The 243,793-nt window shown below is 38.6% G+C and overlaps 1 protein-coding gene across 7 annotated transcripts; it reads left to right on the plus strand.

Annotated features, from left to right (window-relative positions):
• Positions 1–109,157: 109,157 nt before the first annotated feature.
• On the plus strand, positions 109,158–241,892 carry PTPRZ1 (protein tyrosine phosphatase receptor type Z1). 7 transcript variants are annotated; one of them, XM_064702718.1, is made up of 31 exons: positions 109,158–110,045; positions 150,091–150,156; positions 184,774–184,953; positions 186,795–186,946; positions 188,363–188,458; positions 188,712–188,778; positions 192,138–192,295; positions 192,840–192,990; positions 198,223–198,407; positions 199,100–199,226; positions 205,193–205,236; positions 207,843–211,326; positions 215,019–215,163; positions 222,120–222,211; positions 225,448–225,533; positions 227,770–227,790; positions 227,952–228,048; positions 229,485–229,567; positions 230,285–230,419; positions 231,715–231,849; positions 232,873–233,036; positions 233,762–233,845; positions 235,350–235,485; positions 236,436–236,582; positions 237,155–237,248; positions 237,491–237,564; positions 238,536–238,664; positions 239,084–239,230; positions 239,532–239,674; positions 240,224–240,359; positions 240,861–241,892. In XM_064702718.1, exons 1-31 carry the CDS (start codon positions 109,988–109,990, stop codon positions 240,999–241,001), a joined length of 6,957 nt encoding a protein of 2,318 aa, XP_064558788.1. In that variant the 5' UTR covers positions 109,158–109,987; the 3' UTR covers positions 241,002–241,892. The 7 variants fall into 7 exon arrangements, with proteins under 7 accessions (XP_064558788.1, XP_064558787.1, XP_064558785.1 ...); XM_064702715.1 differs by having other exon boundaries at positions 109,159–110,045; positions 207,843–211,416; XM_064702717.1 differs by lacking the exon at positions 233,762–233,845 and having other exon boundaries at positions 207,843–211,416.
• Positions 241,893–243,793: the final 1,901 nt, after the last annotated feature.

Raw genomic sequence — 243,793 nt, forward strand, 5'->3', positions numbered from 1 at the left:
GAGGACTTCTCCTGAGGGAGAAGGAGCAGCCAAGACAATGAATGATGAACAAAACACAATCCATTACACCCACTCCACGTCCCTCTGCATCACTGTGGGGAGGAGATAGAGAACTGGGGGGTCAGGTTGAGCCCAGGAAGAAGGGAAAGGTGAGGGAAAGGTGTTCTGAAATTTGGGGGTTTTCTCATTATCCTGGTTTGATTTGATTGGCAATAAATTCAATTATTTTTCTTGAATCTGTTTTGCCTGTGATAGTAATTGGTGAGTGATCATCCCTGTCGTTATCCCAAACCACAAGATTTAATTTTTTTTTTCTCCCCTGTCCAGCTGAGGAGGGGAGTGATAGAGCAGCTCCAATGGGCACCAGATGTCCTACCTATGATAGTGAAGTCACTTGTCTGAAAAAAGCTGCAGCAGAAGCAAGATGGGTAGAAAAAGCCTCTAACAGCATCCAGGTTAAATGGATTAATGAGTGCACAATGGGGAAATTGAACTAATTAAGAGGTGGCATAGTCTGCTCCTAACATTTATAATCTTATAAGGGACCCTCTATACTTGTTCTTCCAGCACTGCAAACAGAGAAAATTTCTGCATATCTTTGTGCAAAAAAAGAGATTTTGGAAGAAAGCTCTTTGAAGAGCATTTTAAGAGTGTGCAGAAAGGATAATTTTGGTGGTGGCTGCAGAACGTCCGGCTCATTTATTCACTTCTGGTGTCTGGGGGTCTTGAACACACTATTCAGCTTTGACTCCCCTGGGCTCCCACATACACTGCACTACAGTAGAAGTGCACCCAAACACAAAATATTCACCCAATTAATTAGGTCAATTAATAACTTAATTAGCTGTCTTATTAGCAATGTGCTAAATTGTGAAGAGCAGTTGGGAGTTCATAGATTTTAAAGATACAGAATAATATTACTGTTCTACATATTAAGGGTCACAGCATTCTTACTATTAAAAATCAAGATTAACACAAATAAATTATGTCATCTGGCTCATGAGATTGGAGTGAAACAGAATTTTTCCCTCTCCTGAAAGACCTTCTTAATCACTTTTAGATAGGTTGTGTACCTGCATCTGTTAGCAGAGACTCTTTCTCTGTATTCCTGGCAAGAGTAGACAAAACTGAGAAAGAAAGGGTGTAACAGTGCCCCAGCACTGCTCAGTGTTAGAGGACAAGGAGATGGCTTTTTGATATTGCTTGCTTGTCTCCTCTTCTCACTTAACACTCCAACCATAACCCTATATGTACGTAAGCAATTCACAGCATAGGCAATTCATAGCACAGGCAATTATCCTGGCTGTGAACTTCTGTTAATATGAAAAGATAGCCTTTGGAAATTTTGAATACCTTGGGAAAGTCAACCCTGCTTATCAGCTCTGAAAGTTATGTGTACTTCCAGGAAGATTTTCACTAAAACTTCATGGGCACATTCACAAGAATAAGTGAACTGCCAACTTTAATTACTTGTCCCAAAGAATTGGGATGCAGGAGATTTTCAGGTAAAATTATAATTCAGAACACATTATACTTTTATTTTCTTTTTGGAAATGACTGGATGCGAAATTACAATAAATTGCTTTAGGTTACCATCAGGACTGGACATATGCTTAACTACTTCAGATTTGGCAACTGAAGAAAGCAAAAGCAGTAGTGTGAATTACAGGCATCATTAAGAGTGTTGCCTATAGTGAAATTGGGCAGTTCATTAAACTGTAGTTCTTAGCTAGTTAGGCCTTTAAACATGGTGTATTATAAAAATTATAGCAATTACCATGACAATTAAATGAGTCATCTGTGATTACATCTGAGCTTAATATCATGCTTAAGGCAACAGGTGCACTTTGGGCTTTAAAATGTTAATTGATCTTTAGGAAAAAAAAATTAGATAGACATGATATGAAGGACTAGATGGTACCTTGTTCCTAAGTGATAAAGAGTAGCATAATAGGAACCTTCCCTATGTGTCTCCATCACATCCTTGGATTTCTGTGAAGAAATTTTACTTGTAGGCCTAAAAATGAATTGATTTTAAGACTTTCTGTATTAAGCAAGAGAATTGTTCCTCTATTGTGTTTTTGCTCAGGTTTTCAAGAATTTAAACATTTTATTTATACTGCTGTTGAGTGTTAACTTTGTTAGTGGACACTCCTATAGACAGCATCCTTTATTGACTGGCATGTGAACCTATGGTATTTAATGTTTCAAGTTAGCAGTAAAACTAAGTGAATAAAACACTGAGCTTTCAGGAAACATCTGATACTAACTAGTACTTGGGAGTGACATGGCACTCTGCATTATACAGGATATACAGGATCAGGCTGCCTGGGTTTTCACAAGGCTTGAACAGGCTGCAGGAACCTGAAACAGGACTTAACAGGACTTGCAAAGCAATTGCCAGATTCACATTGCACTTATCTGCCAGTCAAAGGCAACTGAGATGTTTCCTTTCATTTTTCCCCCTTCAGATGGTCATGACTGCTGCAAAAGTGTCACCTCAGTGTTCCATGCTCACCACCTATGACATTCCCATATGTTACTTGCAGCTCCTTATTTTTCTTCACCTCTAGCTCCCTATGCAGGCAGAGCTGATGCTGGGGCATCCACATGGCTAAAATGGCTGTGTTACAATTACAGTTATCTCTATCTATGGAACTTTTCTTTCCTTTTTCTGTTTGTCTGCTTATATTTTCTTTTAATCTTTGTTACTTCATCCTACACACATTGAAAAAAGTATTTGATCTCAGCCCAGAATGCAGATGCAAGAGCTAAAAGGATCCTGATTTTTGTCAGAGAGCTCTGTAAGTCTGTAAGCAAATAAAAGAAATTAATAAAAGCAATTTACATGAGGGACTCCCTTATGCTTGCTGCCCTGGGAGTAGGAAGAAGACAAACTCCATTAGTTTGCTATCAGATGCCCACTCCAATAAAAATCAAAACCTATTTGAGATGCTCTATGATCTCTCACATTGCCACTGGTCAATGATCCAGAAATGCATGGACCTTTCACAGGTTTTCAGCAGCTGTGTTTTACTCAGTCTGTTAAGCACTTCTCATCTGTTCCAGAGACAAATGTGTTACTGATAATTTCAGGTAAAAATCTGTGTTAGCTTTTTCCTCATGCACTTACTTGTTTCTCTGAGAAATGCAGGGAAATGCTGTCCTTCTGTGAAGAAACCAAAATTTCCATAAGAACTCCCTTAGGCTAGGACCTGCTGCCATGCTTCTCAGGGCATCTGAATGAGTCTGCTCCAAAATGCAGATTTTTCCTACAGAGTGAGGTGGGGACAGAGTTAGTGTTTGTAGGATTAGGAATCTTCAGAAATATGAATATACTTCCCTACCCTGGAAAAGGCTATGTAAATCTGTATGGTCTGAAGACCCAAATGAGGTCGTTCATACTCAAATGACCCCTGAAAAACTTGGAATCTAGGTGAAAAAACCTCTGCTAAGGGAAACTGAAGATTACTCCCACATCTCCCTGTTTTACTTGGGGAATTACAAAATGTCCTGATTTTAAGCCCAGTTGGAGATGAAACACCATGCAGCTATCCAGTGGAATCAGCAAGAAAATTGGAGGATGAGGGCTACATTTGGAGTGATGCAATAACAAAGAGACGGGATGCCCATACAGTAAGCAATCCTGGACATCTCACAAATTAATGACCTTTTTAGCACTTTCTTTCCTTTCTATGCCTTTTCTGGTTTGTATTTTAAGCAGCTTTTCAGGAAAGACTTCAGATTCCCAGAGGCAGGTCACTCAAGGGGATGTTCTCTAGATTTCCTCACCAGTTTACTCTGAGCCAAATTTACCATGTGCACGTCTTGTACTATGTTTCCCCCTGGACTCAGAAAAACCCCAAAAAACCCAAAAACTAAAGCAAACCAAACCAAACCAAAAATAAACAAAAGAACCCCCAAGAAAGCATAGTCATAGAGGCAAAATATTAGTAAGACAGAGATGGCTGACATAAACCCTTTGGCAGATACCCCTGGTATCCTTGAATTTGTGGACTAAGAAAGTGATAGCAGCATGCACATTAGGTGCTTTTAGGATCAGGAATGTTAGACAAGTGATAAACAACACAAGTATGGGTAATTCAGCATGCACAGCATGAGCCAGAACCTCTGGGGAACAATAAAGTTAAAGATGAATTTGTTCCCTGCTCTCAAGGCATGCTACAAGCAGGCATGCACAGGATTATGACTATTTTTGCCTGCAGTCTTCAGACCCTTTGTCTTCTCTCTCTTGGGATCCCTGATCCTATAGAATCAGTGATGATCCATGATGAAACTTCAGCTAGGTAGAAGCCAAGAAAAATTTATGACTCATGACAGTGGGAGGTCCAAAGATCCACTTCAGCACCTTGACACAAGACTGTATCATGAGACAAACACCACTGAGCCCATTTGGACATTGGTCACATTTTCTTTTTCCTTGCTTAACTTTCCTTTTGTTTCCCTGTTAAAGCCTCCTGAGGTTATATACCCAGTTAATAGATTTGCTGCCTCAGTTTCTGCCTCTTTCTTTCTTTTCTCTCATGGATTTCTGGTCTGGGATACCAACATGCAGTGCAGCACAGGCTACAGACCCTCTGTAAGCCCCACATCTGATTCTGCTGCCTTGACAGCCACAGAAACATGGCTGTCACAGCTCACCAGGCTGGACTAATGCCAGCTAAATATAGTTTTAATGGGATCACATTCCCTGGTGGCTGAGAAGGCTTAGCTGCCATATGGCCTCTCTGGGCTGCTTTGCCAGTAGCGCTACAAAAGTGAATTGCCTTCCACAAGCTGTAAAAGGGGAGATTGGGAAGCGATATTAAGAGAGAGGATATGAAATTACAGAGTGTCAGGCAGTTTTATAGGTTAGCATAGGAGTCATTTGTCATGAAGACTAAGTCCTGCAGAAAGAATGGCAGCAAATTAAAGGACAGAAAACATGAAGTTCGCTGTCCTATAGCACATTCCCCTTCTGATGTAGAAGGTTATTTACCTGTGTTTCTTCAGTGTTTTCAAAACTCATAAGAACAAAACCTTTAATATAACAGAAATGATCCAGCAGTTTTCAGGGAGCAAGCTTTGGCAACTTCCACAGGAACACTGGGGAAAATAATCCTAACAAGGACCAGGGGTGTCCTGATGAAAGTGGCTATTGACTTTTCATCATACCCTTGAACGGATAATTAAACCAAGTGAGATGAAGAACAAAGTAAGTGCTATTAAAACATAATCAGTGGTAAATGCAAATGTCAATAATCTAATTAGTGCTGTTTTTCCTTGAGAGGCAGCAAATAATAAACCACAGGGATTACAGTCTAAGATTAAGACTACACTTCAGGATTTCCTGCTGTACAACAGAAACTCTATTGCAAAACCAGTTATACATTCATACCTGTCCTTCCATCACCATGGCTATTTCTTCATGGGAGGTGTAGTTTTACTCCAGCAATCAAGAGCTTACAAAGTACTGAGGCTGCTGGACAAACAAATTGGCAGAGTCCTTCATGACTTAACACCAGTGTTACAGATTTAATTTAAGACTTCACAGACACAGTCTGAGCAGTTGAGTACCTTAGCTTGCTTTCTTTGTTGTTTAGTCAGTATGCACACATCAGGGCTCCTTCTAGCTGATACCCCTGGGGGAAGCACAGGCACAGCATCAAGAAAGATGTTTTCCCTTGTTGAGACAGACACACCACCACAGCTTAGTGAAGTCACCTTTGCCATCGACAGCACTCCTCCATCAGCTTGTTTCCATCCACATAAGCAATTTTGCTGCCATAAGGATGTGAAACAGAGGACATGATTTGTTCACATGCTTATGATTGCAGTACTTAGCACTACTTACATCAGCTTAAATTGAGTCCCTTAGGCCAAAAGCATACAAGTTCTAGCCAGGATAGCAAGTGCTGGCTAAGCCAGCATCCCCCCCTAGGCAATTTTGTTACACCACCAAATGCCAATTGTAGACCTGTCAAATGAAGAGTGGGCATTTTCTGAATTTTGTTTAGCTCTTTTAGGAAAACTACGTGAGCTGCAAGGTTAGGAAAACCCCCATGTGCTGCTGCTCCTCATGGCATCTCCACGAGAGGGCTCTGCTGGCATGTCCGCATGGGCCCTGGGACAGGCCCGGCTGCAGCCCCGGGACAGGGCCGAGGAAAGAAATTAAACACACAAAACTCAAATCTGGGGAGAAAAAGGAAAACAAAAGAAAGAAAAAGAGGAAGAAAAGAAGAGAGAAGGAGGGAGGGAAGGAAGGAGGGAAGGAGGGAAGGAGGGAAGGAAGGAAGGAAGGAAGGAAGGAAGGAAGGAAGGAAGGAAGGAAGGAAGGAAGGAAGGAAGGAAGGAAGGAAGGAAGGAAGGAAGGAAGGAAGGAAGGAAGGAAGGAAGGAAGGAAGGAAGGAAGGAAGGAAGGAAGGAAGGAAGGAAGGAAGGAAGGAAGGAAGGAAGGAAGGAAGGAAGGAAGGAAGGAAGGAAGGAAGGAAGTCAAAATCAAATGTCCACAATTTTCAGCCAAAAATATTGGTCTTGATGCAATAAGGAAGTGTGCCATGGGGCCTCTTATAAAATAAGAGCCAAAGTTTGCAGTGAAAAGTTGAACCCTGCCATAGCAAAAAAAAAAAAAAAAAAAAACCACCATAAAAAAAACAACCCTAATGATATGTCACAAACTTTATTCTCAAAAGACTTTGGTTCTCATATGCCTGAGAGCATCATTAGGGTTGATCTTCACTCCATGGCTGCTTGTTTCCTGCAGCACTGTAAACCCAGGTGAACAACGTCCATCTGTCTCCTCCAGCTGATGTGGGGTTTACTCTGTTCATAGGAGGAGCTGAACAGTGAGATCACTTTGTTTCTTGTTTGCACCTGTACAACTGGCTTCATACTCCCTCCTAAGTGAGAAGTTCAGTCTGTGTAACTGAGCACAGGTGAAAGGAAGACTGAGGCAAGGGCTTTCATCAGTATACTCAGCATAACATCTTTCTGCCCTGAATGATGAGATTTCTGAAACTGAAGTCGACTTTGATGTGCACAGCATCAGGAAAACAGAACTAGGTCACTCTCCTGTCTAGAAATATATTGTCTTTTTCAGCATAGCAAGGGATTGGCTTTATATATTGGAAAGCTGTAGAATATTATTAGTTTTCTAAAAATATAACTAATTCCTACTTTTATCTCTAATAATTACAGAGGTTCTGCATGCCTAAGGCTGACTACATGTGAGGGTTTTTTCTATTTTTGTGTATATATATGAGATATTGCTGTACTCAGCTTCAACAGCTTCAGCAGCCTGAAATAACTGTAAACTCAATAACAAAATAATTATAAACCTAATATTACCTTTTTTCAATGTGTCATGAATTTGAGACCTCTAGAATTTTATTTAAATCTCACAGACATCACTCGGGTGAAGAAAACTGCAACATTCCTACAGGGATCAGATGCAGTAATGAATGTAAATGACTCAAGCCTGGTCGAGCTAACTACAGCTAGCATTTCAGTTCATAGCCTGAGCTGTCTTGTGAGCCCAGAGCCCACACACCTGCTCACACCCTGACTCACATCTGCAATGAGACAAGGCAAGGAAAGTCATGCCCCGGCTAGATCTGCCTCACACACTGGTTTTGCCTTGGCTGGCAGAAGGGGTGCATCCATCTCAAACCCTGGCCCAAGTAGACAGAGTCAGAATGAAAGTAAACACCCAATGTCTCTTGTGTTTTAAGTACAGAGCAGAGCAAAGCTGTGCATGTGTCTGACCTGCTGCCATGACAGTATTGTGTTGTGATCTGAATTTGAAGACAAAACCACAAATTTTACCTGGTTCAAAATGCAGAAGGCAGCTGCCTGCTGCCTCCTCAGCACTCCTCCGGCAATGTGCAGTGCAGTGCACTGTGCAGAGCCCCTGGCTCCCTGCTCTCTGTAACCAGGGGCCAGCTGTAGCTCATGGAGTGATGCGTGCTTTTGTCTTCCACAGGCTTAGTATATTTTGCTACTTGCTCTGGGGTAGCAAGGTTCAACAGGTTCATCAATGAGCTCTGATGAAGTTCATTTTGGCATCAGTGGTAGAATGTTAGTTCTGAAAGAAGAACTGTTACTTGAACTCAAATAATGGTACAAAAGTCTCACATAAAATTGGATGAAAAGTCTAGAACTCCTTTAAACCACACACCCCACCCCCTCCCCTTCCCACTTGCATATGCCATTTTGGCATCACAACTACTGAGTTCAGCTCAGAGCCCAAATTGAACCCTGCCTCAGCAGAAATGCCTGAACCTTGGTTGCATAGTGGTCTCAAGGAAGGGATTTGACTAACACTTGCATTAACCCTTGGTAAGTGGCTTGCAGCTCTTAATTTCCAGACCATGTTGAAGCACCTTCCAGTTCATTTGGCTTCTGATTAAAAAGGTTGATAATGAAGAGTAGCATTTTGGACAAAAAGATGTTAAGATCTGATGTTTAGCTTTTTTAATTTTATGCTGTTTCATTCTGGGTTTGATTGACTTCTAATATGTGTTTTGTCCCAAATACTAAGAGACATAATTAAATTAACTGGAAAATAAAATAGTTGATTTTCATCATGACTGTTAGAGATTGGAGCACTTAGTCATTCTTGAGGCTGAGGCATTTTTAAAGGTTGCACAGGATTTTCATCACACCTGTTCTACCACAGTCCTATCAAATCAGACACCTGGCCTCTCTCCTCTCAGCAGCTGATAGGAGAAAAGTCATTACAATTCAAAGACCACACATGAGTTTGGAAAGTTGGTGCATAAATGTTTTTTAGAAAACTTAGAATGGATTAAAATAGTCTGAAAATGTGAAGTATTTTTCACATGGAAGGCATCATTCCAGCACATTTGCAGCTAGAAGTGAGTCTACACAAGTTATCCATCAGTCTAGGTGTATGTATTGATAACCTGTGGTGGAAGGGGAATATATGGTATTGAGTAAACCCTATCTTGGTATCCATATAATTATTTTAAAAAGAGATAAGCAGAAGAAAGAAGAAATGTCCATGGCAGTCAAGCACACTACACTCTCTTCTGAGTAAGCGTGCTCTGTATCCAGGGGCAGAACCAATGCTTACTCAAATGGAAGCTCCTTGCTGCTACATGGATGGCCTGTGGCAAACATCAAACTGTGGCTTACCTGCCCCTTACTTCTTTACTTGAAATATTAGAAAGAAATTGCTACACTTGTCCCAAAAGCACAATATATACCTATTCCCTTTTGTTTCAAAATGCAATCTGAAGTCCATTTTTTCAGTATTTCAAATTTGAAACAGCTTCCTACAACCAGATTCACTGGAGCCGTGTCCTTTTCTTTGAAAATACTATCTTGTGGGGATTTGCCTGCTCTCTGAAATTCCTAGGATAATTCTGCTATGGGTGGTGCTATAAAATTCAGTGTTGATGATTGTGTTCCATTGTCTTAATGACTTGCTTTTCACATTCTTCTGCACCTAATTAGATTCAGATCAAATGAAGTCATAAGTGCCTGGGGATAAAGAAAAACTCTTAAAGGGCAATTGGCTCAGTCAATGCAAGCCTCCAAGGGGTGTTTGAAGCAGATGCAGTGATTAATTGGTTATTTCAACTTCTTGTGATGAACTGTTCTGACAGAACAGGTATTTTCATGCTATCTGGATTGATTGCAAAAGCTGTTTGTGTAAGAAAAGCGCAGCATCGGAGAGACAGTCATTTAATGTGCACATGGGGACTGTATCATCAAAATAAGTATATGGAAGTTGTGAATATGTAATAATCAGTGTGGAGAGGCTAAGAGCATATTTCTAAGATCTAGGATATGCTGAATAACTGCTCCAAAAGTGGTGATGTTAGTAATGATATGTCAAGTAATAAATATTTAGCTGAAATAAATTGACGTCGGTAATTTAGAAGTAACTCTCGGAAAATGTAAATGCCTCTGTAAAATGGTGAAGTCTTACGAAGTTTACATGCACTGAGCCAGCACAGCAACAACTGAGAGAAAATGCAGGATCCATCACTGAAAATCCATGTCATAGCATTGTACCTGTTGCCTCCAAATCTTCATGGTAATTACAGGATTAGGACAACCTTCTAAAGTTCCTGCTCTGATTAGCCAGTGTTGCAAAGAAACTTCATACCCTACAGGTCCCAAACAGTCTAACAATGCAAACTCTCAACTTCTGTTTAATTTACTAATTTAGGAGCAAAACAGCTTCAGCAAGAGATTTCAGAACTTTGGCTAAGAGAGTTAGGGGTGTTTAGTTGGGAAAAGACCCAACTAAGGGGTGGTGTTATCACTCTCTGCAACTCCCCGAAAGGAGGTTTTGGCCAGTAGATATTTGGCCTCTTCTCTCAAACAACCAACCAGGATGACAGAACACAGTCTCAAGCTGTTCCAGGGGAAGTTTTGTAATAATTTCTTCACAGAAAGAATGGTTAAACACTGCAATGGTCTGCCCAGGGAGGTGATGGAGTCACTGTCCCTGGAGGTGTTTAAGTAAAGACTGGGTGTGACACTCAGTGCCATGGTCTAGTTCACATGGTGGTGTTGGGTTATAGGCTGGACTTGATGGTCTCAGAAGTCTTTTACTATCCAATTGATTCTGTGATTTGTTAACTTGGTCCCTTCTAGGCTGTAACTCTTATATCGTTTTATGTGGTATAACTTTGACTTTCCACGCATATTACTAGGTCATGTCATTGAAGCACAGATTATTTGGAGCAAGCAATGAGCAATCACCTTTGGAGTCTCTCTGGGCTTTGGTATTGGAAGTACTTGCATGCAAGACTGTCTTGCAACTGACCTTTCCCCATCATCCCCCTTTTGGCCTCATGTTTTTTAGAGTCTGACTTATATCCTGCCACTGGTTCCTCAACCAGTGGCAACCTTGCTTCCTTCATTTCTCTTACTTGATTTTGCTTTGCCATCCCTTTTCCCTACTGTCTGTGCAGACACATGCCCTCCCGTACTACATTGGGTTTTTAATATTTTTGCCTCAGTATTTTTTTTTTCAGTGGAAAACACACACACAGGTACGAACAATTCTCAAACTAGTAAGACCTCTGAAGCAAAAGAAAAACAAACACATTAACACATTATATTTTGGTCTTGCTTCCTTTTGCTCTTCCCATTCTTTTGATTTTTGGCTTGATCTCTCATGAATATTCAGGCTATATAAATATTTTGTGGTAGGAACTATATCTTTTATCAGTACCAAACACACTTCTGGATGCTATAGAAAAGCTGCAATATGTGGTTAAAATATTTACCTTAAGAACTCAGCGATACAGGTACTTAGCATTCAGACTTGAATATCCTTCTTTCCTTAGGCAATTGGCTCTGAAATAAAAACAGCAATAGCAACATGAGGAATTAGTCAACTTGTATCAGTCAAGGGACTGCACTTGGTCCATTTGTATCTTGTTAACATGGAAAAAATCAAGGCATCTTTACTGTGATTCTGCAACTTCTGTCTAGGAAAACAACACTCCCACACTCAAGATTATACACTTAATTTAGAGAGGAAAAAGAACAAAGGATTGTTAGGTGAAAATACTGCTCAAATTACATTCTGTAACATGGTTCAGTGCTTTGAATTTTCCTCTTTTAAGATAAGATTTTGTTGCTATGCATGCCCCGTGATAAGCTACAGCAGTGTCCCAGTCACCAGATCCCTTCCCTGACAATCCCCTTACATCCACATGGCTTCTACTGCCTTTTACCATATCACATGCTCAGCACGGGAGACAACAGCCTTGTCCACAACTCAGTGAGTAGCAAACTTGTCCAGGATGTTTGTTGTGTGGGTCTGAGCCTGTGGCAGGCCTGAAAGACAAGCTTTTCCCATGCTTGCCAGTGTGCTGTGACTACTGGAGTATTTTCAAGGCTTGAAGAGTGTTGCAGAGGCATGAAGGAGGCGCTGGGTCGTGCTGAGAGGAAAAACAGAGCTCATACAACTGCAGTTTCTAGTATATACAAAGAGGGAGAACTTAAAACATAAATTTCCCTCTGGGTTTTCATATGTTTTCTACCTACTTTACATCAGCTAAATCTTGATTTCTATACCACTAGTCCTCCATTCATCACACAGGACTAAAACTTCAGTCAGGACTAAACATTGCCAAAAGAAGCAGGTACCCAAGTGTTAACATGGCGAAATCACTGAAGCAGACCTGTAACTTTGTAACTGGAACAATTAGACAGTGCTAGAAAATGCAGAGGGATGTCTTTGATTTGTTGTTGCCTACTAATGGCTCATTTCAATTATTTTTTAATTAAAACCATTGAGGTGTTGGAAGAAAAAAATCCAATCTTTTTATTTTGTTTCATACTTTTAATGCATACATTTTAAGAATGCTCAGTGCAAAATTAACTTTAATACATAACCTCTACAGCATTATGAATAATGCTGCCTTATTAAAAGTGAATCAGTCTGAAAAAAACCCCAGTATTGCACTCTTGCTCCTGGCAATGTGTTTGCTTTTTATCCCTCTGTTGTGATGAGCATAGAGCTTCAGGTTATCATTTTGTTTCACTCTAGTCTTACATCTCACATTGCAGACAGGATCAAGTTTAAGCAAGCACTGAAGGGAATGTGGTTACATCCCCTTTTACTATTTTTTAATGCAGTAGGAGCATGTGAATGAACTTACAGCTCAGTCATTTTTCTGGTGCTAGACAACACAGCAAAGCTAGGAAAAATAATCATCCCCTCCTCAGATTTGAGGGCTTTGGATCCAAAATTAGGACATGAAACTTTTCAATTAAGTTGATGCTCCAAGAGCACTTCAGGACAGCACAGGTCAGTCATCATATCAAATACCTGTCTTAGAGCACCTCTCTCACTGTGTTGCAGTGATCTGAATACACAAGGTCAGAGAATCCACCTGATTAGAACCAAAGTGGAAAAAAAACAATTCAAATAATCAAAAAAAATCAAAATAATAATCAAAATAATAAAAAAAATTCAAATAATCAAAAATCTGTTATGTGTCCCACTCCCTCCCTTCCCATCACAACCAAACCCAAGTAAGGAGTGCACACAAAATCCTGGTTAGTTTTAATCCGGTTCAGCCCCCTGATCACATAGCAACACAGGAGAGGTTTCAATTTAAGCTCCCAAGTGCACTTGTCCCCAGTGTTAAAATTTAAAGGTGAACCCCTCACAGAGTGTCTGACTCTCCACTACAATTAAAAGAGATGTAGGCAAGAATTCATGGGGTATCAGCTGATATCCCAGACACCCTAGCTTATCCAAGGCACTTCTACAGAGCTGTCATGTCTCTTGCCAGATTAAGAGAGACCTATGCCCTTCCAGATGGGTAGATGGGCAGCAGGTGAGTTAGAGCAGGAACATGCACAAGACCAGGTATTTATGATTAGCCAATTGAATATGAATGTAGACATTTAAAAAATCCACCTATGTTGCTTTCAACCTGAATCCTGACCCTAAACTCACTTAACCTAAAGCAGAACACCACTCACAAATATGCCAACAAACACCAGGGAGGAGGGCAGTGCAGGCTGTAGGTATTGCTCAAAACACAATGGGGGTGAAAACCTCCTTAGAGCAAAAATACTTTATTTTTAGAGGAAATCTCTTTGTGTACTACAACATGGTTTTTATAATTACCATGCTATTAGTTAAAACAGCAGCAAAAATCTTTTACTTTTGGAACAAAAGAGGCCATTAGTTCTCCTTGAGTCCTAAAAAGACATCTCAGGAAAGAGGTCCAGCTCAAGATGCATCTTCTCTTAACCTGAAGTCTCTATCAGAAAGCATATTAAATTATCCTGGAATATTTTCTATAATTAATTTGCCTTCCTTTGTCCACAGGTTAGAGACTCTGACTCAAATTGCTTCTGGACTCAGCCAGAGGTGAGGACAGCCCTGAGGGCTTAGGATCCACTGGGACCATGCTGTCTGATGGTGGAGTGAGCTGTAATGAACAGGACAGTATGAAAGTTGAGGTGAAGTCCCATCCAATTTGAAGTACTAAAATAGCACAAGTTCACATACATGTGATCAAAAAGGAGGCAACTGTATTTAGAATAAAAACAGTTGCTGCAACCAAATAAGTGGATAACCTGAACTGGGCAAGAATGAGAAGTCTAATTCCCCTGAAATTCATGAGATTAACCTCAAAGCATTTTTCTGCTGATTTCATCTGATTTCCTCACCTACCCTTCTGTAAAACATGTGGACAATACCTTTGATATGAATATTTCACTTCTAATGAAAACAAGTGTTCATACATCTTCCTGCTTAGGTGGGATTTCTGTGAGCATCTCTCTGCTGTGGGAAAAGGGAAAAAAAATCTGTTCATTCTCTATTGCCATCTGGGCCTTTTTTTTTTTTCCAGAGATTACTACCTTCCCCTAATTTCATTCCTCTGAACAGATATTAAAAAAGGCAAACTGAAAGAAAAAAAAGGAACCAAAGGACATTTAGGGAACACAGAACAATATTAAATTTACCAGTAACAATATTAAATTTACCAGTAAACCTCATTGCTCAATTTTTACATATATGAATACATACATAGAGCAGCACACGATGGAAGAGAAACATCATAAAGAGAGATCATTACTTAGAGACATTGACTCAGGAGATGGGAACATCCAGCCCATCTCAGCTGGCAGGGGAAGAACTTCCTGGGAAAAGTTGTTCCAGCTCAGAAAGTCTGTGACTCAGATGAAATTAAACTTGGAAGCAAGGACTTGCTTGCAGGGACACCTCCAGGGTAGAACAAAAATTGAATGTGGCATCCTTTTTTAAAATTCTATTCTCAACTCATTCATTTTGTATTTTCTCTGAGTAGAAAATTTGATTTACTTGTATGATAAATACTGCCTTTTTTATTTGAAAGTCCCTTTGGTCTTCTATGAGAAAGTTCAAGTCATGTTTCCCCCTGTATTTTTCTGTATCTACAGAAATTTGTTGAACCTGAAAAGTCTTACATGAAGGAAAAGTTCTAGGTTTATTTTAAAATAGAAAAGGAAAACTTGAAAGGATGAGCCTTAATGCTATGGAAGAGCTTGCAAGCCTCAGCAATAATAGTCCAACAAGAGATTGCAGAATTAAAACACATTTTAAAGTCAATGCTCAATTTATTTCCTCAGAGCCTTTTATTTTCATGCCTAGAAGTGGATTTAGTTCATGATTTCTAATGTTAGTTTGACAGCACCGAGTGATTATGTTAAACTTGGCATTTAAAGGACCACATCTAAAATAGATCAAATACTTACTGCATGTGTGAAGAGAGAATAGGATTTAAAGAAATCATAATGAACACTTGAATGCTGCCAATCAGTCAGAAAACTCTAAAAAGGCCTATATTCTTAAAATATTTTCTTTGCTTATTTTGATAAGCATAACAGTCATGTTGAAAGTAACAGGAGCTCTTGTGTGCATCAGTGTCTGAAAGACATGCTACTAAATTGGCAGGAGCCACTATATGTCTATTCTTAGTTAAATGGTCTGAAAATCTCAAATTCTTCTTTAAATCCTTGACATCTTCAAATTTTTTTCTCTTTTCAGGTAGCTCAGTTCTCTGCTAATTCAATTGCTTTGGGTGGTTGTCTCTGCCAAATGGAAAACAGCAATTTTCCTTAATCTGCTGCTTTTAAAATGTACTTCTCATGATTTTCTGATGTACAGTATTCCCTCCTGCAGTATCTGCTTTTTAATTTGCAATGGATTTCTAGCTTCTTTAGAGTGATCTGCAATAGCAATCCATTAAAATATTTTTGATTAATCTTCATGAGTATCTGATTTGATAGTAAGGCTATAGATTTTTGCAAGAAAATGTATCTGACAACAATGAATTCTGTATTATTTCTTTATTATATTAATTCTATCTTTTATGGATAATTAATACCTGCAGAAGTTGCATGTCTTCCTCCAGGGACACTTTTTGAAAACCAATACACTGAAGTATCACAAAGAGGAAAATGAATCAAAATATTCTAGATTTCTAACTATTAAAAATTCAGTAGTTTGCAAAGACTCTGTGATAAACTGCTTCTATTCCCAGACAGAAATAAAAGCAATACATGTTAGAGAATCTAATAAAATTCCCAAGAGAAAGGGTTCTGTCTAACAATATCCAGCTTCTTTACACCATCACTTAGCCGCATTTGGAGGAGCTTAACTTGCTCATTATTTAGCATGAAATCTCTTAGACACTAATACCTGCACCTGGAAGGGGAATGTTTATTTCCTACCTGAGGCTTTACTCCCTGGTAGTTTGCTCATTCAAATGGGCAGCATTTAAGTCCTGACAGCAGCATGGAAAGTTAGTTGTGCTCAAAGATAAGAGCTGTCCTCTCCTGACCTGCTGCTGCTCTTTTCCCTTTTATCACCCGTGTTTATCAATATCACAGAATCATCAAGGCTGGAAAAGACCTTCAAGATCATCTAGTCTAACCATCAATCTGGCAATATCATAATCACCCCTAAACCATATCCCCAAGTGCCACATCCAGACATCACTTGAACACTTACCAAGATGTTGACTACACCACCTCTCTGGACAATTTATTCCAATGCTTAACTATTCTTTCACTGAAAAGTTATTTTCTAATATAGAATCTGAAAATTCCCTAGTTCAATTTAAGGCCATTTGTCTCAAATTTAAGAGGACTGCTGATGGGTGGATACAAAACCAAGGCTGAAAATAAGGTTAAGCATGTTCCTGTAGGCACATGCCATAATCATGAGGTCAGATCCAGACTTTCCTTTTCTTTTGCTCTCAGAAGCATAGTGTTCAGTTTCGACCCAAGGGGAGAGGATGTCCTAATTTTCAGACCATGGAATGTTGTGAATTCAGGTATTAGAAGATCCCTACATTTGAAACTGGGGGAGCACAGACCCATCTCCTAACTCATCCTGTCTTCTGAGCAGTTTTGTTTATTGCTAGGCTGTTACACTAAAGACAACTATGAGTGCTATCACAAAGCTCTATTGAAGTTACCAGCCTCAAAAGAGCAGGGGTAGACTGCAACATGAGTGACAGATACTATCAGCAATCTGAATCATCCCTTAAAGCTGCCTAGAGATTCAGAGGGAATCACTCTAGTTAAGAATACAGCATTCAAACAGCATGGAATTAATGTAACTTTTTAAATGTCATGGTTTGAGAGCCTGCAGGAAGCAAGTTCCCATTTGGCCATGGAATAATAGAATTGACTAAGAACTGGAATGCATATTTTGCAATACATATAATGATCAAACTGTTCTGTAATTGTAAGAAGTGACTTATCCCAATCAAAAGATAGTCACATTTTTCTGAGGTGATACTTTTCTACATTATATTCTGTCTAAGATGCACCTAAAAAAAATAAGACACAGTGAAGGATCCTTTTTGGATACCCCTGTTGTCTTTTGGGCATAATTTTATCTTGATTTTCTACATCTTCTTATCTCTCTTTCAATTAAGACAGAGAAGAGGAAACAACTTGTTGTGTTTTGGCCTAATTCCATGGCTGGTTGTAATTTAGAAGTTCTCTGCTGTTTGCCCTGCAAATTGTGGGTATCATTGGTTAACATGCCACTAATCTTGTAGAAATGGAACTGAATAGAATGTCAGAAGTTCAGGCAACTATTTGGACAACACAGCCTATAACTGGATTTCATTAGTACTGCACTAATAACTCAGTGCATTAGCAGAAGGAAAATAATGTAGGAAATGGGATGGAAGATGTCATCAGGGTACTTGGATGTTTTCACTCTGGTGTGACAGAGCACAAGAGTTGATGCCTACTGAAGCTGATGTGCAAGAGTAAAAAAGCAAATAAATTCAAACCTTCCTTTTTTCTAATTCATTATGAAAGTATATTAATCTGTTTTTGAATTCTGCGAAGCTGTGCATCTTCCCCTCTCTCAGTGCAGGATCAATGAACAAAATAGAACACAATTCAGGCTATTTGCAAAATTACATTTTTACATGGGAGCTAGAATGCCATAAGATGTGTCACTAGTGATGATTTTCATGAAAAATAAAATAATTTCCTTTCCTTTTAAAAGGTAGGTAGCAGGAAAGAAAGGAGGAAAGAAATTATTTTACAAGAAGAATTTTTCAAACAGCCACAGGGGGCTTCCTATTGCATGCTCCCACTCTGAGTGGCCACTTTAACAGAAAAATTATGGAAAAATGCCAGAGAAATTTGCTTACTGATGGATCCTTCTCGTGGGTGGAGATTTTTGTTTGTTTTGTTTTGTTTTGTTTTTTGTTTTTTGTTGGATTTTTTTTTTTCTCTTTTTAATACTCTTTCTTAATGCAGAGGTAATGGGGAAAATTGGTGCAGCTGTGGCTGGACTGCTGCTGGGACAATGTTAATGCAGTGAAAAGGAAACATGTTCTTTACAGATGCAAAAGATTTGCTTAAGCTCTAGGGGAGAGACAAGAACTTGAAGAGAGGTCTGTTACAGACGACACAATCCACTCAGGGAGCCTCCTGGTTGAAGATGGTCAGAGGCCAAGGATGCCAGGAGGAGGGTACAACAAGTGACTGTCCACTAGCTGCTCACAGCTCCCACTGGATACAGGATACTAGCTGAGAACAAGCACAGGCTTTTCTTACTGCATCATTATTTTAAAGAAAACAGTATTTCTGCCTCTAAATTAGGCAGGAGATTAAAAACATGTGGGTATTTCTAAGAAATACACTTACACTTAAGAAATTCATTTACATAGAAATGTCAGTTAAACAAATTTTGACTCTAAAAACTTCCTAAGGAAGTCTTCCTCATCTCTGACTTCACCATTGCAATACATGCCTGCATGTCTGTAAGGGCAATCCCTCCTAAAACATTTTCCTCTAGAAAGTTTCATGTATTCCTTTAGTTTTCATCACAGAGATTTCAGAAGCTCAGTCAGGTACTTATCATGTGAAACAATTAAGCAGTTATAGGTACAGTAATGTGAGCATTAATAACTAAATCTACTACATTCATTTTGTATGCAACCTTTTCTATGGTGTGTTAGTAGTCCAAATTGCAAAGCTTTGCAAATGAATATGAATAGTCAGCAGTGAGGCTGGGATGTTACATCACACCCAGAGAGCTATTATTTAGCATGTACATAATATTTCCATCCTCAGAGAGTTTCATGAGTAGCCATGCATTCATCTCCTAAAGATGCCTCAAGCAAAGCAGGTAAATATTACCATATCTATTTCTAAACATGAAAGACCAAAAGACAGGAAGGTAGGGAAGCTAAGCGACTCACCCAAAGGCAATCAGTAACAGAAAGTCACTATCAGAGACATAATTACAGGCCAAGCACTCCTAATTATATCTAGAATACATTTAGAGGAGGAGCCTGAGGCCATGCAAGTCGACATGCTTTTGTCAGCATTTCAAACATGAGATTGTGGTGACCTTTGGAAAAAGCCAGAGAAAGAACTTCTGGATAATATTATCCCTTAGTCCTGCATGCCTGATCCAAACACCTCTATGAATCATTCCAGAAATGTTTCTACCATTCCTTGCAGTGTAAAGAACAAGCAAAGAATTATTCTGAGAGATCTCAGCAACTTTGCCCTATCAGTGAGTGGGATTTGTTGACAAAATAAAAACTTGTACAGTCAGCAGTATGGTCAGTTAATAATGCCGAGCATGCTGGGCTGTACCTGATAATTTCCTATCCTGAAAGCATACTGTGGGTGTGGATGCCACCTCTAGTGCTCATAATTCAACTTTAACACTCCATTTTCCCATCCCCGCTCCTTTTATGCTGTCATTTTCACCATGTGGAATCTCTCTCAAAAGTGCAGTCTTTCTTTGAAGCTCACTCTTCCCTGTCTCCCCCACAGGAAAAACAAAATCCTTTGCCCATGACCTTATGAGATATGGCTTTGACTGTTGCCTATTGACTGTTCCTCATGATGAGGGGATTAATCTTATTCTCTTAACACCATTCTCATCTCTTATCTCTAGTCCCTGTTTGCTTCATCACACAAAAATTTTGTAGGAGTGGTGCATTCTTTACAGCCCTTCCATACAGCAACACAGCTCTACCTCATATCTCTCTCAAAATTTACTAAGCAGTTTTTTAAACTTTTTTATGTCTTCTATCTCCAATCTCATCTGTGCATTCACATTGCCCCTCTCCTTTCTATGCCCTTTTCTACAGAACAGTTAAGTCTTCTCCTTTCAGTCTCATTCATTATACCCAAACCCTCTGCATTCCAACAAAACTTCCATCTCAGTACTATTTCCCTGCTCCCTGAAAGCTAAATACACCTCAAGGATATTAGCATAATTGAGCAGCTCAGAAGACTGAAACCAGGTGAGGACTTGGAGTTTTGAAAAAACATCACCCTATTCTGTTTTGCCTGAACCTCAGCCCATCCTCCTCCACCCACATATGATCAAATCCTTGATGATTTAGATCCTTTGTTTTACATATATTAAACAACATAAGCTAGACTGTAGATGTTATAGAGAGGAGTTTTTTGCCTTACTTATTTTTCTAGCAGAGTGATTTACCAGACAAATCAGAATTGCACCATTTTTTATAATTCTGTTCCTTTTAATTTACCATTCAAAGGTGGGAGAATCCAGGGCATCCAGTGAACTGAGTGAAGGAAGCATCTCCTTGCCTTGTGGACAAATATACAGAGCTTAGGCATCTCTTTTCCACAGGCAAGGATTACCAAGCTGTGCCAACTTACTTATTCACATGAAACCAAAACATTTCAGGTTCTATTTCTTCTGTTTTTCTGTACTTGTAGTCAGTACATGTACAACAGTGCACAAATTTACAGTCAACCTCTTTACCCTTAGCAAGCCCATTTTAACTTATTTTTACGGGGGAGTTAGTGGGAAAAAATTACAAGGAAGAAGCAAGCTTAAAGGGTTGAATTCTCTAGTCTTCAGAAACACACTTCGGTTTTGTTTTGTTCTTCCTTTACTGTATAACTTTTTTCTTTTTTAGTTAATGAAGAATAGTGCAGACTGGAAAGGTGAGCTTATCTTTAGTTTCAATGAAGAAACCTTGTCAGTAGAATTTCTTGATGATTGAAAGAAGTGAGCCCACAGAGACCAGCTGATGGGATTCTTTTCTGAGATTTATCTTTTCTGTTTGCAGATATTTACAACAGTTAAAGGAATTCAGTACTGAGAGCCAGTCTGAATGGCTGCAAAACACTTTTCAACCATTCAGATATATACAGGAGATAATATCTCTAGTATTGTAAATGAATGTATCACTCTCAACTTCAAAGGAACTAAGATGTTTCACACCAGATGAAAAACCAATCCCGTTGGAATTTCCTCTTGTGCCAGAGTTTGGTTGCTGTTGCATGTCTGGGTTCAGCTGATCTGGATCAAAAAGGTTCCTAGTCCCAGCTGCTTCTCACTGTATTCTCTAAAGGTTAGCCCCCCTGTTTCCTTCCCATGCTCCCCCTCTGATATGTGTACATAATTGTTCTCTAACCCAATTCAATCAAAATGAAACAGGTTAGGGAAAAAAACCTACTATTTAAAGTGTGTGAGCTAACCTGGATCATTTTGACTGAACTGGGTCAGGGAGTGATTATATGTGCCTTCTACCAGCTGAATGAAAAGGAAGGGAGACAATCTATTTGCTTGGCTTAGTAACAGTCAAAACAAGCCATAGGACTGCAGCTTTATGTGATTTATTCATAGACTGCCTGTGGATGGTATAAACTGGCATGTGGTCTAAGAGATGTCTCACCATGCTCTTCCTTTTGATGTGGTTTTGCACAACTGAAATGCCCTAACAAATCCTCTTGAAACCACAATGGGGAGGTCAAGTGAGCATTTCAGGTCTCCCAACATGCTGATGCCTTGGGAAGTTCTGCCACACACACTAAGTGGTGGTAAAACCCTGGAACCAAGATGGTTTAGAGCAGTGCTGAGGGAGATGCAGGGCAGAAGCTAACATGTACGTCTTTTGAAATCAGCCAGATGGTTTTTTCCTGGCAGATAGAGACAGCCCCCTTCTATTTACTCTGAGGAGGAGAAAGGATTTGCTATCACCATCAACATGCAAATGTTACTGCACCCTGTCTAACAGATTTAAGCATTCTTCAAGTGAAGACATTTAATGTCAACATTTGGATTTAACAGTCTTTGTCAACAGCTCATTTTATGTAACAAGCCTGTACTCTGCCTGACCTTTAGTTGAGCAGAAGGGAAAACCATAGCATAGACAGTGCATGGCCTTGGATGTGTGCTTTTTGGACACAGAAATCTCAGCCTTTCCAGTGCTGGGGCTAGTATTTTTACTCTGAAGACTATTCTCTTATTTGAAGAAAAACAAACCAACAAACCTCAAATGTTTTGGCTTGTTTGGTCTGTTAAACAGTAAAATTCTTCACTACAACTCCTCTTTCTCAGTTCTCCATTATCCAGTTCCTGCAGGAGTACAAGAGCACAGGAAATACTTTCTAAAATAAAACAAAAAAAAACCAAAACCAACCCTTTAGGAACTATCCGGGTAACAGACAAAATTCACCCTGGTGTCCCCACCAATTTTATAGGCTCCTATTAAATCCTGTTAGGCTGTGCTAAGGTCTTCCTGGACCCCTCTCTTCTTCAGGCTGACCAACCCCAGTTCTTTCACCCTGTCTTCATAGGAGACGTGCTCCAGCCCTCTGACCACCTTTGTGGCCTCCTTTGGACTCATTCTAACACAGCCACATCCTTCTTATGAAGCAGACCCCAGATCTTAAGCAGAGCTGGAAGTGGAGTCTTGCAAAAGCAGAGGAGAAAAACAAAATCAACCCCCTCAACCTGCCAGGCACACTGCTGTGGGTGCAGGCCAGGCTGAGGGTGCACAGTGTTGTCATAGATCCAGGCCTCTATCCACCTGTATCCCCTAATCCTTCCCAGCAGAGTCACGCAACACTTTCATCCCCCAGCCTGTAACACCTGGATTGCCCCAGGCAAGGTGCAAGACCTTGCACTTGGCCTTGTTAAAAGCTCCAGGGGTTCTCATGGACCCACTTCTCATGGTCTCAGGTGAATCAAGAGCTGAACTACAACATTCAATACTGACGCCCAGAAGATATGAGTAAACATTAAGGGCAGCTGTCAGTACTATTCAAAAATCCTGTCTGAGAGCTGTAGTCCACAATTCTTCTCAATTTCAGCACCTCCTCAGAAATGAGGGTTAACCCTGATGGTGATGGTTTTCATGGGTACAGCTCTGCCAGCAGCAGACATGCTGCATGCTGTACCCACTCTGCAGTGGGTTGTTAATCTTCCCTGCAGGAAAAGGATGGACAGCTGGAGGCAGTAACCTCTTTTGCCATTGTAGTTAAATCCATCAGAGACTGTGAATCACAGCTCATATTATTTTCCACATGAGCTCCATTTGTGCTCTGATGAAATGATGCATTCAACAGAAAACAAAATGAAGTGCTGAAACCATTAAATTCTTTAAGACCAGGAGACACCACAAGTTTTTGTCATTAATCTGCCTTAATTAGGAACTACTATTAATGTAGTAATGTATTATTAATTAAAGATGTTCATAGTACATAATATTGAAATTTTGTTAATGAAAATGCTACCATGGCATGATATGGTGGGATGCACAATTTCATCTACAGCCAATTTTGCATTCCTGATAGTGTGGTGGATTGATGTAGGAATAGCACAAACATAAACTTGAAGCAACATGATCTCAAGTTAAAGCTTAACTTAGAGAATTATTCTGGTCTTTTTCCTGAAAAGAAACTTTTCAAAATATAGGACGTGTGAGGGGAAGATCACCTGTTTAACCAATGCAAAAAACAAAGCCTGGGTTTAACTTCAAATTGAGATGAAATGAGGTTTCAAAGCTAATCACAACCTAAAACGTGGGAGTTTCAGCTGCACTTGAAATCACAGAAGAAAAGTGATGAGAAATGTGTTATGTTCAAATGGAAGGAGGATGTGGTTTTCAGGTTACCTGATTTTAGGCCATACAAGCTGGACAGACTTGTTTGTCTCTATCACTACAAGCAATTTATTTAGACAGTCAAGAACACCAACATAATAAAGAAAATTAATATATACAAGTTAAATAGACCTATATAGTATGCTTATTGTCTGTAAAATAGACAGTAAAAGATAAGATCTCTTTGCAGAGCAGAGCCTGTTATATTTAACAGGGAAATGCAAAGCCAATCTTGATTTGCAGAGACTAAAAAAAATAATTTTTCTTTAAATCTAGCTTGAAGAAAATGCAAATCTTCCTCCCTAATATTTTTCATTATTTAAAAAAAAAACACCAAAAAACACCCCACCACACAGCACTTAAAACTATGTTTCATTTTCTGCATACAAGATGGAATTGAAAAGCCAAGAAATCTGACTTTCTCTTCTTTTCCCTCACCAACAGATGTCATGCTGCTGGCTCCTTTTAGAGCCATGATATTCAAACTCCTTCCCATACCCTCAAGAAACAGACACAGGACAGGTAAGGAGGGCACAGACGTTTCCCTTCTTCCTACTTAGTCTGCCTGTGGGTTACCAAGTGGAAGACTCTTTTCAGCTCTTTTTTATTACTGGGTAAAAGCACAAGTGGCAAGGTGCTGCCAGACTGAAAGTTGTGATTTTAGTTTTCTGAAAATATTTGTGACTATGCAAAAGAATGAAAAATTTCTGTTGACCCTATTACAGCTGGTTTTTCATATGTGTCACAAGAAATAGAACTAGTAAATCATGTGATGAGAGGAAAGAAAGTGAACAAAATTTCATGGTTATTTGAAACTGTGCACATCTTGATAGTTCCTTTCAAGCTGATTTTTTAATGGCAAATTCAATTTTCTTCTTGCAGACAGAGTGGAAGTAGCATTAGGCGTATGCTATCTTTGATTTTATTGCAAGATCTGTTTTATTCCATTAGAAAATAAGAAATAAAAATAAAAATAAAAATAAGAAATAAAACCATTCACAACTAGTTATCCTGTAAAATCACATTCAAGCACAGAACCTGGCAGCCATGCCAAAACTCTGGGAGATTTTTGTCATTTTTATTTATGGAAGCCTTTGGTATTCTTAGCAATGTACAAAACAGAGAAAGCCAGAAATCTTCTCTTTCCTATGGAGTCTACAACCTGTGGGTTGTGCTGTGCAATTTAAGGCCAGCCTGAGTCTAGAGTAGTGAAGAACTGCACCGTGTCCTGGAGTAAGAGCACACCAGCTGCTGCTCTTCTTGCAAAGACAAAGTTTGCACATCTGCACATCTCTGCAAACTTTGCTAAGACAGCTTTGCTCTTTCCTTTGATGCAGTACCATGCCCAGGGAAGCTGTAAAAATGTGGGATGCAGCAGATGTTTGAGTGAGAAGTGAAACCACACGAGGCACAGGTTTTGTGACCAGATGTCGAGAGCAGCAGACTGCTAATCTTGCAAAATGGTCAAGATTTTGTCTACTGTGTGCAGGGCAGTCTAGGTTTAGTGTTGCTGGTGCTATTGCCCAGAAAGGGGTCAAGATGGGTGAAGTAATAGTTGCTGCAATGTGTAACAACACCTTTTACAAATCATTTTTTTCAGCAGCAGTGATGGCCTCTCTCTGGCCTCCCACCTTCTGAACAATAAAACTTACATTTTCCTATGATGGCCCAGAAATGGAGAGTACTCTACATACTATAAATTGTACTTGTACAATTTATGCAGTGCTGTGTAGACAGCTCTACACCAGGGCTAGATAAACAAATATATTTAAATAGAACTGTGCGCTGTCTTGGAGTGATATTAACTTGGCTCCCAGAAGCATAAATTAATAGTTTTCCACTGGGGCAAGTTGGGATGATGCATCATTCTGACATGGCTGTAACCCTGGCAGTTTTTGAGTCAGTTCATTTGCAGACAGTTTGGATATGCTGCAGTGCCTGATGTGGAATTATCCTTTATGATCTCCCTGCCCTCACAGCCTCAATACCCGGATAATGACCCACCCCAGGCAGGTCCTAATTTTGTGAGAGCAGTCCAGACAACGAATATACTGAGTAAGCAGATGATGTACCCAACTCAAAATGGTTTAGATGTCATTTTATGATTAAAAATCTGTGTAGTGAGCATAATTCTTGCAACAGACTACACCAGGAAGGCATTTATAAAAGTGAATATAAGGGGAAGATGTAATGCATGCATGATCTTTAGGCAGTGGCTATAGGTAACATTAGACAATATGGGAAGACAGACTAGAGATCATGTGTCACTTAGAATTGCCATCAAACAGTGGAAGAGTAGGCAGTTTAAAGGATTTGCACAGAGAATGAGGAATCTGCCGAGTATTCAGAACAGGTCTGAATGTGAGCAGAATGGCTCAAATTAGTTAGTACAGGAATTTAGACCTTTCAGAGAAGGAGAGAGGAGATCTGCCCCTGATGAGAATGCTGCTATCACTTGTCCACTCTACCAGAGGTTATTTGGTCACACACTCCCTAGATTCATTTCCTGGGGAGGTAGACAGCAGAAAAGAAGTCAAAATAATTTTGTGTATATTACTTTTCCCTAAAAGATAGAATGTTAAATAATTTTTCATAGGTTTTTGGCAAAAAAATCATGGAGAGGGAACACTCTTGTTTTGCATATTTAGTATGTTAGTTTCCATTCTTTCAACTGGAAAAATAGAGGACTAAAGAGGGAAAAGAGGGTTCTTCCACACTTGTCCCATCCTTGCTGGCACAGATCACATTCCCAGCCATAAATTGGGAACTGCAGCAGCAGTATGTGTGTCCTCAGTACCTCTTCTCCTCAATTTTCTGGAGCAAGCCATCAGTCTCCTCTCCCAACCAAGGAGAAGCCATCAATTAATCAACTTGAAGGGAAGATTTGAAGTTACACTGTTACTAGTGTTTTTACTGCTGTGTATTGACTGCATGGGAAACAGGCTGACTCTTCCCTGCAGCAACAGAGCGCACAGGAAGATTGGTACTTTTGTCATATTGAGCTAGTCCCCCACATACAGCTGTACATCCCATGCTACATATTGCACAGAAAAAGTTGTTCAGCAGCTATCTAGATCTTGTTTTTCACAAAAGTTTATGAAACTCAAAAACCTCACTGTTCTTTCAGGAGCAGTGTAAAGGGAAACTGGATCAACAGTAATGCTTCACACTACACATATGTATTTGTGCTTATACATGTCTTTCCATATCCTCATGAAATTTTAGATTTTTTATAGGAAGTCACAGTCAATACAAACAACAAAGTCTCATGTTACAGCCCCTGCGAGGACATGCCAACTTTTTACACATGACAAGGTATCATGCCATAGAGAAGCTCTGTCTCAGTTCCTGCACTCTCCAGTGACTCAGAATATCTAAGCTGGAACCTCAGGAGCTCAGCTTTTTCTGAAAGTTGAAATTAAACTTAAAACTGACATAAGCCTAAACCTCTCAGGAGTTTTCAAAATATTCTTGGTCTTTTTTTTCTCTGCTTTCAGAATGTTTTGATAAATGTTCTCTCACATAGGTGTCCTTCAGGATCCTCTCCACAATGAGCACACCTAAAGTAGATATTATTCAAACAAATGCAAAAGTAGTATCATTTAATATGCCTTAGGCTGCCCTATATAGATATATATCATTCGTCAGGGACTCATCCATAGATGTTTTCTATTTCCCTTGCCTTGAGAACTTTCAAATCTACAGATCCTAGTTCCAAGAAAAGGGCCATGAGACTACTATCTGCTTTCATCCTTTTTTATTTGAAGCTAGATTAATAAAGAAAAATATGTAAATTTCAGAATGAGAGAAGATAGGGAATCAAATTCTTTACAGTTTACTTAATATAAAGAAACTCAATAAATCAGAGAAACACACAAGATTATTTAAAGAATTTTGATGTTGAAAATTCATTAGTATATGTAAAAATCATACTACCATTAATTATGTAACTATCTTAGATGTCCTTTAAGAGCAGCAGAGATGCTGATTACTTTCATGTATTTTTTCTCTTTCATATTTACATACTACAAAAATTCACTACAGAAATTATTATTAAAACATAGGCTGATGAATGAGCACAAAACTATTAATGGCACATAATTTTCAGTGTACATGTCCACTGGAGTATTTAGCAATCCATGCAGATCTTATAGTACGCCCTATGTGCTTTGATTTTCTCTGTTAGATGATTGAAAAATATTCATTAAGAGATTTCTCTAATGAGCTGCGTTCAAGCATAAAATAGGCCATTCCTTTTATAATTTAAGTGTGGTTTTTGGAATATAAATATCCTCCAATTCCCTATAGGTACCAACTTCAAATAGGGGTTTTGTCTTAACACAGATTTCAGGATCTTTGAAGGGTCTTTGAAGTTTATAATTGGGTGCAAGCTGAAATGTGGTGTCACTCACTCAAACACTGGCATTTCCACTGCTTATGTTTGATAGAAAATATACTCTTTTTTGAGATATATCCCCAAATTCCTTTGTATAAATACTGTAGAAAGCTGAGACAATATTCACATTATAAAATCAGTACAACACCACATGACCCTCTGGTCAGTTAATCCTCGATCACATTCATGGAGTTACATCAGACTTACTCTTTTTGTTTTCCATTAAGTTATTAGAGAGAAAGCTTTTTTGTGCTTTAATTTATTCTGTTTTCAATTGCAAGGCACTGAGAATGCTTGAGCAGTGGCAGCTTTTAAGAATATACATAAAGGCCAAATATGATGAAAACCAAAATAGTGTTTTCCCATCGTCAAGGTGAAAAGCACAGGGTGAAACTGCCCTTTGTGCAAACGTTTTGCTGTTGTGCCTGTCTGAAGACTATTAAAAATAAGAGCCGTGTCCTGAGAGTGTAGCAGGTCTGAACTTCTGCCTCCTGGGGAGGTAAGCCTAGCTGAGGACATCACTTGTCAGAAGTGGCATTTCTGAGCTGGATGAGCTCACTGTGATTAGTTGGCCCTTGCAGAGTTGCACAGTGGCAGACCAGGAGCATTCTGCTTCAGTGAAGTTAAATAGCTAGTTAAGTGATGAAGTGAGGGTACTGTAGCTCCTTTCCTTTGCTATTTCCTCTTCAGTCATGAACAATTCCTAGCTGATGCTAAATTGAAAACTCACTTTGGCTTCAAGCTCCACCACAGATATTCAAGTAGACTTCAAGCTGTAGTGTTGCACTCATCACTGCTTTGGCTTTCTTAAATAGAATCAAAGGAGCCTTAACATGTTGGCAAATTAAAAAAAAAAAAAAAATCCAGCCAAAAAAAAAGCCAGGCACAAGGACTGGACTTTTGTCACAGACATTTTTTCATAAAAATCCTCTCTTTTAGGATTTGTCCTTTCTGGGAAGCTGGGGCCCCAGAAGAAAAATGTAAACAATAATTATCTGCTGATGTGGAATGTAACAGGTGCATCTGTGATTGGTCTTCTGTGAGTGTTTGGATTTGCTGACCATTCACAGGAGAGTTTGTCCTTGCTTTCTGCTGGACACAGAACTTTGTTATTCATTCTTTCCTATTCTATTCTTAGCTTAGCAAGCCTCTGCAACTTCTCTCTTTATTCCTTTTAATATAGTAATAATGTATTATATATCATATATCAATAAATCCAGCCTTCTGATCATGAACCAAGACTCTCGTCCGCTTCTCTCACCCTGAAGACCTTCATCAGGTTGCTCTAATAGACTTTGGCACAGAAGTTTGGCACATGTCACACTGGGTGATGGTGCGTTATAAGTAAAAATACCGAAACCAGAACCAACACCACTTTGTAACCTGCTGTGTCTATCAGGGATAAGCACAGAGCAAGGGTCCCATCAGGAACAGACTGTAATTTTGAAATGAGTGGGAGGTAGATACATTGTCCTCTCCAGCTACCAAGACACCTAGCAGAGCTGAAGGGAGTCTGGTTTCAGAATAAGGATTGCTCTTGAGGGACAAGCACGTAAGAGCTCTTCTCCCACAGGAGTACTCCGAGCATGAGGCCACCATTGCATTTCTTCATGCCTCATCTTCTTTTGGCTCTGTGATCTCTGGCCCCTGGGTGCACATTCTCAGCCTCCTGAAAAATGGATGTGTGAGTTCAAACTACTCTTCAGCTCAGAAGTCAGAGTAAGATTTCTTCCTTCTCAGGCAAGCACATGAGAAAATAGACCTTATGGTAAAGGAAAAAACTGCTGTCACGAAATTCAAGTGAGCAATGATTCCAGGTAGCCATCCAAATGAGAAAGGAAAAACCCCCACATTTCTATAATATGTGCAAGGTATCAAGATGATTGAAGTCTAATATCAAGCTCAGTAACTTTCTTTTTTTTCTCAGCTGAAAGACTCTGGGGACACTGAATGTACTGTCACATCATAATTAAATCATGCTTCCATTTCCTTTCCTGAAAAGTCACTTTGGAGGATGTCATCTGTGCTAAATGCTACACAATCAAAACCCCATTAGTTATACTGTCAAAATGAAATTCATTAAACTTCCAACCAAATGTAGGCAATTGTTCTTCAATGTCACTGGTATGGTCAAAATACTTTTTCAATTAATTTTCACTAAGGAAAAATTTCAGGGCTAGGATTGAGCGGTAATTTATCCTCCTGTAAGTCATATTTGTTTTTTCATTGCCTCAGTTTTATTGTAAAAGTTCAAAGACATAGTTTTAAATTGCTGTAAAGTGGCAGTCTGTTCACTGAGACATATGAACACATCAGGCAATCAGGCTAATCTTGACAGGCATAAATCATCTGTGCCTTTAAACCTGAAATCAGTATGAAAGCTTGCTTCTCAGACCAGGATTCAGAAAGACAAAACAGCCATTTTCTTTGTGATAACCAGTTCATTTCCTTTTGGAGACATTTTGATGGCTGCCTACTATTTCTCTCACACCACCATGCTGAAAACAAGCATGAATTCAGTGCCCCTACCTTAATAAAACTGACAGCCTGACTAATCCACAGCCATTCCCAGGATAACAAGCAATTTTAAAGATGTAGTTTCTGCAATAAATACCATAGTGTCTGAAGTTCTGCTTGTCCTTTAATTCTCATCACTCAGTCAGGGCTTTCCAGTTGCTGCTCACAGTCCTGTGTGGTTTACCAACATCCACCATTCATTGTGAAAAATTCACTGTGCTTTAGCCATTGTTCATCCTGGCACAGCTTTATGCTTAGAGAATACTCCATGGATGATCCACTTGGATCCAAGGCTTTCTATGGCTGAAAAATACTGCTCAAATGGGTACTTCTAATTTAAGAGACCTAAACATTTTTCAATTTTTTTCAATGCTTGAGAAACCATGCTGTAAATAATTTTCTGCAAATACCTGTTTGATAAAGAAACAGTGGCATTTGGCAGCATCATCAAATAAGCCTTATATCACAAGTGTAGATGGAACGATAAAACTGTGTAGTGTGATTGGACAACATGCCAAAAAAGAAAGAGCAGCTTGTGTTTGAGGGTCCCTCTTAGCTGTTACACCTATGATCAAGAGAGATATGGACTCAAGTCACTACTAAGCAGCCACTGTTAGTTTATATCTTGTTAGAAAGAAGCACAAGGTTAGAGGGATTCAGTTCTCCTCTAGTTATAAGAATTTTATGTTTATGCCATGAAACCAATGGCTTGGACTTAATACATGAAGAGTAAGTAAAACTAATGTGTGAAAAGATGGCTGGGGATCTCATGGAAAGATTACTGGGAATAAAACTAGAGGAAACTGAGATGTAATATTCACAAATCAAACTGAAGTTATAAGGGTATGGAAATTACAGGGCAAAATACAGCTGCTGCTCCCTCACTGGAATGTGGCTGGCATGCACCACAATGATTCCCCACAACTGTAAGCACCTGCTCGGGGAGGTGGAAGGGAGTTGAGACACCATGGCCAGGCTCTGTTGAAATCCTTGTAGGAAGGGGACCTTGATGGTACATTGCAGCTGATAAATTGTGTGACACCTGTCAGCCAGGGGAGAGAGGGGAAGATGTCCTGCTGCTGAGCCAACAATGTCGTGAAATCACTCTCCTCAAATGAGCATGGTTCACTAAAGCCTAATGGTAACATGAACACACACCTCCATCCCAAGATTTCCCTACTCCAAGGTATGACCACCCCTCACTGAACATGGGCTCTATATTCTTTTTGGTTGCATCTTTAAAAGTGAAGGGAGACAGTTTTACTCCAATCAGTAACAAAAGTATGCATGACTAGAGTCACTCAAGCTCCTCCTAAACTTAAAGAAATAGCATGAAAATAAGTCAAGAATGGGGACAAATTTAGGGAAGACTCCATTGTAACTGCTGGGACCAGTTGATGGGCTGAACCCGTCTTCCCCCATAGGGACACCTATTGGAAAAGAATAATATTCTGTGCATTCTGAATACCCTTACTGGGGATTAGAACTTCTTTGTATATTGTTTTGTATACATTTTTGCAGTCAGATAGTATCACCATCAATTATATTAATAAAGAGTGTTATTCCATAAACCATTGATGTGAATCCCTCGCAGGCCCTGGCAATTGAGTACACTGCACTGGCAGAAGAGAATACAATTACAGAAGAAGACCTGAACTGCTGACAGGTCATAAAGTGGGAAGACCCACTGAAGGGCCTTCCTTATGCTGTTGGTGCATTTCCCTGAAGAGGTCAGTCGAGCTGCCCTCTGACACAGCAGGACTGCTCCCTGAAGGGTGCCCATAATGGGACACCAACAACCTGGTCAGGCACAAGGGGCTTGTCATTTCTGAGGCACTGACAGACAAATCAGTTATTAAGGGTAGTGGAAATCTCCCCTTTTCACATGAAAATTTCTGCCTTTTGATAACTTTTGATACCATAGTGAATTACTTTAATACTAAGATATCATGTCTCCATATTTGGCTGAATAGGGTTTACACAGTTTCTGCCTCAAGCATGAGAATCTTTTCAATTATTTAAGGCTTTCAAGTCTGACTAATCTTACTCCAGCAATGCTTAAGTGTCTCTGGCACTTTTATAATTTTTTTCTTTCTCCTCAGAACCCAAAGACAGTTCACAAGACAAGTGGTATGTTGTTGCACCTCTTAATGAATCGGCAGAATTTATTGCTTACTGCAGGGAGTGTACTTAGTTCTTTTAGTGCATAAAAGCTGTCCAAGCTCTTCTGCTCACGCCTATGACTTGTCTGACAAGACTCACTGTGCTACTTTCTCTCTTTTGAAGACTTTTTTTATCTGCACCTGAGGATTCACACAAAATCACAGAATGATAAATGTTGGAAGGGACCACATTTATAGGCATAAACCATCTCCTACACACCTAAGTCAGGGACAAGAGAAGGTTCTTAAAGATATTTGGGAACTTTTCACTCTCATTAGGTGTAAAGATCTGTTAAAGATGATGTAGTGGGTAGAGATCTTCCTGTGACAAATTCAGTGAGAGCAGGGCTTGGTAGAGTGAGTATAAATTGGGAAGGAAAGAGATTTGAACTAAGATAAGGAATTTTCTGATCCAGATGAAAAAGGGATTTAATGATTTGCATCTGTGTATAGCAATTCTATGGGCAGGACCAGAATGCTTGGGAAAATACACAAATTTGGAATGGATACCAAGTACCTTCAGCTCCTGCAGGTTCCTTCCCTCTCACCAGCTATGGAGAGCTCCCAACTGATGGGCAAATTGCATAGGGGCTGTTGAAAGGCTCCAGCTGCAGTCAGCCACACACCCTATCCATTGGACCTCACCACTCAATGTGTCTATTGCTCCACAGAAACAGGACAGGATTCATGGTGTCCCCTGCTCACAGATCATAAAGGGCTCTGTCGGGCTGAAAGCGCAAGGTAGTGTGTGTTCTGCAGCTATGTGTTGCGTAGATGCTCTGTGATCTGAAATGACCTGGAAAATGCATTTTGCTTTTCAGATATGTTCTGGCATGCTCCAAAACACATACAAACAGTCTCTTTTGCAAACTGGAAGGCGTTCTGGCACACCACTTCAAACAAGCTTATCAAAGAAATACTTGTGGTAGATAGGTCTCTGGGCAAGACACCCACAGCACAGAGAATTAAGTAATGACCATCCTCTGCATTCCCATGTACTTTATACCACTTTGGAGTTCACAGTGTTTTAGAAATTCTGAGTGGTAACATTCTAGCAAGACAGGGAAGTACTTTTCTTTGATAGATGAAGAAGCTGAAGCTCAGACTGGCCCAATGACTCACCAGTGTCCCTAAAGTAAGTGAGATGAGTTAAAAAGCAAGCCCAAAAAAGAGCTTGCTATATACATATAAGGTATATCCTGCCAGTCACTTCTGCCTGAAAAAATATTTCTCCTTTTGCCCTTTTTTATTGTTGTCATTCATTTTGCATTTTCTCTGTTCTAATTGTTAAATCAGACATTTGCCAGTTTTGTCACACATAATATTTTGCACCTGACCAATCCTAGATGAATTCATGGCTGAATCTCATTGTAGATAGTCTTACAGAGGGCATCTCATAAATTTGCCTACTCTTCTATTGCTAGGAAGCCAAGTACACCAAGAAAACCATTTTTATCTAGGTTTCTGGTTCTTTCATATTCTGTGTAGGATTTTCCCTAAATAGTCTACCAATCCAGCAGTTTTCAAGGAAATGCTGTGTTAGGAATCTATTTCATTTGCAGCTTCCTGAGCACCTTTGTGGCTAAGCAGAATACAAAATCTGTACCTTGATTCATTAAAATTTCCCATGACAGACCAGCTCTAAAAAAACCACTTTTTAAAAGGCTAGTACAATACGTGTCCAAAGAGTTCAATGCTGTTGCCTTCGGTCACCACATAACATGGTTGCCAAAATACGAGAAAGATATAGAACCAGAAATACTGCACAGAGATGCACTAATTAGATCATTGCTTATTCAGGAGAAGAGATCTTTCATCTCCAGGAACTCAGGCAATTAGGTGAGGTCTGTCACAGTACACCACAGGGGCAGCCAGCTGATACTAATGAGTTTTGTGCAGTAGTTGAGTAAACAACCAGTCATCACAGTCTCATTAAGGTTCTTCCATTTCCATGTTTTCTTCCCAGTTGCTGGGCTCTGCGGTCTGGTAGTGTGTTAAGGCCCTGTCATTACTTTGTGTCTGCATTTATCACTTCTGCTTGTTCCTCCTTCTCTCTGTCCACACTGTTTTGTCTGCAGTGTGGGACTGGTGCTGACCCTGCCCACTCTGCCCTCACCCCATCTGTATAATTTTATTCATGTCCTAGCACATCTTCCATTGGATGCTCTGACCTGTTTAGATATGTGCCTCCTTCTTGAGGTTAATTCAACAGCAATGAAAATTCTAGTTATAGAGAATAACTCTATCCATTTTGTTCAGGATAGCAGCTGTCACAACTGGATGGGTTTTAGTCTGTTTTATATTTATCATTTACAATAAAATACCAAAATTTTAAGTTACACAGACAGCAATGTAGCTTCAAACTATTTAAATACTGCAACATACCTAATTTTCATTATACCTCCTGAACATATTTTTTAAATGTATAAATTATTAATTTATCAAAATATCAATAAAAGTATCTGTGCATAATAATATAGCTGAAGTCTGAATATAAATCAGCTTTGACATTTGGATTCATAGAGATGGTAAAGACTGGTTTTAAAAGTCCATACACAAAGTAATTTGTGGACACTTGGCCAGACTGTACTCCCCAGAGCATATCAGCTTTATGCTAGAGTCAATGAAAGCAGACATATGGTGTGAGAAGCTGTAAGAGACAGAACCTGAAAAGCAGAGCTTTTAGCCAGCAGTCAAAGGCCACTCAGAGACTGATGGAATCAGCCATTCTGCTGAAACCTAAGAGCATGCCAAATTGGATCACTGTCACCTGTATTTTATTTCCAAAGAAACTAGACTACATTGATTACATATTTTAATTTCTTGATCACAACAATGACAACACAGCTTCCTTTGTGTAGAAAGAGATTCCATCACTTAAACAGAGGTAGCTATTGTCATTTGAGATGCACTGGCTACCAGCTGCTGCTCCAGGTAGGGCTCCTACAGCTCCATGTACAATTAATATTACATAGGCAAATAGATATTGTTACTAATAGATGCATCAGATGCTTGTATCTAGGTGACTAAATCCCAGCACCAGTGATTGTCAATAAGTGGGTTTTAATGCCTGAATGCATTTCAGCATCAAGATTAACATCTTTAGACCTAATTTGCAATTGAAGATAAATAGAAATCTTTGTGGATTTTGATCCTTGAACTTATCCCATAGTGTCTTCCTTAAAATATATTTGCTCCACCTTTTAAATGTACTGTTCACTCTGGTGCTTCTTGAGCTGTAGTACATAATATTCCATTGCTTCTAATCAAGAAAAATTTATTTTAACAAGCAGGTATCAATAAATTGTGTCTTTGTAGGCTGCTTTTGTGATTTCTTACCTTAAAAAAAAATCCAAATTAATACACTTATTCCAAGAGAAAAGTGTTTTGGAAGTAGATAATGCCAGGAAAATGTGCTCTCATCAGAATAAGATCTGTGCTTGGACTTCTACTGAGTCCAGCTGTCCTGAAAATACATATTTTTTAATCTTCTTTTTGTATAAAGAGATAGATATAGAAGTATAGATGTGTAGGTGCATCCTATCTCGAACCACGGTAAATTTAAGATGAACTCAAAACCTTAGCAATTTGCACTTGGTTATATGAAACAAGCTTTTTCTTGTCAAATTCTTTTCTTTCCCAACCTTTTCTTACTTGCAGTAACCTAACCCTTTTCAAGCAGAAGCCTGCCAGACCACAGACTTTGTTGTCACTGAGAGAACCCTGGGGTATCACTGAACAGGCACAAAGAACATAACAGTGCCCAAGAAGCAAAGTATGCTTATTTAAGCATATTTAAGCAGCAGAACCTGTCTCTTCTCTCAACTTGAACATATTTCACAATAAGTGCAGAAAAACTTGAAAGGGTGGGAAAAGAAAATATTGTCTGTTTTAATGCCCTCTGAAATGGTAATTTGCTATGAAATTAACATGAAGGTGAACAGAGATACTCAAAAACTACATGTAAAAAGTGCTGAGCCACCAAAGTTTTAAAAAAGAGAAGGTTTTTGATTATATGTATTTTTTAAATGAAGTATGAGTCTCATAAAGTGGAGCAAAATTATGAACTTTGAATGCAGATTCAGCTTGTCACTTAAGTTTCTGCTTTACCAGAAACAACTGGCAAACTTTCTAAACAACTGGAGAAGTCACCCAGGGACTAAACCCATAAAGGGGCCTTTAAATTGACCCTGAGGTTTCTGTAAGCCATGGATGTGTGCTGGATGTTGATGCAGGTCTCATTGTGGCTGCAGATGCACAGAGGAAGTTCCAATGTCTCTCTCTCAAGAGATAGATTCTGGAGGATCAATTAAAACATGCCCGGGCTCGACTGACATGTGAAACCCATTCCAAAGAGCTGAGCCAGCTGATTTCTGGCATGGGAGCTCACAGTCAGCTAAACCTCAGAAATCCTCTGCAGCGGGAATGTGTAAGTGCAGCCAGCAAGGGAAGGAAGGCTCCATGGCCGTGTCACTGCCCACAGCCCATCTGTGCAGGCACAGCATCTCCTCTGCAAAACGTGCTACACTCTGAGCTGGAGTTGTCCACGCCAGCTTTAATGGAGTGCAATTGCAATGTCAGAGGCAAGCACTCTTCTGTATGTGTTTTCCAGAGATGGAGACCACCAATTAATTTTGACCAGATAATCAAAAAGCTGTCGTGGTAAAGATATAATTTTTCTTACTACAAAACTCACTGACCTGGAACTGAGACGGCCACATAGTTTTATTCATACTCAGATAAATCATGTGGGTTTAACATATCTTTTCTTGAATAGTGACCAGGAGTCAATATTCAGTTTTTGAAAATTGTTATGTATGATCCCATTCTCATTTATGCCAGTGTGAATAACAGTATTGAAGAATCTGATCCACAAACTAATGATAAATATTTTCTCTGACATGAACACAACACATTCCTGTGTTATGTAACGTGAACTGATTTTTTTATCTCTGTTTTCCTTTGTGCTTGTTTCTTTTTGGTTTTTTTTTTTTCTTATAGCTTGAACGTGAAAACAAATCGGAGTTATAGTCAATATGGATATTTCTAAGAGGGAGAGAAAAATTTAATGTTGAGGGTCAGCTAATACCTAAAATAATGTTCTCCTTCTGTTCTTTGTCTTTTAGATATTTTTGGGTTTGCCTGTGGTTTAAAATGAACTCTTATCTTCAGTGGAAAAGGTCATTGTGCTCCTGTAATTTTCGTGCTCCATCTATGAAGTGCATCCATTTTCTTATATCAGTCAACTTTAACCCAAGCAGCAAAATTTTAAAATACAGCACTGCCTTGTGCTTTTGTGGAAGACAATGAGGAAAATCCAACCAAATGTTGAGAATATTAATGATACAATGACAAGAAACTTACACATGAATTAAAATAAATGTATTCAAGACGGACATTTAGATTCTTTAGCTTACATAAAGGAAAATAATTAACTAATTCCATTTAAGATACTGTTAAAATCATATGGCTCCCTTAAGAGCCTTGCTTGGAATGCAATGTTTAAATAGACATTCTTACTTTATATTGACTAGCATTCTATGATGCAACATGGAATAAAATAAACCCCCACTGTCTTTATCATAGAAAAAGACCTACAAAGAAAAAATATTTTTTACCGTGAATATTCCACCTATGAACATTCTTTAAAATTACTTATACTATTACTTTAGTTATACTTAAGTTTCAAAAGTGATTTCTATGTTAACCTCATTCCTAACATTTATAATATTCTGAAAAATTCTGTTTTCAAACTCAATGCCTCTCTGCTTTGCCTCAAATGAATAATATAAAGTTTGCTTTCTTTACAATTTGTTTTTATTATAAGAATTATGTGTCCAAGTTCATTCTTTCTTTTTTCTGACCTAAGTTGAAGCGAGTGTTAGTACTATGACCTAAAATTACATCCAACAAATCTTTGTGCAGCAAAACTGTAAATATATGCACTGACCTTTAAAAATCATACACAATGAATTTTAAACACACCTGCAATGTTCTGTAAGCCACAAATGAAGAGCAGCTTTTATGAATAACTGTGCAGTGATGGGTGCACTCCTCTGCAAAGGCAAAACCTGTAAGTTCCAATATTGTTACAATTCTAAAACTGAAAAATAATGTTTTTGTAGATACAGAAGAAACTATTTTCTATATTTTAGGTTGTTACTCTAACTCCCAATCTGGTGACTGAAGCTGCATTTTCTTGGTCACATTCTCAGGCCTTGAGAACAAATTGCACCATACAGATCATATCTGTGCTGTTAAATTATACTTCAATTACTCACTTCTGTGTCTTTATCTTCTAATTTATCTTTCCAGAAAGCAGATTTGTCTAGATGTGTCTGTGCTCAGGGTTAACCAGTGCTTTGAAAAAGAGTGTAGACCTTCAGAGATGCATGTGACACTTCTTCTCTCCACACCTTGCGTACAAGCTCAAAGGTTTGTGTAACAGCTCACACCAGCTCCAACTTCCTGTTTGACTTAGCCTGCATATTGTCGGGAGCAAGGATTAAGATCCTGAATCATCTTTTACCCCCCACTCGCAGACCTGAGAAAATCTCCTGTTATGCCAAAGGAATAGCACTGAAGAACATTTGAATCATTATGTTTCCCTTTCCCAGTTTTTGCCAACTGTTAATTACCAATGATGTTAAAAATAACTAATCATCGGTATGCAGGAAGGCAGTGACATTTAAAAGTGATGCTGAAGGGCCATGAACCAAATGACTTTTGACTGTTACCATGTAATAGTTATGTTCTCATGTAATGTGATTTATATAATGGGAGATAAAAAACATTTTCTATAAAGTATAACAATTGCTGCCACTAGAACTAATGACAAAATCTACTCAGTTGCCTCTAGGGGGAGGAGGAAAACAAAACCTCTTTCCCTAGAGTCTTTAATGGAGGTCTGATTCTGAAATTTTTACACCAACATCAATCACCTTACACAACATATTTTCTGGTTTTATTCTTTCCTGATTGCAGTTCTGGATAAGTGAGATTGTTTTCGTGTTGAACTCATAAACCAGAATTTATACTTTTCTGCCTAGATAACTCAGAAGTATCAAAGTCTATTAAGTATCAAAGTCTACCAGCAGATTTTCATGGCTCAATGTTGCCATCACACAAAATTTCAGCTTAGAAACATATTAGTCTTAAACATAAGTCATGAGTGCTCTTCAGCTTTCCTGGTATGAAGAGAATAAAGCTTTTTTCTCTTCCTTATCCAAGACTCTGAGCTTATTCTTGATCACACCACAATAACTGAAAGTAAGCAGATGGATTGCTTTACAGTATTCCCAAAAAATAAATGTGTGTTCCATGCATTGGAAACATACACAGATCTAGAAAAATAATACCACATTTATCAGACTTCCCTCACCTGGGTTACCTTCTTTTCAACACTCATTCAATATGCTTCAGTGTCCTTTGAGGAATCCAGGAACTTTCATGATTAAAGTGCAATCTCCCACCACACTCATGGCCTCTTTCCTACTCTCAAGCAAGGAATTGTATTTCTTCCCTGGATTTTCTCACCTGTTATGACTAACTACGTGAGTACAGTCTTGAGTACAGTCTAGTGGTGTGATATAAACTTTGGGTATGAAAATTTGCTAGTGGCAAACTCACCTGAAGTGAGTTTGTCAAACTCTAGCTGCACAACCAGGGGTTTTATAAACACATCTTATCAATCACTTCTGTGGGAGCTGCAAAACCTTTTCACTTATGGTAGTTATCAATGGCAGCTGTTCTGCCCTTGGAGAAATCCAGCAGTCTCAGATGCTGGTTTGTTCCAGAACAGTTGGAGAAAAATATTTTTCTCTTTAATTCATCTATCTCAGGCCAAAGCATTTTCTTTTACCTGTATCACCAACCTATTGGATACCATTCTCATATATAAGCAGAAAAAATCTCCATATTCAAGCCAAGGTTCAATCTGGATATGGCACAAATGGGTAGTCCCAAATTCACATCTGCGCTATAATCTGCATTTAGGCATATTCACATATTCACATAAAGGTTTTTATGTGTAAATTAGCATATGATTACATATGGCAATGGTAATTTACTACAATTAGTAGTATATCTTAACCCAGTAGTTTCTTCTGAATAATTTGATAATAGGTGTTTTCATTACAATAAACATAGATAGTGATTGTTTTCTTATTTATTGCAAGATTTACCACAAGAGCTCTTGAGAACCACATTCCATTTATTGCTTTTAGAAACAGTAAGAAAGTGTAGCCCTGTTACATGCTTTCCCAAAAGTTTTCACAGTACACCAAAATTCATACTAACACCTTTGCTATCAACTGCCACTATATGCTTTTTCACATACATAAACCTTTTCTGTCTGTTTCTGTGATAGACAACCCTTTCTTTTAAGAAATTATTTATGTGAAATTCTGCACTGGTTTTAGAATATCAGTTAAAAAATAATTTGTTTTTGCAGATGATAGCAGTCATTTATTTCTTTCAAATGGGACCAATGAATACTTAAATATATTTCACATTCCCAAAATGTGTACATTTCTCCTATTTAAGTCAATGGGCTATATATATTTTTTTTCCTTTTTCTTTAATATTTTCACATAGTAAGAGATCAGTTAAGGGTGGAAAGGGTGTCTGGAGGTCATTTGATCCAGGCTCTCTGCTCAAGCAGGGTCACCTAGAGCAGGTTGGCCAGGACTTTGTCAAAGATGACTTTTGAATATCTCCAAGGAGAGAGATTCTACGACCTCCCTGGGCAACCTGTGCCCAGGGCTCAGTCATGGAGCACTGAATGCACAGCTCCTTTTTTTGCAAAGTTTCTTTCCAGCCAGGACCTCCAGCATGTGCTGCTGCCTGGGTTTATTCTGAGGGAACTGAGACTCCACTGCCCATGTGTCAGGATGAGGTCACAGGCAGAACGCAGACATGGCTGTGTGTTTCTAACTCATTATAGATTCATTTTCCAAGTATGAATTATTTTTCTATTTCTTCATTTCAGTTTACCATGGTTCAAAAATTTTCTGCTAACAGCAAATAAGAATTGCAATTGTCACCTTTGCCACCATATTTTTTGCTGAATTATAATTACTTCACATTTTAGACAGCAATTTCTTCACAGGTATTATAGCATTATAGTTGAATTGCTCAGGGAGTCAGCTGTAAGCAATGGAGAAAATCATAAAAATGACGGTTTCATTTATTTACTTTTATATATCAAAAAGCAGCAGTCTACCTTTCAGAAAATATGTTGACTTCTTATTGGCCCCTCTATTGATGTTACTAAAAAAAATGTAGTGGGGGATTTTTAGGGGGTTTTCTTGATGTTCTTACTTAATCCTCCACATTGTTATATTCTACTTCAAAGCTGCTTATGAACAGAAGATATGCCTATACTGAGGAAATACAATTTCATTGACAAGAAGGACATACAGCATCATATGTGGTAGTTTTATACTAAAAGGTAATTAGAGGCAGGTTGAAAATAGATGTCATTTAACATCTATTTTTTCTTTTAGTAAATATTCCTACTCTGTATGATGAATGGCAGTCCAGCTATTAGAAACACAATACAAAAATAGGTCAGCAGTGGATTACTGTGATGCTGTGGAGAGCAGGGTTTTGCAAATGTCAGTCTCTATGGGTCCTAGCAGGTAGCATGAGAGTGATTTTATGAGCCAAACTGGATACACAGATTTTCCCAATTCAATGTTTTATAGTAAACATACCCCAGAAACAGCAGCAATTAATCTGAGTGACTAAGTCTACATTAATGCAATGTAATGGCAGCTTCCTTCACTGCTGTCTTTCACTGGTTTTGGCTGAATCCAGGGGCAAGAATGTAACAAAGATGTACATGCACTATAATGCATATTCATTAAAAATATTAGATTCAAGATACTTTGCCTAATTTTTCTTTTATTCTTTTATATTATTATAAATAATAAATATAATATTTATTATTTCCCACTGGATGCAGTTTCAAACAAGAACAATTGGTTAAACTATGGATTTCTAGTGAAGTATTAGCAAATATGTGTATGTTTTTCTCCTTGTGAATAAAGCTATTTCTATGTTTTACTCATCCAGCTTGGGCAAGAAAAGAACATCACGTGATAAGCATGTTCTAACACTGCTCAGATTTAGCATATTCCTGCCAGCAGTCTACATATAAAAATTATTTACAAAATGTTTCTGATGAATAAATTTGAATTGCAAAAAGCTTTCATTTTTAAATTTAAAATAGAAAAAAGTCTCAGAAATAATTTTTGGGTGATTTGACTATGAGAAAAAGATAAAATAACCAAACTATTAATGGAGGAGTACCTACTCAGATTTATTTAAGATATTTCTATAAGTAATTCTCAATAGGAATGCATTTCATGTTTTGTAGATACCACAGTCAGACACTGGAAAAAATCAGATAGTTTCAGATAGTCAAAAGATGGCATTGATTGGTTTCCTAGTGAAGTACAAATGCGTAAATAAAACTAAAGTATTTTTGAACTGTTTTAGTTACTAATGATTTGCTATGAGTACAATAATTTTTAAAGTCAATGTTTGTATTAAAAGGTGAAAAATTACTTAAAAGGTCTGGTGGGAGGACAGGGTTAAAATTGGTAGGTTTGGTGAGGAGGAAGGAATAGTTCTGCTCAAAGTGACATTGCAGCTGAGAATGCTAAAAACGTTGGTGTGGGAAAACTGCATTTCTTGTGCCTCCTGTTTGGAGAAGTTCCTGTGGAGAGGTAGCACACTCTCCCAGGACACATGTGAACCCTTTTGCTGTGGCGAGGGAGCAGCGAGCCCCCCATGCTGCACGCTAGGAGGAGCTGAGGGGAATGGAGCCTGTGCCCCCCTGTGTGGTTCAGCCACATGAAAAAGGTAATGAAATGCCTTCTTTTTCAGCAAGGTAAGGAAATAAGTTTACTTTTTGTATTTTGGCTGTGGTTTGATGGTTGCCCTCGGTTACCTCTATGTGTTGATTCTCACAAGATCCTTTCTTTACAAGACTGTTGCTTTGCTTCTGAAAGCCCAAGCAGGGTATACTGATGAACAGCACATCCATAACTTGCCCGAGCAATTTTCTTGTTTTGCTTCTCTAGGATGATCAACAAGTTTTCCTGGGTTGGGCTGGCTGTGTCTCAGCGTGCCTTGTATAAATCTTACATAATGTGCCTGATTGGTCCTTTTTCTCCGACATGCAAATCTGGGAATGCCACACGATAAACCAGCTGATCAAAATTAGTGTTTCATGTCACAACTTGTATAGCAAGACATGTTACAGATGTGTATTTCTACAAACCATTTGAAACACTTTACTAGCCACTGTGAAAGAAAATATATTTCTTCTTTGAAAACTGTACTGCTTTCACCTGGGATAGAGTTAATTTTCTTCTTAGTAGCTCCTGCAGTGATGTGGTTTGGATTTATACCGAGAATTATTTTAATAACACACTGAGATATTTTGGTTGTTGCCAAGTGTTTACCCAAAGTAGTTTCCTGTGCTCTGCTGGTGAGGAGCTGCACAAGAAGCTGGGAGGGAGCACAGCCAGGACAGGTGACCTGGAACAGCCAAAGAGAAATTCCACACCATAAAACATCATGTCCAGTATATAAACTGGGGGGGAGTGGCCAAGGACCCACAATTTTTCCTTTTTTTACTTATCCTCCTTCCCACTGGGGTAGGAAATGATGGTGAAAAAACTGGCATTCACTCACCAACTGGGGTTAAACCGTGACAAAACCCTCACCTTTCTTAATTCTGTGGAATTTATGGATAATTTTTCCAACCTGTGACAATTTATCTCTTCCTTTGTAGAAATGTCTCTCAAATTTTTTCAGAATCTGATCACATTTCAGTGCAATTCCTGTCTTGTGTATTGCCCTCCTTTCACCCAACAATATGGTCTTCCTGTAAAATTACAGCCATATCTGACACTGAATACAGGCAATATCAAGAGAGCATTTAAGTAGTTCTAGCTGCCTTTTCAAATTTTTCAGAGACTGACAAAAAAGGCATTAACTCAAATGAGGACTCACACAGAAATGTTCATTCAGTTTCACTATTCAGAAAAAAATCCAGTAATGTATTTACTCTATGCATGTACGCTTTGGAACACTTGCACAGTTGGGAAAGGAGTGACACCAGGGTAACCTCTCTGGCCCAAGCATTCAATTTGTTTTCTTAGTTGAGGCCTTGTTATTTTTTCACAGTGTCTCCCAGAATTCATGTATTCAATGGCCTTGATTATTTAAAAACTTCCAAGAAGAAATTGAGAGTTAACTCTCCTAATTTCAGATATTGAAATATTACATGTTCAATGTGTATAGCACATGTATAGCACATCATGTAGACATGTTATGAATGACTGAATGAATGCCATCTGTAATATTTAAATATTGAATATCACAAAAATCACAAAAATAAATACTTTAATATTTTAAACATGCGCTATAAACATATATAGATATGTAATCCAAATTTCTCTATAATACTCAGGCCACTGATTGAGTCTAAACAGGACTCCAGCTGTTGAATATTTGTGCAACTGATATCTTAGGACATTTTGTTGTCAATACAGAAATACAGTCTGTCTTAATGGTGCCTATTTCACCCCATTACTCTGTGTAAAATGTGATAAATGGCTTCTAAAAATGAAGATTTGACTCCATTCCTTAGAAGCATAGTCTAAACTTCTGTTAGCTTTGATTGTCAGAATCTTAGAGGTCAAATAATTTGCTCAGACTTCCCTGCCTAGGGCCATTTGAGACTCTTTGGTATGTATGAGAGTCAATGTACTCAGCTTGGCAGGTGTGGCGCAGGATCCATGGGAAACTTCCTGCAGCTGCAGCTGGGAGCCAGGCAGGGCATCTTTGGGCAGCTCAGATGGCAGAGCATCCCCACGGAGACAGCAGAACCAAGATCTTGACTTTTACACATGTATAAATATGTGAGAAGAACTCATCCTATATGCGATTGCTGATTTGAGTCCACCACTTAGTTTGACATAATTTTATGTTATCTAACACTTGCACAGGGTAAAACTATTGACTTAGCACAATAAATTGTCAAGCTGTGGGATTGTAGGACCTTGGTGAAACCTGTGGCAGCCTGGACACCATCATGGTCTAATGCTGTAAGCTACTTGCCTCCCCTCAGAAAAAAAAAATCTTTAATGGTAAAAATCTCCTGGTGTGGTTACCATTAAAATAACTAAAACTTCTATTGGATACCTTTAGTGTGTAGTGCCTACATCTTAAGACTGCTACCACAAGGCGAAAATTTTTTACCTTTTTTTTTTCTCCCTTGTTTTTGGGGGCAGGGGTGGGTGTGTGTTTGTGGGTGTGTGTATGGGCATACTGGTTTGTTTGGTTTTGTTTTCATTTTTGTTTTTTAATTATGCAAGATTGATTTCCTTTTCAGTTTTCAGATGTCTCAAACTGGAGTGTAAGGAGGAACAGAGAAATAGAAATTGATGTGGACTTATTGGGCCTGCTTGAAGCCAGCTTTTGTTGCAATGATGAAGAATATGTATTGGCATATATGAAGAAGACTAGAAGGGAAATCTGTGAGCATACATGTGCGTCTTCATTTTGAAATGCAATACACAAGAGAAGAGCTGCTGCACTGCCTCAGGAAAAAAAAAAAGTTTAGCTGAGCATTGCATGGATCCTCTTGCTTTTTCAGGAATAAACCCTGAGTGGTTTGCACAACCTCTGAATAAAATCCATAGTCACAGGTCCCCCTAATTACCAGTCCTGTTAATTGTCATTATCTTCTCCCTTCTCTGTCTCTCACACCTTCTCATCTCACAGCCTACACTTTTCGCTCTGAAAAAGAGCAAATAAATATCTGTAACCATGTTAGCAGAACCGGAACTTATCATCAAGGTGAATAAAGAAAAAAAATCATCTTCTCGATGTCAGTGTATGTGTAATTATTCTCACATGCAGTGAAGAGCAAGAAGTAACAGTGCTGGAGACTTTACATTTGGAAAGTGCTTTGTTAGTTTTCACATAGGTTACACCTCATGTGATTTGGTGGAATTACTTTCCCTCTTCCCTTTCCATTTTGGATAGGAGTAAAGATTTAAACACTACAAAACATACATGCTGCAGCAAGTAGGTTAGAGAAATTATCAGGTTGGAAAACCAGCAGCTTTCCCCAGTTCTTTTTCAAAGCTTTTCAACAACCTTGCTGGCTTCTAAATTCTTCTTTACCCTGCCCAGCATGTAAAACATGCAATATATGTAGACACTAATATACTGAGCTTACCTCCCATCTCAGCTGAATGAGTTTCATGCCAGCACTTTTGGTGGAGACATCCTTCTTTCAGGCCAGTGGATAGAAATCAAGCCCTTGTATGCAGGATATTTGATCAAAAATCCATGCATGAGAAAAGAGGGCAATGCATTAACAGCTGATATCTTTCTAGTACTTTTGCCTTCTCATTGACTGCACTGACAGCAAAACCGATGAACATCTTGTTCAGGTACACCTGTGGCAAGTCTGGGAAGCTCTGGGATGGGTAGAAATAGAGCTCTGATATAAGACCTGGCCCAGCTACTTCATCCCACAAATTTGAGTTACAGTCCTCGGCACTGAGATTAAAACCAAAATGTTTTTATTTTGGTGCTTTATCATAATTTACTGGGTTTAGAATTATACATTAACATAATTTTCTTGCCCATATTGACAATGTATTTTCCTGATTCCCTGGTACTTTTCTAACTAAAGATCCTTTTTCTCCCCCTCAGTCTCTCTGCTCTGTTGTTTATTCTAATATAAAATAACAGTAAAATATTGCTTTTTTAAAAAGGCATCTCTTGGATGTATGTTAGTTATCTTTTCTATAGTTGCCTTGCTTTACTAACACAAAAATTTGCTAAACTTAATACAAGCATTCATCTTATCAGCATCTTTATAATCAAAGCTTTTTAGAGTGGCAAGGACCTCAATTTTCAAACAAAGACAGATTTTCATGTCATTGCTTATCACTTCTGCTTACTGACCTCTTACCTGAAGCCTCCATTTAACTTAAAGGCATGAAATATGCTTAATGTTAAATGGAAAATTCTAGTGCTTTCAAGAAAGTTTTACCTGTGCAGAGCATCTGAAATAGGACATCTAAATAATTTTCTAAAGCTCTGTTTCCAAAGAGTCTGCTTTTGGCACCAGTACGTTAAAAACCATCTATTTTTAACATTAAAGTTACCTGCTACAATGCTTTCTTTAAGAAATCAGATTTGTTATCTATAAACAGATTTAGGGTGCCAAATTTGGCAAAGGAGAGTTTTAACCCACCAAGACAGCTTCTCAACCCAGCCAATTTCTAGTCTGCAGTGGGGTTAGCAGTTTTCCCTGAAATGGCTCACCAAAATGACCAGTGAGCCACTAGGCTCACTTAATTAAATTTTGGTGCATGTCCATGAGACAATTTAATATCTTTTCCAGCACAGAAAGGGAAATACCACCAACATTTGCAGAAACCCAGAGGCTATGTGGCTTTTGGAGTAGCAGGGAGAAGTTAAATAGACTGGGAGCTGGCTGTAGGAAGAGAGATTGGTTCTTGGATATTGAGATGAAAGGCTCAGAGCTGGCACGAGAAACTATATGTTTCTGGCAGAAGAGTCTATAAGAGGCATGAAAGAGCCTTGTGGGTGGCCCACTAACAAGGGGGGTTACAGCTGGGTCTGAAGAAGGCTGGCAGAAGACAGTTCCTGGCTGTTGCATTTGCCAGCCCGTGTATGCTTGCAGCAAGGCAATGACCTACAGGGAGCTGTCTGGACAAATTCCACATCTATACCCAGCAGGCACTGGGGTGTCATTAGGGCTGAATGAAACATGATGATCTTACATTGGTTGCTAACCATTTGTGTACACAGAACATGAAAAGAATTTTCCTCAGAAACAAAGGTTGGGAAAGGGTACCTTCATTACAGCATGATCAAGTGAACACGGAGAATTCTTCAGAAGTGTTTATTTAAACACACCTGTAATCCTCTAGGTATTAAAATTGCACAATGACCGTAAAAATAATAAAAAAGAGTGTAAGGTAATCTATTTCTTGTTTCCCCTACCCTCTGTGGACATGGAGTGCAAAACAGAATTAATCTGCTAAAAAACACATCAACACAAAAACCTGTTGAAGGATTGGAAGACTTTTCATGTCCTTCCTCCTTTTTTTTATTTTGCCCATATGTATGTTAAACATGACCATACCTTTCCAAACTCCTTATGGTCATATTTATTAAACTCTTTTTTTTTTTGCCTTCTCTAGATTTTTTTTCAACTCCATCTTTCTTAAAATATGATGGCCCACCTAAATATAGTCCTCCAGGTAAGTCCTCAACAGTGGCAGGTACAGCAGAACAGTGACCTTCCTGACAACACAAAATGACGTTTTTTAATAGCAGCATGACATAGTTGATTCAGAACTAGCCTAATATGCCTTCTAACTTCTAGGCCCTTTCTGTTATTGCTGTCAATCAGTTAACATTCTTTTCTGCATGAAAACAGCACAAACAATTTATTGAATTTCGCCTTGATTGATATTCTCTTTTTTTATACCAGATTCTTCAGCTGGTCAAAATCTTATTCAGTGAACCTTGCCATCTTCACTCATTCAGTTTTTCATTAAGGTTCTTTCCAAACTATCTAAAAACTATTCATTCAAGCTATTAAAAAATATTGAAGAATAGTGAGCACAGGACAGAGCCCTAGGGAGTGTGACATAATAGGAAATAGTTGACAAATAGCTCTAGAGAAGATGTGTGCTTTTAGCTGTGAACCTGCCAAAACCATCATGTATACATGACTTCCTTGAGAGAAAGAGCCATATGGAAAGATCTCAAAAGCCAAAAGTCAAGACATATCCTGCTGTTGCCTCTTTTTCTGTATGTGGCATGATTTTCTCTGGAGAATAAAGACACTGCAGTGGATTAATGTTTAACTATTGGAAAATCAGTTGTCTTTTTTCTCATTTCATTGTTAGTCTTTAAATACCTACAAACTGCTATTAATAGTTTGATTCTGATTCTTACAGGTAATCAAAATGGCATGTTTTTATAATTCCATTCTGCCCTTTTCAAAACTGGAAATATCTTTGCCATATCTTTGGATGCTGTATCTTTGCCATATCTTTGGATGCTGTGATTTCTGGAAGAAAATCCAGGTTTGGGAGTTGCTCTAATACCCTTAATGAGGAACTCCCAAACTGAGAATAACTAAAGTATTCTCAAAGGGTTTTGAGCCTAGGTTTTTACATCTGTTTTTCATTTTAATTATTTTGACTATATAGAAGAACTAATTTTTTGCTGTACTTGAAATAAAAAAGACTTTGAATTTCTCTGCTCATTACTTCCTTCCCTTTACTGGTAAGGGTTTAGCTCATTCTTTCACTTCACTTTCATTTACTTCTAATACATAATTAGAAGGTTTTCTTCTTGTCTGTTTTCTCATTAGTCACTTAAACTTTCACATTCCGTTGTATGCTCTGAATCAATTGGATTTTTAATAACAATTTTTAACAGTAATAATGTGTCTCAACTAACTCAACCTCCTGGCTCAATTGCATCATTACAGATTACTTCTACTTTTATCCAGCCCCAGAGACTTTCAGCAGATTGGCTTTTGGTTTCTTTGCAGCCAACACATTAAGCCTATTCATTTTTGATCGATCATGTTATATACTATGTGTTTTCGACATTGCTGCTTAGCCTGTTGCTCGGGTACTTACATGAAAGAGAGCAGGAGATTCTTGTGTCATAAGAAGGTGGTGTCATGGATTATGGTGATTAATCACCATAAAAATCATAAATATACTAAAAATGAAAATCAAAAATGTGTGCTGTTTTGCAATTTTCTCCTTATATGAAAAGAGAAGCTATGTTGAACATCTATTGGCACACACAGGAGAATTACTTTCATTGTAAGATAAAGTAACTTCCTGCACAGTGAACTGGTCCTCTTTCTCTTCTGTTGAGATTCCCATTCCCATGAGGAAGGAAAGCTGAGTGCCTTTTGTATTCTCCTGTGCCCTGGACAGAAAGCATAAGGTCTTGCCTGGCACAAAGGAACTGAAATAAGTAAACAGTGTATGCAGTGGTGGCCTCTGGGAATGGTTTCAGGACTTTGTATTTCCTAGTTATTTTGTGCCTTTTTGTCAAAGGGTAAACAATTCAAGCTAAATTATTCAGAAGGGATTTAGGAGGTGTTTTCTTTAAGTTCTGCAGAGTACAAATGTGTGGAGAGAAAGAAAAATCAAGCATTCTGCTTTGGTTTTGTGTTTTTGTTCACTGGTCACACTGAGATCTTTGAGGAGAAGGATTGTATAGATGCCTGGGGTAATCCAGTTCCCCCCTTTCCTGAGTAGTGCTTTCATAAGAAGCCACTCCAAACCACTGCTGGAAGAGGTCTATCTCAAGTCTAGTAAAGGAGAGAAAAGAAAAACCCTGGCAGATGAGGAGCCATGATAAAATCGGAGGGAATTTTCTACCAAGACCAGTAGGTTAGTGGTATTTCTCCAGCTAAGAGATGACACTGAGTACTTTTCAGAAGATGGCATTATGTAAATGTGTGGTGTATTTTAGCAGTGCAATACCAGCACAAGGCCTCAGAGTGCAGAGTGAATTCAATTTCCTGAAAAAAATACCTTCTTTACATGTAGGTGGAGGAATGTAACTCCCTAAAGGTAGAAATTGAGGTAGAAGCCATCTGCTTCTGGATTCTCACACTGACAATACAATATATGTATACACATAGATGTTTGTCGTTTAAACAAAATCTAATTGGTAATTACTAGAACCATGGTATGCCTCAGTACACATAATCTGCATGAAGCCAGAAAAAAACTGTTTGACCCCAATCTAGCAAAGCCTCCCCAAGGACTGCTGGAAATGCCATTTTCCAGACTTGCACTTTCTGCAGTGCATGGCAGCAGATGGCCAGCCAGCACTCTGGGATATGACTGACTGTAAAACAGTGCCTTGACTTTATTCTGTCATTTTAAGGACTCAAAATTTTAAATGTATGTATTTTGACAAAGTTGTGAGACTGATTATATGGGAGGTAAGAAACAGGGGAGTAAATGTTGTTTCTTTACAAGATATTGTGCTCTCTAGAGAGACTTAGAAGTTCAGGCTTGTTTATGCTAAGTAACCTGCTGAGCCCATGTGTCTTGATTAGGTTAAATAACACTGAATGTCCTCAGAGGGGTCACCGTCCTTCTTCAATATTCCCACAGTGTAGTTTGAGTAGTAAAAGAAATAATAACCCCAGAAAGCTGTGACCCTCATGGCATACTGTCCCCAGGAGAACAGAGGATGCCTCTTTTGAGATTGGGCATTTTCGTACTCTGGCATTCATCCATGTTGAGCATTATTCCACTTATCTGCTGTTGTGCATTGGGCTTAATTCTATGTGATACAGGAGCATGTATTTATATTTAAATATTGTGCTAACTGCAGTACAATTACTGTTAATAACTGATCCCAGGAAACCAGTTCTCTTTCAAAGCATTGTTACAGCTATTTTTGTAATGATATTTTTTCATGGTTCACAAAGTTGTAGGTGACAAGTTGCACCAGAAGTTGTGAAGGTGCTGACTTTTGATGCATGAGGTTCAAGTGCACATCCTTGTCCTCTGTCTTCTGTCCTCTGTCTCAGCATGATCTATGACACTTCATGTAAGATTTTTCATGATAGGACATCTATTTCTGTGCAAGTTTCAGCTACATAAGTGTAACAGACTAGTTTGAAACCTTCTACACTTTAACCCTATGAAAATAAAATACTGCAAGAGAGTATTACTCTTCTTGGGCCTAAAATTCAGTACACACTTAAGAACCTCACTTACCTGGAGCTTGTGAACAAGGGTGCTCCAGACGCAAATTAACAGCAAATGTAAAGTACTTATAACAGGGCTCCAGTACAAAACGTGGCATTGAAAAATAAGGATGAACTTGGTACACAGGAATGTAAATGCATTTAATTCTTTTTATGATATGACATTGACATGTTGTAGCAATATTAAAAAAAAAAATTGAAGAATGTCAAGGATGTCCTCAAGGAAACAATGAATTCCTAATTTGCATTAAAAAGGATAGAGGTAAGGAGAGAGGAAGACCCTGCTGCTATGCATGACTTTCAAACCTTGAAATTCTTCTCGAGAAGTCAGCAGGCAGAGATGGGAGACATGTGAGCTTGGTTGGAGGTGAGTTAGAATCACATCTTGCTGTTTCGTTTTTTACCTTTGACATTTTATTTCCAGCCCTGATATTAAGAATTTAAGATTTTCTTTTGCTCAAATAAGCTTTCATTAATTTTCCCCATCATCTTTCCAGTGCCACAGCTGAGGCCAAGGTAAGCTGACAAATTTGGCTCATGTTCTGTCTCTGGAGGCAAAGCATGCAAGCATCAGTCTAATATTCCCCCCATGAGGTGCACCCTGACATGGTGCTAAATGCTCTCAGCCAGGCTGGAAGGGTCAGCCAGGGCCTGGGAGTGCCAAGCACTCTATTGAAAATGTAGTTCCTGGCAGGCACAGAGTACACCCCTGCTTCCAGCATCAGGTAACAAAGAAAGACCCCTCACTGCAGATTCCTGGGGAACCTTTCAAATCAGCCTGTGGCTTGAAGGGGAAATGTTGCAGCTTCCAGCACAGGAGAGAGGGCTGAACTGAATTAACCAAGAGAAAATGTTGGACAGTACTGATTTGTGGGACTGTGTTTGAAAAAAATATTTACTAACATTTTCTGCAAAGTTGACACTATTGTAAAATATGCAATGGATGGTGTTTTCATGAGAATTATGAAAAGAAACAGCTCTTTTAATCTAATAAATTCCAGGAAATCCATTCTTTACTCAATCCTCTGAGCTCAGATGCTGTAAAATACAGGTTTATTCTACCTATTTTGAAAGGTACTGGATGTTATCTAGTAGTTTTCTCACTCCAGTAGACATTGCAACAATGCTGTTGTTTTTATCACTTCAACCCATAAGGCTTCTCTCTGTGCTGCCAGGCTCATGCCTCAAGAAAGTCACTGGCAAAACCTACTTGAAACTCTGCTTAAAGCACAGACCCAGGGTTAGAGGAGGTCATTAATGCTTAGAAGTTGGCTACCAGGGGAAAATATTTTCATGGAGCTTTCATGGAGCTTTTATGGAGACTGCAGTCTAAAACCCAATATTTTTCTCAGAGTTAAAAGCTAAACAGGATGTGGGGAAAGTTTCTATTTTATCCTCCAAAATAGGTGACAATTGCCCTGATGTTATTTTATAGCTATTGTTGGATTCTTTCTTATGTTGAAAACAAAACAGCAGGTGCAAAAAATATGAATATATTGGAAGAGACATACAGGAGTGCATATCTCCTCATGTTTCCATGCCCCTAAAAATGCTTGTATTCCACTCTAATGAGAAACTAGATGTAAAGAAGGAGGTTATTACAGGTAACTCAAGGAACTGTCAGGGTATGCAGTCCCACATTAAGTCAGTGTTGAAATAGAAACTTGAACTCTATATTTTCTAAATGCAATGATGGGAAATGTTTTGGGATTGTCACAAATCAGATATCACCAATACTATCAAAAGGAGATTCTCTTTAAGAGCTTATCTGATATTTTGTGTGGTACTATGAAAAAGTGCACATTGTGTAATAAAATAAACACCATTGCCATTCAAAATCAGGGGGTAAAAAGGGGAAACCAGGCTACAGAAAACTGCAGAGTGCATTGAAAGCACTTTTAAGTAAAGCCTTTCAGAGATCCTAACAACTGCCAAAACAACTCAACTTCATTTGGAAGAAACAGAAAGCAACTGTGTGGAGAGAAAACCCATGCTACATAGAAGAGATTCGAGTGCAGAACATAGGGCCAGAGTGATGGTAATTCCATCCTGAAATGCTAAGTATCACAAGTGAAAAGGCCTAGCTGAAAATAACAGTGCTCCAGGTACAGGTCTCACATACGGTCCTAATTAAGCAAAAGAGATTGTCCAAGAGTATTAGCATCAGGAAACAGCTCCAGCAACCTGAGTACCCTGGCATGTAATTGGTAAAATATTAAAGTGATGTTTTCAACCCAGCAGCCGCCCAGGTTAAGTCATGCATTTGTGAATTAAGCATGTATCAGTGAAACATCAGAAGCTAAGTTTTACCCATGAAATACACACTCACAGAGAGGTTATCATCCACGGAGCAGGCACACACCTACTGAAAGTGGGCAGCCGTGCATGCAAAATCACCTCCTGCCTGTGAGCCCAAAGGAGCTGCTCAGATCCCTTCTGTGTCCAGCAATGGGGCCCAAAAGAGAGACAGCTTGGATACTGTGTATTGCTAAAAACTGAAAAAGGTGCACTGGAGCCTGCATAACTCACTGCAACAGAAAGGGCTCTAGCAATGCCTGTGAGGAATACAACAGAAAAAATATTAAAAAGAGAGAACACTGAGCTGTGGAAAATAGTTCATACCCTTCCTCTTTAAGGCTTTTTCTGACAATCCTAATTAGACATGAGCAAATAATTGATTTTTAAGTTTGGTGGCTGAACCTAAAAATACTTTCTAATGTGTTTTAGACTGATCTCTTTTGCTAACTTCTTTGGTTAACAGAAAAAGCAGCATTAACAAAATTTGATGATGAAGCACTTCTACACTGACAAAAATAATTTTGTATCTGCCTTTTTGTTGGTATTTAGTTTGGTTGGTTTTTCTCATAATAAATGAATGAGAGTTTGACTTCTGCAAGAAATGATCAATAAATTTTTATTTTAAAAAATTGAAATTTGATCCCAAAGTTCACAAATTACTTTGGTAGACCTAAAACCTTTCCTTTCACATGAAATTCAAATATGAATGCAGGCACAATCTCCATTATTGAAAGCCTCTACTTTTTTCTCCCCTAATTTCACATTACTAGAATCAATTCTGCCCTCATATAAGTGCAGCAATGTAGCTCTCACCACCACAGGGTCCTGAATCAGCAAAGAACCTGTGTGTGTCCTTAATGATAAGGAACTTGAGAAGACATTTGTATTTCTTTTTGAAAACTAGGTCAACTAAAAAAAAAAATTTGAATTAGCCAAACATCATTTCAGCAGCTTACTCCTGCACTCTCTTCCCTCTTATAACTCTGCAGTAACTTCCCTGTATTTCCAAAGTCCTCTCTGTCCTGTTGTAGTTCCTGTTACACACTGAAGGAGAAGTGATTGGGGGCAGCCTGTAAGCTCCCAGTCTGCACTGCTGGCTCCTAAATGGAGAATTCCTCAGGGTGCTTCTGATCTCCAAGGTCTAGATCAGCGCTTCTGCTACAAGTATTTTTTATCTTAGGCTTATCCCTGACTTTAGAGCTCCCACACTCATTATTTTGTGGGGGAGATCCAGCCATAAGGGCTAAATGAGACCCAAGGAAGACTCAGGTGGAGCTTTCAGGTCCTGTATCTGGGTGAACCAGGGTTTCTGAGCATTCCCAGAGTGCAGACCTGCAGTTTGAGGAGTTGTGGACCACTCATGAGCCACCATCACCCTGTCACAGACATTTTTTTCATAAAATCCTATCTTTTAGGATTTTTCCTCTTCTGGGAAGCTGGGGCCCCAAAAAGAGAATGCAAACAATTATTATCTGCTGATGTGGAATGTAATAGGTGCATCTGTGATTGGCTCATGTTCCATGTTTACAATTAAGGGCCAATCACAGGACCAAGCTCAGGGACAGATTCTTAGAGAGCTCTCTTGTTTTTAGATTCCTATGCTATTCTTAGCTTAGCAGCTTCTGAACTTCTCTCTATTCCTATTAGTATAGTCTTAATGTAATATATACCATATATTATATATAATATGGTATATAAAAATATATACCATAAAATCCAGCCTTCTGATCATGAAGCAAAATTCTCGTCTATCTCTCTCACCCTGAGGAACCCTCACAAGTCATGTAATGTCACCCCAAGAGTTAACTCCTTACAAAAAAGAAAAAACAGGAGATATGTAGTAAGACAGTAATTGATTGTATGAGCAATTGAGGAAAATTGACTGAGTCACTTGGGCAAAATGAGTAAGCTGAAGAGCAGGAAGAGAAAAAAAATACATGAAATGAACAATTCTTTAGCAATCTTGGCTGCCTCTGGCATCAACAGTTTCCAGGACTTTTTAAGAGGGATCTTGACTGCCATACTGCTTCAACAAGTTGTCCAAATGACTATATTCTTTCCGTTTCTTTACACTTTTCCTCATTTCAGTTACTCAGGAATTGTAGCTAAAGAGAAGAGTAAGAACATTTCCCTTTATTTAGGATGTGCTGGAGGAACCTCAGTTGAGAGCACTGAATTCACAGCCAGATCCAGAGTCCTTTGTCAAAACCTGTTTTTGGAGAATCCTGTCCCCTGCTGCTGAATCTTTTATTTGCTGTTGCCTCTTTTCTGTGCTGCTGCTCTTGGCAAACTGGGCCTCCTCTCCCCTTCTGAGGGATAATCATCATATTCAGTCTGGGAAATCCCTGTTCCTGGGAAAGGGATGAGGCAGTTCTTGCTATCTGCTCTGCCAGCTCTGTGGGTAGTTCCTATTTCTCCTCTCTGTCTATTCAAGTTCAGGTATAGAAGACCTTTCACCTAAGCAGAAACAGTCCCTGCCTAAATACAGGCCAGTTTAAAATAACTCTAGTCTCTAAAGGTGTTGACTGAAACTACACTGATTCTTTTGGGATATTCAACACCTAGCAAAGTTTTATCTGTGAACACATAGGTTTAAGTGTCTTAATCTGAGAGTTCTAGGTTGACTTTATGCATCTATGGCCTTTTATTTCACAACAGCTTTACTCTGGCAGGCAGGACAGCCCAAGGATTAGACTGCGACTGAAAATACTTTGAACCTTGAATTTAGAGCCATATAGGCTTAGATCTGAAGAACAACTAGTTTAGGAAAGCTAGGCTGACAGAATCTAGCCACATTTCTGAATGTTGCAAAATCTAAAATTGTCAATTAGAATTATAGTAAGTAGGATCAGATGAGTTTCTGTAGTGTCCATGTACAATGATCCCAGTGTGGTTGCTGCACAGTGAGGTCCTCTCAAAGGCAAAGGGTGCATTCAGCTTTCTCACACAGAGTTTTTGAAAGGAGGTCCAAGAGACACCTGTCACTGATGCTTTTACTCATCCTTGCAAGTAAGGTCTGAGTCACATTCACTAGAGATTGTGTAATGATAAAAAATCGTATCATCTTCCCAAGGTGTTTAATACATTTCTCCAACTTCTAGATTATCATTTTGATAGTCTTCACTGGAAAATCAATGCACATAAAATGAATACATACACAAATAGCAGCAGCATTAAAAGAAGCAGAGTGAAAAGACTTTGAAAGAAATAGATTATATCTGACAAAAATATATGTGAGTTTTGAAATGACATTTGAAAAGACATCAGAGAGGCAAGGAAAATGAGGTCTTTTCTACCTGTTCTGGCTACAACTCTACTGCAAAAATTTTCCCTAACACATTATAATCTTAGCAAAAAATCAGCTTTACAAAGCTGATCAGCTTCACCTTGAATTCCTTCAATATGATCGCAAGAATTTTTTGCAGGTAAAGATACAAGTGAGAAAGGTAAAGACCTTTAGCATGAAAATCTGTGGCTTGTTACAAACAGACTGACATTTTTGTAGGAGAAAAGCATAATTAAGTTGAAAGATTCTTTTCCAAAACAGAAAGACCTTATTCTACAAGTGAAAATTACATAAACCAAGTGGTTCATCATGTTACCTTTAAGTTCAACTATCAGTAAATTCTACTCCCACTACCCCCTCAAAGAGTTTAAATTTGAAAAATATAGAAATGAAACTAACACACAAAAACTGTGGTAGGCAAGATTACAAGGATAAATGAAACCATGCAAATCATCAATGAAATCCAGTGTCCTGAGTCTACCCAGACAGCTATACAGGGTTTGTACAGCCACAGGCTGGTTTTATCTCAGGCTGTGGTGAGGCAGGGCAGGCTTAGCCCCATGCTGTCCCCCAGACTGGGGAGGTCACTGGGGATGTTCCAGGCCTGCAGAGAGCAGGAGCAGCACCCACACATGAGCTTGGACTCCAGGATTCCAGGTGGTGATTGCCCAGGCTAATTGCTGCCAGAAACCCCCATCCCAAGGCTTGGTCTGCCAGAAAGGATCGCCCTGGTCCAGCAGAGATCCTCTGCACTGAAGCAGTCACTGAAGAAGTTATGAGCTCCAGGCAAATAAGGTAAGGGTGGCAAAAGAATGTTCAAATTTTAGTGAAAAGACATCTATGATCCAGGCAAATTGCAGAGGAGAAAGGAGCTGGGAAAAGAACTGGATAATGAGTTATAAAGAAGAGACAACTTAACTGCACAAATACTAAAAGACAAACATAGGCTTTAGAGGAAAATAAAATTTTGAGGACAGAAACATTCTTGCAAGTCATGGGTCAGCAATGCCTGTGACAGGAAAGAAGAATCATTCTTGCTTTGAGACCTTGTTCTTGCCCCTAAGTACTTTTCACAGCATAACAGTAGGAAAAAGTTATTAAATGTTCAAAACAGCTGCTGCTGTGCTCTCTGCTGTCTCACAGCATCCTTTGATCACCAAAATATATAAGCAGAGGCCCAGGTTCATTGCTAAGCAACAGGCTGCTTAAACATACACCAGAATTCAAGTGTGTGACAAAACTCCTATCAGTAGGACAGAGGCTTGTAACTCAGTTCAAATTCACATGAGTGTCTTGTTGAAGGGGAATATGGAGGTGGTAATGTGCACTCTCTGCCCTGCACCTTCAATGTCAAAATGGAGGTCACATGAAGCTAAAGCAATAGCAGACTTCAGCTGCGTTCTTGATGCTGCTTTTGGACTCAATGATCTTCATGATCTTTTCTAATCTAAGTGATTCCATAATTTGGTATCAGCCATTGCCATTTTGTGTCTGTTGATTCATTTTTTGCAGCAGTTCAAGAGTTCCTTGCTCATGAGTTAGGAGTGGTGCAGCAAGAGGGAAACATGCAAACGCAGCACCTGCAGGGATTGCTGCACCATCTGATCCCATTACCACTGTCCTGGGACACCATGCACTAATCTTGCAGCACCAGGAAGGTTTTACAGAACATTCACTCCCACACTGTAATCCTGGTTTATAGGTGTTATGGGTTTGAGTTGGAAGAGACATTCCAGATAATCCAGTTCCAACCTCCCTGCCGCGGACAGGGACTCCTTCCATCATGTTGCTCAGAGCCCCATCCAACCTGTCCCTGAGCACCTCCAGGGACAGGGCAGCCACAGCTCCTCTGGGCAACTCTTCCACTGCCTCACCAGCCTCAGAGCAGAGAATGTCCTCCTAATATCTTGTCTAAACCTACTCTCTTTCAGTTTGAAACCATTCCCCCTGTCCCATCACAACATGTCTTTCTTGTAAGCTCCCTTCAGGCAGTGGAAGGCTGCAATAGGGACATTCCAAAACCTTCTCTTCTCCTGCTGAGCAATCCCAACTCTCTCAGCTTTTTCTCATAGGAGAGGTGCTGCATCACTCTAATCATCTTCATGCCCTCCTCTAGACTTGCTCCATCAAGTTTATGTACTTTCTGTGCTGGAGACCCCAGAGTTGAACACAGTACAGTTCTTCAGGTCTCCTTCTTCTACAAGGCGTGGAACACAATTTTTTAGATATAGGTATACATGTATATGGAGTTATGTGTGTGTACAAATAACATATGCCATGTATACATTCAGGTATGCATTTACACAGCTACTTACTTTTGAATAAAGCAGCTGAGAAAAGGAAAATTAATGGATCTTGCTGCTGTAGGACTTATTCTTCCTTACTCAGAATTGTCCCTACTATTTGTTAAATTCAATTCTCACAACACCATAAAAATGAGTTGGTAAGCATCTAGAACCTGAGAAATGTGGTTCTATTCCATCTCTCAAATGAATAAATAATTTTAGTTGATGTTGAAAATCTGCAAAGAAATTACTTGCTATAACAGCCACTGAAACTGTGTTAGAAATTTTGGGATAAACTGACTCATGATATAAAGGTATCACATACATTCAAAGTTATTCTCTTCATGTTTCTAAGGTCACCTAAGGAAAGGTAAAAAAACCTCAAGGGGCGGTAAAATTACGGCAGTGACAGCCAGCTGGGTTCTGGGCAAACACCTTGATGACTGGGAATGGCACCAAGGCTTTTCCAGCTCCTCTACAAGAGACGGGAAGAAGAGCAAGAAATACAAAACCTCCCACAGGTGGGATCCTCTGCACCTCACTTCAGATGTCTGTAATGTAAATGCCTATGTTTGAGGTAGCCATCCCCAGGTAATTTCACCTGGAGGCAAGACATCTTTGCATTGCCAGATCCAGGGATCAGCCTGACTCATCAGATGCAAGCCATGTGCAATTTTATAGGCTAATTGTGGTTGCAATTAATCTGGTTTAACTTTGTTGTTTTAAAGTTTGGAAATCTGTTCACTTGAACCACACCTGTTCAGGGAGCAGTTTTGAAATTTTGCCTCATGCTTTTATTTATTGACATAATGATCATAATTATCACCCCACTTCAGTTAGCAGTGGTTTTGATGTGGCTTCTGAGGGCTCAGAGTTGAGTGTATAGGGAACAATATTCTTTCAAAAAAATGCTGATTTTGGCTTATGTGAAATGCTTCACACAAACATGAATGTCTTTCTGGAATAATCATTCTTTTCTTCTTGCAAGTAAAAGATACATCCAAGCAACCTCAATAAGAAAAAGAGTGTAGCTCTGATCAAAGCTAATCACAATGTAGTAGAAATGTTTAATTATTTTCCTCTACTTTCAATGCAATTCCAAAATTATCTAATGCTCACTTCAAGAGATCTGAAATATATATCATCTTGATCAAAGGCAAAAAAATGCATTTTCATGTCATCATTTTAATTGTTAGCCTAAACTAAATGTTAATGTGTATTCTATCACAAAGTTAGAAACAATTATTTGGTTTTATTAGTAGACATAGCATAGGAATAATTAGCAGTTTAATCTGTCCACACAGACCATTTTCCATGTATGAATATGAAACATCACAAGGCGATGGATTCAAATTTTTCATTTTTCAAGAATTCTGAAATGTTTGGCTCCTTATCCCATTTTATCTCGAAGAATGCCTTGAGAAATGGAAATTCAGATCAAGTCTGATGAAGTTTTATGAGGGAAAGTAATATCAGGTCCTCTGAATTATTCTGAAATTCAGCTACAATCAATTGGATGAATCATGAAGAATTATTCTTTCTAAAAATTGGATGGATTTTTTAAGTTGTGTGTCTGTGGGATCCCACTAAAAAATCCATATAATTCAAAATAAAAAAAAAAAACTCCTTTAATAATTACTTTTACTAAGAAGGCATAAAAATCCTGTGTTATTTGCACAGAAATAAAGGAAGAGATGATGCTTCATTCCAGTCTTCTCTCTGAATATATCAAAATTACTTGGAAAGATAATAAATTTAGGTCTCAGAAAGATCAACTCAATATTATATTCTCAGTAATTTTAGAGAATGGGAGTGGAAAATGGGAGTGGAAAATGGGAGTTAAATGGAAGCACTCAGAACAAAGTACCTAGATGTTATCTCAGACTCCAATTATGAAGACCAAAGAGCAAAACCTTGCAGGTATTATTAGCACCACAGGAGATCTTTTTACTAAGCTCATTTAAAACACAGATCTGCTACTAAATCCCTTCTCATGAAAAACATCTCTTCTGTCTAAAATTTCCCTGAAGCATAAATGTTGAGGAACTGGTGTGCAAATGGAGCAATTAAAAGGAAGATTAAAAGAAATTTATAGAATGTATTTACTTCACAACTACTCTTACTACTATTCTGAAGCCCCTCAGAGTCTCATTTGATTTTCCCAATGGATTTTTAGTCTTTTTCTAGTATCAATATCAGTCAGGATCGCTCCCTGTAGAATACATCTGTTCTCAGGGAAAAGAAGACCAGACAGATTTCTTTTAAATCAAGCCAGGACTTGTTATGCATTTTCTTTTCCCTCATGCATTCCCACAGCCATAGGAAAGACATAGCAGGTAAAGTACTCACTATGGAGAAAAAAATTACAAAGATTATAAACTACAGTGAAGCCATGTAGTTCTCATGGAAGTCTGATGAATTTAAATAAGCAGAACTCACTTTTACGGGGGGAAAAAATTGGTTTTTTTTTCCAATGATAATTTAGGACTTTGCCTTTTTTCACTAAGAGTAACAAAAGAAATAATTGCTTTTAAGATTGAAATTATCCCAATCAGCTTACAGAGTTAGGGAGTTTTGCAAAAACAAAGGCTTTAGGAGGAAAAATAGCTTTATATGCCGAAAAGAATGGCCTTATTTATTTGAAAATGTAATGGCTTTAGTCCTCGAGGAGTTACCTGAGCTTTCACCTTTCTAAAAAGCAAGCTGTATTCAAGGAACCCAGAACTGATCATTTTTGACTTAAAAACCTCTTTATATCTCTCACTCTTTTAATTTGAACATCTCTGGTGCTGCTGAAAGAGCTTGGCCAATATGATCTCTACAGCTGTCTCAAATACAACTGGCAGCTAATGGAAATAGACAACAGCCAGGATTTTACTGAGAAAACACTTTCCCAGCTGGATTAACCAATAATAAAAGGTGGCAAAACACCTTCTGCCATCTTTTCTGGCCAAACCCCTTCATTCCACCTCCTACAAAAGGTTGCAGTCACAGCCATACATGTTTGATTTCTCCTACTTGGATCCAGATACTGAGACAAGGTGGAACCTTCACCTCATGTTGGCTGCAGGAACTCATGTCTGACAGGTGTAAACTCCAAGGTGTGAACATCTGAGGTTCAGGACTTAGAGCCTGCGCTTGTCTCCCTGCACTTAAAGACCTACTGATACTGTGGGCTGTCAAATATTTGATTTATATTCTGCAGCCTTATTTAATTGCCTTTGAATGCTTCTATATGAGCAATTGCATAGTCACTCTCAGACAATTCGACCTGTGGTGCCCAGGCAGTACAGAGGAACAGAGAGTTCTCTAGCTGTGAACAGCAAAAGAGAAAAGTGAAAAAACTGGACCATTCTTGGAATAGACTATAAAATGCATGCAAAAGACTTCACAGTATTTAAGAATCAGGAAAAGATAGGAAAAGATAAACTACAGAATAATGCACAAAAATCTTCCAAAGAAAAAATACAGAGAAGCAAAGATCACTTTACCATTGACACTGCTGTGCAATCCATGGCTACAACATGGAGTGAAATCACTTTATCCCTTTCTTACTTCTTGATCTGCAGTTCAACTTATGTTTGCTAATCTATTACTCTTCATCAAAAAGTTACAAGACATTGTCTTACATGTCTTAGAAATCAAAATCAGTCTGTGCAGTTTGAAAATTTAGGAACAAGTTTTCTGTCCAAAAGTAGCAAAATAAAGTTGTCTTACTGAATTCATGGTACTTTACAAGACTTTAAAGAAAATGAGAAGAGGCATTTACCCCAAATTGCTGGATGGAAAATTGACCTCAATACTGTTTTAGTTTCAAGACATGACTAAATCACATTTCATGCTTTCCTATCTTCTAGATAGTTCATTTAAAACTTTCAAGAGTACATTTGTACTTTATTTCTAAGATCTTAAGGTTCCAAACTGCAGCTGCATGAATGCACATGGAATGTACCTTTTTACTGAGCTGTACTTCTGACCCTTTGCCAGCTGTGGATGGAGCAGCAGGCAGTTTCTTCTCAGGAGCTTCTGACCACTTAGGATGGATTTTATGTTAGGATGTTTAACACTTAGGATGTTTATGATAACACAGAGAGAGTAGTAGTAATTTGTGAGGTGAAACATGACATTTTAAATACCCTTCAATTCAAGGCATTTGTGGGTTTGTGGATACTGCTTAGCACCAGACCTGACCGTCTGGGCTTTGGGCAGTCTTTTCAGATGACTGTATTGTTTTATCCTTTGAAGGAAGCATGCAAGTTAGGTGGCTTCATGTCCTGGACAATAACTTCCAGTTACAGTAAATAGAAGCTGAAAGTGATGTGGTTAACATTTACAGAGCTTATAACAAGGGCATGCAGTATGAGACATTGAAATAAACCTCCCTCTTTCCCAAGCACCAGCATGGCTCTCAACCATCCAGCTTTCACTAGCTCCATATCATACTTCTGACAGGCATTGTAGCCCTTGCTCTAAGTATGCATGGCTCAGTCATTTCCTCATTTCAGTTCTCTGGAACAAATAATTCTCATTTCCTTTTCAGAGCAAAAACCCACATAAATTTGGATGTCAGGCTACACAACCAGTGAATGAAGTGACACATAGCTTCATGATCACCACAATTTGGCAGCGATCTTCAGAAAGTATTTCTTCCTCCCTGTACTCCACTCCTGCATCTTGGCATCATAGAATGACCTGAGTGGAATGGACCTCAAAGGTCATCTGGTTCCAACTTTTGTACAAGGACACATTTCACAAGACCATGTCACTCAGAATGTTATCAAAAGTAGGTAAGAATAAAATTCCTTAACACCAATGTAGCATTAAGAAGCAGGCATTCTTTATTCTACCAGATGGACAAGAGGATATCTCCTCTGAAGTATCATTCATCCTGAGTACAGAAAGTGCTTCTGTTTCCATGCAGTATTTTACATACATATTAATTGATTTTCCTGGAATAAACATCAATATGATAACCATTTTCTCAAAGATCAATAATATATGTTCCCTCCCCTATGCTCATGTGTTCTTCTGTTCCGGAGATCTCTTTGATAGTCCTGGGTGGTCAGTGATCCCAAAGTCATATTTGACTGCCAGGTCAACTGAGAAAAATTAGGCATAACTGGGCTGGATACTCTCTAGTTCTTCTTCTTGCTCAGTGCTTAACATCATCCTACAGAATAAGCATTGTGCAGATCCATAGGCTAGTGGTTTATGAAGAATAAATGTTGTATTAGTCCACCAGATGAAAACAATTCTTCATCTGGGAACAAGAGCTCCATCCACCCTGGCCTTGAACGTTTTCCAGGGACAGGGCATCCATAACGTCTCTGGGTAACCTGTTTCAGTGTCTCAGCATTCTCATAATAAAGGCATTTTTTTCTGAATATACAATTTAAACCTACTTTCTTTCAATTTGAAGACATTCCCCCTCTGACATATAGTCCTGTCACTATATGCTCTTGTAAGAGGTCCCTTTGCATCTCTCTTGCAATCTCCCTACTGGAAGATGACAATTAGGTCACCCTAAGCCCTCTCTTTTCAGAGGGGCAGAATCCCCTCCCCTGACCTGGTGGCCACACTGCTTTTGGTGCAGCCCAGGATACAGCTGGCTTCTCTCAAGGCTCCCAGTATTCCCATTACACTTGTACAAGACATACACCTCCACATCCAGGTGCTCTGCTTTTGGTCTCAGTTTTTACCTTCCCACTGGAATGCAAATACTCTACTTTAAAAGATCTAATAGCTCTCCAGCTTAAGGAACTACATATTCTCTAACCAAATTCAGAAGTTACATTTCCATGGGATTTGCAACCAGCTAGGTGCTGAATTCTATGAATTACTTAAGTAAACTAACAATTCTTCAGTATTCTATTCAAGTCTGCCTTGAGTCTTACCTGCTGCTACAATCATACTGATGCTCCCATGTGACTGTGTTTCTGTGTGTTGAATTTATGACTCATCTCCATTTTAAAGACAGTATGCACTCATACACAAAAATATCAAAAGGTTGTCATCACTTCACCTTTTCAATTCTGTTTTATAGGCTATTTGATGTAAAACACAGAAGGCTTTTCTATCTTAAATGGTGAATAATACTGACCACAACTAATCTTTGAAGTCTCATCAGGGAAGGAAGGTTGAATCAGAAACTGCTTGCTCTCTTGGTGATGATCTAAATGTATAGCAGGTATTGCTTAGAAAGTGGTGTGAGGTGTTAATGAAGGAACATCCTACTCATTCGTTTATCAGACCCTGTGTCAGTGAGATAACTGCATCCCAACATATAAACCATATTTCAGAGGGGCATATCAGATTTGACTTAAGTTGATGGCAGCTGCATGTACAAAGTGTGTTCCAAAACTCAGATGCCATGATGCATTTCTAAATCTACTGAACACAATGAGAGGTCCCTCTTTCCAGTGGAACAGCTGCCAAGTTCTATGGCAATTAATATTAAAATTGTACATTTCTGAACAAAAAATTCCTCAAGATCAAAAAATTCTGACATTCTATTAGTAATTTTTCCATAAATTAAAATTGAAAACCATCAAATGTCAGAATTTTCCAGCGACCACATTTATTACCTCAAAATTCACCCCATTATGTTCTGCATTTATGGCTTTTTATTCATTTTTGCTTTCATTTTCATTATAGAATGATGACTTGCATCCTGAAAATAGCTACTTGACAGAAGTGCAGCCATGGACATTGAGTTTCAGCATAGACAGAAGAGCACAGATGTCTGAAGTTAGGATAGATTACAACTTTTGTAATTCAGACATCATGAGATCTGAGATGTATAAGGCAGCATGACCATTGCCCAGCACAGACTACAGACCATTATCCAGTGATCCTTTCCCTAACAGAGAGCTGATAAATAACTGGTATTCCACCTCTTGAATAAGCTGAGAAAGCCAGGGATAGGCAAAATAATATAGAATATCATGGATGATATAGAGTCCCTTGCTCTAGAACCAAGAAAAACAGATCACTAACACCACTACAGTGAATAAATCCGTCTCAAGCATACCAGCAAGGATTGATGTTTGAGTCAGGCATCATTTCCCTAGAAGTTTTGTTCCAGCTAACACACAAAAAAAGCTAAAAATATATACCCTCTATCTAATTATCTGGTTTAGCCTCTAGATACTGTGTTTTGCTGTCTAGATTAAAGACTGATTGCATCTACTGATCTCTCTTTTTTTAATATACATATGTATGTTTATATATTTATAAATATCTAAGTTGTATCTTGATTTTCTTTTGATCATGGAAATAAATTATGAACAATTACCTCACTGTAACATATGAACACTTGATAAACTCTTACTTTTTTGATAAGAGGTGGCAAATGTAATCTGCTTTAATGTAATATCTTCACTGTGAGAAGATAAAAATAGAAGTATCACACCCTATTTTTTGCAATGGAAGTTTTAATATTTACATCTAGCTCAAATGGTAGCAATTAAAACTCTAGAAAACAGCCCTTAATAGGATCAAAAAAGTATTTTTCATTTCATTCCTTCAAATGCACATCAAAGCCTCCAACTCCCTGGGTAGTGCCGTTAAGCTGCTCTATAAGTATGTGCTTTGTCATCTGACAATAAGGAACAAGGAATTTTTGGCCAAATAACAGTTGAGCTGCAATGTGAGCATTGCAGAACACAGTACTGTGGGGAAAGAGAAAGTTTTGCTGTGAAGGCATCATGAAACTCAGATGAGGCAAATCAGCTGAAGAATTCCCATCCTGGTATTAAGAAGCCAGGTGTCCAAACACATCTTTTGACTCATGGAATATGAGCATGAAAATTTGGCCCACAGCCCAAAAAAGCCTCTCACAATGTCACCTAAAAGCAGAATTGGATCATATTTCTGCCCTTAACTGTTGGAAACAGTCATATTTGTCAAGCAACAAAAAACATACTTCTCTTTTAGATCTCTTATGGAGATCCTGTGAGAGTCTCTTTTTGAACCTACCTGCATCCCCTGAAAGGCTGGACTTACAATGAAGTTCAGATCTGAGAGGAAGAATTTTTGCTGGTTCTTCTACTCAAAAGGAAGTATTAATTCCATGCTGTTTGATCTTTAGATGTGGTCTCTTCAGGATTTGAGACATACTGACTTCCATAAATCCACAAGATTTATGTAAAACTTAAGTAAGGTAAAAGATAGATGTTATTATTCTCTAAAAGAACACCAAATAGGAGTACACATTGTCCTGGTCAGCCAGTTCAAACTTCCTGTGCATGAAGGGCAATAAATAGTTCTGTGCTTGACATAAGTTTTCCAAATAGCACAGAATATCTGGTGTTAAATAAGCAATGGCAAATTATGTTCTACTACACTACACACATGTATGAACAGATTGTTTCATCTATTAAAACAAAGGACAACTAATTGCTTGCATAAATTAAGACTTCATTTGGACACTTTGCCTTCATTCCTTTTTCTTTCCAAGCTTCACTATGATATAACAATTCCTATCACCTAAGGGAAAACAGATTGTTAAAGACTAACATAACATTGTTTCAGACCTCAGCAGAAGCCTAATCACACAATCAGCCTGGAGATGCCTTTCCCTTTATGGGTAAATTAGATCATGGATTTCTACACTCTTAGAGCAGCTATATAGAACTTTGAAACTACTGGTCCTAACCAAAGTTTGCATTTATTTGAACATAATTTATGAGGTGCATAGCAATATCTAGATATCCAAATAGTATCTTTCTCTCTAGCAGAGTAAGAGCACCACCTGCTACAGGGTCTATAACCCTTTCATTGCAAATTGACAGGCATCTGAGATGAGGGAAAAAGGGCAAACTCAACTGATCTCTGGGCTCCAGACACTGGAATAGAAATATCCAACATCCTGATTTATGTATCTGTTTTCCTTACTAGCTATTCCCATGGAATTCAACTTATCACTTAAAAACTCCTAGGGAAATGAAGACTTCCTTCTATATGAAGAATTTTTTTCTCCTTTTCAGATACTACATTGCAAAGAAGAATTAGGGATTATTATCATGAGGACTTCAGTTTGTATAGATCCAATAGCAAAATGCACCCTTCAGCACAATTTAAAAGCCCAGGATAGATTGATTCCTGTGAGCCGGAAGGAATTATCATTGCTTAAGGTAAATCTTCAGAAGTGCTTCAATTACTTAGGCTGTTGAATTCCCATTTTCAAAAATGACATACACACTTAGAAGCATAAATCCAATAGAAGCTTAATGATTATTGTAGCCTAATAGTTATTTCATTGCAGGTGAGCAGCAATAACTGCTATACTTAACCTACTAAGATCTACATATGAGGCTTAGATGGCTCTTCCTTTGTAGATTAAGTACAGTCAAACTTTTCTTACTTCCCATGTAGCAGGCAGGCTGCCTATTATGAAGGCCTACTTGACATGAGGCAGAAGATTAAGTTATAGTAATTCAGGATTAGCAAATGAAATCAAGGGACCTCAGAGCTTATGAATATGTAAATTCAGCTCATGAGAGGTTTTTGACTCATAGCCTAAACAGAACTTCACCCAGAAGTTCCTCCAACAGTCCCACAGCAGCTCGCTGAATGGATGCATGGATGCATTTTCTTGAAATCTTGCTTTATCCTAAGAAATGGCTATAGATTTTTCAATTCTCTGAAATAGTATTCCGAATGTTCTTTCACAAAGGTGTGTATTTTAATATAATTCCAAAGAGAAAGTTTACTGAGAGCCTGTGACTCTTTGTACTCCTTCTTTTCTTTTACCTGTGTCAGGTTACCCAAGTTTTCAAGGAGCTGTGTCCCTTCTTGGTGTGCACACACACACATACACGTGTGTGTGTTACAACTACAAATTGTGAAGAATGCACTGGGAAAAGATACACTAACGGGTTAATCATCCATCTAAATCTGTGTGTGGGCGGCTAAATAATTCATTTGAAATATAACTCACTTCTCACCCACTCACAAAGGTGTTACTGAAGACATGAATTCTCTTTCATACTTGGGAACAAAACTAGGCTTATTTTTTGGGTTTTGTAAGAAATACTAAAACCAGTGTGAGAACCCATCTTCTCAAATACACAGAGTTCCCACAGCATTTACACAACATCTGCTGCTGTGGGCTGAGGCTAGTAAACAGTAATGTTAATATGAACTAAAGATATAGTATTGCTAATAATACAAAGCAATAATGCATTTTTACTGCTTAGGGTATCACAAGTGTATAATCTAAGGCAAAGCCTGCTTTTCATCTGGAGAGGGAGAAAGAAGACAGTCACCTTTTTACAGCAGTAAATGTCATGCTTTGTAGAATTTCAGCTTCTCTGCTGCAATGTGATTCTGTAAATATGATGTATTCATTTTTTCTTCATCTATTGCTGTGTACCACAGAATGAATGCTGTGATCCAAAACACATGAATGAAGAATTACTGGAAGAACCACTCTATTTAAGTGAGAATATGCTGGATGTAAAGACTTTGTTTTCATTAATATGGTCAGCTTTTCTGTCAAACTAGCTGGAACTGAATATCCTGCTTTAATAAAAAGTACACACTATTCTCTATTTACAGAACATTATTGTTTCCAAAATGCTGCTCCTAGATAGCAAGAGCTTGTAAATATTTTCTGTTCGTGTGTAATAAATTTCTCACTCAAACACACTTTAAAGGGAGCAACTTATATTTGTTTCGCTTTTCAGGTAAATATATATCACACACAATAGGAAGCATGGGTATCATCCTGGTTTTTCCACCTTCTTTTATGCTTTTTAGCATGAAAGAAGAGCCATAATATTCAAAAGATACGGGAAAAACAAATTCTAAACCTCATGGCTTTACCGTTTTAGAATTGCATTGATAAATTCAGGAGAATACTTCTGGCACGCTATGCTTAGCCTTCACATTTAGGGAAGTGCTAATTTAACTGCATGGAGAAGCAGCCCTGAGGCATTCTCCTTCAATAAGACACTGTCTTCCCGGCAGTCACTGCAAGATAAAAACAATCTCAAAGCGTTTTTTGCACAAGGGTTGACATAATACAATTCCCCACCATACCTTATTATGGTATCTTGCTCATCTGTTCATAAGGGGGGCACAGTGCACAACTACAAACCTGACTTTCAGGATATCACTTTCTGGTTGACTCTTTCTTTACTCAGACACTCAGTTCTCCTCTACCTATGCTAATAAACAAGGAAGCTGAACACTGAACTATGTATGTAAATGCAGCCCAGACCCTTCATTTTTTATAAGTCCAGCTACAGCACAGATCCAGTTCAAATCTAGCTGGATTGAAAGGGAGACTTTTCACTTTATTTTAGATCAGGGTATGTATGCATCCTGCCTTGGACAACTCCTCTTTCTGTATAAAAGCCCTTCCAATTCCTTTCAAGTCTCCTTCTAAAAACATCTTTCTCTTCTATGAGAAGATATTCTGAAATATTCTCGTTTTCTTCATGCTGTGAAATTACAGTATGTGGTCTTTATGGGCAGTGTATGATGCAACTGGCAAGTGTTAAATGGCTGGCCACCCACTGTGGAATAATAGTGGATGGTAGCAAAAGCACAGTAAAAGTCCATCAAATAAAGGGCCAGAATTCCTTAGACAACAGTTAAAACCCCAGGGATAAAGCAGTCGAGCATCACTTCCTGCTTAAGATAGATGACATTAGTGTCCAATGAAAACAGACCTAGACACACAGGGAAAATGCAGACCAGATCCTGAGATCTAGATGTGAAGGCACCCCGTGAGCTGCACTTGTTATCTGTCCACAAAACAATTCATAAATCTGTAATGCCTCCTGTTTGGGAAAAAACAAAGAACTATATAAACCAGTTTATAATTTTTACAGTTCCTCATTGCAGCTGGCTATTGCTAAAATAGATGATCTCATAGTCTGCTGTGTGGCTGCCAGATAGCTTGCATGCAGATAGATGCCTTTGTGCTGCAGACCATAGAAACCTGCATAAAATTGGCCTTCTTTCCTTAACAGAGCTGCATGAACAAAGATGAGTTTGTTGCTGACCAAGGACTGAAAGCTTTGTTTTATAAGACTCTTTGAATGTATTGCACTTTGCCAAAGGGAAAGGTTCTCTATTAAAAAGGAGAAGGAAAAAGAGAAAAAGAGGAAAAGAGAAAAAGAGAGAGAGAGAGAGAGAGAAGGAGAGAGAGAAAAAGAGAGAGAGAGAGAGAGAGAAGGAGAGAGAGAAAAAGAGAGAGAGAGAAAAAAAGAGAGAGGGACGAAAGAAAGAAAGAAAGAAAGAAAGAAAGAAAGAAAGAAAGAAAGAAAGAAAGAAAGAAAGAAAGAAAGAAAGAAAGAAAGAAAGAAAGAAAGAAAGAAAGAAAGAAAAAAGAAAGAAAGAAAGAAAGAAAGAAAGAAAGAAAGAAAGAAAGAAAGAAAGAAAGAAAGAAAGAAAGAAAGAAAGAAAGAAAGAAAGAAAGAAAGAAAGAGAAAGAAAGAAAGCCAGACAAAGAATGTGCACTTCTGTGGTGAATATTTGTGAGTAAATTGGGCTGAAACCCTTTTTTTTTTTTTTTTGAATAGTGGTCACATTTTTTTTGAGCTGAATAAAAATGAAAGCAAAAGGAACTTTAATTAATGGGATGCCTTTTGATTTGTAGAGCAAAACTGCCAGAGCAGATGTACCAGCAAAGAGGATTAGATTGTCCCTTCCCTGACGCACTGAAAATTTCTTTTTCCCCTTGTAGTAACCCCCATTGAGGAGAGGCAGTCTTTAGTGTCTAAAATTCAGCACTGCTAAAGAAACTGTTGTATTTGGGCACAATGGGCAGCTCTCACAAGACTAGACAGAATATGTGAGGAGAGAGCTAATATTCCTTTAAATCGAAGGTTGATTCCAGTTCAGTATTTAGAGTAAGCCTAAATAAAAGAGAATTTCTAAGTCTGAGTTCTTTCAAATCTCATCAAATATGTATTAAAGTGAATCCTGAAGCAGTCATGATGAATGTTCACCCTTTTTAATAGGCTGAAGTAACTTAAAGAAAGAATCTTGAATTTGTTTTTAATTTATATTAAAAGTTCGTCAATTCATCTACTTCTGAAATCTTTGGCTTAAGTTCAACTTTGAGCAAGGTGGAATCATGGAGTGTGAATGCAACTGATGAATTTTATACACAAAAATTAGGTTTGAGAAACAAATTCCTCAGATATTTGATTTTTGCATATTTTAAATGGTGTTTTTGAAACTCCAGTTTGAAGAAAAACAGATCTCCACTTCTATTTATTTAACTTCCTTTGCACCAGCTGTGAGATAAAGCATATAATAAAAATTATTTTTATCTAGTGCTTGCTTAGGTTCATTTTAAATTTCTTCTGTATTGAGAAGATTGCTGTGGAAATACATAACTGGCTCAGTGGTGGACATGCTAAGGTGGTGAATGTACAGAAGCCTAATTTATCCAAAGACAAGCTAAATGGCTGTAAGAATCAAAAGAAATACCTAACTTTTTTTTCCTATATTATATTACACCTATAAGCAACACATATTTACTAAAGCAAAAGTGTACACAGAAAAAAAGGGGCAATGATACATTTTTAAGGTTACAGTGTTTATTTCTTGTCTTTTTGGATCACTCCTGAAATGAACCATGCACAGGGGGCTTCAGTTTACATTTTCCTTCCTTTCTAAGGGATAGTAAGTCTGGCCTACATTTATTCCTGCCTTAGTCAAAGGCTAACCTTTCATGAGGATGCATCCCAAGTCACTATTTTGTTACTTACTGCCTGGGTAAGTGATAAAAATACTTTTGATGCACCATTTCCATCATGTTTACTTGCCCAGAACAGTTTCTACTGCCAAATGTCAAACAAAAATCAAAGCTCAAATGTTTCCTTTTGTTAAAAAAGGCCTCTTCTGGTGCAGAACTTGGCCATGCACTGCTCTCCCACTGGGTAAGTTACTACATTGTTTAGGCTATGATCCTGACAAGTTCAAGTCCTAAGGAAACTTTTAAAATGTGTTTTTTCTTCCTGCAAATCACAGTATAGATTATACTTGGCATAACACTTCTGCTGCTACTGTAGTGTCAGAAGCTTTATATTGGCATCCAAAGTATGTACAGCAGCAGAGACCTGCACCTCAACAGTGCACACATCATTGCCAAGGAATCAGGACTTTTATTTAGCCAACTGTGAATCTTGCAGAACACAAATCAAAACCAAGCTATTAAGTTCTTTTACCAAACTCTCCAACACCAAGATTTTGGATGGGATCCTGTCATGGTATGACCAGCCTACCATTAGACAAATCATCTTCAGGGAAGGGCTCACCCATATCAGCTGTTTCCCATGTGTGCCTAATTAATCTACAGTCCTTTTTTTCCACACTTATTTTACATAAAAACAGTGGGTGAAAATAAGCACATGGCTATTTACCAGGGATGCACTGCTCTTCCCCTCCCAACAGGAAATTGCTTGATTGTATTTTCAACTGCTGACCCTTACATCCAGCTTTGTTATGCAGGGGGCGGGGTGGGGGAAAGGCAGGAGCTTGAAAGTGCTACCGTTTGGCAAAAAAAAAGATTCTATGGAAATTGTATATCCTCTGGACAACTGATTCCTAAACTGTTCGTTCTGAAACTAAAACAAAAATCCAAGATAGGCAGAGGTAGGGATTGCAGTTCATACAGTGCACAGGGGCAAAGAACAAGTACACAGACTCATTTTAAGACGTTAATAACATAATCAGTAACAAAATTATAGCTGTGAAGTGATCGTGTACTAAAAGTGTGATAATGATGAGAAGCAGAAATTTCAGGCAGGGACTGAATTTTCTTTTTCCATAGAATTTGCTATATATCAAAGATGCTGTTTTAGTTTACTCCTCTTTCATTTTCAGTATGAATGTTCATGTACAATTTTATGGTGGATGCTTCAAATTTTATTTTAATGCAGTATATATTATTCATGGACATAAAAGAAATTGGCTATAAAATTGTGCTTTTGTTTGTTTAGCTGTAAGTATGGCACTTATTAGGAAGCAAGATATAGCTTTATAATATCCAGCTATCGAAAGACTGACAAAACATGTCATCCTTTATACTGGTTTTGTTATATCCATAGTGATAGGACAAAACCCAGCAATTTGGGCTTGTGCATGGAAATTGAATTAGAAACAGAATGTAATGTGAATGGGTTTATCACAGACACATTTATATAACAGCACTACAAACACTTTACTTGCACTTGCTGTGTAATTAAATTCATGATTCAGCCTGTTTTGTTAAATTACATTCATGCCTACATATACAAAGATCTGATTCTTTTCCCTTTTTTTTAAAATTCTGGAGCAGAGTTAAGAGGGAGCCAGTTAGATCAATGCTTACCTATGAAGCACTACACTAATTCTTCATTCCTTGTATTACTTAATTTTTAATTACATCTTCCTTAGTTTGTAATAAACCCACTGCCCTACTCCATTACCTTAGCTTCACTATCATGATTTTTTTTAATGTACAGCATTTTTTGCTATACTTACAAAAGAAAAGGTAAGGTAATGAATTATCTTTCTACTGATAAGCCAACAGTATCTAGTGATAGAATAATGCAGCCCCTTTATGTGTGTTTCTCGAAATAATGTTGCTCACTTGTTGTAGTCTAAGTACTAAACAAGATACCTTCTCCTTTAAACATCCCTCAAAAACTTGCCTTGTCGCAGACATCTTTTTATGAAAATTCTTTCCTTGGGATTTTTTTTCCTCCTGAGAAGCTGAGAGGCCTCAGGGACAAAATGTAAACAATGATTGTCTGCTGCTGTGAAATGCAACAGTGGATTTTTGATTGGCCCATTTTGGATGTTTCTGAGATTAAACCTTTTCTTCTATTCTTTCAGTATAGTTTTAATGTAATATATATCATAAAATAATAAATCAAGCCTTCTGAAATATGGAGTCAAATCCTCATCTCTTCCTTCAACATAAGACCCCTGTGACCACCATCGCATTGCCTTATTTCTTTCTTTATATTCAGCCTCATCCCAGTCTTATTGCCAGCACTTCTCCATGAAAAAAATTCCAGACATTTCAATTCACTTTTAAGTTCAAATCCCATTCAATAATAGTTCCATCATTTATCTAAAACACAGAATATTCTAATTTATTCTGAAATTACTTGTTCTGCAATTCATGCCATAGCTGCTAAAATAAACTTTTTCTGTAATATAGCCTGTTGGTTTTCTTTTGCTCCTCCCATCAAATGCAGTTTTGCAGGTTTTGTGTTTATAGATTGAAAACTAAGAGGTAGGTAATTTGTGTGTTACATTATTTTATTCAGATGCTATCCTTGATAATTTGTATCTCTTCCAGGAAACAGAAAAAAGTTGACCATTAGGCCTGTACCAGAGGTGTTCTTGCCTCCTTACTCTCTGTGACATGAGAATGATTAGCGAAATAAGACTACCCCTCTCCAGGTGCATGGTCTCAGCACGGCCACCACTAAGTGAAGAGACATCAAAGAGAGATGGAAATGTGCATCCATGAAAAAAACTTCACAGTGGCTCTGGCTGTGACTTTCAAATCACTTTGCAAAGCACAGTCAAGTTTTACCCTGTGAACAGCGAGGTGTCCAAGGCAGGCCTACAAAAGCAGCTCTTGAAGGCTGCTGCTCTCAGTTGCTTAAGTAGAGCGGCACAAACAAGAAGAAGATGGGGGAAGAAATTCCCAGGTAAAGGCTGACGCAGAATTAGTGAGAAAGATAAGGGTACCACAAGAAAGGCAAACAAAGCTGGTGAGAGAAAGATCAGAAATGCACTTGTGTTGGTATGTGATGACAAGACACAGAGGAACAAAGTGAAGCTCTTTGCCATGCACAGCTCCTCTCAAATACTGCCATATGAGGGCTAATATACTCTTTGGATACAGAGTGTATCCCATTGCCCTTTCTAATGCTCAACAAACACAAGTGAAGCTGTAGTTCAAGCATAGATGCACTTCCACTTGGGCCACCTGCCAACAGCAGAAAGGAGCAGAAGAGGAGCACCTCAAAGGGGAAGAGCTCTGTCCTTCCATCCAGAGAAGATCATTTTTGCTTGCCTTCTGCACCCTGCACAGCCTTTTGCACCATGCAGCTCCAAGGGAGCCGAGGACTCTGGTATCCAGGACACCACAGCACTGCAGGGCTGGTCAGCCTGCAGTACGGTCTGAATGAAATCAAATCTTCCTCAGACAAAGAAGACTTGGATTCAGGGTTTCCTGTTTCCAACAATAAATGGCAGTGTATGATGCAGAGGACATGACTGCTGGTTGAGGTTCACAGAGGGAAACAGTTACCTGTCACCTCAGCGTGAGGGTAGGAGAGTGTCAAGAAGGTTTTTACAAGCTTTCCTTCAATGACATACCTAGGAAGATTAGTGTTTAAGGGGATACGTAGACAGCAAAGCTGAAAAGATGTTACCCTGCTTCATCTGTCTTTCACAAATAAAATTTTATTTCTATTTATGACAAGATCCAATTCTAACAACCTAAGTGTTATTGAATAATGCCCTTGAATTGCAAAAAAGTCCATCAAAATCAATTGAATTTTCTCACATACTGAGGTTGAATTCAATATAACCCAGAGTAACAGTCATGGCCTTCAAGAAAATATGATTCATTGTTACCCCCCTCCCAAATAAAAACAAAAAAACAGAACCAAAACAAAGACCCCCACTTACCGTAGACTTTTCTATTATAAAATCTTCTTTTTAAGGGCAAATTATTCTGTAAAATATGTCTTAAAAGAACTCTGTCATTTTCAAAATTTGCAGTTGCCATAAGGATACTTTATATCCCTGCATGAAAGGTCAAGAGAGATTCTAAATTGGTATCAATTGGCAAAAATCCAATGCTTCCATGGAGCTGAATCTATTTACATCAAATGCTTTCGTGGCCTTTTGAGAACAAGATTTTATTGTTGTTATTATTATCATTTTAAAGGCTACCAAGACAGCAAGGTTTACACAAATTTTTTCCTGAAACTTGTGTTTGTAAAAAGAAAGCACCCTACTTTCTCTTTAGTAATTTTCTAATTAAATCCACATGGAGATAATCACCACTTTAAGAATAATTGGGTGTACATTCTTGTTCTTGGAAGCATGAAAATTTTTTCAGCAAATACAACAGCATGAAATGTCCTTTATATCAGGCTCAATGGCTCTCACAACTAATTGTGACATTATATCATAGGAAAAAGTCCGTAATGCTCCTCCAGCATCAAAGAAGCAGACATATTAATATATACACAAAATTTATCCTCAAGCTAAACCCTTGTCTCATGGTCAGTGCCTGAATTTGCTGCTGTGCCCATGTTGAAAGGAACAGAATCCACATCACAACAACCATGTTTTATCCAGAATGGATCAGGGGCATGTGTGGCTGTTCCTTGGCTCCTGCATATAGAGATTTTTGGATTTACTCCCACACTGCAGCCTCACGGTGTGCAGTAAAATGCCATTTACTCTGTCCACTACTCACAGAACTGTGTCCATGCTGCCTGTGGAGTGAGGACACCCTCACTGCCATGGCAGGGTTCCTCCTGATGACAAACTAGTGTCATGCTCTTGGGTTGAATTCAATGCCTGCTCCTGCCCAAAAGCAGGACAAATTAACACTGGTCTGCAAGTGCAGGTGCTCACTTTTAGACAGACTACCAGTTTCCAGGCAACACAATGACCCTTTTTGTTTGGAGGTATTGCTTTGTTAGGTGTAATTGTATACACTGTCTCCACTTTAATCAGAGACACCTAGTAAATTATACAGGGAAGCATTTTACAGAGAGGAGCACTGGCACCCTGAAAAACTCCAGCTGTTTCTCTGCAATATTTATTGTTCATATGCCAGCCCCTTTTTCTGTATGGGGCACTTCACATTGCAACAAAGTAGAAAGCAAAGGTGCTATCAGCTGACAGCTTGCAACTCTGGATCTAAAAGTTTAACTGTTCAATCCCACGCCCTTCAGACAGGTTGCTCCCCACTTAACTTGTGGTTTTGCTGCCTGGTAAATAGTTTACAGTACAGGATTAAACAAACACAAGAATTTTTCTAGTCTTTCTAACAACATAGCTACATGAAGTTGAGAAAAGTGTTACTTTCCATTGACAGCCAAAAGCATGTACCCATGTGTCTGATCCAGTTGTGTTGTTAATGGAGGATATTGGCAGGAGAAATGAGAGATCATTACAGCTCATTGCTATTTTTGTACACGGAGCAAACATAGCAAGGAACAATAACAAAAAGGTAGAAGAATGAGAGGAAAAAAATCAAATACCCCTTTATTTCATTCTCATCCCTGAGTGACTTCTACTCCAGATGCTGTGGTACTACAGAAAAGCTTGAAAGCCCAGAGTCAGATCGACCCATCCACCTGCCCACAGCACCCTGACATCACAGGTTTTAAACAGAAAAAAAGACAGACTGAAAAATGAGCCCAGGTGACCTCCAGCCTATTTGATTTCATGGCACCTCATATTGAATGAACCTTCCCAGCACAGTTAAACAAATGATCTCTGATATTTCTCTAGGATATGCTTTATTGAAAACTGAAAAGATTTTCACTTTTCAAAGATTGAAATGAAAGATTTGCACTTTTGAGAGATTGCACATTTAGTGACATCTTTTTGCCCACTAATAAGAGCTTTGAAGTCCAGGTAAGGATGGGTGTAAAGAGGAATATTTCCCATTCACTGCAGAAAATGAGGGATTGATTTAAAAAAGCTTGCAACACTTTAATTAAGCCTTCAGGTCTGTGGAATAAAACCATTGGATTCATGATTAACAGCCAGAACACATAACATTCTCTTCAAAGAACAAAGTGATGTGCTAGTCAATAACTGTGGATATTAGAAGAGTGGGCAGAGCTGTGGTAAGTGGGAATTGTGGTGCCATATGGCAGCAAAGCCCACACAGAAACAGCAGCTGCAAATCCACAGCAGCAGCAGCAGCAGCTGCTGGAAGGGACTGAGTAATAGCAAACCCTCATAAAAGCCCTAGAACAGAAAAAATATCATGATGTTGGGAAGGCCCTTGCAGCTATAATTCTTCTTAGAGTTCTGAGCATGGGTTAATCATTCCTGCTAGACACTGCAGTGGAGCGCTAGAGGGTCATAGGAGCATTTTCCTGGTCATGACTCTTTTAACCCACAAGAACCTCTCATCTCTCTTGGTCATGTTTCTGTCCTCTGCCCCTCCATCCTTCTTAAGATATCTACTGTGCTCTTAAGTCAAGAAAATAACTTTGTGAAGCCAGTTCTGTACTTAATTTGAAAGTTCCCTATATATAGCTCTGTGATTAGGAGGTGTGGCACACAACAAGCAGTAGAGCAAAGGAGCCTGGAGTCAGCTCTCAACCTCCACTCTTCAGTCCCTCCTGGCTGCGCTGACTTGTGGTGAGGGGGAAAGGGAGATAGATGCAGATCAAATATTAAAGAACAGCATTTTACCAGACTGTTGCTCGACCCAAATAAACATTGCAACAGATTCTTTTATAAGTACATAAAACCTATTACATTTCTAATACCATAGACCAAAATAAATCAAAGGAAACACTATGGTAATTAAAACACAACCCCTTACAAAAGGAGAGTTTAGCTGTGATTTTCTATCTGAATGTTCCCAAAACTTTTAGAAAAGCAGTCTATCTTCAAGAAAATTCCCTTCAAAGGCAAATCCATTGAAACACTGAATAAGTTGTTCCTCTGCTTAATTAGCCCCATCATAATATGCTAATCAATAGTAAATAAATGTTTTTTAATAGTTTCCAGTCTATAAAGCCTTTAATTATCCACAACCTTCCTGTAAGTCATAAACATCACCAACCAAGCAGTAACATACTCAGTAATAGCTCTGAAGTTTCATAAAAGTCTTTGGTGATTTGAGTACCTAATTGAAGAAACTCAACCTTGTCCTTCCAAAGCCAGGTACTCAAAGCAGCTCAGCATATTTGGATAACCCGACAAGAAATGGGGATAAAGGCAGGTTTCACCCAATTTTACCAGCAGAGTTTGAATTTTACATACCTGTTTTTCTCTTTTGCTTAAAAAACACATTTCATTTGTGTTGAAAAAATGTATGTCCCCATTTCATTTTGTATGTAGTACATATGGGAAAAGGCTTCCATGTGGCAGCAGTGATCTTAACAGATGCTCCCCTTTGGGCAAATGGGATTTAATGGAAAAAGTGCTGAGCAAGATGCCAGTACCTTGTTCTGATGGAGCAAAATCATTCTGAAATGAAAGTTTTGTTTGTCTCCAGTGTACTTGGTTTATGATGTCAGCTGTTAACTGTTATCCTTCATCACAAGCAATGTTTAATTTATAGGTATTCATATCAGATATAAAAACAGAGAACTGGAAGTTAAATCAGTTATTAAGTACAGTCCATTAAATTGCCAACATAACCCATTAAATGGGAGAATATAACTGCAATTTATTTTTCATCTGTCACTCTTAAGGGAAATGATTGTTGCTTTCTACATGGAGTCATCAGTCAGACTCATGGCTGCCTGATGAACTGTGATGATTTGAACCTAGGAAAAATAAAGAGCCAAGTCATTCATTACTTTCTCTTGTACACCACTTGTAGACATGGTGCCAGCTGCAGGAAAATCTCTCTCTGCCCCACACTTGAGTTGCAATAGGCCTATTATTCAGTACCAGGCTATGGTTTCCTAACTTTTCCGGCATCAGCTTAATAGTAGCGTCAGCTGGGCATCATGCCATGCACATCAGCTATGCCTCATTTACCCTCCTGCTCCCAATTAGCTTGATCACGATGATAAAACCAGGAGAAAGACCTTTGGATAGAAGGCACATATTTATTTGGCCAACAGTCTAGTAAAAGGAAGGAAGGATGGGAAACTCATAAAGGGGAGGAAGCATGGATTGTGATCTTGGCTGTTCTGCAAACGCTCTGCGTGACTGCCACTTCTCTCGGCTTTCTCTTATTCTTCTTCCCACAACTGGGATCATTCTTTGCTTTGCTCATGGGAGTTTTCTGAGCCACTCAGACAGCACAGTGGCAAGATACAGAAATCACTATAAATGAAGGATTCCAAGAACTTTAAGTAACCCTGGGGTTCACAGATCTACGGTTGCTGCTGATGTCTCTTAATCAAAAATCTTTGCTGAATTTCCTGTGATTCTATTTTGTTTGCTGTGACTGTTAGGCCGTGAAGCTGCCATCTCAGTTGTAATCCAAAAGCTGCATGTGATTATTTTGGGCAAAGGAGAGAAATCTTCTACTTTAAGACTTTTGTGCAAGATATAAGCCACAGCAATCTAGTTATGAGACAGAAAGCTCTCTGATTTACTCAGCAAGTGGTGTTTGTGCTAGCACAAGGGAGCAGACACCCCTAGACCTCAGATACAAGCAGGGCTTACAATATGCTGGACAGGAAAGAAGAATTTGCAATTTCCTGCTGTTGAATCCATAGCATTATATGGCAGTAGAAGAGGAGATAATTTAAATGTGAAGATCCTGTATCTCCCTGTGATCTCAGTACCAAGGCAGAAAAACTGAGGAAGAGTTGCTAAAAATCTTTCCAACAACTACAAAGAAAATCTTTACCTAACAATTTTAGGAGCTTAAGATTTTCTTCATTTTGATCTTTTGGCCCATTTTCTCTAAGGTGTTGCTCATCCTATGAAAGATACTTTCACCTACATGATTCATGGTCTCCTGAAGCGAGACATTCTTTTTTGAAGATAATGGAATCAAATTAATATTGTGTGAAGTCTTTCAGAAAATCTGTACCCAGTGTAGTTGTGATGAACATTCAAGGCTGGCATAGGCACTCTGGAAGTGCCAGCACCCAATACAGAACATATTGCAGCCTCAGAGCATGGAGGCATGGGAAGAGACAAGGCAAAGGTCCTGTCAAGACCAAATATCTGTTCATTACAGGTCAGGAAGGAGTGAAAGTCAGCTGCTTATCCCATCTGATCAGGTGTAGTTCCTGTCTCCTCCCACCATCATTAAAATTGTTAACTTCAGACCTGAAATGAGTCTTGTTTCTTCATCTGGGCCTCAGACATTAGTCATGTGTGTGTCATTTTGGCTGTGACCCTCTATTCATCATAATGAGTGACAGTGGAATTGAAAGAGAGAAAGAGAGAGATCAACATGTGATGCCATTTTACGCCATCTGCTACTAAGTATGGAAATGCATATGGGAAAACACTATTAAGAAGGCTTCTTAAAATGTTTACCTACAAAGACCTACTACTTCACTGCTGCAATCTTTCCTAGCAAGAATAATTCTCAGAATGATTATATCCTCTAAAGCTCATGATAGCATTTACACCTACATTATTTAAAAGGAATGTCCATGTTCCACCTGAACAGGCTTTCTGTGGGAGGTACTGAATAGAGTGTAAATAACTTACAATGCCTATGTGTATTTGTACGTGACTTTCATTCTCCTGATTCAAAAACTTTGAATTTGTTGCTCACAGCAAGAAGACATCCTATTATTTAACTTCACTGAAAAACTTCAGTTATCCCTTAAAGACTAAATGTAAATCAAAATCAAGTCTGTAGGAATTAATTTCATCTGCATCATAATAAACATCTTTGCCTCTTCACTTTCATGTTTCTTTGCAAATTGGAACACTAACATATTTTTTTCTTTCCAGCAATCATAGGTTCTTATCCAGAAGACTGATTTTTCATATTTGGAGTGTGCTTAGAAACACATTATCTCATTCTAGGAGATGGGTGCTCTTATCCCTTTTCAAAGCAACTATCCAAAAGCTATAACCTGAGATGTTTTGAACATGTTCCTAAATTTTCTTGAACAAATTAATAGCATTCACTTCATGTTTGTAGAATTGGCTACTAATTTTCTACATGACTATGCAATTTAAGTTTAAAGCCTGCAGCCAACCATTAAAGTGAATAGATTTACTTTGCTAAAGATAAAAAAGGCTATTCCTCTTATTAATGCCCCAAATCTTTATTTTGCTACTGTGCAGAAGACAGTATGTCAGTGGAAAAAAATACATTTCAGTTTGACTATTGAGTGTTTTTCATTTTTCCATCTGTAGACTTTCCACCAGGGCACTGCAGCCCCAAGCACTTTGTCATAATTCCTCAAATAATTAACAAGGAGATCATTTAAACTGAGCAAGTCTCTGAATACACCCATTGGTCTCTAACATGGGAACTTCTACAAAATGGGATGGTTGTGCAATGGCATTTGTACCCAATATTAAGTAATCTGAAGCACCATATGAAGAATATAGCAGAAGTCACTGACAGGATCTCTCCTTGCAGCCAAAAGAAAATGCTTGTTTTCAAGTGAAATACGAAGTGAAAGAAATACTTGCTTTCTTTAAAAAAAAAAAAAAAAAAAAAAAAAAAAAAAAAAAAAAAGTACTTTTGTGGCAAACATTTTAGAGATATTGTTGGGGAACAGTCCTTCCTCACATAGAGGTTATCCCTGTGGTGCTGCCAAGTTTAGGGTCTGAGTGGATGATTTGCCAAGTAAGTGCCAGTTGTGTAATATATGCTGTAGCAGGCATGGAAGCAGATTTTACTTTCACACTCGCCTTCTGAATTGGCATTCTTTGACTCTTTTGTGCCAATATTACTCCTCTTTTCCATTCTGTGCCCTCCTATTTCACTGGAATGCCCTTTCCCCTCAAGTATAAGCTGAATGTCCCGTTGTCTGCTAGAAAACTAGAGTTGCTGAATATGGATTTTAGGAAAGACAGACTGCATTACTTGCTACTTACCTTATTAACATGGTAACCCTATTAGGATTACATTATTAAAAAAAAACCAAAACTTATATTTTGTCACATGTAGTTGTCTATCTTATATAATGAGATCTTTCTTTCTTTCTCATACACCCCTTCTGTCTAAATGACTGTTTAAATTTTGCTTCAATTTTTTGTCTCCTAAATCTTTATTGTCCTCATATGTATTCCTTTGAGTTTGCAAATTTCCACTGTTTAGATAAATATACCTACCTAAATAAACCTGCTCTTCAGCTCTTAACCATATGTTTTTAGTCAAGTCTCTTTAACAACTCCACGCAGAGCTTAAGCACATCTTGTCAAATGCTGACACTTATGTGTGCCCTCTCAAGTGGTAAAACTGGATTTTCCAAAGACTTTACAATCAAGCCTTAGTAAGCAGGTTTATGCAATAAATTATAGAAATAGTTGCACAATATTAGAAAGTTTCTGCAAGTTAAAGGCAACTCCTAGTTCAATTAAAATCAGAATCCTATTTGGTGTATGTTGCTTTAAGTCTAGGGCTGCTGTAGACCACAATGTTGCTCTTTGTTATGGAAGCAGGAAGGATGAGCAGGCTGAACAGGGACATATCTTTAATATCCTTCACCTACCTGTCAGTGGCAAGAGTAGGATATCAGCCTTGCATCCTTTGAAGTTACAGAGGACTCCTTCCAAGAGCCAAGAAGTGACTGGAGGACAATAATCACTCTGAGAGTTTGGATTTACACAGAGGTTGCATCAGGTGCTCAGGTCTTGTCAGTCAAGCAGTTGTATTAGTGAGGATGTGGGCTCTGATCCTGGGGTAAAAATTAGGTGTTTCAACTTAGATTGCATCCTCTTCTTTGTGGCAAAATCAAATTCAAGTTTCTTTTCCCTCCTATTTCAGGATGTGTATATAATCAACTACTGACACTCAGCCAGTGCTTGGTCAAACATTAAAAATGACATGATGGGGTGTGGAATCTCTGAGTCATAATACTTTTACTGAATGTGTCTAAGCTGGACCATTTAAACTGTTCCCTAGCTCAGGAAAGACCCCAAATATCAAGATACTGGGTAAAGTATCAAAGTGTTTTGCATACATCTTTTAGCCAGAAGAAACAGAAGGGAGCTCATTGTGCAGGACCTATCAAACCTTCAGGGACTGGTGAGATCCAATTAATACATCTCAAGGGTGGTTGATGGCACTGCAGAGTGACTGCTCAGCAGTCTTATACCTGGCACAGTCAGAATTCTTTGAAATGCAATGATTTTGTCATGAGGAATTCTACTTAGGAGAATTTTTCTTTGGAAGAAAATATTAGTTAATAATTTATTATTGTCTACTACTGATTAATGTCTACAAACATGTCTCCTTTATTAATGTCTACAAACAATAAAGACACCCTGCTGAAAAAAAAGTGGGGGAAAAGACTTACTGAAATGCCTGGACAAAGTTCTTTTTTACTTTCTGCTGAGAGTAATGGCTTCATCTAAGCATATGTCTAAGTAAGCTGTTAAGAAAAAGTGGTTAATACTCAGTTTAGACTCCCTGTCAGATTTCTCCATTTCAAGGTTCATGAACACACAGAAACATACAAGCACTGAGTACAACATTCATATGGGGAGAGAAGGGCAATTAATAGAAACTCATTTATTTCTTTGGAAATGCTATTAAAATGTAGGTCACCTCCTTTAAAGGTGGATAAAGGATAAAGTCTGCAGATGCTAATCTTTGGTGTGTTTTGAATCATATTTTCCCTTGTGACACCCTGGTAGATGCACTTTGCTCTAATTGAAATCAGAAGCATTACAGATGTAGCCATCTTCTATTCTTTTCAGGACTCTGAGACAGAGTCCCTGCACAAGTTTCTCAATATTTCTGTGTAGAGTTTGAATGTACAACAGAACCTCTAGCAGTTTAACTAAATTTGGAGAAAAAAGAAAACCAAACCAACCCAAAACTTACAGGAGACATGAGAATGTACTCTTGTCTATGGCAAAATATATTTTATTCTGATTTAAAATAAGTTAGTGACTTACTTTCTTAGTGGGATATTTTATTTCTCTAGCTCATCCTACAGTAAATCAGTTCTTCTTTTTTAATAAACATTATTTGTTAACTTCTTTCTTACCATTGTAACAGGATGCTCAAATCATTTTATTCTTCCAGAGGCTGCACTTAAGCAGACACTTCACTATATCTCATTATTTCCACAGTTATATACTCCATTTATTTAGCATCTATGTCTAATTTGTTAAAGTGTAGTGTCATGCATTGGTGGTGCTACATAAATAAAAAAAAAATAAGAATACAGCTAGATTTGTGCATTTTCTTTATTTCTGAGATTATTTTGTTTAAATTCATGGGATGAAATAAAATATTTAAAACTTTAAAATACATTTAAATATTTGTAAAACAGATTTTTCACTGCTAAGGAAACCATCATCTTTCCTGTAACTTTTCTTAGCTAAACTTCGTTGTTTAACACCCAGCTCCTTCTCTCTTCCTCCCTTTTTCTTTCCCTCTGTTTCTCTCTCTTTATTTTCCTCTTCCTTGTTTCCATCTTTATCCTCATCATATTCCTTGCTCTTGTCCTCATCATCCTCTTCCTCTCCTTCTCCCTCTTTGACATCTGCTTTGTCTTACTTTCTTTCTCAAAGCAGGTTAGACTCCATTTATGTCTAGGACCCATGAAGCTCTCCCAGATCTTTAGGCAGCCAAAAAGACACTCAGTGTGAGCCAAATTAAGAAATAGACTAAATGACACAAAAGGAGATAACTCTTCACAAGGCTTCTGTGTGCTGACTCTTCCAAAGCTACAGGCCATGCCTGGAGATGACACTGATTTCTATCTTATTACATCCCAGTACTGAAAGGAAAACTGCACTTACAGCTGGACTACTATTCTCACAACCTGCAGAAAATTACTATAGGATAAATCTAGGCTTTTCTTTGGCTAATAAGTGCAATAATTTTATTTTTTTTTAAGAGTTGGAAGTTCATTTAAAGTTAAATTAATTGGGATGTTAACTGCAGAGGTTGCAAAAGAATTAGAAAAATTATGAGAAAATCTACTTGATCTAATGCTTGCTGCTATGGCAGCTGTGTTATAGGCAGCTTTCTTCATAAAAAGAATAATTTATATTTTGCATGCCTAGAGTCTGCTCGTGTTATTATCTGAAATGCAATAGTTGAAGCATAGAGGAGGGCAAATGTGAGGTGAAAAATTCCTAATACAGTTCATTGGTGTATCTAAGCAACCAAGTGGAGGACTGGATGTGCTGTCTCATGGCCTTCTGAAACTTCACAGTACCTGCCACTCACCAGTGTGGCCCACTCTGACAACAGGTGCAAAAATGGAAAATTTAATAAATCTGACTTCAGGAGAAGCAACACAATTAAGCTGTGCTTTAGCAAAATAGACCCATCATATAAAGTATTCAAAAGAACTGCTACAGGCTGAGAAGAATAAACTTTCCATCTCTGGTTCATTCACCATGATGTGCCTCTCACTGCTTTCTTCTCTTCTTCAGCCCTAATTTCCCCTCCTCCTTCCCTTTTCAACTCCTAATTCTTTCACTGCTTCCCATTCAAGCCTTGCCCTCTGCATTCAGTTTCTGCTTCTCATTCCCTTTTGCCCGCTACCCGCCCTGCCTGGTCCTTTTTGGGTTCAGTTCTTCTCACTTCAGGCTTTTATTTCTCTGAGGGATTTGAATAATCACTCCTTCTTTTTTGATCTCATTGTCATCTCAAAAGGTCTTGCTGCCTTCCACCCTCTCCTCAAAAGGTAGGTTTCCAAAGAAAGTATTCATTCCAGAAAGGAGGAAAGGGACCTCTGAAACTCACTGACCCTTCCTAAATTGGATGCCCCATTGTGCATCACAAAATTAGGAATTTTTCTATTGTATGACAATGTTAACTTTGTTAGTGAATTTCTTTTTTAATGAGCACATTAAAATCCTCTTTAGCCTTACAAAGACATAACTGGTCTACTAGTCTATCATTATTAATTTCTGTCTCCAGTGAGCTGAGAGTGAGCTTTAACAAGGCTGATTTAGTCATACACTAAATTTCATGTAAAATATCAGGTGAAGGAGTCTTACTAAAGGCTAAATAAGTGATTTTTAGTATCAGAACTGGGACCCCAAAACAAGGCTGACACATAACTGATGCATACTCCTGACCATATTTTTAAAATGCCCCTCAAATCTAAAATCTGCAACTGAATGCCCTTGAAGGCAACTATGCACAGCTAAGCATCTAATCACACTGCTTGAGGAGAGGAGTCTTTCATAACTGTGCTTGATCTTTATCATAGGTCAGACCAAAGAGCCAGACATGAAAATCAGGTATTCCAGGAAAAAAATTACTGTGGTACTTCAGAGTCATAACTCCTGCAATAAATTAAACAACAAGTCAAAAAATAAAATAAATAATTTTGCAGCTATTATCAAAGGCTTCAGCCTTTCACTTTAGCACATGTAAAAAAAAAAAAAGAAATTAAAGAAAATCCTCAGTAACATAGAAAAGGCCACAAAACAAGAACACCTTGAGTCAAACTTCTTCAATGGTTAACCATATTGGCATAATATATTTAGTCAAGCAAGTCATATATTTTGCTCCTTATGCATTCTTTCAATGGCAAACAACTGCAAGTTTGCTACAGACCTTGTAGCTAGGTGAGGAAAAGTTAAAACATTCCTTTTTTTCCTACAGCACCCAATCACCAGGGTACTAAACAAGCATTCCAAAATAAAATTAATGCAGAACCATATGGTGAGTTTTGCAGGAAAAAAACCACTCATGCTTCTGTTCTGTACTACAGATGGTTCTGATGGACAGCACATTTTTACTGCCTAGAAAAAATGTGAAGACAATTCTGAAAATCTATTTATGGAACACTGTCCTTCTATTAGACATAGGGATAAGTAGCCAGAGGGTATCTTTAAAGAATTACCATTTCTGTTTTATATTCTGCTGCATTTGTATTATCTGATCATGCAAATGCCTTAGCAAATCTTTGAAAAATGCATTGCTGCATCCAGTTTTAAGACTACATTTTCTTCTGTTGCTTTCATCTCACTTCCCAGAATTCTCACTTCTACCTGTAACACTGAGCCTATTGTTACTTGACCTTTTTGAGCATCAGTATGGGTATTTTTTCTCTAAACTTGGTAAGTTTGACTTCCTGGTCTTTGAAGTAATAGTGGTCTTTAGTAGTTGCCTAGTAGACACATCTGACTCATCACCATATCTGTGGGATGTTGACTAGATTTAAAAAAAAACAATCGTCAACAAAAATAAGTGAAAGATCTCTTTTCCTTTACATTTACAATTTCCATACATCTCAACAGTTTTCTTATTCATGGATAATGTAAACCAACAAGCACTTTCAGGTTTTCATTTGTTGTTTTCTTAGCTACAGGACAGTAATGTCCAAAATGTTCAATCTACAATTATCACAATATTGACAAATTAAATTGTACTGCAAAACATACAGATTTAGATACAATGTCTCAAAATGATCTCTTCACAAAACATAGGAACATTAATTTAGCAAAATAAAAAATCATTCTCATGTCATCTGACTGTGACCATAATATTATGAATTTCACTCTGCTCTCCATGAACTCAGAGGAAGAGAAATCCAGCCCATTCTCCCTCCTCCTCCTCTTTGTCCTTTGCAAGAATTTAAATAAGACTTCCATATCTACTTTTACCACTTACATTCTGTTTCACAAATGAGTGGTTTTGTGTAAATGCAGATAGCACACGGTCACAGGCATTCCTGTTCTACATTCAGTTTCGAGTAGTTTGCATAATTTTCTCTTTAGGGATTCTTACAAAAAGTGACAGGGGGATGGAAGTGTGTTTTTTTACTCCTCAGCCATGAATTCCATCTGTTGTCATGGCACTGAACCCAGTGCTGAATAGCAGCCAGCATTGCTTTTGATGTTCTGTAGGATTAGTAGAGATGTCTGAAGTTATTGTGCAACATAATTCATTGGAATAGCTCTAACTGAGCTATATGCAAATGTTGAGTTGCTAAATTAATAAATAAATATGGTATAACACCAAAGTTCACTTTCTGGGGGCAATCTCTTGGACTGGCACTATTTCTCTAATGACTCACATACATTTTTTTTCAATTATTCTCATTTCTACAAAGACAAGTAAAAAGTCTGTAACGTTTTGTTAAGGCAGCTCAAAAATAATATGGCAAATGAAATATAACTGATGATCTGTAGCTTGTGAAATGATGAGGCAAGTTTTATTCTTGTAATCTAATAAAGATATTCCTGATTTGGCTCTGCTTTTGACTCTGATATTTTCTATTGAGCTATTGAGAAAGTTATCATTGATCCTAAATTCAGGAGGAGTCAAATATTCAACAATTAGAGATATTATTCAATGCTCAGGACATACAGGTTGTCCTATTTCAGATTTTCAAATCTCTTGACATAATCAAAGTTTCAGAAAAGCCCATAAAGTTTGGTTTTGTTTTCTTATAAAGATGAGTCTCAGTGCTGTATAGGAGTTTCTTCTGACATTTCCAAAGAAAAACTAAAAGTTGTTGGTCTAACAATACCTTGTCTTGTTATGGATAGACTTTGGGAAGATTTCCAAGTTTAAAACAGAGTTTCTGGTCAAAACAGAGAATATTTCACCTTGGAATGAGCTCAGGAAAAGGACATGTAAAAAGCTTTCTACAACAGATAATTACCAGAGTAGCACATGAACAGAACTCTGCCGGTTCCTTTTCTGTCTCTCAGAAGCCAAGTTTGCTTCTGCTTCTCAGGAAGCAGCCAGGTGATGGGGGCAGTGGCTGGGGGAAGAAGAGGCAGCAGCTGGCATCTCCTGTCCTCACTGGCCCTTCCCTGCAGGAGCAGCAAGCCAATTCACTGCGCTGTTCCCTGGGGAGGAGCAGTCCAGCACTCCATCCTTGGAAAGGAAGAGTTCAGTTTTGCCTCTGCAGCTGAGAGGTTCTGTCTCAGCTCTGCCCAGGAGAGTAGCCTGGTGGGTGGCTCTTTCTAACAGAAGTAGAAGATATAGGTCTAGGATGCAGAGCAGACTGTGTGGATTTGGTATCCCACAGCTACAGCCAGTGCCTTGCTGCTGTCTGTGCTCCATGGCTTCAATAAAATGTTTTAAAGAGAGCTGTCTTGCATTCTCTGCATCCTGAAAGGACAAATAGGAACTAGATATTTATTTTCTTCTTAACTGCTGAAATATTACTGGTTTGAAGACCCTTAGATTTATGCTGTTTCTAAACAAAAATAGCTCTTTTTTCCTTAAATTCATTATTTTCATATCAACTGTTTGCACAGACTATACAGATCTGAGAATGACATTGGACTCTTACAAGTGTTTGGAAATTACTCCAGCTTTTCCACACGTGAGCTTCTTTGAATAAAACTATGCAGCCAGCTCAGATAGTGTTTGTGTGGAATAAATCTACTTATTTCAGTAGTAGCATCCTGAAGCTACTTCAGTGCAAATTAATATGTTATTAAATTAATTAATCAGCTTCTGATTTGAAATACAAGTATAGAATACAGATACATTGTCTTGAAGACCAACAGAAGTCTTCTGATACTCGCCAAGGGAAAAGGATAAGGAAAACAGGATTTCTCAGGATATGGGATGGGACACAGAATGAAAATGTGCTCTGCTATGCAGGTGGCTTTCACCTGCTGATGTTTTGCCCTCCCTGGTGAGCCAGTAAGGCAAAACTTCAATACATGTAGTGAACTGATGGAGCTTTAAAACTGCAGCAACAAATACACAAAAAAACCACCTGCTGCGGAGTTAATAGAGGTACTTTCTTGTTTATTTTGAGGAAAAAAATAGCACAATTTAGTCTTTTGTGTGTGAACTGGTAGAAAGATATGTCTGTTTAAAAAGAAGGGATCATCATGGCTCACAGTACTTGTTCTCCTTCCTGTAAAGGCTTTTCACCCATATCTTCATCTCAGTCTATTAAATGCATGTTTCTTTTGTAGCTGATGTATCAATGTCTGTATAAATGCAGCACAACACGTGGATGATTGGGAGAAGGCTGGACATTAAATTAGTTTGGAAAAAGCACAGCTTAGGCACTGGTGAGACAGAGTCCAGACTGTTATTTCACCAATACTTGACTCTGGTTTTCTTGTGGTGCCTCCATCCCCAGCAGCTATAGCCTGCAGCAGATGTGCAGCATGGGAATGGCATCAGCCTGGAAATTCTGCTGAGCATCAGCTGCAGCCCTGCTCACCTCTCACTTCATCCTCTGGCACATGCAATATGCTCAGATATTTGCTGTATGGGCTCTGTGTTCCCCGGGCTTGACCACACATCCTTCAGCAGTACAGAGTGAGTACCATAGCTGGAGACAGGGGTGTTAACCCTTGCTTCCCAGTGAAGAACAGACCACTGCTGAAGCAAATACAAATTGCTGTGTCTGGAGATGCTCTGCTCTGTTCTGCTGTGGGAGTCCCTTCTGTTGCTCCATACAGTGAAGAGAGTGGCAGAGGACTGACAGTGACAGCACTACAGTGACCCAAGGTCAGTCATGGCTGGTTTTCTGGTTCTTATGTGCACAAAGAAAGGGGAGAAACAGAGAGGCCAAGAACCCAGAGTTCATTTGCAGGTAAGAGTGAATCTCATGGAGGTGAAAAACCTTTTCCTGATATGACAAATATCATTCAGTCCCCATATTAAGTATTCTGTGAGGAACATACAATACAGACACATTTCATTTGTAGCCTGTAAAATTAAATATTGCCTTTTCACTGATAATTTGGTTCATAGAACACATCCATTGTAGGTCTTGGTGCAGAGGTGCAGCACTGCTAACTGAACATCAGCCCACGAGCAGGGTGGTAAGGAGGGATGCATATGTTGTAGCACCAGGCTCTTATCAGTGAAATTGCTTTCATTCTTCACTGTCATAGTCCTGTGTGCTAGACTGAGCTGTCCTTCAGGAAACAGTCAGGCTTGGTTCCCTGTGCCCAGAGGAAAGAGTCCCATCTAGTAAATAAGTGTCATGCTATCTAATTGTGTGAATTTTACTCAGTTCCATTTTTTAGGTTTCTATTATCTCAGGTACTCACAGATATCACTGCAGGAGAAACATTAGGTCCAGTGCCAGAATGATCCTGTCTTATTTAAGGACTCTCCTTGGCCACTAAAGCTTTTATTCTCCTTAAGGAGATCCAAGAACTAGTCTCTCTTTTGAAAAAAAAACAAAACACACAAAAGAGTTGTTGAAGCACTGTTTGGTTTTTTTTTTCAGGGGTTTAGTAGACTCCACTGTATTGTTTCCATTTTATTTGGCTTTACAGTGCACTGAGAGTGTCTTCAGAGACAGAAACCTCTTTGATAAAATGCACAATTGTCTAATCTGTGTCACTCATGCTGATGGACACTGTAGATATCTTGATATTATGGTGCTTAGTATTGTCAGATGGAGCTGAAATATCAACATAGAATTATATTTACAATGAAGCTGGGAGCAAATGGAAATTAATATGTACAGTTAACAAGCTTTCAAAAAGTGGCAGGAAGGCTACTGAGTTCTCTTTTCACAATGTATCACCAGAAAAAGTTTTATAGATAACCTGTTTTCAATAGGCAGAGAGACAGCAAGACAAGAAGACAGAGATCTACCAAAGAAAAAGCATTTAGGGCAAGATTATGAAGTTGTTGAGCACTTACATGTCAAATCTCATTGACTTCAACTTCTCATTAGCATGAGAAAGGGTTGCATAGTTTGGTCTTTAGTGAGACAGTAGGCTTAAAAAATACATATTTGTCAACTTTCAGCTGAAGCATCTAACTGATTCTATTCAGACTACCCAGCTGAAAGAAAATTGAATTAAGTACCTGCATGGGAGGTTTTTTCTATGCATTGTGCATTTTCTGAGCATTTGTGCACACAGAAGTGAAATTCGATTCAATTTATAGAATATAACTTTTACTCTAAGATTTTCAAAACAAGATCACCGTCTGCTGTATTTTATTCCTCAAAAGCTGCTCCAATCTTTCTAAAACTCATTACAACTTGGAATCAGTTGCTGAAATGTGCACAGATCTCACAGATATCCTGAAATATTTCTTTCATGTATAGAGAAACAGCACAAGTATTACCAACAACTGAATATTCTTGGATGAAAACTGCCTTTAATGAGTTTGCACAAGGAGAAAAATCTGCTTCTTGACACAAAAATAAATTACAGAAGACTTTCCTTTACTCAGTAAGAATTAGTTCTTTCCTAAACTTCTGAAGATTTTAAAATTACATGATGCACATAGGTTTTTTGAAGCTACTCAGGCAGTAGAGGGAGCATGCTGATTCAAGAGCTCCTTTTTTGAGGGAATATCCTTCTTCTTCTTAATATCCCTGAAGCTACTATGTAGGCCAGACAAATTACATACCAAAGCCTGAATGTGTACTGGGCTAGTCAGACATTTTTTGGGATCTCATCTGTTTCAGTAATCCCATGTTTTAATGCATGAACCCAATTCAAGATTATTTTTTCCTCTGAGGAGTTCCAGAATCATTTTGGAAGGTCAGTATACAAAAATTCCAGTCATTTGTAGATAGAATCCAATCACAGCGAAAGACACAATAATAGAGGCATGGCTCTAGATTAAAACAAAACAAAACCAAACTAGCAAAACCAAAAACAAACCAAAGAAAACACACAACCAAAAATCCATAAACAAACAAAAACACAAAGAAAAACCACAAACAAACTTGAAAGAATTTTTTGTCTATGGTATTTAAGAGATAGTAGAGAAAAACCAGGCCCATTTCAGGGGGGCACAGGTTAGGTTATGTTTTATGATACACCTTTTAATCATTCCACCACTGCTTTTTTCTAATCTTACTTGCTTATCACTGTTAAAAAAGAACAGCATATCTCATTATGTATTATTTCTACTGCGTCTACTATTTGCCTTTCAAAATCATTTGTTTTCCACATGGACTCCAAAGGCAGAAGGAAGTGATAGCATTTAAAAGCATAAGGGCAGCACCAATTCTACGAACAATTTCAAAGCTCAACAGGAGTCTTCAAGTACTAAAGAAATTTAACCTGTAGCACACAAATGTATTTTATAAAGTATAGGGCATTAGATTAAACCATGAACTCTCATAAACAAGGGAATTGTACCACTGACTCTGCTAAAGGCCAAGGTTTCATCCTCATTGTATCCCATAAAAGATCTATAAATACAATCTGAGCCTGAATTTTCCCTCTGTAAAGATTGAAAACTCTTATTTGAATGGAAATGAAGACAGTTTTGGTGGAGGGAGATCCAGTGCAACAGCACTGTCAATACCATAACTAAAAAATGGCATTTTTACAGATATACCCTGGGACTGGACAGGGACTGTCTAACCCACATGTCTCCTGCCCTTGTCATTGTCCTACCTGAATTTTGTGAGAACATTCCTCACAAGGAAGTGGCTATATGGGAGTTATGTAGATAATGTAGGAAATATTAGGAAGAGAAAAGTCACATGTATTTTCAGAGGCCTTCTGATTCCAGGCTTGACTTAGAGAAAGTACTACAAAGCCTATGCCAGAAGGACTGCTGGATTTTACAACAGTCATCTAGTTGTAAAACATCATACACCAGTTATCTAGGCCTTTTAATTTTTCATAGTAAAGTCCAGTTCAGAAAAATCCATCTGTACAGAGGAAGAATAATTTTTGTGCCTCCCAGAATAATTTGCAGAAGATCCTAATGCTGCAGGCATTGGGTAGGCACAGTCCAATGCTACAAAATTATGTTTTAAATTTGAACTCTCCTATATTACACAGGTTCAGTAGTGTAACATTGTAAGGCATCACAGTTTATGTTACTGTAGTGCTTCACTGCCATCTGACTAGTCATGTATGCCCTAGAAAAGTGGGGAGGACAAAACAGCTATGGAATGAAAACCCTCCATTATTTAATGCTCTGAGTACAAAGAAACTGAATGCAAAATATTTCAAATTCAGTCATTTACTTACAGTGTATACCAAGAAAATCTGAAACTGTTACTTCAGTAAAAAGCCAAGATATTTTACAGCTACAGCACATTTGTTGCCTGTGTCAATTGAACTTAATCCAGCCCCTCAAGATCTGAGTTACAAAAAAAGTAATTAATTTCATGACAAATATGCTTGTCATGAAAATTTGGTGGTGAGACTTATCTACATCCTAATAGAAATTATTGGACGTGTGACCCTGTTTTCAGATATTCTGATATCTGCATAATGTAAATTGTGCCTTTTCAGTTGATTTGAGCAATTGACAGAGTAAACCATGGATGCTATTCCAGTCTTTGGTTTAATTGGAAGCTTTCAGTACATACTCAAAGTATGGGAAAAGAGACCTGTTTTTCACAGTCATGCCTATTCTAGTTATGGAGTTTTTCACACTGTTACACACAGCAAGTCCTTTAAGGCTACTTCCAACTGCAGGACAGTCAGAAGATGGGGAGGCTCTCTCAAGACTGCCCAGCTCAGCATCCCTCAGAGTGACCTGGAGTGCAAAGGCAACTCACACCACGCCAGTGACATTGGTCACAGCAGAAGAAATGTGCAGTTTTGTCCAAATATTTTTTTCCATATTCTTGATTGTTTCTGGAGTCTGAAATCTAGTCTGAGATTACAAAATTCAAAAACAAATAAATAGTGTGGGAGTTTGCTGTACTACTCACAGATAAACACACACACGTACACATACAAACCTCCACCTCTCTCCCCACCCTCCCCTGGTAAAGTAGCTATCTTTCACATCAAAGGGTGAAGGGTATTTTTGGTATATTCAAAAATCGCTCAGGAGATGAACAAGCTTATTTGTTCCAAATGATGAAAGTTCAAAGTATTTCATTTATGCTAACAGTTCATTAGTGTAGCCACTCATGTGTGCTAATCCCACTTATTAAGCCTCCCTGTCTTCTATTAATAATAATTTAGCTAAATGGGAGATGTTTCAACAAGAGTATTCCTACTTTCATATATAATTATCCTAGATATGGGTATAGTATCTTGATAATAATCTCCCTTTTCACAAAGACTTTAATCTAAATGGAGCTTGGAGTTGCCACAAACGACACTAAGGGCTGCACAGACTGTGTTTGTCTGAAATACTGTTACTGAGCTGTCTCCAAAAATCCTCATGTGAGCAGATTAGCAGTGGTATCTCTCCTGAGCAGACAGAAACCTGTACAGCAGAAAAACACTGGAGTAGAACCCACAAAACCACTCATGAAGCTTAATGGGTCTCAGGACTTTCAGGCAAGCTGTGGCAATGAAGAGGCAGCAAATGTTGCAAAAGCAATGGAGGACCTGAGTTTCCTACTATTTTGCCTATGTGAGAACTTCAGCTAGTACACAAAGAGCAGCTGTTTCCTCCTTCAGCTCTTTCCAGAAGTGAGCTAATTCTCTGTGCCTTGAGAGATGGCTTAGACAAGACGGTTAGGCCTTGGCAGCCATGGTGGCCGGATCTGTTTGTAGGACCTGCTACAGCTTTGTTCACCTCTGCTATAAGCAATTTCTTTTACCACCTAAGTAGACAACTTTATGCTTCTCTGCTCCAAGTCCAAGAATAGCCCATTTCTTCCTCCTTTTCCATTAAAGTATCACATCTTTCCTTTTTCCCCAGCACATTTTTGTCATGTCATTGATGCCATCTCAGTTTCCACTCCCATACAGAGTAGCCCCCCTTCTCCATACAAGCATTTACACAGTCAGTCCCCAAACTGCACAGTGCAGAAAGTCTGCCTTTTCTCCATTCTCCTATTTCTGGCTAAATCAGACTACCTGCTTTCTCTCCCAGCTGTCTTACAAGTGCCCAAATCCTGCTCTGCTAAGACCACAGCAGGATGAAAGATATCTCCTCATCTCCACCAGGAAAGAAGGAGAAGGCCAAATAGAAACACACATGTTCCTAAGCTCATGGAAGGACTGCATCCTGAACTGTGTGTGGACAACAGGCCAGTCAGTCCTGCAGGGAGGATAGGTACTGGAGAAAGACAGAATGTCTGCCCACCCTTAACCTCTGAGAGGTGCAGAACTTACCTCAGCCCATGAATCTTTCTCCAACAGCCAGACATCTGAAGGCAATATGGGATGAAACTCAACACCCATGCACTAACAATCCTTTGGGGATTTAGCTCCTAGCAGTTCCTGGAAGGTGACAAACCAGGGAGATTATTCAGCTTGAAGATGATATCTGAGCACATGTACCCATGTATCTGATCACACCCAAGATGCTTTATGAATTAGTTTCATGCTTACAGCTGTAAGTCTCATCCAAGTCCTAAGCCAATCTAACAGTACAGTGGGCAGGTCATTGAGGTTCTCAGATTCTCAAATAGCACTAAATGCCCATATTTAGGAACTTGGATTGAGCCCTCAGAGGTCTCCATGTATGTTTTCTAAATTCTCACAGTCAAATCCCAATTGAGCCATGCAATAGCACTCGGAGAGATATTCAACATGTCCTGCAAAGCATTCAGTGATACTTGGTCAGAAAACCACAGATATTTGGCCATTTCTCCTTGTCCTGTATTGGGAGCACAGTCATATTAGAGGCTCTTACATTTACATGTCTTTTCTTGCAAACTATAACTTCCCCATCAAGACAATACAACACAGAACAACAGAACCAAGAATTCAGCATGGGCTTTACAAGGATAACCACAAAACAAGGAAGATTACTGATGTAGGATGAAATAATGTAATCTGGCACTATGGATTGACTCCAATTATTTGCCCAAGTCATTTTATTCAATATTTCAAAACAGTGAAAGATCACAATAGAAGTCATAATCCTGGAAATCCCATGGGTCTTCACACACTTCTGCTGATTCATAAAGCGAACTGGGAATGTTTCAGTCAGCTTGAACAAAGAAAAAATACATATTGACCAACTATCTGCTCACACATGCAAGCATGTTCATGCTCCTCAACAATATTTTCCCAGGCACATCCCCCACCCTTCTCGATCCTTTCCTTTCTTCTCTGGTCTTCCTCTACACAATAAACCAACCCTCAGGTATTTTTCCCCATTTGTCCCAATTTTACTATATATGTATTCAAATTTGGTGGTTTTGATAGTTACCCAAGTAATCTTGACCTTACAAAAATTTATCGATACTGTTACCTAGGCACTGCTGACATTAGGATTTCCTCTCTCCAAAAGAGGCCACTATTGCCCACCAATTACTGTGAATTTTGGTCAGCCCTCAACTCATGCAGCTTACCCTTAACCAACTGTGAAACAGCCAACCTTTGCAGTACTACTTCTAATTTCTGACAGCTTCTCACTCTGCCGCTCATTATGTCCCACAAGAAAATGCCTTGGGCCACATTCAATTAGTTGAACCTCAAGCCAAGGCTCTGTCATCTCCCTGCATACCTTACACTAGGCTGCTTAGCTTTTCAGTTGGTCCCTAATCCTTACCTTAATGATAAGACTTACTTAAGGATTTAGCTTTTCCTGTAATTTAGTTCCATGGACATGTTTACTTTTTTTCAGATGCATTTTGAAATAAGCAAATGACATAAGCAAATAACCTAATGGCACACCCTTTTATTGCAGTCAGAATATTTTGATGATCTGATGGTAAACACCAGGTTATTATCCAAACATATTAAAACACACCATAGTTTCTGTCATCAACCAGGGTCACACCCGTCATAAAGACCTCTAAAGGTCTCAGCTGTCTGTGAAGGGTGAACCTATAACTATGTAATCCAAAAGTGTCACTTGGCTCAGAGAAAGTAGCTGTTCTTCCTCCAGTCGTTAGGAGGTCCCCACAAAAGAGAAAAAGAGGACTGGTACACAGTGCTTCCCCCAGGTAACCTGCAACCCCTGACAAATCCTGAGTTCAGATTTACTGAGACTGATGGTATATGTGCATTTAGTAACCTTCTAAACCCTTGTTGGCCAGTCCTTGAACTCTCATCAATACATTTGAAACCAGAACACCATTGCCAAAGATTTTCACAGGCCTGAATCTAATCACTGAGAGAACTTTGGGGTTGGAGTCTTTTCGAACTTGGCTCACACTGGATTCATTTGCTGCCAGCAGTTCTTCCTGTTGGCCAAGTGAGCAATTCCCATCTTTGCTCTCCATGGTCTGATCTGGTTCTACAGACCCTGGTCATGGGATGTCTCTCTTCCAGAATGAGGAATCTCAGACTCTTTTTTTTTCCACCTCAAATGACTTCCTTCTTGTTCCCTAAACATAGAAGCCATCTCACCTCATCTTTGAGGTGCTTTTTGGAGAAAGTTGCTGCTCTTAAGAGAAGAAAATTTTGGTATTTTGGTATTTTAGTATGAGGTGAGGAAAAAAACCCCCAAACAGAACCTAAGGAGTTTTTAAGGAGGACCTTTTTTCTGTCATAATTAGAAGCATCAAGCAAGGAGAGAATTTATAGAATTACATAAGTAATGATGTTCTCTGTTTTGTTCTCTATTAAGGATAGTTTTGCCTTTTTTTTTGACATCTATCAAGTACTGAACAAGACTTTTCATACAACTGTCTATCATAACCCCAAAGCAAATAGTGAGTGGCAAGAGCAATCTCAGATCTCATCATTTTCCTTTAAGATATGGAATTCTTTTCTATACATGTGTCACATATGTATTTGTATATATTAAAGTCTTTTCTACTTCAGTTACCACAGTTGATAGGCAGCTCTGAAGTTTTAGTAGCAAACTAAGATAAGCCTATGTTTTCTGATATTAAAAAGAAGTTTCTTTTTCTAACAACGGAGATTCTGAGATCCTAAAAGTCTTTACAATGGAATGACTGCCAGAAATGCTTTTAGAATTAAGAAGGAACATTGTTTAATTATTCCTTTCCTTAACTGGGAAACTTGGGCATTTTGTTTCTATGTACTAGAATCCAACATGTCTGCCTCTGTTTATTTTTCCTATCAATGAAGTAGCAACACGTGGTACTGTCAAAAGAAGGAGGAGATGTGAATTTATTTTGTGGATACCTTGAATACTGACAAATAGCTGCTATTTTTTATATGGGCTATGGCATCTCAGTATACTTCTGTTGCCATTTTGTGTACTTTTATCCCCAGCTGAATAATAGATTTCAAACATAATTATATTTTAAAACTATGAAAATAATAGCAGTCATAATATGCAAATTAACTTCCATAATCTAACTATCTTCTTATTCCAGCTATAATTGAAACATATACTGCAAATGTGCTACAATTTGCTATAAAGAAAAAAAAATAGGAATAAAATTATAAACATGCATTTAAGGCAAAAATCTTCCCATGCTTTGTTTTCCAGCAGTAAACTTCTCCTACCATTCAATATGCATTATTTGAAAACTCCTCTGTGCAGCACCATCAACAATGTTTGCCGGAGCATGATGATTATGATAAATTGTTCCAGGGAGTTCATATCTATTGTGGTTGTAGGTCAGCACTTGCTGTAACAAGAATGCCACCAGATTCACAAATAAAAGAGAAAAAAAAAGGATAAATGTGACATCAGCATAGGAAAAACTGTTTGGTAAGATCTGTGAATATGCCAGCTTGCTTTTGGTTGAATTGGCCTAGTAGATCTCAGCTTAATGGCTTGTTCCAGGAAGATTTATTTCTTTATTTATTGTTTGCCATTAAATGGGCTTTCATTAAAGCCTGCTGCATATATAGGAATGGGGTTTACTCTGCATGACCAACTGTTTGAGTCTATGCATGCCTTTCATACATAGCTTAAGCATGCACTGGAGTTTTGCATTTTGGATTGATGTTTTTGAAGGTATACATTTTGGGTTTGTGTGTCCAAATTTCCTGCCAGGATGTACATTCTCTTTAAAAGAAGGCAGCAGAAAAAGAGCCTTTTAATCATCAACACCACTGAAAACAGTGCCTTATTCTGCAGTTACTGACGGAGAGAATTTTCTTCACTGGCACAGAAAATGCCTCTTTCCACTCTGCAATGACAGCTATACCAGCAGTGAGAGCAGGAGGAGAAGGGGTGAAATTGCAGGCACAGCCCACTGCTTGGCTGACATGAAGGACAGTGGGTGCCTTGTGTGTCTCAAAGTGAAGGGCTTGGCGCTGGGAGAGGCTCTGCACACTGCCACTGTCCCCAGCAGCAAGGCACACCTGGCCTTCCATAGAAAGTTGAGCAAAAGTTAAACATCCCAGGAGGTCACATTACCTTGTGTTTGGAGACTGGGAGGGAAGTGGATGTTAAATAATTCACTCCTGCTCACTCTTCTTTTATCATTTCAGGATTTAGATTTAGCCTTATCTGTCTCTGTGGGAAACTACTGTGTTGCTAACAGGTAACCAGGCAGTGGGATGATATGACAGTGTGGTCAAAGCTGTACTTTCTGTTCCCAGTTTTCCATTTAATAATCTGAGCAGAAATTAATAGGAATGTTAAACAGGAGTATGAAATATTATTTTCATTTCTTCCTTCCATTTCTTTGCTCCATAGCAGAATGGAAGATAACCAAATGTCCCTAGAGGCATATCCATTAGTCTAGAACATAGGAAGAGATTTGCAACTGGAGTAAGAACATTTTTACAACATGGCCGTGGCTCTCACAGAGATGAAAATACAGTCAGAAACTCAGCCAGGGGTGCATCTTTCTTTACAGAAAGATTCTGTGTAGAAAAGACAGAATCAACCTTCAATAAATATGTTGGAAACACTTGTTCATAAGAGGTGCTGAGTAGCAGCAGTGGGTGTCAAGTAGTAGTGTTGAGTGCCACATAACAGAGAGGTAAATTGTGATCAAACAAATCACAAATCTGACAAAAAACAAATCACAAATCAGATAGCCAAAAACAAGTAAGAAGGAAATGTAGACAAATTTGACTCATTGCTCATGTATGTATGTATGTGTGTGTGTGTGTGTACATAAATATACATTAAAAATGTTCAAATTTTGCCTTTCAGTCCATCATTGCTTACTCCCCACACTCAATAATCGCTCTGCTCCAATACATAGTGGGGTTAGAAGGTCATTCTTCAGCAGACTTAACAAAGAACAGCTGTTTTCGCACTTAAAGAATTAGCTAGTCAGAGACTAGTTTTGCCAAAAGGACAGAGTTGGTAGGGGGATGTGGAGTTTATTTAACAATCACATGGTAAAGGTGGGAGGAAGAGATATACAAGATTTTTAGCCCATAAACCTTTGCTTTGCTTTGCCAGAAGACATGGTGTCAAAGCCCTTTCCATGGCTGGGCCAGACAGATAACTGTCTAAAAAAATCAGATTTAAACCCTGCTTTTTTAAGTGCATCTAACAGTTCAGCTTTTTTCAACTGGTTCTTACAGGGAAGTAAAATAATCAATTCAGATTATGTGAATAGACTTTGTCTCTCACACAACCCTTCCAAGGCTGTGATGGCACCTGGCTGCTGTCAAACTGTCAAGTTTTGATCTTTTTCTGAGAGGAAAATTTATACATGTAGTACCATTTTTGGTACTACATGTTTTGGTTTGCTTAGCTTTGAAAACCAAATTGGGTTACATCTTCTCTTTTAGGAAAGGGACAAAAAAGGGCATTAAAGTCATAATTTTTCTTGTCTTTTTGTGTTCTTGGAGGTAGTTGAATTGGGAAAATAATGCCTCAGCCCAATTAAAAAAATGAAAGTAACACTAGGTAGAGTGCAAAAATAGAATTAATTTAAAATATTAAAAAAATTATTTACCTGTTAATAGGTTTTGAATAATCTTGATGCTTAAAATACTAAACAAAATTGAAGTAGATAAAAACAATAGGTTTACTTTCATTTTGTATCTTAATATTACCAAAACAAAAGTTTCAGATCCTGTGCTAACACTTCTCCCTGTAAAGGGGCATTCAATATTAAACACCCATGGCAATAAGCAAGTGCTCTGTAGAAAACCAGTATTTTAACTTGACATATCTGATTTCAGCATGACTCCTAATGAATTTGGGTTTTGGTTTTGTATCGTGTATCTGAATGATACCCCTAATGATGGTAGTGACAGGATAACACATGTTTTAACACACCTTTTTAATATTTTGAATGAAAATGTGGGTTTCTGAAGAGAAGAGAAGAGAAGAGAAGAGAAGAGAAGAGAAGAGAAGAGAAGAGAAGAGAAGAGAAGAGAAGAGAAGAGAAGAGAAGAGAAGAGAAGAGAAGAGAAGAGAAGCTGCATGTAAATCTAAACATGGATTTGACAAATATCAAAGACATTATTGAAAATGAAAACAAGAAAAGAAGATAATGCCACAAGAAACTGGCATTATTGTGAAAAACACCCATAAAGCACTCAGAGCTAGAAAAAAAATTAAAAGCTGAAGGAACCATGGAATGACTCATTCTGGAAATTACCAAGGTTGTCACAATACAAAGGAAACAACAGTATCAACACTGAGAAAAAGTTCATTTAGCCTGACAAAAAATGCTGAAATTGATAAAAAGAGACAATTTGAAGAAAATATGTAATATCGCGGGGAAAAGAAAGTTGAACATTAAAGAAATTTGAAAACAAAAGGAAAGGCCTTTCAAAAGGAGAAAAGTTTTGAACAGTAACTAAACAGGGAACAGTTTCTCATCAAGATTTGCTTATGTTTTATAAAAGTACAAGTAGAAATATTGTGTACTAAAAAAAAACTTTATGAAAATCTCCAACATATCTACTATACAGTGAGGTAAATAAGTCATATTTTCATTGCTAAGTCATCAATAAGAATAGTGAGTTTTAAAGAAACAGAAATCTGTAACGTTAGCTACAAGTCCATTTCATATCTGGTTGCTCCTGTGACATGTTTTGGGTTATTTATACCTCATAGAGGAGAGAGAGGAAGCAGTAATACAAATCATGTTTTGAGCTAGTTAATTATTTTCATTACACATTTGTTTATTTCCAAACTAATTTCTGTGAATTTGGCTTGTCACAGTACAAGCTAAAACATCATGAACTGACAGCTAAGGGAAAGATGAAGTGTCACCCTACCACAGCCAAGTGCTCCCTGTACCACAGAGAGCTCTCTCCCTCGCCATTCCTCAGCTCAAGAACCAGAAGGGAATTGTAGAACTTGGCCTCTGTCCTGTGTATTTTCTGAACCACTGACACCCATTCAAAGCAGCTGTAAATTATAATCACAACAGGATATTATAATTTAATTCTTATTCTGGCCAGCTATGCACACACACACTGAAAGGCCAGAGATGAACCTCCTAATCCATCCTAATTATCTCTGCATTATGGGCTATAAAACTGCAGATGAGTTGCTTACTATAGGCATCTGTGGCCATGTTTTAAGGAGACTATATTTTGATGTAAATGTTTGAAATTATGGAGAGTCTAACATATTCTCTGGTGATCTGTCTTAAATGTTTATCATTCACCTCATAAAATTTTATATCTTATTACCTACTGAAAGCTAACTGTCAACATGACAGTTTCAAAATCAGAATCAGTCCAGATTCTCCCTGTGTAGTAATTTACTGTGGAAAACTAGGAAATAGTAGTGCCCTCTGTGAATGCTGTACTTACCCTTCATTGTGGACGTGTTCAAGATGGGTAATTTACTCATGGCATAAATAAAAGGGAATTCTTAAAGGAACCAGTAAGAAAGAAATACACTGACCTATCTAAAGCTTTTCCAGCACATACCTGGGCAGCTAATCATGTTAGCAGCTGTTAAGAGGAGGTCCTTTAGTCTTGTCAGTCACAAACCAGGCAGCAGCCAGCCACAGCTGAGTACCTGGCAATTAAAAAAAACTGCTCAAAAGTTGGTTCCAACATGGATAGAGGAGGAACCTAGAAGTTGCTGCAAGCTCGTGCATACTTAGAAGCAACACAACCGAGTTACATCTACCTATCACCTTGAGAGATAAGCCAAGCAGAGGTACAGTCTGAGTCAGGCATTACTGCAAGCTCTGGCTTTATACTGTACATTACAATGATATATTGTATAATACAATATACTGTATATTACAATAATACCTATGCATACTGCTATGCAATATTGTATTATTCTTACTCCTATTGAAAAACGAAGCCAGTTGCAAAATGGTGTTGAAGCTGGAGTTTATCTCAAATATATGAACTATTTGTATTAGTATCGTGTCTTCCATATGTTTATCAGTGTGTTTGTGCATGCTTGTCTATGCATGGGTTTGAAAATCACTATAACTTTTTCCTGGCATTTAGGTTCATTCAATAAAATGAAAATCAGCTGATTAAAATCTTTAGCATTTTCCCTTAGGACAGTCCTAAAATAGTTTTATATTGGTGGAGCTCAGCACATGAAGCTTGTTACTTCCCATGATGCCGAAAGTCCATTTAACATGAACTGTCACTCAAGTTTTCTCCTAATGAACCAACCCCTATTGTATTTACACTGTAGTACCCTGGAAGATGCTGACCTTGCATGAGAAGACACATCTGCAAACTGCTTTCTAAATACAATTGACTGCTTGAGCATCTTGGCACTTTCTCCGCTAACTTTTGTTCACTCTGAAATTTCTGCTTTGTTTAATGTCAAGATAGCTCATAACATCCCAAAAAGCCAGGTAGAGCAGGTGGAAATTGAAATGAGAGACACACAGGACGTTTGGTTTTGTTTTTGTTTTTTTTTTTTTCTGTCTTTTTTGAAGGACAAGCTGGCAGATGCAGCCCCTGTGCCTGAGGACTGAGAGGCTCGGTGGAGCAGGGTACCTATAATGCACCAAGTGTTTTTACACTTAAGTTGCCCACCATTAAAAGTCGCATCACATCCGAGCAGAATAGGCCGTTTCACTCGGATGCAAACAGTATCACAAACACAGGGACCATTCACACTGCTCCTGGGCTGTGCTTCGGCGGGCCTGGGATGGAGCCGAGGACCGTGTGTACCATCGAACGCTCCCAAAATCTCTTGTGTTTGTCAGGGGTGTTTCCAGCCCCCACTTATCTTTCCCACGAGAGCTCAGGCCGTGGGAAGGCAGGCGCAGCTCGGAGGGCCGGGTGCCCCCCCCGCCGGGTCGGGGTGCGGGCAGGGCAAGGGGGGCTCAGCTGGGGCCCCGCACCACGCGTGCTGCTCTGCATCCCCCGGCCCGCTGCCCGGTCAGCACTTCCCGATGCGCGGGACCTGGTGTTTCTTTGCCTTCACGTTTCACTTCTGGTTTGGGTGGGTTTTGCTTTTTTTTTTTTTTTCTGGTCTTGTTTTGACTTCCCGCAAAAACGGTGCCAGTGCCTGCGCCCTGACCCACTTCTCCGTAGGATAATGATATTCCGCGGCTCCAGCCCCTTCCCCCGCTGCCACTCCAGTTCCCAGGGAACACGCAAACCCTCCGGTTCCCGGGGCAGGGAGCAGCCGGCAAACAGCACCTCCTTGGAGGCGGCTCCGCTCCCAGCGCCGCCGTGCCCCGTGCCCGTTCCCACGGCTGCCCATGGCGGTGCGCGCCCGCAGCGGGCCCCGAGCTCCGAACTCCGACCCTCGGCCCGGGGCCACCGCCTCCATCAGGGTCCTTCCCCCGCTCTCCATGTGCTCCGGGCTGCACCGGCCGGCCGCGCACCCCGCTGACCTCGGAGACCTCCAGAAGCCCAGAGCCACCCCCTATCTAAGCCTCTTATAAAGATCTTGTTAAAGAAATAAACTTTTGTTCCCACGGCAAGGGCAGGCTGGCGCTGTCTGGCGGCCGCTCTCCCTCCGCCAGCGCCGGAGCTGCGTCCCAGCCCTCGACCCCGGGGACACGATCTGCCCGCAGCCGTGTGAACCCCACTCCGTCCCCAGGCCGCCGTTCCCTCCCTCCTGCTTTTTAGGAGGGGGGAGAGGGTTCTGTTCCTCCCGCCCGCGGGTGCGAGCCACCGCACTCGCCGCGCACAACACCCCCGCACACACACCCCCAGCCCCGCACCACACACCCACACCCACCAGCGCGCACGCACACGTATCCACACATACACACATCTACACATATACATACACTCTCGCACGCGCGCACATACGCACTCACACACACACACTGTCACACGTGCGCACACACATACACATACACATACACATATACAGATACTCTCACATATCCACACTCACATACACAGACGCATACACACACACATACAGACTCTCACACAAACTCACATATCCACACTCTCACACACACAATATACACACACACACTCGCATATCCACACACTCTCACATACACACACACACTCTCACACGCGCGCACACGTGCGCGCCCGCCCAGCGGAGCGCGTCTCCGCCCCCCGTGCGCACACACATACCCGGCGCGCACACACACACACACGCACACATACACACACATATCCACACGACACACGAACAGTCGCGACAGACACATCAAGCGGACAGCCGCGCACTCGCAGCCGCCCGGGCACAGCGCACAGCCCGCGCTCCCCCGCAGCCGCTGGCGGCCCCGCCATGCGCTGAGCGGAGCAGCGGCCCCGCCAGCTCCCAGCGCCGCCGATCCCGCCCGCGGCGTGGGGGCGGCCGCCGGGCGCGGTCGCGGCGCGGAGCCGGAGCCCCGCGAGGGAGAGGCGCAGCGCCCGCGGAGGCCGGCGGGCGGGCAGGAGGCTGAGACAGCCGGACAGGCAGGCAGGCAGTCGGAAGGAGACGAGGGACGATTTGGACATGCTCATTCTCGGGAGCTTGGCTGCCTGCATCCAGCTCATCTGTATCATCAGAGTGGGTGAGTGATCTCTACATGAATTCATCTTCGGGCTCCGGAACAACTTTTCTCCCCGGGCTCCGGTGGGTTTTGGTCCCTCTGATCCCTTTTACATAGAAATGCAGGCGCAGTCCGTGCCTGTTCCACACAGCGAAAAGACGCTGTCAACCCCGCGGGTGGGAGCGTTTCTCCTGCTCCCTTTACCCCAGCCGCCGGGCCCCGAGGATGCGCGGTACCCACGGCACGGCCGGCGCTGCTCCGAGCGGAGCTGGCCGGCCCACGCTGCCCCGGCTCCCCGGCGTGCCCCGCTGAGCCCTGCCGGGGTCCGGCCCCGCTGGGAGGGACCGGGTGTGCGCCGGTGACAGGGGAGAAAATCCATGGCCAGCAGCGCTGATATCGATCATCTCCGGGGACGTGGGATATGAGATGCTACTTTAAGATCTCGCATGAACTGTTCGAAGAGAAGGGCATGGTGCAAAATTTCGCTTTAAAATGACTCGTTCTCCCTGAACCGGTAACGTCAGGGGTTGCCCAAAACCGTGCAAAATACGAGTCCGTCATTCACGTGGGACCTCGCATACAGAATATGGATTCGTATATAGATGTTAGTAGGACTGCTTACATAACCAAATTCATTTTCAGCTCGTGCAGACCTGTGCAACTGGAGTGCATCCTAAAAATCATGCCGTTCCCTGTTACATGATAAGATGGGTATTATAACCAGCGTGAGTCACTTAATGCTGTTAGAAGTGCTTCATCAAATAAACACTAACAGCTTTTGTGGTCGGGTTTGTATCCTGATGGATGGTCGTTTTGAATGTATAAGTTCTAATTAAATAGATTACTAGAAAATACCAGTTGGCTGCTTATATTTAAGTATGAGGAACTTGGGAGCTTGGGACCCTTGTGTACAAAACCAGCCTTACAATAGGTCTGCGGTGACAAAGTAGTCACTAACCTACATTTGTCACCCAATAGGTGGAGCTGCTTCTGAAACCATGCAGCTCTATAAACAAAGATCGGGGTTAGGTTTCACTTCTAATTTAGTACCAAGTTCTGCTAGTTAGGGAAAACTACTTTTTTATTTTATGGGAAGAATGTTTTTGCCTCTTCAGAAAATACCGTGGAATGATTTAACTATAAACGTGATGAATGTAATTGATTTTCAGTTAAAATGTATCATATTTGTAAGAACATTAATAACATTTTAATGTCACTTTTAAACTAACCTATTCCTAAAAATAAGGTGCTTACTTCAATTCTCTTACTTCAAATAGTTCTCTTATACTATGGCAAAGAATGGTCTGTTATAAAACTTTTGATAAGTTTCAATAATGTCTTACATTGACAACCTGTTTCCTAAAATCAGGTGTACTCCCAAGTCTGTTTAAACACAAAAAATTAGCAGGTGCTTTTACAGATATATGAAAATGTTTGAGAACAGATCAAGTATATGATAATGTCATCATAATGTAATATAACTAAATTAAATTTTGGAAAGAACTTCCCTATTCAGGTGATCCTATCACACTGGAAGCAATGCAAGACATAAACATAATTTTGTAACCTTTTTTGTTCATCTGTTTTAAATAATTTCATCTAGCATCTTATTAGAAATAAGCTGGTTTTATGTAATATAAGTTGTACATATGTGTGTTATATTATTATATTTACAAGATCTGACAGGATGGGAAAAGGTTTTCTACTCACACTCAAGATTTAAGTGTAGGTACTTTTTGTTTCTCTAGACAGATGTACTATTGTTTTCAAACCTGACCTGGAGAGGACCCCCTTTCTAGATGTGATGGATTGATTTGGTTGCAGTGGTGCATCCTTCTGAAGACTGATGAGCTAGACTTGTCAGTGCGTTCAACACTATGATTGTTTCCAAGAATGAATAACTGGTACAGGCTATTAGATTGCTTTAATCAGATTTCATTTGAATATGTTCCTGTTGGATTACCTCTCTGTAACAAATATGCTATTTTTTTTTCATAAAATATAAAATAAATTATTGCATACCACAATGTATGGTTCCAAGGGTTTGGTGAGTGAGAAGAGCTGGATGGGACTGTCTGGCTCTTACCATTAAATATTTCTGATGCAGAAGAAGCCAGACCCAGGGCTCTGTGAATGGATTGGTGATGGAGAGCATGGCAATGAGGAGCCTATGCTTATTAGCGTGAGGCTAGGCAACATGGAGATCCCAGCCTCATTTGCTTGTAGTTTCAAAAAATGTTGTTAAGTCCTTAGCTGGTCTGGTACAGAGCTCTATCAGTGGTTCTTTCCAGGGAATCTGATTGGGAGATTTGCTGTTGACATCGGGAGATTCATCAGGGAAGTCTGTCTCATATGTGTCCAAAAAAGACAAGCCAAGTCAGCCTCACTGTTAGAGCAGATGGAGGCAGAAAATTCTTCTGGGAATGACAAGACAGTGACAGTTCATTCTTTGCCTTACTGAAGAAATGCTTAGGAGCTTAATTCTAATATCCCTGCTGAGTTATGAACAGCGCCTTCCTTCACAGTGCTACTGAGGCCAAGGAACTTGATTACATCAAGTACTGATGTAATTATTTATGGAGCAGGGCATTAGCTGAGTCCTCTCAGTGAGTGCTGTTCAGTGAAGTCCAGTGAAACCTGTGGAGTGAGATGCTATTCAGCCACAAGAGCTCATAAGAAATCCTATGCCATTGTTTGTGAACACAAACAATGTGTGGTTAGAGATTTCCTATTAAGTTCTTTCTTTTACTGAGATTAAAGGGGAAAAACAAACCAACCCTATATGGACAATTCACTTGGTTTTTTACATTTTTATTTTAAATGAGAAATTTATGAATCTGTAATCTTCAGCCTGCATGTACCTCAGACTGAAGGCACTCTTTGAAAATCTGCCCTGGCTTGCTGATGTGTTCCATATAACCTGAAAGTCAATGAGGTGTGTCCTTTTTGTGCCTTTTGTTGCATTTTTCCTATGGAAATAATATCTGGAGCCTTTTCAATAAGTAGACTATTTATGAATCTGTGTAGGCAAGAAAATGCTCATAGAAAAAGGAACATATTTTAACAAATTAGACTGTAATTGTGGTTAAATTTGGGTAAAAGAAGTGTAAATATTTAGGCAAGAGTTAAAAATATTGCATGCTTTCTTTAGCAAAATGTATGAGTAATTTCCCCAAATAAGGTAAAAACTGTCTCTAGAATTAGCTAATCTGCATCTTACTGCTGTCACTGTCCAGCCTCAGCCAGGGTTTTACCTCTCAAAATGCAGCTCATTAATCTATGAATTGCTTAATTAGTTGTGTCTCAGTTTAATTTCTCACTATCTAGAAAAGATCTCTTAGTTTGTTTCTGGCATCCCTGTGCCATGACTTTACACACAAAGATGGTAATAATTCCCTAAATATTCTTATTTTTCCTACACAACTGACATCAGGGCGGTATTTCCAAGCTGTCAGGCAGCAAGCACCTCACTATCAACATGAAAGCAACTTCTCTGCACTCTTTACTGGAGGGCCACTATGAAAAATTATGAGTCTATGAAGCAGAGCATCCCTTTGGCTTCCCAAATCCAATCACACTTGGTGTTCATTCTCATGTCCACACGTTTGGTTTAAGTAAGGCCTTAGACTATTAAAGGACTGTGGGATCAGATCCTTCTGTTTTGCACTGATGTCTTATTTTGGAAATATTTTTGTAGACCAGTTACTTGGCACACTTAAAACTGAATTACATTGCAGTAATATTAATGTGTATTACTTCAAACGCTTTAGCACATTTTATCTTAAGATTATATGTTCCTATGGATGATGATACATAGCTCCTGTGGAGACATTTAATCCTGCCATATCTAACATATAAGAGCTAAAACAAAAACTGAGAATTTTAGAACTGATTTTTTTTCTACTTTAACCACCTATATTGTGGCCATATATATGTTATGCATTTTTTTACCATAGAGATTTATTTATAAGTATCAAAATCTAAATACACAGTATGGATTTATTTTAGGGTCAAATTTTGGCAGGTATGAAAAGTGACAAAATTAATGGCATTTTAAAATTAATGTCAGTTTAGCCAAATATTTACTTAGCACACTAGTCATCTGTAGGACATACCTAAAATAGTTATGTAGTTTTCAACATGGAATCAATACAATTTATAAGAAGAGTTTTTTCAACTGGATTTGGCCTTACTTCATCTCTGAATTTACCCTTTTATCTGGATTCCTGGAGAGAAATGAAATAGTGAGTGAAAACTAAGATGGTAATTTGAAAATATTATCATTATAATCTGTATTGTAAATTAGGATGTTAATTTATGAAAATAGGCACTTGCCCATTTCTTAAGGAGGGCTATTCCCTAGATATTCAGTGCTCATCATTTAAGTGGCCACTTCCCACTATGAGATCTCTAATTAGGAATTTAAGGGTGAACAGATTCTGTTCTTTCCCTGACAATTTCAATTCCTCTTCAAATGTGCTGTGCTTCTCAGTATTCCCCGTAGGGCTGGAAGTCTGTGGCAGTTCCGGAGCCCCCAGCTCCCATTTAACAGCTCCGTTCTCACAGCTTCTTGCACCATTTATGTGGCTTTCCTGTACAAGACATCCTTTGGCTATTCAATAAGCTTCTTTTCCCATAAAGACAAAAGTTACCTTTTTGAATACATGTCAAGCCTTCTGTATTAGAAAGATGAATCTACAGGAAGAAAAGGACTTACAGTATTAAATAAACCAGATCCACTAAATGAAAGATAGCAAATATTTCAAAGAGGCTGGGACTATAAATGAAACTTGGCTCCTGCAGGTTGTTGAGGAGCTGTTGGCGGCAGAATACTTTTGTAGGAAGGTGTGGTGCAGGTTGCTTGTTGAATACAAATTACTGATGTTGGTCCATTCAGTCGTGAGGCTAAACTGGAAATAACTGGAAATTTTAGAAACAAGGTGAGGGTTTATTTGCATCACTGGCGGGTAATTATGGTGCTATCTGATATAGGTGAAATAATAGACTTTTTAAGTAAAGCAGACAGTGTGTGAGAGTGTCAGATTATTCTAGATGAGGCAGGTCTCTCGAAAACTGCTATTTGCCCATACACGGCTTTAGTTTTCATCCATTGGAAGTAGTTATATTTCAGGCTACAAATCAATAGTTTTCATTACTGTTTGAAGACCCCAGGAGCTATTGTTTGAGTTAGTTAATTTCAGATCTCATTATTGTGGTGGAAGTCACAAGGACGGTGAAAGTGCCATCCTACATCTGCTCAGGAATGCTTGGCAATGGAACTAGGATGCCTGTGGAACTCAGGTGTCTAAACCCAAAATTTTAATAAAAATTTTCCCTGACTCAGCTTGTACCTTGATGGCTTCCAGGAAGTTTTCAGGTAGCTACAGTTCCTCTCCTGCCTATGCCTTACCTGACCTTATTGTGTGCGTCTCAGCACCTCTTTTACTCCAAAGTTTCGTTGGATCCACATGCAAGTGTCCTTTCAGGTGACTTTCCTGAACCTTAAGTCAGTAAGGCTTCCTTAAATATCTGCTGACAGAATCAGGTGTCGATCTGCCTTGCTGCTGCTTGTGTTCAGGACAAAGGACAAGGTGGTGGCTGTGCCACCTTCTCGTGTTGTAGCCCAGCCACTGAAGCCTTTTACCCAGACAGTCTAGAGAGCAGGCCTGATCTGAGATAAAGGGATTTGAACCTACATCTTCTGTCTCCAAACATTAGGTTTTGTCAAATCAGAAGACTTTTCATACTTCTTGTGTAATATGAAGCAATCAAGCTTATTTTTCTAAATTAAAAAACATAAAATTGAGAGGATTCTGGGCAAGATCTTGAAAGAGGGTTGCTAAGCAGTTAGAAACCACATCTATTTCAGAAGTTTTTGGAGCTGGAAATGGAACCTGGGAAAGTTTGCAAGAAAATTTTCCAGCATATAAGTTTGCCTTTTTCTCACTGTTCCTTAAGCATCCACTTCAGGCTTCTGAAGTAAGGACTCTGAATTAATATGATGCTACAGCAAGACAGGAAATATAAGTTCTTATGCCTCCTCCTACTCAGTATTTCATTATCTACTAGCTGGATACAATGCATAAATCACTATCCCTGCCTTTTCTCTGGTTGTGCTCTGAAAAAGATCAGATTTTGCTTGTTTCTTTAATAGCTCCAGATACTTATTCAAAGAAGGGAACTCTGGGCTGCAGTTTTGAAAGACTACCCTCTCAAAGGAGAGCAAAGCTGAAATGTTTTTTCAGCAACTCAGCATTTTACATCAGCTGTCCTGGTCAGATGAGTACCACTTGGGCAAGCCAGTTGCTTCTTACTGCACTCAGCTGCTTAGATCACCTAAGACAGTGGAGCAGCCTGAACTTCAAGGCTCTGGAGCCTGCTGCTATTGCCTGGAGTGGGTAATTCTCTTAAAGCTGTCTTGCACTTGAATTTTTTTCTAAGTCAAGGCACCACAGTTTCAGATTCAGCAGCTAAAAAAGAGGCTAGATGTACTTTGGCCACTTGCCATATAAAAAGCACTATTGCCTTATCTAGATTTTTCCAGCATTCAGTTACACATACAAGGTGACATGTTTGAGGTTTTTTTACTATCCTTTATGTTTCACTAAATGTAAAGAATATAGTTACTTTGAAATTTTCTCTGTGATATTGACATATTAAATATCCTAATGTGCAGGTAGCATTCAGTAACTTATATTTCTGTATGAAGCTACCAGGACTTCTCACCTGACCAGTGAGAGATTTCATTTGAAGTTTTTAGGAGCACTATATCTGTTAGTAATTTGGCTGGGAATTGCTGTCCTCATTGCCAAAAAACTTCTGCTAAATATTGGATTACCGGAAGGCTTAAATATAAAGTAGTAACATTTGAAAAGTATCCATCTTCACTGCCTCATTTATCTGTTTGCTGAGGTAGGATAAAAGTAAAGCAGGGAAGAAGAGGTTAAATGGTAATATCAAAAGGGCAAATAAGAGACATTAAAAGCACTTTAACTGTGTTAAAATCATGTTACAAAAAATTGGTCTTCAAAATCCCATAAATTAAGAATGTTGTATAAAAATAAATCACATCAAATGTATCTTAGTGAAAGACAGAGTTTTGTAAATTCTGGAACAGAATGTAACAAAGAATTCCTGACTAATTTAAAATTTGTCATGCTAAGTTCTTTAATTAGAACAGATTTTTTTTAATAAGCTGTCCAGGCTAGATGAAATATTTTCCTAAAGAAAATGGAAGGATTTATTGAATTCATTGAGATTTAGACTGGTTTGTATCACAATGCTTCAGAATACACTTTTCCAAAAATAATGTCTTTTCAAAGCTTAAAAAAAAACCTAAAAAAGATAAATCTGTGATGTTCTGCAGGGGCAGCATATACTGAAAAACAGAAAGCTTTTTGAAAGCTACAGCAAATATTTTGAGGAAAAAATAAGCCTTTAAAATCAGCATTTTAAAAAAGACTTGATTCTTCAATTGCTTTATATGCTGAACTCCATGATTTCAGCAGAAGTTCCCAAAAAGAAAAACATCTGCTTGCTGAGACTAAATAGCTAATGATCAGAGTAACAGCTGGCTTTATAAAAGGGACCTAATATTGCTCTGGGCAATTTTTCTTCTGGCTCCATCCCCAAACTGACCAACTGTGTTTGATCTATTTCTAGTCATTTAGAAAAGTCATTTAGTTTCAAGTGTATGCCAGTTAGTTCTTTCAGTACCTTTTGTAAGTCTTATTCTGATAGGTGTGTCTAAGTATGATTACTAACAAATTTGTCAGGCTGGGACTTCCTGAGTGGCCCAAGAGCCTTCTTCCAGCTTCTTGGAGCACTCCAGTTGGTTGTCTGTGATGTGCCATTCCAAATGGTGCACTGGCCACACTACCCACCCACCTGCCATTTGCACAGAGTTTGGGGAGAGTCTTGTGTGATCTGTGCCTACCTCTTTCTTCAAAGCTTTGAGTTTTGGTCACTACCTTTGCATTTTATCTATCTTGCAATGTTGCAGAAAAACTGACTTTCTGTTGGTTTTGGGTTTTTTCTAACACACTTGAAGTTTGTGTTAAAAAAACAATGAGAGAAGGTTTTAGAAGACCTATACAAGTTTTAGGGTAGCACTTACACAAACCCAAATGACTGTAAACTGGCAATGTGGAAATTTATACTGAAAACTCAGAAAGGTTTCTAATCATGGGCGTGGGCAAACAGGAGCGTGGCACATCTCTGACGACATGGCACAGCAGTTCACACAGGCAGGGCAGGCAGGGCTGCAGGTTTCCTCCTGCTAGTGGGGTTTTTAGTTTGTTGTTTGTTGTGTTTTGTTAGTTGGTTGGTTTTGGATTTTTTGTTAGTTATGGTTTTTACACGATGAACAACTGCAGTTTGTAAAAATGTGCATAGCAAAATAGAACCCTCCAAAAAGGATCCATCTGTCCAGACCCCTCTCTGTGACAGAGTGTTTGAGCCTGTCTGTGGTACCAGGGGGCATTGCAGGGGAAGCCTGCCTGAGGTGTGGACAGGTAAATGATCTCCTTTCACTGGCGGCTGAGCTTAGGGAGGAAGCTGAAAGACTAAGGTGTAATAGAGAAATTTAAACAGAAATAGATGGGTAGAAGTCCTTAGAAACAAAGGAGTCCAGGAAAGGTGGGCATGCTTCAAAACAGAGATCTTGAGGGCACAGGAGCAGACTGTCCCTGTGTGCTGAAAGATGAGTTGATGAGGCAAACATCCAGCCTGGATGAGCAATGAGGTTCCTAAGGAAGTTAAAAATAAAAAAAGGGTGTATTGTCTTTGGAAGGAGGGTCAGGTCTCTCAGGAAGTATTTAAGGGGACTGCTAGGGCATGTAGGAAAAAAATCAGGGAGGCCAAAGCTCAGTTTGAACTTAATTTGGAAACTTTTGTAAAGGATAATAAAAAATGTTTATACAAATATATTAATGGTAAAAGGAAGGGTAAGACCAGCCTTTGTTTGCTACTGGATGGGAGGGAACTGGAGATGAGAAGGCAGAAATGCTTTACACCCTCTTTGCCTCAGTCTTTAGTGGGAAGATGGCTTGTCCTCAGGACAGCTGTCCTCCTGGGCTGGTGGATGGTGCCAGGGAGCAGAATGGCCCCCCTATTATCCAGGAGGAGGCAGTCAGAGAACTGCTGAGACGCTTGGATGTTCATAAATCTATGGGCCCAGATGGGATCCATCCCAGGGTGATGAGGGAGCTGGCAGATGAGCTTGTTAAGCCACTCTCCATCATTTACCAACAGTCCTGGCTCACTGAGGAGGTTGAAGGTGACTGGAAGCTGGCCGGTGTGATGCCCATTCACAAAAAGGTTGGGAAGGAGGATCCTGTTAATTATAGGCCAGTTAGCCTGCCCTCAGTACTGGGTAAGGTTATGGAACAGTTTATACTGAGTGTAATCACACAGCACTTACAGGATGGCCAGGGTATCAGACGCAGCCAGCATGGTGGGTTTAGGAGGGGTAGGTCGTGTTTGACCAACCTGATCTCCTGTTATGACCAAGCGACCCACCTGGTGGATGCAGGGAAGGCTGTGGACGTTTTCTGGACTTCAGCAAGGCCTTTGACACTGTCTCCCACAGCACACTCCTGGAAAAGCTGCAGCCCAGAGCTTGGACAGGAGCACTCTGTGCTGGGTTAGGAACTGTCTGGATGGCCAGGGAGTGGTGGTGAATGGTGCTGCAGCCAGCTGGGGGCCAGTCACAAGGGGTGCCCCTCAGGGGTCTGTGCTGGGCCAGTTCTGTTCAATATTTTTGTTGATGACATGGGTGATGGGATTGAGTCTTTCATCCTAAATTTGCAGACGACACTGAGCTGGGAGCGTGTGTTGATCTGTTGCAGGGTAGGATGGCTCTGCAGAGAGACCTGGAACAGTTGCATGGATGGGCAGATGAAGCTTAATAAGTGCAAGTGCAGAGTCCTGCACTTTGACCACAATAACTCCCTGTAATGTTATAGGCTGGGGATGGTGTGGGTGGACAGTGCTCAGGTGGAAAGGGACCTGGGGGTGCTGGCTGACAGTCAGCTGAACATGAGCCAGCACTGTGCCCAGGTGGCCAAGAAGGCCAAGGGCATCCTGGCCTGTGTCAGGAATGGGTGGCCAGCAGGAGCAGGGAGGTCATTCTTCCCCTGTACTCAGCACTGGTGAGGGCACACCTTGAGTGCTGTGTCCAGTTCTGGCCCCTCAGTTTGGGAAGGACATTGAGACTCTCGAGCGCGTCCAGAGGAGGCAACAAGGCTGGAGAGGGGCTGGGAACACAAGCCCCGTGAGGAATGACTGAGGGAGCTGGGGGTGTTAGTCTGGAGAAAAGGAGACTCAGAGGTGCCCTTATCACTGTCTGCAATTCCCTGAAAGGTGGCTGTAGCCAGGGGGGGTTGGTCTCTTTCTCCAGGCAGCAACTGACGGAATGAGAGGACACAGTCTCAAGCAGTGCCAAGGGAAATAAATATAGGTTGGATATTAGGAAAATGTTATTTGCAGAAAGAGTGATAAAGTTCTGGAATGGCCTGCCCGGGGAGGTGGTGGAGTCACCATCCCTGGATGTGTTTTAAAAAAGACTGGATGTGGCACTCATGGTTTAGTTGAGGTGTTAGGGCGTGGGTTGGACTCTATGAGCTTGAGGTGTCTTCCAATCTAGTGATTCTGTGATTACAGTAGTGGAATCCTGAAAAATGTTTCCAATGTGGGAGCAAAAGGCCAACCTATTTTTCTGGTGTTTTTTACTTTCTTTTTAATTGTAGAGTACTATGTTTTTTATAAGAGCCCGTGGCACCTGAAGCAGGAGAGAGCCCTGTCAATGATCTAGCAGTTCCTGTCAGTGAGTAGCACGGCACAGTTTCAAACTGTGCAAAAAGAAGCAGAGTTCATCTGGCTGTGCCAGCCAGCTGCCCACCAAAACAACATAAACCAGTCATTCCTCGTGAGGGACTGGTACATTTGTAAGCTGAGGTACTGAGTGCTCATTTAGCATCTCAAGTACCTCTCAGCATTTCAAAATACATACAGTAAAAGAAAGAAAAATATAAATAGGAGGCTATATACCATAAATACAATATAAAACCATGAGACTTAAAAATTTACATTTTGAGTTTGGTTATTGTGTTTTGAGGCTGTTGACCATTTGCTATTTTAAATAAGATTACTTGTAGAAGTATAAGGTAAGAAACCTCCTTTAAAGGAAAGTATTTGAAATTGCTCATGTGGTTGTGTGACATCAGGGGCTAGAGGAAGAGTTTAAATACTAGCCAAATCTTGGAGATCTGGCAGTGTCCTCACTCCCACACCTGATACAACCATAGGAGATTTCAGTTCGTTTTATTTCAGTGTCAGATTTTGCATTGGCTGAATTCTGAGAGTATTCTCAGGCTCATCTGCCCATTACTCATTAATCCTCTCCATGTCCACCTCTCATATTCTCGTATAAGTGTTTGGCCTCTCTGTCAGCCCCATTTCTCATTACATGCACATTTTGCTAAAGAAACAGGCAGTTACATGGTAGTTTACTCATGTAAAATTACTCCAGCAGCTTTCTCAGGGTTCTGTTTGACTGGTTTCTGCACTCCTTTTAAAGCATAATTCTTATATACCTGGTGTAATTCTTTTCCCCTGTTTGTTCCTCCTCCTTTATTTGGCATGAAGAAAAAGGGATTTCTGTTTTGTTTAGTGCTTTCTCTGTATAGTAAAAAATTAGGCAAACATAAATCAATATGCATTAGAACTAAGCAAACGTTGGTTAAAAATGTAAATTACTGATTTTGTTTCTCTTTGAGTTTTATTTTCTGTGCTGTTGCCTAATCATCTTCAAAAGTTTATGTTTTGGTATGTCTTTATGAGAGACAGAAAAGTTTCTGTATTTAGAAGTTATGTATGTATTTGACCAGTGTCAAGACAGAATTACATTCAACAGAATTCATTCAGGAATACTTAGACTAGAAATTATTCTTTTAATCCATTAGTGAAAAATACCTCCATGAAAAATTACTGAGGATTATGCAAAGATATCCTTTAATCTGATTCTTTTTCAGTATTTTCTGGTTTTTGCTATCCACAGTGGGATTTGTAATGCATGAATCAGCAGACAAAGTACGTTTCCATGTGGCAGTGGTCATCTCTGTCTGTATGGGAAGTTCCAAACTTTTTGTGTGAGTGGCAAGACTGTAACACAAAATCTTCTAACGATTTATCTGAGCAGTGTCTGTCCTCATGATAACAGGGTTTAGATTAGATATTATAAAAAATGTCTTCACTGAAAGGGTGGTCAAGCATTGAAACAGGCTGCCCAGGGTAGTGGTGGAGTCACTGTCCCTGGAAGTGTTGAAAAAAAATATGTGGAGGTGGCACTAGGGGATGTGATAAAGTGATGGACTTCATGGCTGGACTTGATCAGCTTAGAGGTCTTTTCCAGCCTTAAGGATTCTGTGATTATGTGAAAAATGACAGCAGGAACAGATATGCCCTATTGTTAGGAATATGTGTGAGTCTTACATGACCTGATTAGCTTTTGCAACTATATGTTTGCTGTAGAAAAAGAGATTCAGCATGGTAAAACATATTGCAAGTGCACTTTAGAGCAGATTAAAAACATCCTTATTGCCCTGCTGAACGGAAGAAGACAGATTCAGCTAAATCTGCTGAAGGTAATAAGACAGTGATGAGAAGAATTAGTTCCAGGTTATGTGTAGTCAAGTGAAATACAGGAAAATGTATACGGAGCAACCAGAAAATCAAGTCCTGTTTTTGGTGAATAAGGTAATATGAGGTAATCAGCTTTTTCTAATATGATCTACGTGTTCTATCACAATTGCAAAGAGTTCATTTGAACAAAACTGTAATACAGGTTTTCATGGTTTGCTTCATTAGTTAAATAATTCCTTGGATGGGCAAGAGCTTTTCAAAACACATGTAACCCTGAAATCTGTTGTTCACTTGAAAGAAACAGGAAATTCAACCTACTCTGAGTATGATTATATCAAAGAGGTTTCATCATCTTGCAGGAGAACTCAAAATGCTGGGTGTGCATAGACTGGGGCTTATAGCAGCCAGCATGCCCTTTACTGGGATATGCCAGCTTGGCTGGTAAAATAAAGATCAGTGTAGATAGCAAAATGTGAAAAGAATAACTAACTGGGATATGCCTCTCAGGGACACATATTGGGAATAATTATGCTGACCCATCTTGTTTAGCTGGCTAGATACATGGAATTCTCAACTGTTGATCTTACTACCCCTAAACCACTATATGATGCTGATACTGGACACTTTCCATCATCATCTAATAATACAATATTTGCCAAAGAAACAGGAGATGGCAATCCTAAACACTTCCCACATACTGGGATTTGAACCACAGCTGTGGAGGGCAATATGATCCACAGTATGACAGAGCACAGCAGCTGGGGATGGCCAACACTGCTGATGTGTACCAGGCTGAAGGTGAGAATTGTAGAAGAGTTTGAAAGCGAAAACCTAACTATTCAGTATGGGTGGGATAAGGTGGTTCAGTGTAGCATTTCCAGGTGCTAGACTAGATCTTTGCCCTCTTTTCTTCACTGCTGCCCTGCTCCAGAGCAGCAGCTGCCGCTGTGTGTGAGCAGCAAATCCCTGGTCTCTTCCTTCTGCTGTGGCTCCCTACCATCTTCCCCTCTACACCCCCACAGCACGGTCACTCTGTGGCTGCAGTAGGGATCTCTCTATGGAATGGACACCACAGATGTGCATTTGGCAGCCTGTACTGCTGGAAGGGCTGCTCTGTGATGGGCAGTGGGCAAGAAAGTACATTCTGTAGCTTGGTTCAAAGACTTGGGTCAGCATTTGGCCCATGCTGGGTTGTGTCTGTCATAAAAGTAGTGATACATGGAATTCCAGACCCTGTCTCTTATCTAGCTGCTATCCAGTGTAAAACCAGCAGGATTTCTATTGTCTCCTGTAGTTTTGAAACCTGATGAAGAATGCTGCTGTTATCTCCTGGTCAGGTGCTCAGTCTGGTACTTATCTAGGTCTTCTGGGTATCTCTGAATAGTCACCTGCTTACCCTGCACCCATGAATTCTCTGCATCTTTCAGTCTTGGACCAGGTGCTGATTTGGTTGTGTTGCAGAAGGTGAACCAGTTAGACACAAAAGTGCATTGTAACTCTCCCAGAAAAGTGTGTAGCTGTATCATTAGTCTGTGTAAGAACCATATGGGTTTGCATCACCACTGTTGGAATAACAGGAGGTTTTTCTGCCACAGGCAGGTATGGCAGCTGAATGAGCAACTGTGCAGTGCCCTGGAAGAAAATACAGCATGTGCTCCTTTTTGTAGCAAATCAGGTGCTTTAGATGGCATAGAGACAACAGATGCATTTCCCCAGTGAGTCACTGAGTTTCCCTAAAGCCCTGCATCTCCAAGGCTTTCAGCTGAGGTGAAGCATGTTATGCTGCTCCCTGTACAGTCAAAACCTTAAAGGCTTAGTCAAACCTATAATTAATTAATGCTTGTGTTAGGCTTAGAAGATATCTCACTAGATGAGCACTAAGTCTGTTGCTAATGATTTTAAATCTATGAAGCAACTTCCTAAAACCCTTTGAAATTGGCAATTATAATGTTCTGTCTTACATGGGAAAGCTTTGATCACTCCAGAGCAGGAAATAAATGCATGACTTAAACTGGAGAGATTCAGTGACAGAACAGCAGCAAACTGTGAAATACAGTGGCATGGCAGAGAGCCAGAAGAAGATTTGCTGTTGCTCCTTCCAAAACTCAATTTCAATCATTTCAGTATTTCTGTGTTGCATAAATGACTGTGAAAGTCCTAGGAGGTCTGCAGTTGCATGTGCTTAGAGTCTGAAGATAAAACTTAATTGAAGAATTTTTGCTTTCATGTCTTGTTCATTTTTTTTAAATTCCTATGCGATTACAAGGCTACATTCTGACACAGCTCTAGAAGTGAACCAAATTAAAATCTCACTTGTTCTGTCACAGGTGCTTAAATGTGATTTTTAAAAAAAGGTGTTAAATATGTGTGAAAGCCTGTTGTTTTCTGTTCAACAGTAGGAATAATTTGCAGAGAAACTAACTAAACTAACTAGCTCCAGTCTAGAAGCTTCATTTTTGCTGTGGTGTTTTCTGAGAGCAAAACATGTGAAGCTATCTTCTGTGCTTGACTAATGCTTGTTGTGGCTTTAGCAATGCCATCCACCAAACTATTTTCCTAACTTTTTCAATCTTTAATGAAATCATTAAAATTAAGCAGGTTCTTAGGTATAAAACAGTCTGTAAACTTTTTACTCTTCCTCAAATAACTCAGTTATTAATGTGTAGAAGAGAGAAAATAAGAATATTTTAAGAAAATAAAAATGCATTCTAAAAAGACTGCTTTTAAGGATGTATGGGGTCTTTTTAAGCTACTGTACTTCTGCCACCTGCATATAATAAGCACCTGTTGGAGGCATCTTAAGAAACATTTTACTTACTATGATTAATTGCATAATAAATCCTCCCTAGTGGCTGTTTGATTAAGTGAAAAATACTGCAAGTTTCTTCTTGAAAGAGCAAATATTATTGTAATGGAATATAAATTTACTTCCAAGTAGAATGAGGATCAAAAGGTCTCTCTCTCTAATTGTTCATAAGCTTTCCACTGAGGGATTAAATGTCAGCACTCTGCCTATTGATGCAGTATTAGTACACTTCAGAAATTTTACAAAGATTTGGGAAATTTATAACTGGTTATTGGAAATACAGCCATTTAAAATACACTATGTATTTATTTTGTGGCATGCAATATATTTATTTCATTGCATGCACAGATGAATCCTTTAACTGGGCTTTTATTTGTGTTGGATATTTATTTAAAAAATGAGATCTCAGGTTAAACTGACATGTGGAGATGCTGTATAATCAGGGAATTGCTACCATTTATTATTTATGTATTGACAGCATTTACATGCATCTGTCAGTGACCAGGGTTTCGTTGCATAAGGCACCATGTGAACATAGAGCAGTAGTATGACTGCTCTAAGGAATTTAGAAATAAAATAGCTTACAGAAAGAGAAGCTGAGAGGACAAAGAAAATGGGTGTTACTGCGAAGAAAAAGTCCTATATTAGTACAAAAAGCAGTTGAGTTGGCAAAGCAACAATTTGCCATCTTTTCTAGCTGTTCCTGTGCGTACCAGTTTTCAAAGAGGTGTTGAAGGGGTCTCTCTCAGTTGCCCATCTCTAAGGTAGAGGTAGTAATGCTCAAAGGTATCTTGGGTGAACCATGAGTATGTTCACATTTCTGAAACTCTTTCAAGAGTAAAAAGGTTGGCTTGAAGTCCCAGGTGACAGGGCAGTGTCCCACTGTGAGGAGGCTGTGCAGGGAGCCTCTGCAGCCTCTGAGCACCAAGGCGCGTGTGGAGGCTGCTCCCTTTGCAGGTCCCTGGTGTCCCTCCCATGCTGTGTCAGCCCCAGGCAGCACTTTGAGGTCAGGAGAAGCATTCACCTGGAGACCTGCTGTATCCTGATGGTTCAGTAGGAAGCTGAAAATCATGAGACCTTGGAACTGAACCTGGCAGTGTCAACTCAAGCATGTCATTTTACCTTCTTTGCTTGTTTGCCTTCTGCAAAGCTGAGATGGTAAAAGATGAGATGATAAAAGCTGAGATCCTTTCTGACATTGGTTCAGGAACAAAATACGGCATATATACATGGTGCAGACATAGTACAGTGTGCACATGGGCATGGGAGCAGCTGAGGTGTGCTGCTTTGGGTGAGAAAGGGAGCACTTTCAGCCTGTGCACAGCCTTCCTAATGGGGTGTGACTTCACTTAGGGGAGACTGCATGGACATTTAAACCTGAAAACGTGAGTCAAAAAGGCTGATCTGAACATTTATCTTGTGGTGAATTGTCTCTGATCATAATCCTAAATGGGGGTTCTCACCCTGTGTGACCTGCTGCTACCCAGAAATTATGGGTTGCAATAAGATCTCATTCTTCATGGTCCCTGAATGTCAGCATGGAGAAATGTGGGAATATCAGGTAAGCATTTGCTGTGTAAAACAAAGCTCTAACATCTCACAAAAGGGACAATTATACTGAATGCGGATGCCCCTGATGTTATTTTATCTAATTGCTGTGTTCATATGAAGCATGGTAGTACACTGAAGCACACTGAAAGTTTGATTTTCCTCATGTGTAGCAGTCAGTAAAGCTTGGGTCCATGTGTCATGTTTGATGATAATAAAAATAATGATGCTCTTTAACCTATGTGATTTTTCTTCATGTATCATTCTCCATGCTACAAAGGTAGCATGTGAGCACAGGCAGAGAGAAGGATGGTGGCTGTTGGCAGCTGTTTTCCATTAGCTGCCACTTCAGTTCCACAAGGTCTTGCAACCCCCATTTTCTAGGTGGTCCCTGGTGCTAAATGAATGGGTACAGCTTTTCACTCTTATGCCCTCCATACTGCCTCCTCATGGGTCACCCTGCCTGCCTCTGTGTTTGCTGCCAGTTGCCACACTGCAGTGTCCTGACACGTTCCTGTCTGCAGTTCTGGCTTCAGGGAGGTGATGCTCTGTACCTGTTTGTTACTTGTACTTCAGAAATAAATGTTGCCATCTAAGTTGTTACCATAAGGCCACCTACTGACATGGACAGATGTTTTAAATTGCGCAGGGGCAGTGGATAAAATATAACATTTCTTTGTATTCTCTCTACAAAAATAGCATATGTTAAAAAAATTAATTGAAGGACCATTCCAGATTTCTGATGTCTTCTGGCAAATGATATCTTGTGAGGGCAAAAACAGTAAGAAAAGTGGTGGGTCCCATTAATAAGAGGAAGAGACTTAATGGTAGTTTGCAGAATCTTTAGTCTTTTCCAGTTTGTAGAAATCCCAGAGAGATTGAGAAAGTAAATGAAAGAAATGCATGGCAAAGGGAAAAAAAAAAAAAAAAAGAAAGGGAAAGGGAGAATCAGGAAGAAGGCAGTGAAGAAGAGAGGGCGAAAAGGAGGAGGAGCAGTGATGGGTTTAGGGAAGGAAGAGACACCACCCCCTGCCCTCTTACCTGCACTTCCACACTGCCTTGGCCTTTGAGGTTGGCCTTCAGCCCCTCCTCTCTTCTCCCTCCTCACAGGGAACCATATGCACTCCCATTCCCCTCCTTCTCTTTCCAGCCCCGCATCTGGATGTGAACCAGATTCCCTCCAGAAAATCCTACTCTTCTAGAACAGTTCTTGTCTGAGGGTAGGAGGTAATATTGCAAAGCAGATTCTGGGTAATTGCCACTCACTACCTGTGGCAAGCATCCATATCTGAGAGTATCATATAAATTCTACTTGTGCTACATACTGTGTCAATGCAGCTCAAGTTCTGTGGATTTACTGGCAATATTACAAGTAAATTATTGAAATAGTTGTTAAACAGTGAGTGTTAGTACTGTTCAGGCTGTAATGACCACTGTAATCTAAAAACTTCAAAGGAGCTTTATTGCTTTATTGTTTTCAAATAGAAATGTGTGTTCTTGGGCTGAAAGGTAATTTGGTTGGAGTAATACATTTCATTTATAATGAATACATCCTAAACTAATGCTGCCTCCTTGAACATTATGTAAACCCAGGATTTGAGGGTAAAACTCACTTCCTAAGGATGGCACATTGCTGCCTCTATGAACAGGACATTGGTGTGCATTACAGATTAAACAGGGAATACTGGTTTTCACCAAAATGTATAGACCTTTGGTAGTAAATCTTTGTGAAGAAACATTTGAAGGAGACTTAAAAGCCTTGGATTTGTAAGGACCATGTTGGGAAGGGTTTTAGCATGCAACAGGGAACAGACAGGCTGGCATCGCAGTAAGTTCTGTAAGTTTTAAATTTTTTTCAGGGAAACAATATTTAGAAATAAGTTTCAGCTAAATCACACAATTATTTTAATTGGAGAAAACAGCTCTAAATTCTTTTTGATGCAATAACTGTAATGAGTACTATTTTAAGAATCCACCCAAGGCTCTAGTCATGAAAGAACATGTGCTTGACTGGGTTGCATTCACTCTGTAAAATAAAACTGATGTTCTACTTGCAGCTCTAAAGAGAAAATCTCCATTTGTTTTCCTCCATGCCAGAATTCCATGATGGCTCTGATGAGTATCCTAGTTTTCCATGGGAAAAAAATCAAAAGAGAAAAAAGCTGTAATTACCTATGGAAAACCAAAATTAACTAAAGAAAGAAATTGTCAGGAGAAAAGGCATACTAGTGAAAATCTTGATTAAAAAAAATTCTTCTGCTCAGTTCTAAAGTGCGTTCATAGCATTTTATGAATGCTGTGTTAGGTGATAATATTTTCTGATGTACCTTGTACAACAAATAAGTTTCTAAGAACAGGGCAATATTGGGGTGCTGTGGTTTAACCCCAGCCAGCACTAAGCCCCAGGCAGACACTTGCTCACTCCCCCATCAGCAGAATCATGGAGAGAATCAGAAGGACACAAGTGAGAAAGGTCGTGGGTTGTGATAAAGAGAGACTGATAAGGAAAGCAAAAGCCCTACTCACAAGCGAGGTTAAAAATGGAATTTTTCCCACCTTTCCCATGGGCAGGCAAATGTTCAGCCATTCCCAGAAGAGCAGGGCTCTGTCCTACATAATGGTAACTTGGGAAAACAAATGCCATCACTCCAAACATTCCTCCCTTCTTTCTTCTCCCCTCCACTTGGTATACTGAGCATGGTGTCATAGGGTCTGGAACATCCCTTTGGTCAGCTGGGATCACCTGCTCTGACTGTGTCTGCTCCCAACTTCCTTACAAGCCTGGCAGTACAAATAGCAGAAAAGGCCATAGCTCTGTGCAAGCCCTGTCCAGCAACAACAAAAACACCTCTGTGTTATCAATCTTGTGTTAAGCGCGAATCCAAAACACAGCCCCATACCAGCCACTGTGAAAAAAATTAGCTCTACCCCAGCCAAAACCAAGACATAGGGTAAGAACTGGTATCCAAGAGCTACTCCTGCATTTAAGTGACTTGCATGCTTAGAAAGAAATTAGAAAAAAGTTAACGGCTGCAAGTTACCATATAGCAAGCTAAATTTTAAGAGGATTGATTCCAATTACACATGATCATCTTCTTTCTTTGATGTAGAAAAATAGCCAAAACACAGCCAAAATGTGATGTAGTCAGTGTTTGCATGAGAATGACCTCTTGAGCATACCCCAATGTAGCCTCTCAAGAACCGTAAACATAGTAGATATTGAGATACCAATAAAATAAAAAAAACCTTTTTCCTACAGTTACATTCTGTTATTACTTTTCCTTTGAGTGCAAATATGGAGTTCATAAGAAACCATACGCATTTGAGTGAACTAATAAAATTTGATCCTAATATAAATGTATAGTATATTGCCTGTATAAGAGCAGTAAGCCCATTGTTTTGGCAATAAGCCAGGCACTGCTGGATAAATTCAAATGCAACCCTTTCATCACTGCTTGATTTAGCAATTAGGTGACATCAAACTAGGAAACACGCACTAGGCAGAGTACAAAATGTGATTTCTCCATATTAATACTCTAAATTCTTTTGTTGCATATCTATATAGGAGGCAGGATTAATACTGATAGGATTTCCTCTATTACAAAAAGAAAAGAAAAAAAACCCTGGTCATGTTAAAGTGTTATTTTGCTGTTGCATTCCGCATAGATAAGATATTCCTTCAGCCTTAGTACAATTATGACAAAATTAATAATGACAAGCCTTGAGAAAATAAGTATGTGACAATTAATAAAAAAGTGAGTTAAATATGAGGGTTAGATGATGATGACAGGGCTCAGCCTATAAATCACCAGTGTAAGAGAAGTATGCTGAGAAAAGACAACCATAAAGGCAAATTACAAAATCTAAATGAGACCCTGGGGACTAGGAAGATAATGATGTAAATTTAATCTGAGATGTGGGCTAAGGCACAAATGTATAGGTGAAAAGCGAGGCTTCGATTTGATACAAGAGAAAGGAATTATTTGAGAAATCATCTATGAGTTATATGTGACCTCAGAGAACAATTCATCCATCATTCAGTTAACTGCTGACAGCTTGCTTTCCCTGGGGAGTTAATTTGATGGCAACTGCCTGCCCTCAGCTGTCATTTTTATGGGAGCTGAGAAGCTTATTCCTACCACCATCAGACTTTTGGCACTCACCTGACACCCAGCACGCACAGAGATGGGTGACTGCCACTCTGGGGCAGAGAGGCCACCAAGAGTGACCAGAGGAATCAATGTGGCCATTCAGGACGCGCTCCCAGGACGGCCCAGGGAGGGCATCTGAGTGCTCTGACAGCTGGGCCATCCCGCAGCCCCTGCCAGCGTTGGTTTGTCTGTGGCACAGCAGCACCTGAAGGTGTGGAGCCCCTGCACCAGGCTGGCCTTTGTGTGGCAGGTGCATGGGAACAGCTTATAAAGTATATATAATTAAACACTAGGAATCTGGAAATAGGTGTATATGAAGTAAAAGATGGTAGGAGGGTTAGATGGACAGCTTAAACTTCCAAGCTGCAAAATACAGCAAAACTAACAGGAAAAATTAGGAATGAAAGGAAGAGAAGAAGAAAATGAACTAGAAGACAGCAGAATGAACTTTATTCTGATTTGTCAAAGAACTTCTTTTAGAAGACTTCTGGGGTTTTTTTTTTTACAAAAGCTCTGGGGGTTTTTTATATTTTAAGCTTCACATACATGCTATAGTTCTGATTCCATTTTTTCTGGAAAGAGAGATGAAACACTCGTGTCCCCTCATGAAAAGGTATGATGATTTTGTTTTGATCTTCAGTTCAGAAGTAAGTTTTATCAATGAAGAAATAAAAATGAGCAGATACACACTTTCTGGTCTTCTGCATATTGGAATCAAAAGTGAATTGGTTCAGGTATTTATAGAAAGCCACAATCCTTTGATAGTACTTCAGTCGCCTAAGAAAGCCAAGATACATATATGTAAAATTTGGAATTTACAGTAGAAGGCTAGACCTTATTTAGTTTTTTTCTTTCTAATCTCGGCTGTAAGATGTGTTTGATTGATGCTGTGATGGGCCCTTTCCCCTGTTGTGGTTCAGAGTACAAGAAAAGGGAGAGTTAATGCTGATCCATATACTCTAACCATTCAAGGACCAAAGATGCTCCTTTGGGATGAGGATTAGAACTTCTTTTTAAGGCAGACTTTGATACAGTTATCTATTTCTTGTTGAATTCAGTTACCTATAATATGTGCCTCCTGAGAACTTTAAGGCTCTTCTTGCACAGGTTTTATGTAGCCAGCACATCCCCAAGAGATGTTCCTTACTTTTCTAAAGAGAGTGTTTGCTTCCTGCTTCTTCCTTATGCCAGTTCTCTTGGAGTGGGTGGTGGGTGGGGGAAATTTAATTACTCATTTTCTTTTCTTATTTTGCTTTGGTATACTTATGCAGCAGCCTGTGCTTTGGAAAGGGACAGTACTCTTCATCACAAATTATATATAACTTCAACTAATCAACATTTGCTTGGAAAATTTGCATTTCCTATAAATGAAACCATATATAACTTATATAATTCTTTTTTACATAAAAGCTATTTTTTTAATGGAAAGACTCACTCTGATGTAAATCCCTTGAAGCTGATGGTAAAACTGAAGTTATAAGTTAATGATACATAGTACCAGAGAATATTGTGTGAAGTAGGATATACGAAATTTATTTGTTATTAGTGAAATGGTATTTATGAAAAAAGATCATCTTTTTCAGATGAGTGTTAAGATACTTGATTTCTTTCCAGATTAATTTTCAGAGTGGAATTTAAGGTACAACTTCAAGATTACTACTGAAGCCCTAGACAGGTGTTACTACATATATATGCATGCATGATTATTGATGTCAGTTTAAGAATTCTAGAATTCTCTCACACACAGAATAAATGGTTGAACACCAATGCCTCTTACTACATTCCCTATTTTTCTTTGCTAAGAAATGTATTTTATTGTTTGGAAATCATTCTTATACCCTGTGTCAGGATAAGCAGATAATTTAGAGCACTAGAGGTGCTTTGCTTTAAAGGAGAATAGGGTAAGAGAAAAATTTCTTTCAGTTCACTTGTGAAAATTGTCTTCAATGTATTTGAAGATATTTTAGATAATTTTTGTGTTCTCTCAGATCACACCTGAACTTGATCCCATCAAAATCTGTGGCAACACTTCCTGTTCCTTTAAGGGAGCTACAGTTTCTTGTAGAGAGGCTTGGGTGTGTAAGGGAGACAAGAAGGAGCTTTGCAATTAAAACTGTTACATGGTAGTCTGACTTAGAAGTATTCAGGACTTGTCAAAGAAACTAGCAATTAACTCTGAACTCTGTAAAATTTCAATCCTTAAATACAAAAGAGAGATCTCTTCCATTTGTAATTATCTTTGTGGGCTCTAAAAAAATAGGCTCCAGATAAAGAAAAGTATTTCCTTGAATTAAACCCCGTGAGTAGTGTTAGATTGAAAGATCATTATTATGAAAATATTGTTCTGTGTAAAACCTCAGTGTGATTCTGTTAGGAAAAAACTCAAAAATATATAATTTATTATTGAAAATTCCTCCACTTGTGCATAGCAGAGTCATAGGAAAGGTTTTTTAGGAGCAGAAGCTGATGAAAAAGACTTGGAAACCAGAAGAGAGAGGTTTTTGGGGAGGGAAGACATGATGTCTGTTAGCCCTGGATGGATTCAGAGGTGTGGAAGACTGAAGATTAGATGATAATAAACTCAGAAATAAAAACTGAAGCATTTTGGACATACTGTGCATTCCTCAGTGTCTTTGGAGTAAGAGACTGTTCAGGTGAGACACTGACCCTCTTGCTGTAACATACCCTTGACCAGAAGGTGAGCTCAACAAAGAATCCAGATTCCTCCTAAAAATCTGATTTTCTCCTCAGAGGTATGTGAAACCAGCAGGTGTATTGCTGCTTTACAGGAAAACATTTTAGAAACTATGTTATTTAAGTGCACAGTATCCTACAGTTAGGAGCATTTTAATTTGGAAGTCTTCAATCTCCCAACATCTTTTTTTTTTTAAATAATTCCTAATAATGATATATTGACATAGTTGCAGTAAATCCAGTATCTGAGAGGCCTTTTCCTGGCCTCTTCTCTTTCAGAGTTCTTGAATGCAAAATTGCAGTGATGTCTTATCGACCAAAATTGATTTCAATTGTGTGTTTTAAACAAAAAACAAACAAACAAACAAACAAAAAAGGGTCTAAGGAGAACAGAATGTAATTCTAATTATGGCAAGGTCAGCCAAGCCAGACTGCATTGAGGACACCTTATTGGTCAAATGAAGGGATTGCATCTTCCTTTTGGTTTATGTCTGACAGACGTACTGCTGTGACTTGTAGAGTAATTTTTTGACATAAAAAGTTCACTATTATGGCATAACAGAGTAGCATTTTATTGTTCATAGGATATTCCAAACTGTTTAAATTTTGCAGCTACTTAGTCTAAGCTAGTTGGATAATGTTTTTTTATTTTAAAAGATCATTTTAAACAGTTACCCAAAATATTAGTTTTCCTTGTTCTTTAACTAATTCGCAGATATTTTTACTGTAAACTGTATTTTAGGAGATAAAAGTAGGTATTGTTTGGAACTCTCATCACAATATTCATGTCACTGAAAGCTTGGCTGCCTGTTTTCTCTGCAGACTTATGTAAATTTTCAGGGACCTTGTGTGAATGGAAGGAGTCTGAATTTGTGTCCATGGTAATCTGTTCAATGTGTAGAGGAAGTTACAATGGCCTTAGCCCATGAAAAGGATCAGTTGTTTTCATGGAAAGCAGTCAAGACATGCTTTGAATTCAGATAGTCAACTTAATCAGAGCTGGACTTTGTTTCATAAGGGTTTCTCTTTGAAAGAGCTGAATGCTGGTCACCTGCTACAATCAAAATACATCATTCATCTGTAAAGGGGCATAAAAATTTAACAGTTAGCTGAAGAATGGATACATCCCTGAAACAAAGGGAAGAAAGTCCTGCAGTAATTTAGAGTCTCTACATGGGCATGCAGAAGCATGAAAATGCCTCAGCTATTGGGGCTCATTACCTGCCTTCAGCCATGGGCAGCTGGGCTCATTCTCACTGTGCTTCTTTGGGAATGGGAATCCAGCAGTGCTTGTCCTCACTGCCTTCCTGGCTGTGCTGGGAGCCCTGCCTGGGCAGGACTGGCCAGTCCCAAATGTGGGAATTCAGAGTTGTATCAGCCACCAGAAGACATAACAACAATTCAAGTCTAGTCCTCCACCTCAGACAAAATGGTTTTGCATGGTACAGCCCTGGTAAGAATAAAATGATTGAAACTATATTTCTCTTTTGTCTTTACTAAAAGAAATCATGTAACATTTGGTGGGTTTTCCCTGCATTTAAATGAAACCACAGTACAAATATTAGAAGTATCATTAGGCAACCTATATTTATTTGGCTATTCAACAAAAATTTAATTTGAAAGATTGACTAATACTTGTCTCAGCTTCATCTGTTTCAGCTAATGAAAGATCCTTCTGCTTCATATCTTAAATAATCTGCTGCAGAATATTTCCAGAGATTAATGGTAGATTTGTAGGAAGGATGGCTTGCTTCTGCTGATGAGAAGGAGGACAAGGTTAAAAATAGTAAATACAATAATGTAAGAAAATAAACAGTTCAGTGTCGGTTATTCATGCAAATTCTTTTTGCAATACCTATCAAGTGCTACTCGAACATTTTCCACATTACCAATGTTAGCTAAATAAATTTCCCTTATTGTTGCATGAAGCTGCATTTAGAGAGCATTGTAACTACATTTCTTGGCCTTCCTTGAAAATGGCATTACCCAAAAGCTTTACAGTGGGAGGAGGCAGATTTTTTAATGCAGAGCTCTGAAATAGGACAGCAAGGACACCGGGTAATTACCCCTAATCCAGTTTAAGAGCTGTAAATTCACAAAATTATTTTCATAAGAACTAATGTGCCCTGTGTGTCCGAACATCTCCAAACAGTGGGGATGTTTGGACATTAAAACATGGTAGCTGCTCAAGGTGTAAGAGAGAAGACCTTTTCTTTCTCCATGGGAGCAGAAAATAACTGCAAGGATTTCCTTAAAAGTTGCAACAAAAGATAAGAGCATAGGCAGAGGTATACTGTTAGGGAGTATCTCAGATATTTTTACAGAGGAAATAGAGATCAATGGCCAGATCAGGCTATACTGTTGGTTTCCCCACATCAAACACAATTGGATAAAGCAGAATTCTGAAAACTGTGTGGAGGAAAAAGCAACATTAACAATAATAGTCACTTAAATAAAACTTTGTTGAGTAATTGAGTTGAACTGTACAGTGAGGAATCACAGAATTGGAACATTGGAAAATGCTCTTGTCCCCAACATAAAGGGACAAACTTTGCAGTATAAGTTAGGCGAAAATCTGCTCTACCCTATTCTTTTATTAGGGTAGTGAAAGACAGTATTGTCTAAAACCAGCATTTTCTCTTTGAAGAAAGATTGCAACACAGAAGTAAGCATCATGTGATCCCAGTTCTGTAAGGTAGCTGCAGCTGATGGATCTGAGATTTTTGCTCTTATTAAGTATATCACTTTACAGTCATGTTTTCCTTCCTTCATCAGAGATCTAAGGGTCACATTGCTAAAGAGCATCTAGGGACATACTCCTGTGAATTGAAGCAAGGGAAGAGTCAGTCATATCACTTTCTCCAGCAATCCTCTCAAAGTTAATTCCATTGTTTTCCTGGACATAAAGGTAAATTGTCTATCACAGAACAGTAAGCGATACTTATTTTTAAGTTTAAATAGTACTTGTATTTTATTGAGGCAAAATGCTGCCGCTGTTTCAAACACCATGGATCATTTCATGTGTGGTATGCAAGTAGTAGGAATGGCCATGTTGGGTCATCCCTGAATTCAGTATTGTGTGACAGAGGCCAGTGCAGGTGTTTCAGAAGAATGGGCATGAAATCATACAGTAGGTAGAAGTGAAATACTCCCCAATCTTTTCTCATATTTCTCATCCATGCTGGGTACCTTTCACAATGTGTTGTGGTAAGACCTAGTATTCCTCATATCCTTACAGTCATTTCAGTCTTCATTTAACTGTTATCCTGAGCAGTTTCTTGCAGTGATAATTACCTAGACAGATGTGAATAAAGTGAATCCTTTCACTGCTTTTCTTACTTTCAGCCTCCTCATTAATGCCCCCAGGTGTTCCTGTTCTCTCAAAGAGAGGGGAACAGAAGATCCCAGTCTTCATCTTAGCAACATTCATTACTCTTTATATTTGTTTTCTTTCCAAAACAAGCATTCTTAACTTTTTCCATCTCCTTATCTAGAACTTTTCTGTGGCCACTTTCATCTATGCTCCCTCTCACCCATGTTATTGTGCTTTGTTGTTTTCAAGAAGGCAAGTTCAGTACAGAATGCATTTTTCCAGATGGAGCCACACTGATGATTTGTTTTAAGGGGCAATAATATTTTTTCTTCACCATTTCTCAAATATTTCCAAATTTAGGCTTGGACTCCAGCCATACATTGAATGAAGAACTTGATTTAGCTGTCCAGGGATGCCCTGGTCTATCCTATCAGCTGATAAAATTAATTATTTTAATTAAACTAGCAAAGTAAGAGCAGGAGTTTGTTTCTGTGCTTTTTTTCAATTACTTTTTGCTGCTACTTTTGTCACAGTTAATCATCATTTGGCATTGTTACACATTTTCCGTGCCTGTTACAAGTCTTTGAATTTCTTGAAACCATAGTCTTACATAATCTGATTAAATGAAACTTCAGTGCATCACAGCATTTTGCCATGTCCTCTTGGATCTTATAACCATTTTGCTTTCTGGAAAATTAGTAGGCATTTTGAAGAAATGTTGCATTGCTATTTAAACTGGAAATATTTTTATTTTGGGGAACTCTTTAAAAAGCTTGTGCATTTAATTACTGAATGTAGGTGTCATTGTACTATTTTGCCACCCATGCTATCCCTTGAATGTCAATTTGAATTATGGTGCCATCATCTCTCTTTAATGACTCATCTGCTGTTCACCGGGTAACCTGTCTGCTGTGCATATTAGAAGAAAGGCTTTGGCTTGTTTGTGTTCAGGAGGTACTTTTCAGATTTGCACCAGCAGTGTTACTCTAAGCTTTGTCCTGCTGGGCCATTTAACCCTTTTAAATGTGGCCATTGATGTCATACTGGTTTGTTACATTGTGCTGATTATTTCATCCTGCTCCTCCTTAGGAATTCAATTTGCTTTTCTTTGCCAGCCTTTGTGACATAGCCACATATATACATATATTTAAAAAATACATATATATAAATATACGCAGTATATCAGTTATTAAGGCTCAGACTTGTTCTTTTAGAGTCAGCTGCATGTTCCTCTCCTCTCAGCAGTTTTATTTTCCACAAGGTAGTCTCCAGTGCCTAGAAGTTTAAACCTTCCTTGCTCACTCAGAGTGAGTTTTAGCACTCTGTTCATTTTGTCTGTTTGGGCCCGCACCCTTAAATTGAAGCATTTGTAAGAAAGCAGGCAGAGAGAGAGCTTCTTCTAAGGCTATAGGTAAACGTCCAGGCTGTTCCCTATTCACAGCTCTGCATTGCTAGGCGGGATATGTAAGTCAGGCTTCCTCCCCAGCACAATGGCAGAAGTGTCTAAAAGGCCCTGGGACAAAGCGCCCTAATTATGTGCCCGAGGAGTGCTCGCAGCAGACACTCTGAATCCAGCCTATTGAAGTTCTTCTGTACCATAAAACCTCCATATAAATATTCATAAGAGAGAGGGGGACAGGCAGACATGCTTCACAGGCTGCTAATTAATGCCTTTACCCATGGTTTTAATGCTCTACACCTAAACCGAGGACAGGATGTGTTTATCAAGGGCTTTTGAGGATTTGGGGAGCTTGCAGTGGGAGTTCACTGTTTAAATCCTCTTCTGGTACTAATTCTTTATCACTGAAGAGCCAAAACCTCTTAGTTCTGTTGGAAGTTGAGATATGTACCAGCACAGAGTTTAGGCAGCTGAATTCCCAATGAAGGAGTGATTTTATCTGTCCTGATGTAAATTCACAAACCTCTTTAGTGCATTGAAACCTAAGTACAAGATTCAAGCATGCTCATGCTACTAACTTACCATACATTTTTAGATAATGTTTTCCTGATTCTGGTTGCTGTTAATTAATGGAGCAATTAATTAATTTATTTATTGGCTATAAAAATAATTCAATCCTGGTACATAAGTAATTGCATGGTCTTCTAATTAGGTACATTGTATTTAACTCCTAATGTTTCAGTGTTTAGTTTGTAATACAAATTTTCCTATGAATCACAGTGACATTCCCGGGCTTTCAGATTTTCATTTCAAAGATTTCTCACTATTAGAAAGTCGCAGTCAATTTGCAGTTGGTTATTGAGTGTTGACAGCTGACTGCCACAAGTTTGAACTTTCAGTTGTACTGAACTAATGGGAGCCTAGGAGGAGTTCTGCAATAGGAGTCTCAGCTCAAACTGTGTTACACACTCAGTGTAGGATTGCAAGTAACAAGAGGTCAGAACCTCCATTTTGTGGTTCAGTGCACAAATTAAGGCTTTTCATGGACTGCCACCACCACCTGAGACCTGTGAAAATGCTTTTTACTGCCTTAGAGAAAGATTGGATTATATGGGGAGATGGTTACTGCAGGAAGGTGAAATTTCATGTTTACAGTGATTTTTCAAACCATGTTTCTATCATCTTATGGGGCTATTATTTCCACATTTTGGGTCAGATCTTGCTTAACTCAGTTTTATGGCTCCTGGCAGAGCTGAAACAATATGAACTAACAAAATAATGTTATGGGTTTGCTTTTCTGAAATCACAAATCTGCATTGTCTGCTATTACTGTTATGTAAAATGTGCATAAAGTAGACATTAGGAGGAAGGGTAGGTGATGGTTGTATGCCACTGTATAGTGGTTTTGTGCTCTGTCTGCATTCATGTGGGCCTTATATTACTTCCCATAAGATTTATCATCCCATTCCAAGATGAAGAACATATTGATTAAATACACATGAGCAAGATACATTGACTATATAGATCGTGCAAAATATCTGATCAAAACATCTCTCTACTTCCAAATATTATCAGTATCAGAATTCCAAAATTGTCCTGGAAGTTCCAGTTTTGTAGGTGATTGGTACAGGATTAGGATGAGATTCCTGTTTACTTCATGGTACTCTCTTGGGCATACATAAACCATGAGACAGACTTTGACCCTAAAACTATATCAAATGGTCACTAAAGACTGGATAACAAGTAACTGAAGAGAATTAAAAACAAATTTTAAAAAAATTGTGAAGAAAATAGGTTTTTAATTGGCCTGCGTGACCTTATTTTATTTGATATCCTCCCTCTTTTTTTTTAATTAAATCTGTATCAGAAAAGAAAAAATCAAGTGTCAATATTGCTGTAGTTAGGTACAATAAACAATCACATCCAGGAGAAATCAGTACACCATTGTTGTTTTCAGCAATCTGTGAAAGTAAAAAAATTGTTCTGTGGAACAATACACTATATTTATGTATGTTTGATGAAGTAGGGGAGCAGATACTGAGCATTTGCTTTTTGAAACATGAGTAAAACATGCTGGTCAGCAAAAGTCTAGTGTGAGCTCTCAGTGCCTGGATTGTATGAAAACACAGCAGTGGTGCAGCACCCTACCTGCATGGTGCAGGAGTAGGCACAGCACTGAGGAAAGCCCAGACCATCTTCTGGAACCTCAAGCCATCCCCTTTTTTTGGTACTCTTATTTTATGGGACTTCCCAAAGTAATAGTAAGAAGCTAAAACAGTGTCATTTAATCTGTCCATATTGACGTTACAATTTTTGGAATGAACTTCTGAATAGCTGAAGTGAAATGATAGAATGATATCCCACCAAAAGCAGAGGCCATATTGATTAAATCTGGGACTCTGTGTTCTTGGTAGCTGTAAAATCTGGATGAGGACTATGGCAACCTCAGCCCCATCCAACAGCACCACACCCTCCTCATGAGTCAGCCCCTTCTTACTGCTGCCATCTCTGAGCAAAGCTCCAAGATCTGGGAAAAATTATGGCTATTAAATTCTTTTCTGACCTATGTAGCATGTACTTCTTTATTTCCAGTAATTTCCTGGTTTAGGTTGTGCCACAGAGGTTAAATTCAATATACATTTCTAATATATTGTGGTGAAATCTCACTTAGAGACAGTACTTGGAGTGTACTTAGAGTCAACAGGTAAGGCTTGGCTTAGTCAACGCGAGTTTCCAAAGGATTTTGTGATTTTATACAGCAGGAGTCAGACTGAAAAGTGACACTCAGGCAAAAGACAGACACCCCGGTCCAAAGTTACCCAAGTCCTGAAAATGCTGAGAAATACCTGACTTTACAGATACTTCACTTCTTTCCCTGAAAGTCTCCTGACTGCTCAAAATTCTGCTTTAGTGTTTGCTAAAAATTTTTTTAATCGGGATGGCAAGGAGCTGCCTGGAGTGTTTTTCATACCTAACACATATTTGATTTTAAAAATTAATGATCTTTCAGGCATCCTTTAAAAATTAAACATTATCAGAATAGGTTAAAATACACATTTGTAGTGTTAAGCTTCATATAAGCTATTGCTGATTCTAATTCTCCTTTTCACTGCATCCTGCTGGCTTGAAAACTCCATGACTATCAGGAGACAGGTTCTTCTTCCTCTGCCTGGGGAGAGGTGAATCTGTGGGGCTATTGCTCCTTAAATGCACACGAAAGGCAAGGACAAGGCATCTGCAGGGGCAGAGGGAAGGTACTGCCCTGTGCTCATGGCAAGGGGAGCTGTGGAACTGAAGGGTAAAAGGCAGCCTAGATTATGTATCAACTCAGTGTATTGTTAAAAAATACCATATCATGAATGAGTTTTAAAGTAATTGCATTATTCTGATTATTTTCTCTGCAATCTCCCTTATGCCATTATATTAATAGTTCTGCTGAAGTCTAGTAAAAATAGAAAATTATTAAAAAATCATAACACAAACCGATAATTGCACGTCTTTGTTTTGACTTTGGTTTGTGTTTCTTGTGTGCCAGTGTTTGTCACATTTTTCTCTGTTGTCTGTCAATCATGAGACGCTGTTTTCTTTTACAAATTATGTGTTTCAGTGATGAGTTGCAATAAGGAAATGACTAAAGGAAAAGAGTAAACATGAGATTTAAAACATGATGTTATCATAAGGGAGAACAATATATGTGTGTATGTATTTATTGACCCATTTTTGACAAATCCTTATAGATGAACATTTACACGGACATACTGATGCACATATGTAATATAATTGTTAGGATTTGTCAAAAAATGGTAGGTTGTATATTGTTTTAAATGTTTGTATTTGTTTGGTTTTCATTATGTTTGTATATGTTATGAAATAGAGATATATTTTTGGATATATGCAGCTGCTATTGGGTTTTCATGATAAGCTTTGGAATTTTTCAGTCTTGATGTTGTGGTGTGTAGTTCCCTCAAGGGAGTAGGATGATGTTGGTATTATTTTATAAAAGTTATGTGGCATAATCCCTAGAGTTATTTGAATACTTATGAGAAAATCATCCAGAGCAACCTCTCTCTTCCCCATGGTTATTGAAAAATAATTTCATTGAGACTGTGGTATGACTGGAGGGATAATGGTTGAGTAGAATTTGCAATTCTTTCATCAAATAAATGGGAAAGGAAAATATATAATAATTAGAGACTTCCTCCAGTAAGGAATGTCTTTCTCTCAATACCCCCTCCACCAGCATCTTCAAAGGATCCAGTCTAAGGCTGTTCATTCAGGTCCCCAAGATGATTTTAGCCACTGAAATATTTTGCAAAAGACAAAAATTTTAACAGCTTGACTTCACAATCCCTACTGTGCTAAAAATGCGTTTATTTCAGTAAATGCTCATTTGAGGCAGCTTGCATATGGTTTACTCTTGAGAGTTCCAGATAAATATTGCCAAAGATTTAGAGCTTTTCTGGTTGGTAGCTGCTAATATTAACAGACAGAGAGTCATTGAAGAAGCATAGTATTTAAAAAAAAAAACCACAACTTTCCAAAAGCCAGTTAAATGTGGACTCTGGGATTTTGGATATAGGAGTTAAATTTGTTCTATTTTTCATTGCACTTTTATCACAGCATTTCCTGTTTGCTGGAAAGAGAATTGTGAAAGTTTTTACACTTAGGTGTACAATATAAGAAGCAGTGCTCATATTCTTCACTCTTGATTATATTTATTACAGTACTTGACACATTGTTTTACTAGAAATTGGGATCATTTGAGTTATTAGAATACCTAGAATGTTGAAGAGGATTATGCAAATAAAATTATATTACCTTTACTATAAGAGGATTATGCAAATAAAATTATATTACATTTACTGTTTATGTTTAAAGAAAGTTCAGTTGTTTTTATCTCCTTCCTACTTCTCTGGTACTGCTGTAAGAGAAATAAATTAATTTTGAAATCAAATGTCTATAGTTTCCCTGACTTGATTAATTTCTTGTTTGTTCATGTATGGTCTGGATTTACTTTTTATTTGTACGATTCCATGAATTTGCATGTATTGTGTTAAAAGACTCTCTGGGTATGGGGAAAAGAAGCTGGGTAGCAACAGAGTTATAAAAGACTATGTGTTAGAAATCACTCCTTGGTACTTGCTTTTTTTTCTGTATCAATTCCAATTTCTATCATAAACACCACCTTGCCTCAGTTCATACATGGGACAATGGTGTAACATTTTTGGGGAACTACAGACTTCCTAAGTCCCTCCTGGTTTTGACTTTGGTCATGTTTTAGGTGCTTCAGCAGCAATCTTGTCCTGTAGTTTTGCAAGGCTTTCTCATTCTGCAGGTCTTTAAATTATTGACAAATCTTTGTGCCCAGCCCAAGGGGTTCACAGGCACTTAATTTCATTTACCTGTGCCTCCTCAAAGATTAGCACTGCTAAGTACCACTCTCCCATCTAAAAGCTGTCTTGTTACCTTGGTTTCAGTGAGCAGACACTTCAATACTATGTTGGTGACCAGAGAAGCCCTAAAGTTTGCTCTAGATAATTCTTTATCTGTTGGGAAATGGCTGTGTGGGAGGCTGAACTCTATCAGACCATTTGGGTGTACAAGATCCCAAGGGGAAGGAGAATCTGACATTTCCTACTGCTTTGCCTGGAGTCAGAGTGAAGGTGGCAGCCCATCATTTAACCATGTTGAGTCATACCCCAGAGTGTCCCTCCCAGTTTCCACTGGCTGCTTGGGAAATTCAGAGCTACTCTAAACCTCAGCATGTAAAATTCCAGAGGAGTAGAACCTAAATTGGTCAAACTGGAGTCCATATTACCTTTGCATGTACAAATGTGTTGGAAAATTGTGATTAAATGGGATTTATCAACCTTAGTTGATGCCATAAGTATTATATTTTTAATTTATGGCTATCCACTGTAAAGTTGTGACAGGTGGACTAAGCAGTGTGCCACTCTGGTGCTTAATAATAGCTACTTTTAAATTAAAACAGTCAGTCTTTTTCTTCTACTTTTTCCTCTAATTTTTTTAACTAAACCACAATTTGTGTTAGTAAATAAACACAACAGTGGCCAAATTGTAAGATTTTTATTTTGGCTTTATATTTAGTGTAGAAAAAGTCTCACTTGTCAATATGTATTGGGATGAGCAGCCCACACTCAGGTGTGATGGAGGGGACTGACTCTCTTTATATATACCTGATCATGTACCAAAGCCTGAAATAAGCCTACATACAAGAAACTGTGGGTAAAAAAATACTTTTAAGTTTCACTAAGGGTGGGAAAGTTCTCAGACAGGTCTTGACAGAAGACTTAGACACTTTGACATTCAGAGAAAAAGAATATATGAAATTGTAGAGTAGGGTTATTAAAGTATTTTTGTGTTGTTAAGAATTTTACAGATGGCATTACAGAATGAAATACATTCAAAGAAGAGGGAGGCCTTACTCTGGCAAGCGTAGATCATTCTGCTAACAGGATTTATAGTTAGCTACTGCCTTTTAAAACTTCAAGACTGTTACCAAGTTGGGTTCTGAATCTTCTCATTTCCTCTGTCAGTATAAATTAGAGTTATTTCAGTTGAGGCAATGAAGCTGCAGCATTGTAAGATTGATGAAAGATATAGAAGTGGATTCTATGACAATCCTGTCAAGGAAAGAGGCTAAAATAAGTAAATTAAAATTGTGGAAGAAGCACTCCATTTATCATCAGATGTGATATTGTTTTACCTCTGTTTAACGTTCTCAGAAGCAGAACCTGTATAATGAAACTCTATCCAATAATAATATTTAATTGTATTCTTTTCAGATTTGACAAGCACTGATCATCTCTTTTTTTAATTACATGTAGCTTCTTTTTTTTAAAATTTATTATTATGCCATTTTTGCAGTTCATCTTCCTCTCTGTGACTTCTTTGTAGCACTTTTTCTGGTGGCTCCCTTCTTAGCCACTAGCCATGCACAGATTCTCTTTCAGCTTCCCTGTGTAAGCATTGCTGTTACCCTACCATTTAAGTTTGTTCTACAATTCCTAGTTCTTCTCCAGTGAAGATATGCATATATTAATCTACAAATAAGCTACTTGCCTGATAACCTGTCTTTGTTAATAACCAGTGCCAATTGACAAGGCAAGTGGATTAAAAGAGGGCAAATATGCAATGAGAATTTGCTAGTATAATCCTCCCAATTTCATCAATAGACTCAGTGAGCCAAAAGTGGTGTCACTGTGTTTAAGAAGTGTTTGTGGATTTCTCCTTCACAGATTTTAAAATCGTTTCCAAACCTGTGTAATCCTCTGATATTCATAGCTTCCCAGTTCTGCAGTCAGTAATACCAGTGTACATAGCTGAGCTCTCGTGAGGCACAATTGGCTTGAAACAGGAGCCTCCATATTCCTCAAAGAGAAGATTATCTCAGTTCTCAGTGATTGCTCATCCTTGCTGCTATTCCAAGAGTTCCTGTGCACTTCCTTGGCCTAAGAACCATGCACTGAATCTTCCCCATGTAAATTGGAGTTTTAATACAGACAAAGCCTTTATCTCCATGACTATGCTGCATTGTCATGATCCACTTATACCAGATGAATGCTTATGACTTTAGAATCTATCCTCTTTGCTCTCAAATTAGATTTTAGGAGGAAAACATTGAATGGACCGTGTACTCCAGAACCAAATCATGTTTTTAATCTAAATGCATAGTTCATAATGTCTACCCATTCTGCACATGCAGAACATCGGCGTCCTATTTGTAGATCTCACTAATGCTGACATTACTTAATGTGTCCCAGTTCCCATAAATAAGTCATGCTGGTGTCAGAATCTCATAAATGCCAGCTCCACTGCAGGTGCAACTCACAGGTTCAGGGTGAATGGAGGTAAAACCACAAGGACATTGTCCCTTTTTCCTCTTGAGTCTGACAGCTGGTGTGTCTTGACACTGCTGTGGCACAAAGGACGTAAAGGGTAAAATTACAGTATCCTGGGTATAAATGTCAGTCCCAGATTATGCCTGAGCTTGTATCCTTTGTAGCAAAGCAGCACGTGGAGTGCAGCATCCCCAGACTCTCGAGCACTGTCCTTAGAAAGCCCTTTTATACCAAGGCTTAGGAGAGGGATCTCTGGTGGATACTTGGAGCCTGTTGCCTCAGCATCTCTGAGAGGAATTTCTCCAATAGAATTCAGAGGTTTAAGGTCCTATTTCCTCTATGTTGGCTCTTTTTTTCTGGCACAGAGTGTCAAATCAACAGGATCTCCCTCACAGAAAATTCTTTCTGTTAATCATTAAAGCTAATAATTTTTCACCTTTAGATAATGCATATTGAGGATTAGAATGTTTCACTCACAGCACTAAATCAAAATAAACTCAACTGAGGCTAGCAAGTACAAAAGGAATATCAGACTCATGTCAGAAAGAAGAAAATCTGGTTATTTATACTTTTTAGACAGGAAAAAGTATCTCCAAGATCTTATTACTCCTAGCACTATGCTTTAACCAGAGCTCATGTTCTCTCTTTGCCCTTGTGACTGAACATGAGACAGGGTCAGTCACAAATCAGTCTGTCCTGCTACCCGTGAATAGCAGGGGAGCACTTGCCACCATTATTTCTGATTTCATGGGCCTTGGGCACTGGGGCACACACTGTTTCAACAGAATATAAAAAGAAACAAGTCTTACAGCCTCAGACAGAAACATTTGACTTTGAAGGAGGTAGTGAAACAGGAAGAAAAAGCATTTAATGACACCTTGCATGTCTCCTTAATAGACGTAGAAGGATAACCATAAAACTGTTTAAAACATGATCCCAAAACCAAGATTCCTTGTTCTGTGAATAAAGCAACAATTTATAGAAACATGTTCAATCGCTTCCTGGAAACAAAAAAGAATATTTGGTATTTTTTGCTTCATAAAGCAGCACCTCATCCAATAAAATCCTGACTATTTTAGGCACTGGCTGTAGACGTCAGTCAGTGTCACAGCAGTCATGCAGACTGTCAAGCTGATCAAACTCAATCAGTATCATGGATATACGCATAAAACCACAAACTTGACATCAGTTTTGCCTTTTTTTTTTTTGGTGAAGATGTTCTTCCCATCTTCATTTATATCAAATGCAAGGAATTTAAACACAGTATTTAAACACAAGTACCTGCTGTCATATATCATCAGCAAAAGGCATGTTGATTTGTTAGCTTTAAATAAAATAAAACTAAAAACAAAATAATTTCTTTCCAGCTGGTCTCTACACTGTTAGCTGTTTAACCTGATGGTTTCCACAGCAATAGAATGCATGGTTGTGTTTCCCAGGGCAATTTACACCAGCAGCTCAAAGGAACAATTGCTGCCTGGCTCAGCCTCACACTCACACAGCACTTTCCTCCACCACTCATGCTAGCTATGAATCTTCAGTCCCAGATGAAATTTGCTTTACTTCCCTAGTTTTGCCACATATTTAAAGTGCTAAGAGACAGGACCAAACCACTGAAAGTCTCTGCAGATGCAAGAAGGTTCATGGCTGTGGGTGTGCTGTGGAGGGGCTGTGGGCACACAGCTGGTGAATAACAGAGGAAGGAAGGTGTAGCAACTCCTGACCCCTCCTGGAATCTCTAAAAATTTTCTGTAAGATTTACTGGGTCTATAAGTGTGTAATGCACCAAACAAATGAACCTTGCCCATTTTTTTCTTATTCATTGAAACTATCACTCCTTGTTCATCAGAACTCCCTATGAAATTTAAAAAGTAGTGGGAAACTCTTATTCCCCAGGGCCCTGCTTAGTGGCTTCAGGAAGTAACAATTAGGAGGACAATGGATAAAGGAGGAAAGTGGAGACATTAACTGACAGCTGTGAATCACAACCTACACAGCTTTCTTTTCCATAATTAATTGAATGACCAGGCACAATGCACATTGACTTGGAAATGTGGTCCAAAGAAACCTTTGGTGAATGTAAATCTTTTTCCACTGCCCTTACTTACCTGTGAGATTTGATCTTAGTCAGGAGAGAAAGCTGTGCATTGTTACAAGACATAGTTTGGTATTTTTGGCAGGGAGGGAGAAGGAGAAGAGAAAAATATTAAATGACAGTCATATCACATGGAAGAGGTAGAAGTGTGGTTAAGTTAATAAAACATAGGCCTCATTTAGGTAGCAGAACGTCACTGTAAGACACATAAACACATAAACTTGCAAATAGGAATTATGATTTAACATCCTGTAACCAGTACTGCATTTCTGCATGAGAGAAAAAGAAATGAATGTTATGAAACTGTTTCATTAAATTATTTATTGCAGAGTATGAGCCAAATTCTCTGGCATTTTCTCAAGGAAGCAATCCATATATGTGTTCAACATGCTTGAGGGCAAATATTTGTTAGATAAGTTGTATTGTACTTCTCTAGAACAGTAATGACAGTTTATATTATGGCTCTAGAAATTATGATCTCAAAAACCACGTATCTGCAATTTACATGCTTTAGTAATTATTAGGGGGCATAGTCATCTATTTGCCCATATCACTGTTGCTAGAATTGCCCTAGGACTGGCATAAAAAGAATAACAGTGAAGATTATTCAGTAGTCAGAGTAAGTCAATGAGCATTTATACACTTAGATATTTCTCTCTAGACAAAATTAACATCATTTAAAAGTAACTAGTACCTAACCTTCTCTTGCCATCAAATTAATTGGCATATAAGTAATATTTTAGCTATAATTGTGCTGATGATAGAACGCCATGAAAAGTATTTGAATATTTTAGAATATTGATATTCAAATGCTGAATAATTTTAGAACAATTTATTCATTATCTTTAACATGTATCTTGTATCAACAGTACAAACATTTATCTTGTATCAGTAGTACTAAATTACAGAAGTCATGTGAAGTCATGACCACACTGAGGCAAAAATTTAACTGTCATTGACATCCTGGTCATCTAGAATGGTTCTTTCAAATGACATGACAAAACAGGATTTCTTCGTGGGAGAGTTGTATAAATTCTAGAAGAGGAGAAATTGTTGTGGGAAGGAAGGAAGGAAGGAAGGAAGGAAGGAAGGAAGGAAGGAAGGAAGGAAGGAAGGAAGGGAGGAAGGAAGGAAGGAAGGAAGGAAGGAAGGAAGGAAGGAAGGAAGGAAGGAAGGAAGGAAGGAAGGAAGGAAGGAAGGAAGGAAGGAAGGAAGGAAGGAAGGAAGGAAGGAAGGAAGGAAGGAAGGAAGGAAGGAAGGAAGGAAGGAAGGAAGGAAGGAAGGAAGGAAGGAAGGAAGGGAGGAAGGAAGGAAGGAAGGAAGGAAGGATTGGAAATCTTCTGTTTGCTTTGTTTGTGCCCTTAATATGCCACAATGTTAATGATCTTTAAATTCTGTTTAACCAGTACTTATCATTTGAGGTCTAAGATAAGAATAAAGTAAATTATTCATCATTAATCAAAACAGTGATTATCTTGTTTGGGGGGATGTCATCAAGACTTCAAGGTCCTGTTAGGCTTCTGGTTTTAATGTTGTAAATTATGACTATTTTGCAGATTTGGTGTACGGATACTATAGACAACAGCGGAAACTGATTGAAGAGATTGATTGGTCATACACAGGTAAGCAAAGCTGTCTACTGAATGACTTATTTCACTTTGATATTTTTGTGTTCATTGTTACAATTTTAGGAGCCTCGTGTGGCTTTATACCACTTACCATATGCCTAAACAACTGCTGAAGTGTAGGAAATAGAATCTGAAAAATACATGAACTTTACAATAGGAAAGTATTTTCAGCTATTTAGATTCATATTTTAATCTACTTAGTAATAGATTACATCTATTACTTTTGGAAACAGAAAGTCCTCAACATTAAAACCTCAACCTGAGACCTGACTTATCTGATGAAGGCTTGGCCAATAAATTGTTAGGTGCTTGTTAATCATCTCAACATTATTGTTCTAGCAAATCTGAAAAGCGGTCAGAAAGGCTGAAACAAGGCACAGCACATTATGCGGGAAAGAATTTATCTGCATACTGCCCTTGAACTTCTACCCTGTGCTTGTGAGCACTTGAGCATCCTTGCCAAGGCCCACCCTGACTCTCCTAAAAACTCAGTCACTTTGTCTCTCCCATTTGCATGACTAGGAAAGATATATCCTGAAATTTTTCATGCCTCATTAAAGAAGAACAATGGAAAATTCATAATTAGCTTCCTATGTTCTTGCATATAAGCCCAGTGATTTCAGTAATACTAAAAAGGTAATTTTGTCCTACATCTCTTTTGCCCAACATGTAGGAAGTGAGTTCTTATGGATGTGTGTAGACTCCTACATTTTAAATTTCTTAAGCTACTGTTTCAAAAATACCAAACTATGAAAAATAAGGACTGTCAAATTTAAGTTTTTCATAAATTTTATTCAAAACATGTTCCTGTAGTTAAGGAAAATTACACCATTCTTTTTATTTCTCTCACTCTCTTTTTCATTTTCAAGACAATTTTTATCTTCTAGTGTAAAACATATCTAACAAGTTTCAAGCCTAGAGAGAATTGAAACAGGCTAGTCATAAAGCCTTCAAAATGAGATTTATAATGAAAACTCCCACTTACACAGATTGTAGTGCAAAATTCAAGCATAAAATCAATCAATACAGTATTTCATGTTCAAAGTTGATCCATTTTTTAATATTGTAGTTAGATGACTGCAGGGATAAACCTCCTGGATTCCTGGTGACCAGAGGGCAATCTTTAAAGGATAGCAAATAGGGTTTGTTTAGGATTTCAGAGGATAGAGCTCTTCCCTAGGCTGCACAGAGCACCCATGCACTATGCATGGGTGATGCTGCTGCAGCATCAATGGATGGATGGATATTTTGTATGGAAAAATAGCACAGAATTGGCATGTCAGCTGATCCATACCTGCTGTTTCTCTCCCTTAACCTGTGAGATACCTGTGTGTAGTCATCTCAATTCATGTGCTTTGCTGCAGTGATTCCCCAGCTGGCAAAGCCTTTCTCTCCATTCAGACCTGTGCAGGAGCCCTGGCTAAAATCCTGCTGCTCCTGCAGCCACCTGCCCCAGCTGCATCCTGCCCTGCCCCAGCTGCATCCTGCCCTGCTCCTGCCCCTGCCCCAGCTGCATCCTGCCCTGCCCCTGCCCTGCTCCTGCTGCCTCTCCGAGCCCTCTGCTCCACAAGCTCCGTGTGCCCCCAGCATTCTTAAACAGCTGACTGCATGTGGGGTCAAAAATTGATATTCAAAGCTTTTGGGGAAGGCTGCATGTAAATCAGGAGCTTAGGGCTAGCAACGGTTTGCAAGCTGAGTATTATGGGATGCTTTGCTGAAATACCAGGTAATTGGTTTCTGGCATGAGGTGGAATACACAAACCCAGCTTTCACTAATAAAAAGACAGCCTTCCTGAACATGAAAAAAATTTCCAGATTTTAACACTGTGATTTGGAGGCACAGAAGTCTAGAGCCAGAAGCATATGGGTTTTGATCTCCTTCATTTATAATAATTTAAATTATTTTATTCCTGAGGCAAGCAATATCAGGTACTGTATGTATAAGTGCTGTACCTAGCACAGGCTTATGGTTGTGAGGCATAGACCAACTTCTACACTTCTGAATGGATGAATGCTTTGCCAGTACTTTTTTTTCCTCAGACACCAGTTATATTCTACTGTCTTATAACCTTCTCACTGGAGGAGTGAAAGTGAAAAATTTCATTGAAAGTGAAAAATCAGACTCAATGTGCCAATTAAGTGTTTTGAATGGGCCTGGGGATCCTGAAACCATAGAGTCTAATGCACCGTGGGTAAGAGAGATCCAACTGGCTTGATAAATTAACCTGAGTCTGAGCAATGTAATTCTCTGTATCAAATAAGAAATTTCAGATATATTAACCACATTGGGTCAATATTCTCCTTTACTGGGATGGTGCTGTAAGATGAAAGTAAAATGGAGCTAGAGAGTTTTACCTGCTAAAATCAGCCAATTTCTGAATGTGAAGTTTCATAATAAAGCAATTTCACATGCTGGAAATTAATGAGTCACCATCAGGTTTTGACTCTTTGATAAGTGTATAATGAAGTCATAAATGCTACTGGAAAGATTTTGTAATACTTCTAAGAGCTCTGTTTTAAGCCATGAATAAAATCTGCATTTGCATGCATTAATTTAATCTTTTGTGTCCTGACTTTGCATGTATTTGCATAAACAAATACCATGTTAAAGAACTGGAAGGTACAAGTTCTTGTTACAGATGCATCCAATGTTTCCTGGCGTGAGGGGATGCTGAAGCTAGCCTGTTTGTAAAAATCACTTTCTTTTAACAACCTTTGATTATATTTTTCATTAAAGCAGTCGTAGAAATTTTTAAAAATGTCATGAATACTTTCATATGGTGTCATACAGCAAAAAGTGAATCCAGCCATTTTTTGTTGCAGAAAAACTCTGGTGTACTGTGAAAATTCAATTTCCTTAAATCAGTTACATACTAATTGATAAGCAAAGGTCATTTACACAATATTTATCTGTACCACTAACTTTAGTCTTTCACATATTACTTCAGAGCATAAAGCAAGTAATATGAGCTTTGGTTACTTTGTGTCATAGAAGTGAAAGATTAATTTCTTTTTTTGATGCTTTGCTTATCTGAATTGTTTTTGACAGAAGGAATGATATAATGTTGTTTTCTGGTTCTGATGTTTGGTTTGGTTTTTTTTAACATGGCTGGTTGATAGCAGTCCATCAAAGTCCAAGTCTATAAGTTCACATGTAAAACTGGCAAGTGATATCACAAAAATTTTTTTGTTTTTGTCCCCAGTGAAATGTCTTTCTGTTGGGTTTCACTCCTGGGATTTTGGTTCTCGTTCACAACAAACCAGTTATGTGCTTTAGGGGGAAAAAAACACAGCTGAAATTTGTTAAAAACAAGAGATTCTAAACAGTCTTCAAGGAATTAGAAAAGCCAAGGGTTTCAAACATTTTTAAAAATTGAATGTTCTATGTAAATAAATACCATAATCAGATCAATGTTCTTTGTCTCACTGTGTAGGAGTGTTATGTTCAGCCTGTGCTGAACATTTATTATGTGATACGCTGTTACACATTTGCTTTACAAATATTGGCAACTCTGATCTTGAGGAAAGGGTAATTTTGGTATAAACTGATTGGTCTCCAGGTATTAAAAAACATTTTTACTATTTGCAAGCAGAATCTGAATAATATTTCCCTTTTCTCTGGGGAAAAGCATCATGAATCATAGAATCACAGTATGACTTAGGTTTGAAGGGGCCCTTGGAGATGATGTGATCCCAGCCTCAGCTCAAAGCAAAATGATTTTCAAAGCTGAAACAGGAAAAGTATGGAAAATCTCCAAAGAAGGAGGTGCTGCAGTTTGGTCCATATGCTCTGTTGCTATTTTGAAAACATTTCTTTTCTTTTACTCAGCTTCAATATGTCTTATTGCAACCTGTGGCCATTGCTTCTCGCCCTCTCCTTGTGCACTGCTCTGCATACTGCCTTTACAGAGCAGTCGACTTCAGCTAAGTTCCCTCTCAGCTTAAGCTTCAGCAAACTCAGATCCCTCAGCTTCTCCTCATGCATGATGTACTCCAGCCCCCAGACCACCTCAGCAGCCCTTAGTTTGTAAACATCCATCTCATACTGGGTTCAGGAGGAAATCCAAACTGGACCCTGCATTCTCGATGTCTCCTCACTGGTGTGCAGTAGAGGGAAGGAGTCACTTCCCTCATGCTGCTGGCTCCGCTCTTGCTAAGGTAGCCCAGGACAGTGTTTGTCCTCCTGACTGCAAAGGCACACTGCTGACACACACAGAACTCATTCCATCAGGATTATTAATTAAGATATTCAGATAATTTTTAATATCTCATTTTTCAGTAGTAATGATGGTGCTCTTTTGGCACTCGCACCAATACTTCTTTCAGTAGCAATGCCTAAATGTAATGATTTCTTTGTTTTGCTCTCTTGTTGAACTAATTGAACTAATCTTGTTAAACCTGGAATTGTTACCTTTTTGTGTCTGACTCAACAGCCTCCTGGAGATATTGCCTTAGTTTATTATTCCTGTTACTGTTGCTACACAGACAAAACTTTTGTTGTTGTTTGCAAGGCTAGGTTTGCCACCCCAAGTCTTATAAATGTGCTGTGATTGCTTCAAATGTTCATTCCTCTAGTTTGGCTCAGAAATTAAAATGGCCTTTGTTTTCAGTGGTACTGAGAAAACACAATTTTCTTTCTTGCCCAAACAAGAGCTAATATTTTAATTTCAAATGTTCCATCATATTTCAATACTGAGGAGATTTAATTTCAAAGTCACTTCTCATTAAGTTTATGGAAAAGCATGTTGTTGCTTATGTCCATAACAATGCATGGGTGTATTTGCTTTTCACTCAGCCTAAAAAGTGAGCAAGGCTCTACTAGCTGATCCACTATCTCAGCTGTGGCCCAACAGAATGATTTTAACACTGGTAGCTAACTGCCTATTCTGTAAAATGTCTGCTGCCTCTGTTACCCAGCAGTTCAGTCCAGGTCAAGTGGAAAATTTGAGTCTTTCCCCTCATGCTCACCCTGTGTCTCTGTTCAGCAGCCATCTGCTGGAGCATGGACAAGGTGGGGCATGCAGGTGCTGCTCCCTGCCCTGCAGCCGAGGCGACAGAGAGGCTGCGCTGCTGCGTTGTGTGAGCGTGGGCACGGTGCTCGCTCCTGTGAGACAGCTCCAGGCCAGGGCAAGGGGAGTCTGCAGGGAAGGGCAGGGCTCTGGGCCTGGGCCATCGCCTCCCAGGGTGCAACATGATGGATGGGCCATTTGGTGAGCCAAATCCTGACAGTCAGCCTGTGTGTGAGAGGGGGATGCACCAGCAGGAGCCTGCTGAAGTGGGAGCGAGGAGCTGCCTGCTGAGCTGACTGCTTTAATGGACTGCTCTGCCACACCAGACTGAAACGTCTCCAAGAGAGCCTGGCCAAGAGTTGATGAAACCTTCTGCTTTCAGTGGCTTGATAAAACTGTGTTCTGGCGAGATGATGCATACCAAATTAAGTTCAATTTTTTTCCTTGTGAAGTAACTACCATGGCAGTATCAGCATCACTTCATGAGAAGATCTTGTCTTTTTATGACCTCCTGCCAAATACATCATTTTGTGCTTTGTGTTCACCAGGTATAGTCATAACTGATGTGCTGTATCAGTTGTGGGTAATAAAGAAAAGCCTATGCTCTTGGGCTGTGTGAGTTCCTTCAATAAAGGGTCAGCTTAAGAAATGAAAAAACATACTTTCTTTTATTAACTCATAAAATAGCTCTGCAGGGGTCTTTTCTTTTTTAGTAAACTTTATGCTTCAGAGGCTGTCATACCTTTTCTTGCATGACAGCTCATTACAGGTATTTAGAACCCCCAGATCACACAGCCACTCGTGCTTCCATTCTTTTCTCACTAAATTCACAGGATCACTAATTAAAAGCCTATTACACTGTTAATTGTCTTGGAAAGCTTATGATTCCACAGCAGAAATTATATAGTTATGCATCTGTTTGCATCAAAGGGACAAGGTGTCCTCAAGTGAAAAGCCACATGCTGGCATTTCTGGCCATCAAGAAATTCCTTTTAAGATATCTCAGTGTACTGAATCAACAGCACAAAGCACATTATTCAACAGAAAGATGTCTATTTAGTATATTTGTGGATTTTGAATCCATATAAAATTACATGGTTCAGAAGTCTGTTTGCATTAAGCTTTCTTTCCAATGAAGAAAGCTGATCTTTGAGCAGTAGAAAGCTATTAGCAGCAAAGTGGAATTTGTTTAGCTTTTATTCAGTAATATTTCTAGGGTAAACTGAGTGGAAAAGTTTTCAAGGGATTTTGGGGAAGGAAGTAAGAGAATTGGATCCCAAATTCATGGAATTTTCAAAGTTGGATTCTTGTAGGACAGGTCTGAAGAACAGCATGTTGGTATTCATATTTGTCTCACCACTGCTAAATTATAGCATTTTTTTTTCAAATAACATTAAAGTGATCAATTTGCCAATGTTTCCTCTGAAGGAACTCAGATAAGACTGTTCCTTCCTGCATTTCAGTTCTCTAATGATATAAACAAAGAAAACCATTTTCACAAAGTGCACAGCAAGTTCTGAGCATCATCAGATTTTTCAAATGAAAAGTTGGCTTCTGAAGTACAGAAGTCTAAGTGTGAGACATTTGCATAGTGTGGCACTGCTGTTATGCCAAGGTCTGTTCAGGGGTCAGAAAGATGTAGAAACTTCCCATTAAGGAAATCCATTTGGAAATTAAACGCTTTTTTAGGAGTGCTGTCTTTGAGAATATACCAAAGGTAAATGGAAAAAACCAAATTTTGAATATCTCACAGCAGACTGCAGCCTCTAGTTATGCCTCTTTGCCTTTCAAAATTATCATAAAAGAAGCCTTTTGCACATACTACTGAATGATTTCTCATTTGCAAGTGCATTCAATCTGTGCTGCAGTGGGAAGGTTGTGTTCTTGGGGACCACTTGCTTACCAAATGCACAGGTGATTACTTTGAGGTCATCACCTCCATATCAAAATGATCTGTGAGTTTGTGAGGTTTAGAGCCCAGCAGATAATTCTCCCACTGTTTATGTTTACAGAAGGCCATATTTTATTATCTGCTCCATCCAATAAGTTTTGGACTTCCTTACTGACATTTTTACTCAAAGGCTATTCTGCTGTATTTATAACAGGTTTTAGTTTTTCCTGAAGAGTTCAAACCCCACTCATTTCAGTATGCACAGTTTGATAATACCCAATAAATAATTCTGTGGATTTTACTCACAAATTTGAAGCCATTTCTGATCTTGCTGTATCTCATTAATTCAATAGATATCAAACCCTTCTGGGTAGATATTCCATGTAATATTCTTTAACCCATAAGAATTAAAGCAGTCCCCCAAAGGGCAGACTTAGAAAAGTCTGTGAGAGAAGGAAGATAAAGGGTAGAGTGAAGAATCCTGAGCAAGAGGGGACCATGGAATGTTAGAAGTTCTTTTCCCACCAAAAAAAAAAAAAAAATTCAAAACTTTTCAATTTGAGAAACTAGGGAAACCCATCAACATTTCTGTCTTGGAATAATCAGCATTTGTCACTAGATTTATCAATTCATTAACTGTTCCCTCAATCATTCCAATGCCAGAATCACAGAATTTCAGTTCTGAGCATCTCTTCCACCTGTGAAAGTGCACAAGCCCTTTTTTTTTTTGAGAAGCTGGGTCTCTCTGCATACATATTTAGCTGGTTCCTGCTATGCTTGAAGAGTTGTGCTTCCAACAAACTCTGTAGACAAGCTGTGGTGGCCTCTTTCTGCTCTCTTCCAAGAGCTTTCTTTATAGGAGAGTTGGCTGTGCCTTGATCTGATATTGCCTGGCATTGATCCTGTTTTAGGAGCCACAGAAACAATTGACTTATCTTCTTTCAGCCTTTATCATAGATGCTGCATTTGAAACCTAAGCTGTTTTCCCTCTACCAGTGGCTCCTCTGTCAGTGCACTTTATCTGATGAAAACTGTGTTAACAAGAGACGTTTTGAAAGGGTAGTTACGAAAATTAAGGTATTAAAAATGTAAAAGCAAAGAGAGGGATAATGTGTTGAATGCTAGAAAAAGGAAAGAATCATGTAAGGACTTGGAATTTTTTTCCCCAACTTCTGAAATTTCCTTAGATGTGTAAGGAGACAATTCAGTGTTTGAGTGCGTGGCTATAAACTGATTGCAATTATTTTTACTGCATTGGTGGTATAAACGAGCCCAGAACAAAAAACTCCCAGTTTTGTTTTTGCCCCGCATGAGTAACTGAAAGGGAAAAATTGAAAAAAATTGTTGCTGGAGTATTTACAAATACTGAGGCAATGATTAATAAATTCTCCTCTTTCAGAACAGAGTGGATTGTCTGCCTGCTTGTACATGTTTTGACCACTTTGCATATATACAATATGATCAATCTCGGTCATATTTTTCCTGTGGTTTTTCAGGAAAGCAAATATTTATGGTTAGAGTTCTAGCGAGTGAACAATGCAAGCTAAAAAGGTTTTTTCATTATTATTATTATTATTATTCATATGTAATTTCTTGAAAGCTAGCTTCAAAGTAGGGCTGTGGTGTGTGTGAACAGAGGAACTCTAGCACATTACCTGTTTAATCTGTATCTCACTTGCTTTCCAAGTATCCAAAAGAGATGCAAAGTGACCAGCACAAACAGGCAACAGACAATATGTAATATACATTCTTAAGGAGCGAGAACATACTTTAAAAAAGGCAAGCATTCATTTTTTTCAGCTGTAAGTACCCACTTCACACAGATTCATTATCATGGCTAATCTTTACCAACACATTTAGCCACTAAGATGAGATCTGTACACCTGCCAGTCCTAATGGGATGTGCATTGGATCAAAATGAGAGCACTGCTTGTTCTCCTCTGTGTGAAAGCAACTGATGATAATCTGTTGCAGTGGCTTGATCACACATCTGAAGTTCCCTTTGAAACCATTTGTTTTTTCCTTAGAGGAGCTGTGGAGCATGTGCTAAAAAGAGCTTTTCTGGATGACTTCCTGTGTCTCCTCACTTCATCCCATTCTCAAAAGAAATTTTTCTATCCTTTCCATTTTACACTTTTTGTCATATTGCTTTAGTTCTTCTCTTAGAGTGCAGCCATGACTTATTTCCCTTTTGCATTACAAAATTCTCCTTTTTTCCACTATCAAACAATCATGTAGGGTTTTGTTGCCTACTTCTCCCTGACATTTCAAATGGCTCCATGAAGTAACTGTCAGTTTGCCACTTTATCTCCTGTGTTTCCAGGAAATCTTTCCTCCCGAGTAACTAATGGAGAAAGAGCTGGCTGAGTGTTTCCATGACTATCTTGCAGTGTCTCCCAGCTGCCTTTTCCTAAATGTCAGAGCCCCTCTCCAGCCTGGTTACCATGGTGCCTTCAGCTGGCATGCCTGCCGGGGTTCACAGAGCCAGCACACCCACGGCACCTTTGATGGGAACGTACCAGGAGGGAGGGCTCCTACCTGCTGTGCCACAGCTAAATAGAACATGTCAAAAGGTGCTTCTTGGTGCATATTCTGTGTAAGATTGGCTCCAATTTAGTGGCATAAAGCCCATTCAATCAATTAAGGATATTCACTTTGTCCCTCCGTTTGTGAGGGTAGTGGTACATCTGTAGATGTGTTATAAGTTACATACATAAACCTGCTGGTGAGTAGCCAGCTCAACAGGTCATGAATGTAAGTGCTGCTGGAGAACAGTGAGGTTTATACTGTGCTATATTCATTAACTATCTTCTATAAAAAGATTTTAAAATGTCTTCTTTTTCCTATAATTTATTATTCAATTTCAAATACTGTTATTAGCAAAAGAAACTTTTCATCAATATGATTTCCTGAGGTGAAAGTCAATACAACTAAAGTATATTCTGCATCCCACCACTGGAAAACCTGATTTTTTAAAAGTCAGGTTCATAAATAGCAGTCTGTTGATAGATTAGCAGCTGAAATAACAAAATCCTTTTTAAAATGACAATGGATTTTAAAGTTTACTTTAAAATTCCATGCAACTGAGTCATATTGTTGTTTCTAAAATTTGCCTTTGTTCTGAATAATAAGCTACTAGTAAGTTTTGTTCAGTCAATTGTTTCAGGTTCAGTTGGTCATATACTCTTAAACAAAGGGTTAGGTAGACTGCGAGCACATTTCAGGTGATCATAAAATAAGAGCTCTGAACTACAGTGTACTTTGATCTTTCTCCTCCATAAATGTTTTATAGAAACAAAATATTCTTCTCCCAGTTGCTCAGCTTTAGTTGTTGTGAATAAAGTGGTATTTTCCAGTCCTTTAATTGAATGTTCAGGGTTTTGTTATTGGTACCATATATGAACCCCCCAACTCCAACACTGCTGCTACAGGCAATCATGCCATCTAACTCTTAAACAAAATTAATTGAAATCCGTTTTAAAAATACATGGAATATTTTGCTTCATAGTTTCACTGAAAGACTATCTCAGAAACCCATTCTTGACTTTTAATAAAATCATAGATTCATTTACATTGGAAAAGACCCTTAAGATCATTGAGACCAGCTGTTGACCCAACACTGCCAAGTCCCCCACTAAACCATGTCCCTTAAGCAACACATCTTTTAAATACAGCCAGGGATGGTAACACAGCCACTTCCCTGAGTAGCCTTTTCCAGTACTGGATAACTCTAATGATGAGGAATATTTTTCTAAAAGCCAATTTGAATGTCCCCTGATGCAACTGGAGGCTATTTCATCTTGTCCTGTCACTTTTACCTTGGAGAAGAGACTGACCCATACCTGGCTGCAGACTGCTTTCAGGAACTTGGAGAGTGAGAATTTCTACCTCCTTTTGTCCAGAATAAACACGCTCAACTCCCTCAGTTGCTTCTCATCAGACTTGTGGTCGAGACCATTCAGCAGCTTCATTGCCCTTGTCTGGATACACTCCAGCACCTCAATGTTTTTCTTGTACTGAGGGGCTCAAAACTGGACACGGGATTCCAGCTCTGGCCTCTGCAGTGCCGAGTACCAGAGGCCACTCCCTCACCTGGTCCTGACTGCAGTATTTCTGAGGCAGGCCAGCATGCCATTGCCCTTCCTGGCCACCTGGGCACATGCTGGATCATGTTCAGATGGCTGCCAACCAGCACCCCCAGGTCCTTTTCCACTGGGCCACAGCCTGGAACATTGCAGGGTTGTTGTGACCCAGGGGCAGAACTTGGCACTTTGCCTTGTTGAACCTCATCCAGTTGCCCTCAGCCCTTTGATCCAGCCTGTCCAAATCTCACTGAGAGCCTTCCTGACCCTCAGCAGATCAGTAATCTGGTCCAGCTTGGTGTCATCTGCAAACTGGCTGAGGCTGCACTTGAGCCCTTCATTCAGATTATTGGTTAAGATGTTAAATGGAACTGGCCCCAGTACTGAGCCCCAGGGAACCCCACCTGTGACTGGCTGCCAACTGGGTTTTCCTTCTTTCAGCACCACTCTTTGTACTTGGCCCTCCAGCCAAACTGATTTGGATTTCCAAACTAGCTGTATTCGTGGACTGTTGAGATAATCTGGTTCTTCTGGTAGAATTGATTGTTTTGTATGTTCTTTGGGGAGTTTCTTTCTATTGTCAATATTTACCTGCATTGATATCCATTTCCTGTTAGTTTTTTTTAAGTTAAACCACAATAATCTGGTCTCTTGTCCCCCTTTGATTGTTGCACTAGCTTTTTATGCTCAATTATGTTTCATCTAAAATTATTTTGTCTTCAACCAGAATCTCATGCAATTATCCTACATGAACTGTTCCCAGGACTTTTTGCAGAGACAATAATATTTCTTTATCTTTACTAGGAAGTGCATGGTTAGAACTTCAGTACGCTCTTGCCTTCCCATCAGTTTACAGCCCTCTGAGACTGTCAGACATGGTCTGATTCTCCTCTTCCCCCATGTTTTTCCTATGTTGAGATTCTTATTAGTAACAAAAAATCCCACTACTGTCTAAATGTATCACTATAGTAATTGCATTGTTGAATTTCATGCCATATTTAATACTGTTTTTCTTAAGGTCAGCTGTTCATCCCATATGCTGTACTGGACCTCCTTGTGATGGTGCATTTTCACATGTCATGTTATCAGTAGGTGAAATTAGCAAAACTGAATCTCTAGAGCTTCTGCACACACACAGCCTTGTACTTCCTGTTTACTAGTGCTAACTATTTTTCTTCTTTTTTCATTGAAAACTACTGAGCTGTTAGTGCTGGGTGATAACACAGGATAATATGGTAACATTTTGGTGTATTTACTGATCTATTCAGCACAATTTAAAAATTACAGATTTTCTTCTTTTCCAGACCCTTTTTGTTCTCTCTCCTTCCTTCCTTCCTTCCTTCCTTCCTTCCTTCCTTCCTTCCTTCCTTCCTTCCTTCCTTCCTTCCTTCCTTCCTTCCTTCCTTCCTTCCTTCCTTCCTTCCTTCCTTCCTTCCTTCCTTCCTTCCTTCCTTCCTTCCTTCCTTCCTTCCTTCCTTCCTTCCTTCCTTCCTTCCTTCCTTCCCTTTCTTTATTTCCTTTCCTTCCCTCCCTCCCTCCCTCCCTCCCTTTCTTTATTTCCTTTCCTTCCCTCCCTCCCTCCCTTTCTTTATTTCCTTTCCTTCTTCCACAATTTTGAAATTTTGAAATCACCTAAACAGTCATCTGTGTTCTCATTCAGATTCTACAGGGACATTCAGCCTCAATCTAACTCCACTGCCTTCATGATCATGAGTCAATATAAAGAAGTTGGCTGATAAAATGTTCTATATCCTAGGTGAAATATCACTTATGTTGTAAGTTTCCTGTTCAAGCATCACAACATTGCAATGATTTATAGTCTAAAAATAAACGGCTGCATGAATACTTAATATACAGTTAGTACCTTTATTATGCTATCACTCACAGATAAATCTCTTTGATAAATTCCTGTGTAAATAAAATTTAAATTATTGCTAAGTAGGTACAAAATTCTACAACTGCTACTAATTACCTATACTCAGATATCAAACTTCATTCTTACTGCCTGAACTGAAGCCAACTGAAATCAGTGAAAAAGATATCCCTTAACATGAAATTAAACTACAGTTCAGTCCTCACCAATAGTTATGACCAGTTTTAATCACATTAACAGTGGAATATGTTACTAAACAAAGTTTTTATGTGCCGATCTTAGCAATGATGGAGCAGGTAGGAAAAATACTGAGAAACTGAGTACAAATATTTATTCTACTTTCATTGTGTAAAAAATTACCAAATTATTTTAAAAATTATCGTACCAAACTAGGAATATTTGGCAATTAGGTGAGGAATCTCTTCATAAGACCCAGTGACAATTAGCTGTCGCCATGCAGGCCCCTCATTATTTTACATTCCAAGAAAAATTACAATATTATTAGCTTTATTCTGCAAAGTCAATCATCAGTGAAAATTGACATTGATGTTAAATTGTCATGAAAATTCATATTTGGCACCTCTCTAAGATGAACAGCTAAGTTTGTACTTTCCAGAGCTATTATTTTAGAGCATGGTAGTACAAGATTCAAGATAATGCAAGCAGATACAGCTTTTTCTACACAATCAAGAATGATGGAGATTTTTACAATGTTTATGATAATGTGAGAATCGAAAATAGTTTCATTTATTCTTTCAAGACATATGCAAGAAATCCCCCTAGATGTGATCTTCTCCACTATTTTCACTAACATCTCAGGTAACAGAAGGGAGGGCATTTGCAAATTCATGGGAGACACCATGCTGGAAGTTGCAAGAATTTTGGGTGACATAGTAAGAATTCAAAATGTAGTTGAGAAATAGTCTGAAATTAATCAAGTAGAATTTTTCAATAAAGTGGTAACAGCAAGCACAAATTGCTCCCACCAGGAAAGAAAATCAAAGATGTAGATGCAAAATGGGTACTGCTGGTTAGGTGGCTGTATGGCAGTTAGCCATAATTGCATCTGAATTAACAATATGTTGTCATTGCAGAAAAGGCAGTCCCATTTTGAGGTGAATTAACAGGAATGATGTATAAGGCACGGGAGGCAATTATTCTGCTCTACTTGTCGCTAGGAATATCTCAGCTGTACTTCTGTATTTATCCTTGGGCTGCACACTTGTAGAAAAGACAGTGACAAATTGAGAGAAGGTGCAGAGAAGAACCAAAAAGGATGATTGGTGTCTAAGGAAGCCCAAAATCCTTGGAAGATAACTGAAGGAAATAATTCAATGTAGAAAAGGGAGTTAGGATAATATTTTTTAAATATTTAAAAGCTGTCAGTTGTTCTCAATTCCGCTGAAGTGACAAGGTTGAATCAGTTTAATCTGCAGATGAAAAGGCTGAGGTGGAATAATAGGCAAATATAACTGTAAGAATAGCTCCATTCAGGTTGCTTAGGAAGGCTGTGGAATCCCTCTTATTGAAGTCCTTTCAAAAAATGGGGAAGACAAGCATTAGTGAGAGATTATTGAATCTGATTAAACCTGATCCTGTAATGAAGGAAAGGACTGAGATGACCTTTCAGTCTTGCACATCTGTGATGCTTTGGGGCAATGTAAGACCCAATTTAATCATCTTCCAAACAGCACCTCGTGTCTACGTCACTGCTTAGACAAAGAGAATCTACCAACCTTTCCTGAAATTACCCAGATTTTCAAACCTTCATGACTTTGTTAATCATTAAGCAGTTGTCTAAGAAAATTGTTTTCTATGCTGGGTGATTTCCTCAATTTTGACATTTTGAGGCTGTGGGAGGAGGGGCTGCAGAGAGTATTCCAGACAAAATTATCGAGTTTTTTATAAAGAGACACAGAAAAACGTGCAAGTTGTCTCTTCTGAAAAAAAAAAAAAGAAAAGAAAGGCACAACATTTCTCTGAAATCCTGATATGTTCTTCTTTTGGATCTGGATTCTTGAAGGATGAGGTAGTTTTTATTTTATCAATTCAGTTTCTGTATAAGGCAAGTTTTTCTTGGGCAAGCTCTTGACATCTTGCCCTGACATAAAATATTTGTTGAAATAATTTAATATTACCTGGGTGATTTAGACTACTGTAATTCTTTTTAATGGAATTGCAGTAGAATCCAGTAGGATGGAAACTTCTGTCTGAGAAAAGTAAATTCTTAAGTCACTCAGACTTGTTTCTGGGGCTTGCCTGATTTGCACCTACAATTCAAATTTAACATGGAAGATTTCATGTAACTCTAAATTAATAACTTTTTGTGGGTTTTATCAATCACTTACTCTTTCAAAACTTTTGGATGCCTTTTTGAAATCCAAAATAATTTGCTTTTCTGTGGGCATTTGTTGCAGACAATTTGAGATTAAATAGATTTAATTTAATTTGATTTCATTTTCTATCTCCTGGACTACTGCAAGCAGTAATCCAGTCAGAGCACTGAAGGCAGGCAGTATTTTCTTTCTTGTGCCACTGAACAGCTCAGATCATCTGGACTGTCAGCAGCTGGAATGTATTGACTTCATTTTTAGAGGAGCCCGAGGGTTGAGTAGTCTGCATTTGTACTGCTTTTATCCTGTTCTGCATTTGTGAGCCCTGTGGACTGGCAGGGCCCTATTTCACAGAGCCCACAAACAGTTGAGCCACCTGTTCACTCACCTAGTAGTTTCTAGTGGCTGCTTTGTATTTGCTCTAGCCTTCACATTTAATCTTAATGAGAAAAAATGAGAAATCAGCTTTTCCAGCCTGCTGCCTCAGAACACCTCCAACAGCTCCCTTCAGCAGTACCACTGTGCATCTCTGGTGCTCACACATTTGCTGTTGGTGAATCACTTTCTTTTATGTCACTCTCTTTTGCTGTCTGCCTAGCTGAAACATTCCTTATCATATTCCCAGAGGTAACTGCACTGGGGTGTATGATGAATCCATGTCCCTATGAGGATAATGTTAGGTTTCTTTTTTGTGTCATAATGATACTGCATAATGGAGCCAGAACTTTTGCCTAGAGATAGTTACAAACAAAACCAACCCTGCAATAGCAGATATAGAAAATACAACTGTAGTCACTTTTTTAAATGTCAGGCTTGCATCTACATAACCTTGCAAAAATTTGAGTATGTTCTTTAAAAAACAAAAACCACTTTCTTTTTTTTCTGAGCAGCCCAGGGCACTGACATGACCCTGTAAATTTTTTGCATGTTTTCATTGTAAACTGGTACATTATAGGAGTACATGTAAGCAGATGCTCCTTTAGCCTCAGATACATTTATATACAAATTTAGGACCTGATTCCAGCTGTGCAGTCACTTGAGGTTACTGGGAACTTAAAACACTGTAATTTACAGGCCTATGCACTTTGCTGATTTGAAGAAAGAGGTGCAGTCAGGAAAAAATGTCTCTGTCTCTTCCAAAACATCTTTCTTCTTCCTCTGATGTATTTTTATAACCCATGGAGTGACTGTTCTCGTTGTCAGGAATCTCTGGGGTACTTTCTGTCAGCAGAGCACAGAAGTGCTGGTGTGTATGAGGAGCAGGGTTGTCTATCTCTGCATAAGGGCATCATGTTCATCAGGCTCAAGTATCACTTGTCCCCTTCTTTATTTTCAAATGAAGCATCCACTGCTATTAATTAGTTAAAGTGAAATGAAATACACAATCAAGCAATACTTTTCCATTATAAATGCCCCTTGGGGATACATTTGGTTTTCTTTTAACATATTTGTGCTCTCCATGTTGCACATTTCACATAAATTTGCAGCTTAGAGTCTACAAAGTGGCAGGCTCTTACATGAACTGAAGCTAGTCTTATCTAGCCTTTCACAGTTCCTTTCTTCTTCCCACAGAATGGTGCAATTTTCCTGGAAATTAGCACAGCTCACTGGAACTGAGGTTCTGGATAAAGCTTCCTCATCTCTCAGATTATATCATCTCTGAATAAAAGGCAAAAACAAGACCTAAAAGCAGAGACAGAACTTCAGACTGTTCCCTTGTCCTCCTTCCCCTACCCTAAATGCTGAGGCCACAGGGTGAAGTCAGGCTTCTTTTCAGCTTTTGCTGCCCAGAGGCCTCAGCAGCACAGCTTTCTTGGAAGGGTTGGATACTTCTCTCTTTTACTGGTTAGGCCTTTTCTCACTATCTTGGCATAACTCTTTCAGGAAGAATAAACCCAAAAATTCAAGTCACTGCTTCCTCATGCAGTGCTCTAATCCCTAGTGCACTTGCATGGAATACGATCTGTGGCCATCATTCCCATTGCCATTAAGAGAAAATTGATTGGACATTTGGACTGACCTTTGAAAGGTGCCTGCCTTCAATACAGCCAGTGAAGAGAGAAAGGCAGTTAATTTATGAGCACTGGCTCTCCCCTTCAAGTCCTTTTGCCTTGGGCTGTGTGGGATATTTTACCAGATGCATTGGATACATTGCATTGAGCCTGTGCACTGCAGCAGAGAGATGGCCAAACTTCTGCCCATGTAACCCCTCAGTTTCTTCTTTTTGTTTGAGTAAAACAATGGCATATGGATGCTCATGAGAAAGCATCCTCTAAAAATAGACAATGTGATGTCAAATGACAAATGTGCTCCTCCGAACCAAGAAATCTGATTTTCTTGGAAATGACTGGCCAGGTTTTGATTTTGCAATGAGCATCCTCTAAATGCTATGCAGGGCAGCAAACCTGCAGTTTAAAACCCAACATCTTAAGGAGAAATGCAGCTTATGCAATCTTGAAATTACTAAATATTTCTCAGAATATATTTACATACTCACTTTTTGTTTTTCCTCCTCTGCTTGAATGAAGGTTGTTTTTATATTCCACAGCTCATGTAGGAGGATATGCAAGAAGTTAGTAATAAAATATTAATGTTGTCATCCCACAGGACATATTGTTTATACCATCGCAGATGCAGTTTACATCTCAGATCAATAGAGCAATTTTTAAAAACCTCTTTTGAAAGCAGCAATTGGAGTATGATTATAGTTGTCCACAGTAGTTATACAGCAAATTAGGAAATATATGTCAGGACCCATTATGCTAATGGGAGTCTTGTAAGATTTTTAAACAATGTAAGTAGATGCCAGATTTGCAAAGTGATGTCCCTTTTTGATACAATACTCTCAGTAGGGAGGAGAGAACAAAAATATTGTTGACTTGAATATGGCTGTCAAGTTAATGCTTCACAGCAACCCACAACACTAATCACCCTTCTTGAATGCAAGTTCTCCCTTTCTTTAGCTCTCTCATAAGTTACCCCTTAAGCACTCATTAGCCACTGCAGCTGAAAGTTGGCAAATTTGTTTTCATTGTCAGCTACCACCGTTTCAGTCCTGGCCAGTTACAAATGAGACAACAGTACACTGCCAATGACACTTTGTTTCCTGCAGTATTTGTAAAAAACATTTTGTTTTAAAAACCAGTTAAAATGGAGTAAGTTCTTACATATTTGTGCTCCATAAAATGCCCACTGTGTAGCGGGTGAGAACTGTAAAAATTGTAATGCAGAGGATTGGAAATTCTCAATCCTAAATGGCTATTTAAATAGCACATCTGGAGAAGGACATCTGCCAAATTTTTAGCCATCAGCAGCAGCATCATTAACAAGGGAACCATTATGGTGAGTGTAATGGTAATATTTATCTTAGCAACTGAGAGTTTGTGCTGATATGAAATTAAACTATGTACCAAATTAAAGGTTAGATCAAGCTTTACAATTTTTCAATGGGCTCTACTTATTATCAAAGAGGGAGTTGTCCGACCTAATGTGAAGGGGGGAGTTTATGCAGATATACAGCTGCAGCCAAGTCAAAGGACATGGGAATGCAGACTGAGCAAGGGCAGGGAGTAAAGCTCCCTTAGTGCTCTGTGTCTGCATGCTGAGGATTATTTGAACAGTGATCAAGTGTTCTCAGGAGACATGTTTTAATTAAATTCTGCTCAGCTAAGAAGTTGGACAAGGACACAATTGTCAACAAAAATCCTTCCTTGATGAGACTGAATGCCGGCATCATGAGACCCTCAGAGTGTCCCTCAGTGTTTCAGTTTGGTGGAATATCAGTGATATTACAGGCTGACAGTGCAGAAGCAAGAACAGTGCTCTTCAGGCTATGCCTACTGATATTACCAATGTGCCCATGGAATATGATTTTCCAAACTGTGGAGTAGTGTGCTCAACTCATGTCACAAATGAGAGGGGCCCAGGATGGCCATGCAGAGTACTTGTAATACCTCAGGAGCTCTTAGCTCTGATAGAGTTTATGTAGTTCTGGTGAAGACATTTTCTTTCTGATTTGATTTAACAAGTTTGTATTATTTTTTTCTTTACGAGGTTCAGCGTAATGGGGAAAGAGTAATACTGGAAAAGAGTTATTACTCTGTCTCTCTTGGTCAGTGATTTGGATGATGGGGCAGAGCAGACCCTCAGCGAGATAGCTGATGATGTACTCCAAGGAGTGCTGAGGGACCTCATCAGACTGGAGAAGTGGGCTGACAGGAACCTCATGAAGTTGAACATAGGAAAGTACAAAGTCCTGCACTTGGGAAGGAAGTTCCTTAGGCACTAGCACATGCTGGAGACAGCCAGCTGTAAAGCAGCTCTGTAGGAAAGGACCTGGGAATCCTGGTGGTCATGAGTCAACAATGTGTCCTTGCAGCTCAAAACAAAAGGTTAATGTTGTCTTGGGCTGCACCAGGTAGGGTGATGCCAGCCGGAAGGGGGAGGTGATGCTTCCCCTGTTCTCATCCCTGGTCAGGCCACACCTGGAGTACTGTTCTGGACTCCTCAGTACAGGAGGCGTGGATGTATTGATGGTGTTCTGTGCAGTGTGATCTGGGAAAGGTGCCCCAGTCCATGGTAGAGGGGTTGGAACTACATGATTCTGAGGTGCCCTCTAACCCAACCCAAATTGTGATTCTATGATTCTGTGATTAGAGAAAGTCCAGTGAAAACAACAGGAAGAATCTGAAACACAGGAAGTTCCCTTTAAACTTTGGGAAGCACTTTTTTGCCTGTGACAGGAACTGAGCACTGACTCAGGTTGTCCAGAATTGTGGAATCTGCATGCCTGGAGATATTCAAAAGCCTGGTCCCAGGCAACTGGCTTTAGATGACCTGATTTGAGCAGGGGGTTGTACAATGAACCTCAGAGATCCATGCCACCCTCAACTGTTCTGTAGTTCTGTGATTCCAAGCAAGAATCTCACACAAAAGGCAGATGATTACAAAACCAGAGAAGGAAGGAAATGAACATGGCAAGCTAAGAGATGATAAGGGTGAGTGAGTCTCAATAAAAGTTTGCAATGGTAAATCTCCACAGAATAAGAGTTTCAAAGACAACAATGAGTCAAAGAACTATTTATCAGAACTGCAGTGTGACAGGATATTAGCAAAAGTACAGGCAATATAGAAAAAAAATGGTTTTCACCAAATCTCCTGTGACTCACAGTCACAAACTGGCAGTGTTTTCTGTGAAGTCAAAAACATCTGTTCTTTGCAGAAACAATTCCATGGAAACTCTGTTCACTGAATCTTCTAGATTTGATGTTACCCCACAGGGAGTAGGCTGTACTGGAAACAAAAGATTCTGGGTATTATTCCAAGATAGAGCTTTTCTCATGAAGGGAAAAGTTGCTGTTGCCTACAGCAGAGAGAAATTATTTTCAAAGACTTCACAATTACATATGCAAGAATCTGTCTCTGCATTTTCTCAGAAACTTTCATTTACATAGTTCTTTTGCCTTGATTTCCCACCCCCAAGCTCCCACCTTCTTCTAATGTAATATGTTATTCACTATTTTGGAATTGATGCAGAAGAATCATATAATTTACCTACAGGGTTTTTTTGATCAGTCTTTTAGACTGAAATCTCTGTGTAAATGTTGTGCAAGTTCTTCAAGAATGAGATTAACCTTTTCATACCTTCAAAACTATACCAAGAGCTGAAGATTCAGTACTTGGGCTTCTCTGTCTTGCCTGTATGATATGCCTTAGGTGGAAAATCAGGTGTTCTATCTTCTCTTTAATGATTGTAACCTTTTGCCACTTTTCCCACCTCAATTGTAATCAATGCCTACATTAGTCATCCACAGCTACCCTAATTAGGGAGAATCGTACACAGGGCCTCAAAGAGTTAGAGAGAGAGGAGAGACTGATACATTATGGTGTAGAGTGCACATGGTAAGCAAAAGAGAAATTCTTACAGAAAAATAATATTTCAATATTATTTCAATAATATTTCAGTATTCAGTAAGTGGTTGGTTTATACTTTGCATAAACTAGGTGAGGTTTCTTCTCTAATTTTCTCAATTATCTTTCATGTGTCCTGGTTTTGGCTTGGATACAGTTAAGTTTCTGCTTCTTAGCTGCTACAGTGCTGTGTTTTGAATTTAGTGTGAGAATAATGTTAATAACACCCTGTTTTTTCAGTTGTTGCATAGTAGTGCTTGCCTTAAGTCAAGGGCTTTTCAGTTTCTAATGCTCTGCCAGTGAGGAGGCCAAGGAACCTGTGAGGGAGCACAGCTAGAGCAGGTGACGCAAACTGGCCAAAGTGGTATTCCCTGCAGAGCACCAGACTCATTCTATAAACTCAGGGGAGCTGGCTGGGAGCCACTTGCTGCTGGGGAATGGGGTCAGTGGGTGATGACAAGTTTATTGTGCTTCACTTGTTTCTCTTGGGTTTTATTCCTCTCTCTTTTTCTCTCCTTTTTCATTACTGTTAGTATATTACTTTTGTAGTTTACTGTAATTTTCAATTAAAGTGTTCATATCTCAACCCATCAGGGTGTTAGTAACATTACTCTTTTTCTGATTATCTGTCCCATCCCACTGGGGTGTGGGGAGTGGGCAAACATCTGCAGGGTATTTAGTTGTTGGTTGGGCTTAAATTATGACAATATGCAATCTGAGTTTCTTGTTTGAGATTATAGTAATTAGGCATCATGATTTGATGCAAATTTAGGCCAATAGAGATTTTGTGACTTTGGTCACAAGAGAAAGATTTTTCAGAATGAGAACAGTCAGACATTGAAATAATCTCCCCAGGGAAGTGATGGACTTCCCATCCTGGACACTTGTAAGATTCAGCTGGACATGGTGCTGGGCCATCTTTTCTACACTGTGCTTTTGCTAATAAAAGTTGAACAAGATGATCACTGAGGTTCCTTCAAACCTGGCATTCTGTGATTTTATGATTAAATAGTTATGGAACCGTGTCAGAAAACTTTAAATGTGTACAGTGCTGTTTGTTGCCATATTGCATAGCCATTGAGCTGGAACGGCAACTATAAAACAACTAGAAATTTATTATATTTAATAATTTTTGAAATGTCTTGCTCTAATTGGAGTTTGATTTGCTACAGAAATATGATCTATTTATATGAACAAACTAATGATACACACACAAGGTGTTTTGTGGCCATCAGAATGTTCTGTGACCAGAACAGCTGACTGTGCACATTGATTTGGTTGTGAGGCTGAGACCTAATTCAAATGAGAACCAAAACACCAGAGAAATACTGCAGAAGAAATGGACACTGATTTAGGGTTTATGTGTGCCAGTGGAAGCATGAGGAATTTTGCAGTAAGTTCTGTATAGACTTCTCAAGAGCACAAAGGTTTAGTGTGTCCTGTTGTACTAGTGTTGATGGTAGAGAAGGTATACCTTCTTAAACTTCACAATTCAAAGTTGGGCTCCTACATTAGGCACATAAATAGCACAAGGGGGAGTTATTTTCTTCAGAACACACCGGTTAGCAGAAGGGTGCCTGCTTCAGCCCATTTGTGTCATCCCTGCTCTTTCCCTGCTGAATGCTCCAGCTGCTGGGCTACAAAATCAGCCATCCCTCTCCTTATCTTCTTGAGGCCTAGTGATGCTTGAATTTTTGGCCTCTCCATGTCACTCCACTAGCAGAATGAGTGAAGATGACTTGTTCTGCTTTCCTGTTAACTATTCTCAGGCCTTATCATGGAAAATGCAAAATATGGGTGGTGAATAATTTTCTTTCGGCTGAGGAGCGAACCACATTGTGCTCAATACACTGCCTGGCTGTAACTGCTGGGATATTGTGGTAAAATGGGCTTTGCCTTGAGTGTCCCTGGAGGCCAGGAGGCACAGCTGCAGGGCTTTGCTTTCCCCTTGGTGCTGTTGGCTGTGTGCTCTGAGGGTCTCATACCAGCCGGATCTCTGCCTTGGGAAACTGCGGCAAGGGATGATGATCCAAAATGGGCTTTGATTTTGGTTGCTAAGCTTAGTAAAATTGACAGTGTCTTAGGGTACAAAGAGTGATAGAATATTTAGGGGAGCTTTTGATGAAAATGTTGGTATCTATGAACTGTAATGTGGCTTAGTCTCTTTACCTTGATTAATTGCAATTCAGTTAGGTACACAGTGGTCATCTACTGGGGAGATTTTGACCTAACAGCTTGCAGACCTGTTTCACTTACGGCTGTCCAGCTCTTTGCAGACTGAATGGACAAGATTCTTGTCTGAAAATTTTTATTCTGCAGTAATTCAGTAAATGTAAGTGTGTTTTCAAAATATTTAAATTCAAGATAAGATGTTTCAGGCAGTACAATAATTTTCTTCCTGAGTATAAAAGTGATACTATCCAACAAGAGCAAGAACGAAAGGAAAAGCAGCGATAAATAAAATTTCATTAAAATTTAATCTACCCCTACAAATCAAGAAGTGTTTGGATTCTTCAGTACTGAAGTTACTTGTGTGCATTCCCTCTGGGGACTCACTAATATCCTTTTTGTGAGTGATAGCATAACTCTGTGCAGAAGAAAATTACTGCTCTGCACTAGGGAGATACCTCATGGTTAGGTGATGTTAGTGGGTCAGGAATACCATGTGTTACTCTTGATCCTGCCATAATAACTTCTTGATTAAAATAGATAAACAGACAAAGAGTCATTCCTTAAATTTATTCCACTGGGATAAAGTATGCTAGATCTCTTCCTGCTTATTGGTTTATTTAGTAAAAAGTAAAAATGCAATATTTGCAGGTGTAAAAAGTGTACCTTATATATTTGATCTCTAGGTAATAATGGGACAAAAATAAGAAACGTGATCTTCAGGTCCTCTTCTACTTTCCTATATGTATATGAAAAAGTACTTTATTCATGGAGAAATAACAAAGAAAAATGATTATACCAATCTTCATGGAAGAAGATTTTATATTAGATGCTGTAGTTCTGTGTATTGGCCATGGATTTGAAAAAAAACCCAAAACAAACAAGTACTAAACTGTTTAAGAGTTTAGTGAATTTGAATTTAATATTGATAAGAAAACTTCCCTACTCTGAACTCTTGTCATAGGTGGAATAGGTAGGTGACAGTTTTTATTTTTTTCTGAACACAAGCAATGCAATGAATTCTTCATTTCAGAAAATGTAAAGTAAAAAGCTGTGCTCCTAAAAGCAGACAGACTTTTTAGGTAAGTTTTATCACAGTGAGGCTAAAGAAATTACAAGAACCTTCTGGCTGATAGAGATAGATGTGAGACCACGACTGCCCAAAGATGAATGAGTTGTGTACTTCTGTCCAGCTGGTGCTGCTGCCGTCCTCATTTCAAACATTTTCCATTGTAGTAGAGAATGCAAAAGTTGTGAGGGAAAATCCTGTTAATGGCAGCAAGTTCCAAATCTGAGGTGGATTGCACCTACTGCTGAATAGCTTTCAGCTCTGCACTCTGGAGAATAACTACTCAGCATTGAAGGTGACTTTGGGAGTTCTCAGTAGTGAAAATGTTTAAAAGATGGTTAGGATTTTTTATACATTTGCAAAGGAAAAACAGAGATCTGCACAACTTGTTTATGTAAAAAGTACTTGAAAGAATTATCAGCTGTGTAATTTACATAATGCTATTATCACATCAAGACTGGGTAAGATATCTCTCAGTGGAAGAGTTTAGAAGGAGTGTTTTTGAAGATATAATAATCTCAAAAAAGTCTAATCAGGTTATAGTATTATTTAAACTTTACATGGATTATCAGAGGAACAGTTCTGTATATTCACTGGCATTGCTATGGCAGTTATGAAACTGTACAAAGTTTTTCAACAGAATGTAAACATAATGGTAATGCTGAAATTATATTTAGTCCAAATAATGCCATTAGTGAAGGAAGGTTTGTGTAATGTTACGAGGGGTTTGATTTTTAATATTTTTCAAAGGATTTTCATTTATTTTGGGGAGGTAAAGGAAAGAGAATTAAAGTTTTTAGTTATTGTGGTCAAAAATCCTTGCCAAAAAGGATTTTATTAATGAACTAAAATTGTCTTTCTAATGCAGCAAATAAAATATGAGAAGCAATTGTGGAGACAAACATGCATGAGCTATGGCTTATGCATGTAAAAAATCCATATAGCTCAATATAGCTCTGTATAACACATTTCTGCCAATCACCTCATTTTATCCTTACCATTATGCAAACAGAATGTGTATTGAAATTCCCATGGAAGTGTGATACAAAATCCTGCTAAAATATGCTAAAAGTAATCCAAATTTCCTATGGTATTATGTTCTTCTGGAGATATTTAGGATCTTCATTTTTAAAAATTGAAACTGTGTGAAAATGAGAACCTAGGGAGCAAAGAACCAGAATTACTGGTATGTCATTTTGGACATTAGGGTGATTTTTCTGCAGGCAGCTTCTGGGACTCCCTGGTCAGTGATGAAATCCAATAGTCTTTTATACTTATATTTGTTTTGCTTTGGTCTATATCTATCTAGGTCTTTGCTTTTTATGGTCTTTATGTTAATCTTTACAGCTGAAATAAATGCCTTTTTGCTATTCAGAGTTAAATGCTGACCTTTTTGATGGCTATTTGTGAGACTTCTGCATTCACAGTTCCACTACTGTTGTTCAATAGTGATGTTTTTATATGCTCACAGCCAATCTGATTCAAAGCCCAGAGAACATACTTGTGGATTATTTTTATAATTCAGCAGGTTTTGGATCAGAACTCATGACTGTGGCCTTTATGAAATGTATTATTCTTCTACATAGGCTTTTCCTGACCCAAGTTATTTTCCTAGGGGGTAGCAACATGGTAATGCATGTGTTTGATAACAGGAAAAAGTGCCCCTGTGCTCTACCACAACAGGACTTCTCATGGAGCTAAACAGACTGCTTGTTAACATTTAATGGTCCAAGAGAGAGGGAGGATAGGGGGAAGAAAGCAGGGGAAAGAAAAAAGAAAGAGGACAGGAGGGAGGTCATACCAGAATAGAAGGGAAAAGGAGACTATATTGATTTTCTCAGTGAAAGCCAATATTGTTAGACCTGCTGAACTGAGAAGTAGATTATATACTCTATTCTAAAATTCATCATTGCATTTTGTTTCTTTGCAACAGTGTGCCTGGAGTGCATGGTTCTGTCACGCAAGATAATTTCTAAAATACAGTAGAGTCTACTTTGTAATAATGAGGAGAGAAAAGTGAAGACTATCACAGTGCCATAATGCGAGTCATTAGACTTAGATGGTGATCTGTACTCCAGCAAAAATGAGGTTTATTGCTGCTGAAGATGAGTTTCGTTGTGCTCATCTCCTGGGACTGCATGAACTATCACTTGTCAGACAGGTGCTAAATGCTGTGCTTGAAGTAGGTTATAGCTTTCTCTTCCTTTGCGCCAGCTGAGAGTCCTTTAAAGTGCATTTTTTAGGCCTGTTAATAATTGGCACAACCTTTGTGTCTGCACAGTTTCTTTCATAAACAGCCTTTCCATTTCTCATAAAATGGCACTTGCACGATATGGGGAAGAGGGAGATACCACCATAAGCTTAATTTATGCCCATGTTCACCAACAGAGAGACAATAAACATCCACTTGTCCTTTGTACAGTAGTCATATGTTTAGGAGTAAGCTCTAATTCTAGGAAGTACAGATGAATTGCTCATGGGGCCTCACCAGGTTTCAAAAATGTTGCTTTTATGTCCAAATCAGGGACAGTTTGAGAGGCCTAAGCCTGTGATTGTCCCATTTTATTCTCCCTTCCCTGCTAGCAGCATGTGAAACAGCTGAAAAACAGGTGGGGAGTTGTCTTCTTGTGGAAGACCAAACACTCTCACATGGGAGACCAAATGTCATGGTTTGAGCCTGGCACAGAGCCAGTGCCCCCCATGAAAATGCCTCACCCTGGTGTCTGCTGTGAGATGTGACCAGGAATAAGCAAAACAGGCTCTAACTTAAACATAAAGAACACTTTATTACCTAAACTACAGGAAAATAGGGAAAGAAAAAAAGAAATTGAAAACCTTACAAAAAAAAACTTTCCTCCTCCCCACTCCCTGACTTTCCCAATCCGATACATTCTCCCAAAAAACACCAACTGCCCAGCCCTGGCACGACGCTTTAGTATACTCAAACTTCAGTTCATGAAGAGGAAAGGAGTCTTTCTCGTTCCATAGGCTTCTCGTGGAAACACACTGAAAACCTCGTGTGCTTCCCTGTCACTGCGGCACCGCCCGGAAAGTCCATTTGCCGCTTGTGACATCTTCCTTCCATGCTCAGTGCTCTCACCACCGAGACATGGCCAGAGCTGCTTTTAGGGTTGTCTTTCAAGGATGCCTTGTCTCACTCCAAAAAGGCACAGTCTCTGCTTTTGGGACATCTGTCCCCCCCATATTTTTCCAACCCCCTGGGGCCGGGGGGTCCTCACGAAGAACCTTCCTGGTTTTGAGGCACTGCCTCCCCCTAAATGCAGTCTGTGTCACAGGAACAACTGAGTCCATAGCCACGAGAAAAGTCCAGCCAAAAGGCCACTCCAAATCATCTCTCCCCATCCAATCATCTCCACATTCTTCGGGCCAGGTCTTTATCTTATCTCATCTCTTATCTCCCTTCTTATTCAGCTTCGAGGAGGATTAGCATTTTTGCAAGGCCCCAATCATGCAAGAAAGGGTTAAAAGTTTTCAGTCTCTGTCTGTCCTGGGACGAGATGATACTCCCACACGTGCTGCTGCTGCGGCCGGCCGCTCTCCCTCCCGGAGGGGGGGCGGGGGGGGGGGCTGGCCGCCCGATGTCTCGATGTCTCTTGGGGCTCCGCCACCCTTCCATCCTTGAAAGCCCCTCAACCCCCACCTCTGTCCAGGCCCCTGGCCTACCGCATGGCTGCCCCTCCCCCGCCCAGCAGCAGCGGGCTGGGCGGGGGAAGAGATCTGACCTCTTCGCCCGACGATGTCCCAAAGAGGAAGTGCCAGGGCAGTGCCTTGCTTTTAACCCCTGTGTATTCTCGGAGGTGTGTCCAAACCCCACTGGCTACACCAGGTGTCAGTATGAAACCCAAAACCTTCATTGGTTTGACCACAGCTTCCCAGAATTCCCACTCCTTCCTGGTCAAACCACGACACCAAATGTTGCCATGACACATTGACAGCTAATTAAAATCTGTGTATGTTATAGGAAAATAAGCCACAGGCCATGTTTCTTGGTGCTTATTTCTTAGTCTAAAAGTGAGTCAGTTCCATGTATTCCAGTTCTGTTTTCACTTCTGGTTATTTGTGATCTCAAAATTGTCCTTGTCACTCAACAGTGTAGTATTCAGTTTCATGTTTTAAAGTATTACTGAAAGTGAAGGAAATAACTGCTGCAATCTGAATTCCTTGGAACAAGGTTAGAAGTTACGAAGCCCAGTTAGGTCTTCATATATTGTCAAGAATTAAATAAAACAGGAAGAAGAATGTGTTACTTTTTACTGGACATTTTCTCATTTGGCATTGTACCAAACTTCCTTCCTTAATACTTTGTTGAAAATATTGCTTAGATCATAACACTACTGTAATTATAAAAAATTAAGTTTTCATTATATATAACTGCATGATTCTCTAGCTGCAGCTATATGCAGATTCAGCAGCAATGAGATGAGAATAATAAAAAAGAGGTATCTTAAAAGGTTGACTGAATTTCTCCCATAATCCTTCTCCTAGTCTGAACAGCTGTCCCACTGAGTGCCCTGCAGATGGAGCATCTGTGATAATCTGTATTTCTCTAGCACAGAAGTATTTGATTGTATATTTCTAACTAGCCTGCAATGGCCAGATCTTTTAGGCAATGAAAGATGACAAACAGTTGCCATTATGAAAGAAAGCTGTCCACTGGCATTCATCCTGCTATGCATTTTGCTCAGTAATTCACTTAGTCTGACTATGAATCATCAGACTGAGTCCCAGGAAGAAAAAATAACAGATAGCCACTGTATTAATAGGGCTGATTAGTTTTCCACTGTATCTCAACAACTGTAGTTTATTCTATCTGGGGATAAAGTGGGAAAAACAAAGCATTTTTTCTTACTTGCTTGTTTTTTGACTACTTTATTGAGCAATGTCTCTGTGACTGTGGATATGAAGAAAGCATATAGTTTATGCTCAAAAAACAAGCAAACAAAAATGGAAGAAATAGTCTGAAGATAGCAAAATGTTTCACCCGTATTTTCCTGACACATCTTCTATGACTTTAATAAGAGATTTTAATAAGAGGTAAGTGGTCTAGGGCATTTTAAATGAGGAGAAGGAAAGATTGAAGTGACAGGGTTCAGCTGACTACAGGTTAGTGCTGTGCTATCTTTCAGAGCATTCTCACAGATAATCCATGTTGATGTGCATGTAGACACAATGCACAAGATACAGTCTAGGTAAGCTGATATTTAGATACAAAAATGATTAATAAGGTACTAAATGGAATAAGAGATTAGATGATTTGACTTGCCTGAATGTCTCTGGTTTCAAAACAACTAGAATTTTCTGTTGATTCTGTTTGCTTTATCTGAGATATTACACCCCACAGTAAGAAAATGTGTGGAATTAATTTCTTTGTCACTTTATGAGTAACAGAAAAACTCCATGGGATAAATACTAATTTGACTTCTGCTCATTTATAAGCAAGTTACTCTATCGGTGTTGATCTTTGATGTTTTAAGTGCTATTAAATTTTTCTAGATCTAGTCTGTGGTCTGACTCTCTTCAACCAAACCAGCCCAATTTTATTTTTGAAAGCTTGACTGAGATGTTGGCAAGAAATCCAGTGTTGGAATACCTCCGAGCAACTGCACCACTGAGACAGGCATAATAAATGGCTAAGCCCAAACCTGGAAGCCAAAACTCCTCCTTTGTAGTTACAACTCTGTCTGGACAAGTAATTTCATCCATTAAATTTTCCAATTTTAAGAATTTGTATAAACTTATGAGACTGATCGTGATCAGATTGTGGGAGTAGTTGGGGCTTTTGGAGGGGAAAAAACCAAAACCCTAAAACCATTCCAATGAAGATCAAGATAACACAGAAGCATTGCCTTCTACTCAGTAATATGCGAAACTAAGTCATCTATTTTTTGATGACCATAATGTTTCCCTTGAATGCAAAGTGTCGTGTTATAGCCTTTGGAATGCGAGCTGTCATTCCCAAGACCCATATTGGCAGAATTTCTTTCTTTGGGCCAGTAGTGATCTCATCCAGACTGAGAACTAAAATCATTCTTCTGCCTTGGAGGATTACAGAGTTCATTGTGGTACTTTGGGTATAATGATTCTATATTTTAGAGTTCAGAGCAATATTGATTTGGCATCTAAATTACACTTTGTCCCAGTGTAAGTATGCATATCTTTGTGTGGCCTTATTTCTAGTTCTTCATATCTTAGATAAAACATGTTTGCTAAAAATAAATAATTGAAATCACTTAACACTTCAAAGTGATAAGTCAATAACATTTTTTGATTAGGCAAATCCATTATTAACAGTCCACACAGAGGGGTTATCTTTAATCTCCTATGTGTGTCCAATCTATATTTATAGAAGTAATTTTGACATCCTGAAAGCAAATGCTGATGAAAAACATAGAGGAAGAAATTAAGTAGAGGTAAAGAATCCATCTCTTTTCTGCTGTCCTTCATCTAGAAAATAAACCCTAGGATTCACATCCATTTTATTAAAGGTCTTTCCTAAAGAGCCTCCTTTTCTCCATGCTAAACAGCCTCAGCTCCCTCAGCTGCTCCTCATAAGATTTGGGCTCCAGACCCTTCCCCTGCTCTGTTGCCCTTCTCTGGACACACTCCAGCACCTCTATTTCTTTCTTTCAGTGAGAGCTGAAGTGGAAGCCAAAAGGAGAACTGGATGCTCATTGTAGGAGTGGAATCATAGGGACTAAGGTTGAGGAGCAGAGTTAGATATGAACATTTCCTGGAAAGAAAGGCTAGGAAAATTTTCTTCATTCTGCCCTGGACAAGAGTGGTAAAGGTTATGGTATAGCAGGCCTCCATTTAATCTACTTTGTTTGGTTTTATTTCCATTCTTTGTGAATTGCCAGTTACTTTTTCAGATCTGACACCTTTGACAAACATTCTTCCTCCGTGCACTCTTGAAGATATATTGTGCGTATTTTTGTTCTCCTCAGGTTTCCAAAGCACAGTTTGGGAGAAGTCATTTTCAAATGACTTTCATTTTCAGCAATATTTTTCAAAATGGCTGGCACAGCTTTGATTTATGATTTCCATCATAACACCTATAGTAAAACAATCTGCTCTTGTTTAAAAACATTCAGTTCTTTCATTTTTACTTTGGTTTTCAGCAAGTTATATAAACTGCAGCAGTTCCACCACCTGCTGCCTACACCAGATGCATTTATGTTAGCATTTTAGTTCATATCAGGAGTGGACTTTTGAAGCAAATCTCCTGTCTGCACCCCACTTACTAAGCTTTGGTTTGCAAGGTAGAGTTGTCTCACAGTGTGTGGCATGGGTTCATCTTTACTGGTACCAAACAGGGATTGTGTTGCAGGAGAGTACCTTACACCCTTCAGCAGGCAATGGGCATTCAACCCAGGGCACCAGACAGACCTAGACTGAGATAAAACCTTCTGAAAAACATCTGGTATGGACATCTGGTCCTCAACCTCATCTGTTTCCCTCTATAATGCTACTTGTATTGTTCAGCACTGTTTGCTAATACACACACCCAATATGTGCTCCAGCATTTGCAGAATTCATACATAAACGTGTGTTTTGCTGCTCAAATGTTATTTGGGTTATCATGACCAGACTCCATTCCTTCTCAGACTCCATTCCTTAGGGGATTCCCCTTTATTCCTGCCCCAGATCAGACCCTGACATTGATTTCCTGTACATTTTATTCCATAGTTTTTTATCAATGCTATAGCTACACACTGTCTTCTGGGATGAGCAAAGATTGCAAATTTTATCATGAGATGCATCTTAGGACTTTATTACACACTGAGTCACAAGTAATGACTACCAAGTTGTAGAACTTAAGTTCTACATACAAAACCACAAAATAAAAAACTATGGAAGTTGGAAGGAGATTATAGTTTCTCTGGTTTTAATTTACTTGTTTTTACTGAACATAATCGTAGACAGTAGAGGATTTAAAGACAAGATGAAAAATGCAATGATGTCTTTCATCAAAAGAATCATGGAAGAAATTTTCCAAAAGCACCGTAGTGGGAAAAAGAAAATAGTGGTTTTAGTCAGTTCTAATGTCAATGATGGAAAGAGCAGAATAACAGAAATGCATGTTGGAAAAAAAAGATGGTGTTCTGAAGGAGAGACTGCAGGTGGGCTATGGGTTGGGTATGTCAGTGGAAAGAGAATGGAAATTTCTACTGCCTTGGGGCAACTGCAGGAGTCTGAGGAAGTGTTGGGCTTTGCCAAAAGGAGCAAAAGAAATAGAGCATGGAGTAGGGAGTGCAGCTTAACTCCAAGGGACGGCCATGGGAAGTTGTCTCAACCCAAACTGACAGAAACATGTGAGAGAGAGCTTTAAAGAGTTTCCTGCAGCTTGGAAGATCACTGAGCTGTCTGAAATCAGACCTGGAAACAGAAGCCTGTTTGCAATGATGCACAGGGCAAGCTGAGAGTTATTTGTGTCCTTCCTGACCCTGCTTGGAGGCTTTTCTGCTTAAAAGTTAACTATTCTAATTTATTTCTTTTTATTTCTTTCTTGATGTTAAAAGCCTTCAACATTTGTTAGAAAATTCTCTATAGAAGACTTGAGCAGATTAATATCCAAGTGTTGGTTGACTTGATCTGAGAATTTCTTAAGGGACACTTTTGAAAGAGATGAAATATTAGCCACTCTTTTCCTGTGGAAGTGCATTACAAATCAGGATATTGCATTATTTTTCCAGGTGATAAATTAAAACTGACAACTAAAGGACAAATCTGACTCGAGGAGGAGCTGAAAGTTTACCCAGTGTGCTGTTTCCAAAGGACCAGGGCTTGCTTGGTACAGGGCTCAAGTCCCCACCTGTAGGGTGCTGATGTTCACAAGCCTGCGGCTTGATCTCCCTTTGGGTTGTTTGACTGTTGTGCCTGCCAGTTCCTTCTGTTGCTACTTGCAGGCAGTAAATGTGTTTGCATACCATCTGCAGTAATTCTGATGCAGCAAGCTGATACTGGTAACTGGCTTGACTTGTACTTGTTCAATAATTTAGTTCAGGTTTCTTTCTAGCTGGCTGTCCAGGTGAGCATCTTGTCTGACTGGCTATTGTCATGGTTACAGGACTGGCTGCTTATCTTCCTCCCCCTATGGTTTTCTGAGTGCAATAGGAGAGCTGTCCTTGCCTGGAGTACCAGATAGCAAATCTTCACTGACAGACTGGGATGTGGCACACTGGCCTGCAAATGAGCACTGGTTTATTTCAACATATCTGGTAGAATTCAAATATACGCACTGTGTACACTAATATTAGCTCTTAGATGCTACTAAGTGGGAAGTTAACTGAAGTCATTCCATTTTCTTGAATCTCTATCATTAACTCTTGGTTTTAATTAGCATTTTGAAGTATTGCCAGAAATCCCTGTCAGGAAAAATATCTATATATTTTCAAACACATTAACATACACAAAATATTGTTCCATTTATATTAGCATGTTATATAAACAAAAGATTGTCAGAGCTGATGCTGCTCTTTGATTTATGGAGTACTTGTCCGTTTCCTGAAAACAATCAAGTCTTTGGTGGAGGACATGCTGCGTGTGTCCCTGATGTGTGTCTGGGCTGGCCCCAGTGAGATGGCACACAGCCCCTGTGCCCTGGAGAAGGCTCCTGCTGCAGCACAGGAGCTCCTCTCTGCCAGGCAGCTGCAGAGGAGCCAGATGGATGGAGTGGGAGTGCACAGCTGGGCCATGCAGCCCCCCTCTCAGACACAGCATCACTCATTGTCTTTCCTTTTCCAGGGTAAAATCAGTTTACCTTCCCCACTCTGTGTAAGAAATTCTTAAAATATCTTACTGCTTCTTTATATTTAAAAACCTTACCGGACAGATGGCTTCATTGGCCAAAAGGAACATTGACATTGGAATGATTAAAAGTTTTTTGGGGTGGGATAGTTTTCCAGAAGTTCCCATGGTTTTTTGCATGCTGATTCCATTCATCTGAAAGCTTTTTTTTTTGCTTCATGTACGTTGTTCATGAGGGTTTTGTTGTTGTTTTATGCTTTCCTTGGAGGTTCATAAGAATGTATGTGTGGATGTCTAGAGTGCTCAGAGTGTGACTTAACTGCTGAAGGTTGGAATCAGTGGTAAATATAAATCAGGTGTGCTAAATACTGCTACAGACAAAATCTAAAAATAAGGGCCAGTACTCTGATCTCAGATTGCAGACTGTGTTTTAACATTACCACAATAAAAATGTATGGATGCCAGTTTGTATTTAAATGTATTTACCCCACATGTTTTGATTTCTAGGAACTTTGAACCAAAAGAACTGGGGCAAGAAATATTCTGCCTGTAATGGTGCCAAACAATCACCTATTAATATAGATGAAGACCTTACCCAAGTTAATGTGAATCTGAAGAAACTTAAATTCCATGGATGGGAAAAGGAAACTTTGGAAGATACTTTCATCCGCAACACTGGCAAAACAGGTAAAAAAGTCAGATTTCATGTTTTGAGTTAAGAGGTCTGAAAAGTGATATATGACAACCAACGAACCAACCAAGGACTTTTACCAAATCATTTTCATTTCACTTAGCTGGTGCATTCTGAATTTATCTATTAAATAAATAAACAAAACAACAGTGATGACAGTAGCTAAATGAAACAGAAATCACACAAACAAAAATTTTTATGTGTGTGGACAGATACAGCCAAAGCAATCACATCGTGACTATCATCCCATCATGGGCATGTCATTAAATCTAAACAGTAAGCTGGCATTTGCTATGAAATTGTGGTAATTATTACTATATATCCAGAGTATGTAGTGGGTAGGCAAAAATGATTTTTTAAAAGTACGAATAAATTACCTACTCATCTGAAAGCACTTCATAGATGAGTTGGAATTACAAAAAGCTCTGGTTGGGATTTATCTCACCTACACATAGACACATAAAATGTAGAAACTTTCATCTGAATTACTCACAGAGACGCCTCCTAACAGTCAAAGAAGAGAAATGTGTGCTTTTGTGTTCTGATTTGTTTTACCAATCTTAAAAATACATTTTAGAAAGAAGTGATTTATACCCACAAGTGCCTATTTTTCCCAGCCATGAAAAAAGCTTATGGTGTCATCTAAATTGTCAGAGAAATCTTTTTACTACCACTTATAAATCCAGGAATGCAGTAACTAAAAGCTGCTTGTTAGAAGTACTGTTCCTTGTTTGGGGCATTGGTGTGGAGGAAGGTATCTCTTAACAACTCTCTTTGACCTTCTACCAGTTCCAGTGGGACTCCAAGATCAGCCTTTTTTGTTTAGTTTTGTTTTGTTTTGTTTTGTTTGATTTAGTTCAGTTCAGTTTAGCACCATTGTTCCTAATTTCTGTTCTTTCTTTCATATACTTTTTACATACCACTACACAAATCACTTACTTCCCTCCTGCCCAGCTAGCTCAGATAAATATTGCTTTGACTTTTCAAAATGCCCCTGAGAAAATGTTCCTTCAAGCCTTTAAAAGTGGACTGAAATTTTTCTCATCTACAGCAATCTGGATATTATATGAAGAACTGCTAAGCTTGTTTAAATGGTCTTCAAAGTTTTGAGGAAAGGAATGTGGGGAAAATGAACTCCATTAGTGCTGTTTTATCAAGAGGTCAAGCAGTTCACAGTTGCTGGAGATGGGAAAGACGAAATATGGGCCTCCAGTCTATCCCATTCTGCTCCTTCTCTCCAGAAGACAAATGCTCTGTCCCATCTACAGTTTGTGTACAGCTATGCCCAGCTGAAAACCTGTCATTGCTTTTTCCCATGGGAGATAGCTCCACAGCTAAGGACATCAAGACAGTGCTCCTAGGAGCTGGCTAAAATATTCTTTTGTCATGTTGCCTCATGATTTGTATATAGAATTGTGGTAAAAATAGGGGGCAGGTGTCTATATTTGTTAGAAACACAGACCCTTTCAGGAAGGTAGGTACTTCAGGAATTTATTTTCTTAGACAGCCAGCTGGTGGCTAGACCAGCTTTCTGAGCTTTTTAATGTAGTTCTGTGTCTAGTTTCAGATAACAGGAAACGAAGTACACTTCATTAAATCACTATTTTATGAACTAAAGCATGAAATGAAACATATTCTCCATGCTAATAGTGAATTACCACACTTGTTACTTAGTTCAAGTAGCCAATTTCCTGTCAAATTGCTTATGAAATATAGAGAAATAAGCATATCATATTTAAATTCTAGCACCTAAAACTGAAATATGAGAGTTGTAGATGCCTTGGCTGGATTTTATATTCACATTCCTTTTTTTCCCCCTCTTTCTCCATTTTTTCAGTGGAAATTAACCTGACAAGTGATTATTATGTGAGTGGAGGTGGGTTAGACACCATATTCAAAGCAAGCAAGATCACTTTTCACTGGGGAAAATGCAACGCGTCATCAGACGGATCAGAGCACAGTCTAGAAGGACAAAAATATCCTCTTGAGGTAAAGTATGGAATAGATTTTGATGATTTCAACAATTTGACATTCTGCGACATTACTACTCTACAAAGTTCCTTTGTTTATCTCTTAAATCTATTTGCAAATATAATCATTCACTTAAATCCAAATTAAGAATAAACGATGCATTTTAGATGGGCAGTGTAATGTGTTAGTGGCATGTTGAGAATGTCTAAACTGCATTTTTTCCCATCTTGTAAGAGAGTATTAGATGTCAGTTCTGCCTATCTGACAAAGCTCCCACTAAATGTTAAGCTCCTATGAATTTGGCCCATCATGTTCCACATCAGTTCATTGTTCAAAATGGACTTTTCAAAGTCAGGGCTTTGCTGAGAATCCATGGGAACTGCTGAGCCTTAGAGATACAAAATGTGGGCTGGAAGGAGCTGGCAGTGGTTTGCCAAGAGCCACGTGAGCAGGTCCTGGGTGCAGCCACATTCACAGGCAGCCAGGCCAGTGTTCCTGAGGGAGTGGGCTGGAGGAGAGGAGCAGCTCTTCCTGGGATGCACAAAGGCCAAACTCTCTTCCCTCAATGTGGCATTGTGTCATCTTCCAGTTCAAAAGAGGCAGTTGTGGCAGGCAACTGTGCTGTTCCTCACTCTAAACATCTTGAACTTCTGTGTGAAAGCAAAGCAATAGTGGTAGGGCTGGCCTATAGATGGGGAAGAGTGGTAAGCCAGGAGCAGTCTCTGGACAGTGTCATTTCTTTTGCCTCACTAGCCACTTTAAAGTTTCCAGTCACGCTCCATGTGTCCTGATAAGGCATTATAGAGAATACTCACACTCCATGTGTCCTTACAAGGCATTCAGAGAATACCCTCTTCCATCATCATCTCATAGAAAGCCAGTAGGGGCAGTAACTGCCCCAGACACGTTGGTCACCCAGCACTGGAGGAGATTTCCCAGCTGCATCTGGAGAAAGAGAGAAAGGAGTGCAACAAAACCAATGCTCATGACAGCAATCAGATGTGGGTTCAAAGTGCGTGGTAGTCTTATATTACCAATGGTTTTCTACACTTACTGCAAGGCAGATGCAGTAGGGACATTTTGACATAATTATTCGTGTTTTATCACTGATGGACAGACGGATTCACCAAGTACTCTAGGTCAGGTGTCCACTTAGCTTACTGTATTATCAATGGAAAGCATTGTGCTCCTTGAAAGGGTAATTCCTGCAACCTTAAGTTTTCCAGGAGAGGTTGTTTTTACCTAGCTAATTATTGATGAACTCCATTCTGCATCCTCAGTTAACAGAAATGAGAGAGGTAAAAAATCCCTATGTTTATTTAAAATATTTTGTTTGGATGTTTTTTCCCTCAAAATGGAAATATAATAAGCAATTGTATTACTGAATGTTTACAATTTTTTATATATAACATTTGAATATATTTTTAATTGCAGATGCAAATCTACTGCTATGATGCGGATCAGTTTACAGATTTTGAAGAGGCAGTTAAAGGAAGTGGAAAGTTAAGAGCTTTATCAATTTTGTTTGAGGTAAACAAAATATATCTTTGTGTCATTTAATAAGCCTTGAAACACAGCAGATGTTCAAACTGAATTTAACTTGATCCAATGTGTGATCACTGAGTTAAAAAATTTCATCTATCTTTCTAATTTATTCTTGCAGAAAAGCAAATGGGCAAAATAAGTTTGTTTGGCTTTAAATCATCTATAATTTTGGTGGTAAACTGTAGCTTGCAATCTTTTTTCATGAAGCCTGTTAAAATATGCAAATTCTTTTTAACAGATTGGACTAGAAGATAATCCGGATTATAATCCAATCATTAATGGAGTAGATAGTGTTAGTCGTTTTGGTAAGTTTGCCTCCATTTTTTATTGATTACTGATTAACTCAATTCCACTTCAGTGTGATTATGAAACCTTGAAGACATTGAGGAGCATGGTTCTCTATTGCTCAGTCATGTCTATTTTGTTAGAAATTACAGAGCTCATCTGGACAGATGAGAAATGGACAATCACCAACCACATGAAATCTAACATAAGCAAGTGCCAGATTCTGCTCCTGGGAAGGGTAATCCTGGTTATGTATACAAACCAGGGAGGGACAGTCTGAAGAGCACCCCTTTGGAAAAAGTTTTTAATGGGAAGTTGAACATGAGCCAGCAGTGCCCTGGCAGCCAGGAGGGCCAGCCCTGTCCTGGGGTGCCTCAGGCACAGCATCCCCAGCCAGGCAAGGCAGGGGATTGTCCTGCTCTGCTCTGAGCTGGGGCAGCCTCACCTCCAGGGCTGGGGGCAGGTCTGGGTGCCACAGGGTAACAAGGACATCAACCTATTAGTGTGCATCCAGAGAAGGGCAACCAATGTTGTGAAAGGGCTTGAAGACAAGGAGTGTCTGAGGTCTCCTTGTTCAGCTTGAAGGAGGGTGCCTCATCACAGCCAACAAATTCTTCAAGTGGGGTGACAGAGAAGCATTTGCTGACCAGTGATAGGACATTGGATGATTGGAGATTGGATGAAGCTGTGTCAGAAGTTCAGACTGGGCATTAGAAAAGGCCCTTCACTGAGATGGTGATCAGTGGCAGCCTGGGAGCAAGCTCCCCAGAGAAGAAAGTGATTATGGCACCAAGTATCTGGATGATGCTCTTAGTCATATTGTTTAGTTTTAGGTCATCCTGTGAGGAGCAAGGAGTTGGACTTGATGATCCTCACGTGTTTCTTCCAGCTTGAGATATTTCATGTTTCTCTGATTAATTTACCCCAGGAATATTTGTAACAACAGTCGTGTAAATGAATAAATATAACTATCATGAGAAATTTGTAACTGTTTAAATGCTAAATCCAGATAAATGTGATTTATTATGTACGTCTTCTTAATCGTACATGTCAGGCTTTTTCTATTTGGTTGGAAGCCAGGTAGGACTGTTGTAACTAAGAAGAGTCTTACAATAGTGAGACTGTCACTGTTCAGTAGAGTCAGAGGAGAGAAATTTTTTTCAGTAGCTCCTGTGTAAATCCAAAACAGTCCAAATATATTGTATTGGTAATGGTTGCTAATCAAGACACAACTTCAGTGTGCACAAAGAGATCTGGGCTATGTTTCTGACTCAGTTTCTGGTGTCTTTGCAGATGAATAAATATGAACGAGCACTGTCTTGGACAGGGATATATTCTTACATCATGTCCACGACTTTAAGGAAACCTTGTCTCAGTTTTCCTTTATGTAATGGTGCTTGAATATAAAAAGCTGTTTTAAAAGCCTTCAAAAGTGTGACATTGAAATCAAGATTTCTTTTTTCCCTCTGGAAAACAAACGCTATTCAACAAATTTAAAAGGGAACACCTTTCATAAGTTACAAAGACACAGGGGGTGGAAATATGAAGTAGTTAAGATTCATTACTTTTGTGTGTCATCTTCTGTGAAACAAAAAGGAGAACTAGTAATACATCAAGACAGATGCTGTCCTACAGCCTTGGAAGGAGCTGTAAAGCTATCAGAACAAGATTCAAGATACAGCCAGTACATGGCACTTCAACAATGCTTAGAATACAATTTTCCTGAATAAAATGCAGATAAGCTCAGGAAATTCAGGTCATAACCAAATCAAGTTGTTTCTTCTGAAGAAAAGCACACAATCTCTCCTTGTCTGTGTCCTTGTCACTCATATCTCTCTTGTGCTTATTTGAATCACAGTTGCTGAGTTCTCCAGCTCTGCAGAGGAGCACTCCTTTTCTTTCTAGACAAACTTTCTGATTTTCATCATTCTTTGTAGGTGTTTGATTTTGAGAATCTAGGTTGTGAGTCTCATTAAAGGGTATTCTAAAATCCAGAGTTGCAAAATGTATGGCAGGATTCTTGTTACAAATGAGAAGTCCCCAGCCATCTACATAAAATGGACTTCATTTTTGCTGAGGGACAAATGTGTTAACTAGACACATACCAGATAGCAATGATAGCTTATGTCTGACTGCTGATTAGCATTTTGACAGGAGAAATGGAAGGATGTGCCACTGCTAAATGTTCCCTCTTCATGATACATGAATGAGAGGGGGGGCGAGTCATCTTTTCAGCCGTAACTCAGTAGAGAAGTCACTGCAGAGAAGTAAAGCATCAATCCCTTGTAGTCAACTGTTAATGCAATTTGCTGCTCTCACCAAATTTGTAAGGAATTATGCAGACAAAGGTCAGAAATCTGTACAGAGCTGAATAAGTAACATAGCTGTAAAAGCAGAAGTTAATATACAGTATGAAAAGTCATTAGATATTCAGAAGCAAGTACTTACCAATTAGGGAGGAACTTGAAATGAGTAACTTTAGATTGAAGTAAGTTGTATAAGGATCGATACTATGACAAGGTGTGAAAAGCAGCATTATTTTGGATGCACCAGACAGTAAAGCAGATAATTGTCACAGACTGAAAAATCTGCCTTGCTGAAGTTGTTACCATTTATGCCAATTGCTGTTGCTGGACCCTACTGCCATACCAGCAGGCACAGTTTTCTGTGGATGGACTTCCAGCAATCCCTCATGCTTACTCCCAGCTGAAAAGGTACCCAGTAAACTTCTGACCTGAAAGATGTGATATTATTTTCACAGAACTTGTTCTCTTGGAGGAGGTCTTTGCATTGTTTGCTGATTTGTGTAAAGCTGTTGCAGTTTTTCACTATATTTATCACCATTTTAAAAAGAATTCTGATCCACAGAAATTTCGCTTCTGCTAGCAAGAGTAATATTAACCTTTAGACCTAGCATGGCAACTGTTCCCCAGGCAGTGATTTTCTGCAAAAAACTCAACAACTTGATTAAATTCGGGGGAGAGTATGAAGCCATATCATGAGACCTAGAACAAAGATTTAATAAACTTTTTTATTTGAAATTCAAGAGTGAGACAAAGGTTTGGCACCTTGCATGTAAGCTTACAGTGAGAAAATTCTTCTGAACTAATATACTAAAAATTAGTCCATTTGTTACTGGAATAACTTACTACACCTTCCCAAGTAAACAAAGTTGGGCTTGAGCTATACTTTTTCAAATGAAATAGAAGACTTCATGATTTATTTGTATTTTAGTCTGTCTGGAAATTAAATTTTGAAAAGCCTCTAAATTATCATGTTCCGATAATGGTAGTTCTTTTGGAGAGTGTGATTTGTATTTATTAATTGCTTTTGTAGTATTTTAACTATCTGACTTTTTTTTTCTTTTTTATTTTTTCAGGAAAACAGGCCGCCCTAGAACCATTCATTTTGCTGAATCTCTTGCCGAATGCAACAGACAAATATTACACTTACAATGGATCTCTATCAGCTCCTCCATGCTCTGAAACAGTTGAATGGATTGTGTTTAAAGATACCATAAGTATTTCTGAAAACCAGGTAATTTCTTTAATGTAGTGAAACCAAACAATTATACATAATACCAAAGAGAAATTGCCATGTGTATGGTAGAAGCTCATGGCATTCATTGCCAGCCCAACAACAAAGCTTTTCTTTTATCTAGTCAGAAGTTTTTCATCAGCTGTTAAATTAGAAAGCATCTCTGTTAATTGTGTTATCTTTTACATTTTTCATAGTTTAGTACTATAATCTGAGCAATTTTGTGTCTTAAAATAGGATAAGAACATATCCCAGGCTGTCTGGACTTCGAACTCAGATAAAAGGGAGTACAAAACATTTTTTGGATATTCCCCAGACACATGCTGATGCTGAGCAGAGCGTAGCTCCAACAGCTGAGTGGTTTAAAAATACTTGTGAAGTAAAACATTAGATATACTAATAAATAGAAGAAAAGTTCAATGTCATGCAGGATAATTCAAATGTGAGACTTTGTCCAGCATCTTCTCCCCAGAGCTTTTGCCTATTAGCAGAATCTAGTCAAGTTTTGTGGCTTCTAACTTATTTTTTTCCTCTTGTCTTCTAGTTGGCTGTATTCTGTGAAGTGCTTACAATGCAGCAGTCTGGCTATGTTATGCTGATGGACTACTTGCAAAACAACTTCAGAGAACAGCAATATAAGTTCTATGGGCAAGTGTTTTCCTCTTACACTGGACAAGAAGAAATTCATGAAGCAGGTACTTAACTGAATAGTCATTCCTCTCTTTGCAAGTTAAAAGACAATTTTCAGTGAAAGATTCATCCAAGTATGCAGTTACTCATTTTAAATTGTGTAGAAAGTAGCACACTGTGTTATTAGTCATAAATCTATCACTTTGGAGAAAAAAAACAGCAATCATAAAACATGTCAGATTAAATGGAGTGGAAAATTAAATGCTTGTCTTGACCAGGCATTCAGGGAAAATCACATCAGTTCAAGCTTCCTTACAGTGCCCTTTTAATGTGTTTCAGACTTCAACCAAGCTGCCTTTTCAGAGAGTGCAAGAATATTTTGTTTTACAAACTATTTGGTTCTTTATCGTGTAGTGTGGATGCTTTTTCAATAGAGACTGAAGGGTTGTCACCAAATTAATATCAAGTAGTTTTCTTAGGAAGTGATAGATGGAGAGAATTCCAGAAGCCAGATTCTGTTCTCAGTCTTACCTTAAACTTCAGGGAGGTTTGAGAAGGTTCTTTGGCCAAAATAGTACATAAAGCAGTGGGAAACAGGATTTGGCACTAAATATAGGAGTCAATAATTCTTATACTAACAAGCACAAAAGAATATATAGGAAACTTCTAAACTGGAAGCACTGTGTTACTACTTGGATGAGAATACCTGTAGATTCTTTAACTCAGTTCCACTGAACTGTGTTTAATTAGACATGAACAGATGACTTAAGCACAGGCTATAGGTGTTCTGCAGATTAGAAATGTGGTTTCATACATGTAATTTTACATATTTATGTGGCCCTGTATGTAGATGCACACAAATGCAACTATGGCGTTTGTTTAATGTAGAACATTAGAGAAGCATTTATATTTCTGCCTCCATTTTAAGATAGAATTTAAAAACTCTAGGAATCATTGAAGTTAAATGTTCAGATGTAAGAGCTGTAACACAAATGCCAAAGTCTCTAAGAGTCAATAGGCTTATTTGTGTTTAATATTGCATAGTAGTCAACAGAAAAAAACTAATCTTTTTAATCTCTTTAGAGGATGTATGAGAAATGCCAAGACTGATTATTACTCAGGTAGATAACAGAAAAATTATTTTGTGTTTCGAAACCTAGAATCCCAATTTTCTCCTGTTGTGTTCAGTGTAGATTCTCATTAGGGAGTAGGATTAAATGGTTGATTTATTGCTGTAATTAATACATGACATTTCATAAATAGAACTAAGTTTTCTTAGGAAAGCTAGAAGTATCTTATTTTCCCGAATTTTCTCACAGTAACATCCCCAACATTTTTGGTGTACAAGCACAGTCTTACTGAGGGCATGGGAGATGCCTCATACCCCAGACCTGCCCAGTGATATACATAATTTCCCTATGCAATATGTATGTAGCAATTTAAGAAGATTAAAATAACTAATCCTTACAGCCATGCTTGAGGATTCACCTAAAAAAAAGTGTTTTGAAATTGTAATGCTTAATCTCCACCAACCTCAGCTGGCATGCAAATCCATTTATAATAAAAATCATTATTTATTCCTGTAAACCTGAGAACCATTGTGGTAGCTGCTGGGCACATTTGGGTGACTTTCCATCTTCTCCACCCTTCTGGTAAGGCCTTGGAAATAAGTACTGAAACTTAACTCTTATTTATCTTCCTGGATTTAGTACGGTATAAAAAACAATAGGTTCTTAAAATTCAAGACTGACAATACATATTGATAAAAAGTACTAGCCAGCCTGTTTTCCCATGAGAAACACAACCACATAAAGTTCAGTGGCTGTCTCAGTTAAATTCTCTTGTGAGACATGGGGTCAGGACTCGTGCGTTTATCCTTTCGCGTTCCTCAGTCCACATCACTTCATTGTGAATGCCAAGATTCCCAGCTGTGTGTGGGACACCTGCACTGGCACAGAGTGTGGGGTGCAGGTGCCCAGGCATTGGCAGTGGTGGGTGCAGGGGGGTCTCTGTGGGGAGAGCCCGGGGCTGCCCCGAGTCAGAGCCAGGCAGTTCCTGCTGCCCCCAGCCCACCCCTCTCAGGGAGCCATGGTGGTGGCCCCTGCAGGAAAACAAAGCTGAACAGCAGTGAGGGGTGGAGGAGACGTGAGAAACTGCTCTGTCACTCCAGGTGAGAGAAGGAAGAAGGGGAGGAGGTGTTCCAGTAGCAGAGCAGAGATTCCCCTGCAGCCCACAGTGAAGATTATGGTCAGGCAGCCTGTCCTGTGGCAGACTGTGGAGGCTCCATGCAGGAACAGGCTGCTGGCTGTGGCTGTGGCTTGTGGAGGGAGCCCATGCAGGAGCAGATTATCTGTCAGGCCTCTGACCTTAGGGAGGACCCACAGTGTAGCAGTCTATTCCCAAAAGACTGTCCAGAGGCTGGAAAAATTCATGAAAGACTGTATCCTGTGGATGGGACTACACAGTGGAGCAGAAGAGCAGCACAAGGAAGGAGCAGCAGAGGCAAAGTGTTATAAGCTGACCACAATTCCCATTCCATATTCCCCTGTGCCACTGGGAGTGGGGAGGTGGAAGAATCAGGAGTGAAGTTGAGCCTGTGAAGAAGCAAAGGGTGGGGAGGTTTCATAGTTTTGTTTTTGTTTCTCACTATCCTACTCCATTTTTATTGGTGATAAATTTCCCCAAGTCTAATCTGTTTTGCCCACGATGGTGGTTGGTGAGTAATCTCTATCTTTATCGTGACCCATCAGCTTTATCATCTTACTTTCTCTCCCTGCTTTGCTAAGGAGGGGGAGTGGGCAAGTGTCTGGGTGGGCACCTGGTGGCCAGCCAAGGTCAGCCCAGCAGACATCTGCTGTGCTGCTCCACCTCCATTACAGAGAGAGTGCAGATCTAGAATGTATTAAAAATTGCTTTTTGCCACACACTGTAGGGGCCCTGAATATCTGAATGTAAATGAAGTGATTTCATGGCTTCAACAATTGAAAAGTTGAATTGAAAAAATAATCTCAAACATAGATTTAGCTAAAGTAGAAGAACGCAACAAGGGTGAGGGGAAAAAAGCCAAATTTGGGCAAGTTATAAAGGTCTTCTGCTCAAAAACAGCCCAGGCAGCTTTTGGCAATGATTTGGCTGATGTACCCCAGTGATTCCCCATGATGCAATTAAGGTTAGATGAAAATTTCCTAAGTTACGTGGGTGGCATTTTATTCCACAGGAGAATAAGCAAAGGTAGATGCATTGCTACAACATGATGTGATACACAAAACCAGAATCTAAGTATTCACCTGGAGAAAGCAGAGACTGGGCTTCAAGTTTAGCAGGAGTTTGAGTAGGCCTCTGACTTTCTGTGAAATTTTTGCAAATTTTTCTGTGAATTTGTCCTTCAGACTAGTAACAGACTCAAGAACTCCCTTTCTTGCAGTCTCTTTGCTCAGATTTTTCTAGAAGTTGGTATCACAGCAGAGGTACTTAATTAGAGAAGCTGTTAGGTGGTCTCCTTTCTAGTCTCTGGAGAAGGAAAATGAGATAAGAGAGAGTAAAGTACTTCTGTGTTACTGACTGGTAGGAAAGAAAAGGGATCAGCAGGATGATTTACAAAGTGGCATCAGAAGAAGGGCAGGAGAAAACATTTTGGGAAGAAATGGAGGTGAAATAATACGTAAATGATTGTCATGTAGTAATATTGTCAGTCATTGCTGGGATGAATATCAAAAGGAGGAGAACAAAAAGGAAGACTTTTTTCTTGGGAAAAAATAGAAGAACCATTTGGAAAGGGAAAAAAGAAAACAAAGAAATAACACTGGAAGCACCAACCTTGTACCTTTAAAAGTTTTATAATACCGCTCTATGAGTCTGAATATAGACAGATTTCAGAACCAAATTCACTCATAAGCAAAAAAGATCAAGGGAGGAAAAAGACTGTAGAGAAGAATTTGGAATACAAAGAAGCATTTTGACAAGAATTTTAAACACCTTTGAAAAGAAATAGCTGAAGAGTGTTTAGATTCATTGAAAAAGAAAGAAATCTGTTTAAATCACCTGTGTTCATACTCAAAATTGAGAAGGACTAGTCTAATGATTTCTCCTTGCCATCTGGTGGAAATGGGAAGGAATGACAAATTTTAGGAATGCAATGGAGTGCAATGAAATGGAATGGAATAGAATGTACACAACATCGATTTTTTAAAAACTTGATCTTTTTTTGCATCAATTAAAATAATTAATCAATTAATAGTAATTCATGAAATGATGTATCAATTATATAGCAGAGTAGATTCCAAACACAGAAAGGGAACGCACCTAAATTACAAAACCTAACGCTGCCTCTGCTATTAGCTTACACACACAAACACAGAAATTAGGAAAGCCTTGCTGCTTCTTTTCCATTGACTCTCTCAGACAGAAGCTGCTCAGAACTTCCCACCTTCCTTTGAGAAATTCCTTTAACAAATATTTTGATGGAGTTTGAGTGTCCCCTTGTGTTCAAGTGGCAAAATGCAAAGCTGAAGGACTTTCAAAATGTAGCATTGTCCCCCAAAGCCTTGGGGCATCTTGGTGTTCGCTTCTTTTTAGAGAACTCCAAAGGATCTGCACCTGTTTTCTTAGTAAGCTAAATAGGTTTTTTTGCTTTCTTTTTCTAGATACTCATATATTGTTCTAAGCACATTATGAGATGTAAAAAATGTTTCCTCTTTTATTCCAATTCAAGCTAAAAATATAATAACAAGCCTTAAAATACAATAACATTAAGTGACTGCTGCTAATGCAATACTTAGGTTCTTATTATTTACCTTTTCACTCTTCTTTAAGTACTATAAAAAGATTCAAACAGCCTTGAGGGGAAATTCAGGTGATAGGTTTACCTTCAACCATTAAACACAATCTACTGTAGATTAGTCTATTACAGCTAGTGTGAGAGTATGCAGATCTTCTAGTGCTAATTTCATAGAGCCATAAAATTGAGATTTTTTGATTCCCAGGACAGATATAAGAATCTTTATGTTTTAATATTTATATTTTATTTCTTAGGAACCGGATACTGGTATTTCACAAAATATGTTATAGGAGGCAGAGAGAGGAAATTCAACTCAACTTTACTTGCTTTTAGAAATCTAGCATTTAAATACTGGTTCTGTTTACAATGGCATGGCATTTCAAATGTTTTAGTAGAAGGCTAAAATTGAGGCACACAAAAAGATTTTCATTCGTTTTCTCAGGAAGTATCTCAAGATTTTAGTAGAGTTACTTGTACCATTTGATAATTACCATATTCTTTCCTCTTTTCTTTCTTCCAGTTTGCAGCTCTGAACCTGAAAATGTTCAATCTGATCCAAAGAATTATACCAGTCTCCTTGTTACATGGGAAAGACCTCGTGTTGTATACGACACCACAATTGAGAGATTTGCTGTCTTTTATCAACAGCTGGATGGAGAAGATCAGACTAAGCACGAGTTTCTGACAGATGGGTATCAGGACTTGGTAACTGTAAACTCTTCAAGTTTCATAAAAAGGGATGATGGTGTAACAACCCACTGTTAATTATTGTGATGGATTAAAACATAGCTGGGAGCTGATTGAAGAGAATTTTTTTGGCTGTAAAGCCACAAAGACAACTTAAAACAAAAGAAAAAAACTTCTCTTGTCTAGAGCAGGAAAAAACTCTACAGATTGCTGCTTTGATTTGCCTATACTTGCTGTGAGCATGACAATCACAGAGCTCCCTAGCCATAAAACCCAATTGTCAGTTAATAATAACCTGTAAATCATTGCTCATGGATGTGAAAGAATGACCTACACAAGCAACTAATGAGATTCAATTCAATTATACCGCTATAAATCCTAAGTTACTGATTACAGCTTCATGGTATTTGCTAATGAGATCTGTTCCTCTAACCCTCTTTAAAGACCCGTCTGATATAGCATTACCTAAACTTGTTTTCAGTGCTAAAGTTATTTGGTTTATTATCCTCCATGTAAAAAGTCACAAGTTTGGGTTTTTTTTATTTGACTGAAAACCATTTGTGACAATAAAATAAAAAGGCACACATTATAATACTAGAAGAAAGGAGCTTTGTGCTTCATAACAAAAATGTGTTATAAAAAATTAACATTTTCAAATTCTTGATACTTATTTGCAAGTAAATGATTAAATGTGTTTTTTTTTCTTTTAGGGGGCTATTCTAAACAATCTGCTGCCCAATACAAGTTATGTTCTTCAGATAGTTGCTGTTTGTTCTAACGGTCTGTATGGAAAATACAGCGACCAAGTCATTGTTGATATGCCTTTAGAGGATGCAGGTAAGTGGTCTTTTGAGTTTAGTGATCCCTTTTAGCTGAAAAACCTGTATTTGAAGTAGTTTGTTTGCAAACCAGTTAAAAGGCATGACTTCGGAATCATGCCAAAATGAAATTTCAGAATCACTGCAGTTAACCTTCAGCATGTCCCTTGCTAATGGTATTTTACATTACATAATTCCTTGTAAACATTACCTATAAAAAACTGCATGTTAATTTTTTTAATTCTAAGACTATTGTGAAAAGCCCCTGTTTGACTTCAAATCTCACACAAATCTCACAAGTGTATCTTTTAGATGTGTAGGGAAATAAAACCATGTTTGGTATTATTTCTCTATGGTTCAACCATCCTCTCAAAATTAATCCACACCACCAAAGTATTAAGGAATCAAGCAATACAACCCCACGAAATGATTTATAAGTCTATATTAATGATTTTGAAATTTGATTTCCTATGAATACTTGGAGTTTGATTTCAAAGACTTGTGATGATGGAATTCCCTTGCTTCTTAATGCTGCCTTGCAAAAGAATCAAAAGGCCTAACAAACAAATCTTAATGATTTCACAGCCAGATTTGCTTCTTCTGCCTGCTGGTAAATATGAAATAACTTGAAACTGTAGCATGAAGCTTGATCTTATCCTAATAATTCCTTAAATTTAGTGTAAGTTTTAGCATCAGATTCAGTTCCTATGAAAGTGAGTGAGGGCTTTGTTTTTAATTAAGAACACTGTAATTAAACATAGAAAAAATCAAATGTTTTTTGATCATGTTAGGAGCTATTTTTTTTTTAATCTAAGAGCCTGGATTTTGTTGTTTGTTTATGCATTCTGTAAATACAGTTTTATACTTATGTATGTCTGTTTAGCTACAGCAAGGTCATTAGTGATGTTGTGGCGAACTTGGGAAAACAGGCCAATTTTTCATTTCAAGGGAGCCACGTTCCTTTACAGTGAGAGAGAATGTGATTCTCAACAATCTCTACCACATGAATTCTGGACTAATAAGGGTAGTAGGCTTACAGTAAGGTGGGTTTCTCTGTAGGAAGAGGATACAGCATCAGGTACAGTACATACACATTTTTAATAAAGATTTAACTTGTCTTTCAAACACGGTGTATAATAATGTATTTTGGGGTCTTAAGTTAGTATCTACTGGAATTTTCATATTTCTCTTTAGTTTTCTAAAAAGTCCACAACAAGGTTCTGACATTCTGCCTGACATTTCACTCCTCTGCCTACCTTTTATTCATCTCTTAGTATATTTTTCCACTTACTTTCCAGAATTTGCTGGGTTTGTGATTGAAGAGTTTTCTCAGATGAGAGTTCATCTACATACCCCACATCCATTTCTACTACATGGAATGGCAAATAAGCAGCATAGTGTTATCATCATTTAACAAAACATCAAGTCAGTACTGTGCTGCCATTCACAGCTATAAAACCTCTGAAAACAAATATTGCAAAACAAAGTCCAGTGTAGTTGATATCCAGAGATAAACCATCCCCCTCTTGCTACTGCTGTGTCCCTGCTGTAAGGATGGGCTGCATCCGACCCTGCTGTGTTCCGTGAATCCCTTTGGAAGGAGACGTGGGTGCAGAGGCAGGGGGAGAGCCAGGCACTGCCCAAGCACTGCCAGTGCTGCTGTTCAGGAGCAGGAGCTGCTGGGGAGCAGCCCCACAAGGGCAGGACGAGGCCCTGGGCAGGCTGTGGCTGGCCAGCAGTGCAGGTGCCCCCAGCCAGCACAGCACCCCTCTGAACTGCTGCTGAAATGAATATTTGCCTGTTTAAAAAAAAAGTTTCACTGACACGCTTCTTATCTGAAACAGACACAAAGTTATTTACTCTAATTTGGTCCTTTTCTTTTGGCACTTCCACAGTGATACCTCTGAAAGCATTGAATAAAGAATATTCAGGGAAAAATTCCTCTAATTAGTATGATTTCTAAGAGTGTACATTGCTCTATAAGTAAGTTTCTTACATGCTGAGTCAACTCTGGATAAAATTTTAAAATAGGAAAAAAATCTTCCATTAATTTCTAACATTAATGTTTATTTGCATAATTAATTTTACTAATTATTTACACCTGAATTAACTTTTGCAAATATTTCAAATATTTTCATATTTAATTATAGTATACCTAATATTAGAAAACAGATATATGGGAATGTAGATATCTAATAAGAAAGATTTCTTCAGAGCAGCTTGCTGATTACAACTATAACATCAAATTGATTTTGTGATCTGCTTTATAGATCTTGAGGCAAAAGGGGATTTCTTGGAGCTCCTGCTTGGGAATTTATGAAAGAAAAGTTACCTTCACCGTGAAGACATGAAATAAAGTTAACACACATAAAGCATAAATTAAATCTTTCATTTTCAAGAATTACTCTGAGTAATGCAGTTTAATTAAGATGAAATTCACTACAGTCACCTCCAGATCAGTCTTCCTGTTAAGAGCTAGAGCAAGGCGTGAGTTGTGTGGAGCCATTAGATGGGCCCTTTTCCAGGAAGAATTCTGTCCTTGGACGGGCCACTTCTAATGAGCTGTGGTATTCAAAAAGCTCAAGACTGTTGGTTTAGACTTTCCTTTTTGAGATACTTGCAAGAGGGTGTTTCTCATGCCTTCTCCTCACCCAGTCTGGTGCATCCCATACGGTCAGGGAGGGCTCTGCAGGCTCTGCTGATCCACAGATCCAAGGCTCTTGTTGTCAGCGATGTTTTGTAAGATGAAGGACCTCTTTGGGGTCTCTGCTTCGGTTTGTGGAAGCCTCAGGAGCTGTAATGTAATGACACTGGGCAAGGCACCATAGTGGAGACCTCTGCTCTCTGGGCTTTTCCTGAACTCTTCAGAATTGCAACCTTTCTTCTTGTAATACACTGTGTGTGCAGGTTAAAATTTTTTCCAGTTAGTTTCCACTTAGTAAAAGCCAACAAATGCACAAATGATGTAGCCACAAAATTTCCACTGAAAATTTAGGGAATTGTGTACAACACATTTTAATCAGCTTTGATAACAATCCAACCTTTATTTACAAATTTTTCATTTGTTATTAAAATTGGATTTTGAATAACTATGTAAATGTGTGCTTCAGCTCTCTAGATAACATCTGTATAGAGCTGAGGGTTGTGCAGTAGTTTGTTGTGTAGCTAATACTGGTGGTACTTACATGCTTTTGCTGAAACAGGAAAAGAAAAATATATAACTCCCCATTCCTATTCCTTTGTTGGTATTTATCAAAAAAAACCCCAGCATGCTGGGACATAGCTCTCAAATGCTGTCTCCTGCCTGGCAGCTCGTGCTGTCAGCAATGCTTTGTGAGGGTATAACTATGCAACTTTCTTGTACCTCATCTTTGAGATTTTTGTCCTGAAAATCACTAAACATGTATTAAATGTCTGATTTAGGGGATGCTTTTTTCTAATTTTATACTGATAAAAGTAGAAATCTGGAAACTAATTTAATCAAAAGAAACAGGCTTTACTTTTGTTCTTGCCATGCCATTTATGTCATGTCAGTACAAAAATTAAAAGAGTTTATATTGTGCGCATTATTCTATAATTATAAATCACATTGTTTAAAGATATTTTAATATTTCCATTGAAAAAAATGTAGGGAAATAGTTACATCTCTGTATTTGTTTTACTGTTTCTTAACCTGTCATTAAAATGGACTAGGAAAAGACCTCTACGGAACTCTAACTAATTATTTAATTATTTTTAAATGTATACTATAGAATAATCAATATGTAGTTTCAGAAAAATAAACAAGCTTGTTCATCAACCTTTTGGAGGGTGTGGCTGTTCACCTTGGCTGGGGGATGTTATTATATTTCTGTAATCTCCTGTCAAATCAAAAGCTCAGCAGCAGGATTAACAGAATTTCTGTAAGTGTGTGTCTCTAATACTTTTGACAAATAAATTTCATATTAAATCTAAATTTAAATATTCTTTATAAAGTTCCTGGAGATTTACTGGTTTTGTTAATAAAGAGGTTCTTTTATATATATATATATATATATATATATACACACAACACACATATATATTATGTATGTATAGTAAGGCCTCTCCCTTGAGAAAACAGCAAGAAACTGTAGTTTCCTGCTGGTGGAATTTGAGAGCATGCATCCTACTGTATACTCTAGCACAATCACTACAGTTTGTTTTTCTGACTGAGTCTGATAAAAGCTCAACTCAAGAATAGTAACCACAGAAAAGTATGGATAGAATTCCTCTGTACTAAAAACAAGTTTCAGACAAGTCTGTTAAATACCTCATACATGGTGTGGATTTATTGTGGGAAAGCATTCAGACTAAATTCAATATTTGATTTGTGTCATTGAGAAGCCAGGGAATATCATTATCTCATCCACCCCTTCCTCCCCTGCACTCCCCTTCCCACCCTCCCAGAGCCTCCTAGGCCTCAGGAGCCAGAGGTAAGATAATTTTTTTACCTATCTAGCTAAAGAAAGGTCAGTTCTGTATTTGGTAATTTATAGATGTTTGTTACTAAAGGATAATTTGTGAAGATTTTGTGCAGCATTTCTTTGTGAAAATTTGTTTGCATGCTATAACCTACAGATAATACTGTTTGATCTTATTAGTTTGATAAACTTCATCTAGTGTACGTTGCATATAGCACATCTTAATTTGTTTTGAAATGTAGATATGGATAGACCAAAGAGAATACAAATTAAGCCATAGGTCTCCATCTGACTTTGCAAAAAAGAGAAATACAGAGATGGAATCTTCATCCTAGTGTATTGAACAAACTACATTTGGGCATTGTGGAGGAAATGCAGACATGGAGCTGTGTGTGATGGTATTGTAAGAATTGCTCTCCAGGCTAAGAGATTGGCATTTTCACCTAGTGCAAATCAGCCCTCAGAATATCCACTTGTGTGCAGACAGAGTGTTAGAACATGGCTTAGGAGAAAGCCTTAGAAAGGAATGGATATGGGCCTTTTTGTGGACCAAAGGTGCAATAAGGTGCATTAGTGCTCTGGAAGATGTGTTAGATTTCCTCACTGAAGAGCTGAGCCAGTTCCTAGCAGAGAGGTGGATGTTCCTTTCAACCTGCTTTGAAGCCTCTCTTGCTGACCACCATCAGAAGTATAACACTGGATTTGGCTGAGAGCAGAGAAAGAAGGCAAGAGACTACTTCTAAATTTGGAGAAATGGATCTTCAGCTGGGTTGTAGAAAATTAATTTCTTCAACCTGTTTCAACTGGTTTTTTATTTTTGAAAATTTGGAAGGCCTCAAAAGCCTCTAGAGTAGTTCTTCACAGAGCATGCAGTACCTGTTTATTAGGGACTATTTCTGGGATGTGATACAACTGGCTTTATGTCTGTACATTAAATCAAGTAGGGTGGGAGATTGAAAAAGGCTGTAAGCACTGGGAAGGGTGGGTCTCTTTGGTCTGCCTTGCTGGAAACATGCAGCCTGCTGAATACTGACTATGATGGCATTGCTGTTGCTCTAGCACCTAAGTCCAAGCCTGGGTGTGCAAATAGGGAATTTTCTATATGAAAATTATAGAACAGGTTATTTACAAGAGTATCTTCAGAGCTTTCAGATTTAATGTAGAGAAATAGTTGATCCCCAGACTTACTGTTTTTCTCACTTTTGTATTTCTGCATTAAACTGTATTTTGCATGAAAATGTTTTTGTAAACTTGGCTTTCCCCAGCCAACATGTGGTTCCTCCAAAAGTGCAAATCCAGTGATATCAAAATAGAGCCAGACAGAACTGTTGTGGCTGAATGAATGTGTCCTGTGTAGATAAGTGTGCATTGCTACCCTTAGTCCTTATTCCAGAGGGTTGGCCACTTCTCCAAACACAATCCTACAAAAAATCTTTGACATTGGCTCAATAACCATATTAATTAGGCAGTTGAGTCCTTGCAGAACTCCGAATTCTGTCTATTTAAAATTGTGGATGATACGGTGTGTATTTTTGTTTTATAGAGGCTGATCTCATTCCTGAACTGAGTGAAGCTGAAGAATATGAGGTATAGCATTCATTTGTTTTTTGAGAGTGTATTTAAAATAAATACATTTCAACTAGATTGAAATTTTATTCTGTGAAAATTGACAAAACTATGTCACCAAATGAGTGTATTATCTGCATTTATGTATACATATATATGCATGTATGTGCATACGTAGCCTTTGAGCTATATTTCTCCCTAGATAACTCTGGAGATACCTCAGTGTTTCTCTGGGGTTAGAGATACATGGTGAAGTAAAGGATATCACAGAATATTCCTAAATATTTTTAATATGGGGCACCAGTTTACAATCACCCCTCTGTGATGTCTGACAGAATTGTTCATCAAAGAATCAAAACTGCCATCCAGTGTTAGGCTTTTTAGTTAAAGGGAAGTTTGATTTGTCCTTGCTTGTGATGGTCTTATCATGTAGTAAATTAAAGTAAGGGAGCACAATAGTTGTGCTGAAGAGTGAGATTCAAGTGTGCCATCAATGTGCTGTTGGTTTAACTGTTACTCAAAAATTCTTGGAGGTTCATTTGCTTCTTGAACTCAAGTGAGACTTTAAAGTATAGCTCTGTTTTACAAAATTTTTTATGATCTTATGATAACCTTTGCAGGCTTCATATTCAGTAACTAGGTCTCTGGAGTCTCAGGAAGGAGAGATGTAAAAATGCCATGATTAAGTTTTTAACAGTCTCTAATACCAATTGTGTAACATAGACAGTTACTTCAGTAGGACAATTGTCAAGTAATATCAAGTAATCCCTCAGAATTTTTAATTTATAGTTTCAGTCTATGACGCCAATATTCTCACTGCATGACAAGTCCTTTTAGTTAAATAGCACAGCCTGTGCTCACCTATCTATTTACCCTCTCTTGCATTTGTGGACACTGAGTAACCAGTAGCACAGTCATTTCTCTGTTCTAATGTTCTCTGGATTATTATATTGAATCTGTTTCATGCTAGTGAACATCATCTGATTTTTACTTGAACTGAAAAAGTTTAAAAGCTCATACACTGCCTTGCAGAAATAGAAACATGGGCCTGTCCAGTCTAGCCCAGGTTTGAAGGCAATCAGTAGTGATGCTGCTGTCCCTACATTTTGGATATTTAGTCCTTCAAATGAAATCCAAACCTGAAGGTGACATCTGAGGCACCTTATGTTAAGTGCATGAGGGGTTCCTGGTTCAAAGAGGGACTGCAGTGTGAAGCCCAGCTCCAGCCTAATGGGTAAAGCCCTTGCTCTGGTGAGACTGGGTGAAGGCTCACAACTCCTGTTTGCTGAGTGCCTCAGTCAAAAACATACTCAGCAGCTCTTTATCTTGAGTGTATTCCTTCAAAGGCTGTTGATTTTTTACATTACTCTCCCTGCTGTGCCCTGCTCAATGCAGGAATGGGAGATCTACTCAACCTAAACTATAGTGGAAACTGAGGAGTTGTTAGATTGATGACTGTGCCTATCTCCTGTCTACTGGGTCTTTTCTCTCAGCATTATGCTTTTGAATAACAAACAGTGGCATTTCCACCACATTGCCAAGCCACATCTTTTAAAAAAAAACAAAAAACCAAAACTATTTTGCAGGAGGCCCTGTGCTGCTCTGTCTATTAGGGCTATGTGTGCCTGTCAAATCAGGTCCTTTCAGAAACTGAAAGTGTACCTCAATCTAGATGGCAGAGTTGGGCTGGGACAGGTTCGATTCTGGTGCAGCACTAGATGATGACACAGCACAGAACTGCAGGGACTGCTGTGTTTAAGTCAAAACAAAAATGCTTGCTGAGTGAGTTGGGTGCTTCAATGATAATTTTTTTTTTTTTTTTTTTTTTTTTTTTTTTATGCAGGGAAAGCTGTAGAAGGGGTGAAAAGATTTGAACTTAGATCCTCCAGCACTGCCTAAATGCTGATTGCATTCAGGCACTTTTTTTTTTTCTTTTGAATATGTCCTTAAAAGGCGAAACTCTAACACAGGTTTTGTGCAAAGTATTGTTATTCATCGTCATTCATATTTAGAAAACAAAGGGTCATAACAGGACTAGGGCATATGGATCACAACACTTGTGAAATTCTGACAGTCTTGATGAGGATTGTGAACTCTTCCAGAATACTCTGATAATTCAGCAGAATTGAGGTCATAAATATATTTTACAAATTATCTTGTTGTTATTACCGTTTAATTACCATCAGGATATTAGTGCAAACCTCTAAGGCATTCTGATAGCAAAAACATTTTTTCGTTGCAGTGTATACAATCTATGCTATATATATTGCATATACAATTGCATTTTATTAGGAAAGAGATTGAGCCTTCTTAATAAAGTAAATAGATACTGTGAGTGATTTTTGCCTCTCAAACACAATTTAAGTAACGCAATATTGAAGAAGTTATTGGGACACTGCATTTTAATGTTTTTATTTCAAATCAGTAATATTTTTCAAGATAAAAGAGGATATCTCTTCTTGCAGTTAATACTTTAATTTAAGACAAACAGTCTTCTCAAGTGTTGTTTTGCTTTACCCCTCTTGATTTAACTATCCAGGAAAATGTATTATTACAGTTTTGTTTTCTTTCATGTTCAAAGTCTATAAACATTTTTAATTGTCTTCGGCTATGATATTTTTTCAAAGGATGAAGTTGATGAAAAGGAAACAGAGGTGGATGAAGAAACTGCAGTGGTTCCTAGCACTGACAGTACAATGAACCAACTGAGGAGAGATTTTCAGGTGATTACATCCAGCTACAGTCAAGAAAAAGTGCGAACAAAACCCAGTGAAGCCAAAACAAATAGATACCTAACAAGAGAAGAATTGCATGGTAAGGATAATGTTTTCAAAGCAGTTTATTATGCTACTTCTCCACCTATTGGTGAAAATTCTGAAGAGGAAGATCCTTTTTCGGAATCCCAAACAATTACTGGAATTCCTCCTCAACTCATTGACTCCACCAAAGGCAGAGAAGACGAGTTTATATATCTTTCTTCAGGCACCGAGCCAACAAGAATAACCACCTCTGGCCACAGTGACGAAGATTTCTTATTGCCTCCTTTTAAACCTCATCAGGAATCTGATGACTTTTGGAGTTCAGTTCCTACCACTTCTTCATCCCAGCTGGTAACAGAGGAGGCCTCCCAAGAAGATGCCCTTCCTTCAGGAAGCCCAGATATCAGTGTGCATGATGTCGTTTCCCAAGGCTCCATTAGATATGTTTCAGAAGTTGTAGCACCCTCCAGCTCCGATGAGCCTCCAAAGCATACTTCTTCCCCTGATGGAAATTTATGGTTTCGTAACGCTACAGATCCAACAACTGAGTCTGTTGATGCATCACCTAGTGGGCAGCTGTCTCAGACCAGTTACACTGATGCTTATGTAGAGGGATTAAAGCCGACTACAGCGCCCTATACCAGCAGCCCAGTGGTTTTACAAGGCACCTCAGATGCGGATTTAGAATTGCCATATTACTCTACCTTTGCTTTCTCCTCTGCTGAATTATCACCTCACTCTATCTCTTCAAGCTCTGGAGAATATGGTTCTGCTTCTGCTGCCAGTGAGGTACTCTCTCAGACAACTCAGCCAGTCTATAATGGTGAGATACCTCTTCAACCTTCCTACAGTAGTGAAGTGTTTCCTCTAGTCACCCCTTTATTGTTTGACTCTCAGATGCTCGACACTACCCCTGCTACATCAGATAGTGATGTGACCTTGCATGCTACACCTGTATTTCCCAGTGTTGATGTGTCATTTGAACCCACCCTGTCTTCCTATGATGATGTACCTTTGCTTACATTTTCCTCTGCTTCCTCCAGTAGTAAAATGTTTCACCGTTTGTATACAGTTTCTCAAATGTTTCCACAAAGTGCTACTCCAGCTGTTGCAAGCGATAAGGTGTCCCTGCATGCTTCTTTGACATTGGCAATGGGTGATCCATTAATACAGCCAAGCCTTGCTCAATTTGCTGATGTGGTGTCACATCAGACCACTCATGCTGCTTCGGAGACACTGATGTTTGGTCATAATAGAACTCACATATTTTCTCAAGTTGAACCATCCAGCAGTGATTTAAATATGCATGTACTATCTACAATGTCTGAACTTCCTTATGCTTTGTCTGGTAATGTGGGCTCCCTCCAAAGCTTTACTGTTTCCTATGACTCTGCAGAATTTGTGCATGATTCTGTTGGCGTATTTCATCAAGATCCTTTATTTAGCAGCTATAACAATGTACTGGTGCATAAGCCTTCCTCTGTAATATCACGAGCTGATACTTTGCTGCAGCCTACGCGCTCTCTATCTAGTGACACGGATTGGTCTGAAGTATACTCTGGTAGTGAGTCCCTTTTGCCTGATACAGATACTTTGACAGTACTTAACGTTTCTTCCTCTGATTTTGTTGATGAGATTCCATATGAATCATCCGGGTTTAGTGATGTTAATAAGATGCTTCAAAAAGGTGATGTTATATATGGAGATGAGAGACAACTGAAAATTTCCTCTTCTTTAAGTGAAATGGCTTCCAGTGCTGAAAGTAAAGTGATACATGAACTTTCTACATCTGTTTCTAATAATGTTGTAATTGAGCAGAATATGACTCTGCAAGAAAGCCCACTTCCTGTTTCTAGCACAAAGGGAATCCTTCCAGTCTCTCTTGCTTTTCCCACTACTAAGATATTTGATCATGATATTAGTAAACTTACAGAAAAGCACCTTTCTGTTCAGCCTTTGCATGTTACAACTCCAGCCTTTGATGACACTTTGCTTAAACCTATGCTTAGTGCAAGCTCAGATCAAGCTCTCTCTGTCCCTGCTTATAGCAAAATGTTACCCTCGACTCAGCTGTACTTTTATGAGACCTCAGCTACATTAAATAACGAAGCATTACTGCAGTCCTCCTTCCAATCTTCTGGCGATGGCACTCTGCTTAGCACAGCTGCAGTTGTGCCTAGTGATCCCATATTGGCTGAAAGCTCAAGGGTTCAAAAAGATAGTTCTACATTTGACCAAATATTGCATCAAATGGCACCAGTTACTGCTTCAACTGAAAGCAAGCTGCATTCTACATCTGCACCTTCTGTTGCTGATATGATGTCAAACACTTTTAGTAAGCCCACAGCGTCACTTCAAGGTTTATCTTTTTCTTATGAAAGTGAGAGATACGTTTCATCCAGTTTATTTAACAGTGAAGATGTTCAGAAGGTCATGCCTTCGTTGTACAGTAGCGATGCTTCATTCCAGCTGACCAGTTTAGAAAATACAAATGCCTTTCCGTCCCCGGCAGCGAATGCTGCAACAACTCCCTTCCTAACAGGTGACACACCATCACATGTAGCTACTCCTACAGACAGCCATATCTCTTCAAGTGCTTTTGAAAGAATTGAGGCTGACAATGTCTCTTCAAGTTCCACACTTGGTTTTGATCCTGTTCATATGCCTGCAGTTGTTTCTGGTTCTGATGTGTCCGTTCATCACACTCTTCCTTTAACAAATACACTTACTTCAGTTACGGCTGTTCCTTCCAAAAGTGAGATCCCTGTAACTTTGAATAGGTTGCTGGTTCCTTCTGGAGAATCCTCTGGGTTGTCTCCCAGTGTCATGTCCAGTACTGATCTGTGGTCTTCTGTAGTTGAGGATGACTACGATGAATATGATGATGATGCCTTCCCTGTAAGTAACTGCATCTCATGCACTTCCCGTAGAGAAGATCAGGATATGATAGTAGAGGAAGAAAATACAAAGGTAAATAATAACAAGGATCAGAGTAACCTAATTATAAGTTCACATTCTGAGAAACCTGAAGAAGAGAAGTTTTCTACTGCTGCACCTGACAGTCAGATTAACCGTGCCATGGACAGACGTAATTATACATCCATACCAACTTTGACAGCAAATGCGATACCTGAGAAGCGCAACAACCTGAAAATTTTGGAGAACCACATTCAGACCTCTAGTGTCCAGTTGCAAAACACATCAGAATCTAAGTCTTGGGCTGTTTTGACAAGTGATGAAGAAAGTGGTTCTGGCCAAGGTACCTCAGATAGCCTTAATGATAACGAAACTTCAACAGATTTCAGTTTTCCTGACCATAATGAGAGAGACACTGAAGGGGCAGTTGAAGCAGGTAACTCAGAATTAACTCCTGGATCATCACAATCATCAGCCTCATCTGTTGCTAGTGATCACTCATCAGTGTTCAACATCTCTGAGGCAGGTTAGTTATGGATAAGTCTAATGAATACCATGGGAAGCTGTGAGGGGATACTTTTGTGCCATAGAGAATGAGAAGGTTTATCTACAGATAATAAAGGGAGAGCATAACAGTGCCAATGGGTGTGATTAAGGAAGCACTGGGGAACAGGGTTTCATACTGAGCTGGCTATCTTGTGAATGCTACTTCTGGCTACTTAAAACTGCACCTGAAACATTCTTTTGTAAGATGATTGATGGTCTGCTTTTGGATGGATGCATACTGTCAGCAGAAGTTGAGTCATGCAAAATCTGAAACCAGAATTGTTTCAGTGCTAATTTTTGCTTTTAGTTTTAAAGGTTTGAGAGGGACTTAGGTTCTCTGTTGAGCTCTTTGTACAGACACTAGTGCTGCCTGTACGGAAATACCACCAGAGGAAACCATGCCTTTGCCACAGGAAACATGCCTCTGATATTCTCTTCTAAACTTACAGCAGCACATTTTTTTGTGTTTTCTAAGAAGATGAACAAGGAAGAAGATGCTGGTCTTATTCTGATTCATAAAAACATTCATTTTTACTCTGTGTATACCACTTTCAGATTTCAGTGAGATGTAGAATTTTTGTGCCAGATTTGCATATTCCCAAAGTAGAGCCAGATTATCCTCTAGATGTTTATGTTTAATGCTATTTTCTTATTTATTCCTCTTAAATTCAGTGAGAGTATTTGCAACCCATGATTCCAAGGATAAAGTCAGAAGTCAAAATTCATAACACATTTCCTTTGTATTTAAAAATGCACTGTGGAAAATTTGAAGTATTCAGGCACATAATTTTCATTCCTTCTTGTGCTAGAGAATTGAAAATAAAAGAATCAAGCCAAAAATAATCTATGATCTTTGAAAAAAAACCAAGCAAGGTTGAATTTCGGTATTTTAGAAAATAAAGTGGACTTCTGTTATGTACTTGCATCATCTATAGAGGGCAGTATCATTCAACTAAACCCATTAAGGAATGGCATTCACAAAGGCTGGGAAGGTTTCAGCCCAGTCCTACAAACAAATAAACAGTTGAATTACATAAGGTGGTATTTCTCATGAGCAACAGAATACTAATATGAAAAGGTGGTAAATTAACACTCTATATAGTTGGGGCTAGAACAATATGAAAAATAAAAAATAAAATTAAAAGAGAATAAAGAACATTGAAATTACTAAGAGTCCTAACAAAGTAGGTGATACAAAACTGAAGAATTAATAAGTGAATTAGTTCACTGGTAAGTAGTTAGCACTTTGAGTAAAATGCATAACATTCCTTCAAAAATAAGCAAAAGTAGCATTAATATTTCAAAAACCATGTTATTAGTATGACTGAGTGTTGCCGTAAGATACTAGAGTTTACATCATGGGTGTCATTTGAATTTTTATCAGTAGTAACTCAAAAAGGATTATACAGTACTGGAGGAGGAGTACAACAGACTTAGTTTGTCTTCTAGATATTATTGAAAGACTCTACAGTATCATTTCATGTTCATTACTTTTTTTTCCAACACACAATGCCAAATATTGACTTTAAATAAGCTGAACATTCAATTTCAGCATGTCTAATATGGTCTCATGTAAATCAAAGACATATTTGCTTAACTAAATTACAAAGAAATGCAGCAAACACAAAAATTAATCTCTCACCTGAGAACTTACTTATATATTGCAATGGATTTTGCAGAAATTGGTGAAATGTCTTTTCGTTGTGACCATTACAGAAAAACATTGTCATTTAAACTTTTCTCAGTCTTGTAGCTGTTGATGCATAACTATGCTTGTTCTGAATTAGGATTTTCTCCCTAAGTCCTCTTTGGCTACTCAAATTTTCAACTTCTGTTGAAAAACTAAGACAAATTAATAGAAAGAAATATGCAAAGGATCCAAACACATCAGTTATTAGAAATCAAAGAAATCTGCTATAGGTGAGACTACCTTTTCAGCTGCCGTCATTGGAGTGAATGAAGTAGGCAAGAAAGCCCTGTTACAGGAGAAGCCTGCACTTCATTCCCCATAGGAGCAATCCTAATAGGATATGGTCATGAAGTTTGAAGGAGCACTGTCATCACACAGATAGGATTGGATTTTATGCTGTGAATTAGTCCAGAGTTGGATAAGCAAGTCTGACTGTTTCAAAGGGATCGTATTGTGCTTTCTCATGCATACACATAGTTTTTCTCTGGAATCAATAGGAAGCACCAATTTTAACCTACTCAACAGAAACTTGGAGATTTTTCAGAAGCAACTTTGTGCCTTCAATTACTTTGCCCATTGAGCTGCAGAATTTAAAGAGAAGTGGTTTATATGGGTGTTAAAGAGTATTTTGAATTTAAACCAAGAAGACATCTGCAAAATTAGAGCCTAGACCTTTTTGCACATAAAGTCCTGAAAGCCTCTAAACTCAAGAAAACGGAAGAAAATAGAGCTGCCTGGAAATCTGTACTGTGTGAAGCCATTTGTTTTTGACATCCTATTTAGAGCATGTAATTTGCTGTCTTTTTTTTCCCCCAGATTCAACTCCATTCCTTCCTCTCTTTGTGTAAAAGCTTTTCATTCATGTAGAATTGGTCTCTTGAAATCCCAGTGGAGTGCAGATGTTTTCTGTACAGCAAAATTCTGCTCTTATACAGAAAATTCATTGCATTAGGACTGTTCGCAAAAGCAGAAAACATTCTAGGGGCCTAATTCTAAAAAGCACAAAAGTGCTTATTTCTGCATTTTCACTCAAATAATACTTACAGTAAACTGCATAGATTGAAATAAGTCAGTTATTTTACATCAAAGTAACAACTTTGAAATACTTACTTCTTGAGGTATGACCAAGGCTAAAAATAAAGTATTGGTGTTGTCCACCATTGTATTTCCTTCTTTAATAAAATTATAAAATATTTTGTTTTAATCTTCATACAGATTCCTATGTCTAAATAGTTCTCTCATCGAACAGTATATGCCTCACGGAAATATGAAACCAAAGCAATATCTAAATAATAATTTGAGCACCTGTAAAGATGGAGGTGGGAAAATTTTAACTGTGGCTCCAGTATAGTTGAGAGAGGCAATTGGATTCAAAGGAAGTGGGATGTATCTATAAGGGCAGAATGGGCAACGGATAAAAATACAGAAGGCTAAACTGCAATACAGCAAGGATATAAAGAGTTTTGCAAGACAATATTTATATTAACCTATTAGCCAGAGAAGTGATTTGCATTATATGACTGACAGTTTAATATCAATTCCAATGCACATTCCAATATTATGTATTCAGATTTCTTAACTCATTTGGCTTTCAGCTAATAAAACAGATTAAAATAAAAAAACTTTCTTCTGAATTTTAACAACAGTCTGCTATTCTTACAAAGAGAAGTTTCCACTGCTGGAGGGCTGAGTCACATAAGCTTGAACACTTTGCTTTGCCTTCTCTCTGCTTATCTTCTGTAAGCTGGTTTGCAAATGTATAAACTTTCTGCGGTACATAGTAAAAAATAGAGGTAAGTGATATTAAGTAGGCTCATTATAAGACACATTCAACTGTGCTGTGCTTTTCTCAGAATTTAAACTTGGACTGTTTCAATTTTCTCTGACTGCAGAGGCAAGTAATATTAGCCATGAGTCTCGTATTGGTCTAGCTGAGAGTCTGGAATCAGAGAAGAAGACAGTTATACCACTTGTGGTCGTATCAGCCCTGACTTTTATCTGTCTAGTGATTCTTGTGGGTATTCTCATTTACTGGAGGTAAGTTGTATTTTGGTTGATCTTTTTTTTCAGTCCTAAAGAGGTATGATTTGAAAAATGTGATGGGCATTATTGAGCTGGTTTACAGGAGGGAGACTGCATCATGTCTCTTACCTTGCCTTCGTATTGCTCAGTGTCATAAAAATGACAAAATAAAGTGGTTTCTGTCCAAAATACTCAGATGCTTTTTTTTTTTTTTTTTTTTTTTGCAGAGTGTTTAACCACTACAAATAATTTATTCCCCTATTGATAGACCTTAGTAAACAATAACTCATGATTGATGCCTAGAAACCAAGTGACTAAACAGAGCACTGGGAAAAACCAGAGGGAAAAGAAAAATAGACATCATGGCATGGGACTATTTACTATCTTTCCAGTCCTTTACCAATTAAAAAGGTAGTTATCAAGTTAGAATGAGAATCTATTGTCCTCAACAGGACTATGTAAATAAGCAATTCATATGGCACTGTAGGAGTGTGCTGATGCTCTGTGGAAGACAGAAAGGGGTTAGTTTAATGATACTATAATAGTGTAACTACTTCCTTAGTAGCTCTCAGGATGCTCTGTGATTAAAAAGTCATTCTACTTTGTGATTCTAACAAACTAAAATTAGCTCTGGTCTTTCAAAGCTTTAGTGGATAACTACGGATGTGTTTCATGTGCACATGTGCTCAGGTTTCCTCATGGATATGTTTCTCTGTGACTTGGTAATTTGATAAGCCAGTAAAAAAAAAAAAGGTAGGATAAAGGGAATTGATGCTTATCAGAAGTCATTATAACACATTATAACATAATCAGTAAGAGCAAAAAACTGTGTCCAAACTGTGAAATAAAACAGATCAGCTAGCATGGCACAGATCTCTTCCATACAGCTGAAATTACTTCCCTCAGAGAGGATAAAAACAGTGGCTGCATTCACATTGCTAACTGGGGATGGCCTCTGCCTTGTGCTAACCCCAAACTGTGTCTAGCATTGTGTGAAGTACTGCAAGTTGATCTGAACTAAAAATGTAACAGGAACCTCGTCAGCCGCATGGCAGTCTGTGGCAATGCTCAAGGCTCTGGCACTCTCCCACTGTTCTAGTTAAAATCAGTTTTCCTAGGGACATGCCTGCTCAAGCTCTCAAAGCCCTTGCACAGCCCCAAGACTTTCTGTATAGATTGTCAGGGAGGAAATGCCGTGGTGGGGCCGGAAGGGGGAAATAATTGCAAAAACTTCTATTTCAGGGATTGTCAGGAACCTGATCCTTCTTCCACCGTGCTAACACGTGAACTAGAAGCCAGGAACAGGATTTTGCTCTTACAGGGACTGTACAAAGAATTGGGAAGACAGGCCCAAAGATCTTCTTTCAGATGCCTCCAGAGCTTGTTTCTTCTTCCTTCATCCCAAATAACCCTGCTTAATCTAAAATGAAAAAAAAATGGTGAAGAACCATTAACTTTGGCCCTTTCCAAACTACTGACTACTGTAATCTCTAGGCTGTGATGTCAGGATTATGCTTACTGACTTTTCTGCTAGTCTCCTGACACTAGTTTTATGTTGGCCTATCAGGGTGTGTCCCACATGGGGACAGAACTCATTCCATCCCTGAACAGACTAGGCTGGAGAAATTGAGTTCAAGCATCCTTTGTTCCAGGCAAGTGTGCTAGTGAGTCAGACAGCCTTTGCCATGATTAAAGACACTTGATTGATAAACCTTGAGAAAGGTTTCTTCTGCTTTTCAAGGTAGTAGTTAATTGCCATAATAATTGCAAAAGTCATTTCTTAGTTTATGCTTAGTTGGATAACTATTCTCCATCCCAGGACTTGCAGCTAACCCCCTGCATTCTGAGAATCTTTTTTTGTCATTCATGTTATGCAACATGATTGTTCATATTCAACTTCCAAAGGGTTTCATCTCTGATGCTGAGCAGTATTTGCAATCTCTTCTATTTGCTAAAGAAGGCCGTGCATTTAAAGTCCCAGATTGTACAATGCAGTTCTAGTAATCCTATACGTTACAAGCTTGTTTTTGTCAAATGACATTGTGTTCATTTTGTATTCTTTCTCTGGGAATGAACAATTCTGTAAAACAGGTCTTTCAAAATGAAACAAAAATCCCGTTAGCAAGAATATCTTCTTGCCTTGAATCTAATCTTTTCTGTTTTTCTTGTGTACTACAAAATAAAATATGGAGCTCTTTTATTGTTAATCCTCAAAATTCTCTTGGCATTATGATAACACCAGTAACTATTTCTTATTTCAGGGAAATGTAACATAAGGACTATGCATCATAGATAGGACTTTACAGCCCTCTTTCAAAGTTGCTAAAACATTCACCTCTTATCAAAGACTGGAAAAAAAATCAAAATATTGAGTTCATTGCTATGTAGATTTCATTAAGCCTGGAAAATATTAGTAGAAACTGTGTAAGATATTTCTAATGGATTTCATTTGTTTTGAAATAACTGCTCTTAGATGTTAATGTTTCTTTTTATTTTGCGCTTTTTCCCCCCTAATTTGGACAAATTATTTTCACATATTAAAGTTCATAAAAAACACGTTTACAAGAAGCTATTCTATAATTCTTTTGCAATGGTAGTACAGACAAACCATTGGTCTATCTCAGCTGATCACATGAATGAATAATGCTTTGGGTTGTTCCCACTATTAGCTCCTTATTAGAATATTCAAAAGGTGTGTTATTTGGTTTAAAACCAAATAACTACCAAGAGCAACAAGTTCCAATCTCTCAAGGTTAAAGAAAGGCAAAATTATTTATTTCTTCACTTTAATGATTTGTATCAGAAAAATAATTCTGTACCATCTGTTGTTTGGGTTTTGTGTTTTTTTTAAATGAAATTGTTAATCAGCCCTTGAGGAAATTCCTCAATCTCTTCACTATCTCATTAGGCACAATTTAAATCTTTTTTTTATAGATATTTATTTCTCTGTCAGGGATTAAAACTTCTAATGGCAATATTGTCTAAAGATTGAATAATTACCAGTAGGAAAATACGCCATTTTTAACTACTCTGGTTTTGTGTATCTTTTTTAATTCAAGCAATTTTCAAGCAATGTAATTTTCCTTTCATTTCTTCAGCATGATTAAGATTACAGTGGAATAAACAAGGAAATTCTTTGCCCTGTTTAGTGGCCTTGCTGTCCAGATAGACTTTTTAAAATAGCATTAGAGAGAATTTTCTGTCCACATCTACAGTCTATCCATTTCTTTCAGTATCTGTCTACTTTCTGAGTTCTTGCAGCAGAGATGTGGTGGGAATACCTGAATGTACTTGCTCTCTTCTTTTCTTAACAGCTTCCTTATTACTATTTTGCCTAATTATTCATATTTGTGCAGATCAGCTTTTGCAATGTTTATTGTAGGAAGAGCTTAGGAGAATAGTAACATGGTTACAGCTATCAGTGGGCCTTGTACCATTCAAAATTCTTTTTCAACAAACATATGTGAATTGTGGTAAAAGACCAGCTCTGATGACATGAACCACAAACTGCTAATGCACTTCCAGGTCCATTTGCATCTGTAGACACACTGAGTATCAGCTGCTTGTCATGCAGCCTGTTAGACATTTCACGATAACAACACTTCAGAAATTACCAAGCTGATGACAGACAACACCCTGAGTAGTTATTTGCATTTTAAATTTCCTCTATCACCTTATATAATTTGAACCATACCTGTCAGAGAATGTTCATTTTCTTAGCTATCATTTGAACTAATGCCTTGAGTCCTGTGATAAGTTTATGGGAACAGAGTTGAGAACCTTCTCTGAGGATCATTAAACTTGTACATGCAGAAACACTTAAACCAGATTTAAATATTCAGAGGCCACACTCATCCATCCATAAAGGAAAAACTTTTCAACAATGTGCCATGTCATAAATGAAAGTCTTAATAAAACATGACAATTAAAATTCCACTTGACAAACACATAAAATTAATTGCAGCTATTTAAAAAATGAATAATTAATATCCATTGAGGATCCACTTATAGATCCTTTGGTTTCACCAGATCTTTAAATTATCTGTAAATTTAAAAAAAAAATCTAGTAAGTGTTTGAGAATACGTACTGGCAGATAATCCTTGAGCTCAAAAGACGCTGAAGTTTTCAGAGAAAGAATAGTCATGCCTGTAAGACCACAGTGCATGAGCAGGAGAAGCACAAACACATCAGTCCCAGGTGGCTCTGGCTGGCAGAGCTCCACTCCCGTGCCGGGTCCCCGGGCAGGATCTCTCTGCACCCACCCCCAGCCCCAAGGGCACGGGGTGCTGTGCTCCCTGCCAGCCTCAGCACCAGCCCCGCTCCAGCACTGCCTGCCCAGGGCAGAAATCAGGGCACCTTTGGTCCAGGGACACAAATGCTTGGAAATCTGTGTCCCCCACAGTCTGAGGCCTGGCCGTGTAGTCTCATGTAGCTGCCACTAAAGTGTTCATTCAGATCCAGTATCCCTCCTGTCAGACTGAAGTGCTGCTGCTGCTGCTGTACAGATCCAGACACTGTAATTAATTCAGTGGTTTAGCACTGCCCCCATATATAAAGTGTGTGTTTGAACAAGTGCAGTGTCTAAATTACAAATTACAGTTTTAGGTTGGAGATCTAAGTGCTGAGATGAAAGGTGTAAATTAAATAATCAGGTTATTGAGTGATGGGACCTTTGTCTGGAAGTTTGAAATAGTCATCACTTTTTTCATTAACAACAAGTGATAATTAACAAGATGTGAGTATTAACGTTAGGTTTAGTCATGAAGGCTTCCAGTGCCGATGCAGAAGCAGATGGAGTGCCTATTTATGAGTCTTATTACAGGTTAAGTCAACTGCTATGAATTTGTCTCCTGAATGTGCTAAGGGTGTAATTTATTTTCAGCCACAATTAATTTTTAAAGATTGAAAATACATTGGCTCAGTGAGGGATAATGAGTGTATGGCATAATATGAGGACATTGTAAGTGCAGCTTTAGATGTGAAAGTCATTATGCTAATTAAATTCTTTACAGCTCAATCTTTTCTCAAGCAAATAGGTGACAATGTTAGTCCATAAACCTTACATGTGTTGGTTGTTCACAAGCAGTAGACGTTTGGGAAAGACAATTTTTAGGTTTGGAGCTTTCACATCAGACTGTTTGGCATGTTTGGTTGGTCAGTTTTTAATAAACACAACACAGCATTTGCTGTGCCCAGCAGACAGGGCCAGACTTTCCAAAGTGTTTCATGATTTGAAGACTTGGAGACTTGCCTGCATTTCACAGATATTTCACACACAGTTCTGATACTAACTCTCGAGTTTTGTGCTAGCATGGAGACAGCCTCTCCCACCTCAGCAGCCACTAACTGATGCTAGAGACTAACATTTAGAAGGGTGTTCCCAGGTTCCTGCAGAGTGGGTTCTTGGTCTGCATCCAAAATTGCCATTTCTAAGTGAAACCACGTACATAACAGATAGTATTGCTCCAGATATCTCATGCAAAGTCAAAGTTTCTCTGTGAACATCACAAATACATGTTTAGAGAATTCTAGCTGTACTTCAGATTTCATTGTCATGTGAGTTACCAGAACTATTCTGCATGTCTCAGTTTTCTTTTAGGTAGCTGTCTTCTTTTTCTTGTGTTTTAACAGAGTCTGTATTGTACACTGATAGAAAATTCTCAACACATTCTGAGAATATGGGCATGTTTTCCAGAGGCTTAATTCAAATAAGCTTACCAACGTCTTTATTATCTATATTAATGGTTCTGGAAAGAATGACAACAGCAACATATTCCCTATCTGTTTCTCAAAGTATCTTCAAAATTTATTTCTGTTTATAACAATTATATGAGGGTTTTTATGACTGCAGCGATACAGGAACAGAATGATGCAGTTTTTATGACTGCAGAGATACAGAATTTAAAATAACAGTGATTACACAAAGTAACAATCATACAATGGCTGCAGCCAACAGATCTGAAGAAGCAGAATCTTGTAAATATAAAATGAGATTAGTATTTTCATGAGGCATATATTTATTTTGAAATTTAATGATTATGAATAATATTTCAGAGAGATTAAATGACCCAAAGTTAAGATTGTTATTAGCATGTCTAATCATATGGAGATTTTTTAATTAAAGAGGCTTTGCAATGTTTACAGCAGCAGTTAGTTATTCATTCATTTGAATAGCTTGAATTCTTAACAGATGCTATTCCTATTATCTTCACATCTGGATTATAGCACAGATACAAATAACATTTTGAGTCATAGTTAAGGTTGGTTCCATTTGCATTCATACGTCAATGTTTTTTGCAACAAAGCTAGCATCTCCTCGAGTTAGAAATCCCCCTGTTTTTGTCTGTCAGCTTAGGGAAGTCCTCCTTGGTTAAGGTGTCTCTCAGTGTTGTGATTACGTTATGAAAAGTTGTTTAGCCCCAGTCACAGCAGTTCTAGAGCCGCTGTTTTGGCAGTTACATGTTGCTTTTGTTGCATTCCCATGTCTGAAGTAGCACTTGTCAATGAATTGCCAGAACTGATCTCAAACATTGCTCCATCTTCAGGCTAGCATCATCACCTGAAAGGGAACAGTAACTATTTAAGGGAATTTGGATAAGTAAGGAAGACAGTGATGTTTTTTGTACTTGGAGTTACACAGCATCTACAGTAGCTCCTGATGCAGAGTTTTTCCTTCAGCTGTCACTATGTCTGATGTGTGCTCTATCTTCTGCTTCTGGTATAGGTAAAGATGCATGAACTATGTATTTTGCTGAGGTAATGTAGTATCTTCATGTTGTATGCATAATTTGGTGATGTGCTGGGGGAATATTTATATTATAGCAGTTGTATTTGACACTCCATGAAAACTGGTTTTCAAAACTATGATTTTTCTTTCTGACTCAATAATGCCAGAATTCTAAATCATCTCAGCTAATGTTTTGTTGGTTTCTCTTTTTCTCAATTTTTTTGTATATTTATTCCTTTCTAGGAAATGTTTCCAGACTGCTCATTTTTATTTAGAAGATAATACATCACCTCGAGTGATTTCTGGTCCCCCAGCTCCAATCTTCCCAGTCTCAGGTATTTCTGGAAACTGTTCTGTGGATCAGTGTTAGCTTTTGGAAGATGCTGCTTTATATGTGTCAATAAGAATTCTTCAAATACTATAACATCTGTAAACCAGAGATTTGTAACGTCTTGTACAGATCTGTAAAAACAGGTACACTTGATATTGGCAGACTTGTGTTATTAATGGTCTCTTCTGTAGGTAACTCAGAAGAGAAATATCTTCATTTTGCAGTGTTGCCTCAAGGATTCTCTGTGCTTTGTAGCCATGTAAGTGCAGCCTCCCTAGAGTGGCTGCTCATGTAGCCATCTGAGCTACACTAAATAGCTCTAGAGACTTACACCAGCAACAGACTCTGTTGTATTTCTGCCTCTAATTGGATTTGTCACCTGTGTATAGAACATGTCCTATTCTTTATATCAGCAGGATGAGGATGTGCCTCATCTGTCTGCAATTCACTTGCAATTACAGTGTGTTCTTATACTTATGTATTTTACTAGCATAATTACTATGGTATAGCTATGTGAACCTCTCATTAAAATAATACAGAAGTTCAGAATATTATTAGCATCTTCTGATTCTACATCCACCACATTTATTTGGGGAAACTGTTTCCTTTCTTTTCTCAAAGAGTATCACAGGAGCACATGCAGCCTTCCAGTTTTTTCAGTCTGTGTAGAATGAAATAGATTAATTTCATTCATCTACTTAAACCCAAAATCAATTAATTCTGAAGCAGATCCTAAGCCACATTCTCACCTATGAGACAAGGTTTTCTTGTTCCACAAGTAATTTTTTTGCAAACTGTGCTATTATACAAGGAGATGGATTTTCATGGAGTGACTAAAGGAAGAAAATCAGCCCTTGTGTGAATAACTAGTAAACACAAATAAATCCCAAACATTGGGCTTCCATTGTTACTGAATTGTAGACATCTTTAAATGCATCTCGTATGGATTGATGCTATTATGAGATGCATAACCTATTACTAAACGGTTAAAAAGCAGAGCTATGGCTTGATTTCAGAAAACATGATTATATAAGAATAAGCAGCAATGGCAGGAAATCTCTGCTTTAACTCTCCATCATTAACTATATTGAACCACAACTGTATCATTTTCTCACAATTTTTCCTGACCAATTCACCTTGGGGGGAAAGTGTTTTCCATTTCATAATTGCACTTACAGTTATTCTGAGTGCCTAAAATGCATGTTTTGAAACTGGAGGTTTTCCTTCTGAAATAGTGATAAATACTAAAGAGAAATCTTTTTTCTCAGTGACTGAAGATAGACAACATATTTTATGGAAAGAGCTACAAGCACTGAGGAAATAGTTTTATTTTGCACGCAACAGATGTCAAGTGAACAGTTATTGTGTTTTCTATTGCACAGATGTTTCAACAGTGTAATTTTAAAATTGCATCTAATTACAGTATAATACTAGAAAATAGTGTAAGACAGGAAGAGTGTTTTGCAACTGCTAAGTTTAATTCTTATGGCTGTGACCAAAATGACACTCCACAGATCTCATTATATATTTTTTCCTTCCATAGAATTATATGCTAAGTTTTCCTTCCTTTCATTGGCATAGATAGGAGATCTGCAGTTATTCACAGAAAATGCCATGGCTCTTCACAGCACAATTCAAAGATGCATTTAAATAGTAATGAATTACAGGGTAGGATTCAGATCCACTATCAAACTCTAAGTAGTTTGAAGTGATACTTGCCATCCAGATATAAAATACATTCCTGGGTCCAGAAGTGATTGAATTGGGAGATTTGCACGGGCAAGGAAACAAAACCTAAGATTTATTTCTCCATTATTGTACTCACTCTTTGGGTCATTTACCTTCCCTTTGGTTTTGTGTTTGCTTACCATTAGGATAAACACTTCATGCCAGGTTTCATCTCCAAAGTGTGGAGATTGTGTTACACATTCGTTCAGCTTCTCTTAGGCTTGACTGGATAAATTCACTTTTTGTATTCTGATCCAGTCATATAAGTGGGAGACCAGATGGATCTTAGTGCAAATCAACAAATTCTTGGTAACTGAAAGCTAAAATTATTAGGTGGGCTAAATTCTGAACATCTGTTGACGTGAATAACAGGTCCTTGTTCAATGTTTCTGACATTTTGTTCACATATGAAATGGTGATGAAATTACAGATTGTGAAATAAACATATTTTTAAACCATGAAAGGCTTTAAAAAAAAATCCAGCAAAATTATTATTCGGAAACAAATCTCAGTGAAATAATGTCATCCTTTAGCAGATAATTAGCAAACAGATGACTTTGTTTACACAGCATATTTGCAGTAAAGAGAAGATTAAAAGTCTCAAAGGTTTCTGATGTTATTTCTGATGCATATTCTACACAAGTGTTTTTTGTATTTGTCTAAAGTAAAATGGGGATGTTACTTTAATCATATTTATTCCTCAAGAGTGTAGATGTTTTCTTTGCGAGTAGCCAAAAAGACTTAAACATAAATCTTTCATTTAAAACTTGAAGTATGAATCCTGATGTGGAAATCTGTGGTCAGTACTGCCGTGATCAAACATAAGATTATTATCAATAGGTAATCATGGAACCACAAGGAGAGCTGGGAGAAAATTCTGTATGGAAAGTAGTCACTAATGCAGTAAAAGATGAAAATTAATTCCTGTTTCTTTTGGATGCCAATGCAAACATGCAAGTGTCAGTTAATGTGAAAATACTGGCATAATAATGCTTTAATTGAGTAGGCTTGGGACTATGGGGCTCCAAGTTCCAGGGCAACACTGATCAGCTGGAGCACCCCGACAACTCTGCCTAATCACTCCTACTTTATCAGTATTATTCAGAGCTGTGCTCTCTCCTTTTGAACATCTTGCAGCAAAGAGCTAATCCTCCCATGTCTCCTTCAATTCACAGGGTATTTTGTGCATTATTATATTTACAGACAAGCTCAGCATCTTGCAGAATCAGCTCCTTGATTTGGGGGGCTTACAGACAGCGCAAGACCTAGCAAGGCATTTTCATTATCTTCTTTCCAAATAATAATTTAGAAATGTACAAGTGTTAGGTAACTGTTTCAGAAATGTTAATGGCATCAAAGGATGTTGTATTTTTTTGGGAGTTGTGTATACAAAGTTCATGCCAAGAATTTTATTTCAGGATGTTTTGTGGATTGCCTACATATAAACTTCATTATATGTCACTGGCTTTTTCTTCTACATAAATATATTTTTTGTCTTTTCCCACCCCTAAGATGATGTTGGAGCAATTCCAATAAAGCATTTTCCCAAACATGTTGCAGATTTACATGCAAGTAATGGTTTTTCTGAAGAATTTGAGGTATGGCTCTATGATGTCATCTTTTTATTAGCACGTTCAAATAATGTTAAGTTTAAATGCCTGCAAACAAAAACAGGGGTATTACATTCTGACTTGGGCACCAATTTCATGAATGCATGTAAATGTGAGTGATTTGATGCATAAAGCCTAGGGAGATTCCTAAACTCAGGACTGGAATACAAATGGGAATGTTTATTATTGTGATAAAATACTGAATAACTGTGTGAATAAACTGTGCAAAGGCAGAGCAATGTATATGGTTTATCAGATATAGTGATACATCTAAAGCTTTTCCAGTATTAATGAAAATTGAATTTTGCAGAAGCTACTCATATTTGCTTGTTCCATTTACAGAGAAAATAAAATGGAAGTAATAATGAGTACAAGTGGCAAGACTTCTGATTAACAGGGGAGCTAATGTAGTCTTCATATGTGGTAGTGAAAGTTTTACAGTTCCTTTCCTAAAGCATATGGTTCACAAGAGGTATTTCAAAATGTTGAAACATGCTCTAATCTATAATGTTACTATCACCATATGTAATTAATGATCTTCATTGTTTTTCCCACTTGTGTATTGCAATCATTTTAAATATGGGTATGTTCTAACTTAATTCACATACTTTTTACAAGAGATTTCTAATAAAATCAGTCAGTTGGGATAGAGACAACTATTTTAGTAGATCTATATTAAGGTAAAATACAATAGTAATAATCCTGTTGCAAAAACAATAATGAAAGTAAAAATTCAGAGTTTTGTATCTTCAGGTTTTACTTTTGTTTCCCCAGCCAATGTATTGTGATCCAGTCAACCAAAAATTCCATGTCCTTCACAGAACGTTCTTCATCAGCATTTCTTCTTGAATTCATTTAACATCCAGAATATCCATTTGACTGTGGGACCAAATTTGTAAATACTTGTGAATGTCCAGTACATATTCATACAATTACACATGTGTATATGCACTGATGGAACTGGGCTCCAGCTTGGCTAGCTGTTAATAAGAGCAGATGTTGAAGGACTGTAGGTAAATACAATGGATACAAAGTTCTTTCAGCATTAGTCAGTGCAGCAATACAGAAATCAGATTGTTCATTCTAAATTGATCTTTTCCTACAATTTTACTTTTCCTAAATTACAGCGGTGATCTATAGACCAAATATAGTGCATGTCTCTGAGCTACAGCTGCAGCATTTGAAATATTTCTGAAAAAAAACTAGCACCTGAAATGTTAGTTTTGACTATTACAAAAAAAATGTCAGTGTCCTCATAATTTGTTGGAGATCTTTTTTGCCTTTATGGACTACTCCAGAGCTAGTGTTCAGTTATTTTCTCTACTGATAGAGAACTTAGAAGATTGGAAAGAACTGAAATATTGTCTTTTCAGAGTTAGCATATATTTGAAGAGTACAAGGGTGGTTCAGATTTTTTTTTTGGGGGGGTAGCAAGTTTTCTTTTTCTATTACTACAAAATAACTCATTAAAGATATATTTTTTAAACCAAAAACAATATTTCATATATGCATTTAAATAGATTAAGGTGATTGACATTAAAATGAATTCTGAAGAGTGTTGGGAGACACCATTAGTACTTTTAGTGATGGCAATGTATTTGCTGTTTAAAAATGTGAACCTTATAAATGCCTGAGTTTCCTGTCAGCTAAAGTAATCAATAAAATGAATTAATTAGTGAGTCTTACAGACTTTGTGGCTGTCTTGTCCAGCCTGTCCCTCTCTCTGCGGAATTGCTGGCTTCGCCGTGAGACCGCAGGCTGCCTGAGTGAGGGCTGTAGCTCTGTCTCTCCCAGTGCTGTCAGGCTGGCTCACTGCACACAGTCCTGCTCCAGGGGAGGTTTTGCAGCTGAATGCAAAGAGAGCAAAAGCATTCCTCAGGGAAACTAATGCATTTATAAGGACACGTAAAGATTCCAGTGAACTGTTACGTATGTAGATAATCTGGCTAAAGTCTGTGATGTTGCTCATATGTACAAGCTTTCATTGGCTTAAGGTCTAACATTAAAGATAGGAAAAGAGATTCCAGTATTTTAATTGGGAAAATTACCTCTTGTTCCCTTTAGGAGTTATGTCAAAATATTCAGTTTGTTGTTATTATGGATATATTGCATGACCATAACTGTTTTCCATATAGTAAATGTAATTTATATAAACACTTATCCATTTGTTCTGTGCTGTGGAATTTGATTTTTTTTACTTTTTTTGCATTCATTCCCTCATTAGACACTGAAAGAGTTTTATCAGGTAAGGAATTATTTCACTGCAATTTTTTTAGCAATGAAGTAGTTGTAAAATATCATAGATAATTGGGTATAAGGTTGTGGTTCTTTTCATGCTTGCCTATAGTATTTAAAGACATTTTATGTATCTTAATAGTCACTAAAGTGTGACATACTTTTTTTCAGGAAATCCAGAGCTGTACTGTAGATCTAGGTATTACATCAGACAGCTCTAATCACCCTGACAACAAGAATAAGAATCGATACATAAACATTGTTGCTTGTAAGTAAAGGCATCACTTGTTATGTGTGAGAAATCATTATAAACAAGTACAGATTTATATGTTATTAGCAGGAGCAAAAATACTTCTACACTGAAATCTCCAGCTATTGATCAGCAAAGTGTTCCTTGGAGAGGAGTTGGTATCAGATTTCTCATTTCTTTAAGTTAGTCCTCTGACATTCTGCTGCTTTGGTGGGCATGTGTTAGCAAGATACATTTGTCTTCTGTGATGACCCAAAGGGAGTTGGGAGATTTTGTTATAATGCCATTAGAAAGCCAAAGAAGCTTTGATTGTCAAAATTAATCCATCTTTGCTTTAGAATAATGGTGATTTATTGTCTCTATGAGCTTCAAAATCCCTGGATATATTTACTGTCAAATATAAACATAAATGTTCTGGCTTTATGTTGTGTTATGCCTGGCAACAATGTAATACAGCAGCTTCATTAGCCAGTACACTTGTTTGCCCATTGCATCACTCTCCCAGATTTTTCTTCTCTGAAACAAATCTATTCAGTTTTGTTAATCTCTTTTTCAAACCATTTCCTCTGGGTTTTTGATCATTTGGTGGCTCAATACTTTTTTTAACTCTCTACAGCGTTTCAAGTTTGTTCTGATTGGAAGAAAGCTCTAAATCAAATAAATCTTCAGCATTCAGTGTCACTAAAGCTTAATTTAAAAAGTCAGAACTGGGTCAGCTGTTGGGCAGAAGAAGATGTAAACCAGCAACAAGAAATGCCAATCTCTCTGGCTAAAGATGTCTCTAAAGCGACAAAAACTCAGGGATTTTCCTCTGCCACTGTGTTTCATACCTGGTCATACAAAAGGTGCTAGCCTAGGAGTTGTTTTATTAAAAAACAGTGCAGAGGCAGCTTAGGGCAGCTGAAGTAGCAAGAATTGTCCTCTGTAAGAGACTCAAGTGTAGTTCAATCAGTGCAGGCTACAGAACACTTCATCTCCCCCTGATGTAGTTACTGCTGACTCTCCAGATGGCCAGCATTTTCAAAGCCCATTGCTCTCCAGAGTCCACTCTTTTAACTTGGAATTTAAGTTCCTCAACGCTGGTGCCTGCTGTCATTTTGAGACATCCCACTGTACAGATTTGGCAGTCAAGGCACAGGACTTATGGAAGACCTGGACACCTTTACAAGCAGCAGCTAGAGGCCATAGAGGAAGCATGTCATAGTGGCTAAAATGACCCCTGGTACTGCTGTTCAGGCCACTAGATTCTGAATCCCTTCAAACTTTGTGTTAATTTCTTTATTTTTCCACAAATTAGAATTTTTGATCTGATTCATATCCAAGGAGAGGATGTTTGCATATGTGATTGCTAGTGTATTGGTCTTGTGTATTGTAAAAATGCATTTCATTATTTTTATGAGAAAGAACATAATTCTTACCAAAAAATACTTATTTTCTCCCTTGTTTTACTGCAGATGATCACACTAGGGTTAAATTAGCACAGCTTGCTGAAAAGGATGGAAAACTGACTGATTACATTAATGCAAACTACGTCGATGTAAGTGCCTTTTTCTGTCTATTGGCCTATTGATCTGTCAGCCTTTTCTGTAAAAAAAATATGTATGGAGAGGAATAGATTTAATTCCAAAAAAGTATCACAATACTACAGATTCTGTTAAAAAAAACTTTTGCAGTTTAAGTTAAGCCTACAAAGTTAAAGCAAAGGTAAAATGCCAATTCTTTCTTGAATCCATCTTGGTATTGTAGCAGCAGCAGCTTGACAAGGGGCATTTTTGAAGAAAAAATGTCCTTCACATCTGAGCCATTTTAGAAGTATCTGAGTGCTTAATTCTCCCATCTGAGGTAATCTCATGAGAGGAAAATGCCATTTGGCTCAGAGCCTCACCAAGATACCATTAACAGTTTTCATCACATAATTATTTACATGTGAATGATCATAATTCATCTTTTAAACCCCTTTTGCAATGCATGTCTGTGTGTCTCCTAATCACTTTCATGTCAATGTTCTGCCTAAACATGGGCATTTGAACAGACAGATCCTATTTGTTGGACTGATAAACACTGGCATGACAGTTGTATTCCTATATCATTTGATACCACAGGGTTTCCACAAAGTCATCAGTTAAAAATTTAAAAGCACTTAAAAGTTTTGCCGAGTCTTCAAAAAATACATGAAATGTCGTGTACAGCTCCCAAACTCCTTTTGCTCATGGACAGTGATTTGACAAGTGTCATTTCTTTTTTTTCAATTTAGGGCTACAACAAGCCAAAAGCCTACATTGCAGCTCAAGGGCCTCTAAAATCAACAGCAGAAGATTTCTGGAGAATGATATGGGAACATAACGTGGAAGTTATTGTGATGATAACTAATCTCATTGAGAAAGGAAGGGTATGAGTACTGTTTTCTGTTTTTTACTTCTCTGATGTTGGTAGATCTACCTGTAGCAAATTCCCATCTTTCTTTTTAAAATCTGGTTTAGTCAATTATTGAGCAAAAAGCAATAATTTGTAGTAGTTGCCTGTACCTGGATTGGCTTCAGAAGTATACAGTTGAGGATTTATAGAATGAAACTAAAGAAAATATTCAATAAATCTTGAAAATACCATGTTCTAACCACAAAAATAAAAAACATCGTATACTGAAAGAAAGAATACTTGTATATAATATGAGTGGGCAGGCTCTGGGCCTTGTGCCCACATTCTGCTCCCCATCTGCTTATCTCCATGCCATCATGCACTTTGTCAGGGTTGCCTTGGACCCTGGCAAGGAGAAGAATATAGTTCAAGTGAACTTTCCTGGATATTCACTGTCTGTTCCCTGTTAACATCCTGTGGTACTCACAGTTCCTTTCCTACTACATGACTGGACACACATTTGTCCAGTGAGACCAAATGAGGTGAAATCCCACCACAGGGTGTGTTTCTCTGATTATGTGATGCGAGTTTACCTGTACCCTGGGGTCACATGAGGGGACATTGCATCTCCCTTGCCACACACTGGCAGCAATGCCTAAAGTGAATCCAAAACTTATCATAAAATCTATAAGGCATTTTTCAGTGATATAGACACAGTAATTTCAGATGAGGGCCGACTGGGAGTACCTCTTAATTTGTAACACCATGCTATAAACAAGCACACTTCCAATCCTCTTAGAGAAGGCTGTATGACTACCCAGCCAAAAGGCTGGACATATCACAGCTCTCTCCTGTATATTCTAGCCTTACACAGGCTCACTCCTACCCTCTCCTCCAGATATATACTCTGCCCATACTATAAACTAATCAGAAGCCACATAGGACTCTACTGACTTGGATGTATTCCTATATTTCCTATAGATCATGGTTTTTTCTTTAGGTTTTAGAGTGTCTATAGAATGGAAAATTCCACAATATTGGACCCTTTTAACTCTTATAGTATGATTTAAACCTCTTTTTTTGAGTTTTCCAAATAAAGAGCATCTTTGAACAGCTATCCCTCTACAGCACAAAATAATTGTTATTTGTTCTCCTGCACAGAAGATCATGTCTACTATAAACTGGGTATATTGACAGTCCCAATACAGTTTCATGCTTTATTCTGCTCTTAAATTTGAACATTTCAGCTTACTAGTTTGACATTTTACAGGTTTTCTTCTCTATTACTTATAGAGAAATTTTCTAACAGAGAAAATTTCTTTCTAACAGAGAAAATGTGACCAGTACTGGCCTGCTGAAGGTAGTGAAGAATATGGGAACTTCTTGGTTACTCAGAAGAGCGTTCATGTACTTGCCTATTACACTGTGAGGAATTTTACTCTTAGAAACACCAAGATCAAAAAGGTTTGTGACATCCTAAAAACACAAGCAGACAAAAGGAAGTGTTAAAAGATGCTCAGAATATTTTTAAGGCAGTTGACAACTCTTTTCTGCTGTATATGTGAAGATGAATCCTTTACATCTCAGCCAGCCAAGATGCTTGTGAACTTTAGTTAATTTGACCAGATAAACAAACTCAGAAATTGTAGGACCATCAGGGAAAAAGCAGTGACCACATTGGAGAGCTGATGTGGACTTTGACTGCCTGGGTAGCAGGATGATACATTTTCAGAAAGAGAGCAACTTGAAGAAAATGTGGTATGAGTTAAATTATCCACCTTATCTCCCCATTTTCCTTTTTAAAGACGTGTGAATACACACTTTGTTTTATTGTAACCAGAACCAGCATGATCTCAGCTCAGCAGGGTGATGTTAGCTACTTTGAGGAGAATTCTTAAGAAAACTTAATTTATTCCAGCCACATAAATGTCTGAGACATCTAGTCTCTCACCCTCTCTGCATAATTAATACATAATATTTGGCATTTACTATCAATTAATTTATTCTGCCTATTTTAGGAACCAGCCTCTGAATGAGATGACCTGCTTTCTGAAGGCATCCCTGCCTCTGAATTGCCATGGAGGAAGGGAGCTTAGAAAAGCAGCCTACACAAGGCTCCTTACCTTGTAGATCACTAAAGCTGGGTGAGATGGATCCTACTGTTCCTGTTCACTCAGCAGAGATGGGGCAGAGTGTCAGCAAGAGCTGGTGACTCTTGAGAGCAGCTGTAATTTGTTACCCTCCAGTGCTCTTAATCTTTCTCTATGGCTCTCTGAGACAGTGTCAGGTCATTTTCCCACTCAGTGGGCAGGCTGGTAAGGCAGAACCACAGGTCCTTCCCCTTCTCTTTGGAGGCTGGGATATTCAGAGCCAGATGGCATGCTTTGAACTAAACAGGGATGGCACTAGTTCAACAACTATCAGGTATGGAAATAAAATGAAGGAAGATGTGGGCTGCTTACATGTGGAATTATTTTTTTGTTGCAGGGCTCCCAGAAAGGGAGGTCCAGTGGCCGCATAGTGACTCAGTACCACTATACCCAGTGGCCTGACATGGGTGTTCCAGAATATTCCCTGCCCGTTCTCACCTTCGTGCGGAAGGCGTCGCAGGCGAAGCGCCACGCTGTGGGGCCTGTTGTGGTTCATTGCAGGTGTGCTTTCTAGTGCTGTAAGGTTCACTCCACTTTTCTTTTGCAGAAGAATTTCTCAGTGGTGGGTTAAGCAAAATTTCACCCTTGTATTTAACAATTCCTGATGGAGTAAGATTAACTTCTTAGCTGATATTCTTATCTGATAGTTCTCTCCTTCATAAAGCCAACTAATCAATTGTGCCACTTCTGTAAATCTGTAAATCTTCATAAACAAGATGATGCTGCTTCTCTGCACTATGTTCTATTTTTTTTTTTTTTTTTTGGCTAAACTGCTTTTACTTCTATTTTTTTCACATTTCTGTACTTCTGTCTTGAATGCTATGAGCTTACCAGATACACGTGTGGGGATAATTGTTTCATTTCTGCAAATGTATTGTTAGGATGCTTTTGGCTCATGCTTTCTTTGGTGCAGGGATACTCTGTAATCCTAAGAGGAGCTCTGTGCACAAGAGAAGACTCTCTCTATTCCTGGCTGAACTACAACTGTGCTGTTTTTAACTCTCTGGGCTCTAGGAGACATTTTCAAAGGAGGAGCGTTCTGGGGAGCGGTTGAGGTCTGCGTGTGCCGCAGTGTGCAGGCAGGCGCTCTGTCAGTGCTCTCTGGAACTGGCAGCTCAGGGAAAATTGGTTAAAAAGGGCTTGTAGGGCCTGGAATGACTTCACAATGCCCATGAAGGACCGGGTTATTGTAAAATATATAAGCAGGTTCTGGTTTTCCACTGTAGTACCTCACCTTTGATGGAACATTTGGAAAGAGAACCTCCTCATGAATTCTGTCCTTCTGGAGCTGACACTGAGAAAGCCAACAGGTAAAGTCACCTCACAAATGCTGCAAATGAAGATATTTTATTTGTGGGACAATCTAATCTGACTGACATCTGTTTTTAGCTTGGGAAATGAAAATTCCGTATCTTGTTATTCTGCTGCTATTTACATCCTGGCTGTTCTTGGGAAATTCAAAATTTCAAGTCTGATATTACTGAGATATTGGCAATACATTAGGAGTCAATTAAATTGAGTTTTTAAGAAGTGAACGGTGCTAAGTTGTGTGGCTTCAGTCAGACCTCTCCCTTGGGTCACAGGTATTAATCACCTCTGTCTGTAGGCAGTTTTGTGCAGTTTTTAACTAAACTGACCACATGCACTATGGAATTTCAAAGGAATCATCTCATGTTTGAAATATTAATTTTATTTATATTTACAGGCTGTATGGAAGACACAAATGAGGAGATTCATAAAATTTATTTTAGCTATTTTTATTTGGTACTTTTCATGTTTTGTCTTTCATAACAAGTACAGATGGTGTCTGGTAATCTTTGTACTTCTTTGTGTCTAACAGGGTATTAACAACCTGGACCTTTGGGTTTTATATCATACTTATTTAGACAGTTTATTACAGCAATCTGATCTCAGTCTACCTGTGCTCTGTGCCCCCTCTGTGGCAGAAATGAGATGACTGAATTAGCATGTATGGACTGAGCTGGATCTGCCCACAGGGGACCATACAGACCCAGCACAGTGCTGCTCTCAAGTTACATGTACAGTATACATAATGTTCTACATATCTTAGAGGGGAATTACAATTTCCCATATATTGCTAGATAACAAAAACTGACCTCTTGACCTTGTACTTCCTACCCAGATATTTTATAAATGAAAATGTTTTTCTATAGTTTTATGATACAGCTGATTTTATACTATGTTAATCAGAGTTCATAACAGGAATGAGTTGATTAACACTTTCTTCTCCATTTCCCATTGTTAAAAAGGTTTTCAGACATTGCTTGCCATCTTAACTTTGTCTAAGGAGCACTAAGCTTTTTTCTTTTACAGATACACTCTCAACAGTTCTGCCATTTCCTGGGGTTTATCTTTGAAATCTCCTGTACTGTAGTGGGTTGCAGAATGCAAATTTTGCTTTAAAGTGGGGTTTCAACTTAGAAGAATTTGAACATACTAACTGTGCCTAAGTGCTGACATATACCACCTTATGTAATATGCTTGGCAAAGCATCCTAAGGAGTATCAAGGCTCAAAATTGCAGACCTGCAGGAAATCCCTTAGTTCTATTTCAGCCAATAATGTAAAAATCAGTAGAGAAAATGATCTTTAGGTCTATTCTTGCACAAAGAAAGAGATTACTATCTTGAAGATTACTAGCCTCGAACCTTTAACAAAGTATATCATATAATAAATTCATTTTGTAGAGGACAATTTTCCATATGCAGCAGTTTGTTGAAAAAAATATGTGTATGGAAAAGTTCTATACATCAGTGTTTTATTTCAGGCTCAAGACCATTTTTTTGTTTTATAGTGCTGGTGTTGGAAGGACAGGCACATACATAGTGTTAGACAGCATGCTGCAGCAAATTCAGCATGAAGGGACAGTCAACATATTTGGATTCTTAAAGCACATACGTACCCAAAGGAACTACTTGGTGCAGACTGAGGTAAGAGTAAAATATAAATAGCATGATACTATTACAAACTTTCTGTTTGCAGGAGGAGAGATAATACAATCCTCTTGCTGGCACCACCAGACGGACAGAAACCAGTCACCAAACTAGATTTTCCCTTTTGCTTCCCTTGGTTTTATAGACATCCTTCTAGGCACACCGAGAGCAGTGCATTAGAAATTACCTTGCCTTGGGCTCTTGTCTGTTTATTAAGGAGGACTCAGAAGGAAGCCTGTATAAATCATGCTTCCTGCAGCAGTGCTTCCTTGGCAGGACTTGTATTTTTGTCATGGAGCTTTGTGAGGAAGCACCATTGTCAGGTCAGATCTTCACTGAATCTCATCAAATAGTTTATATTAGGCAATAAAATATGCTGAAAAAGCTATTTCACACAGAAAATTATATATAGGTGTTTTAAACTGAAGATTATATATAGAATATTGAAAGACCAAGAAAAAACAATAAGGGCAACAGCAGGGCATTTGAAAGTCTATTTCAGGTTTCAAGAACAGGTGGTTAGATTCCCCAGTGCCTTTCAATAGAAAAAAAAAAGTTAATCAACAGCTAGGGCACTTGTTCCAAAGGATGTGAGAGAGAAAATAGAGAATAGCAGTAGGAACCAGGGGTAGGACTGGCTTGAAAATTTTCCTCAAGGCCGTGCTTTTTACCTCTATTCTGTTAACATAAGATATCACAGGTAGTGAGGATTTGGTATTAAATCGTACATATATATATGTGTATGTATGTATTGCAAGTGTAATTGTCAATTGTGCTTGTAATGTGTGTACTGCCACTGCAGAGGGACAGCCTTCGCAATAGGGGAACACATTTGAGAAAAACCCTGTGAAAAAATACTGACCACATCAGAAGTGGCAGCTTAACCAGAGGAATCCAGGGGAATCTGAAAGTCATGAGAGCTCAGATGTTTGGTTGTGTTTTCCTAGGAGCAGTACATTTTCATTCATGATGCCTTGGTGGAAGCCATACTCAGTAAAGAAACAGAAGTCCCTGAGACTCACATTCATGCCTACGTTAATGCTCTCTTGATACCTGGACCAACAGGAAAGACCAGGCTGGAGAAACAATTCAAGGTGAGCTCTCTGAGACAACAGTGTGAAAATCTTTGGGTTTGTAAACCTCAATGACTTAAAAGTAGGTATCTCAACACAACTTTCATCAGCTTCCTCTACCTAAAATTGAACTGCTCAGCCTAAATTAAGATTAAATTTATGAAATTAATGCAGTCAATTGGGACAGAATTATTGGCATACTCTTTAACAAGGAATCTACCAAAAAAATCCACAGAAATGAGGTCATGAGAAATAGGACAGTAAGGAGGTTTTGGAAAATTTAATTACATGCCTTTGCAGGTAGATCTCAAAGGTAAAACAGCAGTCTGGAAAGATACCATTCTGGCAGATATGTCAGACTTCACCTTCAAAGATATGGTTATGGATCTAGGGTTCAAGAATAATTCTAACTGCTAAGAACAGTGAAGAAAAAATATTCTGGTGATGTGTTAAGTAGTTTAGGCAGATAATTAGATAACTAAAGTTTAGAGAGACAACAAACCTGCAATATAGGCACTCTTCTGTTTAATGCAGCTTATGAAGGAATGGCTTTTCTGCAGTTACCTGACCTTTTTTTAACTTCATTGTTTCAGTTACTGAGCCAGTCTAACACACAGCAGTGTGATTATTCAACTGCACTCAAACAGTGTAACAGAGAAAAGAACCGAACCTCATCTATCATTCCTGGTAAGCTTCTTCAAATCCTCAACAAGAACTGAAGACATCTGCATTAGTCTGGAGCAATGTTCTGTAGAGAAGCGAAGAAGTGAATTATGAATTTCACATAGAAAAACAAAATAGATGGCTGGATAGCACTTTGTCCCAATTGATGGAGCCCAGTGTTATAATTACTGTGAGATGTGAGATAATTGCTATAATATTATAAGAGTCATTGTAACATGCTTGTGAATTCATAACTTTTTTTACAGTGGAAAGATCTAGAGTGGGTATCTCATCACTGTCTGGTGAAGGCACAGACTACATCAATGCTTCCTATATTATGGTAAGTGAGTAAATATATTGGTGAAAAACAATGAACAGCTGTTTTCAGAGCTGCCATTTGGCTGATTTAGGGTGGCACAGTCCTGATTTTGAAAGCGCCTTTCTTCCATTATCACTCTCCCTGAAAGAGTTACTTCCCCCAGGAAATACTCATACCATTATTACTGGCTTTAAGTTTGGTTAAGTGCATTGCATTTTAACAGTCTGTAGAAAGAGAAATCACATCATAGTTTTAAAGATTGGTAAAGCTAAATTCTTTATGGAAAGATTTTTTGAGACAAACTAAAAGTCTCAATGTGTTAAGTAACAAGTTAGTTTTTAATGGCTTTATTGTTGTTTGTCTTCCTACCTGCTCATCTTACAGTGCTTTTGCAGCTGGCATAGCCTAAGATACCACAGTTCACCAGCTTTCCATTATCTTTTTGCTCTGTGGGTTTTCTTCAACTCTTTCCCCCTTCAATAGCTGAGAGGGAGGAGTAAATGCCTCCTGGACAGGCAGGAAAGAGATGGCAAATCTCTGGGCTGTGATCTTTTAGGTGCATTACTGCATAGGAACTCTCTTTCATGGTGAGAGATTGACCTGAGATATCTGTACAAAATATCTTGCTTGGGAATTTTGCAGATCTTTCAAGAATTCTTTTATTTGGTCAGGTATTCAGTTCTTCTGGAATTATGGATAATATACTTTTATTCTGAGTTGGCTGTTTGAGTCTCCTCTGATGTCTTTCTTCCTTTTTTTTAATATTTTTTTAAGTTTTAAAAATGTTTTCAATGTAGTTAAATCTATCCTTTTCACAAAGAAAATATTTCAGTGGAATTTTAATATTTTTCTACTATTTGCAGGGAGCCAACAAAGGAGCAAGTTTGCAATGCATTTTCTAGATTCTTGTTCTGCCCACTAGAAGCTTCCTTTAAGCATTAATACTTGGGCAGCAATTCCAAATCTGTCTTTTTTTTTTTTTTTTTTTTCAGGGTTATTATCAAAGTAATGAATTCATTATTACTCAGCATCCCTTACTACAGACTATCAAGGATTTCTGGAGAATGATATGGGACCATAATGCCCAGTTAATAGTCATGCTTCCTGATAGCCAGAATATGGTGAGTTCTGTGGCTGATTGTTATGAGTTTATGTATGAATTTTACTGGTGTTACCATTTTGAAATATGCAGGATATGAGAAAATGTCTTGGATTCTGCAAAAAAGCAGTTAAAATTAATAATACCAAGCTGAGTGTAAAATCTCAAAGTCATCTAGCAGAAATCTAGAAATCTTTGTCTAGGCAGATTGTGATTGGAATGAAAACATATTGAATCAGTCCTCTACAATTTATATAAGGAGGCAAACAGCAGTGTTTGTTTCAGTGTTATCCCACTGAAAATTTGATTTGTCAATTTAAATCTAGATGGCTGGATTTAATATATATATGACACATTATTTATTATGTTGGATTTTGTATTTTAAGAGCTTAACATTATTTACCTTTATGACTCCAATTTTGTTTTTTTTTTTTCCTGGAGGCTGAAGATGAATTTGTGTACTGGCCAAACAAAGATGAGCCTATAAACTGTGAGAGTTTCAAAGTCACTATGATTGCTGAGGAACACAAGTGTCTGTCTAACGAGGAGAAGCTCATAATCCAAGACTTTATTTTAGAAGCTACACAGGTAACAGCCATAAACATATAACTCAGGACTTGATTTTTTAAAGGTAATGCCCACATTTTTTACATTTTCAATGCTAAATTACTGATAAAATATCCATGTTCTAGAAACATCTATGGAGGGAGTAATGTCTATAAGGCAATAGGATGACATGATGAATAGAGTGGTCCAGCCTCCACAGCAGTGGGGTTCTGCCTCTGGAGGCTGGAGGTGGAACAAGGTGAAGGAAAAGAATAAAGAAAGTCAATCTTTTACAAAATTGATTTATGGGTTTTTTTGTTTGTTTGTTTTTTTAATCATTTAGGATGACTATGTACTTGAAGTGAGGCATTTTCAGTGCCCAAAATGGCCAAATCCTGATAGTCCCATTAGTAAAACTTTTGAACTGATCAGCATCATCAAAGAGGAAGCTTCCAACCGTGATGGGCCCATGATTGTGCATGATGAGTAAGAACTGCATTCTTCTGTTTGCTTCGATGTTTTTCTGTAGAACCATCCTTTCACTGCCTGAAAGCAGCTGAAATAAGGCACAAAGTCTGCACTGAACAGTAGTGGTGATGCCTCTGTTCCAGCTGCATCAACAAGAGAAACAGTTTTATTTTATCATACTTCATTTCAGTTTTATCATTTTGATACTCTAGATGGTTATGAAAGCCAGTTAATATTTCATTGCCTTTTACTGAAAGGCTTAACTATTTAGATGAGGCACCATACCGTTCTCCAGCTGTTCAATAATGGCAAAAAATAACAAAATGTTGAAACACTGAAAGACCCAAAGCATTTGGTTATTAGAGGGTTGAAGAGAAATAACTCTAAGAAGTTGTAGCCAGGTGCTGTGAAAGTTTTTTTAAGCTAGTGCTGGGCAGACTTGTTTCAGATATTGTAAATACCACATGACAGAGATTCATCTTACCATTTTGCCCCAGAATTTTTATTTTTTCCAGCTGTAAAACCTGACCCAGTTTCTAAAGTTTTATTTTGTTTTACTTTACAAAGGCATGGAGGGGTGACAGCAGGCACTTTCTGTGCATTAACAACTCTGATGCATCAACTGGAAAATGAGAATTCAGTGGATGTTTACCATGTAGCAAAGATGATAAATCTGATGAGGCCTGGAATCTTTACAGACATTGTAAGTAATAAGCAAAATGTGCACTTTTTTACCCCATGTGTGACATTAGATCTTAGAGCAACATTACTGAAGAATTTTGCATCTTAGTTTCTGCATGAATTAATCAAAACTGTTGCCCAGAGGTGTTGTAGAAAAAGAAATCTTCCTGGAAAGAATTCAGATGACAAAAAATTGAGAAAAAAGCCAACAGACAAATAGTAACTCTAATCCTGCCCCCAAATTTGCGATTGACTTCAACAAGGATCCAAGTCAGCATATAATATTTCTTTTAAAATACAGTTTTCTCCCCTACCTTTACTGTGCTCCCTATTGCTGTGCTTTACATTGTGTACAGGGGGAGCCATTAGTCAGAAAATAATAAAGCTGCTAAGTAACACAAAAAATTCTGGAGCACAGTGCATTTACAGCCTGACACATCAGCTGTTAATTAATATTGAGCAACAGTGCCACAAAATAACCATTTGTGCCAACATCCTGAGTGTACCCTCTTTTCTCCTCCAGGAGCAGTACCAGTTTCTGTACAAAGCTATTCTCAGCCTTGTCAGCACAAGACAAGAAGAAAACCCTTCAGCATCTATGGACAGTAATGGCTCAGCTTTACCTGATGGAAACGCAGCTGAAAGTTTAGAATCCTTAGTTTAATTAGCACATCAAATCAAGCATACACATCACTGCACCACAACAATCACACCTGGAGTTTACCATTATTATTTTCAGTTTTATACTTGGGGTGGGGAAAATCTGTCCAGTCACTATATAAATAATCAGACCCCAACCGTTGCTCAAACCAAGTAATTTCTGTTATCTACAACTTTACTGTGGAACTTTTATCATTAACAATGTGTGCCTTTTCTTGAAAGATTTCTTGTAATACATGGTTACATTTGGGCTAACTTGATTGACTTTTACAGTGTTTCTAATAATTGAATTGTGGTATGTTTTTTCAGTATTAGGTTTTTTGATTTATCTGGCTTTACTTTTAACTTAAAATTACCATATTTATAGATGTTAGGGAATCCTCAATTACAAACACGTCATGGGTTTAGTACTTGGTTAATTCGCTGTATTTATAACAATTTACATTTGCTAGAAATGCAACTTTTAATATAGTAGAATGTAAATAAGATACTGTTCTACATAACATTCAACATTTTAAGACTTCAATTAGACATTTAGAATAGCAATCTGATACTTACTGTAAATACTGCTACTTCTGTAGTGATCCATGGACCAAATTTATATTTATAATTGTAGATTTTTATATTTTACTACAGAGTCAGTTTTCTAGTTCTGTGTAATTGCCTTGTTAAAATGATGTAGTCAGTATGTTTTTACTTTAACAAAGTCTTCTGATATATAATTGTGCATCTTAAGCAATTTACCTTCATATAGCTGCATGTGATTTTAACTTTTTGTGGGAACTAGAAATCATATGTTTTGAAATGAAAACTTTTTATGAGACTAACACTGTACTTGGCATTGTTAAATTGTTTTTACCCTGGTATTGCAAAAATAAATATAAATATTCCAGTCTGTGCTTAGTAGTCTTCCACGCAGAGTAAACAGTCTGCACTGTCATGCAGGAGAGCTTTTACTTACAAGAACAAGGACTTAAGGCTGATCTGCAGACAGCTTCTCTTCCTATGGAATCCATAAGTTCAGGAGACATATTTATAGAAAACTTTTATGGTTTTTAATCTCTGCTCCTACCCATGCCTACTAGGAGCCCCTAGCTCCTTCTTTAGCGTTTCCTCCCACATCTCCCAGTCTGTAAATGGGCTGTCCCAGGTGTTCCAATCTCCTCTGCTAAGACACCTCTGTGCTTTCTTGGCTTCTGATCCTTCATTCAGCTGCTGAGCCCTTTGCTGCCTCCTTTGGCAAGGCAACAGCCAAACTTTGGGAGCAATAAAGCAAGCAGTCTGTGCAAGAACAAAACCAAAATGTTTCAAACTGACCTCAATCATTTTCTGTAACCTTCAGAACTGGCAAGAAAAGATACTGATTATACTGAAAGATACTGATTGTACCAAGGGGCTGGAGGAGCCTGGAGTAAAATGTTCATTTAAAACTAACGTGGGCAGCAAGACCAACTATTTTCTCACTTTATATAGCATATATATAGAAATATTGAAAGCAGAAATACTGTTCTGGAGTAGAATGCACAGAAAATAATGGACCCTATCTGAGATGAAAACTAAGCATGGCAAAAGACAGGTCTGATGTGAGATGTTAGTTGACTGATTCCTAGAGTAAGCATGTGTGAGGGAGTTCATTGTGTCAGCAGATAGATCTGGACTCCTCAGCAGTGTGGGACTGAGGATAGGTAGGTGGAGCTGCAACAAAGCCGAAATAAATTTAGATTTAGAGGAATCTAAACAGCAGAATCTTTAAAGAATCCTCATACTATTGATACATGAAATGAGCCTGAAGGTCCTAGGCAAGGAGACAGACTGGCACGGAATGTCAAAATAGCTAGCAGCAAGGGAAACATTTTCATGCTCTTACTCTCTTTTATTACAAGAAAAATAATCATATAGACAAAACAATGTATCACCAAATCACAGGGATGGTGTAAGGTTGGAAGGGACTACTGAAGGTCATCTAGAACATAGTGGGGTTCATAAAACTGTGTTAAAATATTAATGTGTTTGAATTCTCTTTTACCTTTAACCATTTCTGTTTATAGCCACAGCAGTGCAGCCCCAGAGGTTGTGGAGTGTTGAATCCATTTGGCTCAGGACCCTGGATGTTTCCCTTTCCCCATCCAGCAGAGCTGCGTGCAGGATGATTGCCCTGTCATTCCCAATGGCCATGTGCAGGTCCAGCCAGGGAATGTGCAGTGCACATGTTCCACACAGGGAGACACACGTGCCTACACACACACAGGATGGTAGAAATAGGATTCATGACACAGAGAATAGGGCTAGGATTTAAGAAGGGGGCAGGATAGAAGGCCATGGTCAGACACAGGACATGAATGGGTGAAGGTACTGGCCAGCAGCCAGCACATTTTCTCTGCTTGTTCTGATGCCTTTTACTTCCCTGTTCTCCTTAGTGCCTCTGTTTCTCCAGCCTTGTCTATCTCTTTTCAGGTAAAAAAGGTCCTTACCTAATTATTTTCATGGGTCTTAGCTTTGCTACCCCATTCTCAAATGTGAAACCTCAGATGCTGCTGCTTAGATCATCTCAGCCACAATGGTGTTATCCAGTTCCCTGGTACTTCTTAACTCACAAGCTTTTCTTTCCAAAAGGTCTCCACCAGAGTTTGGCCTTCCCTCACATAACTTCCCATGAACTGCCTGTGTAGCACCACAGGACTTTATGGCTCTCCTCCTTTCAGCTGCTCATCCCTGCTCTCTCCAGCAGCTTTCTCAGGATCTGGGCAGGTAGCTCAGTCTTGGGCCAGAGGTGCCAGCCAAGTGCCTGCAGATACA

This window comes from Zonotrichia leucophrys, chromosome 1A (genome assembly GCF_028769735.1).
Source record: "Zonotrichia leucophrys gambelii isolate GWCS_2022_RI chromosome 1A, RI_Zleu_2.0, whole genome shotgun sequence".
Taxonomy (NCBI): domain Eukaryota; kingdom Metazoa; phylum Chordata; class Aves; order Passeriformes; family Passerellidae; genus Zonotrichia; species Zonotrichia leucophrys.

What these genes read in the sequence shown, in the direction of transcription:
- PTPRZ1 (XM_064702715.1), top strand. Translation starts at nt 109,988, where the DNA reads ATGCTCATTCTCGGGAGCTTGGCTGCCTGCATCCAGCTCATCTGTATC. An exon ending in GATTGATTGGTCATACACAG is followed by an intron (nt 150,157 to 184,773) that starts GTAAGCAAAGCT and finishes TTTGATTTCTAG; the next exon opens with GAACTTTGAACCAAAAGAAC. An exon ending in TTATTTTAGAAGCTACACAG is followed by an intron (nt 239,231 to 239,531) that starts GTAACAGCCATA and finishes TTAATCATTTAG; the next exon opens with GATGACTATGTACTTGAAGT.